This window comes from Panthera onca, chromosome A1, assembly GCF_046562875.1.
Source record: "Panthera onca isolate mPanOnc1 chromosome A1, mPanOnc1 haplotype 2, whole genome shotgun sequence".
In the NCBI taxonomy this organism is placed as follows: domain Eukaryota; kingdom Metazoa; phylum Chordata; class Mammalia; order Carnivora; family Felidae; genus Panthera; species Panthera onca.
Genome location: NC_138339.1, coordinates 27,815,700 through 28,088,154, shown reverse-complemented (window position 1 = coordinate 28,088,154; position 272,455 = coordinate 27,815,700). Strand labels below are relative to the sequence as shown.

Below are 272,455 nucleotides of genomic sequence, written 5' to 3'. Positions count from 1 at the left end.
TTGGTGAAGGCTGAATCTACTGCCTGTAATATCGTATGATATCGTATGGTATGTTTTGAACAAATAGTGAAAAAATGACACATTCTTCTCCTCAATGAGTACTAGATCATGATAACTAAGCCACATATTTTCCCAGAACTAATATCTTTGAGCAAGAAAAAACTATTATTCAAAAAAAAAAAGAAAGCCTTTTATTACAGGCAAAGGGTGTGAAGAGTAGAAATACAGACACTTACTCTTTTTTTTTTTAATATGAAATTTATTGTCAAATTGGTTTCCATACAACACCCAGTGCTCATCCCAACAGGTGCCCTCCTCAATGCGCATCACCCACCCTCCCCTCCACTCCCCCTCCACCAACCCTCAGTTTATTCTCAGCTGTTAAAAGTCTCTTAGGGCTTGGCTCCTTCCCTCTCTAACTTCTTTTTCCCCTCCCTTCCCCCATGGTCTTCTGTTCAGTTTCTCAGGATCCACATAAGAGTGAAACATATGGTATCTGTCTTACGAAATGTGGCCTTTTGTAGCAACATGGATAGAACTGGAGAGTGTTATGCTAAGTGAAATAAGTCATACAGACACTTATTCTTGAGACATAGCCTCTAACATTAAACTTATAAAAATAATAGTTCTACAGTGAAATGAATTTCAATCTCAGCATCCAACTGCTTCATATTTTTATTAGTAGTCAATGAGTCTTAGGTAGAGGTGTTTGAAACATGATAACTTTACAAAATATAAAGTATTTGTAACCATAATTTATTTCAAGACGACTGCGACTTAATTATTAATGTTTGCAATGTCATTTATCAAGGAGTAGGAAGAAAAACACATAGATGCATCCGGTTGCAAGAAATCATAGCAAGCAACCCTCTCTCTGTTTTAAGTGAAACCACAGTCCTTGCTTTTAAACACACAAAATTAAACATTTAGAAGTAAGAATGGTGAAAGGAAATGGGGCATACACACAGGGGTGTTTCTTTTATGTTCGAGTTATTAGTTTTTATAATTAAGTAATTTGGGTGGCAGAAGGGTTTTTCTTTCAGTTGCCCAGCATTGAGTGTTGCTTCCTACTCGATTAGTAGAAAAGGAATCCTGTTTTGCTCAAAGAGCATGCAGTCTTGCAATTTAATAAGCGTGGGAGCAGGGCATCTTAACCTCAGATCTGTGGACTCCCAGAAGGTCAATGGGACAGCAGGAGGGTGATGATGTCTCCTGAAGCTGGATGCAAAACATGGTGCGGATGAGGGTATGTTAAGTTTTTCTCTGCCTCCTGGAATGTGGGCATCCTCTCTGCCTGTCTCACTCTGACCTGGCCCTGAAGGCTCACCTCCCATCCTACCTCCTCCTAGAAGTCTTCTTCCAGCCACCACACCTCCCATCTGTCCTGCTCCTGGGAAGCTCTGCTACCCTTGGGTTTTTCTCATCTATATCATTCATCTTTCCTTTGACACCCTTTGATCTGATTTCCCAGTATATTGGGAGGTTCTGGAGGGCAGGTGCCATTTGTGCCTTCTTGCTGTTGTATTTCCAATATAATGCACTGTAATGGGAGGACTTGTGTGAGTATTTGCCTATGTGATTGCTATTGAGAATGTCTCAGTCTTAGAGGATCTCCCCCAGCACTGTCCACGTGATCTGAAAAACCTCCCCAAGTATCTCCCCTATTCATCTTGTTCCCACCTTCAGGCCAATAACCTCAGTAGATTATACTGGTGCTTCATGTTTCATTCCACATTTCACATTTCCATAATCCCATTTCCATTATACATTTATCTCTTCGGTATGGAAGGAGAGTTGAGATCTGGACCTGGGCAACAATATTTCTAAATACTGTAAGATTGTCTGATAAAATTTGTCTGAGGTTGTAGGTAGTATTTGTTTAGTGTCATTGAATAATAAAGAAATCTCCTGAATATGCTTGAATCTACCCCCCAAAAAACAGGTATTCACTAGAGAAACGTGCCTCCCTCTCCTTCAGTTACACCAAGATAAAAGTATTGAAGATACATAACATGAATGTAGAGGCCTTGCTTTAGATATGTATAAGCCACTCAGCATGTGTGTGCATAAGTGTATTTGCATACTTAATGTGTTTTTATACCATTTGTAAGCTATTTGTTCTCCACCTCTGTTGTAGTACCTATCAGAATCTGCTTTATCTTAAAACTGTTTACATACTTGTTTGTCCTCCCTAAATTGGACATTCCGGGGCACCTGGGTGGCTCAGTTGGTTAAGCGTCCAACTTTGGCTCAGGTCACGATCTCATTGTTCATGGATTCAAGCCCCACATCGGGCTCTGTGCTGACAGCTCAGATCCTGAAGCCTACTTTGTGGATTGTATGTCTCCCTCTCCCTCTGCCCCTCCCCCACTCTCTCTCTCTCTCTTAAAAATAAACATTAAATTTTTTTAAATAAAAAATAAAAATAAATAAACAAATTGGACATTCCAAGGTATGGAAGCCAGAACTCTTTTTTTACTTGGAGATATCCACCGGGTCGAGCATACACAGTACTTTGCATATGGAAGGTTCACAATAAATTCTGGCTTAATTTGAAAGAGGACATTCATAGTAATATTACATATTAGGAGATATTCATTCAAGCGCTACAGGCTTTGGCAAAAAAGCCATATCGAGTTCATGCTTACTTAAACTGCTCTTTCCAGGCAGATAATGAGTGTCAGGGAGGTTGCAATTGCCTATCAGCAGAAATGGTGTTTCTTCCCACTTGGAAAACATGGCCAGTGTCACCAACATGGACAGTTGTAAAGCAGAAAAGACTTGGTGTCCCAGTGGGCTGTAATTTACTTTCCTCAATTAATGTGCAAGCAGGTTCTTCCCAAACGATTCCTTAAAAGACCGTGTGTCTCTAAACTGTCATGGACAGAGTTTTGTTTTAGATTAAAGGCCAAAAACGATGCTTTCTGGCTCCATTCTACCCTTTGGCCAGTTTTAGTGCAGTTAGGTAGCACATCTCCTGCTCCACAGGAGCAGGTGCTGGTGACATCTGAGTCAGTTAAAGCCTTGGGTCAGGTTGAGTACTTTCATTTTCTGTCAAGCATCTCAGAAACCAACATCCCAATGCAAATGGGACCAGAAAGCACCTATAAGAAGCATAGATTTCTGATTGAAGTGCCTTCAGGAGGGGTCTGAGAACCCCCTTCCTTCACCCACAACCCCATGACACCTTTCCTCTTAAATCAAAGTCAATATACTGAACTCTTAAAAAAACTTTTCTAATTATGTGAAATTTTCCTCCCAATGAAGAATGGGCTTCTTTGAAGTTTATCTAACCACAAAAACCTTTTCATATAGATGATCTCTGGGACATAGACCAGGCAGAAGGACTTGGGAACTGAATATATACTATTGTCTTTTCCTTATTTTAGGATACATGTGTCCTAAAGCACTTTATAAAACACAAGTCCAGCCACTTTCAAACTGAGGACACTATCCACCTACTGCAGAATGAGTAGGCTTTTCTATCCCTACTTCACTTATAAGGTTTACCCAATAAGTTGCCCATTTCCCATCCTGTCTCATCCAGGTAGTTGGCTGCTCAGGAAATCTCCAAGAGTATTTACTGGTTAAATATCCAAGATCAGTGTTCCCTTTCTAGGCTCCAACACATAAGCTAAATCCACTCAAGGTATTTTTCTTCATCTCGCACAGATCTATGTGGGACACTCTATAATTTTGAAGTGCCTGGCAAATTACTGTCCATTTAACATCCAGCTACATTCTATTTAACTCCAGTTTACTGTAGAGCGCAAGACAGTAACACATCTGATTAGAGTAACTACTCAGAGGAATTAAGTTATGGGTGTCTCTTAACATACGCTTAGCCTGAAGAAAAGCAAAAGCAGCTATCCAGATGTCTCAGGAACTACCAGGAGATAAAACTTCCCCTTAGATAATGATAATGTGGGCCTTCATTCTGGAGGGCTCTTCTGCCAGAAAACCTATCACGCTTTGTGACTACGGGTGCACTTCACTCTCAGGCCCCAACTCCACATCACAAGTTGTAAAGGTTGTTAATACATGGGGAGGCTCCCAGAAAGAATGGTGGGTCTACTTGGTGAATCTATAGCGAATTCATAGTTCGCTCTTGACCTCGTAAAAATGCAAATGAATAGGTAGTGACTTTGCGATGGAAATTAGGCAAAATGTAAGTTTATATTCCTTTCTCCAAAATTCCTTCTACCAAAATATATTATTTGGTATAAATTCGGAAGTTTTCCTTCAGCCTCATCTCTACCAGGTCAATGATGCTCATATTTCAGTCAGGATCACCTGCTTTGTTTGCAAACACCCAGGTTCCTAGGCTCCTTTTTAGAAGTTCTCAGTTGGTAGCACTGAGGTAGGCCTCAGAACAAGCAGGTGTGGCTCCCCCATCCCAAGTTGATTCTGCTGCAGGTGAGCCTTCTCTTTAAAGACACACACTCTCAGGGCACCTGGGTGGCTCAGTGGGTTAAGTGTCCGACTTCGGTTCAGGTCATGATCTCCTGGTTCGTGGGTTCAAGCCCCGGATCATGCTCTGTGCTGACAGCCCAGAGCTTGGACCCTGCTTCAGATTCTATGTCTCCCTTTCCCTCTGTCCCTCCCCCCCCCTTTCTCTCTCAAAAATAAACATTAAAAAAATTGAAAATAAATAAAGGCATGCATTCTCAGCTCTAAGCCAATGGTTCCCAAATTTTAGCAGGCATCAGAATCTGAACAAGGAGAATTTATGAAGACACAGATTTCTGAGCCCCATCCTCAGAGTTTCTGATTCAGTAGGTCTTGGTGGGGCCCGAGAATTTGCATTTCTCAGTCCTCAGGTGATGCTGATGCTGTTGGTCAGGGATCACACTTTGTAAACCACAGCTCTAGGCTAAATTAACATGTCTGTTCAATCCAACACAAAAAAATTCTATATTCCCAAAGCCTTCAGGGTCCCCTCAAACCAGTCCCCTACACACCTTTCCATTTTCATGGGAATGCCCACTCTTGAGGTACCTTATCACCTAGCCAACCCAGGCTCTTTGATGTTCCCTAAGGGTTCAGACGTGTTTGGGCTAATGCCTCTGCTTGTAACATGGAAATCGTATGTGGTTTGCAAGGCTCAGAACAGATGGTCTTTTTGAGAAGACTTCCCCTACCTCCTCTAGTCAAAAGAATTACTCCCTCCTCAGCATCCAGAGTACCCAGTATTTAGCACGGTTTTTACCTAGTTGTTTATATCTGTCTTCTCCACCGAATTTTTAGCTTTCAAGAGTGGGTTTCAGACAATTTAGTATTCTCCCTGAAGTCTGGCAGAAAGCATGCTAGCAGAATTAAAACTGAATTGACCTACGGCCTTTAATAAGTGTGATGCACAGATCTCTGAGGGTACCTGAGACCCATTCAGAGCTGGGACTAAAAGGTCAAAACTATTTTCATAATAATAGCAGCACATATTGCTTTTTTGCTGTTTTGATATTTGCAGTGATGCATGCCATAATGGATAAAAGTGCTGACACTTTAGTATAAATCAACACAGGGCCCACGCTATGTTAGCAGTCACTGTGTTCTTCAGAGATACGCATTCACACGGAAAAATCAAAACAGCCAGTTTGACTTAAAAACATCCTAAGGAAGCAGAAAACTCTATTAATTTTATGAAATAGCAAGCCTTGATTACAAATCTCTTCTACTGTGTTATGGAATGGGAAGTTCACATAAACACTTTTCTTCACACCCAAGTGTAATGGTGGGAGAGGAGAAGCACTTTTATGATTGTTTGACCAGCAAGCTAAACCAGCTGCGTTTGGTGTTCTCAAATAAACACCAGCTTTATTTGAAAGAAGGAATGACAAACTATGGCTATTCAGACTTAGGCATTTGACAGACACTATCTCAGAAATGATCAAAGTAAACCTGTCACGTCAAAAAAAAAAAAAAAAAAAAAAAAAAAGACAACCAACCAACAGCATTTGTTGCCAATGGCACAATTTGAGCTTTCTGGGAAAAATTAGAAAATTCATCACTATGAGCTTGACAGCTCCCTAATACTTGAAGACTTATGGTATTAACAAATGTGATTTTTTGATATTGTATGATGAAATGTGTCACCAATTGGAAGATGCTGATAACCCAGTGAACCAATAGTTTTGGTGTGACCAATGTGTGACATTACAGGGTCATGCACTCAAAGAAGACTCAGTCAAGGTGTAATGTATAACAACGCATTTTAGGGACACCTGGGTGACTCAGTCAGCTAAGCGTCTGACTCTTGACTTTAGCTTAGGCCATGATCCCAAGGCTGTGGGATCAAGCCCCACATCTGGCTCTGTGATGACAGTGTGGGGCCTGTTTGGGATTCTCTCTCTCTTTCTCTCTGCCCCTCCCCTGCTCGCTCATGCACTCTCTCTCTCAAAAGAAACATTTAAAACAACAACAATGCATTTAATAGAAAAGACTCCCAAGAGGTTACTGATATGGTTTTAGATAGATTCCACATTACAAAAACACTTTGAAGGAACCTCTATTTGAGTTTCAGTGTAGTATCAAAGAACTACATCTATAATTATCTGAATAGACAATTTAAAATATAACAAATACTAAAACATCGTTTTCAACTATGTATTTGTATGAAGCTAGCTTTTCTCCACGTACTTCAAAGTAACATATCAAAACAGATTGAATGCAGAGGCAGATATAAACCCCAGCTGTTTCCTTTTAATCCAGATTCAAAAGAAACTTAAAAAATGAAAAACAATGTCACTCTTCACACAATCGTTTTGTCTGAGGAATGTAACTTTTTTAATAAAAAAAAAAACCAGTAGATATATCAGCATGGGATATATCTTAATTTTAGAGGAATTAATACGTGACATTTTTATATATATTTAATTTCTAATAAGGTAAATATCTTCAGATGGAAATCCAAGCTTTTGGGGGTTCTCAGTGATTGTAAGAGAATTCAAATTTCCTGACACTGACACATCTAAAAGATGCCTCTTCAACCTCTCCGCACACCAAACTGTAAAAGACATAGGCTTGCCTTCTCAAACATATCTGATCGGGTGGCCTGCAACAAAATCCTGAAAGCCATGGGGTACCTTTTGCCTTTGTTGTTTCTGGGGGCCTTTGAAGAAGAGGTGGCCGGGGCGCCTGGGTGGCTCAGTCGGGTAAGCGTCTGACTCTTGGTCTCAGCTCAGGTCATGATCTCACGGTTTGTAAGAGGGAGCTCCACCTTGGGCTCCTAGCTGACAGTGCAGAGCCTGCTCGGGATTCTCTTTCTCTCTCCCTCGCTCTCTGTCCCTCCCCCTCTTGTCCACTCGCTCTTTCTCAACATAAATAAATAAACTTAAAAATAAACTAAAGAGGAGCGGGCAACCTCAGCTTTTCTCGGAGTCTCTCATCCACAGAGATGAGACTTTTCTCATCCACAGAAAACATCCTGTGCCTGTTTTCTGCTGAAACTGCAGTATTTAAGTCATTACTTTTCCATTTCTAAACAAGCTGGCATCGTATGTCTTGGTCTCACTGAGGAAGGAAAGGTGATATTTTCTACTACAGAATGTCAAGCTCCAATGCTGCACTCCAGTTACGTAAAATGTGATCGTCCAAGGGGGGATATTGGCGAAAGTGTACACCAGACCTCTCTGTACTATTTTTTTTTTTTTTGCGTCTTCTTGTGAATTTGTTAAAATAAAATGTTATTTTTTTTTAAATGTCAGGGTGCCTGGGTGGCTCAGTCGGTTAGGCATCCAACTGCAGCTCAGGTCATGATCTCGTGGTTGGTGACACAGAGCCCGGGATCAGGCTCTCTGTTGTCAGTGCAGAGCCCCCTTTGGATCCTCTGTCCCCCTCCCTTTTTGCAGCCCCCCCCCCCACTTGCTCTCTCTCTCTCTCAAAAATAAATAAATATTAAAAAATAAATAAAATGTTTTTAAATAAACTTTTTAAAAATGTCAATCTCCAGCTAGCTTAGCTTGTGAGAGAGAGTTTTCTGCAGACCCTAACATTGCCATGTAGAAAGGGAGATCCTTCCTCGGCAAAGGTGCACATGAAACCCTTGTCCCAAGGTCAGAGATATATTTAGGACACAGATGCAGTATTTTTCAAGCCATTATGGGGAATGGATGGGATTTCCTAAAAAGTCTCTAAAAATATTTCCCTGGACCTGGTCTTAACTTACGTACTTAGCACTGGCTCCTGTACCAAGAAGTGAGAATAAGAGAAAGGGAGAGAAAGGGACAATGCAGAAGATGATAGGAAAGAAGAAAGGGAGGGAAGGAAGAAAGACAAGAAGGAGGGAGGGAGGGGAAAAGAAAGGAGAGGAGGGAGGAACGGAGCAAGGCATTAACTGAACATGGCCACCAGGTTTTAGGCACTGTTCTTCATATGATTTCTCAGAAAAGGGGACATTAGGGCATAAAAGTGTTGAGTTAGTTTCCCACTACCAAATAGCCAGTAAGGGATGGTTCCAGGCTAACTCTGTCCACAGCACATGTTCTTTCCAAAAGCTGTCTTGCCTCTCTTCCAAATGCTTGCCAGCTTTTAATAGTGACAGAATGAGGGATGCCTGGGCGGCTCAGTCGGTTGAGCGTCCAACTTCAGCTTAGGTCATGATCTCACAGTTCGTGGGTTCGAGCCCCGCATCAGGCTCTGTGCTGACCGCTTACTCAGAGATTCTGTCTCCCTTTCTCTCTGCCCCTCCCCCGCTCACGCTTTGTCTCACTCTGTTTCTCAAAAATAAATAAATTTTTTAAAAAAAATTTTAAAAAATAGTGACAGAATGAAACAAAACAACTTCCACAAACTAATGCAAATCCTCAAATACTTTCACCCTGTGGGACACAGATTTATGTACATCACCTAAAGAAGGTCCAGATCCTTTAGAAATATATAACAGAGAGAGGATGGCCTAGCTACTATTAAGTAAACCTGTACTAGGTTTATCATAAAATCACCAATGATCAGTAGTTTTATTAAGCGTTGGTAACATCTATTGAAAGCAAGGTAATGCATGGAATTTTTCATTCCAGGGAAGACTTTACACTGATACTTTGATAGCAAGCATTTTAAAGGGCTTTTTGGGTGACAAGGAAGGAACGTGGAGTTTTAGAAACATGTCTCTCAGATAGTTGTAATTATCCCCACTTACTGGCTAAGGAAATGACAGTCCAGAGAGATAAGTGATTTGCTCAGGCACATAGCTTGTAAGTGGCCAAGCTTGGTGGCAAATCAAGATACTTTAACTCCCAAGCCCACACAATTAATCTCTACATATTAGCCAGCGTTATAATTAACCATATAATGTTGGCATTATCTTAAATCTGGACCATTAGATATAATAATTAGAGACTACATAATTATATCTTAACAAGAGGTCGGTATACTACTATAATTAATATCATTATTCTAAATCAAAAATAAATTATTTTTAAGTCATTTGTAACTGAGACATATCCAAAATCACACAAAACACTCCCACCTACTGTAAGATTGAAGTAGAATGTATTCTCTAATAAAAACAACAATAACCAGCCACCAGTATGCACTTGGTATCTTTCTAAATTTTCATGTCACTATTATACCCATTTTGCACCCATTGTTTAGATGTGACTGAGGCACAGAGAGGCTATGGAATTTGTATAAGATCCTAAAATGGGTATATGAAGCTATGTTTCCAACCAGCGCCTGTGCTCTTAAACAATGAGATCTGTTAGTGCAAGCAAAACATACACATATGCAAGCATGCACACAGACATACACATACATATTTAAGTTAAAAATACAGGAAGACACAAGACTACTGGTATGGACTCATCAAAAATGTCAATGGCGTGGGAGGCAGGATGATTGCTCTAGAAGAAAGATTAAAGATAAATGACAATCAAATGCAAAACAGGATCTGTAAAGGGATCCTGGTCTGGAGAAAACACAAGATACACAGGACATTTGGAGACAATTTTGGAAACTTGGGTATGGACTGTATATTAGATAATATTATTGTGTTAGTATTACATTTCTTGAATGTCTTTTATAGTTTTGTGGTTATATAAGAGAATGTCTGTGTTCTTCAATACTGCCTGCTAAAACATTTGGGGATGCAGTCTTGTGCTACCTGCAACTTTCTATCAAATAGTTCTGAAAAGGGGTGCCTGGGTGGCTCAAATGGTTAAGTGTCAGACTTCGGCTCAGGTCATGATCTCACAGTCTGTGAGTTCGAGCCCCGCATCGGACTCTGTGCTGACAGCTCAGAGCCTGGAGCCTGCTTCAGATGCTGTGTCTTTCTCTCTCCATTTCTCCCCCACTCACATTCTGTCTCTCTCTCAAAAATAAATAAAGCTTTAAAAAAATTAAAAAAAAATAGTTCTGAAAAGAGAAAAATATATATATATACACACACACAGTGTGAGAGATAAGGCAGAGTGAAATTAGACAACATAGATATGGATACAGAGAGAGGGAGAGAAATGTATTTATGTTGACAGACACACATACACACAGAACGAATGATAAAGAAAATGTGGCAAATGTCAAATAATTGTATGTAAAGATTTCTTCCTCCCCAAAATCTAGGAAGTATAACCCTTTTAGCTATTCACTCAAACTTTCCCTGGACTCCATTTTTCTCATATGCCAACTTGAATATAAATTTTATCTATTTATTTATTTAAATTCAAATTAGTTAACATATTGTGTAGTATTGGTGTCAGGAGTAGAATTTAGTGATTCATCATTTACTCAAATATATATTCTTGCAAATATAAATTCTTGCAAAATAACTCTCCCTTGAAATCCTAAACAGATTAATTCCATTCTCGAGGTTCTAAGCTCCCTCCATCCTGAACAGTTCATTTTCTCCTGGCTTATCTCTCTTAAAAAAACTGCATTTTTTTCATGTCTCATTCTGGATGAGTTCACTCATTTTACTCACTAAGGTGCTATTAACCAAGGCAAGTGGTAAGAATGGATTATGGGTTCCTGGAATTGACTGCAGGGAGTAGTCTGCAGGACTTTAGGGATTTCCAAGATTCTCCCAGAAATGGAAACATTTAATAAAAGATCCATGTTTTTCACTATCGTTCTATCTGCGTGCTAGTCTCTCATTTTCTGTTGGCTTTTTACCAACAGGAATAAAGTTGGTTTCTGACAGGCAGGGATACTCACCACTATACTAATGAGGAAGACACTCAAGTTGGGTTCTGATTTTGATATCTTGAGGCTTAGTTTTGGAAACTGTCTTCTGCCTCAAAGCATTTTTCTAAAATCTCTAATTTGAAGCTTTTGTGGAAAGGAAGGGTATTCACAGATATCATCTTGGGTAACTTTGCAGAATCTTACATGTGGATCCTGAAGAAAATTGATGCAAATTATACCTACAGGTGATGAAAAGAGAAAGTATGTCCCTTATGAGACCTAATAGTGAGTTTTCAAAATACAGTCACCTTGTTTCTCGAACCAGTCAGCAAAAAGGGGAAAACACACATATCCTATTACTTCTAAATTTTATTTTTGCCCTTTGCTAATGGCCATGGTGAATTTTACATCTTACCTTTGGTCAGTTGGTCTCTTACTTTCTCAAGTCATTTGATATTAGTTTCTTTGAGGTGTTATAAAATGAATGAGACAGAGGCCTGGAGGCAACACCGAGGACAAGCTTGCAGCAAGTGAACTTGCTTTTCAAAATGTGGGGAGTGCTGAAAACGGGTACTCACGGGGTCGCAATCACAAATCCACACAGCAGTCAGAAGGCGACATGAACAACTTGAAATGAGTCTGTATATAAAAACTCCCCTTCCCTTTAACCATTAGAATCTTTCCATCGGTTCCCCTAGAAACGCGGGGCTCTCTCAATTTAACTTTTATTTTCTCACTTTGAATAGCAACCTGGACAAAGAAAAAATATTTGTTTAGTCTCAGAAGAACAATGAAAGTGAAATAATAAATAACAGCTGGCATGTGCCTGGCTTCAGGGTCAGGGAGATAACAAGGAGCAGAGGAGGGAGCGTACACCATGTAAGAGGGAAGCCACTGCTCAGAGTAAGGGGGCTGTCAACAGGTGGGAATGAGAGCCCTGTGGAGACATTGTTTTGTTTTGTTTTTTTTGTTTTTGTTTTTGTTTTTGTTTTTGTTTTTTCAAGAAAAGCTGCACAGATACATTTTAGGGTAAAATCTCCCAACTTTTTTTTTTTTAACGTTTATTTATTTTTGAGACAGAGAGAGACAGAGCATGAACAGGGGAGGGTCACAGAGAGAGGGAGACACAGAATCTGAAACAGGCTCCAGGCTCTGAGCTGTCGGCACAGAGCCCGACGCGGGGCTCGAACCCACGGACCATGAGATCATGACCTGAGCCGAAGTCGGACGCTTAACTGACCGAGCCACCCAGGCGCCCCCCAACTTTTAAATTCCATATGATGCAGTAATCCCCCTTACTGGGTATTCACCCAAAGGAAACAAAAACTCTAAAGATATATGCACTCCTATGTTTATTGCAGCATTATTTACAGTAGCCAAGCTACGGAAGCAGCCCAAGTGTCCATCAATAAATGAATGGCTAAAGAAGATGTGGCACATATATTCAATGGAATATTATTCATCCACAAAAAAAAAGAATGAAATCTTGCCATTTGTGACAACATGGATGGACCTAGAAGGGGTTATGCTAAACAAAATAAGTCAGACAGAGAAAAGACAAAAACTATATGATTTCACTTATACGTGGAATCCTCAAAAACAAAACCAACAAGCAGACTCTTAAATACAGAGAACAAAGTGGTGGTTGCCAGAAGCAGGAGAGGAATGCAGAGGTATAAACTTCCAGTTACAAAATAAGTCAGTCATGGAGATGAAAAGTTCAATGCAGAGGATATAGGCAATAATATTGTAATAACACTGTATGATAACCAGTGGTGATGACACTTAGTAACGTATACAATTATTGAGTTATTACGTTGTACATGGGAAATTATATGATATATATTATAATATATAACATTATATATAATATATATAACATATATAACAATATAATAAAACATTGTGCATTAATTACACTTCATTTGAAAATCAAAATAATAAAAAAATTTTTATTTATTTAAAAAAAATTTTTTTTTATTTATTTTTGAGACAGAGAGAGACAGAGCGTGAACGGGGGAGGGTCAGAGAGAGGAAGACACAGAATCTGAAACAGGCTCCAGGCTCTGAGCAGTCAGCACAGAGCCCGACGTGGGGCTCAAACTCACGGACCGCAAGATCATGACCTGAGCTGAAGTTGGCCGTTTAACCGACTGAGCCACCCAGGCGCCCCTAAAAAATTTTTTTAAAGCTCTCAATATTTGAAAAAAAAGTACATGAACTGCATTCAATTTCATTGCTAATGTTGCCATTTATAGCATCTGCTTCATACATAAATGAAGTGACATTCTATCAGACATCAAAAACTGCACCATGTGATTTGTTCAGATTGCAATAGCAGCATTAGAGATTTAACATAACCAAAAGTATAATTTCCTGGAAGATTTGTGTAGTTGATGAAAATGGCAGTAGCCCCCTTTTTAAAAGGGCGTTTGGGGGCGCTTGGGTGGCCTAGTTGGTTAAGCATCCGACTTCGGCTCATGTCATGATCTCACAGTTCATTGGTTCGAGCCCCATGTCGGGCTCCAGGCTGACAGCTCAGGGCCTGGAGCCTGCTTCGGATTCTATGTCTCCCTCTCTCTCTGCCCTTCCTCCACTCATGTTCTGTCTCTCTCTCTCTCTCTCTTTCAAAAATAAATAAACATTTTAAAAATATTTTTTTAAGTAAACATTCTAAAAATATGTTTTTCAAAAGGTATTTATAGGAAGAGTAAACATCAGGACAATTTTGAGAACAATCTCATTTCCAGGAAGAGTGTAAAATCCCATGACATTCAAGATCCTGTGGCCTTTTTAATTCAGGAAGACAATAAAACAACTGACTCAAGTAAAGGAATAATTCCCACTTGGCCTGAGATCATTGACCAACTTCCTGTTTAGAGCTGGATGATAAAGGGCAGGAGCACGACTGCAGAAAACAAATCACTTTCTCCCAAGTACAGTTGGGGATGGGTGCCATGAATCTCCACGGACAATGGTAAGGTCTGCCTCCTCCTTTAAACACTGAGCGATGGTGTTTGCCTTTCAGCCGAGTAGAGCGTGCTGTTTGCCATGGCAGTCACCTCCTGCCCACACAAAAAGCCCTGGCACACAGGATTTTTGCGAATTGCCTGTCCTGCCCTACAATTATTAGACAACGGGAGACGAGGGGAAGAGGGCAAGGAGAAGGAACCTGTTACCTGCCCAGCTCCTCTCTTTCTCTCATTGTAAATCCTGAGTTAGAAAGCAGCCTCTGCTCTCCCTGTTTCCCCCGTGCGGAGCAATAGTTGGCTCATGAGTCCAGCCAACAAAGGAGCCCCCCAGATATGGGAGAAGGGCCGGAAGGGCTGGGGGAAGCCACCGGCCATGGTTCTCTGGCAGAAGCTGGTGCCACCAGCACCCACACTGCCCGGTGTCCCATCTGTGGTTCAGCCCCTCTCAGCCTTCCTGGAGGCTTTTCCCACTCCAAGAGAGAGCAGCCTGTTTGATGTTCCATATGCTGGACAGAGAGAGAGAGAGTACATTCCCTTTGGAATTAGACAGAGAGAGAACAACAGATCAAATGATAATTTCCTACATTTTGCATCTTCCCCCACTTTCTAGCTAACAGCCAGGGAGCTGACAATTTGTTCCTGTGAGTGACAAGATTTCAGTGCCTCTTCCCATCTTTGCTCGCAACAACTTACCCCACCCCAACGACGTGCCTCCAGACAGGGGGAAGCTAACTGCTTGGAGGGCTGGCTGTAATAAAAACAAGCAGGGGCTGGGAGCTCATGCATGTTGCAGAGGGGATCTGTGTTCCCAGCCTGCAAAAGGCCAGTTGCAAAGGTGCCAGATAACAAATAGGCCAGCGGTTCAGTAGAACAAAAATACTTTGTTCCTTCTTTCCTCTCCTCCTCGCCTTCCAGCCTTCCCCTGCCTTCCCTTCTCCTCTCCTCCCGTTCCCTTCTGTTTTTTCTCTCTCTCTCCCTCTCCCCCTCTTTCTTTCTCTCTCTTTCTTCTCTCTCTCTCCTCTCCCTACTCATGAACATTGAAATTAGTGTGTTTAAGAGATTTGGAAAAAAAACAGCATTTCAGGGGTCACCTGGGTGGCTCAATTGGTTAAGCATGTCAGGTCATGATCTTCCAGTTCATGGGTTTGACTCCCACATTGGGCTTTCCGCTGCCAAAGGATCCTCTGTCTCCCCCTCTCTGCCCTTCCCCCATTTTGTCTCTCTCAAAAATAAACAAACATTTTTTTAAAAAATGAAAAAAAGAAATCAGTTTTTTGGGAGTGTATTTCCACTTCCCAAAGGGCTCATCTTGACCCCTCGGGTCCCAGAAAACTAGTGGTGTTTTGTTTTGTTTTGTTTTGTTTTGTTGACAGGCCCTACCCATAGCCACACCCTACCTTAAGATGCAATTGAATGGAGGTCCACTGTGCCTGTGGTTGCAGCCGGGAATGTATTTCACAAAATTCCCAGTAGCTCTTTGTGACTTGAGATTAAAGACCAGCAGCAGCCAGTCGAGCACAGCTACGTTCTGTCATTACCAGCAGCCCTTACTTTGGTCTAGCAAAGAACTTGACGTTATGAGGGAGCTCTGCAAACACCTTCTAGAGGACAATCATTGGAATCACTGTTCTCTTAGAAGCACAGTTCTGAAGGTCTGAAGCCAGGAAAATGTCCTACACTTGTGTCTTTCCACATGAGAAGTATAGAAGAGCAAAAATGACAAGCAAGAAGAGGGGCAGGCTCACAGAAAGTTCTTGCTTCCAAGCTGGAATAAGAAAGGAATGAAATGATAATAAAGATAATGCTTTAGAAAATCTCTTTGAGCAGGACTCCCTCGTGTCAGCATGTCTTTATGACTGTGTTGAAGGTAGCTAGTAGGCCAGGCAAGCTGCGGCTGCTTCATGCCGAGACGCGGACGGTAATGCAAGCCCATCCTGATAAACTGGGAGCAGGTGATCTGGCGTATAGGTGCTATTACTGAGGCCATTTGGCCGCCTGACCTGTCTCTCGGTCACCCACAGAATTCCGGATCCTTACAGTTTACAACTTGGCTTTTCAGATGTTTACAAAGCATCAGGTTTTTGTTGGCTCAGAGGGAGACCTGGCTGGAGGCTTCTGTTCCATGAACTAAATGCCAATGTCTAATAGTTGCTAGACTCACAGAGGTGCTATGATGTCATGGACCTGCTTGGGCTGGGACCAGTTTTGTGACCTTGGAGATGCCCTCACTTCTCTGGCCCTAGATCCTTTAGTTTCTAAAATTAGGGGAGAAAATGTTTTTTTCTTGTTATAACAGCTTTCTTGAGATATAACTCACACACCATAAAATTTACCCTTTTAAAAAGCATACAGTTCAGAGCTTTTTAGTATAATCACAGAGCTGTGCAATCATCACCACTATCTAATTTTAGAACATTTTCTTCAACCCAAAAAGAAACTATGCCACTTTAGCAATCAATCACATTTCTCCCTCCTCCTGGTCCCTGGTGACCCCTAATTTACTTTCTGCATCTATGGATTTGTCTATTCTGGACATTTCATATAAATAGAATCATACGTCCTTTTTTGTTTGGCCCCTTTCACTTAGTATGTTTTCAAAGTTCATCCATGTTACAGCAGGTATGAATACTTCATTCCTTTTTATGGTCAAGTAATATTCCACTGTATGGTGTATCACATTCTGTTTATCCATTCATCTGTGGGTGGACATTTGGATTATTATAAATGGCTATTATAAATGGTGCCTCTATAAACATTCATGTAAAAGTTTTTGTGTGGACATATGTTTTAATTTCCCTTGGGTATATACTCTGGAGTGGAATTGCTGGGTCATACGGCAACTCTACATTTAGCATTTTTAGAAACTGCCAGTATATTTTTGGCTGCACCATTTACATTACCACTGGCAGTGTTGAAGTTTCCAATTTCCTTACATCCTCATCAACACCTGTTATTGTCTAATTTTTTATTTTAGCCTTCCTAGTGGGTTTGAAGTGTTTTCTTTTTGAAGTATCATTACGTACAATATCCCATTAGTTTTAGGTGTACATCATAGTGATTTGATATTTTTCTATATTATGAAATGATCGTCATGATCAGTGTAGTTACCGTCGGTAACCATGCAAAATTATTACAATATCGCCGACTATATTCCCTATACAGTACATTACATCCCCACGACTTATTTATTTCATAACTGGGAGTTTGTACTTCCTAATTGCCTTCCCTATTTTGCCCTGTCCCCTCATCCACTCTCCTGTCTGATAACCAACAGTTTCTTTCCTAGATCTATGAGTCTGTTTCTATTTTGTTGTTTTTTAGATTCCACATATAAGTGAAATCATATGGTATTTGTCTTTCTCTGACTTATTTCACTTAGCATAATACCTTCTAGGTCCATCCATGTTGTCACAAATGGAAATATTTCATTCTTTTTTAAGGCTCAGTAATATTCCACGATATATATATAGCACTTCTTCTTTATCGAATCATCTAGCAGTGATCACTTGGGATGCTTCCATATCTTGGATATTGTAAATAATGCTGCAATAAACATAGAAGTGCATATATTTCTTTGAATTTGTAATTTTGTTTTCTTTGGCTAAATATCCAGAAGTGGAATTGATGGATGGAATGATAGTTCCATTGTTAATTTTTTGAGGAAACTCCATACTATTTTTCGTAGTAGCTGCAAGGGTTTATATTCCTTCCAACAGTGTATGAGAGGTTCCTTTTCTTCACATCCTTTCCAACATTTAATTTTTTTTTGTCTTTTTGATAATAGCCAATCTGACAGGTAGGAGGAAGTATCTCATTGTGGTTTTGATTTATTTCCCTGATGATCAGTAATATTGAGCATCTTTTCACTTGCCTGTGGCTATCTGTATGTCTTCCTTGCGAAAATATCTATTCGAGCTCTCTGCCCATTTTATAATCAGGTTGTTTGTTTCTCATATATTAAGTTGTGGAAGTTCTTTATATATTTTGGATCTTAACCTCTTATTGGATATATGATTTACAAACATCTTCTCCTGTTCTAGGTTGCCTTTTCATTTTGTTGGTTGTTTTCTTCACTGTGCAAAAGCTTTTTAGTTTGATGTAAGTTCATTTGTTTGTTTCAGCTTTTGTTATCCTTAACTGAGGAGACTGGGCCAAAAATGTGTGTGTGTGTGTGTGTGTGTGTGTGTGTGTGTGTGTGTGTGTGTATATATATATATATATATATATATATATATATATATATACATATATACACATATATCAGAGATAACTACCTATTTCATCTTGTAGAAATTTTATGGCTCAGGTCTTACATTCAAATATTTAATCCATTTTGAATTTATTTTTGTATATAGAGTAAGCAAGTGGTCTAGTTTCATTCTTTTGCATATAGCTGTCCAGTTTGCCCAACACCATTTGTTGAAGAGGCTGTCTTTTCCCCATTATATATTCTTGCCATCTGTGTCATAGATTAACTGACTATATATGAGTGGGTTTATTTCTAGAATCTCTATTCTATTCCATCGATCTATATCTGTTTTCATACCAGTACCATACTGTTTTGATTACTATAGCTTTGCAGTATGGTTTAAAATCAGGGAGCATGAAACCTCCAGCTTTGTTCTTCTTTCTCAAGATTGCTTTGGCTATTTGGAGTCTTTTGTGGTTTCATACAAATTTTGGGACTCCTTGTTCTAGTTCTGTGAAAAAAACCTTTGGTATTTTGATGGGATTGCACTGAATCTGTAGATGGCTTTGAGTAATATGGACATTTTAACAATATTCGTTCTTCCAATATATTAGCATGGCATATCTTTTCATTTATTTCCACTTATTTCCATTTGTTAATGGAAGAATTTGTCTTCAATTTCTTTAATCAATGTCACAGCTTTCAAAGTACAGGCCTTTCACCTCCTTGGTTAAATTTATTACTATTTTATTCTTTTTTTTTCCTTCCAAGTTTTTATTTAAATTCTAGTTAGCTAACATACAGTATAATATTAGTTTCAGTATAGGATCTAGTGGTTCATCACTCACATACAACACCCAGTGCTCATCACAAGTGCCCTCCTTAATAGCCATCACCCATTTAACCCATCCCACACCCACCTTCCCTCCAGGAAACCTCAATTCATTCTCTACAGTTAAGAGTCTGTTTTGCAGTTTGCCTCTCTCTATTTTTCCCCTGTGTTCATTTGTTTTGTTTCTTGAATTCCACACATATAGTATATTCCATATTATATATGGATATATATCCATGGAGATAGATATATATATCTATATATAGAAAGAGATAGATATAGATAGATATAGATATATAGATACAGATATAGATACAGATATAGATATCACATCTTCTTTATCCATTCTTTAGTCAGTAGACACTTGGGCTGTTTCCATAATTTGGCTATTGTAGATAACGTTGCTATAAACATCAGGGCATGTGCCCCTTTGAATCAGCACTTTTGTATTATTTGAGTAAATATCTATCTAGTAGGGCAATTTCTGGGTCGTGGGGTAGTTCTATTTTTAACTTTCTGAGGAACTTCCATTCTGTTTTCCAGAGTGGCTGCACAAGTTTGCATTCCCACCAAGAGTGTAAGAGGGTTTCCTTTTCTCTGCATCTTCACCAACATCGGTTGTTTCTTGTGTTATTACTTCTAGCCAGTCTGACAAATATGAGGTGATATCTTATTGTAGTTTTTATTTGTATCTCCCTGATGATGAGTGATGTTGAGCATCTTTTCATGTGTCTGTTAGCCATCTGTATTTGTTCTTCGGAAAAATGTCTATTCATGTCTTCTGCCCATTTTTCAACTTGATACAATTATTTTCTTCATTTCTCTTTCTGATAGCTCATTATTAGTGTGTAGCAACACAACCAATTTCTGTACGTTAAGTTTGTATCCTGTGACTTCACTGAGTTTCTGTATCAGCTCTAGCTGTTTTTTGGTGGAGTCTTCAGGGTTTTCTACAGAGTATCATGCCATCTGCAAACAGTGAAAGTTATACTTCTGCCTTTCCAACTTTGATACCTTTTATTTCTTGCCTAAATCTTGTGACCAAAATGCCCAAACAATGTTGAATAAAAGTGGCAACAGTGGGCACCCTTGTCTTGCTCCTGATCTTAGAGGAAAAGCTTTCAGCTTTTCACCATTGAGGATGATATTAGCTGTGAGTTTGTCTATGTGGCCTTTATTTTGAGGTACATTCTTTTTTTTTAAGTTTATTTATTTATTTATTTATTTATTTATTTTATTTGTCTGGGGGCGGGGGGACGAGTGGGGAGGGGAAGAGAGACTGGGACAGAGAGAATCCCAAGCAGCCTCCACACTGTCAGCTCAAAGCCCTATGTGGGGCTCAAACTCACCAACCACAAGATCATGACCTGAGCCGAAATCAAGAGTCAGACGTTTAACTGGCTGAGCCACCCAGGCGTCCCTACATCCTTCTATACCCACTTTGTTGAGAGTTTTTTATCATAAATGGATGATAAATTTTGTCCAATGCTTTTTCTGCATCTATTAGGATAATCATGTGATTTTTATTCTTTATTTTGTTGATGTGGTATGTCATGTTGATTAAGTTACAGATGTTGAATCACTCTTGAATTGCTGCAATAAATCCCACGTGCTTGTAGTGTGTGATCCTTTTAACGTATTGTTGAAATACTAATATTTTGTTGAGGATTTTTGCATCTATATTCATTATGGATAGTGGCCTGTAATTTTCTTTTTTGTTGTTGTGTCTTTGTCTGGTTTTGATATCAGGATAAAACTAGTCTCATGAAATGAGTTTAGAAGTGCTCCTTCCTCTTCAATATTTTGAAATAATTCGAGAAGCACAGGTACTAACCACTTTAAATGTTTGGTGAATTCATCTATAATATTGTCTGGTCCTGGACTTTTGGTTTTCGAGAAGTTTTTAAATTGATATTTCGATTTCATTGCTTGTAATCAGTGTTTTCAGATTTCCTGTTTCTTTGTAATTCAGTCTTGGAAAGTTGTGTGTCTCTAGGAATTTATCCATTTCTTCTAGGCTATGCGATTTGTTCATAGTAATTGATATAGTATATAGTATATAGTATATATATAGTATATAAATAGTATATAATTGTTCATAGTAATCTCTTGTGATTTTTTTTTTTCTGAAGTATCTGTTGTAACTTCTCTTTCATTTTTTATTTTATTTATTTGGGACCTTTTGCTTTCTTTTCTTGATAAGGCTGGCTAAAGGTTCATCATTTTCTTTTTATCTTTTCAAAGGACTGTTTTTAGTTGCATTGATTTTTTAAAATTTTTTAGCCTCTATTTCATTTATTTCTGCTATGATCTTTATTATTTTCTTCCTTCTACTAACTTTGGGTCTTGTTTCTTTGTTTTTGTTTTTGTTTAATTCTTTTAGGTGTAAAGTTATATTATTTGAGATTTTTCATGTTTCTTGACGTGGGTCTATATTACTATGACCTTTGCTCTTAAAAGTGTTTTTGCTGTATCCCGTAGGTTTTGGAAAATTGTGTTTCCATTTTCATTTGTTTCAAGGTATTTTTTGTTTTGTTCTTTGATTTCTTCATTGACCCATTGTTTGTTCAGAAGCATGTTGTTTAGGCTCCACATGTTTGGGTTTTTTCTAGTTTTCATCTTGTAATGGATTTCTAGTTTCATACCACTGTGGCCAGAGAAAATGCTTGGTATGATTTCAGTCCTCGTGTGTTTATTGAGACTTGTTCTGTGGTCTAATGTGTGATCTGTCCTGGAGAATATTTCATGTGCACATGAAAAGAACATGTGTTTTGCAGTTTTTGGATGAAGTCTTCTGCATACATTAAGTTCATATAGTTTAATGCATCATTTAAAGCCAATGTTTCCTTATTAATTTTCCATCTGAATAATCTATCCATTGATGTAAGTATAGTATTTAAGTTCCCCAATATTATTGTATTACAGCCAATTTCTCCCTTTATGTCTGTTAATATCTGCTTTATATATTTCAGTACTCTTAGTTTGGGAGTATAAATATGTACAAATGCTATATTTCCTAATTTGAATGTATAAATTTACATGAATGTTATATCCTCCTCTTGGATTGACTCCTTTATCATTATGTAATATATCTTCTTTGTCTTGTTACAGTCTTTGTTTTAAAGTCTGATATTATTTAATATGAATATTGCTACTTCTGGTTAATTTTTGTTTCCATTTGTATGGGATATTCTTTTCGCCCTTCACTTTCAGTCTATGTGTGTCCCTAGATCTGAAGTGAGTCTGTTATAGGCAGCATAGAGAAGGGCCTGAGTTTTTTTAATCCATTCAGCCATCCTATGCCTTTTGATTGCAGCATTTAGTTCATTTAGATTTAAAAGAATTATCTATAGGTATACATTTATTGTCATTGTGTTCATCGTTTTTTGGTTGTTTTTGTGGTTCTTTGTTCCTTCCTTCTTCTCTCAGTTCCTTCCCTTGTGGTTTGATGGTTTTCTTTAGTGTTATGTATAAGTTCCTTTGTCTTTATTTTTTGTGTCTTCATTATAGATTTTTGGTTTGTGGTTATTATGAGGTTCATATATATTGACCTATACGTATGGAAGTCTATTTTAAGCTGACAGTCATTTAAATTCAAATGCATTCTAAAAGTAGGAAGCCCCTCATTAATTTGCATGTGATCCTTGTGCAAGAGTCATGCTAATCTTCTCTGTATCATTCCAATGCCAAAGTGAGAAATTGATCAGTGATTGTCAAAATGACAACCCAGAGTGAAAAGTACATTTTATTATAGGACCCAATATAAATTTAATTTATATATTTAAATTTAATAATTATAATATGTACATTAAATAACTGAAGTGCAACATTTTATGAAACAGTATTTACCCTTACTACCTGCAATATACTTCTTCTTTTCTCTGTCTTTATTGCTGGTGGTGACTCATTAAATTAATTTCATGACATGCTAAGCGGGTTACAACCCATAGCTTAAAATCTCTGATCTAGATCATTAATTCATTCAACAAATATTTATGCAACACCAACATGTGCCAGGTTGCCAGGTATTGTTCTAAGTTCAGCAGAGAATTAAATAGACAAAAATTCTTGCCCTTATAGAGCTCACGACCTAGGAGTGGAATTGTATATATATGTAATATGTGACATGTATGATATATCTCCATAAACTATAAGGTATGCCAGATGGGGTAGCAGATGTTATTGATGCCCCACCCAGAACCTGGAATATCGTATCATATCATATCATTATTTTGGTGTGCTTGTTCTTATTCCAGGAGCCAAGATCTGCATGTTTCGCTTTGAGACTTTTTCCAAAGTCACAGAAGGCTTATTTGTGTACCTTGGGTAGAAGCAGAAATTAACACCCCATTCCCAAGAAGCCTACAGCCAATGACTAATGGAAGTCAGCATAAAAGTACCCCGGCTTCTTCTCCACTTGAGTGGGGTAACTGGAGCATATCCCAAGAAACCACTTCTACTTGAATTCTTGGCACAAAGTCTACTTCAGGGGTAACTCAAACTGTGAAAGAAGATGATGCGTGCTATTATAAGAAATAAATAAGAAAAGAGGTTAGGGGGTGATAGAGGGTAATTTTAAATGGGGTAATCTGGGAAGGCCTCACTGATAAGAAATAAGTGATATTTGAAGAAAAGCCTAAAGGCGGTAAGGGAGAAAGATATGTGGATATGGAAAAGAGAGAATGTTTCAGACAAGGGGGACAGCAAGTGTAAAGGCCCTAAAGCAAGAGTAAGTAGACCAGTGCAATAAGCTAAATGTCTGTATCACCCCAAATACATATGTCGAAGCCTTAACTTCCAATGTGATGGTATCTGGAGGTGGGCCTTTGGGAGGTAAGTAGGTTAAAATGAGGTCATCAGAGTGTATTCAATGATGAGATTAGTGCCCTTATAATGAGATGAAGGGAGCCAGCACTCTTTCTGCCATGTAGGGATACAGCAAGAAGGCAGCCATCTATGAACAAGGAGGAGAGCTCTCACCAGAACCCGACCATGTTGATGCCCTGTCTCAGGCGTCCAGAACCAGGAGAAATAAATCGCTGTTTAAGCCACCCAGTCTATGACATTCTTTTACAGCTGCCCTAACTGACTAAGACAACCAGAGGAATGACAGCAGGCAAAGACAGGAGATTCATGGGAGAGGTCACAGACAGAAGAGGCACCTCTAAGAAGACACTTTTAACTTCACCATTTTGTTTTTCGACCATATATTACCAATTGAGGGTTATAACATCAGGAAACCTGATTCAAAAGTATACCATGTTATTTAAAGTCAGGAAAATGTGGTAATAGCAGGAAAAGAAGCTGAAAGAGGTGTCAGAGGTTGTGTGTGAACATTTTAAAACTTCTACCAACACTCATGTATGGTTTGTTTTTTTTTTTAGTAGGCTTTCTAAAAAGAAAAACTAAAGTAAGCTTTTTATATTGACTTGCATGGCTTCCTATTATTAATTACATCTTATTGCCAGGCTTCAGGGGTGCCCTGGGAGCTTTCACATTTTCTAATCCTTTTAATTGGCGGCTTATGAGCGATGCAATTGTCCTTTGGCATTAATGTTCTCATCTAAAAAAATGGGCCTATCAGCCTTGACTGCCACTGACACCATCATACCTGTTTGGTAAACACTCATCCATTCTCTTAAGAAGGAGGAAGGGTCAAAAGAACAGTGAGAGAATAAAGGAGGTTGAGAAATAATTTTTGGGTTGTTATGGGAAGAAAGAACTACTTTTTTATGCTCACATTTTAGAGAAGGGAATTCCTTCTATGCTAATCCAAACAGAGGACTCATCTTTGCTTAAACTCTTTCGGCGATGGACTCCTCACTGCTTTGCAAAATGATCATTCCAATTCTCAGGCCCCATTGATTATATTAAAAGTTCTCCATTACTTTGAATTAAATTCCAAAGAACTTTCTAAGCAACTCAGAAGAAGTATCTCTTTCATGTGACAATCCTTTATATGACTGAATAAAACCAACCCACTTGCCTCGTTTTTCCTCCACCAAGCATCATCAGATCTATAGGACATTCCACATATGGTTACAAGCACTTGAACACAACTTAGATGATTGATTTGTCAACAATTATGCTAATCATAAATGTTACTGCACACCTAATGCTCCTCTAAGTGTTTTTACTTCAATTACCTTCTTTAATACTCAAGCAGTCCTATGAGGTAGGTACAATTACTATTCCTATTTTGTAGATGGGGACAATATGAAACAAAGAAGTTAAATAATTTGCCTAATTACACATAATCAATGAGAAGTGGACCCAGACACTCAAACTTGCTAGTTTGCCTCCAGAGCTTATATTATTCACTATCATTCTGTTCTACCACCTGTCAAAAGTTCAGAAATAACAGAAGTAAAACCAATGAACCACTGTTAATTGTGCACATACCAAAAAGAAAATTTGCAAACCAGGAACACTCAAACCAAAACATGGGAGGAGGCTCAAGGGTATATTGTTATAAAGCAGCTTATATCATGAGAAAGCAGTGATTTTATTATTCGCAGTGATTGGTTATAATACTAGAATTTTCTTAAAGAATGAGGAATTGATCAATGGTTATCTCATATCAACCTTGAGAAACAGTTTAAATTTACTTATGATTTTTAGAGACACAAGCAAAGAGTGACCCAGGTCAAATAAAAGCTAAATTCAGTTTTGTTTGTATGTCTTAACTGGTTTTGTCTGCTCAAGGAATTTTCAAGGCAAGTATCTATTTGTTTTTTATTTTAACATACCTATCCACTAACAAACCCAGGGTTAGTGAGGAAGAGTCCAGACTAAGACTCAGGCCTTCTGGTTCCCAGTCCAATGCTCTTTTCACCATGTCACATTACCCTGAATGTGGATAGAACGCCCTGGGGAGAAAGTAGGGGGGGTTGAGGGAAGGAGAACTGGATATAGAATTCCCAAACCCCAATCCCCAGAAGAACTGGGGAAATCCTTTGAGTTTTCACTTCTCTTACCAAAAATAACCTTCCCTATTTCTAAATTTAGTCAGAAAAATGCACATTGGCAAAGACAAAAAGGTAGTCTTGCTCTAGAAAAGACTTCTAAGATTCTCCCTAATTCCCACACCTTGGGCCTCAGTGAAGATGAAGATCAGGGAAGTTTCAATTCAAACCAGGAAGGAAACAGTGGCCTCCAGCCACAGATCCTTGTCACCTGAGGCTGTTGAGATGGTGAAAATTCACTGCTGAAAGCTTCCTTTGTGTTTTATTTTCCTTCTTCCGCAAAGAGCTGAGAGGTGGAGTAAGGAGAAAGGGGTGGGCTCAGCTTATAAAGCTGACTCTGAAAGATTTCATCAAGAAAGTGAACGCTTAGGAAGGACACGTGAAGCAAAATCTCAGAGAAAGAAACCAAGGAAGAACACAGAAATAACAATTATCAATAGTATTATCCTATGGCAGCAGCAGGACTATCTATTAGCATGAAAGTCAGCTCATGTCACGCTACTCAAGGCCTCAGTGGTTTCCCTCTTCCCTCCCAAGAGGAAACTTAACTTCAGAAAGGCACTGCATAGTCCTCGTTCAGAACTCTGCTCAAATTGTGTTTTCGAAGGGGCTCATCTTGACTCTCTGACTAAATTCAAACTCTCCCTATCTCACTTCTCTGTTTTACCTCTTAATATATACCACTACTTAACATGTGGTTTATTTGTTTGTTTTTAGTCTCTTCTCCCCCAAGCTCCAGACTATAATGCCAGGGAAAACATCTCAGACTAAGTCTGATTTTTTTCCTGCTATAATCCAGCATATAAAACTGAAACTGGTAATGGTTGATGGATGGATGAATTAATGAATGAATGAAAAAATGAATGAACATGGGCACCCGGGTGGCTCAGTCAGTTAAGCCTCTGACTTCAGCTCAGGTCATGATCTCAGAGTTGGTGAGTTTGAGCTCCCCCACATCGGGTTCTCTGCTATCAGCACAGATCCCGCCTCAGATTCTCAGTCTCCCTCTCTCTGCCCCTCCTCTGCTTGCTGGCACTCTTCTCTCTCTCTCTCTGTCAAAAATAAATAACATTAAAAAAAATGAATGAATGAAACTAGGAGTAAAAAAAGAAAGCACATAGGTAAAGATAGTAACAAAAAGATGAATAATCTCAACAGTAAGGAGACCTGAAAATGAGGTTTGTCACCCAAAGATGGACAGGAAGATGGGGCAAGATGAGAGGAACTGATAAATCCTCAGTGGCTAAAAAAAGTAAGAATGTTCATCTTATCTGCAAACCCAACCGAAGGCCTATATTTTAAGAGCTCTTTCTCTCTAGTCTCACATACACAAAAATGATTCTGATAGCTTTTATTTAGGGAGCCAGACATATGATCTGTATTAGTTCCAGTCTTCCCAATGACCCTGAGCAATGAATTATTATCCCTACTTCACAGATGAGGAAAGTAAAGGCAAAAGTCGAAGCAATTTATTCACAATAGCCAAAAGTTGAACACCACCTAAATGGCCATCAACGAATGAATGGATAAATAAAATGTATGTATATCTTTAACATAGAGTATTATTTAGCCACAAAAAAGGAAGGAGCTATTAATACACACTATGACATGGATAAACCTAAAAAAAAAAAAAAAAAAAAAAGAATGTGCTATGTGAAAGAAGCCAGACACAAAAAGTTACATACTGTATAATTCCATTAATATGAAATAACCAGAATAAGTACATCCATAGAAACAGAAAGCAGATTGGTTGTCAAGGACTGGGAGGAGAAGGACAAGGAATGACTGCTCAGTGGGGGTATATGGGCTCTTCTTTGGGGGTGATAAAAAGGTTTTGGAATCACCTAGATACAGGTGATGGTTGTACAGCACACAACATTGTGAATAAAATAAATGCCACTGTATTGTACACTAAGATAGTTAATTTTATGTTCACCTCAATAATTAAACTAAATTAAATTAATTAAATTAAATCAAAGGGTTACCAATTTGCACAGTGTTAAAGTGAGTTCCTCAAGTTTAAATGAAAGGGCACAAAACAACAATAAGAAAGCATATGAAAGTATAAAACTCACTGGTAAAAGTAAAGATAAGGTAAATACACAATCCTGTAATACTGTAACGGTGGCATGTAAATCATTTTTTATTTTAATATAAAAGTATAGAGGTAGTATCATGAATAACTATAATTATATACCTACAGATATTTGATCATGAAACGCAATATAAAAAGATGTAAGTTGTCACATTGATAGCATATGGGGGAGAGGTCAAAGTGTAGAATTTTTATATACTATAGAAATAATGTTGTTATTAGCTCAAAATTAACTCGTAAGTATAAAATGTCTTATATAAGCTTCATGGTTACCAAAAAAGAAAATACCCATAAAAAATAAACAAAGAAAAACAAATTAAAGCATATTACTAAAAAAAAAATCAACACGATACAAAAGGAAGAAAGTGAGAGGAAATGAGGAACAAAAGAACTACAAGACAGACAAAAAACAATTAGCATAATGTCAATAGTAAATCCTTTCATATCAAGAATTCCTTCAACATAAATGGATTAAACTCCCCAGTCAAAAGAATGGCTGAATTAATTTTTAAAAAGAACCTACTATATGCTATCTATAATAGACTCGTTTTAGATTTAAGGGCAAATAGGCTAAAAGTGAAGAGGTGAAGATATTCCACACAAATGGTAAAAACAAAACAAAACAAAACAAAATCCACAGACATGGCCATACTTACATCAGACAAAACAAACTTTAAGTAAAAAACTGTCACTAAACACAGAGAAGGACATTATGTAATGGCAAAAGGATCAATTCATCAAGAAGATATAACAAAATTATATATGCACTTGACAACAGAGCACCTAAGTATATAAAGCAAACATTGACAGATCTGAAGGGAGAAATAGACATTAACATAATAATAATAAAAGACATCAATAACTCACTTTCAGTAATGGATAGGATATCCAGGCAGAAGAGCAATAAGGGAACAGAGGATTAGACAACACTACAGACCAAATATACCAAACAGAAATACACAGAACATTCCACTCAACAGCAGTAAAATACACATTGTCTTCAAGCACACGTGGAACATTTCCCAAGAAAGAGCCCATGTTAGGTCACAAAACTAGTTTTAGTTTCAATGTTAAGAATATTGAAATGGCATCAAGTATCTTTTCCAAAACACAACAGAAGGAAACTAGAAATCAATAACAGAAGGAAAACTAGAAAATTCACAAATGAAAGTGGAAATTAAATAACACACTCTTGAACAACCATTGGGCCAAAGAAGACATCAAAACAAAAACCAGAAAATTACTTGAGACAATTGAAAATGAAAGTGCAGCATACAAAAACTATGGGACGCAGCAGAATAAGAACTAACAGCAAAGTTTATAGCGATCGTCGCCTACATTACAAACAAAAAAAGACTGAAAAACAAAACCCAACCTTAAACCCCAAGGAACTAGAAAAAGAAGAAAAAACAAAGCCCAAAGTTAGCAGGAGTAAATAATAGAAATTAGAGAAGAAATCAATGAAATAGAGAACAGAAGAAAAACAAATAGACAAAATCAACAAAATTCAGTTGCTCTTAAAAAAAATAACAAAACAGATGAAACTTTAGCTAGACTAAGAAAAAAAAAGAGAGAGGAGAGTCAAATAAATAATATCATAAATGAAAAAGGAAATATTATACCTGACACCAGAGAAGTAAAAAGGATCATAAGAAACTACACAAGAAAACCCTGTGTGCTATTGGTAGGAAGGTAAAATAGTGTAGTTGCTATGGAAAATAGTATGGAGATTCCTCAAAAAATTGAAAATAAGACTAACATATGATCCAGCAATCCCACTTTGGGTATATGTCCCCAAAATTGGTATCAGGATTTTTTTTTCATGTTTATTCATTTATTTTTGAGATAGAGAAAGTGAGAACACAAATGGAGGTGGGGGGCAGAGAAAGAGGGAGACGCAGAATCCAAAGCAGGCTCCAGGCTCCCGAGCTGTCAGCACAGAGCCCAACTCGGGGCACGAATCCACGAACTATGAGATCATGACCTGAGCTGAAGTTGGCCACTTAACCGACTGAGCCACCCAGGAGGCCCGTTATCAGGATCTTAAAAGAGATATTTGAACTCTCATGTTCACTGCAGCATTAGTCACAGTAGCCAAGATATGGAAACAACCTAAGTATCCAAGGATGGATAAATGGACAAAGAAAACATAGTATGTACATACAGTGGGATGTTATTCAGCCTGTAAAAATGAAAATCCTGTTATATGAGAGAACATGGCTGAACCTGGAGGCTGTGATGCTAAGTGACATAAACCAGTCACTTATAATAGGTATCTAAAATAGTCAAACTCAGACGCCTGGGTCAGTCATTGAGCATCTGACTCTTGATTTCAGCTCAGGTCACGATCCCAGGGTTGTGGGATCAAGCCCTGTGTCAGGCTCCGTGCTTAAGTGTGGAATCCGCTTGTGATTCTCTCTCTCTCTCTCTCTCTCTCTCTCTCTCTCTCTGCCCCTCTCCCCTGCTCAAATGCATTCTCTCTCTCTCACTCTCTCTCTCTAATTAATTAATTAAAAATAAATAGTCAAATTCATAGAAGCAGATAGTAAAATGGTAGTTTCCAGGGGCTGGATGGAGGAGATAATGGGAACTCATTCTTCAACGGGTATAAAGTTTCAGTTATGCAACAGGAATAAGTTCTAGGAGATCTGCTGTACAACTTTGGGTCTAGAGCTAACAATATTGTATAGTACACTTAAAATTTTGTTAGGAGGGTAGATGTCATGTTAAGTGTTCTTACTACAGTTAATTAAAATAAAATAAAATAAAATAAAATAAAAAACAAATATTTGCCATATATCAGAAACTTAATTGGGAACTTACCTAACAGTGTGTTCCCCCCATCCCTCCCCCAAAACACATACAAGATAGAAAAGAAAAAAGCACATAGGTCAAAGTCATTTTACCTCTGTATACAAATTGGGCATTTCAGGAGGAATACTTGTTTTACTCTCACTTGGGCTTTATCAAGTCGAACACTGAAGCAGCAGATCTTGTCAAAATACAAAGACAGACTTGGAAGGTAATAAGCTCTAACAAGCTCCCAGGTAATGCCAATGCAGCTGGTCTAAGGACCACACTTTGAGTAGCTAGACGCACATACACTGGCCTAAAGAAACCCACGTGGCTAGTGCAGACTGACGACCACTGTATTTTATTCAGCGTGCTCAGTTTCCCTCTTCGAGTTTAGGACACATGGATCCTTATCAGTCAACAGGCCAGCTCTCTTCCTACTGCATGTCCACATGGAGAAAAATATTCCCATTTCCCATGTTCATACAGGCTCACTGTACTTAACCTAACAGTTTATTCACTAATGAGGGTTTCCTTGGAAGGAAGGAAACATTGTCTAATAATAGTAATGCTTTATATTTACACATGGTTTATAATTTACCAAGTGCACTCACACGTTAGGTCATTTCAGCCTCACAATGTTCCTTGGAGATAGAACAGAAGAGTGTATTATAAACCCATTTGATAGAGGCTAGCAGAGCGCCTTCAGAGTTGGAGCCATCAGGGAAAGCTTTTAGAAGAAGCTGATTTTGAATATGAAGATCAGGAATGTCTAAAATTTGGAGTAGGTGAACACTGGGAGAAATAAAATTCCAAGAAGGAAAGATGGGATTCAAACACTATAAATATTTATTGAGCTACTACTCCAAAACCAGTAAGATCAGCAGGAGCAAAGATATTTTAATTTTATTCTGTGGGAAGTAGGCACCATTAAGAACTTTAATTCAGGGAGTGATATAATCAGATTCATCATGGAAGCATTTGAATTTCACACAAGCAAGGCTGGTGAGAGTGAGACCATCCAGCCCAGCGGGGGGCTACTGAAGGGGGAGAAGTAAAAAATGATGAAGGCATGAATTGAAGCATTAACAGTGAAACGGGATAAAGAAGATGTTTGTGGGACGCCTGGGTGGCTCAGTGGGTTAAGCATCCAACTTCGGTTCAGGTCATGATCTCACAGTTCATGAGGCTGAGCCCTGCATTGGGCTCAGCACCTGAAGCTTGCTTTGGATTTTGTGTCTCCCTCTCTCTCTGCTCCTCCCCCACTCCTGCTCTCTCTCTCTCTCTCTCTCTCTCTCTCAAAAATGAATAAACATTTAAAAAAATTAAAAAAAATATTTGTGCCTGATTGGATGTAGAATGTGAGACAAAGGGAACATTAACAGTTGAAGTCATCAGAAAAGATAAGGGTTTATATCTCAAGGACCATAAAAATGTACATGACCTTTGACTTAATTATGTCTCACTTAGGCTAAGAAATAAGAAAATAAATCCCTCAAAGGCAAATTTTTTTCCACAAATATGTTCATTATAGTATTATTTATAATAGTAAAAATTTGGCGGTGCCTGGGTGGCTCAGTTAGTTAAGTGTTCGACTTCAGTTCTGGTCGTGATCATGAATTTCAGCCCCTTCACTGGGCTCTTCACTGTCGCTGCTTGGGATTCTCTCTCTCTCTCTCTCTCTCTCTCTCTCTCTGTCTCTCTCTCTCTGTCCCTCCCCTCCCAAAACGAATAAATAAACTTAAAAAGAACTGGGGAACAACTTAAATGTTCATAATATGGTATGATTAAGTAATTATTATTATTGTGCAATAAAAGTAAAATTACATTATAAGATTAAAGAAAAAATTGAGGAAATTTAAAAGACCTAAATAGAGACATAGTTTCTGGGTGGAAGAACTAATGTTTCAAGGATATAAACCTTTTTCAAATTAATAAATAAGTGAATTATAATGCCCAGGAAATTTTTTTTAATTTGAACAAATTGATTCTAAAATTTTATGAAAAAAATATATGACATTTATCAAGAAAATTTTAAGACTTCGATAAAGTATTTGCATTAATTGGCATTACAATATGCTATTTTTACAATACAATTATCAAAATTGTGCATTATTGGCTTGCAAATAGGCATGTCAAACAAAACAGAATAGTGCCCAGAATAAATATGAATACATATGTAAATGTAATGTGTGATATTTATACTAGAAATCAGTGAAGAAATCATGGATTTTTCAATAAAGGGGAACGGGATAATTCACTATGCATTCAGAAGAAAATTAATCTAACATTTATAAATAAAAATATGTAATTATAGTTAAATTATATATAATTTGCATATTATATTTAATATATTGATATATTAATATATTAATATCTTACCTAATTATATTATAATGTAAGTATATTATAATTGAATATTAATTATATATTACATTTAGCAAATAGCAATATTTATATTTATACTATTTACAAATATAAGATATAATAAATTTAATATCTATAATATCTAAAAACAATTCCCAAGATAAAGATCTATTTTTTTTAAACTAACAGTATGAGAAGCAAAAAAGCAAAACCGAAAACCTAGGGCCTTAATAGAATATAACTGACAGATTTGACTAGTTGAAACTCTAACCTTACATGCAGTGAAATTGTCCATAAACAAAACTAAGGGAAACAGGACAGGCACAGAGAAATGTTTACAGTATATTTCACAAGGTGTTAACATGTATAATAGTAACAGAGACCTCAAAGATTAATTTTTAAAAATACAAACATACCAGAAGAAACATAGGCATATGATTGAACAGCCACAGCATGAAGAGAAATAATTCAAATAATAATGAACACATGGACTCAACCTCCCAAGAAGTCAAGAGACTGTGAACAAGAACAATAAGACACCATGTTTGCTTACCAGACTGGCAAAAATTAGATTGACAAAAGTTCAATGGTGGCAAGAATGTGAGAAAACATCCTTGGTAGGAGTGTATGTTAGTGGGGGCGTGTATTGTTAAATACTTGGGGAATAATTACCTACCCTATGACTCAGTAATCTCACTTCTAGGACTTTTTTTCCATAACATTTGTGGAGAGCAACTTGGCAGTGATCTATCAAAAGTGTAGTTCCCATTCCCTTTGACCCAACAATGCCACTTCTAAATATTTATCCTAAGGTACATGCAAAGATAATCATGGCAGGAATTCTGACGATGAAATGTTGAATTCACCAAAGGTCTAACAATGGAAGAATAGTAGAATAAATTACAGTCCAGACAGCCATTAAAAAAATAAATGAGTTACCTTGGGGCACCTGGGTGGCTCAGTCGGTTGAGCGTCTGACTCTTGATTTTGGCTCAACTCATGGTCCCAATGTCAGGGGATTGAGCTCTGTGTTAGGCTTTGCACTGAGTGTGGAGACTGCTTGGGATTCTCTCTCTTCTTCTGCCCCCTCCCCTGCTCATGTTCTCTCTCTCTCTAAAATAAAAAAATAATATAAAAAAAAAAGAATGAGTTAAATCTGTAGCTAGTAACCTAAAATAAATAATTGCACTGAGCTTAAAGACAAGTCACAGGAACTATTATATTTTTAGTTTTAAAAATATTTGCATGTGCATATAGAGACATGAATATATACATGTAGGAAAAGGATAGATATGCCCTAGTCTGTTAATGGTGGTCACCTCCAAAGATGAGATCAGATGAAAGAGGTCCTAGGAGGGTGTGTGATTTGGGAAGGTTGTATTTGACTTTACAAATACATAGAGTTTTTAAAAAATTGTGTTTATTTTTGAAAGAGAGAGAGAGAAAGTATGAGCAGGGGAGGGGCAGACAGAGAGGGAGACACAGAATCTGAAGCAGGCTCCAGGCTCCGAGCTGTCAGCACAGAGCTTGACACGGGGCTTGAACTCCCAAATCCCGAGATCATGACCTGAGCCGAAGGTGGACGCTCAACCGACTGAGCCACCCAGCACCCTGATACGGATTTTTTTTAACAGTGCTATGATGTGAGTGATTTTTTTACTCTTCTGGTATTTTTAGCATTTTTCTTTTTCTTTCCTCTTCTTTCTTCTTCTTCTTCTTCCTCTTCTTCTTCTTCCTCCCCCTCCTCCCCCTCCTCCTCTTCTTCTTCCTTTTTTTTTTCCTTTTGAGAATGGAATATAGCCCTGGAAGAAGAAAGATGAAGAACCAAAGGCAAAACCGTTCCCATCCAGGAAGGAGGAGAAAGAAGAGAGGCATGGCAAAAAGCAACACAATGAAGTCAGGGACAAAAAGAGTCTGGGGGGAGGGCACGGGGCGAGAACCAAGGAACGACAGCTTCTAGTGGAGAAAGGAGGGATGCAGAAGGGTGAAGGCAGGCCAGGGACCAGCAGATCAGGAGAAGCGTGGTGGGAGCCTGGATGCAAACGGGGATTAGGCAGCCGTTTTTTACCCTGCCTGTGCATCTCTGGAAAAACAGAGAAATCAGGACCTAAACCTCTTGAAGTAGAAGCTCCTCAAGTGACACCAGACACAGTAGCTTTGAAACACTCATACGATTGTGGTGTGCAGCCAAGGTTGGGAACCACGACTGAAGGCATAGAAAGCATGAGTCAGGGAAGCTGAGAAGTGTAGTTCGTTCTTTCATAATGTCGGACAGATGCAGAAAGGAGTGACTTATAAATAAAAGTTATTAGAACTTGGTAAAGTACCAAAAGGGTTGCCAGTGTCAAGGGAGACCTGAGGATATTATGGGCTAGGATGAAGAAGCCTATGGAGCAGAAAAGATTAAATATTTGAGGAAGGTAGAAAAAAGGGGAAACGGAAAAATAAAAGAGTTTAATGATTCTAGACTTTCTTATTTGTCAGGCATTTTACATATGCTATCACCATTATTCCTTTTACTGGTGATTAATAACCACTATTATTATTATTTTTGAGGCATATATTACTGCATCCTATTTACGGGGAGGCAACCAAAGCTTAGGAAAGCCAAATCAATAGTAAGGACTCAAACCCACGCCAAAGGTATTCAGCAAAGGAGCAAGGTCTTGGAGGCAGTGGGCAGGGATGGGCTCCAGGACTCAGCTGGAAGAGTGGCTTGAAGAAAAGGAGGAATACATCCACTGAGACAGAGATGAGACAGAGACGAGCTAGAAGGGAGCAGGCCAAAAGGGACCAGAGCACGTTAGTGTGGAGAGGAGGACGCAATGGTGGTAAAACAATTGTGGTGCAGAAAGTAAAGAGATTGTGGCTCGCAGCCAACTTCCTTCATCATCTGAGTAAAGTAAATTCACTGACGGTGAATGCCAGTGGTTAGGGACATTGTGTGTTGCACAACCGAGCAGAAAGCCAGTCTTGCCCTTCTCTCCCAGTGGGCTGTGCATTAGTCACTCAACAAGCAATCTGTCACCTGCTGGAAGCCGTGAGCATGGGTGAGCTGAGCTGCCTGTCCCTGACTGGAAACCACAAGGAGGAAAAGCAAGGTCCCTTACCTTCTGAGAACTTACAGTCTGGAGTTACCCAGAGCGCTATTCTTTCACCAGCTATTAAAATGGTCTGACTAGAACAGCTCTAAGAAAACTAAGTGATCCTTTGCCTTGCAAAAGTTCTATAGAAATATTTTGTCATTGAAGATCCTATGTCACCCAGTGGTTTTAGAAATAAATAGGAGTTGCCTACTTTTATGGCCACCATGAGCGAACGTAAATGTACCTGGACGATCACAGAAAGCATGTGAAGGCTGTGCCTGAAAGGTGCATCTCCCCGTAGACTCCCACCAAAGACCAGATGGAGTCTGTGGCCATGTTATTGGAACGGGAAGCACCAGGTGATTGTACCTATGCAGGTGCATCTGGACTTCCAGTCCAAAAGAATCACCAAAGCATCCTGGGGTCTTCAACATCTTCCTGAGACCTGGCAAGTGGCTGCTGAAGAATATCATTTGCCAGTTATTCCAGAGTGGCAGGAAAAGTGGCACCGAAGGGGGAAAGCCCAGTGTTCCAATTAACTTTTATTTTTGAAACTCAATAGCCTTTGTTTAAAATATCTCTCTGGTACCCCTCTGGGTTATGAAACAATCAGCTGCAGGATTAATCAATGGCACCAAACAGACATTAGCAACTCACTAATTGAGAGATAACTATTTGATTCAGGCAGGTACTATTTATTTTGGCACTTTTTTGCAAGAGAAAAGGTGGCCTTCCTGCATGGTTTTGTTATTAGCAAATAAAAAGACCCTGTTAGAAAAAAATAAATCCTACATTTGTGGAAAACAACAAAAGAGTGGCCCTACCACCTTTTCTGCGGAAAATAAACACAGCACCCTGGAAGTTTCGGCTTCGGGGTATCAAAAAAGAAAGCAAAACCTGCCTTAGGTCACTGTTTATTTGCTTTTGTCCCTTTCACTCTGACCCCTCCTTCTTCTCACGGAAGGGGAGATTCAACTCCCTGGAGACCCTCCCCTCGAATATCGTCAACCTGCTGTTCCTCAGAAATAAAGAAATTTGACACGGAGACACTCCACATCTTGGCTGCCAGGAGAAATACCATCTTCGAGGTCATTCCATGTATTGAGACATTTGTTATTGTTTTGTCAGTGTATTTTCTGGTGCAGTCCCGCGGAAGATGTGGGGCCCATATCACGCAAGACTAATGTGGGATCATCGGTTATTTCTTCTCCGCGTCTTTGCTGTCTTCCGGGGCCCCAACCCACCTCCCTCACCTTGTAAAACTGGCAGGCTCCGGACATTTTGCATGCTGAAGAAAATCACTGTTTTGCCTCCAGCAAGGAACAAGAATGTTGCAACACTGACTCCTCCTCTCATGAAGAAAGAGTGAACAAGTGCACCGAGTTGAGCTTCTCACAGAGCCACCGGGCTGGGGACGGAGGCGCCCAGGTTGGGGTCCTGAGACTCCAGTCTTCTGGACTTCCCCCAACCCCCGCTCCCGCCTCCGCCCCCTTCCCGTCTTACTCCCTCCTCACCCTCTGTCTGGATTCTACCGGCTGTTCGTGAAACAGCTTTGCACCCATTGGATCTCCACGTCCTTTTGCAGGAAGTGCTCACGGACTGTTACGGCAGACTTTGCTCCCAGGCAAAAGTGAGTAGACTGCGGCAGACGCGGGGGCTGCGGGTTCGAGGCCGGCGAGTTGGAAGGGTAGCGCGCGCGCGGCGCTCGGACTGCGGGTTCGAGACCCGCGTGCTGCACGGACTGCTGCCCGGAAAGCGCCAGAACCCAGCCGGAGGCGGCAGAGTTGCCGCCCAGCAGCGGCCGCAGGTGCGAAAGCCGGGGCTCTGAGCGCAGTCAGCATTGCTGGCCCCCTCGGAGAAGAACTAAAAGTGCCCCCTCACCTTACAACTGCACACATTCGGCTTCTTTGTAAGGCATCTTCGGATGCGCCCTGGAGAGTGAGTTTCGGCGTGACTCCGGGATTCTCACAATGTAAATTATTTACATCAAACTGAAAAGAAAAAATAGCGGGAAGGGGCTCGGGCAGGAGAGGTGATGCCCGCGGGCTGGCGGGGCCCCGGGGCGGCGGAGCAGCCTCCCGGGCAGTGGGCGGGGAAAGTTCGGCGCGGCGCGCGCCGGCCAGAGAGGCGGGGCTCGCCGGCGAAGGCTGTGGGCGCCGAGGCAGGTGGGAGGCCTTCCAGCCGGGGAGGCGGCCGCGGGCCGGGCCCGCGGGCAGGCGCGTTCAGGTAACTGGGGATCCGGGCGCGGTGCTGGGGAGCCGGCCAGCGGGGCGGGAGTGCCGGCTCTTGGAGCAGGAAAACATCCTCGTAGTGACCTCTACCTGCATCCTGGGGAAGCCGCCCACGGTGCCCTAATGACTAGCCATTTAGGGTTTTATATGATTGGGCTTGAAAACGTTGCAAATAGCATTCTTAATCTGGAGCGATTCGTTTGTTTTCATTCATCAAGTTCACTGGCAAAGATTGCCCCCAGTGTCATGCTCCGTGGTCAGTGGAGTGCGCCTCTGGCTGTGCAAACTTGGGCAAGGCACTAGTCCTCTCTGGGCCTCTGTTTTCTTTGCAACATTTAGGGAAATTAATCATTCCATATACATATCCCATTAAACGTTATATGTGTGTATACATGACATATTTTATATATAATCATATAGAATATGCTAATATTCTATATATATCATATAGAATATATATTCTATATGATATATATAGAATATATATTCTATATATATTCAATATATATATTCTATATGATATATATAGAATATATATTCTATATATATTCAATATATATATTCTATATGATATATATAGAATATTAGCATATTCTATATGATAATATTCTATATGATATATATATTATATATTTTAATATATCATAACATATACAATTATATATCCTATAATATTTTATATATATAAATGGGGTAAATGTATTGAATAGTGTAAGGAAGAAGCAGATGAAATTTTTAATTTTAGTGATTCTTAAAAATTGGGAATCATGGGTCCTTTGGAGAATTATCTATGAGTTCTCCCCCAAGGGAAAAAATGTTCTTATGTACTGTACATAAAGTTTTGCAAGCAATCCCTCAAGGTTTGTAACTCTCCTTGAAGATCCTGCCTGAACCCCAAGCAAACATTCCTTTCCTTCCTTTTGAGCACATTTTGTATCAAGACCACCCAGCTAAACCCTTGCTGGCAGCTGGGCTGGCTATGGAAGTAACAGCCTTCCTCTGGAGTCCGGAGTCAGCCTTGCTGCTGAAGGAGAAAGCGCTTCTGTCATAAGTAAGCTCCTGGGACACTGTTTCCCAAAGGCTTCACCAACCTCTGCTTCCTGGGGAGCCCTCCTCACAAACTCTTTTAATGACTTTCCTAAGGTGATGGTCCTCAGCCCTAGAGATTTCAGTCCTACAAACAGCACTTGAGAGCCACCTGTAAAAGGTCACCGTCTGTCTCAAAGATAGCTCTTCAGGTCACCTAGCTGGATGCCAGAAAGTGGAGCCAAAGCTTTGTTTTGAAGGAAACAAAGTGCTGTTTTCTCTCCAGTGCGTGGTAGGAGTAGTGACAGTGTTCTTTTGGACCTGTGGACCTTCTTTTAAAGTACTGGGGACTCCTGTCTCGTGGGACCTGGGTCTTCCATTGGCAGTGCCAGCAAGGTACAGCAGAGGACACGTGGAGCTTTGGAACCCCACAGACTGGGCTTCAAATCTGGGCTCCCACACTCCGACAAGTTACTGAACTACGCTAAGCCTCACTTTTCCTGTTTGTGAAATGGGGAGCAATACTGCCTTTCTTGCACGGTTGTTAGGAAAATGGAAACTGAAAAATGGAAATGCCTGGTTCATAGTAATAAGCTGCTGTTAGGAATATTAATGTGAGGTTATAAGTAAGTGTTAAATAGTTCCATGCTTTTTTAGAACAGCTTACTTTCTCTCCTACAGGGCTTATGTCAGCAAAAGAATGAGTAAAGTCACTTCTGGTCTGATTATTCTCAGGGATGAGTGGTGAGTCTAGAATACAGAGTTGGCTTTCCTGCTTCATCTCCGTCAAGCAGAGCACTCTGTGTTGCCCGCAAATAACATGTGTCCAGACTGGCATGGATCCTCGACCCTTCCTCTCAATTCTCTTTTGGCCCATAATCTTGAACGTGAAATGTCTAGCTCTCTGCTCTTAGTGACAAACACCTCAGCGTGGAGACTCGAGCGGCTTCATGGTTGCATCCATCTCCAGATACGCGAGAAACTGTCTCTGTAAAGAGAAATGTCTCCACTGTCATCGTTCACAGTGTGGCTCAGATAGCCAGCTCAACTTATTCTCTCTGGTGTCTCTCCGTATCTCTCTTTTCCTCTGTCTCTTAGTTACAGTTACCCCTCAGTTATAAGAAGCTGGATGACGTAGAAATGTGGGAAAGAAATGCCAGAATTTTAAAGGGCAGTTGGATCCCTTCCAAGTAGCCCTTCCAAAGATCCATCAGTATATTGTGGCAAGGCAGTCTTGCATGCAAAGGTGACAGTATTGATATCTACTGTCCCTTGAGCCATTAAGATGAACGAAGCGCTTTTCTACATCACCTCAGTTAATTCTCACAGCAACATTGCAAGGTATGCGTTATCATCTAAATCTTTACAAATACATCAAGGTTTATAAAAATTTACATTACTTGCCCAATCTGCAGAGCTGGTAAAAGGCAGAGCTGGGATCCAAGCCTGGGATCCCTGGACTTGGATCCCAGTTCTGCCTGACTTTGGCACTCACTCTCCCTGGCACCAGAAAGTTGCATCATGCCAACTGGGTCCCAACCCAGTTCTTTAGAACATTTAGGGCAGGAATAACCAAATCTTCTAGGTGATTGAAGTGGTGTGAACATATACTTTGCATGAGATACATATTAACAGGCAGCAACAATGAAATCGCCTGTGAAGAATAATTTTCCCAGCCCTTTCCAGATCCAGCTGTGACACTCCAGTTAGGCAATACTAAACCTCAGCAGGCAAGGCTGGCTCTGGGCCACCAACTTCCTGAGCGACTCTTTTAGCTTAAAAAGAGCCCTGGAATCTCCATTCTCTGCTACTTTAAAAAGGAACCTGGTCACCCTTTACGGTAACCTCCCTGTATTAAGCATTTATTCATTGAACAAATAACTTGCTGAGCTCTGAAAAAGACAGACAAGGTCCTGGCACTTGTGGAGCTTCTGTGCTAGAGACAGTGACAGATAAGAGGCAGGTGAGCAAATACATAAATAAGATGATTTCAGATATTAAGAAATGCTATGAAGAAGGTAAGGAGAGGCGGGGGCTAACAGGGCTTGGAGGCAACTTGAAATAGGGCAGCCAAGGAGATTTCCACAAAAAAGTCATTCTTGAACTTGTATAATAAGAGGGAGCCAGTCTGATGAAGGTCTGGGGAAAGGACTGCCTTAGCAGAAGAACCTCCAGGGAAAGATCTGGAAGTGGAATAAATGAAGCAGTAGAGGGGTGCCTGGGTGGTTGGGTCGATTAAGTGTCCGACTCTTGGTTTTGGCTCAAGTCATTATCTCTCGGTTTGTGGCAGCCCCGTGTTTAGCTCCGTGCTGACAGTGCAGAGCCTGCTTGAGTGTCTCTCTCTGTCCCTCCCTTGCTCGTGCTCTCTCTCTCTCTCTCTCTCTCAAAATAAATAAACATTAAAAAAATTAAGCAGTAGAGCCTCAAATATGAGATGTCCCCTTGGAAATCAATATGGATTTTATATAGGGGAAATTACTGATTGCTTATTATATTCTTCTAGGCTGTGCTGTGGACTTAATGCGTATATTATTTAACCTTCCCAACAGTCTGTCAAGTTAGTTATTGTTGTCTTGCTTTGATAGTGGAAGAAACCAAGATCCATAGAAGGCAGGCAGCTGGCGCAAAGTTACAAAGGTGATATTTTAAATCCCATGGTCTGTTTTGCTAGCACAGCGTGTAGCTTTTGAGATCATCTCTTCCAGAAGATAGCAAGGAGCTAACAGAAGGAAAGTATCAAAAGTATATTGGGCGGCTAAACGAAGATAGTGATTTCTGTCTGATGCCCTAAATTCCAGTTGGTGTGTCTAAAGTTGCACACCAGTGCAATTGTGTAATAACAGCAGCACTAGCCACATGTGACGATGAGGTACTGAAAATGTGATTAGTCCAAACTGAGATGGCAGTCTGCTTGCCTGAGATGTAAAATACACCCTAGATTTCTTTAAGTTTATTTTTATTTCTTGAGAGAGAGAGAGAGAGAGAGAGAGAGAGAGAGAGAGAGAAAGTGAGCAGGGGAGGGGCAGAGAGAGAGGGAGACAGAAGCCCAAGCAGGCTCCGTGCTATCAGTGCAGAGCCTGATGCAGGGCTTGAATTCACAAACCATGAGATCATGACCTGAACTGAAATCGAGAGTCAGGGTTTAACTGACTGAGCCATCTGAGAGCCCCTACACCCTAGATTTCAAAGACCTAATACAAAAAAAAAAAACCTTATTGATTTTTATATTGATTATGTGTTAGAATGGTAAGATTTTGGATGCATTGGTTTAGATGAACTATATTACTAAAATTAATTTCATCTGTTTCCTTTCAATTTTTTTTATATTTTCATTTAATAGTACTGTTATAGACTAATAAGTTGACAAATACACGATAGGAAACTTTTCTCCCTTCTTCCTAACGTAATTTTTTCTCTAGTCTTGACCCAGACTTCTTCTGTCTTTCCCATCAGGTAAATCTCAAGAAGCTTTCAAATATCCTATGACCAAAGGGTCGTTTTGAATATAGCTTTAGATTTACCTTAAAATCACTTCCAAAGACAATGTCTTTGTCATTCTGGAACCTGGTAAAATCAGATTAGGAGACAGCCAGCCTTCATGTTTGTGTGCAAAGTCCATCAAATAAGTCATGTCACTGGGGTAATGAGTATCTCTCCCTCTCTGTCCTTTTGCTTTAAAACAGCCTGAACAATACATAGTCCCAGTTTCCAGAAGGACTTCCCCCAAAATATCACAGGCCATTTTGGTTTCTTTTGTCCATTAGCTAAAATGACCCTTGAATATCATGTCAGCAAAGTAGAGATATGATTTGTTCCTGCCATTCCATGTATTCCAGAGGGAAAGCAGTCAGATTGTGAAGTTGTTAGAGGAAGCCTCTGGCCTGGGATGTCAGAGGCCTGGATCCTATTTTTGTCTACTGGTTTGTGCGTTGCCCTCACCCTGATTCCCCCAGCAATCCTGTAGGAAGTCCAGAGTTCATGAGATAATGTCACATAAAGTGCTCACAAAGAAACAAATGGACCATGGTTATCACTGAGGACCTGAGGACTGTAGACATTCATCTGTGGGGAAGAATTTGCTTTCCGTAGATTGAGCAAAGCACTATATGGAATGTTCTTTCAGGTATACGGTTAACATCTGTTCATTTTCACTTAAAACCTAAATCTGAGGGGGAAATGACAGAAGCTGAGCATACTCGGATTTTAGTGTATCTACATCAACAGCGACACATATTTTTCAGCATCTTCTAAGCCAAGAAGCCTGTATCAGAGTCCATAGGGAAAATAACAGAACAAAACAGGTCTTTGCTCTGGAGGAACATGTTAACTTGTTGAGAATATGGGCATAAACAGGAGACACCAGGATCAATGTCAGATAACATTCTCCAAGTGTTATAGGAATGAAACAGAGTTTGGAGATTCCAGAGGGCAGTGTGCCCGAGAAAGACGAGGTAAGAGATGGGCATTGAAGGACATAAAACTAGGCTAAAGACAGATGGAATGGGGACTGGATATCAGTATAACTTTTTTTTTTAACTCCTCAGAATATTGTGGTTTAAAAAGCTTATTTATTTTGAGAGAGAGAAAAAGTGTGTGTGAGCAGGGAAAGGGCAGAGAGAGAGAGAGAGAGAGAGAGAGAGAGAGAGAAGGCCCAAGCAGGCTCCACACTATGAGCACAGAGCCAGACTTGGGGCTCAAACTCATAAGCTGTGAGATCATGACCTGAGCGGAAATCAAGAGTCAGATGCTTAACCCACTGAGCGACTCCGGTGCCCCTCCCCAGAATATTCTAAAGTGAATATTCTGACGTAGAGTTGAAAACCACTGAGCAAAAGACACAAGGTTTTTATATCATGATCATGGGAAATAAAATTTAAAGGGTAATATTTTAAAGGAGATTAAATGGACAATCAGCATGTGTGGTCTTTCCGGAAATTTTATATACGCGTATATCTATCTCTGTGTGGTCTTTGGGATTCACAGATAATTGGTGTTCACAGTGATCCTCCCCACTTGGGGGTGGCTAAAAGCTGTCACCAGCTGCCCATTCCCTTACTCTGTGTGTTTTTGCAGTGCCCCATAGTTAATCCTGGCTAAGCGTCGGGCAGCTGGTATCCACAGTTTATTGTACCCACCAGACTTTGCATAAACGTTGCAAAGGGCTTTAGTATCATGCCCATTAGTGCCCCATAGTAGTTATTTTACAGTAACCGGTAATCGTCCCTCACCTCTCCAACTTTACAGATTGGGAAATAGAATTTAATTCCTTGCCTTGGGCCTTGAGGCTAACTGGCAACAGTGGTGAAATTAGAATTCTCAGCCACTGAATTCCCCGGATCTGCTTCGGCTCCCAGAGTGAGTCTGTGCAGTCTCCAGCTGGTGTTAGAATACTCTGTCCTGGCAATGTTATTTCTTCAATGAATGAATCAGTGTTACAGATCAGTAGGTGAAAGATGACAAGTCGGCCCGAGCTGCAGTGCTGTGACGAGCGGCAGCAGGCATAGGCGGCCACAGCAGTCGCTCCAGGTCGGCCACCACCGACTTGGAGTTTCTATTCCCCTGCAGCTGTTGCCATGCGTGTTACAGCTCCTCCGTTCCCACCTCTGGGAAGGGAAGACTCCTTAAGCCCCAGGGCTCTTGGGCTATTCCAACTCCTCTCCTCTGAAACTCCTGTTTTCTGAAAGGACATTGATTTTTATTTTGTTACACACCTGAAAAAAAGAGAAGAAAACACAGCAATTTTTACAGCTCCGTTTTTAAAGAAGTCTTTGTATGTTTTGGGAACTTTGGGTTTACTGCCAGTAGTGAGGCCGCGAGGTCTTTATGAAAGGTAATGGGGAGAAGCTGGAGCCTTGACATTAGAGCCTCTTCAGAACAAGAAGATGGGTTAGTTTTGCCCCATCCCCAAATGATTGTTTTCTTTTTCTCTGTCTCCAAATCCATTACTGACTGGAAAACAATTTCCAATGTCTTCAGGTACAGCAAAAATCAAGCCTCTGAAACAGGAGTCCTCACCACCGATTGCTCATGGTAGTCATCTTGGGAGCTTTAAAAAATACAGATGCCCAGGCCCCACCCACAGAACCGTTGAATCAAGGCTCTGGGGATGGAACTGGGCATCCGTATTTATTTACAGTTGTCCAGGTGATTATAATGTGCATCAGTAAGAGCAGATCTTACTGCTCAGCTAAGATCCAAATCTTAATTACTTATTTATATTTCTTTTTTTTGTCTTGTTTTAGGTCACATGACCCCAGAGAACCATCCAAACCATATTTGTGTTGTCATTCTACTCTTTGGGAAACATGGCTTCTAGAATAATATATAATAATAACAATAGTAATAACAATAGTAATAACAATAGTAATAACCGGGGCACCTGGGCGGCTCAGTCGGTTAAGTGACCGACTTCAGCTCAGATCATGATCTCATGGTTCGTGGGCTTGAGCCCCGCGTCAGGGCTCTGTGCTGACAGCTCAGGGCCTGGCTCCCGCTTCAAATTCTGTGTCTCCCTCTTTCTCTCTGCCTCTCCCCCACTCATGCTCTGTCTCTCTCTCTGTCTCTCAAAAATAAATAATCATTAAAAAAATGAGAAAAAAAAAAGTATTCTACTTATCTAACTCCAAACTCAGAATGGCCCTGCATAGCCTCATGACTAAGATTTCTGTAAGTGCAATTTGGAAATAAGATTGCCAAAAGCTTGATAATTATGAGATTGGAAGATAAAGGTTAAGGTTTTCTGCTGCCCATGTATTAAATTTCCCAATTGCTATGTTGATCTTTAGCAACACTTGCTTTCCTCTCTTAGCCATTTTAAAGCCAATTAACCCCATTCCTGTTCACACCCTTATTAAAAATATAATTACAGCAGTATTCTCCATGGACTGTCATTGCATACATAGACTTTACCACGTGAATTGGCCAAGAACTAACTAGGTTGTGTAAAACGCTCTCAGCCCCGAGAGATCATTTGGGATGCAGAGGCTACCAGCCCCAGAGTAGGCTAGGTGAGTCATAAATTTTAGTTTGCAAAGAGACAATTACAAGTCACCCAAATGTAGAAGAAAAAACACAGGGTACACAAAATGGTTGTAGAATCAATCTTAGAATATTTTCTCCAGGGTCGAGTTAAGTCTGTGGCTCCAGCCATTCCCGGAAGGTTATATTAATGCCAAAAAGCAACCAGTGTTTTGTACTAGATTTGGAGGGCAGGGGAGAAAGGAAATGATGCATCATTGTACTTATCTGGAGTGTTAAGGTTGCAGCATCAGAGGAGAAGAAATTGTGAAGGAGGTTGCAGAGAGAAGGGTCGGCAAAGACCCACTGGTAGCCAAGCATCATGGACACTGGTAATTTTTTATTCGCTCAACTTTTATGGAGGGCCAGCTGTAGCCCAAGGCTGTTATATGACCTGGAGAGAGAGCGATGAAGTTCCTGTCCTCATGGAATTTACAGTCCAGTGAGAGGAAACAGATATCCACATGAAGACACCGGTAAATAAAATCCAGTAAGTTGGTTGGTGCTTTGGGGACAAATAAAGTGAGGAGGGAGTAGAGTCTGATGAAGCTGCTTTAAATAGGATTATGGGAGTTGTTCTCTCTGAAGTGTTGGCATTGGAGCTAATACATCAGTGTTAAAGCAACACAAAGATCGGGAGGAAAGAAGGCCAGGTAGAGGGAACAGCAAGAGTAGCAGCCCTGAGGTTGGGAAAGATTTGACACTTTCGGGAAACAGAAAGGAGACCAGTATGGCTGGATCACAGTGACAAAGAGATAGAGCATCGGGCAGGAAAACAGCCCCGAGGGCCGGAGGTCATGGGATGGAGTTAGGATTTTGGTGCTTTAAGGAAACCATTGGGAGGTTTTAAGCAGGGGAGTAATGTGTTCTACATGGCACTTTAGAGATCTCTCAGGCTTCTGTGTGGAGAATGGAGTGTAGACTGGAAGCAGAGGGAGGACATGGCAGGTACAGGAGGAGGTGACAATGGATCAGCCAAGATGGGAGCAGTAGAAGGAGGATTGGGTTCAGGAGCAAGTTTGGAGGTAGGGCCAGATGGCGGACCTCGTATTGTCTGACATCATTTTTCCTGCCCTCTCCTGACTCAGGCCACTGGTTTTGAACCGAAATGGAATAATATCTAATGCTATTTGGAAACGTTAGGGATTTTGACCTCAGCTTATTTAAGCAGAAAAAAATCAAATTCCTGTCCAAGGAGAAACTTGTTTGTTGCTTTTTACCACATAACCATAAAAATTTCATCTTATCTCATAAGAGTGTTTTGATGGATTCTGTTGTTGTTGATTACTGTGCTTTCCATAAGGGCTGTAAATATCACATTCACATTGCTAAAGTTTATCTTTTTCTGAGTGTTTTGACACTCTGGCTGCATTTACCGAATCCTTCCTGCCATCAGGCATTTATACAGGGCTTTTTGCAGTTGGTCAGTTTCTCCATGTAAATGCTGACATCATAATAGCAAGCATTTAGCAAGCACTTACTACGTCCAAGGCATTGTTTCAAGAATTTCACATTTATCCCTCCCAGCCATCCTTTGATTAAGTGCCCTTATGATTATCATTTTATAAATGAAGAAACTGAGGCAGAAATAAAGAGGTTAAGTCATGTGTCCAAAAAAGTTGCAAAGCCAGGGTCTGCACTGAGGCTGGCTGCAGAGCACCAGGTTCTCAGTCACTAAGCTGTGCCGCTTTCCTCCTGTCTCCTTTTCTCTAATTCCTGTATAACTGAAGCTGCTACCTTCAGAGTCAGACTTGTTTCTCCTGCATAAACCCCACAGTACCACTAAGAGGCGCTTCAACAGGGCAGGGCTCTCATGAACAGTACTGGAGAGGAAATGCCATAATTCAGAGGCTGGATGATTCAGTCCCTCTCCAGAAGGACCTCCGTCTAAACCACCTGCCATCTGACAAGGTGGGAGGGGAACCACGCACCCTCCCGGAGAGCTGGCTGAAAAGAGTTGGCAACACCAGAGGACTCTATGAAATGCCCCCTCTTCTCCTCACCTCCTCTCCTGCCCACTGCTCAGAGTTCCTGTGTTGTGCCCACCTGTCTGTCTCTTCTCAAAAGACAGAAGAAATCAAAGTTTCTCAATATGCTGTGCGACAAATTCTGGTTCCTCTCCAGGGTCATCTGAAGCTGGTCTTTAGAAACTAATGACAACAAAAGGATCATTAATTCATTTGTTACCACATTTTTGCTTTAGAGATGCTGTAGATTCTCTCCAGAGTTTCATTATTATATGTGAAATAATCCTGGGGAACATAGTAGTCCATACTGTTTTCTCTACCTTCCACTGCATATCTGCTTCCAGAAAATTCTCTCAAGTTAGTTTTCCAATAATTAGGGTGTGTGTAACACACCTTCTTCCTTTCCTAATGATAGTATCAGCAATGAATTTAACAGAATTGAGGTTTATACAAAGAAATGCATTAAAATTTCTTTAATTCCATTAAATTCTTTAGCGATGATTGTGGAGGCAATAACTGTGATAACGTATCTTCTTTGCTATAAGTTTTAACTTACTAAATATTTCAGTTAAATAGTTAAATAGAATTGCCATAGGGTAATTTTCTATAGAAATTGACATGCATTCATTGGAAGTATTGAATTTATCTAACCAAATCATCAATCTGTTCGTTTAACTCTTTGGTTTTCAATAAAACTATTATTTTCAAGTGTTATACAGTATATGTTCAGATATTTCTTACGGTTGTATTAACTTCCAAATTCAAAACTATAAAGGAAAAAGAGAACTATAGTTATAGTTGCGTTAGACTCTTGTCCTATTTAAGTTAGGAAGTTTGCAGTGGAACATCAGTTAATTAAAGAAAGTTTGAAAAACATTTGAAGTCTTTGAATATCCTCCAAATAGCTCAGGACCCTAGAAATAGCTTAACTTGAAAAAACTCGTCTTTGAACCAATAAGGTAATTTCCTCCTTTTTTGGACAGTTTTGATGAAACACTCAGCAAAAAGTGACAGTGAATATTTACCAGATGTGGATGTCTCCTGAAACCAAGTCATTCAAATATCAGAGCAGTGTGATGGCAGCTGTTCGATCATCAGGGTGACTCTGCCACGTTAGTCAGGGTTTGACTAGAAGAGTTTTATGTTTCTTTTAGCAAAGTTTTCTGATTTTACTTTTCAAAGGACATCACTGAAACCATAACACTGTTCAGATCTGTGACTTTTAAAATTGTATTTGTTTCTGTGCGCAGTTTAAAATTCAAGGTACAAAAGACTGTTCGTTGAAAACTACTTCTCCTCTCTCCTATCTCACAGCCACCCATTGCCCTCATTGGCAATCGCTCTTTCTAGATAATTGTCAAAAATGGGCCAGGCCTGCATGAGAATGCACTATGAATATGAATGTGGGCTAGGCGTCCTTTCTTTTAGTTATTTCATAGCTGTGATGCTGTGACTCTGTGAAGCTAGAGCCCACATTCGGTTGCTGACTTCCCAGTCCTACTAGCACTGATTCTGTATGGGTACTGGAGCTTCCTGTCTAAACTCAAGTATATTATTCAGTGTGGCTAGTGGAGAATGAACAGCAGTATTTTGGAAGAAGGGTTCGGGTGACAAGTATGGAGGAGGAAATGCAATTACATGAGAGGCCCATGTATGGGTATTGGTAGGCATGCATTTTCAATGGCAATTTCATAAATCATCCAGATGGAGCCGTTAAGTGTCAGGGTGAGAGTCACCCCTCTGTGCCTTATTTTCACATCTCTACAGTCAGAACACCAAAACATACATTCAGCAGCTGCTGGGAGAATAAGACAAAATAAGTGTATGTATAACACTTGGGGCCAAGGAAGTACTCCGTTCATGGGAGTCGTTAGGAAAGAATTCATGACTTAGTGGGGAGACCGACAAGTGTACAGTCAGTGAGGCAAAATTCCACGGACATGGACTCGGTGTTGAGTCTGAGCTTAGCATGACTTAATGAGCCTGTAAGGCCCTCAGGAACCCTTATATGTGCCATTGGGTCCAGCCATTTCCCTTCCTTCTTGCACTTCACCAGCAGACCAATATGCTGCTTCTAGCAAATTCTAAAAGAATTTGTCTTCTCCGAATACAAAAGCAGTATATTCCTTCTTTCTACTGGATCTGCTTCAAAGTTGTGCCACGAGGAAGGATCCATGGAAAGTTTGCTGAACTTCACTTGAGCCTCAGTCTCCTTATTTCCAAAAATGGAGATGATAATGCCTACATTCCAGGACTATTTCGAGGGTGGAGTACAATAATGGATGCAAAACACCTCATCTATGCTTGGCCCTCAAAATGAGCTTGTGCCCTTCTCCCATGACCGCATATATTCGGATGGGTAGAGCGTATGTCACACAGGGAAGAAAGGCTCGGGAATTGTAATAATTTGTTGATTTGGTGCCTTGTACCCCCAGCCACAAACGGTGTACTTTCAGGGCCATTCTCCTAGCCAGATGCCTAACTGGAGAACATGAGCCTTCGGAACCCAAATCTGATAAGTACGCGGGAAGACTCCTCAAGAGAGGCGAAGCTAAGAGATAAGCTAAATATACCTTCTCCAGTTGTCCTACATTTGATGCCAGCAGGCAAATCAGAGCCCGTTGGGCGACGTGCAATTCTGAGAAGCGAGGAAAGTGAAGAAGCACTTGTTCTTCCTCTGGGAAAGCCAAGGCAAGTGGAAAAGCTCCGAAATCTATTGTCCTGTTGCAAGCACAACGAGGAAAGCTGGAGATGCGCTGCCAAAATCACGTGGCTGGTGAAAACACGGCTTCCTGCTCGTGGTAGAGAGCCTGGCTGACGACTCTCAGACTGGACAAAGGCCTCAATGGCCAGGGGCCACTCTGCAGGAACTGGGCCCCAGGCACCTCGGATTGAAAACCAACCTAACAAAGCATGTCTGTTTCCACTTGTGAGAGATGAAATGATACGGGTTTTGTGGAAAGTCAGATGCTTACAAAAGCAAAATGCCTGCCTTCCTCCGGCCAGCCACATGGAACAGCCACATGGAAGGGGCCTCAGACTCACTGGCTGTGTGCCACTGGCTCTGGGGACTGCTCTAGAAGGAACAATGAGGTTTAGAGGCTTGTTGTTATTCACTGTCTAATTCTTACTCTTTCCATTGATTTCAAATTCCTTCAACGTAATTGTAACTTGTGGTATAAAAAGGAAACTTCCACTTGTGAACAAAGTCTCTAGTAAGAGTCCAATAACAAAAATCTACAGAAGACCAAAATAGTCTTTTGTAGTTACCAGCAGTGACCAGGGCTCCACATAGCCTGTGTTGTGTTGTTAAGGTAAGAATCGATCATGTCCGGGGAATACTGTGAAATGTAACGCATGATCAAAGTGTAGTAGCTTAAAAGGTGGTGGATTTCTTGTAAAATTGAAATCACATGTGGCAGCTTAGGGAGATCTTCAACTGGAACATAAGCGGTGCTTATGGATTCTCACCAAAGTTCTCAGGAAATGGAGTAAGAACTTGGCAAATACATGTCAGATGTAAAACCACTTCCCACAGTGGTATTTCATGGAGAAATGGGTGGCTCAGTCAGTTAAGTGTCTGACTCTTGATTTTGGCTCAGGTCATGATCCCAGGGTCATGGGATTGACCCCCACAATGAATGTGGAGCATGCTTAAGAGTCTCTCTCTCTCTCTCTCTCTGTCTCTCTCTCTGTCTCTTTCTCTTTCTCTTCACTTTCTCTTTCTCTTTCTTTCTCTTTCCCTTTCTTTCTCTGTCCCTCTCCCCCTCTTCTTCCACTCTAAAATAAAAATGAAAGTAAATAAATAAATAAACCAAAGTGGATATTGACTGGGACCTTTTCACTGATACTCTTTTGGGAGCAATGAATTTCAAACAGGACATGATTATCATACAACGTGATAGGTAGCTCTGATTATCCAAGCAGCTAGGGCATTGTTCAGTGGCAAAGCATTAAGCTTCTCCGGGAATCTCTTCTGTGTAGGTAGACGGCTGCTATGGAGACTGCCTTTTTGTGGGTGAATTTGCCCAGCAGATGGCAAACATTCAGTGGGAGAGGAAGGATGGTACCCGTTATTGCTGACGATGGTTGAAAATGAAATTACTTTAATGAATGTCGTACTTGGACTTGGTGACTCAGTCAGAGCCCTGTACACGAAGAGCTCAATCCTGATGTCTCAAAGTTGAGATCTTGATCATAAACTGCCTTTTTCCCCTCGGTTTTGACAGAAAATTTAAATTCTCTAAGGGATGTTTTAAAATGTTTTGAATGTATGAATGTTTTAAATGTTTTAAAAATATGAAAGGATCTTAATAGTGCCAACCCCAAGAGCGATTCCCAGCCTTCTAGCTGATACCAATTTGTCATGTGTGAACTACATTCAACTACAAATTCCACCTTTAATTAACAATGGTCTTTATATTCTGGGCGATACTGTCACAAGAGGGATCGAGGCAGTTGCCCACAAGTGAAAATTTGTCCCAGAATATATGTTTTGTTATGCAAAGTGGGAACAAAAATACCCAACGATGCACAGTTTTTCTAAGTTGTTCTCTTATATAACCACTTAGGCAGCATAACTGTTGTGATTACCAAAGTCGTGTCATAATACATGTATACAAATTGATTTCATATCAGCGAACTTCACTGGGGAAAAAAAAGAAATCACTATTTCTGAAGACTATGACTTTGGTTTTTTTGTGGAAATATTCACTGCTAATATATTTGGTGTACAGGAAAGTGCAGTATTTTGATCTGAAAATCTGAAGCTGTGGTCTCAGTTGCAGCTGACCTTGTGACATCATTTCATATTTCTGAGTTTCATTTCCCAACAATTCCATGATTCTTTATAGATGGGGAGCTCAAAAATGGAAAGCATCAACAGCTAAATGCAGTCAGAAGCCTATTTTCTCCTCATCTTCCTAACGTTCAGGGAGCATCCTTAACTTGACTAACAAACCTCCAAAGGTACGATGGTCAAATGATGGGTAAATACACATTTTTTTAAGCCTTTTCACATGATTATCAGGAATTGCTGCCCTAGCCAAAATCCTGCACCGGCCAAGGAGTGTTCATGTAGAAGAACTTATTTTATCCTGCTTCATGTGGACCTCAAATATGAATAATGTTCGCATGTTCCTAATATATCTTAGACTGGAATCAGCAAACTTCTTTTGTCAAGAGCCAGATAGTAAAATATTTTAGGACTTGTGAGCCACACAGCCATTGTCACAGTTACTCAACTCTGCCCTTGTCAGACAAAAACAGACCCATGGCGAATGCATAAATGAAGGAGTGCGGCTGTGTTCCAACAAAACTTCAATATCAAAAATAGCCAACGGGTCAGATTTGGCCCCTGGCCTATATTTTGCTGACCTCTGTTTTGGACCTTCTTAATACTGTAGTGTCCATCTGTTGTCATAACACAGATTCAATTTATACTAAATTCTGTTCAACTTATTAATATTTTAGTTAATGTCATATAATACATTATGAATCCGTTCTCATACCATCCATGAATTTATCTGAATTTTTGTTTGATCTACTAAAATTTATACTATATTACATCATGAATCTGTTGTCATATCCTATGAGAATTTTAAAAATCTTTGTTTATCCCATCAATATTTGGAGTCCATAACAAACACACCTTGAGGTAACAAGTATCTTAAGTTATCAAGTGGATGATGTAGTAAATCCTCTCCCCCTTCCTTAACTCTTTCTGATGCAAAGAGATTTTACATAATTACAGTATTGGGAATAAGTTTATTTATCCTATTCCTATCTTTCTTGGTATTAACCATATCCTGTCACAGCTTTTATCTTTGCAGACAGAATAGCTCTAATCTTCACGATTTGTGCTTAAATAACCCCGTCTCCCCCATCTCCTAGATCATTATATGCCTCCATCACTGAGTCTCTGTGGGCTCTCTGGGTCCTTGAAGTATAGGGACTAGACAGGGACAGAGTGTTCCAGGCTGGTCACATCATCTCTTCCTAATGCTGCCCCGTTGTACCTTTTGACTGCAGCAAGCAATAAACAAAGTAAAAATGTGAAAGTGGGGAAGAAATTGAGAAAGGATTTTTGGAAGAGCAAAATGGACCACATGAAAAGGAAACATTGACTCTTGCGAAACGTTCTGAACTGGCAACTAATGCGTTGTGTAATTTCTTTAAATCTTAGTTGTAACCACAATTAAGCTTTCTGGAGTGTTGAAAAATGAGAACAAAACTAATATCCTGGTTTGCCTAAGAATGATCCTGTAGTAGAGTGAAGAGCTCTGGTAAGAGTTTGTCTGTGATGGATACCAACCATGCAGAATTTACACAAGCCACACTTCTGTGAGATGAGAAAATTTGGGACATTAATTTAGCACACGGGGCTAAATAGCTGTGAAGTGAGCTCTGCTGCCCAGACAAGACCACACTCCTAATCTGGGAAAATCTACCTTTGCGTTGAATTATCTCCTCTGCCTTCCTGAGCCAGTGGGAAATGTTAACCTGAATTTAGTGAGATCAGTTATAGAGGGACTGTGTTGGCATTAAAAGTCCTGTGCAAAAGGACTTTATATACATTTTCAAAACCTTTTTAAAACGTAATGTTATATGATGATCAATTATATGTATTCAAATTACAATTTATCACAGGGTGCCTTGGTGGCTTAGTCGTTTAAGCATTCTACGCTTGATCTCGTCTTGGGTCATGATCTCCTGGTTCTGTTTGTGGGATTGAGTCCCGCGTTGGGCTCTACACTGACAGCTTGGAGCCTGCTTGCTATTCTCTCTCTCCCTCTTTCTCTGCCCCTCTCCTGCTTACGCTCATGCTCTCTCTCTCTCTATCCCACTCTCTCTCAAAACAAATAAATAAAACTTTTAAAAAATGTATCATAGTCATCATTAGAAGTAATCCTGCAAAATTTATGAAACTAACATATCAAACCACTTAGACACTATGCTAAGTGCCCGGGAAATAATAGTGAGCAGAATAGTCTCTTCCCATGTAGAGCTCATAGTATAATGAGGAAATAGATGTCAATCGAATTCATGTATGTTTGTAAGTATGGTAAGGACAACAGAGGAGAGGCATGTTATTTACTAAGGAAGTAACCCTGAGAAAGTGATGGTTGACCTTAGACCAAAATGGGAAGGAAGAGTTAATTCAGCAAAAGGAACAGCACGTCAAAAGGCACCGAGGCAGGAGAGAGCGTGCCAGATGTGTGGGAATAGAAAAAAACTCAGAGTAACAAAATATAAGAAAAAGCTGGAGAATGAGAGAGAGAGGCCAGGCCACACAGGATCTTAAGGAGCAATAGGAAGCCTTTAAGGTGTTTGAAGAAGAGGGATAGCACGATCCTGCTGGTATTTTTAAAAAGGAAATAAACCAACTAGGGAAAAAATAGTTTAAGATTAATTTTTAATCTTTTTAAAAAATTAAAACCATCTAGAAAGAAAATTACTCAGGCTACTGTATGGAGAATATCGTGGAAAACAAGAGCCAATGCCTATGCATTGCTTAGAGGTTAAGACACTTGGCAAGAAAGATGAATAGCAACAGTAACTTGCCTCATATGATTTTTAAATTCTAGCCTGGAAGGTGGCCCAAGCCTTTGTACCATCAAACAGTTAAGATGGTCCTTCAGGAAATGTTTGGAAATGAATGTTTTACCACACAGTTTGACATCCATGAGTTTTAGTACTTTGGGATCTCAGGCACGTACTTCAGAGGATGAAAAAAGAGATTTAATTAGCTTCTGTTTACGAACTCACCAGCCATGACTTTCCTTACTGTCCATGTGGTATTTCCGTCTCTAGGAATTACTTCCAGCAATAAGCCAACTAGTTGGTGTATCCTCCAAATCTGGTCAATTCTGAACTTTGGGTCTTAAGTACCTTATTGGTCTTTGATGATTTTTTTTATTTGCCTACCTCTTGACTTATTTTGCCCCAGAAGAAGAAACTTTTCCTTTTTTTTTTAAGTTTATCTATTTTTGAGAGAGAGAGAGAGAGAGAAAGAGCATGATCAGGGGAGAGGCACAGAGAGACAGAAGAGAGAGAGAGCATGTGCATTTGTGCAAGCAGGAGAGGGGCAGAGAGAGGGAGAGAGAGAATCCCAAGCAGGTCCCACGCCCAGCACAGAGCCCAACTCAGGGCTTGATCTAGTGAGAACGTTGAGATCATGACCTGAGCTGAAATCAAGAGCTGGATGCTTAACCAACTGAACCACCAAGGCGCTCCCCCAGGAGAAGAACCCTCTTAGATGAATCAGGTCTAAGAAAGTTTAATTTTCTTTGATACTTTAAGGAGGTGGAGGAAAGTAATTTTGCATAGGAATATAAATGTTTGTGGAATGCCTGGGTGGCTCAGTCAGTTAAGCCTCCAACTCTTGGTTTCAGCTCAGGTCATAATCTCACAGCTTCATGGGTTCAAACCCCACACCAAGCTCTGCTCTGGCTGTGGAGAGCCTGCTTGGGATTCTCTCTCTCCCTCTCTCTCTGCCCCTTTCCCACTGGTGTTTATGATCTCTCTCTCTCTCACTCTCTCTCTTTGTCTCTCTCTCCCTCTCTCAAAAATAAATAAATAAAAACTTTTTAAAAAGAATATAAATGTTTGCTGTTCAGCATATTATGGAATAGGTCCCTCAAGTTGGTGAAGGGTTAGAAAAATGAATTTTTATATAGGCTCAAAATTTTAATTACTTTTTTCTGGCATTGTGGAATGGAATAAAGAAAATGAATATCACCATAATTCCACCACCTAGAAAAAGATTACTGTTTACATATAATCATTTTTCCTCTCATTTTTTAAAAAACATTAGCAATATATATACATTTCCAAAACCTTTTTAAAATGTAATGTTACATGATAATCAATTATATGTATGTCAATGATTTCTGAAAACATGTTTTTTAAGCCATCATAGCATTCCATCATAGCAATGTACTGATTTTGCCAATTTGATAAGTCTAAAAGAATGTTATTTTCATTTCTTTCGTTACCAGGAATAATTTTTTTTCATACATTTACCATTCTTCATATTTCTTCTTGTATGGATTCCCTTTTATAGCCATTATCAAAATTTCTATTTGTCTCCCAATATTCTCTTAATTTTTAAAAAATGAACTCTTTCTATTTTAAGGATATTGAATCTATTTTCTATAATAATATAAATATTTTACCCAATTTGGTCTTTGTCTTCTAATTCTATGTACAGTATTTTTGGTAAGCATAGATTTTTATGGCTTGAAGGCTATCAGTTTTTTTCTATGTGATTACTTATTAGCTGTTCATTCAACAAATACTTGTTGAGGGTCATGTATTAGGCACTAAGCTACATGATGGGAGTAAACCAGAAAACAAGACAGAGATGGCTTTGTCTTTTCAGAGCTTATAGTCTAGTGAGGAAGTAAGACAAAAACCAGGCCAGTTTAATATAACACGGTATAAGCTCTGTGAGAGGAAGTGTAGGGTAGCATGAGTCCCATAATCTGGACGTCAGGTTAAGAGAAGGCTTCTGGAAAGTAGCAACTTTCTAGCTGAGAATGAAGAGACAGGGCGATGTGAATTGGGGCAGAGGAAAGCAGTATGTGCAAAGGTTCATGTTCAGTGACCTAAATGCTAAATATCCCATGCATATAACATGGAGTGTATGTGCCAACGGGGAGGAGGGGAGTGATGGACAAGATATGAGCAGGAGCCCACTTGGGAGGCTGCTGTTTGCAGTAGTTCAGGAGAGAGATGATGGGCAAGGAAGGTGCTGACCATATTCACTGGATAAACAATGGTTCGGTTATGTATTAAGTTCTTATGCGTATCCTACTGGCCACTGCAGAATAAGCTATTTAGTTTTATTGTCATATAAATGACAGTTCTTGGACCAACACCACGCTGGTTTTGAGTTTTATGAAACATGTAAACTGGTAGGGCATATAACTTCTCATCACTTTTCAGTTTCAAATTTAATGTCAGTGTGTCCTGGGTAAACTCTAAAATGATTTTGGAAAGTTAGAAAAGCATATGTGTGTGTGTGTATAAATACACATGTATGTATGTATGTATGTATGTATGTATGTATGTATGTATATGCATGTGTACACACACATACACACACAATCTTCCATTGGTAACTGGAGAATGCATTAAACGTATAGGTCAGTTATGAAAGAACTGTCAATCTTTTTAATATTGACTCAGCCCATCAAGAAGCATTGAACATCTCCCCACATACTTGAATTTTCTTTTATATTTCTTGTTAAAGTGTTATAGTTTTACTCATGTAGGTCCTATACATTTCATGTTAGGGTTATTCTTATGTGTCTTATACTTTTAGGCTCTCATTATTAATGGGTCTTTTTTTTCCATATTTTCTCTCTGATATTGCTCTCTGATAGGAAAAATACTAATGTACATGTGATTTCTTTCTATCTATTTGACTCGTAATTAATTATAAGAATTTTTAGTTGATTATAAGAGTTTGTAATCATGGTGTCTATAAATGGTAATTTTCCTCCTTTCAATAGCTGCATCCAATTTTTATTTGATGTCTTATAACATTGATTATAACTTCTATTAAATAGTAATAGATAGTGAACATCCTGTCTTAGTATCAATTTTAACAAGAATGCTTTTTATTTAACATTTTTTAAAATACATTCAATGAGAAATAATAAAATAAGCATGGGAAATGCTACAAATGAAATCTTCTCTCCCAGGGATTCATAACTTATATTCATATGTTAAGAGTCTGGGATCAGCAATAAAGAAACTAGTTCAACTGAGTTGAACAAATATTTCTAAAATGTATGTGACCACAGAAATCTTTTTCTCTCATTTGGAAAGTTACACCAATTATAACAGTTAATATTAGATTAATTTGATCTTTTATTTTTCTATTTTTGGGGGCACCTTATCTCTTTTTTTTAATCTACCTTTTGCCACATGGACGATGGTTTGGTTTTGCTTTTATTTTTTCCAGTAAATTAGAAGGTACTCATCCTCTTTTTATTTCTACAAGCTATTGCACTTAACGTTTTCCAAAACACTTTACCTGTATTTTATACTTAACCAGAGTCATGGACATGACCGTCTACTTTTATAATCAAGTTCATAATGAAATGGTATGCTTGAATGGCCATATCAAAGATGAGACGTTTAATCCATTTTACTTCCTTTCAACCATTTTCTCAATATTTGTAAGAATAAATTAACATTTTTTATTCAGGTTACTGTCAATCACATATTTTATATTACTTCTCTTTTGTGAATTATTTTATCTATTCAGCCATGTAATCATATTTACAATACATTTTTGCGTAGTTATATGGTTATCTGGTTTCTGTGTACATAGTTTTTGGCCTTTATACCATAATTTTCTTATTTTTGATTCATTTTAATTATCTCTCAGGCAGCTCAAAAGTCATTGTAAGTAGAACAAGGAGATAATTTTTTTTGAATCCTTTTATTTACTTAAACAAATTTCTGTCTGCTTTCAACATAAATAGTCACTTTTCTGTGTATAAAATTCTTGCCTAACCATCTTTCTTGCTTTTTGCCTTTAGTCATGTGGTGGGAAAATCTGAGATGATCCCTATTTTTATCTCTAAGTTAGTAATCTGTTTTTCTTCCTGGAAGTGTATAGGTTTTACTTTGCAATTCAAATACTTTGTCATAATGTATCTAGGTGTAAGCTCTTTTTCTGATTTTCATAGGCTTGCTGAATCATGTCAGTTACCAGAGTCAGATCTTCCATTTGCACTAGGAGTTTTTCCTTTTCTTAAAGCTTCTTTTATGATTTCGAATATTTTTTTCCTTTATTCTCTTTTTTTAAATACGTATTTTCAAAATTTGGATGCTTTATTATAGAGAGATAATTTACATCGAATGAAATACAAAGACCTCAAGCATACCCTAAGTTAGATCAGTTTGCCAAACTCATATATCTGAGTAACTCACATCCGTATCAAGATATTGAACATTCCCATCACAGAATTTCCTCATGCCACTTCCCAAGTAATCCCAATACCAGATGCAACCACTGATCTGATTTCTATCACCTTAGATTGGTTTCGCTTGTTCTGAGTATCATATTATACATATTATATATTATATAACATATGCAATATTATGTATAATACTTCTTTTACGTATTTTTTGAGATTTATCCATGTTGTTGCTGGTGTCAGTAATTCATTTCACTTATTGCTGAATAGTATTCTATTCTATGAATACCTTATGATTTGTTTATTGATCTTCCTATTTGTGGATACCTGGGCTATTTCCAGTTTGGTGTTATTATGAATAAAGCTGCTAGTAACATTCTTGTTAGGTTTGTTGTGGACATATTTTTTCTTTTTTTCTTTTCTTTTCTGTTTTCTTTTTTTTTTTTTTTTTTTTTTTTTGATAATTCTGTAGGGGTAGAGTTTTGAGGTCAAAGACTGGGAATATATTTAACTGTTAAGAAACTGACAACTGTTTTCCAAAGTGGTTATGCCATTTTACATCCCTGCCAGCAGTTTATGAGTTTCAGTTGCTCTATATCCCTGGTGACATTTAGTGTTGTCACTCTTTCATTTTAGCCCTGCTGTTGGGTGTGTGGTGCTGTCTCACTGTGATCATTGGTCTCTCTTTCAAGAGTATAAATTAGCCCTAATTTGATTCTGTGCCCCACTTGATGTATCTACTATCTTGTATCTCATTTATTCCTTTAAAGGAGTACAATGTAGGGCTTCTATATTTTAGGGAGTGTCTGATTCTGTGTCCTAACATGTCAGTTTTGCCTCTTCCTGCCTTCAGTGGACTTATTAATACTATTGTTAATACTACCCAGTTTTTGGTTTCCCTGTAATCCTCCTCATCTTACCCAGCCTTTTATCTCATAACAGCTACCTGTCTGCTTTCACAGGGACTTTTTTTCTACATCAATTGAGAATGAGAAATAGTTTTCTAAAATTGTTTCTGAGATGATGCTTCAGTTTCCTTGCTATGTACTTTATCCACTGTCTGTGCTATTTATTTTTCATGCTTACTCATCCAGGAATGAAAGCCGATCCACTTAGACCCAATATTTGTGAACACATAGAATGTGCAGTGTGTTCTGGGACCTGCTCAGTCTGTACCAGGCTATAAGTTTTCTGGTTCACAGCTGGAGGGCAGAATGACATGTCCTAGTTCAATATCAGCTTCTAACAGGAATGCCGCTAATGTAGTTTTGTGTATAGAGATAAGATCTCTTCTCCCACCGCCTATTCTCCTACTCTCAAAACAGGAAACACAAAAAAGACATCTTTGAGATCTCTTTCTTCCAGGACTCTTCCTTCCTCCCCCCTGTAGTCTTTATTTGTTGGATACGTGTTCTAAGATATCCAGTGCCTGGTCTTGTAAAATCCAAATTCGCTGTTTTCTGAAGGTTGAAACTTTTGTGTGGATATAGAAAGGATGCCCTGCTGTGTTGAAGATGGCTTTAGTAGGAGGGTAGCAGAACAGTTTTCAGGAAAAGAGTGAACTATCTTCCTATCTTCTTTGAAGCCAACAGTTTGGTTTTGTTTTCAGCAGCAAATCATATGTTTGTTGGCAGTTGTGATTCACTTTTCACTGCCATGGGTCATGTTAGTCCCGACATTTCCTCCAGGTTTCTGACTATGGACTGACTGCAGGTCTTGGTTTTTTTTATATAGTCTAGATTTTTCCTTCTCCCTTTCCCTCCTCCACCCCATGTCTTTATAAGGAGTCAAAAATAGGTACTTCTTTCCAGAAACGTAATAAATGTCTTAAGTCCTTTTCAGTTGTAAGATGTTATCATTCTATACACTTCCTCCATGAATCTTGGCTAAATTCTTCACTTATTCAAGTTCAAGTTTGTATGAACGACTACCATGTTTCTCTATTTTACATACATAGATAAATTCAAAACATGATGAACTCTTTATTAGTCTTTAGTATTTTGAAGTGGTATCTCACCAAGAAAACCCTTTTACAGGTGACCAAATGTCCTAGGGGAGAAGAGTGGCAGAAATCTAATTCATCATATTTTTTTACTTCCTTAAAATGGTGATTAAGTGTATGCCTTGAAAGATACGTCATTATCATCTCTGAGTGGTATCTGAATTCAAGTCAACTAACTTTTACTGAGATCTTGTGGTGTATCAGGAACCATACTAGAAAGTAGATATATAGAGTTAGATAAGACGTGATCTGTCGCATTGGGGAATTCAAGGTCTTCCTGCTACCTCTACCATTGTCACGTGCAGGACTAGTAAGTCCAGTCTTTGGGATTTTTGATGTCACTCATATTGTTTAAAAATCTTTTGACTTACAAAGCAGGAAAGAACATCCAATGGAAAAAAGACAGTCTCTTTAACAAATGGTGCTGGGAGAACTGGACAGCAACATGCAGAAGGTTGAAACTAGACCACTTTCTCACACCATTCACAAAAATAAACTCAAAATGGATAAAGGACCTGAATGTGAGACAGGAAACCATCAAAACCTTAGAGGAGAAAGCAGGAAAAGACCTCTCTGACCTCAGCCGTAGCAATCTCTTACTCGGCACATCCCCAAAGGCAAGGGAATTAAAAGCAAAAGTGAATTACTGGGACGTTATGAAGATAAAAAGCTTCTGCACAGCAAAGGAAACAACCAACAAAACTAAAAGGCAACCAACGGAATGGGAAAAGATATTTGCAAATGACACATCGGACAAAGGGCTAGTATCCAAAATCTATAAAGAGCTCATCAAACTCCACACCCGAAAAACAAATAACCCAGTGAAGAAATGGGCAGAAAACATGAATAGACACTTCTCTAAAGAAGACATCCGGATGGCCAACAGGCACATGAAAAGATGTTCAACGTCGCTCCTTATCAGGGAAATACAAATCAAAACCACACTCAGATACCACCTCACACCAGTCAGAGTGGCCAAAATGAAGAAATCAGGAGACTATAGATGCTGGAGAGGATGTGGAGAAACAGGAACCCTCTTGCACTGTTGGTGGGAATGCAAATTGGTGCAGCCGCTCTGGAAAGCAGTGTGGAGGTTCCTCAGAAAATTAAAAATAGACCTACCCTATGACCCAGCAATAGCACTGCTAGGAATTTATCCAAGGGATACAGGAGTACTGATGCATAGGGGCACTTGTACCCCAATGTTTATAGCGGCACTCTCAACAATAGCCAAATTATGGAAAGTGCCTAAATGTCCATCAACTGATGAATGGATAAAGAAATTGTGGTTTATATACACAATGGAATACTACGTGGCAATGAGAAAAAATGAAATATGGCCTTTTGTAGCAACATGGATGGAACTGGAGAGTGTGTTGCTAAGTGAAATAAGCCATACAGAGAAAGACAGATACCATATGGTTTCACTCTTATGTGGATCCTGAGAAACGTAACAGAAACCCATGGGGGAGGGGAAGAAAAAAAAAAAAAAAGAGGTTAGAGTGGGAGAGAGCCAAAGCATAAGAGAATGTTAAAAACTGAGAACAAACTGAGGGTTGATGGGGGGTGGGAGGGAGGACAGGGTGGGTGATGGGTATTGAGGAGGGCACCTTTTGGGATGAGCACTGGGTGTTGTATGGAAACCAATTTGACAGTAAATTTCATATATTAAAAAATAAAAATAAATAAATAAATAAAAATTTAAAAAAATTAAAAAAAAATCTTTTGACTCTCATACAAATATATATTTTTTTCTCTTAGGAGTATATTCTTTCTATCAGGAAAGCTTTGACCCTGGAATAATACCGCATTATTCCCTGGGAGTAATAAGACTGGTGAGGTGAGAGTCTTTGAAGAATAACACCAAATAGCACAGAAACTAAGACTGAGGTTTCAGCAGAGCTCGCAGGGCGTCTTGTAGGTACCCTTTGCTGTGTACAATGAAAATCCCAAACTCTGCTCCTTCGGGAAATAAGCCTGTCCTAGCCATAACATTCAAAACATAGCTGAACATTCATTCTATCATCATATGTAAGTGTGTATTATATACTCTAAGCCCAGTATACTTTTCCATGCAGAGGTAAAACAACAAAGTTAAATTACAATCTTCTTCTGAAAGAAAACTTTCACACAATTGGCCTTTGAAGTATATTCTCTAAAGTACCATGAAAACATTGTCCCATAAAACAGTGTTTCTAAGAAACACATATCCCTGCCTTTGATTTTTCTTGTCACCACCAATAAAAATAAGAGCCATGTTGTCTTCTTCATGACCCTCAAAAAAAAAAAATCTTGACATTCTCAATCTTGACTTGCAACACCAACGATACCAAACAAAGATAAAGGTTGGAAGGGAAAAATACCAACTACCTGCCCAAAATATTTACTATAGCAATTCTGAGCTTTTGGTTTTTTTTTTTGTTGTTGTTGTTGTTTTTCTTTAACTGAGCTTTTGATAAAGACTCAAACTTCCCATGTATGTCCACTAGATGAAAAAAAGGAGTTTTGTTATTAAGAAACCATATTCAAGAAAGAAGTTGGTCCCACTAACACTTTACTTACGCCATGTGAATTATTGGTCTCTTTTACACAGATGTTTATCAAGTTCTTAGCAAAGCTGTGTTAGACTAGTGCAGAGCCCCATCAAATCTGTACTAACAGTCACTGGAACATCATTTAGTAGATTTCTGCTCTCTTTTATGCCATGAGTGGTGGACACTACTTGAGACCACAAATGGGCAGAACGGTGTTACATCCAAAGTTTTGGCGTGACAGGATGCTGTCTTCCTCCTTGTGATGATTCAAGACACAACATAATGATTCTGGTTATGGTAGGAGCTCAAGAAATCTTGGCTCATCATTTCTTTTCCTCCGGTGGGTCTTGCTGGTTACTCAGCAGAATGTCCTGCTGAGCAAGGCATCTTTTGTGGCCACTGTCACCTCTGGCATAACCACATAATTGATATCTAAAAGATATCTTTAACCATATTTTGCCAGGAATCCAACTTCTATAGCATGAGAGTCCATTCAGTTTTCTACTACCTATATAAAAGGACAGCTCAATCTTTCTGAAAGGACTGTTCTCAAACAAGGGAGCATTTAAGACAACATGTCAACAAGATGGCCTGGTAATTGATGCCCCTTTCACATCTAGATAAAATGTGTGGTTGGCTCAGATCCTCTTTTCTTCCCAGTGCCCTTTGGGAGCAGGATCTACTAAGGGCACAGTTGACAATGAGAAGCCATCAGTGATTTATAATATGTTCAAGAACAAGACCAGGAATGGGGCCATTATGTATGGGGCCCCTATTTGATTGTCAGAGGATAGATGCTCCATTACCAAAGGAATCTCCACTGACATTTTCAGAGACACATAAAATAATTGGCACTTGAATGTTTTTTTCAGTCTTTCACAAGAGTACGGGAATGATCTAAAGCTATATTGTATTCATGTCATGTCTTTTTTTTAACTTTATGTACTTATTTTGAGAGAGAGAAAGAAAGCACAAGTTGAGGGAGAGGGAGAGAGAGAATCCCAAACAGGCTATCAGCGCAGAGCCCGACCCGGGGCTCAATCTCACAAATGTGACATCATGACCTGAGCCGTCATTAAGAGTCAGACACTTAACTGACTGAACCACCCAGGCGCCCCTCATGTCATCTCTTTTGTTAGTATATCTTATATTATTAGTTTACTTTCAAACAGATGGCCTCACATATTTTTCTAAAGTAGAAAGAAGTCATGTTATGATCATTCTTAAGAGAATTGCCTAAAATACATTCGTTTAATCTCTCAACCATTTTCAAACTGCTGTTGCCTGCCCAGCATGCATTTAATACACTATGTGAGGCACCAGTATGAAAAGGTGATCATTTTCTATCCTCAAGAAACACACAGTCTAGTGGAGGAGAGAACTGTAGTATAGTCATGGCAGGACCGGGGACAGTTACTGAACAAGCAGAAAGAGAGTAAGGAGGAGATTCTATAGAGGAAACAGCATACACAAGCTTACAGCAAGTCACATGTCCCTGACATTTGGGACAGTTGCAGGTCACCAGATGGGCAGAGCACACAGGAAGAAGTAGGAAGAGACAGCAAGTGTGGCTGAGAAAAGTAGGTTGGGTCAGACTGTAATGTGCTAAGTGCTAAGTGTAATATGGTGCTAAGTGCTTTCATCTGTGATTCAGGGGAGTCACAGTTAGTAGAAGACTTGAAGTCAAGTCTCTTGATTCATAGTCATGGTTTTCTCTGCTAGATTACACTCGCCCCTCCAAACTCAAATGAACACCATGCTGGATTTGACCAGAGATCATTCAATGGAAATATGTAAACTGCCTCTTAAAAGTAATCAGTAAATTCTCTTATTATTATCTCCAGCTTATAGATGAGGAAACTGAAGCATAAAGAGTTAAGTAACTTGTCCAAGGTCATACAACTAGTTAGGTGATTGCAGGCAATCTGGCTTCACAGTCTTTAGTCTTAACTACAACACGTACCTCTTTTGATCTGCAGATCTTTATGGATTTGTGTGTTCTACTGATGTTAGCATCAGTAAGTAGTTACTTAGCATCAGTAAGTTAGCATCTGGAAGTAAGGGCTCCCTTCCAGAATAGAATTGATATCTGGCCAAGTTTGAGACTGAAAGGATGAATGTCTGTAACACAGGTTGGGATCAGGGAATGAAAGATACCCCCTAGTCATGTCTCCAAATATCTTTTTTTTTACCCTTTCCTGACTATTTGAAGAAACCAGGCATCTGGGACTGGGCAGCCTCATCCTGTGAAAGGACAGAGAAGTACTAAAAGGATCTTAAAAGGATATTAACAGATTTGTTGTGACCTCTGAAATACTACAAACACTGCAATTGTGTTTACTGCCCAAGACTTTGAAAGTTAAGGCCTGAAAATCTGAGAGAGAGATTTTGTGCCTGATTAGTATTGGTTGTTTGGTTTTGTTTAAATATTCATGGAGATACTGGCAAAGAAATTGGAATGTAAGCAGGAAAGACAGGCCCTATAAGTGTTTCTCTTTATGCAATGATATTAATAACATCCAAACAGGCCTTAGGGCTGTCTTCTTAGAGCTGTACTTACCAAAGGAGCAAGCTATCATTTTCCTTGGAAGCCTGAATGTTAAATATACTTTTACAACATGATTCAAATATTGTGGTTTTAAAAGTCATCTATTGTGTTTTGAATATCTATAGCTCTTCAATACCTTATTAGGAATTGGTCTAACAATGTAAAGAAAAGCTTTTAATTAACTGGTGTAGGACTTTCTCAACTTACAGTGGGGTCATGTCCTGGTAATCCCACATAAGTTGAAAATATTATAAGTTGAAAATGCATTTAATACACGTGACCTACCAAATACTGTAGCTGAGGCTAGTCTACCTTGAACATGCTCGGAACACTTACATCAGCCTCTAGTTGGGCCACATCATCTAACACGAAGCCTATTTTATAATAAAGTGTTGACTCTCTCATGTAATGTACTGAACACTGTACTGAAAGAGAAAAACAGCATGATCGTATGGGGACAGACTGGTTGTGAGCATGCTGGTTGTTTACCCTCGTGATGGTGTGGCTGACTGGGAGCTGCAACTCCTCGCCACTGCCCAGCATTACTAGAAGGGCTCCTACCACATATCACTAGCCTGGGAATGGATCAAAATTCAAAAGTCAAAGTAAGGTTTCTACTAAATGCATATGGCTTTTGTACCACCTTAAAGTCAGAAAATCGTAAGTCAACGCATCATTAAGTTGGAGACCATCTGCAACAACTATGAGAAGTAGTGATCTCCATTTCCCCAGAAGTGTTTGAGCAGAGATTGAATACCTATTGGAGGGTGATGCTAAGAAAGAATAAGAGTATGATGTCTGAGGCTGGAATAGAATGGTCTCTGAAGGTTCCTTCAGCTCTAACATTTTATGAAATAATTTTCAAGCATTGGCCTGCACAAATACCTTAGCATTCCATTTTGTCATACTCACCTGTTCCAATTGGAAAAGGATATTCAGTCCACTTTTTGAAAGTAGCTGAATCTTCATGTTCATTTTATATCTCTGAAATTTTAGTATATGTTGAGCATAGAGATAGACATTATGTATCTATATACTATATTATAGATATAGATATATACATATAGATATATAGATTTACATATCTTTGTGTGTATGTATATGGAGAATACGTTTAATGGCATTTCATTAATCTTCTGACCGTGTTTACAAGGTAGAACAGGTGTGGTATCTCTATGATTATATTATAGGTGAAAAAACTGGGGCCCAGGATTTTCCCACATCCTCCTGCCTCTGATGCTTATTTGGAAATAGCCCTTTGAATAGAGTCCTTTATTTTATGTGTGGATATTTTGTTCAGTTTTAATTACAATGAAAGCTCCTTAAGGAGAGGGACCGTAAGAAATTTAGGTAACTTTCTATGGATTTTTTCTTTTGTTTTGTTACCCTAGAATGCATTGTTCTTGATCTAAGATTTCTCCTCCTTACACATGGCTAATATTTAAGAAGCACATGTTAAATTGAGTTGTCATACTAACTCTTTCCCAATCTCAGGTCAGAGCATAAGGAGACTGTGCACAACTTGTATCTGATGAGGTATCTACAAGTAAAAGCATCCTGACAACAGGGCAAATTTCAGATAACATGATGCTCCTAGTATCAAACAAGATAAATGTGCAAGGGTGATTAAACAGGACTTCCCTCCATAAGTCAGCTCCTGCCTGAGTCAAATGATACATTTCTCAGAAGCATTTGCAAAACTGGATCCAGCTCTTGATGCCTTAGGGATCTGTATAAAGCCAAGATAACCACCAGATGAAAAGAATTGGTTTGTTTTCCTGTTGTGATGTTGAGAGGCAGTGATAATGGTTTGGCTAGACCCTACTGGAAAGTACAAAAAAAAAAAAGATTCAAAGTCCTCTACTTGGAAATGTATAAGAAATCTCACTCAAGGATCAACTGCATATTTTTACAAGGTCATGGTTTTGCAAGAGACTGGTCCATGTTTTCCCAACTCAATGATTTCACTAAGAACTACGTGTCTTCTTAGAACTGCTAACATTTCTGAGGCATCTTGGTAGACACTAAGTCAAGTGAGCCCACTCCCCAGGGCCAGTCTGTGTTCGAAGCAAACACAGGCCTTATCTCTTGCCATAAAGAGTCATTTGCAATACTCATCAGTCATTCTCCAGCTTTTAACTTAGGTAAGCACAGATCAGCGTCAGCTGTTTTTCCCTTTCTCTATTGAAATGCCCTCAAAACCCTACCTATGCCAACTCTGTGAAAATTCCACCTTTGTTTTTCTTGTCCAGCTTTATTATCACTTCCTTCCCTTCATCTTATCCCCTTGCTCCAAAGCAGTGCTTGGTTGGTGTATGTCACTATCATTATGGATTCTTAAGATGGGACCAGGAGAGTGAGCAATTGACCTTACATGTCTGTTTGATGCAGCTGCCCTGTGTCATAGAAATGGATCTCAGTTTTTAACCACTGTCATGAGATAGAAGGTTCTTCAGCAGCATACTTCATTGTCAAAATGTGGGAGAAGATGTAGAGAAGGTTTCCAGTAGATGGATTTCTGCTCACTCACTCCTACATATCGCATTGCCTTTTGCAGAGTACTTCCAGGGATTTGGTTTTCATTCCATTCTCATAGAAATTCCAGGAAGTATAGATTATCAGTCTCATTTTTCAGAGATGAAGAGAGCAAGGCAAAATGGTGAAGTGGCATGCCCATGGCCATGTGGCTGAGAAGCAGCCAGGCCAGGTCTTGGACATAGGTCTTCTGACACGTGTCATGTCCAGGGCTCCTTTTTTCTTCTCCATGACTGCCTTCCTACTTTCATGGAAAGAATCAAAGCCCGGATGGATAAATAACAACAATAGTAAAGTGAATGATTGGCTTTTTTGCATTTGCTGTGTGCTAGATAACGTACTCATAATTTTAGGTACATTATTGCATCTAGCCTTCATAGGGTAGATGAAGGCTATCATTATTATCCCCACTTAAAGAAGGAACTGGGCTTCAGATAGCATAAGCGACTTGTTCAAAGTTGCCCTGGTTGATAGAGACAGAATCCATGCCCAGTTATTGAACCATGGAATTTGCTAGTTCCATAAAGCTAAAATTTTAGGGGGAAAAAAGCACGACCTTGTGAACAGAATCCTGAGCAAGAAGGATAGAAGATCTGAGTCTGAGTTCTAGCTCTGACTCTGTTCATCTGTTGATTCTTCAGATTGTTTGCTTCTTATTATAAAATGGGACTGGTACTATTTGGCCTGATATCTCGCAGAGGAGGTCCAGTCAGGCCAGATATGCCTAGGGTCTCTCTAAGCTGGAGAGCACCATTTCCAGGCAAGGTATCATTCTTAGTGTTAGAATGAGGTCAGTAGCCCTGGTAACCTGACAGCTCATAGCACTGCCAGAAAGTCTGGGCTCTTCTCTTAGTCCCCTATTCCCTCCACAGCTGTCAGATCATCTTGGTTAAGAAGAGTTTCATTCTTAGAGAATGTGTCTGTGAGAGTATCTCCATTTATATTTATAAAAACTTATTGAGTGAAATTAAGCTGCCCTCTATCAAGGGTATGTTTTTGAGCACTCTCCCCCTGGCTTTGGGGCAAAACAATTGTCAGTCAACAAACTAGATACCGTCACTGCCCTGAAGGTGTTTGTATTCTGAGAATGACTAACAACCTTCTGTCACTCTACAAAACTGAGAGTAAGGCTTTCAGAGGGAAGGTTCTGGGGCAACTTGTGACCAAAGCCAAGACAGAATTGAATTGCTCTTGTGTCCAAGCTCATTGACCATCATGAGAGCAGCCATTTACCAATTGCCTTCTATGAGACGGGTGCATTAAGTATATTATTTCTCCCGATGGCCCCGTGAAGTACTTCTGTCCCCATTTTGTAGAGGAACAAAGTGAGGCTCAGGGAGAAATATTCCCAGAGCTAGAAAGGTTTATACTGGTCTTCCTGGAGCGCCATCCATCCCCTTTTGCCTAAACAACTAGCCAGTTTCAAAGTGCCACCCATCCTCCAGGCCAGCCACTCCTTCCTGCCAGTCATCAACACTACTCAGGGCTTAGAGGACCATGCTGGCAGGAAAGGAACCTTGCATTTTCTAAAACACACACCCCCACATTGGGTTGGGTCTGGGCTATGACCACTGACTTCCCCTCCCCCACCATCATCCCTACTTTTTTAGAGGGGAATTTATCAAAGCCTTTATTTTTCTTGTATTCATTCAGTCCTGGCTCTCTATTTAGTTGTGATGATAGATATAATATTTTTAGAAATTTTGATGCCTTGAAATACAAAATTAGAATTTATGGGGATTGAGGAAACTACAAAATGTAGTGGGAATTGAAATATACAAAATACTGACTTTCAGTGTCATTTACAGGTCTATGATCACCTTATTTCGGAATATCAAAACAATAACAATTACATTGCCCATGTAATAAGCAGATTTTATTTAAAGAATTATAAAGGACAAAATGTAAAGGGGGGGATAATATATTTGAACAACTTAGTTTTTTTTTTTCAATTTTCAAGCTTTGAATGAAAGTTTTTTTAGAAAGCGTTAAAAATTCTCCTATATTTCAGTCTCTCTAAGGTAAACTTATAGCTATAAATGATGCCTCAAAAACCCTTCTATAATTATGTGAATCACAGGAAATTGGTGGACAGTTTTACTCCTAGTCCTGTAGTACCAAAGAATAGATCACAGAGAATAGATCTTCCTTTCAGAAAATCACATTTTCATCCAGATACGTTATCTGCCTCACAGTCATAACTACTTTCACATCTGCGAGATCTTAAACTGAAAATGTCCACAAATCACACAGCCTGGCAGGGTAGGGGCAATCGGGAATAAGGGGCTCCACACTGAATTCTGTCTCTTGGTTGATCTTGCGTTTCTTCTATAGCATTTCTTTACATTTAAGAAAAGCCCAATTGTCTTATGAACTGTATGAGCCTCTGTAATCTTTTGGTGAGGTTGGGGGACTTACAGCCACATTTCTATGCATTTTCCCTTGTTTTCAGGCTTTGAGGAAAAGAAACCCTGTTCAGACACTGGAGCTTCCTACCAAGGGACTCCGCTTTCTCTGTGGCCAGCTCTAGAGAACCAGAAATCCAGCCTGTCAGGGACAACCAACATCACAGGAAGAAGACACATAATCAGCTCCTTTGAGCCTTGTTGTTATTGTGGTGGTGGTTGTTATTTAGGATAAAATTCAAGGGGGACAGATCAGCTGGCTGCAAGGAAAGTTTTGTGTTTCTTGGCTTAAGCAGATCATTGGGCTAACAGGTCACCTGTAGAGAGAGTCTGCAGTTCATTGGGGACACCACTGTCAGAGCTGTGGTAAACACAGTCTAAGTGACTGATTTTTTAAAAATTTTTAAAATATTTATATTTGAGAGAGAGAGAACGCAGGGGAGGGGCAGAGAGAGAGGGAGACAACAGAATCCGAAGCAGGCTCCAGGCTCTGAGCTGTCAGCACAGAGACTGATGCGGAGCTCAAACTCATGAGCCATGAGATCATGACCTGAACGGTGGGATATTTAACCGACTGTGCCACCCAGGCCCCCCCAAATGACTGATTTCATAACCTAAGCCAGGTAGGTGTTACATGCTTTTTGGTGGCAGAGAAGGAGTGAAGAAAGAACAAAGACCAAATGGTGGAATTTAGTAATTAAAAACAAAGCAGGAAACAAACCAACAAAATTTCTTTCAGCAGCCAACATATTTTCCTGTTTAGGGAACTGTCGTTTCCTACTTTAACCACAAATAACAAGTAATAAAATAAATTAAGAATAGATGGCCAGTCGTCTCAATAGGGGCAGGGAAGTTAGACCCAGGAGTTCATGAGCTTGTCTTTGGGGAAAGGAGCAAGGCAAAGAGAAGATGGAAATGCCACTGTCCATTCTCTGAAATCGAGAGACTTCTGTAAGCTTCCAGCAGAAACACACCTTTTGTCTGATGCCGAGGAGACCCACAAGAGCTTACCAACTTTGCAGCTTCACTGGGGACTCCATAGAGTCAGGGCATGATATAATAGTGTTCTGTTTGTGTACTCTGACAGGTGTAAGACAACTTTACTAAGTTCATACTCTGCTAGGGCTGGGGACCAGCACAATGTGAGCAGGAAAAGAGAATCCTTCTGCGGGACAAAGTTTTCTCTACCCTCTGGCTCTCAGAAGGGCCCTGAGATGTCTACAGCAGGCGTATCAAATCTGTCAGCACAATTGACAAATTCCTGAAGTGCATCTGTCTGTGCTCCGTCCTTGAGAGAGCCGAAGGACGTTGCAAGAGGGATTGAAGGGCTGGCTAGAGAAACAGTCCCATGTGCATCTACAGTATGACACCCAGGAATGCACCACCCATGTGAGCGCAGGTACGAGCGGCTGGTTTGCCCTCTTGCCAGAACGGGCATTGCTCCTTTGGCTGCCCGGCCCGTCCTCATGCTGTTGTATGCCCAGGGAGCATCCCCAGGGGCCGGTGCAGATCCAAGTTGGCAAATTCAAGTGGTAAGGGACCCCTGAACCTTACCAAGTTAATCAAGGATGTGTGTTCAGAGCAGCACTTACTGGTGACAGAGGCTTCCTGAAAGGGGTGAGTCTCGGCCTAGCCGGAGAGTGCCGTCTCAGGTACAGTGCCAAGTTAGTGCACTGGTTTACCTCCAGTCTGCACCCACATTTACTCCTTCTAGCTCCTTCTCTCCAGCCTGAAGACTGAATGTGTATGATGAGAGGATTGGCAGTCCTGGTCACAAGGGACAGAAGCTGAGCTGAGGGGTGGTGGCACAGGTGCACACTCAGGAAGAGCTTAATCATTCATTCAACTGGGCTCTAACCGCATCTTCAGTCCCAGATTTGAGCCAGGAGGGAGCCTACCCACAGCGAAGCCCAGCAGTTGGGGAAGCAGCCAGAGGAAGAAGAATTCACCTTCTGGCTGAGTAGTGTTCAAAGACAGAAAAGAAAAAAGCAAAAAATGATTATAGCTTTAAGCACTTGCACTGTACCTGTGAGTCCCTCCAGGTCCTAGAGCAGAGCACGCAGGGAGAGCTGTCCTCTCCCTCTTCCTTTCTCGTGTGTGACTTTCTTCTTTAAATTTATTCATTTTTTTAATCTTTTTTTTAATATGAAATTTATTGTCAAATTGGTTTCCATACAACAGCCAGTGCTCATCCCAGCAGGTGCCCTCCTCAATAAATGTATTCATTTTTGAGAGAGAGACAGACAGACAGAGCATGAGTGGTGGAAGGGCAGAGAGCAAAGGAGACATAGAATCCAAAGCAGGTTCCAGGCTCTGAGCTGTCAGCACAGAGCCCGACGTGGGGCTTGAATTCACAAACCATGAGATCATGACCTGAGCCAAAGTCAGACACTCAACCAACTGAGCCACCCAGGTGCCCCATGTGTGACTTTGTATTTCTCCTCATGACTGAAGTTCTTGGCAAATTGATTTACCTTGGATAAGAAAAGTTGGGGTCAGAAGAAGGTGGCTCCCAAGGACCTACATGTCCTTGCTCCTGAGACCCATTCCCGGGAGGAGTCTAGATTGGCCTCCACTTAGTCTGCTTGCAAACAACTGAAGTATCCCACCAGTGGATTTGGGCTGCTACCCAGGCTCCCAGGCGGGAGGTCCATATCCCCCTCCTGTGCAGCAGTCCTCACGCAGTAGCCCCCGGGGAGTGAGGAAGTTTATTTCAACAGGAACAATTCTCTTGATGACACAAGTCCTGTGAGCTGAGGTTTGTTCTGCTTTTGCTCATGGGGGTCCCAATTTACCCCCTGCTCTTTATCCACTTTCCTTCTAACCCCCTAGCGGATAGTATTGCCATCTCCACAGATAGTATTGCTGTCTCCACAGATAGTATGGCTCTTTCCCGTGCGAGACTCAGAATGTGATTTTGTAAGATGCTCCAACTAGGGCAGTCATTGCCAATCTCCTCAAAGGAGCAATAGGACTTCTCTTCTCCTGACTGCCATTGCAATGGCTTCCTTTGGTGGCCAGAGCCATGGACAGTCAGAGCACATTAAGCATCTCTACTCTGATAAGCAAAACCTTGTTGACTTCTTTCCTGTTTTGCCCTCAAGGATGCAGGGAATTGTTAAGTGCATCCCACAACCCTGCCATGTCTCCTTCAGAAAACTTGGAGGCATCCTCCCAAAGGTGTGATGGTTTACTATGCCCTGGGTATCTTGTCATGCTAGGGTAGGAGGTAGATGAGAAAGCTATGCCTTTCATATGGCCACCCTCACACCCAGCTTTCCTGTGTATCATAATCCTTAATGCCACCAGAAGAGGGGTTAGGATGTTCCAGAAGAAAATGGTTGGCACAGTCAGGTTAAAAGAGATTATTCTGAAGCTCTGGCTCAAATTTTATACAGCCATTTATTCACCTAGTGTTTACTGGGCACCTACTATGTGCTAGGGTTCTAGAGCTACAAGGTGGATGACAGATGCTACTACCACAAAGCCAGGGGAGTTGAGTCGGGCAGACCCTCATGGCCAGTGACGATTCTGTGATCAAGGCAGATATCCTTTGGTCCCAAGGAGGCTTTGCTGTGGGGAACTGCCCCCTTGCACACTTCTCCTGGTGGGAAGAAGAGATAAGGGGTGAGGAACAAGGGTGCAAGGAGGTGCTTCTCCTGAGGGGATTCAGGTGCTTGAGAATTCCTTCAAGAGTTTCAGTTAGCCTTAAGCAACCCAAAATGTGCTTGCCTTTCTATAAGCCCCTGTTCCCTGTGTGTGTCCAGTTTCTGAGTGGGCAGACAGCATGTGAATGAGAACTTTAAGAAGGTAGGACTATTCTTTCACTCTTTTTGCCTTTGTCTATTTAATTTCCTCTCTTCACTTTCTTTCCTTTTATCCTGCCACACACTGGTCACCTTTCAAAAAGCTTAGTGGCCCCTCCCCGCCTACAGGATTGAGTTCGGACCTCTCAGCTTGCCCTTCCATGGCATGCAGGCTCAGTATGGGACTGTTGAATATGGCATCAGACTGAACCATTCTCATGGTCTTTTTCAGTATCTGTATTTCACAGGGGTTGATGGGCTGCTTCTTCTGGGAACCTGAGGGTTAGTATTTTTCCTTGAAAATCAATTTTACTTACTACATAGAGCCTGTTAAAGACAAAGGTCCTCTCTCCAACCCCGTACCCCCAGCCAAATCCAATAGACCTATGTGAGCAAGCCTTGCCCTGACCCCAAGCTCTGACCCTTGGAACAAGCTGAAACAAAGTGCACCCTCACGTTATTCAGCAACAGGTTGTCTTGCCTGCCCTATCCCTATAGCTGAACAGTGATTACAATCCTCTGTACTTTAGTATGTAGATAAATGATTAACAGTGAGTTGTACCTTTTCCCGGGTTGTAAAAGGATAACTGGTTAGAGTCCCAATGTTCTCCTTGTCAGCATAGGAAATGTAGGAGAGGATATCATCTCAGGCTACTCGCCTCTAAGACTCATAGCTAACATGTGGCAGGTTCCAGCTGGGAATCTGAGTACGGTGACAGATGGCAAGAACCTCACAGGTGAGCCTTGGTGACTTTCACCTTTCTTAGTTTCGATCCTTTTCTTCCATCTTTCCCTTCTGGGATTGGGGATGGGCAGGGGACAGGGAGTATGACTAGGATATCAATGGTTGTACAAAGTTCTCTGTTTTGATAAGAAATGGACAAGGACACTGTGTGTTGACATAAAGACCAACATAAAGGCCCACTGCAGACCCTAAGTATTCCAGGGGAAAGTGTGGGTCTGGCATGGGCGCAAAGATAAAAAGGCCAGCGTGATAATATACTGTCAAGATCATATGACAGACAAGTCAGTCTTAGGGGAGTGGGAAGGGGCAAACTGGTGGGGTGGGGGGGGCAGGCGGGGTAAGGAGTAAAAGACACTGGAGTCAAGGATGCATTGTCTTGATGTGGCGTTGGAAACATCTCCAAATCCAGCGGGAAGGTAGAGAGAGAGAGACACCAGCCAGTGAACTGTATGGAGCCTCTGGAGCTCGTCCGTGCCAGGGGCGAGTCTGGGTGATTTGGGGCCAAGGTGGTTTGTTTGTTTGTTTGTTTAGCAGGCATCATTCTTTAGAGCAGCCGTTAGTTTACAGAAAAATTACAAAGAAAGTACAGACCGTTCCAGTGTCTCCCAGTCTCCCCTACGTACAAATTCCTCCATCGTGAACATCTTGCATTAGTGTGGTACATTTTACAATGATGAGCCAATATGAATACATTAGTGTTAACTAAAGTCTGTGGTTTACATCAAGGTTGACGCTTTGTGTTGTACAGTCTATGTATTCCCCATTACAGGCTTGTATGGTATAGTCTCACTGCCCTAAAGGCCCATTTCCCCCAATCCTCCTTTCTCCCAAACCCTTAGCAACCCCTCATCTTTTTACTCTCTATATTTTGCCTTTTCCACAATGTGCTATAACAGGAATCATATAGCATGTAGTCTTTTCGGATCAGCTTCTTTCACTTAGCAATAAGTATTTAAGTTGCCTCCATGTCTTTTCATGGCTTAATAGGTGATTTCTTTTTAGCACTGGGTAATATCCCATCCTATGGGTGTGCCACAGCTTGCTTATCCATTTGAGCAGACTTTTCAATGAGTTACAAGGCAGAAACAAAGGAAAGAGCAAATGAGAAAGTAGAAAGAGCCATGAGAAGCAGAAGGCCTGGGGCAATGGAATAACTTGAGTGCAGAGGCCTGAACTGGCCTAAGGCAAGGTTCTCGGGACCCGTGCTCAGTGGGAGAGGCCAGCTCCTCAATGACCCCCTTCCCTGCTCTAACAGGGAAACCATAAGGGCTGGAATCAGGCCAGCTTTGTTCTGAGAGCCCGACACATTGCAGGCATCCAATAAATAGTTGTTGAGCCATCTAAACTTCCAGAATCTTTTCTAAAGAGCAAGCTTGCCCGATCACCAGAAGATCTGAAGCTTCTGAAGCTGGCCAGTCATCTCAGGCGGGTCTCAGCTGCCCACTTGGCTGAGCCCCTCTTGTGCCCCAGGGTAGGGCAGAGCTTGCCTGGGTTATATGGAGCTTCCCTTACTTAATTCACCTGCTGCATTGGGAATGGATCTCTCTTGCCCCATCTTCATCTGCCTTGTGAGATGTTCTGTGGATATAGCCAGAGCCAGCTGTAGGGAGGCAGGGAAACCCAAGGGAGATTCGGGCCATGCTAACATACCAGGTCAAAAGGCATTCTCGCCACAGGATCAGAATTACGTTTTTCAATCCAAACACATGGCAGCAAAATTAGCCAAAACAGCTTCTGTAGAACAAGCAGGGTGATTTGGATGCTAAGAAACAGCTTTGAGGGGAAGATGCACCATGCCTTCGGCTCGGAAAAGATGCTCACATGCAGGAGGAAAGCCATAACATTTGCAGTCCGTAGGTGGGGGTGGTTGGAGTCCAGCCAGGGGAGTGCAGCTGGGTGCAAGGGGTATCCCTCCCAGGGATCGGGTAAAGCAGGTCAAAATTTGCAGGACAAATAGAAATCTGCCAGTTATAGATTACTACCTCAGTGGTGCTCCCTGAGCAAAAGAGCATGTCACTGAAGACCTGGTATGTTGGTGCAACATCATTGCTTAAAATCTGGTCCTGTCCTGGGGAATGATACTGGTGTTCCTTGCTACCCTCATTACTTTCCCTCAGTGTAATGAAAACGAGTCCAGAAAGACTAGGAGGGTATTTAGCTTGGGATCTGTTCCTATCCTACCCATTGTGTGTGCTTGTGTGACTTATATAATCAGCACGAGGATGGAGAGCTCTTGAGAATTTCTTATCTAAGAGAAAGAATGTAGCGGCTACTTGGCCCAAAGACTGTTCTGAACCATGGGGCTCATCCTGAGACACAGGATGACTTCTTGTCCCCACTGTTACATAACTAGGGGAGTCAGGGTTACTGTAGATAGTTAATTAGACAGAGGGCAGAGGTGGAGTGAGGAATAGCTGCCTTCCCAGTGTGAAGCACCAAAATGACCATCCCTGAAGAAAGGGGACCTGTCTATGGGGTGGGTGGCCCAGTGTCGATTCTGTATGTTCCCAGAGGGGGCAGCAAAGTGGCCCAAACATCTCCATATAACCGGAAACACAAGCAGAGGGGAGTCAAGCTCACAGCATAGTGTCAGCTTTGGGATCAGCTGGCCTCTCCTAATGCATTCGCATCTGGCCACTTCTGCTGCACCTGGCCAGTGTCTGGGGCGTTGCTTGCACATATGGACCCCCACAAAGCCACCGCTAAGTTTTCTGTATCCAAAAATTCCTTTGAGGAAGATCATGTCTGTGCCTCACCACAATCTGTTTTCTTGGGGCAGCAGCTATTTAGGTGCTTTCCAGCACAGAATTTTCATCTTAATTTCTTGCTCATTTGCTTTTGTCTTCCTTTGGAAGATCGGCTCGTGGACATGCAGGGCAGAGTGCACCATTTGGTAATAGTGGTGAAAAGACGGTGCTAGCCTCGGTTACTCCGCCCTGGGAATATGCAGCACGTTCCACACAGTCCTCCTCCTCCCGCCTCCCACTCACGCTTTTCCTCCCTCACTTTCCAGAATACTCTTTAGACTTAGCTCCTTCTATCTTGGTCTGTGTCGTTCCTTCCCACCCATTCTGTTTGCTAGCCACAGACATTGGAACACATTGAAAAATCCACCCGATAATGAACGTAAAACAGCATGGGGCCCAGGGCCCCCAGGAAATTGGGATGTGGTGGGGAGAGGAAGGCACAGAGCTGCGAAGGGCATGCCAGGGCAGGTGCTGGCTCTTTCACAAGGAGCCCTGAATTTCTGGGGCCATTAAAGGCCAAACATTTATGACAGAGCCCATGCCCTTACTGCTTATACACAATTATAGGTCACTCACTTACTCATGTATTCTCAGCAAATGTTGATTGAGCATCAGTTATATGACAGGGTAGGCCTTGAACACAAAGATAAATGAAATATAGCCCTTGTCCCCAAGAAGCTTGTGGGAGACACAGACGCCTGGACCAACAATGATGACAACAAGTGTGAGGAAGTCTGTGGTCCTAAAAGACACCCAGGCAGCGGGTCTGCATGAGGAAGCCGGGAGCCCATCTGGGCTGATCTGGGAAGAAGTCATAAGGACTGGACATCTGAACTGAGTCTTGAAGGTAAGGTTGAGAGGAGGAGGGCACTAGATAGCATGTTCCTGGAGGTGCCAGTGCAAGGGCAAAGGCACCGAGAAAACAGGAGGTAGTTGGGTGTAAAGTAGCTGGAGCGGCCCGAGTGCACAGCCTGGGGAGAGTGAAACCGGAGAAGGCAGAGCCGGCTCAGGATGGAGAACTGGGGACCGGAGAGGTGTACAATCAGATTTACACGTACAGAAGGAAACCCTGGCCAAACAATGTGGAGGATAGCTTAGAGGGAGCAAGACAGGAAACACAGAGAACACACTGGAGGCCAATACAACAAAATCGGCTGGAAATCATATCCTCGGAAGCCTTTCTCCACACCTGCCCACCTCAGGTTTCCTGCGGGGGGAAGGCGAGCGGAAGAAAAAGGCCTTGCAGGAAATTCATTGGTTCATCCTGTTGTTTCTGTGCTGCCGGTGATGATAATGGCTGTGTTCTACAGTCACCATCATGGAAGATCACCATCACATAAACATTTCCTTCTAGCCTCCAGAACTGTGAGATAATATGGCCTGTCGTTCAAGGCGTTCGGCTCTTGGTACTTTGTTACGGCAGCCCCAGCACACCGAGACATGCGGGAAGTCCAGTGCTCCTATATTACCTGTGGAGACGGAGGCACAGAGAGAGCCCTGCCTCCTTTGAGTGAGGAAGAGACACACCCATGAAATCTCCAAGATCTCCCCGGGGCAAGTCCGGGTTACGTTCTAGTCTGAATGTTGGGCAGCCCAGCCAGCATTACAGTGTCACATTACAGGAGAGCCATGAAGCAAATGTACTCATTACGCCAGCACCGCCAGGTAGAAATATGAGGCACCTGTGTGCTGGGGACAATGTTCTCCTGCTCCCAGTATTCTTTTTTTTTGTTTGTTTAAATAATTTATTGTCAAGATGGCTAACATACAATGTATACAGTGTAGTCTTGGCTTCAGGGGTAGATTCCCATGACTTATCACTTACTTTCTATACCCAGTGCTCATCCCAACAAGTGCCTTCCTCAGTGCCCATCTCCCATTTTCCCTGCCCCACCACACCCCCACCCCCATAAACCCTCAGTTTGTTTTCTGTATTTAACAGTCTCTTAGTTTGTCTCCCTCTCTGTTTGTAACTTATTTTTCATTCCTTTCCCCCATGATCTTCCATTAAGTGTCTCAAATTCCACATTTGAGTGAAAATTATGATATCTGTCTTTTTCTGACTGACTTATTTCACTTAACATAGTACCCTCCAGTTGTCTGGTTTGGGAAGCAAGGTAATGCTGGCTTCATAGAATGAGTCTGGAAGCTTTCCTTCTGCTTCTATTTTTTGGAACAGCTTGAGAAGCATAGGCATTAACTCTGCTTTAAATGTCTAGTAGAATTCCTCTGGGAAGCCATCTGGCCTAGGACTCTTACTTGTTGGGAGATTTTTGATAACCAATTCAATTTCTTCACTGGTTATGGGTCAGTCTAAATTTTCTATTTCTTCCCAATTGAGTTTTGGTAGTGTGTGGCTGTCTAGGAATTTGTCCATTTCTTCCAGATTATCCAGTTTTGTGGCACATAAGTTTTCATAGTATTCTTTAATAATTATTTATATTTCTGTGGTGTTGGTTGTGATCTGTCCTCTTTCATTCATGATTTTATTTATTTGAGTCCTCTGTCTTCTTTTTGAGAAGTTTGGCTAGGTGTTTCTCAATTTTTATTTTTTCAAAAAACAAGCTCTTAGATTCATTGATATGTTCTATTGTTTGTTTTGTTGTTTTTTTTTTTTTTTTGGATTCTTTATGGTTTATTTCTGCTTTAATCTTTATTATTCCTCTTCTTCTGTTTTGGGCTTTGGGCTTTCTTTGCTGTTCTGCTTCTAGTTCCTTTAGGTGTGCTGTTAGATTTGGTATTTGGGATTTTTCTTGTTTCTTCAGATAGCCCTAGATTGCAATGTATTTTCCTCTTAGGACTGCCTTTGCAATCTAGGGCTATCTGAAGAAACAAGAAAAATATGTCATGTTTTCATTTTCATTTGCTTCCTTATGTTTTTTAATTTCTTCTTTAATTGCCTGGTTGACCCATTAATTCTTTAGTAGGAGGCTGTTTAACCTCCATGCATTTGGAGGCTTTGCAAACTTTTTCTTGCGGTTGATCTCAAGTTTCATGGCATTGTGATCTGAAAATATGCATAGCGTGATCTCAATTCTTGTATATTTATTGAGCACTATTTTGTGACCCAGTATGTGATCTATCTTGGAGAATGTTCCATGTGCACTCAAGAAGAATGTGTATTTGGTTGCTTTTGGATGAAAAGTTCTGAATATATCTGTCAAGTCTATCTGGTCCAGTGTATCATTCAAGGCCATTGTTTCTTTATTCATTTCTGCCGAGATGATCTGTCCATTGCTATAAGTGGAGTATTAAAGTCCCCTGCAATTACTGTACTCTTATCAATAAGATTGCTTATGTTTGTGATTAATTAATTTGTATATTTGGGTGTTATCAAGTTGGGGGCATAAACATTTACAATTGTTATTAGCTCATCTTGATGGATAGACCCCATAATTATGATATAATGCCCTTCTTCATCTCTTGTTACAACCTTTAGTTTAAAATCTAGTTTGTCTGATATCAGTATGGCTACTCTGGCTTTATTTTGACTTCCAGTAACATGATAGATTATTCTCCATCCCCTCACTTTCAATCTGAAGGTGTTCTCAGGTCTAAAATGGGTCTCTTGTAAGGCAGCATATAGATGTATCTTGTTTTTGTTTTTGTTTTTTTATCCATTCTGATACCCTATGTCTTTTGATTGAAGCATTTAGTCCATTTACATTCAGAGTTATTATTGAAAGATATGGATTTAGTGTCATTGTGTTATCTGTAGGTTACATGCTTGTGGTGATGTCTCTGGTACTTTGCAGTCTTTGCTGCTTTCCACTCACAGAATCTCCCCTTAGGATCAACTGCAGGCCTGGTTTAGTGGTCATGAACTCCTTCAGTTTTTGTTTGTCTGGGAAAGCCTTTATCTCTCCTATTCTGAATGCCAGCCTTGCTGGATAAAGGATTCTTGACTGCCTACGTTTCCTATTCAGCACGTTGAATATTTCCTACCATTCCCTTCTGACGTGCTAAGTTTCAGTGGACAGGTCTGGTGCTACCCTTATGTGTCTACCCTTGTAGGTTAAGGCCCGTTTGTCCCTAGCTCTTTTCAGAATTATCTCTTTATCTTTGTTTTTGCCAGTTTCACTATGATATGTCGTGATGTTGACCTGTTTGGTTGATTATGAAGGGAGTTCTCTCTGCCTCTTGGACTTGGATGTCTGCTTCCTTACCCAGTTTAGGGAAATTCTCAGCTATAATTTGTTCGAATAAACCTTCTGCCCTTCTTTCTCACTTCTTCTTCTGGAACTCCTATGATACGGATATTATTTCATTTCATTGAATCACTTAGGTCTCTAATTCTCCCCTCTTTCCTAGCCCTCTTTTTGTCAGCTTCCTCATTTTCCATAATTTTATCTTCTATTTCACATATTCTCCCCTCTGCTTCTTCCATTCTTGTTGTCACTGCATCTAGTTTATTTTGCATCTCATTTACGCATTTCATAATTCATTGTGACTATTTCTTAGATCCTTGGTTTCTGCAGCAATAGATTCTCTGCTGTCTTCTATGCTTTTTTCAAGTCTAGCTATCAGTCTTATGACTATTATTCTAAATTAATGTTCAGATATATTGTTTATATCTGTTTTGAGCAATTCTCTGGCTGTCATTTCTTCCTGAAATTTCTCTTGAGAATTCTTCTGTTTCGTCATTTTGGCTAGTTTTCTGTCTTTTACGTGTCTTAATATCTTATTATGTGTCTTGCATCTGCAAATACTACTATATTAAAAAGGGGGTCATACCCTGTCCAAGGCCTGGCTCTTTAGGAGGCCTTTTTAGAGTGTGTTGTGTGCTCTCTGTTGTTGTGTTTCTGGTTGTTTTATCTCCCTCCTCGTAGTGGTGGTTTGGGCCTTCCACCAGGTGTGCTTTGATTTGTTCATTGAGGTAAATGGGAAAAATGAAAAGGTGGGTGGTGGAAGAAGCCTTATCCCATACAAAGAAAGAAATGACAGGAGAGGGGAAAAAGGACCAGGCAGAGTATCAAAGAAACTATAAGGCATAATCCAGAGAGAGAGAGAGGAAAATAAAGAAGAAGGAGATAACAGAAGAGGTGTAAAAAGAATAGAGCAAAAATGCCTGACTAAACAAACAACCAGAACAGAGAAATAAAGAAAGAAGATATATATATTATATATTACAGATATAATACATATAATATAATATATATAATGTATATATATAATAAGAATTGACCAAAAATCAGATGAGAAAATGCAAAACGGCAGTACAGGACAGTTGTGTGTTGGTGCCTGGACCTGGTGGCTGTCCTGGTCTGGAGGAGAGGCCATCTGGTTCGGTCAGTGTCAGTCCTGCTCTAGTAGACAAACGGTTACCAGGCCCGGGAGGGATGATGTTTGGTGTGAGTCCCACCTCCACTGGGGCGCCACTGTCCTGTTTCCTGAAACCCTACCATGTTGGTGATGGGGAGAAAAGGGCGACACCCCAATCTCTCCTCCCTTGACCAGGTGTCTCAAACCATGCTGTTCAGGCAGCCCTCACAGAGCAGCAGGGTTGGCAGGCCCGTCCTGCTCCATGGTCTCCCGCACCTCCTAGGTGCTCGGCTGGGATTCAAAACCTGATGTCTTAAAGGATCCCACTGCCTGGGGACCGGTTCTGGGGCAGTGCCACTCCACCCAACTGACAAATGCCCTCTGGCTGGTGCTTGCAGAGTCTTTTGTCCTTGGAGGGGTAATAAACCCTCTTCCCACAGTACTTGAGGGAGGGGACTGCTCTTTCCCCATGCGCCCTGAGGTTGCTACCGAGCCCGGGGCTGACTGCCCTTCCCTCAGGTGCGCACACACCATGGTGGCTCCAGTCCAGAGAAAGTCGCCCACCCCTGAATACTCTGATATTCATTCCTAAGGCTATTTGCAAAGTACAAACTGGCTCTCTCCATTTTTCTTGTTCCCCAGCCCATGCTCCAGAGAGGTTTTTCTCTTGTGCAAATACAATCCCACACTTCTACAGCCTCTCCCTCTCTTCCTTTTGTCTCCCCACCTAAGGGGTTCCCACCCACCTCTGAGCCTATGCCACTTGTTTTATTTCTCCTGGTTTGCAAACACGTACCTCTTCCTGCCAAGCTGTCTCCATATACCTGTAGAGATGTTTCTATCACTCTGTAGCCTGGATTCCTGGAATTCTAAGTGTTCTGACCTCAATACTGCTGAGTTTGAGGGATGAGGGAAATTTTGGTTCCCCTACTTCTCTGCCATCTTAACTCCTCCCTCTCTGCTCCCAGTATTCTGAACAGAAACAGATGCAGCCAAATGTAATCCCGACTTTCCTCCTCCCCATATCCCTCCAGCCTTCACCACAAGGAATCAATAGGCTACTCTTTTTTTTTTAATGTTTATTTATTTTTGAGAGAGAGAGAGAGAGACAGAGCATGACCAGGGGAGGGGTAGAGAGAGAGGAAGACACAGAATCTGAAGTAGGCTCCAACTCTGAGCTGTCAGCAGAGAGCCTGATGTGGGGATCCAACCTACCAACGGTGAGTTCATGACCTGAGCCGAAGTCAGAAGTTCAACCAACTGAGCCACCTAGGTGCCCCACAACAGGCTACTCTTAGAATGACAAACACCTGGTCAGAGTGGAGACAACCACTCTGGTTCCTTGATAAACCTCTACCTCTCATTCCCAGCAGTGTGTACATATAAATTACACCAGTGTCACTGCTCTGGCCAGGAGTCCCGGAGTTAATCAATAACAACCAAATTCATAGTGATCCGGGACTAGGTCTTGTTGCAAGGCTTGTACGTTTTCTAGGAGCACGTTTCCATGAGGACTTTGCCCCCATTGGATTCATCATCAGGGCACAAGACAGAGAGACAGACAAATATCAGGCCTGTAGTTTCAGCTAGAAGAGACCCCAGCCTGAAACCTCAGGGAAGTCACTTGGAAGATTTTCCTAGGAAAGTGGACTTCCCTATTCGACATCTCAACCAAATGGGTGTTTAGAGAGAATAAAAGTCACATTATCTTAGAAGGAACTGGGGTAGTCTGGCCTGACTTGGGGATTATTTAGAAAGAACATCATTCCTTGTACAAAATATCTCTAAATGATGGTAAACTGTCAAGAGAATTTAATTTATTGCCTACATACACCCCCCCATGAAATTAACACATTTTGGAAGTTAGGTTGGAAGAGAGATGGGAATTCATTTTGTCCCTTCTCAGTGTATGAATCAGGCTTCTGAAATTACAGGACAGTCCATGTCTAGAGAGCAAGACTAATACCTCCGAGGTCAGTTTGCTTCCTGCCCAAGGAAATCTGGAAGCCTAGGATGCTTCAGAATGCCCTAGAATAGATGTTTCTCTAATGTCCTTCAGTTACCTAATTTTTCTTATGCAAAATAAAGCTTTCCTTTATTGCTGTAATACAGAGGTGGACGTAGGTCTAAATCATGCCAAAATACCATCCTTCTAAACTAATAGTGACCTCACAGTTGCTGAGCATTTATGATAGGTGTGGCACTAAGGTAAACTGAAGAGTAAGTCAGATGACTTACCTCATAGGTGCCTCCTGGATACTTGTGTTATTTGGAAGAGGGAATAAATACAGAGTGCTTAGAACTCCACTACTCCATTCTACTCTGCACCCTCAGTGTGTCCCTGGTTTGGCCAGTGTGTCCCTGGTTTGGCCAAGTCAGATGACTTACCTCATAGGTGCCTCCTGGATACTTGTGTTATTTGGAAGAGGGAATAAATACAGAGTGCTTAGAACTCCACTACTCCATTCTCCTCTGCACCCTCAGTGTGTCCCTTGGTTTGGCCAAGGAGGCAAGGTGCAGGCAGGGTTGACGTTATAGACACAATAGGTGGCCACATGTGGTGCACTGGTCCCCATGCCCACGTCTGATTCATTCTAGTCCACCAGATTCTCATTTTCTTTCATCTTTAAAGTTTAAGGATGCCTCAGTTAAAGACAAATACTCTTCTGAGGCATACCATTTTTATCAGCCAGCCACTATCAGGAATTCTTTTACATCTTCCCGGGAACCTGAAAGAGCAAGGTCTTCCAGGTAAAGGCACAAGAAAAAGGCCAATCTTCTGGTGAGAGAGAATTTGGACCATAAGTAGGGGTGGTCATTCGACATCTTGTCTAATCCACTCCAACGTGACTTTTCCTGTAAGAATAAATTCAGGTCTTTTTGGGGTGCCTTCTTGCAGGTAGAAAAAATATTTGGAAAACTCTTATGCTCTGAATGAGTGAGTTGGCAAAAGAAGATGGTGGAGTGCTTCAAATACCATGCCTATTTTGTTTTTCCCAGAAATGTATCCATCTATATTCCTAAGGTTTTGACATTCCACTCAGTTCTGGGCTCTTTGTCTAAAAGGAAATGATCACATGACCACATGTGTGTCTACAGCTGACCACGGATGAACCAATGCAGGACGAGGATTTCATTCAAACTCTGTGGACTCTCTTCATGTGTGAAGCAAAGGGAAAAACACATGGACCCCAAGGGACCCCATTTTCTGGGTCTTAGAGACCTTTGGCATTGATTACATTAAATGAATCAAATGTAATGGGATCCTTGGGAGAGAGTCAGGACCTGGAGTTAATCCACATTTTCTGTCTGTGGAAGGCATGCCATTGGCCTGCCAGCTTTATTGGAAAACCCAAGGATTAAAGCCAGGATGCATCAGGAATCCTGTATTCAGTTCTGTGATGTACCTTTGACAAAGGGCATTGGCACCTTACAATGTGTCCAGTGGATGGCGACAAGGAAACAGATTGATGAGAACAGAGAACGTGAGAGTTGCGATGTTGTTTCCCAGAGGAATATGGTGACTGTCTACTCTTTCAAGGACTGTCATATAGAAGAGGGAGGAGTATTCTTCTTCACTCCAAATAATAAAAGTGGGACCAGGGGAAGGCGAATTTATTCAATGGCTGGTTTTTCTAGCAATTAGAGTTGTCTAGAGTGAAGAAGCATTGTGCGGGTTGATGCTCTGCGTGGCATTTGATGTGTTCGTTCAGTGGCGGGGAGGAGTGGGGAGAGGAGGCAGGGAGGGGACACCAGTCAGGGAGGTTGAAGAGGGAATGCCTTCCCTTGGGTGGGACATTGGACTAGGTGTTGCTAACTGTAAAAATGATTTTTATAAGCGGGTCAACAATAAAGGTGAGTTTATGGTCTCTGTGTTCTACAAATTTAATTTCCCACAATAGCTATTTCATGCACAGAAAATCTGAGAAATATGGAAGCTAAGAAGGTTGCCAGGTATTTTTAAAATGCTTTCTGATAGGCCACTGAGCTGCAAAAGGCAGTGCACAGTGTGGGTAAGAGCATGTGCTATGAAGGCCAAGCCCACAGAGATTCAGATCCTGCCTCTGCCTTCATTAAGCTCCATGATCTTGACTGGGTTACCAAACTTATTTATGCCTTCACTTTTGTGGCCATGAGGTGGAAATAACACCTGACTCCTACTGTTGATATGAGTCAGTTACTGCACCTAAAACTTTAGAGCTCTACTTGGCACATAGTAAACGCTCAGTAAATGTTAATGATGATAATTACAGAAAGAGAAATCATCATTATTTCTTAAGTCCATAAGGGAATTTAAACAGCATAGCATTGCTTGCAACAAAAAGCATACATGTTCATGAGTGATTAATTCTGTGAGTGGAGTGAACGACAGCTAGTCCCATGAAGCAATGGAAACATAGAACCTAGTGATTTTTGGGTAGTGAAGCCCAAAGAGAATGGAAGTGTAGCTGAGTCCCTGGAATTTCCCTGACTGTTTCATAAGACTGTGTTCTGGCTTCTTGGTTTCCCAAGAGAAATAAAAATCAAAGCTTCATCCAGATTACACTTCTGCCCCAGTGTTGACAATGTGGTAACTTCTGGTTGCCAACTTAATTATCTCTCCCCTAAATATTTTTATCACAAAAGCACCTGTAGGACCAGGGGAAAGAGGAGAAAAATACACAAGAAGGCTTAGTTTCTCATCTTGATAATTGGCTGAGGGGGCTTACTAATTTGCACTGAGAGGGCTTTTTGGGGGTCTGGGAACCATTCATTCCAGTTTTGGTCCTTTGAATTTCCCAAGCTTTAATCACTTCACTAAGCTGGCAACTAATGAAAAGAAGAGAGAAAGATCTTTGAATGTTCCTCTCAGGACATATTATGCAGCTCTTGAGATTCTGCCTTCTTATTTGTCCAAATGAAATAGATCACTGGGAAAACAGCAAAAGTCTCTTGCTGTTGAGAAAAATGTTTTCCGGTCCTGGGAGTTACACTACTTTGGTCCTATGTGAAATAAGGCAGTTGTGTCCTAACACTAAATGATCAATTGCATGTGATGGATTGAGCTTATTTTTCATGCTCCCAATAAATACAGCAAAACCACAGATAACTCTGGGTGGTCTCTCCAGAAACTGTATGGTGCTAAGAACAGGAATTTAAATTGGTTCTGTTCTCCTTGGGATGTTTATAAAGCCAGTGTTATTAAAAAAGAAATCCTAAGAACTATTCTGCTTCATTAGTGTGCTTTGGGGCATGATTCAGTGGTTGGGTAATATGTGCTAATCATCCATTTATCATACCCGTCTCCTAGGACTCTTCCAACTGCTACATTCATGCCTCCCTCAAAATTTTGAGTGGGTATGACGTAGTAGCTAGAATCAAGTGTGAAATAGAAGTTATTTCTCCTGATTGCCTTGTTCTTTATTATTTCTTCCTCGTTCTTGTATTTTTTATGACACTAGCCATCAAATCTATCTGTGTGGTGATCTATCCATTACATAGAACATTACATAACTTAATTTGCAGAAGGAGAAATATTTCTGGCAACAGTATCACTTAACTTGAAGAGGCACTGTTTGGCCAGCTAATTATGAGACTTAGACTCAGGCAAAGTCAGTGCCCCAGTTTCTCTAGGTTAACATTTTTTTTAATCTTAAAAATAAACATCTTATTCTGGAATAATTTTAAATTTGCACAAAAACTGTAAAGATAGCACAAAGGATTCCCATATTTGCCCTTTATCCTGTTTCCCCTCAGATTATCATCTTACACAACCATGATACCTCTGTCAAAACTGAGTAATTAACATTTATATAATACTGTTGAATACTACTAAACTGTATAGACTTTAATCACATTTTACCAGTTTTTCCATTTGTCCTTTTTTTCTGACCCAGGATCTAATTTAAGGTACCGCATTGCATTTTTAGTTTTATTATTTCATTTATGTTTTTTTTGTGGTAGGCTCCTTTCCCTAAGGAATAAAAAATAAAAACAAAACAAAACTCAAGGCAAACTGGCTGTACATGTAAGTGACATCCCTCATGACCTTGTAACATGAGACCACTTAATCAGACTGCATCATTGTGTGTTACCATATTTGGGAGACAAAGAAGTAAAAAAATGTAAAGAAAACTATACCACTTGGCTTTCAGAGCTCAGTTCTTCGGGTACAAACTCAACTGAGCCATGCCAACACAAATAAAATTGCGTCTTTAAAAAAAGCGCCTCAATGTCACAACTCTCTATGCAGAAATCCTCGACATTTTCTTTTCAAATTTTTATTTAAATTCCAGTTAATTAACATACAGTGCAATATTGGTTTCAAGAGTAGAATTCAGTGATTCATCCCTTATATACAATACCCAGTGCTCATCACAAGGACCCTCCTTAATACCCATCACTCATCTATCCCATCCCCCACCCACCTCCTTCCATCAATCCACAGTTTGTTCTCTGTATTTAAGAGTCTCTTATGGTTTGCCTCCCTCTCTGTTTTTATTTTATTTTATTTTTCCTTCCCTTCCCCTATGTTCATCTGTTTTGTTTCTTAAATTCCACATATGAGTGAAATCATATGATATTTGTCTTTCTCTGCCTCACTTATCTTGCTTAGGATAATACACACTGGCTCCATCCATATCATTGTAAACGGCAAGATCTCGTTCTTTTTGATGGCTGAGTAATAGTCCATTGTATATATACATCACCTCTTCCTTACCCATTCATCAGTCAATGGACATTTGGGCTCTTTCCATAATTTGGCTGTTGTTGATAATGCTGCTGTAAACATCAGAGAGCATGTACCCCTTCGAATCAGTATTGTTGTATCCTTTGAGTAAATACCTAGGAGTGCAATTGCTGGGTTATAGGATAGTTCTATTCTTAAATTTCTGAGGAACCTCCATACTGTGTTTCTAGGTTAACAATTACAAACTGTTCTTCATTTGGTCTACATCTACAAATGTAGATGGTGGTTAAACTCAGCAAAATTTTCTTCACAAAACTTTCATTTGTCTGAAAGGTTTTTTTTTTTTTTTTTTTTTTTTTAATTTTTTTTTTTCAACGTTTTTTATTTATTTTTGGGACAGAGAGAGACAAGCATGAACGGGGGAGGGGCAGAGAGAGAGGGAGACACAGAATCGGAAACAGGCTCCAGGCTCCGAGCCATCAGCCCAGAGCCTGACGCGGGGCTCGAACTGGCGGACCGCGAGATCGTGACCTGGCTGAAGTCGGGCGCTTAACCCACTGCGCCACCCAGGCGCCCCTGTCTGAAAGGTTTTAAACACCGATCTGTAAAGAATGCCCACAAAACCCCTTGGTATGAGAACATGAAATGCATGTTAGGTTCTCCTAGGTAGAAAATACGTCTTCAAAAAATTCAGTGGATGATGGTAGAACATGGGTCAGGTGTAGTGTGACATGTTCCAAGTCCACTCACAGCCACTTGCAATAACTTGTCAAATCTACTTAACAATGGTACAAGGCCTTAAAAGTGCTGTTGGATTCCATGGAACATCTCCAGAAAGAAGAAGATGGAGAAACATTTAAATATGTGTGGACAAAGGAAGAGAGCAATGCAGACAAACTTCTACCTTCTATTTGCATGCACAGAACCTGAATCGTCCCTGGTCTCCTTCCCTCCTGAGAACCTTTCTGTTTAAGAAGGATCTATTAGATACATTCCCCTTAATCATAAAAAAGGAATTCACTGGGATGGAAAATTTTAGCCTCCACTTTATTCCTTACTTCACAAAAAATTGCACTTAGTCTGTAAATGAGTTCTGATGTTAGAGAATTGGATGCTGCAAATTGGTATTATTAAACTTATTAAGAGAGAGGAAGGACTCTTTTGGAAGAATAGCACAGTCTGAGGGAGATCTCTTACTTAATAGACATCTGCCCAGAGATGTTTCTGAACTTAACAGTTACGTTAAATACTTCAAAATTAATATAAGTGCACAGCCCTCCCCTCCCATAATCTTACTGAAATTAAGGATGCCAAATCATTCTTCTCTCATTATTACTTCACAGCAGGAAGGTATGGCTCCTCCTGCTATTAGATTAACTAGATTCTAATGCCTGACTAATTAATGTACAGCAATGCCAGGATTAGTAAACATGACTTTGATTGACTTTAGCCCCTAATAAGACCACCTTTGGTTAAATAAGTAGAATGGTCAGTGGAATTCCCATGTAAATATTGTTGGCTGGTGGTGGACATTCAACTACATGTCCTGGTAAAATTATCGAGATACATTTTCATTCCCATGAACCCTCCAGAATTGGGCCTTTTAGGATTTAACTGAATGTGTTGCTCATTACTTTTGTTGAAGGACATACTAACCAATCATATATTTTTAAATTCTTACTCTGTGCTATTGTTATCACAAACACTTCCAGTCTTGAATTGAGGAGGTAGGAGGTACTTGTCTTCAGAAAGAAATTAAATAACTGTTTAGAACCATAGGAAACCAATGTCAAAATGATAAGCGTAGAGAAATGTGTGAAATTACTGTGTGACCCATCCAGGTTAATGTAGGCACTCCTTAAGTACTCACAATGGTAGATAGTTACTGATCTGCTCACTTGTGTATTATTGTCCCACTGTGCTGGGCTGGAAGCTTCCTGAGGGCAGGGCCCATGCCTCAGCTATTATACCACCTGTCTTACTCACCTAGCCTATAATCGGAAATCAGTAAGAGATTTTAGCAGGAGGAAGGTACATGGAGAAAGTAAATATGGAAGGATGGGCAAAACTCTAACAGATATGGACATTTAAAGGTTGAATGAACAGATGAGCCAAGACAGGAAGCAAGGATTAGCATGGCAAATATGTCCTGTAACTCAGCAAACATTTACAGATCCCTCTCCATCTGCTGCATATTGTGTGAGCAGTATAGGTACAAAGGTGAAGAAATATCATTCCCGTAGTCAGAGAAAAGATTTCAGGACCAGCCTGGATGATATGAGGGGAGAGAGGGCTGCCAGGGATTAGGGGTGGTCAGGATTGGTGAGCTGTGAAGAATTTGGTGTGAAAAGCTGTGGGACCTTTGTCTTGAAGATAGTGAAAAACAGCAAAAAAATTAAATTAGGGAAAGTTAAAAAATCAATGGAAAGTTCCCAGAAGTTACCGTGATATCCTTGTTAGGAGAAGGTTTATTACTGATGGAAGCTTTAGTTGCACACACTGAGAGCTACAATCTCAAAACATTGAGAAAAATGAGATATATATTCACACAGGCAAAAATTTCCTAGGCTGGGTAATATTTGCACTTCTACTATCTGATTTTTATTTTTTATCAGTATATTAACATTAATAACAATGTTTTGTCATATTTTTTCATAAATGTAACTTGTTTCGTTAAATATTGCATTCCTGAAAAGCTTTGGTGCATTGTTAAAATGTGGTTTTAATATATTCATAGAGAAAAATCTCTTCTAGCAAGCTACACTTTCATTTTATAATATAATTCAAAGGGATAATGGGACTTAGTCATACTAAGTTCATAGAGAAACTTTACTAGAGTTTATCTGTTCCGTGACACTTAGGTAGAGTCACAGTGTCATAACTAACATCAGTGACTAACCTGCCTCTTCACCATGATGTTTCCTATGGAACACGCAGTGAACATTTTGCATTTTGTATATGCAGCCCGATTTTAACAATGTGCGTTCTGGTTGCAGGCTAGTTCCGTCATAAGCTATGTAACTATCTTCAGACTCCATAAATAATGCAAACTACAGCCAGTGGCACAGATGTCAACTCTTAATAAGGAATGTTTATGACACGCATATTCAGTTTCTAAGGACAAGTGGGAAGAAAAAGAAGACCTGAAAGTAGAAATCCTCCTTAATATCATCTTTCCTGAAGACCTAGTTTGTAACTAAGTGACAAAAATCTGTATTTTAAAAGGTTAAACTTGGAACAATATAAAAACAAATAACCCAATTAAAAATAGGCAAAGGATTTGAATAGGCATATCTCCAAAAAAGATATCCAAATGGCCAATAAGCACAGGAAAAGATGCTCACCATCATTGTTCACTAGAGGGAGACAAATGAAAACCACAATGGAATGCCATTTCACACACTGGAATGGCTATAATTAAAATGACAGACAATAGCAAGTGTTGGTGAGGACGTGAAGAGAAGAAATTAACAGTTCACACTCTGCAGATGGACATATAAAATGGTGCAGCCACTTCAGAAAACGTCTTGTTAGTTCCTCAAGAAGTTCAGCATAGAGTTACCATATGATCCAGCAATTCCAATACCAAGTATATATCCCCCCAAATTGAAAACAGATACTCAAATACTTCTACATGAATGTTCACAGCAGCACTATTACACTATTTAAAAGTAGAAAACAACCCAAGTGTCCATCAATAGGTAAATGGGTAACCAAAATTTGATAATCAGTACAATGGAATATTATTCAGCCATAGAAAGGAGTATTATTCAGCCATGGTGATTGATGTATGCTATGACATAGATAAACCTCAGAAGCATTATTCAAAGTGAAAGGATCCAATCACAAAGACCATGTATCCGATGATTCCATTTATATAAAATGTCTAGAATAGATAAATCCACAAAGACAAAAAGTAGATTGGTTGTGGCCAGTGGCTGGGGAAGGAGAATAGGAAGTGACTGTTAACATTACAGGGTTTCTTCTGGTGGTGATAAAAATGTTTTAAAATTAATTGTGATGATAGATGTTCACCCTTAAGGACATACCAAAAACCCACTGAATTGTACACTTTAAAAGGGTGAATTTTATGGCATGTGAATTATTTTGCAATTTAAAAACAATAAGAACGGTAAAAAAGGGATTAAATTTGTAATTATTGACAGACTTTTTGAAGCCAATTTGTATGTAGTGATATTAGTCCTTGGTTTGGGGGAAAGCAACGAAAAAAAGTCGTAATTGGAAGAAGGTATAAGCAAAGAGATGGATGAGTCAAGAAAATTGGGAGAGAATTGGATGATAACAAGAGGCAGTCCACAGAGAGATGAAATTGTGGTTTCGGAGAACAATCAGGCAGATGTACATGGGGCCATGGTGTATATGTGTATGTATTTGTAATATATACATGTACATGTGTATAATATTATATAGCATACAATATGTATTGTATATTTTATTTTATTATATAAATTTATAATATATATTTTATTATATATTATGTAATTATAATTATTCACCTGGAAAAAATTCTCAAAGAATATATCACCAAATGTTAACAACAATTGTCTCTAGTTCAAGGTGATTTAAATCCTTTTCTTACTTTTGCTTCACAGTCTTCTCTTACTTTGTGTGCAATTATTATATAATAATTGAAGAAGAAGAAGAAAATGGGGGGGGGGGGTGCCTGGCTAGCTCAGTTGGTAGAGTATGCAATTTTTGATTTCAGGGTTGTATGTTCAAACCCCATGTTGGGTACAGAGATTATTTAAAAATAAAATCTTTAAAAGAAAAGAAGAAAGTGGATGTGGAAGGATGTTGCTTGAGAAAGTGTACTCTCTGATCAGACAAAGAAAATCAGAACAGTTTTTAAGGACCTACTGCAAAATAATGTCCTAGTCAAGGAGAGTTGTCTTCACATTAGGAGAAAATCACATAAAGTGGTGTCACTTGCAAAAAGATTGTCTCCCAGCACAGCCTCTGAAATGCTAATGCTTAGAAAACTTATTATCTATCATCTATCTGTCTATCTATCTACCTACCTACCTACCTACCTACCTATCATCTATCTTTAAATGGGACATCTACAAGGCAGTTGACACTTAAACATAATGAAAATTCCTTTGCTAAGTCACAAAATAACTTTAAAATCACCATTAAGACTATACCACATGCCAGACCCTGCACCTGAGCTGAGCATATGCCATTGACTAAGTCAGACACATTCTTGCCGCTGAGCTTGCTGCTCGTCAGGCAGGAGCCAGGAAGAAGCTAGTCCAGGTAGGACAAGTCCACAGGCTTTGTGATGCTCAGGGTGGGGCTCTTACCCGTAATTTCCAGTCTGAAGCTGGAGGGTAGAGACAAGAGTTCCATCCTGTAAGAGTTTCCAAAGGAAAAGCCCAAGGTGGCAAATTCCCAAACAGGTCATGGAAACAAGGGTCTGGTCAGATAGTAGGAGCCAAGATATGGAGCCCAAACAGAGTGGCTTGGATTTGGGGCAGAAGAAATGGGGTTCCCTGGAAAGCTAGGTGGAAGAAGGAAAGGGATGGTAGATGGGACAAAATGGCAAAGTCTCTGCATTTGTGACTGGCATCAGGCTAGACAATGTTCACAGCAGCATTGTTTGCAAGAAAAAAACATGAGAAACAGTTATTCATCAACAGGAAAGAATGCATTAATTGTGGGGTTTGCAAATAATCACATTTTCTTTTTTAAAGTTTTTTTTAACGTTTATTTATTATTTTTGAGACAGAGAGAGACAGAGCATGAACAGGGGAGGGGCAGAGAGAGAGGGAGACACAGAATCTGAAACAGGCTCCATCCAGGCTCTGAGCTATCAGCACAGAGCCCGACGCGGGGCTCGAACTCACGGACTGTGAGATCATGACCTGAGCCGAAGTCGGACGCTTAACCGACCGAGTCACCCAGGCGCCCCACAAATAATCACAGTTTCTGCATAGAAAATTAATGAGCCAGATTGGGATGTGCCAACATAGAAAATGAAGAGCAGCAAAAAAAAAAAACAAAAACAAACAACAACAACAAAAAAAAACTACCCTTAAAAGGAGTGCATGTTAACAATTGCTTCTTTCCTTCACAGTTTGTTTGCTGAAGCATCAGTTGGAGTATCTTTCAATTAAATGTGACACGTCTTTTTGAAGGGGTGAGAGGCAGAAAAGTTTCAGTTGCCAAAAATAAAAGAGAAATTGGGAAGAATTTAACTTCTGAACTAGAAGGTCACTCTTGCCAGAGGCCTTTGAGGAGGGCAACATTCTGCATTTTGTTTCCTAATGTTTTTCCTTAAATAAAGGGCCATGGACTTCACGCCAATCTTGTCGCTTGATCTTCTAAATGATTCTGCCAAATCCCTTAGAAATGAGCTGTGTAGGGTCCAGCAGACGTGCTTTGGCTGCTCTTTCACCAGAAGGATGCTCCCTAGGGAACATGATTAGGGCTGAGGAAGAGGAAAAAGTGGGTGATGAATGAATCCTTGTCCAGAATAATAACTCGATTTTCTCTGTCTACCACCACACCACCACAATGAAGGTGTTCTAGATTGTAAGAGGTTCTCATAAAAATGAACCCACTTCTGAAAGGTATTGAATTTTATCAGCCAACATCTGCACAGATGTCCCTGGAGAACAAGATCTTGATAAACTACACTACAGATGGGAAAAGAAGGGCAGGAGAAGATTAGAGTAAGGGCAAAAGGGGTGAAAAGCGTGGGGTATAAGGGTATAAGGGTGGGTAGAAGACATGCTTCACCTACCAGACATGTTTTTTTCAAGCCTCATTGACCATCTTAAGAACAATCACAACAACAAACAAAACCCACAGAAACAAAAAAAATATATATATTTTTAAGGAAAAATAAATCCTCAACTCCACAGCATAAGTATCAGAAACTTTCATCTTATCTACAAGTTTAAGGCAAAAATGAATTTATTACATTTTTCACTGAGGCAGAACTCCTTTCTTCTAATGTAACAACACTTTCCTTGGAACAAATAAAATCTCGTGCTGCTCCAGGAACTGGCAGGAGATTGGAGTTGCCTCAGCAAGTGCAGGGTCCCCACAGGATACAGGGCAATTTGAAAAGGGCTTGATGATGAAACTCCTCACAAAGGTGTGAGTAGAGAGTATTCAAGATGGAAGTCCGTATCAGGGCTGGCCATTGCAGGACCACCCACACCTGCAGGGGTGAGGGGCGGGAACAGTTCTACCTCCACTCCAGAGGGGGAGTTGTATTGAAAGGTCCACCTTGAGGGGAAGCAGTGACCTCCAGTCACCTTCAAGCAGCCTGAGGTGACCTCACAGCAAGTCAGCAGGGGGATAAATGCCCCAACTGCACCCCTTGTCTCTCTCTATCTCCTGTGGGCCTAATTCAGCCTGGAAATCTGAAGGTAAGTGAACTATGGGTGCAGTCTAGACAGTGCAGGGAAGGAAGCAGCAGGGACACTCAGTGCCTGAAATTTGATTTGTGGCCTAATACATGGCCTATTTTAGTGAATATTCCATGGGCACTTGAAAAGAACATGCATTCTACAGTTGTTGGCTATAGTGTTCTATAAATGTGAATTGAGTTTTTAATCATGCTACATAAACTATCTCTCTCTATATATGTCCTTACTAATTTTTATTTGCATGTTCAATTTGATATGAGGATGTCATGTTAACAACTCCTATGTTTATGTATTTGTCTATTTTTCCTTTTATTTCTGGAAATGTCTGCCTTATGTATTTTGGGGTTATATAATTACATGGGTATAGATTTTTATTTTCCTGCTGAACCTGGATCCTTTTATCATTATGCAGTGTCACTCTTTTTATCTAATAATACTTCTTGCATTAAATTCTACTTTATCTGATATTCGGTATACCTACATTAACTTTCTTTTGATTAATGTTTTGATGGTGCATTTTTTTCATACTTTTATGTTCAACCTTTCTGTGCCCTTATTATCTTATAATTGAAGCATTTAATCCATTTACATTTAATGCTATTACTGAAGTATTTGAATTTAAATCTGATATTTTAATATTTGTTTCCGGGGGCACCTGGGTGGTTCAGTCGGTTGAGCATCTGACTCTTGATTTTGGCTCAGGTCATGATCCCATAGTCATGGGATTGAACTCCATGTTGGGCTCCACACTGAGCATGGAGCCTGCTTAAGATTCTCTCCCTCTCTCTCCCTCTGCCCCTCTTCCCTGCTCTCACTCTCTCTCTCTAAAATAAAAAAATTAAAATACATAAAAAAATTTGTTTTCCTTTTGCTCATCTATTCTTTGGTCTTTTTAAATCCCTTCTTGCTTCTTTTAATATATTGATCAATGATGATTTTTTAAATTATTTCATCTGTTTTTTTTTTATTACCTTGTTTAGTAGGCCTCTGTTAAAATTGTTTTAATGGCTACCCAAGGGTTATAGCATGCATCTTGCATGTGTCATGTAATTAAGTGAATTACAGTCTACTTTGTTAATATTTTAATCCCTTCCTAGATAATGCAAGTAGCTTACAATAACTTAATATCATTTACAACTCCTTCAGCCTTTTCCATTACGGTTATGCATTTTGATTCTACATATATTGATAAAGCCATAAGATATTATTGTTGTTGTGTTAAGTATTCAATATTTATTTGGATTTACCCAATATTTGCTTTTTCTGGTGATCTTTGTTCCTTCTTACATTACCATGCCTCCATCTGTGATCATGTTCTTACTGCCTGTAAAACTTCTATTAGTATTTTTTTTTTAGTTCAGAGCTCCTGGCTGTGTATTTTCTCAGTTTTAGTTTGGATTCACTTCTCTGTGGTCTCCTCATTCCTAAGTTAATGCCTCTCAAGACTCAGTCACCTTGTCAGCTCCTAGCCTAGTGAGACTGCCTCACATCACAGCATTTTATGCTAGTCCACATCCATTCCCTGCTTCAAAAATTGGCAAATGCCTCAAGTATAAAAGAGCAGAGACCAATGTGAGAATTGACTCAGTGCACTTCCCTTGTCTCTGAGCCTTGGATTCCTCTGGGTGACTCCAGTGCCTTTAAAGAGTTGGTGACACATATATTTAAAAAATACATATATTTAATATGTATTATATCTTTAATATATATTTGTGTTATGTTTATTTATATATATTGATATATGTATATACACAAGTATATAGATATATGCGTACATATATCTGTACTATATAGATATATATGTATAATATATTTTAATATATGTTATATATACAGTTAATATATTTATATAGTATTGTAATTTATATAATTAATATATTATATTAATTGTAATTACATATGATTACATATTATATAGTATTATAATTTTATAATTATACTATACAATATGTATTAACTAATTATAATAATATATACTAATTATATAGTATATAGTATATAATAATAAATATAAAAATGAATATATATATTTATTTATACTATATAAATATATAGTTGTTGTTAGCAGTATATTAGTGTGAATAGTGTGAAACAAGCTACTACATCTTGGTTAGAGGTAAGGTGGAACTTCTCACTCTAAGAATAAGGAAAAGGATTTTGTAACATTGAACTTACCATCCCAAAGACATTCTCAAATGTCAGGCTATATGGATTCCCAAGACTCTTTGGCACACACGCAAGACACAAAACCACTATTTCTTGTCATATGCTTAAAGGTGTATGATGGGAGCCCAGCTTAGCCACAAACCGCCAGATGATACTGAGATATCAATGATTACTACTCAGAAACAACATAGCCAAACCAACATAATCCACCAGGGCAAACAAACACAATCAGTTGAAGAGATTGCTACTTTTACTGCAGGGACTGTAAGAGTTCTATGATACAGCCATTACATTTGTGGCTTACAACTTGTGCTCATTGAAGGCCTCTTTTGAGAATCTTTAAGAATAAGTTGGCAAACCATAAGAGACTCTTAAATACAGAGAACAAACTCAGAGTTGAAGGGGGCAGGGGCGGGGAATGGGTGATGGGTATTGAGGAGGGCACTTGTTGGGATGAGCACCAGGTGTTGTATGTAAGCGATGAATCACAGGAATCTACTCCTAAAACCAAGAGCACACTGTATACACTGTATGTTAGCTAACTTGACAATAAACTATACATATATATATGGATATATATATATGGGTAAGCCTACATACATGGCTTATATATGGATAAGCCTATATATATATATATATATATATATATATATATATATATAGATAGATAGATAAGCCTAGATACATGGCTTATATATGGATAAGCCTATATATATATATATATATATATATATATATATATATGTATGTATAAGCCTAGTCCCATTTTTTATACCTATAAAGTATCAGAGCTTTGTCTCATATTTCTCTTCAAGATTAAGAGGAGGACACTGAAAGCTAATGCTCTAAACATCCGCAGTAACATCCCCAAAACTTGGCTAAATCAACACAAAGACTCACCCATCAAGCTGATTAAGTCACTTGGTTAACTCTGTGGTTCACTCTGTGGACTACTCTGAGCATGGGAGAGGAAGGAGGTTGAGAGTAATCAAGATTATAGTTGAGAAAGCAAGATATTTCCCAGTTATTATCATGAATTATTTTCCCCAAGAATGTCTTTTATGGACGTTATTATTACAAAATTCAGTTGTCACCTTTTCAGTCCATGCTATCCAAAAAAAAGTTGGTTATAGCTGGAAATTTATCCCAATATGGAAAAGATTCGAGGAAACAACAGCGTATGCCAAACTATCTAGAATAACCCACCATGGAACAATACCATGAAGCCATGGACAAAAATTCATATTCATTGTAAGGGATTATTCTAAGACAAATAAAAAAGGTATGATTGTGGAGGATTCCATCTTAAAGTGTCCCAAAACATATCTCCTTCCATCTCAACAATCAAAGCTCTGGATCGTTATTTGCAACACATGAATGCTGAACAGTATTATTTCCCACCATAGCCCTATATGTATTGAAGTTGTATATCAGAAACTTGTGGATGGAAAACATTACTTTCAAGCAAATGACCACGTTGAAAAGGTTGTCCTGATGGAGATTATCCAAGGGAGACTGACTATTAACACATTCTAGGTTTCTCTCTCTTGGAGTATGATTCCATTCCATGTTCACCAGGAGAATTTGGTTCTGCTAAAATACTCATGATACTGCATTGTCTTAATTTGTCTTAGGCATTTCCTACCATACCTTCATACAGATTAATCAGAGAGTCAATAGTACACAAATGCATGGGATGCAGATGTGCATTGCTGGTGTTTTTACTAACTCTTTGAGTTCTTGTTAGTTTTTTGTTCCTATAGTAAAATGTTGCAATGATTTGGGCAGGGGGCAAGGTGGTTGTTGGAGGAAGAGAGGAACACATGGAAGAAGTCATTCCAGAGTAGTTTCTTGCCCCACTAAAAGACTGTGACTAAAATCTCTTTGAGTCTGTAAGTCCTCACACTGAGTAGAACTGCTTAAGTAAGAACTAAGTCAGGAAATGTGGGGTTTGTGAACGTTTTATAGGTCATCCATTAACTGACATTTCAAACATAAATGTACAAAGTGGGGTCCTTATTTCTCTTTCCCTAATAAGTGAACCATCCTCAACCGAGACTCAATACAGAGATTTATAAATTATCCTTGATTACACTTTGTCACTCCCTATATCCGTTCCAATTAGCTAGTCTTACTATCTTTACCTCAAATATCTATCTCAAATCTCATCTCTCTTCTCCAGTTCTACTGCTACCATGCTGATCATAAGATCATCATCTTTGAGCTGGGCTTAGTCCTCTAGTAGCCTCCTCCAGAAGCCAGATTCCACTGTTTCCATCATTCTTCCCCCCCCCCACCCCACCCCCCGCCTCTCTCTCCACTTTATTTTATACACAGTTGCCAAAGTGATCCAGAAAAAAAGCTATATCATGAATTAAAATTTTTGTAGCTTCTTCATGTACTTTGAATAGAATCCAAATCTCTAGACCCTGATGCATTCAGCCCCTATGTGTTCTGCAGTCTTCTAGAAGACTCCTTTTGCCCTACACGCTAGCCATGCTAACCTCAAGCAACTCAAGTTCTCTTGCAGTTCAGGGCTTTTTGCACCTGCTGTCCTCTGGTTAGAATGCCTTTTCTCTGGCTCTCAAGCAGTTGACTCTTCTCCATTCCTTATGTACCAGCTTACCCAGTTTATAATTATCCTTCCCTGACCACCCATTGATAAATTGCCCTTGGCTTCATTGGTTGTCACACCCCATTTACTTTCTCCTTGAAACTTACCATTGTCTGTAATTGTTGTGTTTATCAGCAGTTTTTATTTTTTAATAAAACAAGTGTCTATACTTGTTTCTTGTCTTGGCTTGAAATACATCTAGCTTCGTCTCAAACCTCAGCTTCTATAAGTAGAGGTCCTGGCCAGATATTTGCAGCATATGAATTGCCAGAGCCTCCTGGCAAGTGGTAATGCAGTGTGCTGACATTTATTTGAGCAGTGACCAAGTCTGTCTGTTCATCACTATGTCCCTCATACAATGTTTCTACATAGTAAGCAATCAGTAAATATTTGATGCAGGTATTAATGAATGAATGAACTTCTCATTAATGCTGGAGCCAAAGAAACTTGAAGTTTAAAAAGTTAAGAAATTTTGGCACTTGAAGAGCATTAGGAGATCAACGTAAATCTCCTTTGATATTGCTATGGAATCTGTGATTCCATTTACATGTATGATTTCAGGAATACGTGGGCTTCATGTAGTCAAATACATGCCCAGGTGACATGTCAGACTCTTTGCCTTACACGTTTGACTCTGAGAGTACCAACCTTGAACAGAACTTAAAGACAGCCCTCACTCCTTCAGAGCATGTTCATGTTCATGTGGCCTCAATATCAGTTTACTTGGTCATTATCTTATATCCTAGCTCCTCCTCAGGAAGTGGTGTTCATCTGGATACATCAAGTCCCAGTGTTCAGGCAAGACAAATCCCACATCAATCTGGCAGGCTTGTCAGAAAGCTTAGGTCTTTGCTGCCTGAGGGGTACAAATAAGAACAGGGAACCCCCAGTTGTAGAGGGAAGGCTGATGTAAAGAGACTCACTGGTAGAAAATATAGGCATGTTCACTTCAGGTGTCCATTGGAATATATCAATGTACTCTCTTCCCACTGACAGATGGCAATGACTCCAAAAATAGAGCTGGGTGGGGGGATGGGCAAAATAAATGGGATTAAGAGTACACTTATCTTGGTTAGCACTGAGAAGTGGGTATAATTGCTGAATCATTACATTGTACACCTGAAACTAATACAACGTTATGTTAATTATACTTGAATTAAAAAAAACACAGTGTAAAAAAGTTAATCGTGTCAGTTACAAGCTGTCAAAATGGAGATGGGGTAGAGGAAACTGCCAGGTACTTGCAGATATTGAGCATATGGAGAGGCAGAATCTGAATCCGGTCCTACAACCAGTGTTCTCCTTGGACACGTCGCCCCCCTGGTTGGCCTCCCTTTCTTCGGCTGAGATATGAAGCCACTGGACCAGCTCATCTCTTTCAGCTTTCTCAGATGTGACTCTTTGACTTGAGAAGTCTTGTATTCTAAAACTGCAATCCAAGCAAAAATATCCTCACAGGGTTCTGTGTGTCATTATATACTTACTGTTCTCATAGAGTTTCATAAAATAAGAACCCAGTGAAATTCATTTTTATGCTACTTTTGTATTCCTGCTTATTTTGAATAGAAAAATCCTTGTGTACACTTCCTCAAAACATGGAAGAAAAATATAAAAAATGCACCCTGGAGGCCAACAAGCTTTTTTGGTTAAAAACAAGGTTGGGTCCAATGAATATGGGCTGCTTGCGCTTTGTGGTTTGTTTTGAAAGCTAATCTTGAACTTAAACTCTTATGTAGTCTGTCAGAAAGCTAAAGGAGATTGAAGTCTACAAAATACTGATGCTAAGATAGATACTTCCTGCCGTACAAGTTGTAACCAGGACTTCTGTCACCACAAATGCTAATAAGCCTTTTGTTGCTGGGAAGGAGGAAATGTCGGCAGGTCTTGACTCAGCCATAAAAAAGAATAAAGTCTTGCTGTTTACAGTGGCATGGATGGAGCTAGAGACAATTATGCTAAGTGAAATAAGTCAGTCAGAGAAAGACAAATACCATATGATTTCACTCATGTGTGGAATTTAAGAAACAAAACAAACAAGCATAGAGATAAAGACAGAGAGGCAAACCAAGAGACAGACTCTTAACTACAGAGAACAAATTGAGGGTTACCAGAGGGGAGGTGGGTGGGGGATGGGTTAAATAGGTGATGGGGATTAAGGAGTGCACTTGTGATGAGCATCAGGTGTTGTATGGAGGTGTTAAATCACTAAGTTGTGCACCTGAAACTAATATTACACTGTATGTTAGCCACCTGGAATTTAAATAAAAAATTTAAAAATAAATAAATAAAACTTACTAAAGTGAAATAAATATCAACTTATATTAAATATTAATATTAAAGTTAAATAAATAAACATATTAAATAAGTTTAATAAACTTATTAAAGACCCAAAAAAAGGTCTTAAGACAAATGTTAGAATTAAATGCCCAGAATTTGTCTTTATGCATGAGACTCACTGGTTAAGTGACAGCCATTTATTGTGACCATGTATAACGATCCACAGAAGAATATAATTAGGTGATAAATCCACAGCAGCTCAAGGTTTTGTTTTTTAAGTTTTTAAATAAAGTATAGTTGACACATCAGTTTATACATTTAACTAAGTATAGTTGTTACATTAGTTTCAGGTGTATAACATAGTGATTGGACAAGTCTATACCTTATGCTGTGCTCACCGTAAGTGTAGCTACCGTCTGTCACCATACAATGATATTACAATGCCATTGACTATACTCCCTATGCTGTGCCTTTCATCCTTGTGAAGTAACTGAGAGCCTATATACCTCCCTCTGCCCTTCACCCATTTTGCTTCCCCACCCCTCTCCCATCTGGCAACCATCAGTTTGTATTCTGTATTTATGGGTATATTTCTCCTTTTTTTGTTTGTTTGTTTGTTTGTTAATTTGTTGTTTTCTTTAGATTCCACATAAAAGTGAAATCATATTGTATTTTTCTTCCCCTGTGTGAATTATTTCACTGAGCATCATACCTTCTAGGTCCATCACCAGAGCTCAAGGTTTTTAAAGCCTTGAAAAACTGGCTTTAAAAAGTGTCACCTGGAAACCTTCAAGCTTCCCTTTCTCACAAGACTTTTAGAGTAGGACTAGGGTCACCAGTGTTTCAAGGCTCTCAAGGAAAAGACTATTTTGCTTGCAAAACTATCCTCTGTGAAGTCTGATTTTCCAACATGGATCTGCACTGCCAACTGTCCTGGCTGTGGCAGGTGTTCATCAGCTAAATCAAGAGGACAGTGGAGGCATTTATGCAGATAATCCCAAGTCAGCGCTCACCCCCTCCCTCAGAAAATGGAAAGAAGCTTTCCTGATGAAACAAGGAGTCTTTCCATTTAAAAAGAATTAATGGATCTTCTATGACTTATGCCACAAACAGATATTCCCAGAACAAAGCATTTGGTGAGCTGGACACCATTCAGCTAGTTCCTTCAGTTTTCTACTGCACTTTGCTTCTGTAATTATGGCCACAGTTTTGAAAATAAAGTGGTGTTGATAGAGTTGAGACTTCAGGGATCAGAATGCCTCTGAAGAATAGTACCATATTCGTTTGTAGAATGATGATCCCACAGAGGTCACTTCCCTATCAGTAATCTGTGGTCATGCTGAAGGGACATCCAGACCATCTAGATTATCCCTTTGCAACCAGCATCAAGCCTCTGTGGGACCAAATAATTTCAGAGCTGTATTATACTAGGAGACAAGAGCAGGATAGCAAGGCCCTACAAGAGTTAAATCACTTTCTAGGGTTACACAGGGAGCTAGACATGAAGCCAGGATGAGAATTGGTGGCTCTCTCATTGCATCATTATGTTCTCTGATGGCTTGCAAGGGAGAATATAACCCAAGCCTTGGAAGGTAGGTGGAGGTAAGCAAATTATTTTTGTAAGGGGCTGGATAGTAAATGATTTTGACTTCACAGGCCATATGATCTTTGTGGCAACTATCCAACTCCGTTATTGTAGCCAAGTATATAATGAAATTTGTGTGGCTTTGTGTTAATAAAGCTTTATTAATGAACACTGAAATATGAATTTCACATTTATCAAATGTCACAAAATACTGTTTCATCTTGGATTTTTTTCAATTATTTAAAAATGTGAAAAACATTGTCAGCTCATGGTGGATTGGTTTTGGCCTGGGGCAGGCATGTGCCTACTCCTATTGTAGAGTGACATATCTCAGCCCATGAGAGAACTGATTCTTTGTCTTGGGTCATACCCATCCCCTATGGCTCCATTCCATACCTCGGAGCTTCAGATCTCACCCATTTGTCCTCTGCAGAGGTGCTGTCACATTAGACTGTGAAGTTAGATCACTTACATTTCATCTCTGAATGCCTTATTTAATAAAAGTCATCCTAGGTTACAGGACTTACTCAGAAAAAGACGTAGAGGAAGAATTCCTTCTGACAAACACAGACTTGACCACAAATGCCAGTTATATTGTCAGTGAGTGTTGGTGGTTTGGATCACACTTAATAACATCAGACAAAAGGGATTGTGAATGTTGCCTGTTAACATGGCTTTAGTGGAAAATACAGAAAATGCCCAAAACTCCTTGCTGACATTGCTGACTGCATGTTTACATTGAAAGGAAATATTTGGGTTTGTATGTAAATAACTGCCTCTAGAAATCTACCATATTCCCTGGGTTGGTTGGAATTCTACTGTCCCATTCTTTAGACATGCCTGGTTTGTTTGCTCGCTTAACATAACAGCCAAATGTTTTCTTAAAATCCAAGGGCTTTCTCTGCTGCTGACACTGTTTGCTGGTATCAGAAGGATGGACAGCCCTCTAGGAACACTAGTTTTTTTCTGGATTGAGAACAAGCAGATGCAGGTCTGTGGTTTTTCGGACTTGGATGAGGGCCATAGGTCTAAATTAAGGGAATAATGCCTTTTGCTCAGTTTCCTTTCTTGACTGGAGTGTCCTTACAGGAAAAGAGTGAGTCATGAAGGTTTTCTGGAAGCCAAGAGAAGGCTAAGACATGTCACATCAGTTAGTTGCCACAGTGGTGACTTTTGGCTGGAGCCACCACAAATGAAGGGCTCCAGGTGGGTCACTAGAGCTATAATCCAGTCCCCTGCCTTGAGATGTAAGGACCTGAGAGCCACTAACTCTTACTGTTCTTGCACTTTTGTCACACATGACACTACCTCATGAGAATTACAGATACTGGTACAATGTTGCCTGTTGGGATATTTATGGTCATCAAGACTTTTTGGTTGCAAGGAATGGAACCCAACTCAAACTGACTGTACAAATATAAACACATAAAAAAATAAGTACCATTCACTCAAAAGTCTGAAAAAAACTATGGGTTGATCTTTAGTCATAATTGCTTCCAGTATTTAAGGAGCAAATATCATCTCTCCTTTCCTTTTTTTTATCTTTATCTCTGCGTTCATCTGTGTTGCCTTCATCTTCTGACAGACTTTCTCCATGTGGATGGAAAGCTGGACGCTGGCATTTCCGGACTCATAGGGTCCTTACAACTCACAGTCTCAAAAGGAAAGAGCCTCTCTCCCAGCATCTATTTCTGTCTCTGTGAAAAAACCTCGCTTATCCTTGCTCACCCTTGGACTTAACAACGAGTATCAATGAATACTCTGGCTAGTGTAGGCCACACGTTCTCCTGTCTGGTCTTACCAGAATTATGTGGAGTGAAGAGGAGGAAGTTTTGATGAAAGAATGTGGGACAAACACAAAATGAAAAGCAATGCACTACACTAGTAAATTATTTGTTTGCATTTAGTAAAAATATGGTTTTCATAAGGAGTAAGCAAATCAGAAGCCACCTGGTGAATCTTTGTTCTTTCTCCATTCCCTGGCCTTCTTTGTTCTTTCACTGAGCTATGGGCTGAAGTAATACAAGTGAAAAACACCCGATCTCGCTGTCAGTACTATCATGGTCTAGTTCAGGAGAGCAGCACATAAACGGCAACATGCAAGTTATTGCAGTAGGCTGTGATATTTGCTCAAGGTGCTGCTAATCCACTCACCGTGGGCCAAAGACGACAAGTATAAAAGAGTTCATCTTCCTCTGCTATTGTGAGGATTTAGATAGTGCACAGGCTCAGATGCCAATGCTATTATTACTGCCTTACAGAAGCCTGCCTTAATTCTGATGAAAGGATCATCATTTTCAGCACAACCCTCTGAATTCCCAGAGTGGAAAGCTAGCAAATATATGGCTTGCAGAGGGAGCCTCATACCATGGCCAGGACATAGCAAAAAAGTAATACGTTTTTAATTAATGTTTAAGGGAAAATTAATCAGTAGATTCCTCAGCTGGGAAGGAGACATTAGAATACACACAAAAAAGTATTTTTCGAGGCATCTGGTGTCCGACTTCAGTTCAGGTCATGATCTGGCGGTTCATGAGTTGAAGCCCTGCATCGGGCCCTGTGCTGACAGCTCAGAGCCTGGAGCCTGATTCGGATTCTGTGTCTCCCCCTCTCTCTCTACCACACCCCTCCCCCCCCCCCCCACTCGCACTCTGTCTCTCTCAAAAATAAATAAAATTTAAAAAATTTCTTTAAGTATTTTTCAAGGTTCCCTTTAAAAACTGCCAAAACTTACCAAAAGCGATATTCAGATAGGAAGACAGATGACTTTTCAAGAAGAGATATTGTGATCTCTAGGGAAAAAGAGAATATAATCCTCGGGATTTCACTCCTTTGGTTCTTTCTTCACCTTCTTCAGGCTTTCCCATGGCTTTCAAAGATGAGGCTATGTGTGCTCAAAATAGAAGCCTGAGGGTTTTGGAATCCCAGACTCCCAGGAGTAAAATAAGATGTTTGGATGAATGGGGGCCCACAATCCTGTCCAATGTAGATATGCTGTGATCCTGTGCCCAATTTTCTGATCTATTTTCTGAGCTTACATTGGATGTGGCGTAAGCAACCCACTAAGAACCACCAAGCTCTGCTCTGTTAAGGCTTGAAGAGAAGTCCTCTCCCTGATGAGACAGCTCATCAACCAGGAAATGGTTAGTCAGACCAGCTATGATAGCATCTGCACCTCAGCCCCCCTGAAGTGTCCACGAAGTTCTCCCCAAATCCATGCCATGCATAGGAAGTCAAGAAGATACTGTATTGATAAAAATTTGCACTGCCAGTGAGAGTTCAGGCCCCACACTTGGGGAAGAAGTGCATATTTCAGATCCAAGATACTGCCCTCAGCCCAGCTACATGAAGTTCTATTTACAAAAGGGTAAAGGAATTGATGTTCTCAATACTGAGGAAAGCTGAGTCCAATCTACCTTAGATATCATTTCTTTTACACCAAAAACTCAATAGATCATTGTCCCTGGATAACTGTTGTATTTTTTTCCAAGTTAAGGTTGTCTGTAAACACAGTGAATGTGGTAACTACATTTTATTTTAGGTTTTCATTCCAGTAAGAGTACATATCAGGCTTTCAATACATATTTGTAAAATGATGGATGGATGGATGGATGGATGGATGGATGGATGCTACGTATGGAACTCACACAGGGAGGCAAAGTTTTAACAGGTGGTGCAGAAGATTTGTAGTGCTATATAGTTTAACAAGCAAATCTTGCATGGAAGAACTTGAGAGATTTGAAATAATAGGTCTCCTTTGAATCTAGAGAAGACTTATCATTTCCAAAGTCTAGCCCAATGGGCTGTGACTCAAAAGAAAAGCTTTAAAGGACCATTTTCAGGAGAAGAACATACTGTATTGATGTATCCAGGGACAGGACCCTCAGGCAGAACATTTCTCAGACTATTACATAGAACACGATATTGGCTTTTAATTAGGAGCTAGATCAGAGATGTAATGAGACCTCCCAGGAGAAAGAGGATAATCACAATACTTGAGGAAGCTATGGTGCTTGAGGAAGCACATGGCACTCCCAAGAATGAAGCATTAATAGCATTAACTCAATGAAGACAGTTATGAATAAACCAAAGATTGGGCAACAGCTGCAAAATCCTGGTTTTCACCCAATTTTCTACTTCTGCTCCAAAGAGCAGGGTATTTTATGGACCAGTGATAATTGCCCTGAATCACTGTGGGTAAGTAACCCAACTTGGACACACCTGATTAGTAGAAAATATTTATTCTCCTTCCAAATACTTTCAGTCCAAGCACCGTGTTTATATGAATTTCTCTAACTGGTCGACACCATCTCTACCTTTCCAAGCTAAACAAATTGAGTAAATAAATTCCAATTGCTAAAAGAGAAATTTTACCATACTTTAAGTTTTCTAGTCAACTCAGTGCTCTCTTGAGTTTAAAAAAATCAGCCAACCAGGCAGATGCAATAGAAAGCCTTGCATCCTAAATCTTCTGGATCTAATGCTTGGAACTTTGACTATCCAAAGACAGTATGGTAAAGACAACAAGAACTTCGAAGTTGGAGAGATCTGTGGGCACATTCTCTATCTCCTACTTGGAAGTAGTATGACCTCCATGAAGTTATTTCAACCTTCTGAGACTACACTGTAAAATGGAAAGAATAGTAGGATTTTTTTATAGCAGGCCCATAGGGTTAGTTAGATTTAAATGGCATAACACATGTAAAATGGTAGGTGCTCATTAGAGGATAGCCATCCAGCACTCATCCATTCAGCAAATGTTTATTGAGTATCTACCATGTGCTAAGGGCTGTTCTTAGTGCTAGGAAAATAGCAATGAACAACACTGTCAATAGAACTTACATTCTCTATGTAGGAGATAAACTAAACAAATATATGTCAGATGGTGATAAGTATTAGAAGATAAATAAAAAGAAAGGAGGGGTATTATGGAATGTCCATGGGAAAAGAAGCAATTGCAAATAGAGCAGTCATGGAAGGGTAGGCACACCTTTAGTATTTGCAGGGCTTGGGGGAAAAACACAGGTGAAGGACTGCCTGTGATATGTCTAATATTTGATCAATAATGAAATCAATTATAGATTGTCATTCCACCTTGACCACATACCTTCATTGCATCTTGCTCAAGATCTTGGTCAAATTTGGAGTGTTAAAACCCTCAGAGCTCTGCACTAGAATCTGAAGTATCCTGCCTCTAGCCAGTGTCCCTCCCCATTCCCACCTGTTCTCTTCTCACCTCAGCAAGATCCTCTACCATGAGGGCTCTCAAACACATGTGTGTGGATGCTCCAGCCCACAAGTCCAAGTTACACACACACACACACACACACACACACACACACACACACCATTAATAGCTGCTTCTTCTTCTCAGCTCTCCTCTCAGGCCTTGGAACATGCCTACCAGCAGCATGGTCTTGGAAGTGTGGTTGGGCTACTGGGTCAGGGAACTCTGGGTACTCAGAACGTTATGTAGGAGTGGGGAGAGGGAGGGAGCTCTCCATGGGCACCTCACTTTAGCCCTGCATATTCCTTGCCCCTCTGGGAAGGGATGAATGAGAGCAGTGCCCTCTAAAGTGGGAGATCCGGAACAGTTGCCCTTCCTGCCTGGGGTAAAGGAAAGAGCTGGTGAAGAATCCACTGTCATGGTAATTTTGAGCAATGACCCAAAGGCATTGAGAGAGTAATCCGTGGAGGATATTTGAGGAAAGAGTATCGTGGACAGTAGAAGTGGCAAGTGCAAAGCCCTGAAGTAGGAACATGTGTGGTATGTTCCAGGAGCATTGAGGAGACCAGAGAGGCTGGAGTGGCTCAAGTGAAGGGATCGGTGATTTCAGAGAGATGTCTAGAGGTCAGATCCTGAAGAGTCTTGTAGGTTCTTATGATGACTTGGACTCTGATTTAAGCAAGATGGGAAGCCATTGGCAATTTGAATAGGAAGTGGTAGGATCTAAGTTATGCTTTAAAAGAATCATACTGGCTAGTGCTGGAAACGACTGCAAGGGGCAAGGAGAGAGGCAGGGAGACCAGCCAGCCGGCTAATGGAAGTATCCAGGCAAATGGCGATAGGTTAAACCAAAGTGATGGCCATGGGGGAAGTGAGAGGTTTCAGTTTTAAATCTCATTTAAGGGTAAAGTTAACTGGATTTGCCAGTGGGTTGCATGTGGAGTAGAAAGGGAAAAGAGTCAAGGATGATTCCAAGGCTTTTGAGTTTGAGCAACTGGAGATGAAGCCAAAAGTTTTATTTGCTTTGCTTTTTCATAACATAGGAGTGAACATAATTATAAACTATATTACTGGTGGCAGCCAATAAAAAGCCTCTGGATGATTTGAAGTACAACAAAAACCAAATGTAGTAATAAGAAGAGAGCTAAGCGTGTATTGTCCTACCTATATAAGCAATGTGTAAATCTGCACAAGTGTATTTTTTTTGTACACTAGTATTCACAGGTGGACAGAACTGTTTTCCAAATCACAAATCTCTTTGAACTTCATTCTGTGCCTTTAATTAAAAAGGCAGTACCTAAAATTACTGTGGTAGAGAGGCATGAACGCTTGGTCCTGCCATCAGTCCTGGGTGTGGCCCTTCCCAGCTTTGGAATCTCTAGCAAGACCTTTAATTCTTTGAAGATTCAGTTCCCACATCTTAAAAATGTGGATGACATTTGGGGCGCCTGGGTGGCTCAGTTGATTAAGTGTCTGATTTTTAATTTCGGCTCAGATGATGATCTCACTGTTCGTGAGTTCGAGCGCCATAATGGGCTCTGTGCTGATGGTGCAGAGCCTGCTTGGGATTCTCTGTCTTCCTCTCTCTCTGCCCCACCCCTGCTCATTCTCTCTCACTCTTCTCACTCTCTCTCTCAAAATAAATAAATAGACATTTTTTTTAAATGTGGGTGACAGTTGCCAATTTCGTCAATTCTGAAACAGCATCCAGATCCCAGGTGTCATTAAATACTAATGGCATCCATTTAAGCCAAAGTTTAAACAAATATTTGGTCTTCCCCTTTTATAGTTTATACTCTTGTTTATTGTTCTTCCAGCAAGGAATATGAATAGTTAATAATGGGGGCTTTTTTAGCTGTGATTTATATGATCAAAGAAGTAAAGCCAGTTAGCTCAATTGGTCATATTCTGAAATCAGTGAGGTACTCTTTTTGTGTGTGTTCACAAATTAGCTTCCCTCTGTTTCTTGGCCACACACTTCACCTGGGCTTCACAAATGAGTAGAATTAATTACAATGTGAATCAGACAAAAGAGTGTAAATCCATCACTCCTGTTGAGAAAACAGCTCAAAAAACAAGCATCCCTGCTGGTAGCACTATTTTCTTCATATTTGAAAGATGCAACCTTGAATCACCTGTGATGATGACAAAGAATGAATAAATACATATGTGAATAAGTAGAATATAGGAAGGACAGCATGAGATTAACTAACTATAAAGTTTAAAATGTCTCAGGAAGGGGGTTCTGGGTGGCTTAGTCTATTAAGCATCTGACTCTTGATTTCAGTTCAGGTCATGATCTCATGATCATGAGATCGAGCCCCATGTCGGGCTCCACAGTGAGCATAGAGCCTGCTTAAGATTCTCTCTCTCTCTCTCTCTCTCTCTCTCTCTCTCTCTCTCTCTCTCTCCTTTTCTCCCTCTCCCTCTCCCTCTCCCTTGGCCACTCCCCTGCTCGCATGTGTGCATGTATGTGCTCTCTCTCAAAAAAGTAATAATAATAAATAAAAAATAAAAAAGTAAAATGTCTCAGGAAGTATTTAGGGAGTAAATTGGTTGAGATAATATTTTCATAGCCTCCAAGAGTTTCTACACCTTAAATTGTTTGAGCTTCCAGGTTTAGCCCTCAGAATCTTTGCTTCCTCAAATGCAAACCAAGAAGTTGGACACTTACTTCAAAGAGGTCTTCCAGCTTAAGAAATCTGTAATTCTATGAATCTTCTTCCTGGAAACTGTTCCTTCCACTTGGCACAGTAAATATATTCACGTATATTTTATTTAATCCTAAACTTCAGAATCCAATTTGGTGAACTGTCATTACTTGAAGGTGTCAGCAAATCCTCTGGCATCTGAGAAAATTATTATGAAAACCAGTTAAGGGACTTGTCAACCCCATGTGATTGATTTTGAAATCTGTCAGCAGGGCTGTCTCTGGAGGCAAGGAACCTCATCCACAGGCTTTGCTGTGGGTAAATCAAGCTGGGATGACACCTGGGATTTGGATACTGCTTCAGACTTAACCAAATGGGTGGTCATCATCTGCAGGTCCAGGGGACTACACAAGGACAAGGCAGCTGGCTTCCTGGAACCTTGCAGAAATAATGGTGTGTGTGTGTGTGTGTGTGTGTGTGTGTGTGTGTGTGTAATGGGGTAGAAGGATGGGGGGCAGCTGGCAGTGACATGAGGGAACAATGGGAAGGGGAAAGACAATCACAAAAACAGCACCCCACCCTGAGCAAATGAAAGAATTTCTTAGAATGCAACGCTGGCCATGCCTGTGAATAATTGGCTTGCAAATCACTTCCTTCATTTGTTTGTTATATAAAAATGATCATTTCAGTGCTGATGATGAAAGCCCAGAAGGAAATTATGGCTTACTGGTTAGTTTTGCATATGGCTTTGGTGTAGAATAAAGCTTCACATAGGGGTTCTAAATCTCTGGCCCACAGACCTGAACAAGCAGATTTGAGACTGGTTGTTATGTAACTTTTGAGAGAGGAATTCTCTGATGAGTTGGCCTCAGGAGCAAAATGAAGGGCAAAACTAGGGGACAATCCAAAGCCTTTGCCTAAGTCTAAATCACAGTTCTCTCGGCAAATTACCAAGAGGCCAAGAACTCCAAACACTAACGCATATGGCTTTTGTTGGAGAGATTGCCAGCATTTATCTTTCTTATTAAAATATGATAATGACAACCACCCTTTATTAAGTGCTCATAAAATAGCAGGCATTTTATACACATGACTACCCATCCTCAAAATAATCCTTCATAATGGCTATTATTCTCCCCATTTTAAAGATAAAGAAGAGGAGATATAGAACAGTTATTAGCTAGTGGCACCTGGGTGGCTCGGTTGGTTGAGCATCCAACTTTGGCTCAGGTCGTGATCTTGTGGTTCATGGGTTCAATCCCAGCATTGGGCTCTGTGCTGACAGCTCAGAGTCTGGAGCCTGCTCCGGATTCTGTCTGTCTGTCTCTCTCTCTCTCTCACTCTCTCTCTCAAAATAAATAAACATTAAAGAAAAAATTTTTTAGAGAAAAGTCATTAGCTCAAAGCCAAACAGCCAGTTAACAGAGGTGCTGTAATTTAATTCTGGGCCTTGCCAGTAGCAAGTTCTATGCCCTTTTCAATACCCTAGCTTGCCTCTGTCCAACTGTCTCATACTTGGCAAATGTCCCCATCACTCTAGTGTGTGGGTCCTTATACATGTCTGTCCATTCTGTCTGTCTCAGTGTTATGAGTGAGATATGAATGACAGGACATCATTATATGCTTCATTGTCTTCAGTGTATAGCTGCTTCCTTGTTCTGGATCGGTTTTCTCCTTTGTTGGAATATTTATTTTGCCTTCTCTGCAAACTAAAAATATAAATTTTATGTTTTTTCTGGGATACATCTCTCTCAACACATTATGAATAGTGAAAATTGGCTTAAAATGTTTAATTGAGAAGCTGTGAAATAGACCTTACTCAGACAATACTTGCATTAGTGTGGATTCATGGTGTCTGTCCCTGGAGCTGGAGAACCTTCAGATTAAGCTAATCAGTACTATTGTTGTGTGCAGTATTGACAATTTTATTCCATGCTTTTCCATTCTTGGCATCTGTGCTTGTAAATATAATGTGATGTGAACTCCTAAGTTGTTCTAGTGGTTTTGTTAAAATTTTCTGTGCTAATAATTTGAAGGGGAGGAGCAACATTCACTGAGAAGTGTCCCAACCTACATGGCAATATCAGAAGTTTGCATCTAACATAGTGTAATGGCTCGGGGCGCTTGGGTGGCTCAGTTGGTTAAGCGTCCGACTTCAGCTCAGATCATGATCTCACAGTTCGTGATTTCATGCCAACAGCTCAGAGCCTGGAGCCTGCTTTGGATTCTGTGTCTCCCTCTCTCTCTGCCCCTCCCATGTTCATATTCTGTCTCTCTCTCTCTCTCTTAGAAATAAATAAACATTAAAAAAATTAACATACTAATAGCTTAGGTGCTAACTAGTTCTGAAGTATCAGTCATTCCAAAATTTGAGTTTCCCAGTTTTCTCCATAGCATTTTATCATGTGTATTTTCCAATATACCATTTGTTTTCTTGAGGTACAGAAAGATACAGTTATTTGCAGAATAAATATCGCCTGGATGAAACAATAAAAATTACTGTGCACCAGTAAATTAAGTTTAGTAAGCCTTGCATAAATGAATGAGGTGCCAGGAATGTGGTTTATAGTTAAGGAGAATGGATCACACAGATTAAGGCTGTATAACTTCCTCATTATGGTGGTATCATACAGGGCCCTACTACCAAAAACTGAAAATGTTATCTTTTATTTTGTCACTTATGTTTCTTGGCTTTCAAAAAAAAACACCTTTGTATTAAAATGGGCTAAATTATGGTGTGGCAACAAACAAATTCCATCAGTATGTTGCAGTTACCAATTGCTCTATGACAAACTGTCCTAACTTAGTGCTATAAAATAACAATATATTACTGTGCTCGCAAATTCTATGGGTCAGGAAATCTGACACGACATAGTGGTGATGTCTTGTCTTTGCTGCATAATAGGTGGGGTGTTAGTTGCGGAGCACTCAAATGGCTGGGGGGCCGAAATCATCTGGAAGTTTCTTCGCTCACATGTTTGGTGCCTGGCTAGGATAACTCAGACTAGCTGGGACTCTTCACAAGAGCACCTATGCGTGAACTCTCTGTGGGGCTTGGGCTCTGTGATGGCTGGATTCTAAGAAGGAGCATGCAGACAGCAAGTGTTCCAAGAGAGTTAGTACTGCAGGAGCAACTTTCTGGCCTTTTGGGGGCCAGTCTCAGTAGTCATGAAGTATCACTTCCCTCACTCAGATGAAAGAAGAGGAGAAGTAGAGTCTAGTTTCTGATGGGAGAAGGGCAAATTCACACTGAAGATGAGCATGTTGGATGGGTGATGCTGTGAGCCCTCTTGATCATCTTTGGAATCTGCCATCTGCCATGCGTTGGCTTACAACAACCAGGACCTATGTCTTGTTCAAAGTCTGCTGTGGCTCCAGGCAGTTCTCCAGAGTGGATTGTTGGCTTAGCAATCCTGGCTGCTGCTTCCATCCCACAGCTCCTCCATATCACTCATGATTCCACAACCATTGCCGCAGGGGAAGAGCGGCATGGACGATCACACACCAGTTTGCAGATACACCACCTGGAAGAGACATCTTAAGTCACTTCTACTCACATTTCATGGCTCACGTAACCATGCCTGCATTCAATGGAGGAAGCACACGTGGCCTTCTTGTGTGCCCACAAAGAAAATAGAGCTAGAAATGCTGGCAAATGGCAATGGTGTATCACAGCTTTAGAGATACTGCCTGAATGGTGAAATCCTGTAATTCTCATCAGTGCTGGTTTCTGTACTTTATCAAATTAGCTCATTCATTCCTTTATCCATCTAACAAATATGTATGCAATGCCTACTACGTGTGACACATCAGTAGTTAGTTCCTGGAAAGAATTCAGCTGCTTTCAAAAAGCATATAATTTTACTCCAGAAAACCAATTGAAATTTCAGTTGCTTTGTCATTGACTCCTTTGGCAGGGGGTCTCTCTCAGATCCTACACTTTCCTGTCCACTCCAAGGAATATGAAATAAGAATGTTTTCTCTCCTTGCCTCCCAGGATATTGATTCTATTATTTTCATACACTATTGTAGTCAAAACCCTTTTTATTTCAGTATTCATCATCTATCTTCCCTTTTGCAGGCCTTAATGTCACAGCAAACCATTGGGGATGCAGCTCTAATTCTAGAAAACGCAGATGTGGCTATTTAATTAGACACTGCCATGGCAATAAACTGTGTGATAAATTAAATGGCTTTAATCCAGTTTAGAGTAATCATGCATTCATTAGTCTGACAGCCTGATTCCATTTGTTGTTGTTTTAAAACAAAATTAGGATAGCAAGGCTACAAACTGTGGATAAGTCTGGACAGAAGTCTCCTATTTTTAAAAAAACAGAGCTTATAACTACATTTCAACAATGAAAGGAACGAAAACCAGCAGGAGCTCTGTTTGGGCCAGTTCGTGTTTCAGTCTTCAATTAGAAAATTGTGTTTCTAATGGGAAACCATAGGACAATCCTCACTCCCTGGTGAGAAAGAATGAAGAGGAAGAAATGAGCTCTGTGATAGACTGAAGTAATGATACTGTGTTTTTGTCTGGGTAGCTGTCTTCCTAAGTGACTTTGGGTGTGTAGAAAATCACTCTTAGGGGCGCCTGGGTGGCGCAGTCAGTTAAGCGTCCGACTTCAGCTCAGGTCACGATCTCGCGGTCCGTGAGTTCGAGCCCCGCGTCGGGCTCTGGGCTGATGGCTCAGAGCCTGGAGCCTGCTTCCGATTCTGTGTCTCCTTCTCTCTCTGCCCCTACCCCTTCATGCTCTGTCTCTCTCTGTCTCAAAAATAAACGTTAAAAAAAAAAATTTTTTTTTAAAAAAAAGAAAATCACTCTTAGCCTTGGTTTATCCATGCACCAAATCATACTATGGAATCTCCCACTGGAATATTCTAAATTATTAAGAACTTAGCACAAGTTCTTATTTAAAAGCAAATTATAGGAAATATAAACAATGGAAATCATTGGAGGTACACACTAAAGATAACTTCAAGATGAGTTTAAATAAATATATAGATGGTAAAATTAAAATTCAGGACTGTTAAAGCTCTTCTTGACTTTCAAAGTGTACCTCTTAAAAACTGAGAATAAACGGAGGATTGATGAAGGGTGGGAGGGAGGGGAAAGTGGGTGATGGGCATGGAGGAAGGCACCTGTTGGGATGCGGACTGGGTGTTGTGTGGAAACCAATTTGACAATAAATTTCATATTTAAAAAAAAAGAAAGAAAAATGGTGGAAATGGAAAAACATTACATTAAAAAAACAAAACAAAGGGTACCTATAGTGACAAGAACCTTGTGAGAAATTGTATAAGAAACTTAGTGGTCTACTGAGTTTATCCCAGTATCCTATGTGTATGCAGGCCAAAACTGGATATTTATAGGATTATTGTCATAGCTTTTCATTTGCTACAGCTAGTTATATGGCTTCCTTAGGACTTCTAAACTAGGTCAACCAGTCAGCCCTCAGGTCTCGCATACCATATTTTGCTGAGCCAAAAGGAACAAAGGGAGATATTATCAAAAACCACAAGCAAAACTGTCAATAGATACTCTGATGATAACTTTAAATTTTAATGAAACTTCAAGTCTTTTAAGGTCACTAAGATGTAAACTAAGCTGGACAATGATTATACTAAAAGGGAAGTGACTAAGCAGCACAACATTTTAAATTCCAAGAATTTTCGTTACATCATGGTAGGTAAATATCACCAACTTCACTTATTTGGTGCTTTGGAGTCTAAAACACTGTTTGGAGACTAAAGGGCCCCGAAATTGTACTTTTCAAGTTCACCTTCTGTCATTCTAAAACTTTTGAAGTCTTACCAGTCCTTAAAAACTAAAGAAACTCTGTATGTATGCTAACTTTTTAAGGTTATGTCCTGAATCTTTAAAATTCTACATGTGTATGTACTTTTTAAATCCCCAAACATACATGCTACCTATAATTTATTTCTTTTCCATGCTTAAGTACAAATAATGGTATTTTTAAATTTGAAACTAGGAATTAATTCCATTATTTGGCATATTAAGTTCCTTTAAAATGTTAAAGAATTTTCTTTTTAAAAATCAAGGTTTGAACTAAAAATCAAGGCTTCTAAAATCTCTCCCTTCTACGAGAGAAGGAAAGGAACTAGTATTTGGGGGGCATGTATTATTCCCCACAGCAACCCCATCAGGTAAATGTTACTATTCTTCTCTTACACATGAAAAACCCAACTTCCTAAAAATTAAAGTTTGTCCAAACTGACATGAGCGATCAGCAGTGAAGGTGAACTTCCACTCCAAGTCTGTCCAGCATCCAAGCCCATGCACTGTCTCCCGTCCTCACCCCTTCTCAGTTCACATGATATTTGGCAGTAGACAATCACTATCTACCCCACTTAACATTAAGCATTTCTTTTTTTCTTTTTTCGTCAAGAGGCTAGAGCCAAGCCCTCTACTCCCTTTACTGACATCATAAAGTTTCACTAATTCCTAACAAACATACAAACATACCAACAACAAAAACCCACGCCCTGGAAATTCAGCCCAAATTGAATGGCTAGAATATTATTAGTTTGTATAGGATAGTTGATCCACATCCAAACATTGATAACACAAAGTGAAGTTGAAATTAAAGCGATTTTCTAAATAATTAAGGTCAAAATAACTGCTATTAAGGAAAAAGACAATTTCACATATTTAAGACAGTGAGTTATAAAATTTTCCAACTAAAGTGGTGCTATATACTTAGAGAATTTAGTCAAAACACCTTTCCAAGTTTATTCCTTTAAAAATGAGTGGAAAAACAAAATCTATGATTGATTCTCTGTTGTTTATTGATCTGTGTTGTAAACATAAAATATATTTGACGTATTTTTCTCATAAAGTTTTATTTTTTAGTATCATGGTTTTTTTTGTTTTTTTTTTAATTTTTATTTTAATTCCAGTTAGTTAACATACCGTGTTATGTTAGTTTCAAGTGTGTTATTCAACACTTTCATACATCACCCTGCGCTCACCACAAGTTCACTCCTTAATCCCCAGGACCTGTTTCACCCATCTCCCCATCCACCTCCCCTCTGGTAACTATATGTTTGTTCTCAATAGTTAAGAATCTGTTTCTTGGTTTGTCTTTCTCTCTCTTTTTTTTCCCTTTGCTTGTTTGTTTTGTTTCTTAAATTCCACATATGAGTGAAATCATGTGGTATTTATCTTTCTCTGATTGACTTGTTTCACTTAGGATAATACTGTCTAGTTCCATCCATATCGTTGCAAATGGCAATATTTCATTTTTTATGGGACACTTGGGCTGTTTCCATGGTTTGGCTACTGTAAATTATGCTTCTATAAACATTGGGGTGCATGTATCCTTTTGAATTAGTATCTTTGTATTCTTCGGATAAATACCTAGTAGTGCCATTGTAGATTGTAAGGTAGTTCTATTTTTAACTTTATGAGGAACCCTCATACTATTTTCCCAAGTGGCTGCATCAGTTTGCATTCCCACCAACAGTACAGGAGGGTTCTTCTCACTCCACATCCTTGTCAATACCTGTTGTGTCTTATATTATTGATTTTAGCCATTCAGACAGTACGAGTTGATACCTCATTGTAGTTTTGATTTGTACTGTCCTGATGATGAGTTATGTTGAGCATCTTTTCATGTATCTGTTGGCCATCTGTATGTCTTCTTTGGAAAAATGTCTATTCATGTCTTCTGCCCAGTGTTAATTATATTATTCATTTTTGGTGTTAAGGGTTTTTTTTTTAATGTTTATTTATTTTTGAGACAGAGCATGAGCAGGGGAGGGACAGAGAGAGGGAGACAGAGAATTTGAAACAGGCTCTGCACTGTCAGCGCAAAGCCTGACATGGGGCTTGAACCCACGACCTGTGAGATCATGACATGAGCCAAAGTCAGACATTCAACCAACTGAGCCACCCAGGCGCCCCTGGTGTTGAGTTTTATAAGTTCTTTATATATTTTGGATACTAACTATTTGTCAGATATATCATTTGCAAATATCTTCTCCCAATCCATAGGTTACCTTTTAGCTTTGTTGTTTGTTTCCTTTGCTGTGTGGAAGTTTTTCGTTTTGAGGAAGTCCCAATAGTTTATTTTTGCTTTTGCTTCCATTGCCTCAGGAGACATATCTAGAAAGAAGTTGCTGCGGCCAATGTCAAAGAGGTTACTGCCTATGTTCTCCTCTAAGATTTTTATGGTTTCAGGTCTCACATTTAGGTCTTTAATCCATTTTGAATTTATTTTTTGTTTGGTATAAGAAGGTGGTCCAGTTTCATTCTTTTGCATATTGCTGTCCAGTTTTCCCAATACCATTTGTTGAAGAGATTGTCTTTTTCCCATTGGATAGCCTTTACTGCTTTGTCAAAGAATAATTGACCATATAGTTGTGGGTTCATTTCTGGGTTTTCTATTCTGTTCTATTGATCTATATGTCTATTTTCATGTTGGTATCATACTGTTTTGACCACTATAACTTTATAATATAACTTGAAGTCCAGAATTGTGATGCCTCAAGCTTTGCTTTTCTTTTTCAAAATGACTTTGGCTACCTAGGGTCTTTCGTGGTTCCATACAAATTTTAGGATTGTTTGTTCTAGGTCTGTGAAAAATGCTGTTGGCATTTTGATAGGGATTTCATTAAAGGTTTAGATTGTTTGGGGTAGTGTAGACATTTTAACAAAATTTGTTCTCCCAATCCATGAGCATGGAATATATTTCCATTCCTTGGAATCATCTTCAGTTTCTTTCATCAGCTTTTTACAGTGTCAAGAGTACAGGTCTTCCACCTCTTTGGTTAGGTTTATTCCTAGGTATCTTACTGTTTGTGGTGCAATTGTAAATGGGATTGATTCCTTAATTTCTCTTTCTGATGCTTCATTATTGGTTTATAGAAATGCAACAGATTTCTGTACATTAATTTTGTATCCTGCGACTTTACTGAATTCATGTATCAGTTCTAGTAGTTTTTTTGTGTGGAGTCTTTTGGGTTTTCTATATATAGTATTGTGCCATCTGCAAACAGTGAAAGTTTTACTTCTTCCTTGCCTATTTGGATACCTTTTGTTTCTTTTTGTTGTCTGACTGTTGTGGCCAGGACTCCCAGTGCTATGTTAAATAACAGTGGTGAGAGTAGACATCTCTGTCTTGTTCCTGACCGTAAAGGAAAGCTCTCAGTTTTCCCCCCATTAACAATGATATTAGCTGTGGGTTTTTCATATATGTCCTTTATTATGTTGAGATATGTTCCCTCTAAACGTACTTTGTTGAGGGTTTTCATCATGAATGGATTTTGTATTTTGTCAAATGCTTTTCCTGCATTTTTGAAATAATCATATGGTTCTTATCCTTTCTTCTATATTAATGTGGTATATTGCATTGACTGATTTGAGAATATTGAACCACTCTTGCAACCCATGTATAAATCCCAGTTTATTGTGGTGAATATTCTCTTAATGTATTGTTGAACTAGGTTTGCCAGGATTTTGTTGAGAATTTTTGCATCCATATTCATCAGGGATATTGGTGTGTAGTTCTCTTTTTTAGTGGAGTCTTTATCTGATTTTGGTATCAGGGTAATGCTGGCCTGATAGAATGAATTTGAAAGTTTTCCTTCCTTTTCTATTTTTTGGAATACACTGAGAAGAATAGGTATCAACCCTTCTTTAAATGTTTAGTAGAACATGCCTCTGAAGTCATTTAGCTGTGGACTTCTGTTTTGATTACTGATTCCATTTCTTTTCTGACTATCAGTCTGTTCAAGTTTTCTATTTCTTCTTGTTTCAGTTTTGATTTCCTGGTTAACTCATTCATTGTTTAGTAGCATGTTGTTTAACTTCCATGTATTTGTGTTCTTTCCAAATTTCTTCTTGTGGTTGACTTCTAGTTTCACAGCACTGCTGTCAGAAAACGCCCAAGGTGTAATTTCAGTCTTTTTGTATTTGTTGAGACCTGTTTTGTGACCTAACATGTGATCTATTCTGGAGAATGTTCTGTGTGCACTTGAAAAGAATATGTCTTCTGCTGTTTAAGGATGGAATGTTCTGCATATATATGTTAAGTCCATCTGGTCTAGTTTGTCATTCAAAGCCGTTGTTTCCTTGTTTATTTTCTATTTAGATGATCTCTCCATTGATGTAAGTGGGATGTTAAAGTCCCCTACTACTTTTGTGTTATTATCAATTAGTTCCTTTATGTTGGTTATTAATTGTTTTATATATTTGGGTGCTCTCATGTTGAGTGCATAAATATTTACCATTATTATATCTTCTTGTTGGATTGTCCCCTTTATGATTATATAGTGCCATTCTTTGTCTCTTTTTATGGTCTTTGTTTTAAAGTCTATTAGTATAGTTGACACACAATGTAACGTTACTTTCAGGTATACAACATAGTGATTCAATATCTCTATACGTTATGCTGTGTTCACCACAAGCGTAGCCACCATCTATTCCCATACATTACTATTCCAATATCATTGACTATATTCCTTATGTGCTTTTGATTCCCATGTCTGTTTTTTTTTTCTTTTGGGGAGTTACAATATGTTTCTCCATCTTTTTTTAGGGAAGTCAGTAGTGCTTTGAATGACTTCTGTGCTCTGATTCTTCTAAATTCTTGTTTAAGTTTGCCTCTCTGATTTGAAATTTATCCTTTATTACTGGCCCTGATTTTTACAAAAGCATTTTCCCCCAGCTAACCCTGAATAATCCTACAATCACAGCTTTTAGCTATCATGAGTCCCATTACCATTCAGCCTCAGTTAATCACTGTCTCCCAAGACATAGATTCTGATTGTTGGCATCTACTTTGAGTGAAAAATGGTTGAAATGTTTTCTCCATTTCATTTCAACACAAGAAAGAACTCTGCTTTTTAAAATTGTGCTTTAATAATTCCTGAAATCAGAAAGATAACAGACCTCCATGAACCTGAGAAAGCATTTCATGCTTCCAGAAATGAGGAAAGAAGTGAAGCAATGGTGTTACTTAGGCACAGTTGGAGGAAGTGCCACTAGAGCAAGGAGTAAATCTCAGAGAAAGTGAGTGATGCAGGAACTGGCAGCAGAAAAGTGGGTCTCCTGGGAGCAGGAACATTTGTAAGCCTTTCCCAGTTATGGCTGTGCTTTCTAGCTAGGTTAATATAAGGAATTGTGAAACAAAACTATATGATGAATCAGTGATGTATAGTGAAACAAACAGGACTGACTTTTAATAGCTTGACAGATGGGGTACTGTTGGAAGGAGGGACTGGCCTCACTATCTTACTCTTCTCTCCAACATCATTCTCACTTTGAGTCCCCAGAAGTCTAGAGATAGGAGTAGTAGTGTGTGTGTGTGTGTGTGTGTGTGTGTGTGTGTGTGTGGTGGTGGTGGTGGTGGTGATTGGAGGTTCTTTCCTATTCCCAGGCCATTAGATAGCTCCACTTCCCTCTTCTTTTTTTCTTCTTCAACTCCTTTCCAAAAGAGTAAAAGAAGCCTTGCCTTAGACAGGTTTAGAGAGACTAAATAAGTCCATGACCTAGATGTGCAAACAAAGCTGACTTGATTACCTGGTTAATTAAACAGTTGCTATGTCAGAAGCACCACTCTCAGAGAAGCTCTGGGGTTGCCTTTCATCACTTTAAGCTTATATATTCTGAGGTCTCCATCCTTCCCAGCAAAGAGGAGAATCAAATGTCCACATTCCTAAACCACTAACAGCATGTGCAGTGCCCCACCCTGAACATGTGTGCCTGCCTTCATATTCTCAGGATGAGTTGCAATGATGGCACAGACATGGGGAAGACATTGAGGTGTTCCCCACCCTTGAATCAGGAAATAAGCTTGCCAACCATATACTGAATAAAGTGGTGCTTAAGAAAGTCCTCTATTAAAGTGTTTCTTCTTGGGAATGTAAGGGCCTTTATGGGAGAACTTAATCTTTGATGTAGTAAAACAATGTACAGATAGAAAGAAATAACAAAGATTAGAGTATAAATAAATGAAATAGAAAATATAAAAACAATATAAAAAATTTAATGAAACTAAGAATTGGTTTTTGCAAAAGATAAACAAACTTGACAAACCCATACATAGACTAATTAAGAAATAAAGAAAGACTCAAATAAATAAAATAAGGAGACATTACAAGTGATACCATAGAAATACAAAGGATCATAAGAGACTACTATGAACAATTATACACCAAACTACTGGATAATCTAGAAGAAATTGATAAATTCCTAAAACAATACAATCTACCAAGACTGTATTATGAAGAAATATAAAGACTAAATATACATATAACTAGCATGGACATTGAGTCAGTAATCAAAAACTACCAAATAAAGTCCCAGACCAGATGGCTTCATTGGTGAATTCTACCAAACATTTAAAGAATTAATTCTAATTCTCACATTCCTTTAAAACATTAAAGAGAAGAGAACACTTGCACACTCATGTTATAAGGCCAGCATTACCATGATACCAAAGCCACCTAAAGACACTACAAGAAAAAAACACTTCAGGTCAACATCCCTGATGAGTGCAGATGTAAAAATCTTCAACAAAATACTAGCAAACTGGGGCACCTGGGTGGCTCAGTCGGTTAAGTGTCTGACTTCGGCTCAGGTGATGATCTCGTGGTTTGTGAGTTTGAGTCCCATGTCAGCTCTGCACTGTCACCTCGGAGCCTGGAGCTTGCTTCAGATTCCATGTCTCCTTCTCTGTCTGCCCCTTCCCTGCTTGTGTTCTCTCTCTCTTAAAAATAAATAAATAAATAAACATTAAAAAAAATACTAGCAAACTAAATCCAATAACACATTAAAAGGGTCATACACCATGATGAAGTGGGATTTATCACTGGAATGCAAAGATGGCTCAATATATGCAAATCAGCTAATGTGATGTATCACATTAACAGAATAAAGGATAAAAATCACATGATTATCTCAATACATGCAGAAAAAGCATTTGACAAAATTCAACATCCTCTCATATTAAAAACTCTGAACAAACTAAGAAGGAAATACCTCAACATAATAAAAGCTATATATGAAAAACCCATAGCTAACATCATATTCTATAGTAAAGAAAAAAAAAGCTTTAATACCCGGAAAAAGGCAAGGATGCCTACTCTCACCACTTCTATCCAACATAGTACTAGAAGTCCTAGACAAAACAGTTAGGCAAGGAGAAGTAGTAAAAGGCATCCAAATTGGAAAGAAAAAAGTAAAAATGTCCCTGTTTGTGAATGACATGATCTTACATATAGGAAACCCTAAAGACTCAAAAAAAAAAAAAATACTGTTAGAACTAACAAATGAATTCAGTACAATTGCAAGGTACAAAATAAACATACAAAAATCAGTTGCATTTCTATATAGAAACAGCAAACTATCTGAAAAGGGAGTTAGGAAAATAATGTCATTTACAACAGCACCAAAAAGAATAAAATACTTAGGGATAAACTTAACCAAGGAGGTGAAAGACTTGTATACTGAAAACTACAAAACATGGATGAAAGAAATCAAAGAACTCACAAAAAAATGGAAAGACATCCCATTTTCATGGAAGAGAAGATTTAATATTGTTAAATTTTCATACTGCCAAAGGCAATCTACAAATTCAATGCAATCCCTGTTAAAATTCCAATAGCATTTTTCAGAGAAATAGAAAAAAAGTTCTAAATTCCTATGGAACCACAAAAGACCATGAATAGTGAAATCAATATTGATAAAGAATTCTGAACAAAACTGAAGGCCTTACACTTCCTGATTTCAAAATATATTACAAAGCTTACAGTAATCAAAGCTGGTATGATGCTGGCATAAAGAAACATATTGGCCATATAACTGAATAGAGAAACCAGAAATAAATCCAAGTATATAGAGTCAACCAATCTTCAAAAAGGGTTCTAAGAATATACAATGGGAAAAAGAGTTCCTTCAACAAATGGCCCTGGGACAACTGGATATCCACATATGAAAGAATGAAATTGGACCCATATCTTACAACAAAAACAAAATTCAACTCAAAATGGTTTACGCTTAAATGTAAGACCTGAAACTATAAAACTAGAAGAACACAAATGAAAAGCTTCATGACATGGGTCTTGTCAGTGATTCCACGGATGTGACACCAAAAGCACGGGTAACAAAATCAAAATAAACAAGTGATACTACATCAAATTAAACACTTCTGCACAGCAAAAGAGACAATAAGCATAATGAAAGAGCAAAAGAGCAACTTATGGAATGGGAGAAAATATTTGTAAACCATATACAGTAAAACTTTGGATTGCAAGTAACTTGTTCTGCAAGTGTTCTGCAAGATGAGCAAGCATTTCTAATACATTTATTTATTCATTTTTATTTAAATCCAAGTTAGTTAACATATGGTGTAATAATGATTTCAGGAATAGAATTTAGTGATTCATCACTTATAACACCCAGTGTTCATCCCAACAAGTGTCCTCCTTAATGCCCCTTGCCCATTTAGCCCATTCCTCCACCCAAAACCCCTCCAGCAACCCTTAGTTTGTTCTCTATATTTAAGAGTATCTTATGGTTTGTCTCCTTCTGTTTTTATCTTATTTTCCCTTCCCCTATGTTCATCTATTTTGTTTCTTAACTTCCACATGAGTGAAGTCATATGAAATTTGTCTTTGACTGACTTATTTCACTTAGCATAGTACACTGTTGTTCCATCCACATTGTAGCAAATGGCAAGATTTCATTCTTTTTGATCACTGAGTAATATTCCATTATATATATGTACCACATCTTCTTTATCCATTCATTAGTCAATGGACATTTGGGCTCTTTCTATAATTTATCTATTGTTGATGGTGCTGCTATAAACATTAGGATGTATGTGCCCCTTTGAATCAGCTTTTTTTGTATCCTTTAGATAAATACCTACTAGTGCAATTACCAAGTTATAGGGTAGCTCTATTTTTAATTTTTTGAGGAAACTCCATACTGTTTTCCAGAGTGGTTGCACCAGTTTGCATTCCCACAAGCAGTGCAAAAGTGTTCCTTTTTCTCTGCATCCTCGCCAACATCTGTCATTTCTTGAGTTGTTAATGTTATCCATTCTAACAGGCATGAGGTGGTCTCTCATTATGTTTTGATTTGTATTTCCCTGATGATGAGAGATATTGAGCATCTTTTCATGTGTCTGTTAGCCATCTGGATGTCTTCTTTGAAAAACTTTCTATTCGTGTCTTTTGCCTACTTCTTCACTGGATTACTTGTTTTTTGGGTGTTGAGTTTGGTAAGTTCTTTATAGATTTTGGATATTAATCCTGTATCGGACATGTCATTTGCAAATGTCTTCTCCCATTCCTTCAGTCGCCTTTTAGTTTTGTTGATTGTTTCTTTCGCAGTGCAGAAGCTTTTTATCTTGATGAGGTCCCAATAGTTTATTTTTGCTTTTGTTTCTCTTGCCTCCAGAGACATGTCTAGTAAGAAGTTGCTGCGGTTGAGGTCAAGGACATTGTTTGCCTATTTTCTCCTCTAGGATTTTGATGGCTTCCTGTCTTATGTTTATGCCATTCATCCATTTGGAGTATAATTTTGTGTATGGTGTAAGCGAGTGGTCCAGTTTCATTCTTCTGCATGTTACTTTCCAGTCTTTCCAACACCATTTGCTGAGGAGACTTGTCTTTTTTCCATTGGATATTCTTTCCTGCTTTGTGGAAGATAGTTGGCCATACATTGTGGGACTCACAGTGGTTTTACATAGTATTAAGCTTTTGTTTATTTCATTCAGTCAGCAAACATTTGTTGCGAACCTGCCAGGAGGCAAGTACTCAGCAATATTTTGGAGAGGGGTTAAGTAAGACCCCTGTCTTCAAGATGCTAATAATAGGCAAGGCAAACACATTTTCTCTGAGTTGAAATAGTGCAAAAATAATGGTGTGTACAAAGTAGAACAGACACATAAAGGAAATGATAGAAATGCTCAGAGCTCAAAAAGCCTTCTAATACAGGGTGTACACAGAAAGACTCTTACAGGGTGCATTTGACAAAAATGGGAAACCTCCAGAGATTCACCTACCCAAAAGTTCTAAGAACTTTGTCAAGTGGAGACTTGTTCCCTTAACCAGTAAGGAAGGCAGTAATTTACTGTGCTGTTGACATAATTTAGGTGTTGTCCACTCTTCCTGCCATGATTCCATCAAATGGAAGAGCAGATGCTAAAGAACAACATTTCTCTTCTTTTCTTTACTTTGTTTTTTTCTTTCAAAAATCACTCACAGGGCAACTGAATGCTCAAGCAATAGGTGTTAGAAAAAAAGAAGTAGTATCTCTGTGCCGTCAGAAAGAGTCTGTGCTTTGTTAACAGCATAACGTTTATGAAATCAATTTCCAGTACCTGCTGGATCAGGCTGATGTGTGAACTAGCTTTCCACGGCCCATCTTAATCATTCCTGGGTGATTTGCCAGGGCGGATATTTTATCATGAATACAAAGAGGATGAGAACTATTCTCCTAATATATTCATTACTTGCCACACCATGCTAGTAAATAATATGCATATGATAATTTGAGAGACACAGTGTTCCCATTGCTCTTTTTTTTTATTCTTGGAACTCTGTCTTTCATAAATGCTACAAAAATCAAAGGCAAAATTACCTCAAAATTTGATTTTACATTCCTCCTACTCATCCTTGCTGGTTCTCACACAACACACATAGTACATTTTTCATGTGGCCAGTGGTTTTAGACAGAACAGCCGCTTCAATTCATACTCTTACTGTAGAATGTTCTGGAATAGCTCCATGAAGACTCATTCATTTGTTGGCTTACAAATATATAGTAAGCACCTACTCTGTGCCTGGTATTATGCTAAATCTATTCTATGTTTACTAGAGCGGTGAGCAAGATGGAAACATCTGATTCATGGGCAGTTGTTTTTTGGGGTTTTTTTCAAACTCTTCCAAAATCTGTGGCATCATATAAAGACAAAAGAGAACATGATATGAATTTTTTTAAAGCTTATTGAGAGAGACAAAGACAGCGTGATTCAGGGAGGGGCAGAGAGAGAGGGAGTGAGAGACAATCTCAAGCAGCTCTGTGCTGCGAGCACAGAGCCCGATGTGGAGTTCAAACTCACAAAACCATGAGATCATGACTTGAGTGGAAACCAAGAGTCAGATGCTTAACTGACTGAGCCTCCTAGGTGCCCTGAAATGGATATTTTAAATAGATATGGATTAATAATGAATGAGAGAACCCCAAAGCTCTTCAGAACACATTTCAGTGGACAGCCATGAGTAAATTGATAAGCTGGGAAAAGAGCATGATTGAGCCCATGGATTTGGGGAATAAAACCCCACTTATAGACTTGATTTTTTGAAAAGAGATGCATAGGTCAGTTTTCTTAGAAATAAGTGAAAATATAAGTGTGTTTTACTGAGAGTAGAGTTTAATTCATGTGTATTTAAACCATCAGTATGTTTTAGTCTTTGTGAACTTTGCTCAACCTCAGTCTTTTCATCTTCCTTAGGATATTGAACAAAATTATTTTTGTGGTACCTTACACCTCTAAAATTCTACCTTTTTAAATCCTGTCTTTTTCATAATGCTTTCCTAATCTCCATGGCTCCATGTGGAATTTCCCAATTTTGAACCTTAATATGGTAATCTGTTAGAATTGTATTACACTGTGTGCCATTGCAAACCTGACTGACAGGAGCTGAAGCAAATTAGGAGGTTTTTTTGTTTTGTTTCGTTTCACTTTGCTTTTTTTCTCAGACATTAGAGTCCAGAGGTAGGTATTTCATGGTTGATGAAGTAGCCAAACAGTGGCATCAGAACCCAGGTACCTTTAATCTTTCTTTGTAAGCATTCATGATCCAAAGTTGGCTGTTCAATACCCAGCTTCAAGTCTGAGCTCAGACAAGAAGGGATATCAAGAAGAGCAAAACTCAAGGGCTGGGTGAATCATCTTCCTTTCAAAGAGTTTGTCTAGAAGTTCTTAGTGGCATTTGCTTAAATCTCTTTGGTCAAAATGTATCACATGGACATCCCTAGGTGTAGGGGAAGCTGGGGAATGCTCTTGTCTTTGGTCAGGTACACTGATGCGCTAAAACAAAACAAGGGTTGTACTGGTAGGAAAGGAAGGGGAAAGGGATATTGGATAGGCAGCTTGAATCAGTTGCTGAAGGTTATTCAGATATAATATTCAAAATATTGTTAAACAGGTCTGGTATAACCACTGACCAGTCAGAACAGATTCTGGCCAGCATGCCATAGCAGTACATGATAGCTGAATAGCAACCCTCCTATTTTTCTTCTTGGAGTTACAGTCATTGCACAGTTCGCTTCCCCTCCTTCCCCATGTAATAAAGCCTAAGTCCATCCCTAACAGGACTATACTTTGCATATATTTTTTATATTCCCCAGGAAAGCAACATTTACCTAGGTAAGCATTCACTTTTGTTGAAAGGAGCTGAATTATTCATATTATAATCCAAAAATGAGACGACCAGGCAAAGAAATGTTCAAGTTATTACCATTACATTTCCCCAGGAATGGATGACCCCCAAGAATGGTGACTACATAATCCTAAATGCCAATTTAGTACAATTGACCATAAACTGGCAGATTGATATGGGCTTTAAAGGTTATTCAAATCTCTTACGACTATTCAAAAGTATTATTATAGACTTAAAAAAGAAAAAAAGAAAAAGCAGTTCTGCCCAAAGTGAAAAGCTACAGGCATAATAGAGGTTTAGAAGACCTTTCTCCTCATTCATTAGGTTGAATAGAATTAAAAAGGAGTCACCTCCACCGTGTTAAAGATCAAAGAGAGTCAGTCTTTTATGAGTTACAACTGGTTCTTTCAGCCTCTAATAAACCTAATAGTGTATTATTTCTATTTTGCTCAAATCTTGAGTAACCATAATGCTCAGAGTTGGGGATGGAGAATTTTACTTCATTTCATTTTCTTATAAACTTGACATTAACTCAAAAATGCATGTCTCAATTCGTATTCTTTAAAAAAAGTTCTATTTGTAATGTTCATGGTTTTATTTTCACCAATTACATTTTTTCAAGGGCTTTTATTTTCTCTACTCATTTTCATTTTATTTTTTGAGTATTAATATCATCCATTTTTATTTTTAAATCAGTTTAAATTTGCTTTGTTAATTAGAGATAATACCGTTTTTCAAAATTAAATTACCATAGGGGCGCCTGGGTGGCTCAGTCGGTTGAGCCGCCGACTTCGGCTCAGGTCATGATCTCGCGGTCCGTGAGTTTGAGCCCCGCGTTGGGCTCTGTGCTGACAGCTCAGAGCCTGGAGCCTGTTTCGGATTCTGTGTCTCCCTCTCTCTGACCCTCCCCCATTCATGCTCTGTCTCTCTCTGTCTCAAAAATAAATAAACGTTAAAAAAAATTAAAAAAAAAATTAAATTACCATAAAGAGACATTAGAGTGAAAAAACCATATGAAATTGCACATTTATTATATTTAGACAACAACATTCTACTATGTCTCATATTTTTATTTTTTATTTAAAAATTTCTTAATGTTTATTTATTTTTTTTAATATAATTTATTGTCAGATTGGCTAAAGTGGGTAAAGTGTGCTCTTGGTTTTTGGGGTAGATTCCCGTGGTTCATCACTTACATACAACACCCAGTGCTCATCCCAACAAGTGCCCTCCTCAATGCCCATCACCCATTTTCTCCCTTCCCCCACCTCACCCATCAACCCTCAGTTTGTTCTCTGTATTTAAGGGTGTCTTATGGTTTGCCTCCCTCCCTCTCTGTTTGTAACTATTTTTTCCCCTTCCCTTCCCCCATGGTCTTCTCTACTCATTTTTAAAAGATGTTTCAGTTTCTACTACTTTTTCACTAGTTCTAATTCTCCAGTTTGTTTTCCATTCTATGTATTTCTTGAAATGCAATACAAGTATATCCAAAACTATTTGGAAAATTAATAGGCTATCAAGAAAAAAATATATGTGTAATATCTGATTCCCTAATTGGCTTTGGCAAGACCTATCTTTGAGTTATCATCTCCATTAAAACTTCTCTCAAGTGCAGATTATTCTATGGCATAACAAAGGTTAGAATGTAATGGGGGCTTTTTTTCATTACTTTAACCTGTTGCTTTGGCTCCTTTTAACATTTGAGGTATGTACCTCCACCTGGCCCTCAAGGGAAATGTCTATTTTTTAGGTTCCTGGCTAGTTAAATTTATTAATAAAGTATGATGGGGTACCTTCTTTATACTATATATATTCAATTCTATGAACTTTTAAATACATTTTATTACCTTTGAAACTGGGGTACACCTTTAAATATTTGGCATATCATTAATTAATTAGCAGATGTTTTTCTCAGCAGCAAATAAAATAATGGTAGCAAAAAAACCCAATTGATAGCTTCTCAAATATGTCTAAATAAAGTAATCTTTAACAGTATCAGTGTACTTTTAAGAATTTCTGAATGATCTAGGAACTTGTTCTGAACCTTACAATTGTTTCTGACTGGGTACCATGTTGTATCTGCTAACCCAAAATGAGGACTTTAAGTCTTTGAAAATAGGATATACGTATATAGCTACTCTTCCTTTTGATTCCCTACACAAATGTTTCTCTCATTGATAATTTTTGAGTTTCATTGACTTATGCCTAATGAAACCAAACTATACATCAATTTTAAAGTATGTCCTATTTTCCATTAATTCCCAGTTCTCCTTCCATTTCCCACCCCCACCAAAAGCAAACAAGTTACTAAATTAGCAATTAAAAGTAAACAAGTTACTAAATAAATAAGCTGTCCATCTATTCAATGAGAATGTTGTGGTTACCATGATACTTAATTTTTTTTTAATTGTGCTAAAATGCACAAAGCATAACTTTACTATCTTAACCATTTTGAAGTGCACACAGTTCAGTAACGCATTCACAATGATGTGCAACCAATCTCCAGAACTCTTTTCATCTTGCAAAACTGGAAATACTATAGTATCTTCTAAATTTTTAGCTTTTAGCTACAAAACCCTTATGATTTTTGTCAGAACAGTTTCAAATAAGTCCTGAACCTCCAGCCAGAGGTTTGGACCTAACCCAGCCCAAATTAGACCACTAAATTTCAACATTTTTTTTTCAAATTGTACTCTCTTTAAATGTGTGTCCGTGTGTGTGTGTGTGTGTGTGTGTGTGTAAATGGCTATTTTCATTCATAAGATGGGATTAAACATTTTAATATTTTAAATGTTATTTAAAATATTTAATAACATTTAAATATTTATTAAATATTTATTTAAATATTCATTTAAATATTAATTTAAATATAATTTATAATAATTTTTATATATAATAATTTATAATAAATTAAATATATATATTTAATAAATAAATATATTTATTTAATAAATTTAATAAATAAATAAATAAATAAATAAATAAATTTAATAAATTTAATAAATAAATAAATATATATATAAATATATAAATAAATATATAAATAAATATAATAATTTATAATAAATTAAATATTTAAATTAAATATTAAATATTTAAATGTTATTTAAATTTTAAATATTTTAAATATTAAATTTTAATATTTCAAAATAAAAAAATTAAATAAATAAATAAATAAATAAATAATAAAAAATATTTCCAAATGTTTCCTACTGGTTGGCTCCACTAAAAAGGAATATATCCTTCCAATAAAAGAGCTGATACAATTCAGCTATTGAATTCCATGTTTCTTTTCTTGTCTTCCCTTGTTATTTAAGGAGTGTACATTTCGTTGAAGTCAGAGAATAGCTTCTCATTATGTGTACACATATGTATCGATGAATCAGATAACTGTATCCGTGAAGGAGATTGGTTTAAAATACACGAACCACTGGAAAGACAGAAGTGTGTAAAACAATGGCTTTCTTGCTGGACTTTTAAAAGTCCTAGACCTCTGTCCTAGTGCCTCCAAATGGTCCTTAAGGTGCAAAGAGGAGGCCAAGTGGATGGGACTGGTCACATGCTCTTTGTTATCTTCTGCCTTTACTCCCTTTCTTTCTCACCAGAAGCCAGTCCACCCAAAAACTTTGACAGAAGGCTTGCGGGACAAGATAGCCAAAAATGCTGAGTGTGCTGAGGAAATCGAGGGACCCAGACAGGAAGCAGCTCTGAGATTTGATTTCCCCTCTGTGCTTCTCATCCTGTCCCTCTCTCCTTCCTTTTGCTTTTCCTTAGCTGATTTCACAAGGCTAGAATTCGTTTGTTTTTCTGACCAAATAGCAAAGAAGTATTTGTTTCCAGATTCTTAATTTTGAAAGCAACAGAATAAAACTCTTAAGGAAAAATAGCACAAAACCCTACACCACATTAAATTATAGTTTTCTTTATGTAGCCTTAAATAGATTGTTCTTCTTTGGATCAGTAGATTCAAAGGGAAAAAAAAAAATGTTCCTTGACCCAAGGTTACGTACATGGTTTGGGTGACTGGGATGCATCATCTCAACCTCAAGAAATACCTTAGAACAATGGTCCTTAAACTTTGCTCCACATTAGAATTCTAATGTTCCGGTGCTAGCCCCATTAAATCAGAATGCTTGGTGTCAGGGGAGCCAGGAATCCGCATGTTTTAAGGTTTCCTGGTGATTCCAATATTAGACAGATTTTAGGAACCACTGCCTTAGAGATTGTATTAATAAAGTCCTGATACTGGCTTGCTGCTGTCTTGCCACTTCACTTTTCATCAAGAAGTGGAATGTGACAGAAAGCACATTTTTTTTTCAGTAAATCAAATTAAGCCCCAGTTAACTGACATTGTGCTATAATTTATTGCCAGGGGGCAATCAGAAGGGTGCCTGCTTTAGGGAAAACAGTAGTCAGACTAGTATTTTGGTATCCTGTAGTCAAAATAATGTATTTATCCATGGATTTTTGGTTGTTGTTAGCTGAATCTTCAAACTTTGTAATTTGGTGTTTTAATTTACCCAGACGCAACTTTGGACCCTGGCAGTCTTCTAACTTATTCACCACCTTGTTCTCCACAGTCTGTAGAGAGCAATAAACTCTCCATGGCACCGGATCTTTGTGTGATAATCCAAGGAGAAAGTACCCATCAGGACCCCTCAAGCAACACCTAATCATCTCAGTGAACATTTCAAGAGCCCATCAAATCCCAGCTCTGTCTCAGCTTCCTGGTTTCGTTTCCATTTTCATATGTATAGAGTTTTGTTTTTTCCATAAACTTCATTTAAAAGACTATAGGGCCTGGTTCTGAGCACATTCTATTTTGATGGTGAATTCTCCTAATTATTTGGCAAAAGTGAGAGCATGAGCTTATTGGAACAAGACCTTTTTGTCCTGTCGAACTTGTGCTTTGGTAGTCCAGAGATCCTCATTTGCTGGTGCACAGCCTTTAAGGAGAGAAAACAAACGCTGTGAGCAAGGGATCTGACTTAGGGCTGCTCAGACCCACAGGAAGAGCCTCACACACAACTTAATGATAGTCCCCAAAAGCGTGACAGAGTAGTAGAAAGAAAATTCAGTCTAGCTGGTCTCTATTGCCACAGAAGAAACAAGATTAAAATGCAGTTAATTGGGAGTTTAGTGAGCAGGGACAATAACCAGAATTAAATAATAGATTTGCTTACTAAGAAAGCCTGTGGCATCTCCATTCCTAAAGAGACAGTCTGCTATAGCATGGGGATCAGAGGATTGGGTCACAATCCTACCTTGGCCTCTAACTTGCCATATAACTATTCATGTTACATGACTTTTCAGGGCTTCAGTCTTCCCATCTGTCAAGTAAAAAGTTGAGCTGAGTGATCACCAGAGTCCTTTGTTACATACTAACAGTCTATGGTATGTGAAAACAGGACATGCAGCCTTCTGTCTTGACTGGGTATTAATAGCAGTTGCTTATCTGAGTTTCTTTCCAACTGAAGAATTTACAGACTAATTCATTAATTTCTGTCCTGTTTTGAATTGCAAAAATACAACCAGATCCAGATGAGATGATACCAAATAATAATTATTAATTACATTAGATCTGAAAATAATACTATAGTTATGTAAGAATAGAGTCACAATTACTAGATGTATAGACTGAAATAGGTAGGGATAAAGTAGCTTGATGTCAGGGATTTGCTTTTTTAAGAAATAATAAAATAAAACAATGTATCCAGTAATATATTCAGATCTCACAACATAACTTTTGGGTTGGCAGCCTTTCTGTATATGGAGCCTATATTGTAGAAAAAGAGTCAGGATCCTGGAGTATGCAGTTGTTGATGGTCTTGAGTGTTCTGGATATAGAACCAAGGGACTAAAAGCTTTAGAGACTACACAAAGCTTTTCTAAAAATCTGGGATGTGGAGGTTGAGTTAATTTACCTTTTTCTTCCTCTGTGTTATATGGATAGGTTGATAAACGAAGAAAGCAATTTCCCCTGAAGGAAATGGAAGCCCTTAGAGGTTTTAGTGACTTTGCTGGGAACACATACTAATGTGTGTGGCAACATCAAAGCCAGAAGGAAGATTGAAGGGTGAGGTTCTAGGACTACCTCTCTCCTGTACCTCCTTCTACTCCTGCTGGGGAAGTACCAATAGTATACATATGCTTTTGGCCCCCATTTGCCTGTGTGGTTTTTGCATCTGTCCAATATCCAAGTCTCCTTAATCATTCTTAAACCTCCTTCCAGTGGTTAGATCTCTCCTTTCATAGAAATTAACAAGATTTCATAGCAGTGAACTCAGAACGCCATCACTGGCTCCTTTTAGGACAGTAGCAACTTTCCCACCGGAAGACCAGATGCCATACTAGAATAGGACTGTGCTATGCCCATATTAGGCTGATCACATCCCACACTTTCTAACTATTTTCACTAATTAAAAATACTAGCAAGTTTTAAGTTGGTTCATAAAAGTATGAATTTATCACAGAAAAGATGTTTATATAAACACACCAGCCCACTCAGGCACAAACCATCTGTGTTAGTTTCTTAGAGTTTCCATAACGAAGTGCCAAAGCTGGATAACTTAAAACAACATTTATTTTCCTACAGTTCTAGAGGCTAGAAGTCTGTAATCAAGGTTTCCACAGGGGCACATTCCCTCTCAGACTCTGGTAGAATTTTTCCTTGCCTCTTGCTAGCTTCTGGTGGTGGCCACAATCCGTGGCATTCGTTGGCTTGAAGGCTACATCACTCCGGTCTCTGCCTCTGTTGTTACATGTGTACATTATGTCTCTTCCCTACTTCTTAGAAAAATAGCAGTCATAGTTGGTTAAGGGCCCATTATTACCAGTATGGCCTCATCTTTACTAATATATCTCCAATGACCCTATTTCCAAATGAGGTCACATTCCTAAGTACTGGGAGACTTAACCATCTCTTTTAGGGGGATGCAATTCAACTCACACAATCATCCAAACAAATAATATTGTGAGAAGGTTTCCATCTGTGCCCTCTGTTGTGGCTAGGCTCCTGACTTTACACAGTTTTAGAGCTAAAATCCTACTTCTGTCTGGAAAGTGATTTTTGACAAGAAGGATTGAGAGAATAGCCCAAGCTCCATGGCCAGTGCCAGCTCCTTCAGAAACACACGTTCCATCCTGTGTGACATGTTCCATGGAACCCAGGTGAACTCAGGTGCTGCTAATGCAGTGATGGCATGGTAAACTCAAGCTTGCAATTGGAAGGATCCATGGCTCACCCCCTCCAGCTTGTCCTGCTGCATTGGCCCTCACCCCTCTCAGTTCCTCCCCTTCTCCTGGCTCATTCATTCTGCTTTGCTGAAACCACAGCTGCTTTGAATCTGGCCATTTTGGTTCTTTGCACATGAGCTGTAAACCAAATAAGCCAAAGGAAACAAATACAACCATCATTAACAAGCAAGTTATCCAATTATTGGGGTTCTGTTTTTGAGATGGGGTGGGGGGGGCAGTCGAGGCCTTGTATATCACAAGGCAAATGCTAATCTGCCTGCAGAGTCAGCTTGCCAAAGGGTAATCATCAAACAGGTAGGGCTTCTTTGAGTTGCACAGGCTTGTCATTGAGGATGTTCATTCAGATCAACGAATAAACCCTACCAGGCACCTTTAGTAAATCTAGCAAGCTTTGCCTTTGCCCTCTGGATTCTGAGGCAAACATCCAAACTTTGTCTGGTTGCAGATGCCCAGAGTAAGTCACTGGAGTCACTGGGCTTCTTTAGATTCTGCGCAGATTTCCTGGTGTCACAGGAAATCTCTCTCTCTCTCTCTCTCTCTCTCTCTCTCTCTCTGTGTGTGTGTGTGTGTGTGTGTGTGTGTCTGTCTGTCTGTCTTTCTTTCTTGGTGATGATCAGGTCTCTGGGAGATGAGGGAACAGGGAAAGTATATTTGCAGAATCCAATCACTGTACCCACTCTCATCCCACTGCTTGGCACATTACCTGCCTTCTGTGCAAGTGAAAAGGAGGTAAACTACTCTGCCACTGGCAGAGGATGGAAAGTAAAGGAAGAGGAAGGAACAAAAAGAAAGAGGAAACAGGTGTCAGAGTGGGAAGAAAACATTAACCTTGCATAAAGTGATCAAGACTTATATGATAATAGTGATCTCTCAATGAAGGAGTGGATATAGCCAAGGTACTGGAATCTTTAGATATATCAGGGCTTCCTGAAAACCAGTTAACTCCAACTTATCTTAAAACCTGTTAAGCCCCAACTCCACATTCGCCATGGTTGATACCTTGACTTTTGTATAAATCCTCCCTGACCTTGTTGGACCAGAGACACAGAATGCAGAGTTGGGGCTCTGTCAGAGTGGCACAGCTCCATGGTGGCTCATCTCCATGCAGCTCAGTTAGGCATGCAGAAAAGCTGAGTGGAAAACAAGACTCCCAATATCTAAAAACTGGATTGGAATTTCTATCCAAGGGACACAATTTTCCCATTGACCTAGTTGCCTGTACAGCATGTGGAGCAAATCCAGGACACTCAAGATGAAAACATTTTTCCCTCAGTGCCTGAATGCCAACCATAATTTTTGAGTTCTCTCAACTGGAATCCCCGTTCTGGTCTAACTCCTGCTGTGGTGCCCGCTCTTGAAATTAAAGCTGCCTGTATTTCCACTACCATCGTCCAGAAAGGAGAGGGTATGCCACCATCTTTTCTTTTCTCCATCTGTTTTTATCTATAGTACTTTGTATTCATTAACAATGGCTCTGGTTCCCTTTGCAATCTGGAGCTTCAGAGGCTTTGCTTTGGGTCAGCTCTGATTTGGAAGACTGAGCCTTTGTCAGTGAGGTTTTGGAAGAAAGAGAACAGAGGATAGGGGCCAGAGATGGAGGCAGATTCGAAGGTTTGGCCTAAAAGTTCTACTTAATAGATGGAGGACCAATTATCTCTGGAACTCTGATTTCCCAACAAATACTTGACAGACAGGTTACAGGTGAGGACAAGATTAATTATTAAGGCATTGTGGAGGTAGAGAGGGGTAGAGGGGAAGTAAATACTTTCATGTTCATCACTGTTTATCCAAAATGAGTATTGCTAATCATGAAGGCTGCTGAACATAAAAGAATATCTATTATCATTTTTGTAAGTAAGTAGGGGAAATAACACACTGACATTTCTTTTGAACTGCTTTATTGTGATATAATTTATATACCATAAAGTACACCTGTTTAAAGTATACACCTCAGTGGTTTCTAGAATATTTACAGAGTTCTGCAACCATTTTCAAATTTTACTTTGAAAACATTTCGTCACCTCAAAAAGGAACTTAGTACACATTAGCAGCAAATTCCCATTCCCCTTTCTCCCCTGCCCCCAGCCCCAAGCAACCATGAATCTACTTTGTGTCTCTGTAGACTTGTCTTTTCTGGACAATTGGTATAAATGGAATCATACTATATGAGGTCTTTTGTGACTGGCTTCTTTCCCCTCGGATAATGTTTTTGAGCTTTGTCCATGTTGCAGCATATATCATTACTTCATTCCCTTTGTATTGCCAAATAATATTCCATGATTAGGACATACTACATTTTATGTACCCGTTCATCAATTGATGGACAACATAACTATGTATTTTATTTCAAAGAGCAAAGTGCCATGATCTCTGTGATCTAAGTTGAACACCTTTTTAGCTGCAGGTATGAGTTCATAAAATAGTTCCTGAACTTAAGGTCTTGGATTTAAGAGAATTTAGTATTCATAGCAAAAGTGATTTGTATTTAAGTTTGTGGACAGTGGATGTTTGCAGGACAACCTAATGATAATAGTAAAATAAGATCATGGTATTTCTAGTTGTGTTTTTCAGTATATTAATAGAGTGGATATATATTTTAAAGCATTCACCCCTCCCTTCTAATAAAATAACTTTGGAAGGTATGAAATCTTGCTAATTATGTGAACACAGAATACAGCACCTGCCATATGTGTTCAGCCAACAATCTCACAGCTGAATGTGAGGTCGATCTCCAGAGCAGCCTGCCAGGGGTCTGTTGGATGCCCTCACCTGCCTGTTGTGTCCTTCTCTCTCTTTCCCTGCTACTGGCTTAGGTATGAATGAGGAGGCATGGAAAAGAGAAGGGGTAAGGAGCAAAGAGGGTTCCTCAGGTCTTAGGTGTTGCCCTGGGATCCATATTCAGGTAGTTCTTACCCAAGGTGGCGAAACCCTTGCTGTCCACTCTTCTTACATGTGGAGTAGTGGCCAGACTGTGGGCTCTGGAATTCTGGCATGGCCATTTCCTATCTTTTGGATGCTGGGCAAGTACTTAACCTGTCTTGTTCCCATCAGCAAAGTGAAGATAATAGTAGTTCTTAATTTCTTATTTCGTCCAGTTGCTTTGAGGATTTCCCTAATTCCTGGCACATAACAAATGCACAATCAATGTTAACCATTAATATCATTAGCATGTATTAATTACTTGCTATTTTCTAGATACTGTGCATTGAATCTCCACAATAATCTAAAGAGGTAGCTAACAGTATTCCCATTTAACAGATGAAGAAATTCAGATTCAAGGAACTTATGTCTTCCTGAACGTGACATGGCTAGAAGGTGGCATAAGTCATGTTTATATCTCTTTAAGTCTGGTTCAAAATTTTGTGCATATCTTTGGACAATACCACCTGTATGCAATGTATCATGCTAGCCAATATTCTGTATGCTAGGACATAACCATAATAGTGCACACAAATTTGTTTTAATAAAAATGAATGATTGATACAATAGGGCTACTTTGGAAAATGTCACCAAAACCCATGAGGAAAAAAAAAAAACCAGAAGAGCCTGAGATGAAGCTGTTGGAACAAATATAGGGCCTAAGGAACCTCAAAGTAAAGCAAATCATCCAACTAGATGCCATGTTCTCCTCAGTCTGGGGAGCCAGGCCCCCTGGTTTATGGGACTAAAAGAAACTGCACATGACACCCTCAAGCTGAAGATTTCCATCAGCTAGGGAATTAGTCCCTTGTGCCCATGTTGACATTTCAGTTCTCAAATTAATGTTTTCAGATGTTCTCATTACCATCACCACTCACCGCCCCTCCCCCCAAACAACACTGTAAAATTAGTCTTGGGAGCAAAAGAGTAAACACAAGCACAGCTTATGATTCTGCCAAGTTCAACTACCCCTAAAAAAAGCAACATCTGACAGTCAAACAAACAACCAGATTGAAAAACAGAGGTGTCAGCATTGACACATGCTAATTATTTGCTACTCCACAACGGTTATTAGCTACACTGCCTCAAGATTGAAGGAGAAAACAGTTCAAGGGCCAGAGACAAATATCATTTTGATGGTCCCCAACTGGCTGAAGTCACAGGAAAGCTAATACAGATTTTCTCCTAACATTCCTCTCTAAACAATCTCCCTGATTACACAGTATAAAGTAGAAACAATTTTAGCTACTAATCCTAAATAATCCTAAACCTTGGATACTAAAATCAGGAAATATTTATTCTCTTGTATTTCCAGGTAAAAAGGTGTTCTCAATTCATATTACCAAAATCATAACAATCTGCTATTTTAATTTAAAAAGCATTTTCTTTCCCCATGGCTTCAAATGCATAAAGAACCTTTTCATAAGCCCCCTCATGGGGATTTAGAGATCAGGAGAGAGGTAACATTTTTTTAAATGTTCTTAATATTGCAATCAATTGGGGATTATTGTTTTAAACCAATTCCTTGAGAATTCTGGATAAAGTCTTTTCATCAGGTGTAAGTTGTTTTTTATTGTCATTTTAATTAGGAGTATAACCCTGGCTTGTAGATGCTATAAGCTTCTTTAGGAAGATGGATTTGTACTGTGGTCTCTGAACTACAATAAACAGAAAGCCATTTCATTCAGGTCCGCTATTAGTGGCTGCCTCATCCCTGCATCCAACCTTTGGTTGCCCCAGTCACAATGACCGTTGGCCAATTTGTGCAGAGTCACATTTATGCCCTGGCCGTTCACTGGACTGGAACAATTACTCTACTTTTCAGTGATCCCAATTTGGTATTGTCATGCTTGTAAAATCCAACTGTAAACTCTACCTTTCCCTGGTAGTCAATCAAGAAGACCTGGACTTTGGTTCTTTTTAAATTATCAGTAATACACTTTATTTACTTTATACTCACTCTCAAAAGGATTTGAAGTAATGTGCTTTAGATATGGCTTTGCTAAACTGTGACCTTGAGCAGGTTGTAACACTCATAAAACTTCTAACCATTCACAGTGTTTCCCTATTGTGAAGCACTTCTACATCCTTTCTCTTGTTAAAGTTATTACCCTCAGAGAATGCCAGTTGACCTATATGCTTCTGGTAAAGCTAGCAGGTGGAAAACACTTTAGAAAACAAGGGCAGTGGACAAATGCAAGGGTCCCCCTGTTAATCTACTGATGAGTAGGACTAGAGTTTCAGTATGTGGGTCCAACTTTGGCTTCAACTCTGGCCTCCGGAGAAGTTCCCATCCTGGATATTTGGCAAGAATGAGAGGTCAGAAATGCCAAGACCAGGAGGTCAGCGTGGATATTCTGCCAAGGATCCATACAAGGAACTTCTTGGAAAGAAATGAATTTGAGGAATTTGGCCTGAATATCAGTAGCTACAAAAGGGCCTTGAGTTTTCCTAGCAGATGATTTCAGGAGTATCTAAATTCTGGATTTAGGGATTATAGACTATAGCTTAAATTGCAAGCCTAGAGCCTAAGAATCATAGCATTTCAGAGTTGAAATAAGCCCTCTTAACTGTTCTTTCTGTCCTGATCCTCGTCAGTAACCCCTCTAGGGTTTCATGTAGTCTCTGCTTAAAGAGTTTGTCTCCTACCAGATATCTCACTTCATGCTTGGGACACAATAATCATTAAACAATTATTTTTCCTTTCAAGCCCAGGCCTTCTTCCTTCTAACATGACTCATTTATTATTCTCCCAATAATGGGCAAGTGGGCTTTTACTGAACTCAAATCTGTTTCCATGTAATTTCCTCCAACTAGAAGATTTCTCTCCTTGTGCCTTTGGATATATTTTCTCAGTGATCATAGCAACCCTAAATGATTTCTGAAACAACACACAAAGCCCCTGAGAATTGACACATCTTCCTTTTTACTTCCAACTTCTCCTTGTCTTCTGCATCTCTTTCTTTTCCTCTGATCCCCTTATAATTCTTCTGGAAATGAAGCATGAACTCATAGAGAGAAGGCAAAGGGTTCCAGGGGAAAGACAAGAGAAACTTGGTTGAAGCCCTGACAAATTTCCACCTCTAAAGCTTTAAAGTAAATATTACTATTTACTGGATGAAGATGGGGGTATAATGATAGGATATACGTGGATATTCATTATAGATTGCAACATACTATAAAAGCTACCAAATACTTTAATGTTAAATTCTAAAAGACCTCAACCATCATGTAGTCCTGGCTTCTTGTTTTACACTAGAACATTAAACAGAGGAGAAAAGTGACATGTCCAAGGACCACAGCACTAGTTAGAGGCAGAGCTAGCAATGAAAGCCAGATTTTCCAACTCACAATTCTTTGCTTCTTCTATGGCCTCTCTGTTGAACAATGAAATCCATAAGAATCATCCACACAGAGACCCTAAATAGTACCCCCACACGTTAGGTGCTCAGTGACTAATGGCTGAAGAAACATATGAGTAAATGGTTAAAGGAATGACAGTACTTATTCACGATGATGACATTTTATAGTTTCCCTCCAAATGTCACTTCTATTTTCAATCATTTTTAAATTAGGTCTCTGTTAAGGAGCTTTGTGCTCAACACGGACCTGTGAAGATTAAATGGGACCACGCATGCAAGTCCTGAAAAGCAGCGTCTGGCAATCAGTAAATGCTCACTAATTATTTGTGTTCTCTGTTTCTAACCATTTTTCTAAAAAGACTATGCTGATGCCATCGACACTCACTAATCTGAAAATCACCTTTCAATCTATGAACCAAAGGAATTCTGCAACTGCCAGAGTACTACTTTGTATTACTACTCCCTGTTGATTCCTACCTTGTACCTTTAACTAGGCCATCCACACGTGCCCCTGGCTGTTGCCATCCAAAAAGACACACTTTCTTTCTCTGAACTTGTGTGTACTTAGCCCATGACCTTTGGGCTCTGTCCCCCATTCCCAGTCAGGACTTGCCTGTTGGACCTGACAAGATATTTGGCTTTACCTTAGTTGACCCTTAGCGTTCTTACTCCCTCTCCTTCAATCTCCATCTCCATCATGGTTTTGGAATTTCCCCTGGTTCCCTGTACTCCAGGCATTCTGGCAGCTCTGTTCCCCCTAAACAAGGCCCTTTCCCTTGACCCAAATTAGTGTGTCTGCCTCTGCCTTATATACAGGTCAGACACTCTCTCTATTGAAGCATTGGTTATAAATACTGATTTTTAATACTTGGGGCTGGCAGGTGGATATAAGCTCTTCATATTTCTGTGTTTCAGAAAAGAGAAACAGAGGTATCTTTAGTCCTTATTTTTTTCCATGTTTGTGTATAAATTCTAGTCAGTTAACATACAGTGTAATATTAGTTTCAGGTGCAGAATTGAATGATTCATACATACAACTTATATACAACACCCAGCGCTCATCACAAGTACCCTCCTTAATACCCATCACCTATTTAGCAAATCCCCCCATCCACCTCCCCTCCAGCAACCCTCAGTTTGTTCTCTATAGTTAATAGTCTGTTTCTTGGTCTTCCTCTCTTTTTTCTCCCCCTTTGTGGTTTGTTTTGTTGCTTAAGTGCTTTTGTTTTTTTTAAATCATATGATATGTGTCTTTCTCTGACTGACTTCTTTCACTTAGCATAACACTCTCTAGCTCCAACCACATTGTTGCACAAGTCAAGATTTCATTCTTTTTATGGCTGACTAATATTCCATTGTAATCTTCTTTAGCCAATCATCCGTTGATGGACATTTGGGCTCCTTCCATGATTTGGCCAATGTTGATAATGCTGCTATAAACTTTGGGTACATGTATCCCTTCAAATTGGTATTTTTGTATTCTTTGAGAAAATCCCTAGTAGGGCAATCGCTGGATTATAGGGTAGTTCTATTTTTAACTTTTTGAGGAACCTCCATACTGTTTTCCACAGTGGCTGCACCCGTTTGCATTCCCACCAACAGTGCAAGAGGGTTCCCCTTTGTCTGCATCCTCGCCAACCTCTGTTGTTTCTTCTGTTGTTGATTTTAGCCATTCTGACGGTGTGAGTTGATATCTCATTGTAGTTTTGTATTTCCCTGATGATGCATGGTATTGAGCACCTTTTCATGTGTGTGTTGTCCATCTGTATGTCTTCTTTAGGAAAATGTCTATTGCCCATTTTTTAACTGGATTATTTTTCTTCTTTACTTTTGGGTTAACTGAACGAGCTCTTTCCATTCCTTTCCATATGTTGCCTCTGGTCTCCCATTTTAATAGTGCTCAGATTTGACTTGCCCTTGAAGAATGATTCTTGTGTGCTTTATTGGGTTATTTTCCCTTTGAAGGCTTCATACACCTATCACACACATGTATACACACTGCCATACATGATCTGTATCAGTTGCCAGAATTCTTTAAAATTTTTTTAATGTTTATTTCTTTTTGAGAGAGACAGAATGCGAGTGGGTTAGGGGCAGAGAGAAAGGGAGACACAGTTTCCAAAGCAGGCTCCAGGCTCCGAGCTGTCAGCATAGAGCCCCCAACGCGGGACTCAAACTCAGGAGCTGTGAGATCATGACCTGAGCCAAAGTTGGACACTCAACCGACTGAGCCACCCAGGCGCCCCTCAGTTGCCAGAATTCTTGAAGCTTCCTTCTTAATCTGAGTGTATCTGACAATTCATCAAGACTAAAGTCTAAACTTGGGGTAATGGCAGTAAACAAGAAAGAGGTTTGGTAAATTCACCAATTGGCATTATCCTTGAAGTTCTGGTGCGGATGAGACTTATTTATTATCTTTTTAACTTCTGTGCCTTCTGATACATTACCACTTAATATCTTCTTATTTAATAGTCTGTCTACTCCTGCTAAATCCCAGCCAGAATGTCAGTTGCTTCAGAGCATGGACTTGATCTGTTTATATTCACAGCTCTATCTTCAGAACCCAAAACACTGTGCTTGACAAATAGCAGGCAACCAATCAATGTTTGTTGAATAATAAATGGATGAATGAATGAGTGAATGAATGAAAAGCAGAGTGAAGTTTTGGTTAGATCACAGCCTTGGGCATCAAAGAAATTCCTGTTCAAGTTTGGTGATGCCACTTTCCAGCTATGAGGCTTCTCTGAATTTCAATTTCTTCATCAATAAAAGGGGGATGGTAATGTTACCTACCTCATAGGTTTTGGGGAAGAATTAAATAAGAGAATGCCTATTACTTTTTTAATTTATTTATTTAAATTCAAGTTAGTTAACATACTGTGTAGTATTGGTTTCAGGAATAGAACCCAGAATTTAGTGATTCATCACTTCCATATAACACCCAGTGCTCATCCCAACAAGTGTCCTCATCAATGCCCATCACACTAGTTTAGCCCAGCCCCTACCCACCTCGCCTCCAGCAACCCTCAGTTTGTTCTCTGTACTTAAGAATCTATTATGGTTTGCCTGCCTCTCTGTTTGTATCTTATTTTTCCTTCCCTTCCCCTATGTTCATCTGTTGTTGTTGGGTTTTTTTAAATTTATTTATTTATTTTGAGAGAGAGAGAGATAGTATGAGTGGGGGAGGGGCAGAGAGAGGGAGAGAAAGAGAATCCCAAGCAGGCTCCACCCTGCCAGGGCAGAGCCACAAGATCATGACCTGAGCAGAAACCAAGAGTCAGACACTTAACCGACCAAGCCCAGGCGCCCCCTTCTGTTGTGTATCTTAAATTACACATATGAGGAAAATACGGTATTTATCTTTCTCTGACTTATTTCACTTAGCATAATACACTCTAGTTCCATCCACATTGTTGCAAATGGCAAGATTTCATTTTTTTGATTGATGAATAATATTTCATTGTGTATATATATATACACAGTATATATATATATATACATATATATATCTCACATCTTCTTTACCCGTTCATCAGTCAGTGGACATTTGGGCTATTTTCATAATTTAGCTATTTTTTATAATGCTGCTATAAACATTAGGGTGCATGTGTCCCTTCAAATCAGCATATTTATATCCTTTGTAGTGCAATTCTACATACATACTTGCAATTCTGCAAGTCATAAGGTAGAAGATATTTGTAAATGACCTATTGGATAAAAGGTCAGTATCCAAAATCTGTAAAGAACTTGTCAAAAACTCAACATCCCCCCAAAAAATAATCCGGTGAAGCAATGGGCAGAAGATATGAATAGACACTTTTCCAAAGAAGACATCCAGATAGTTAACAGACAGATGAAAAGATGCTCAACATCACTCATTATCAGAGCAATACAAATCAAAACCGCAATGAGATACCACCTCACACTTGTCAGAATGGCTAAAATGAACAACTCAGGAAACAATAGATGTTGGCAAGAATGCAGAGAAAGGAGAACACTTTTGCACTGTCGATGGGAATGTAAACTGGTGCAGCCACTCTGGAGAACAGTACGCGGTTTACTCAAAAATTAAAAAGAGAGAGAGAGAGAGGGAGAATGCTTATTAAAATTCTTAGCACAGGGGCACCTGGGTGGCTCAGTCAGTTAAGTGTCTGACTTCGGCTCAGGTCATGATCTCACAGCTTGGGGGTTCGAGCCTTGCATTAGGCTCTGTGCTGACAGCTCGGAGCCTGGAGCCTGCTTCGGATTCTGTATCTCCCTCTCTCTCTCTGCCCCTCCTCCACTCTCTCTCTCTCTCTCAAAAAATAAACATTTAAAAAAAGTTTTAAAATTCTTAGCACAGTAGCTGCCATATTTTCAGAACTAGATAAATGTTGACTGTTACATCTATTCTTTTCAGTGAAAATCCTCAAATGTTGAAGCTTATTAGAGATAATTGAACTAATTTAATGACTAGTAGTTATGGCTGTACAGAAGACAAATTAGTTTCATTAATGTGTCAGCAAGATTTTACTTATAGAGCCACATTGACAAAACATGTATCAGTCACACCTACCATGTTTAAAACATTGTACTAGGATTTCAGGAGTGGGCAAGACGCAAGGATGGATATGACATATTCTCTTTCCTCTAGGAACATAAAATCTAGAGGACCCCCTATGTGTGCTGTACTATGCTACGTAAATAAAAATATGAGAGACTGTTGCCTCCCACATCATCTGATTGACTTTTTGTGCTTTGCAGAAAATTATTCTCTAACACTTAACCTTTTGTTTAAAACCTTACAATGAGCAACCCACTGCCTCATGAAACATATCACTCTACTTGGAAATGGTAGTCACCATTGGAAAGATTTTCCTTGAAATTTACCACAAATCTGCCTTTCTCTGGGGCACCTGGGTGGCTCAGTCGGTTAAGCATTCTGACTTTGGCTCAGGTAATAATCTCGCCGTTGTGATTTTTGAGTCCCACGTCGCGCTCTGTGCTGACCTCTTGGAGCCTGGAGCCTGCTTCAGATTCTGTATCTACCTCTCATGCTGCCCCACCCCCCCCCCTTGCATTCTGTCTCTCTCAAAAATAAATAAACATTTTTAAAATTTTTTAAATCTTAAAAAAAAACCTGCCTTTCTGGAATTTCTATACATTGATCCAACTTCTGCCTTCTGGACACACCCAGAAAATTTTTTTTTTCCTTTATACATCAGAGGTTAGCTAAGTAAGGCCTACAGGCAAATCCAGCTACTCATTTGTTTTTGTAAATAAAGTTTGTTGGAACACAGCCAAGCCTATTGGTTTATCTGTTGTCTGTGGCTGCTTTTGCACAATTACAGACTAGTTGCAATAGACAACTTATGGCCTCTTTGATCTCTGCTGTATATGGCAGACCTTGAAACAATAATATGTCTTCACATAAAGTGGGAAGCCTAGAACTGTGCCTAGATCTCTGGGTGGGAGCTAATGAAGGCAGAATGAAGGCTCAGTATCACCTCCCTTGTCCTGGACACTGTACTTCTAATTATGTGGCCAGAGATTAGGTTGGCTTTTGACTGACACAGAATACTAGAGTGTATAAAGGACTCCATTTCTGAGATTATTTTCCCCAGGAGCTTCTGTTAAGTTATGCATCCCTACCTTGCAGTGGTGTAGCATAGTGTTAGAAACTATGCACAAAACTTTCCATCTTTCCAGCCTGTCCAGAGAAATCAGAAAAAAATTTAGCATATATTAAAAGGCTGTATTGGTCAGGGTCAGACAAGAAGATGTTCTACTCAAGCTAGGATTTTTTAAGAAAATATAATAAAGAGACTATTGACATACCTGTGGGCAGGGTTGAGAGAACTAACAAGGGAATTTGTCACCACCCTTTCTCCATAAAGGTGAATGGGGAGGGAGGGATTTTTTGGGGACTCGTAAAAGCTGGAGCCATGGAAGAAGGGCTGCCCAACTGGAGCTGCGGTGGTAGAGACACAACCACTGCCAGAACTAAGCTACGAGGAAGGCGGGAAAGGAGGGAAATATTTCCCTGATGTGCTCTTCCCCCACCCTCTGCTACCATGGATGGAGCCCAACCTGAAGCTAAAGGGCAAGAGAGCCACCCCCATAGGGTGTGCCCCCATAGGGCACAGAGCAAGACCAAGTATATGCAGAAGTTGGGGCAGAGAATGACAAAAGCTAAATGATGTGCCAGGTACTTAATAAATGCTGAATGAGTAAACAGATGAATGAATGAAGTGAGCCCAAGGTCTGTTGTCCAATTAATGTTTGTTGAACTGCAAAATGAGTGGGAAGACAGTGATCTCCTTTATGGCCTCTTGCCTCAGAACTATCACTGGTACTGCTTGGCATTCCATATTTTCTACCCCCAATGGAACATTTGTCCTGTGCTCCACTCCCTCTGCACCTTCCCTAGCCTCAGCTGACCACTTAGGGCTTCCTGCAAGAGTGTAAAACGAGTCTGGATCCTTCTGAACAGACCTAGGACATTATCAAAAAGAGGGCAGTAAGTCCTGAAATTATTCTCAGAATTTTAAATGCATTCTAGAATGTTCAGAGTTTTATAAATGAAAACCAGGGGTGCCTGACTGGCTCAGTTGGTACAGCATGAAACTCTTGATATCAAGGTTGTAAGTTCAAACCCCACATTTGTTATAAAGATTACTTAAAAATAAAATCTTTAAAAAAAAGGAAAAGAAAAATTCAGCATCACTGTACTACATGGAGAGAAATTGGTGGCTTTCGAGAAAGCTGCCCCAGACATTTGTGTTACAGACTCTGGATTCACCAGACACCTCATTATCAAGTGCCTTGGGGCTGGCTGTTTGATGTTCAAGTGGCCTTCGTCACATCATAGCCTTCTATTCAAAGATGTCTGGGCTCTCCATTCATTTTGCTAGTATCAGTAATGTTGAGATAGTGGGGTGTGTGTGAGAGAGATCCTCAGTGGCCCGCTTGTCACGTCCTCCTGCATCAGCTGAATCAGCATGGAGAAATATTCAGCACTTAATTCCTCGAAGGATATTCCTAAGGGTTCTGAATTTTAAAGACATAAAAATTATTTGAAGGCATTATTTGGTCTACTACTCTAGCTAGATTGTTTTATCAAGAAACGTGCAAGACAGGATCGGGCACTAAATTAGGAATTGCTGTCCATACGCCAAAGCAAATTTTAAAAAGTTAACTGCAGACACGTATGGGCCAATTTTGTATTCAAGTCCTGAAATTGTTTTTGTTCTCACAGTGGTACAACTATCAGTTGTCACCTTGTGCCCCACAGCCTGAGGCCAGTCAGTTTCTAGAGTTTAAAATGTCCTATATAAAACCCAGGGCCAGATATATTGGAAGGAGCAAGGTGGGAACCATGATCCATGATGGACATAGTCTAAGTGGGACAAGCCCATACCTAGAGCCCAATGATCAACTTTGTCCTCACCAAAAGTTAGTCACACTTTGAAAAGCATTCTTCTGCCAGTGTTCCTGTGTTCCATGAGATAGAATCAAACCTGAGCTTCATGTTGGAGTGACCAAATGCCCAAAGTCAGCCATGGCTGTGATGGGACTTGTGAATAAATTTTACTCAAGGTCTCTAGGACCAAATTTCATAAGACCTATCCCAATTAGGATGACTGTCAAAGTTTGAGTAAGACCTAAAGATTAGATAGTGGTGCTGTATCAATGTTAATTTTCTGATTTTAATCATTACACTGTTAAGGTAAGAGAATACCCTTATTCTTGGGAAAACACACTGACATATTTAGGGGTTAAGCGGCACCATGACTGAGGTGCCTGGCTGGCTCACTTGGTCAAGCATCTGACTCTTGATTTCATTCAGCTCAGGTGATGATCTCACAGTTCGCGAATTTGAGCCCCACGTTGGGCTCTGCACTGATGGTGCAGAGCCTGCTTGGGATTCTCTCTCTCTGTCTCTGCCCTGCTCTCTTTCTTTCTCTCTCAAAAGAAACAAATAACTTTTAAAAACTTTTTAAAAAGGGGCCTCATGACTGCAACTTATCCTCAAGTGATTCAGAAAAAGTAATAATTTGTATATGTGGAGACGAAAGAATAAGTTAAATGTGGTAAAATATTTAACTGTTAGGGTATCTGAGTGAAAGGTTTATGGGCTTTTACTTTTTTATGATTTTTGCAACTTTTCTGTACGTTTCAAATTACTTCATAATAAAGTTGCCAAAAAACTAATTGCAAAAAACTAGGGCTGTCGTCTGCCTGTCACTGAAGTGCAGTGATGGTGGTCAAGCTGGGGCTATAGATTGAGTCAGAAATGGTGTCTCCTCTTCTGTCATCCTTAAACTAAGATGAGTCATTTTCTCTTTCAGCTAAAGAACTCTTCTATTCATGGAGGTGAAAACTAAGGAAGGTTTCCACATGAACCCTGAAGGTAAGGGAAACTTGATCACGTGTCCTTCTGTGACATCACCCATCGGTCCTGCTGTCCATTTCAACCAGGGCAGGGACTCATGTATCTTGGCTCACAGAGTAAATAATTCCAAAACAGTCATCATCTACATGGTCTCATGCTGCTGTTCTCAAAGACCCTTTAATCTTCTGAGCCTGTCCTGCTCAGAGAAACCTTCTCTTTTTCTAAAGGAATATACCAAAACTCTCATATCTTTTATGAGAGATTTTTATTTTCTTCTTCTGTTTTCTGTACTTGAGAGATTTTCAACAATAACTGTGTTACTTTGAAAATCAGGAAAAGAAATATTATTCTTGTTTTCCCAAGCAGCTCTACATAAATTCTTGCCATAGCTTTCTGTGCCCCTCTTAGCCCCCTAATACTGTCACTGCTGCATGTCTCCTCCCTCCCACCTCAATGACAGACTTCATGGAAAGACTCATATGTGCCAGGCCCTGGATCTTCTCCATCTACCATTAGCAAGGGAAATCATTTCATGGCCCAATGGCCCCCTGAGTCCCAGGCACAATCTGCCGGTTTGGATCTCACAAGCTACTGGTTGCCTCTCCCCACCTACAATATCCTATTGCCATTTTGGCATCGGAATTGGGTAGAAGTATTTAACTCACATTTTCCGTCTTCATCCCAATTCAAATACCATGCCCTTATTCCATCTCCTTAGGATACCAGGCCCAGCTGACAAATCCATCACATGAAGTATTAAGACTCCATTTTACATATGGAAAAACCAAGCCATATGGCTTGCCTCTGTATCTACTACAGTAAAATGGGATCTAGACCCACTGAGACCAACGTGACTGTGTAACCCTGAGAATGCACTCTTGTCTTTCAGAGGAAGTTAAAGACTCTTGAAGATGTGAAACTGACTGGGCCATTGGTAGAAGAAACTTGTGGCCAAAATTGTCCTAGGATTTCCTGAGACCACCTCAGGATATTTACTAGTTTTCCAACATTGAAAAAGTGATAGCTCTTTGAAGGTCATATGGCACTTCACTGTCAAAAACCAAGCCTGAGCTTTCCATTTGGGCCAGAAGTTCTCAACCTGAGCACTGTTGAAATTCTGGGCCAGATAATTCTTTGTCATGGAGGCTGTTCTGCTCATCCCTGAGATCTCAGCAGCATCCCTAACCTCTAGATGCCACTAGGACACCACCCCCACCCTGCTTGTAACAATCAACAATGTCCCCAGATATTCCCTAAGGTTCCAGGGAGGACAAAATGTGCCCCCTAGTGATGATAATAAAATAACACTTCTAGACATTACCAAATGTCCCCTGGGTAGGGGCAGGGTGAAGCACAATCTGCCCCATGGAGAACCACCACTGTAAGTTACCTCAGCCCAGCAAGAACTTCTGCTTTTCATACAAATGGACTGAAATTCATAGTATCTGGAATAAAATTAGCAAAGACTTGCAGAAGGACCGCCATGAGTTGTCAGAATGAATGCTGTGGCACAACAGGACCCTATGCCATAATGTACCCTGCCCGGGAGTATGTGATGACATTGCAGCTGGTGAATCAACCTAGCCAGACAACCAGCCTCTATGTGTTTCTACTTTCTGGGTTTCTGCCCCTTGATGCCAAATGCCTCATAGGATTTGTTTGAGTGAAACACAAGCGAAGGAGAACAGGGTAGCGCTGAATAATGTGAGTAGTCCTTCCATTCATGAGGGCAAAGAGATCCAGAAAAAGCACTGTGTAGTCTTAACTGTGTTGCAAAGCACCAGGGGGATTTGGCTGCTATTTTTTATTTTATAGACCACATTATTGCACTAAAGATTTAGTGATCTCCAGTGATTTCATAAAGTTTGATATTTTTCAACAAGTAGAAACCCATTCTTGGCAGTGGTTTGATGGGAAATCCCTTTTTCCATTCCTCAAAGAGTGTAGAGCAAGTGAGGCTCTGGCCGCAGATTTACCCATGGTACCACGTGGTGAACCAAGGCCCCAAGAATAAATCCCGAAGTACAAGTATTGGAATACAGTCTTCCTGCTCATCTCCAAGCATGCCTCTTTTTCCCCTGGCTGTTCTCCATCCCCCACACCCACCTCTCTTTATCCTCCATCATTTATCCCACTGAGTGTTTGGTTTGAAAGGCTACCTCTGCTACCCATGAGTATCTGTGAAAACACAGGCAAGAATCTAAGAACAGTTGCACGGTTGTCCAAGAAAAGCAGAAATACGGCTCAGTTTCAGGGTGAGAAGAACATCCAGAAAGCAATGTTCTTAAAGGAATCCAGGGAGAAAAATCTCTCTAAAAGAGAGATTGCAGTTCCTGGCCAGGATTCCACCAAAAGTGCCACAGTCCATTTTGTGACCTTTAATCTGGTTTTTGGTCTCTTTAACTTAATTATTAACCCTTCAGTCTTGTCCCAATGTGATCACTCCCTAACAAGCTCTCCCTAGCAACCTCCTCCCAAGGGTGGAACAGAACGTCACTCTGACTGGCATGCCAGGTTCTTTTGCAAGAGCTTGGCATCCTCTGGGCTCTCCCCGTTCCATCTCTCCCACATCCAGCCTTTTCCCAAGCTCCCATCTGCACAACTCTGACCTGACTGCAGTGATGGAGGTATTGAACTCCAGCCCCACCCTGTCCAGTACACTAGCCATTAGCCACATGCAGCAATTTACATGTAAATTCTTTGAAAATAACTTTTAAAACTCAGTTCCTCAGTCACACTGGCTACATTTCAAATGCTCAATAGCCACATACTCCTCTAGCCTGAGGCTGTTACTGGCAATGGGGAGTTCTGGAAAGGAGGTTCTGGAGAAGAAGCCTAAAATTACCAGTTGTGTAGGGAGGGATAGAAAAGAGTACAAGGAACAAAATTCCAAAGGGGAAATGAAGGGGGACCAAAGAAAAACTGGATATCCTTTGCCAAGGGCCCAAACCTAGCCAAACATACATCTACTCCATCACAAAGCTCTCTATGTTGACACTTGCAAATAAAGGAGCCACTGGGGTCAGCTTTGGGTCCTGCTTCCTTCATTGTATGGCCACTGGATTCTGTGGGCTCCTTTTGAAGCAAGAGACAAAAGCAAAGGGGAAAATGTAACCAGCAGTGTCTGCCATGCCCAGTTATACCCAGAGCTGTGGATAGGAAGGAGGGGCTTTCTACCCTTCATCCCTGAAGCAACCTCCCCAGAGAAGCCCCCTGTTTCCTCCACCAGGTCACATCTTCCCACTGTTGGCTTGCATGGCACCTGCAGAACTCCCTTAATACTTGTGTCAAGTACATGTAAGTGTTTTACTAGCTTCTCTCCACTACCAGACTAAGTACTAAGGGGGTTGTTTGAGCAAAACACCATGTTCTCAGGGCCCTGCCCATGCCTGTTGCACCATAGATGCTCAGTGAATATTTGTTGAAAGATGGATTGATGAGTGGATGGGTGGATGGATAAATGGATGAGTGAGTGAGAACACTACACTAGGTACACCCTGCCTTTTTCTGAAAATGCATTCAAAAGGACTGAATCAAGGGGCGCCTGGGTGGCTCAGTCGGTTGGACGTCCGACTTCAGCTCAGGTCACGATCTTGCGGTCCATGAGTTCGAGCCCCGCATCGGGCTCTTAGCTGATGGCTCGGAGCCTGGAGCCTGCTTCCGATTCTGTGTCTCCCTCTCTCTCTGCCCCTCCCCCATTCATGCTCTGTCTCCCTCTGTCTCAAAAATAAATAAACGTAAAAAAAAAAAAAATTTAAAAAAACAAAAGGGCTGAATCTTGATTTTCCTTCTTCCTCCCCATTCTCACTTAATTGGGTCCGTCCTGCGAGAATTTATTGTTCCACCCCCAATCCCAGCCTAATTCAAGGACCTTGGCCATTACATCTTTGATTGGACAAGTGAGTTTTTGTTAAGAAAGGGCTTCTTCTGAGGGAAGCTGAGTAAAGGGGAAAGAAGAAAAAAGAGTGAATATAAGCCGCTAAGAGAGACAAGTAATTATCTTGCTGCATCAGTAGGTCACATGTTTTGAATGAAGAAGCAGGTTTGAAAGAACATTGTACATGACTGAGAAGGGTTGATTTAATCCAGTAGAGATGGGATGTGCTTGTATAAGAGATGGACCAAAGTGAGGGGAGATAAGGGGACTTGGGGACTGGTAGTGGTTTCAAGAGGTGGCAGAGATACTCTGACACTCTGGCAACAGGCAAGGAGGTGGGGCTTTAACCCTTGCACCCATCTGCTGCCCCACCTCCCCACCACCCTTTGAACTTCCAGATCCTCCTACTTTACATACCAAGGATGACCAGAGGCTGAGGGGCCAAGGTAAAACAAGTGCCCAGCTTTGAGAGAACCCTACTGAACTTCTTAAACCACCTGAATAAGATGACCCCACCCTTCTCTGAGGCTCTGAAAGAGTTTTCCCATGAAATTGCCTTTCAACAACTTGTCAAAAGCTTAATGGTAAATAAAATATCCCTGGGTATTTTAAATAACCCTCAGGTGGACACAGTAATGGAATTCAGAGAAGTGGCGAGAATTCTTAAAAACAAAGAAACAGTCTGTGGGACATCAAGAACTATTGTGGGGTGCCTGGATGGCTCAGTCAGTTGAGCATCTGACTCTTGATATTGGCTCAGGTCATGGTCCCAGGATCATGAGATAGAGCCCCTCATGGGGCTCTGTGCTGAGCATGGAGCCTGCTTGAGATTCTCTCTCTCTCTCTCTCTCTCTCTCTCTCTCTCTCTCTCTCTCCCCCTGTCCCACTCACACATGCACCAGTACAGGGTCTCTCTCTCTCTCTGTCTCTCTCTCTCTGTCTCTCTCTCTCTCTCTCAAAAATAATAAACATTTTCAAAAAGTTAAAAAAAAAAAGAACTATTGCAATCACTCTTTACTGTTTGGTGGGAGACGGGGCTCATGCTCAACCACACACACTAACACAGGGAGATTGGCTATCAGCAGCTGCTGAAACTTTTGCCACAACACAAATAAGCCATTTCTGTACTCCCCAAGTGGGGACCTTTTCCATGTATTTACACCATGAAAGGACAGGTTTTTATTAGGAGATTGCTTTTGTGGTATTAAAATTTTTTATTGAGACTTTTCCCCCCTCAATTATAAAAGTAATAATTTTTTTGTTGTTTGTTTTTAATTTTATTTTTTATTTTTTAAAATTTACATCCAAATTAGTTAGCATATAGTGAAACAATGATTTCAGGAGTAGATTCCTTAATGCCCCTTACCCATTTAGCCCATCTCCCCTCCCACAACCCCTCTAGTAACCCTCAGTTTGTTCTCCATATTTATGAGTCTCTTCTGTTTTGTCCCCCTCCCTGTTTTTTATATTATTTTTGTTTCCCTTCCCTTATGTTCATCTGTTTTGTCTCTTAAAGTCCTCATATGAGTGAAGTCATATGATTTTTGTCTTTCTGGGACCAATTTCACTTAGCATAATACCCTCCGGTTCCATCCATGTAGTTGCAAATGGCAGTATTTCATTCTTTTTTGATTTCCAAGTAATACTCCATTGTGTGTGTGTATATATATATATATATATATATATACCACATTTTCTTTATCCATTCATCCATAGATGGACATTTGGGCTCTTTCCATACTTTGGCTATTGTTGGTAGTGCTGCTATAAAGATGGAGGTGCATGTGTCCCTTCAAAACAACATACCTGTTTCCCTTGGATAAATACCTAGTAGTGCAATTGCTGGGTTGCAGGGTAGTTCTATTTTTAATTTTTTGAGGAACCTCCAGACTTTTCCAGAGTGGCTGCACCAGTTTGCATTCCCACCAGCAGACATTCACAGAGCTTCAAAGAAAAGGCTGGATTATAATGGGGTCTTTTAGGCAGTCAAGGACATTCAGAAATGCATTCCAGAAATCCAGGTGTTTATCAGCCCCTCTGCTTAGGCAAACCCATGGAAAACATCCCAAGCCATTTATATTTTGACTTGTAAATAAATTGGCAGTTAACATAACTTTGAGTGTCAGCAAAGCAGCAAACTTCCCTTTCAAATCATGTTGTTCTTGTGGTAATATTAAAATTAATTTCTGTCTCTAATGGTGAGTTGAGAAGCATGGGAATGCAACAATAGGATGTCTGCCAGGCCAAGGATGACAATCATTGTGGATAATCTTCCAAGAAGAGTGTTACAAAGAAAATGAGAAATTGACTAACCTTTTGAATATTGACTCCTTAATCTTTTTTCCCTTTGGTGGTCTCAGAGAGGGTTGTCTGGAAGACATAACATCAATTATATGTTGTGCCGTGAGGTGATATTACTATTGTAAAGCGGTGAGTCAGCAATGACTTACCAGGTTCTGCCAGGCCAAGGTCATGGTGGCCAGGTATGCAGATATTTGCACAGGCCCACTCTACCTCTGTGAGCAAATACATTGGTACAGGAAGCCTAGCAACCAATTGAGAGCTAGACCTACTGTTTGTTATGCTAATGGTATGGTGAACTTATTAAGAAATATATGGAGAGATCCTTTTATAATTGACAATGGCACTTACTTCTTAAGATGTTAAGCATATTTTAGCAGATTTTTCTAAGTGCAGCTGTCTTACTTTGGGATACAGAAACGCATCAGTATTCAAAGCTCACTTATAAAGCAACCACATCTTTGTTAGCTTTGTTACCCATCCATCTTTGAGTTCAAATTAATACACATGAACAGCTTCATTGGAAGAATCAGTAGGGTCTCATATCTCTCAGTAATGGGAAGGGCTTGTTGATTAATGGGAAGAACATGTTGCAGAGCTCAAGGTCAAGTGCTTTTTCAGTGGCTCTGTGAATTAAATAATGTATTATATGTGGCCTTATAAACTATTCGGTCAGTCATCCAACAAGTGCTGTTGAACACCTGTGAACATACACATGTGACAGTGTGAGGGAGCTAAAAATGTAGAGGAAGCAAGACAGGTTACTCTGAGACTTTGATGATGGTATTCACAATGGATCAGCCGTAGGCCAGATGTCAGAGATTTCCCACTTATTTGTAGGCCTGCTGCTTGGTTAAATATAGTAGGTGCCATCTCAGTCACTACAATGCCCAGCCTCTTTGTATCTTGGAAGCTTAATAACCAAGGGTTTACTTGTCACCCAAGTCACAGTTCATTGGGCATCAGCAGGGGATGCAGGATCCTTCCATCTATTGGCTATGCTTGGCTCTTAGGACCTTTAAGTCCTTAATTTCATCTTCCTCTGGCCAGTAATGGGTGAGAGAAAGAGAGAGAATGAATGAGCAAGTGAGAATGTGTGGAAAGTTTTAAATACCAGGACCAGATTAGAAGTACATCACTTCTGCTCACTTTCAGACGCCACAACTCAGTCACCTGATCCCACCTAATTACAAGGGCTTCAATGAGGTGATCTTTAACTATGTGCCCAGAAAGAAAAGGAGAATCAAATTTCTCATGGACAGCAGAAGTTTTTATCATTCCTGGGAATGGTCTTCCAGGATTCTGAGATGGCAGGGAAAAGTAAATAAAGAGGAAAAATGCTTTCACACATTCTTGAGAATTTCTTCTTAGGCATGTTAACTTTCTCAGGTATGCACACAGCCTACTGTCAATGCTTTAAAGATTCTCCCATCAGGCACTTGACCAATGCACTTCATCTTTTCAAGCCTCAGTTGCCCCATATAGAAAAGTGAGAGGTTGGGTCAGAATCTTTTCAAGCCCTTTTTCCTTTCATATCCAAAATTCTAGAACTTCTGCTATCCATTTTCTCCTGAGACAAATAAGCAGGGAGGCAGGAAGCCAATGCCACTAGGGCAATAATTTATTTTTTATTTTAACTTTAATTTCTGTTCTTACTTCCCAAGCCCAGGTTTCTATAAATTAAAATGTATATAATAGGGGCACCTGGGTGGCTCAGTAGTTAAGCATCTGACTTTGGCTCAGGTCATGACCTCACTGTTCATGAGTTTGAGCCCTGCTTCGGGCGAGCTTGAGCCCCAGTCTGACCTCTGCGCTGGCAGTGCAGAGCCTGCATGGGATTCTATCCCTCTCTCTCTGCCCCTCACTCACTTGCAACCACTCTCAAAAAAAAAAATTTTATATATATATATATATATATATATATATATATATATATATATAATAGACAAGGTTGTTACCAATATAATAGTGATTTTTTATGGCAAAATAAAGTTTTGTGTGTGGGTGAATAGCACATTCACACACACGTATATAACACACACAAAGGTTCCTCTGTGAAAAAATAATCTTGTTTGAACAGTCTTGCAAAACATATTCTCCTCCTACTCTCCTGCCCTGTGTTAGTCAGTTTTGTAGTGATAACATACAGTACTATTTCAGTGGCTTACAACAACATTTGCTTTTTGCTCACTTTATGTAAAAACAGAGGATCCGCTGTGGGCTGGCAGTGGCTGTGCTAGGATGGGATGGACTCTGCTAGGCTTATCTAGGTTCCACCTGTCTTCTCATTCTAGAACCCAGACTAAGGGAGTAGCCACTATCTGGGACATCCTGAGGGCAAGTGGAGAAGAAGAACAAGAAGGCCTAAGCCAAATCATGCAATTGTTTAAGACTTCTGTTCACACAGCAAAAACAATTACAACCATTCACGTTCCATTGACCAAAGCTTTCCACATGGCATTGAAATGGGATGTGTGTTCCTCCCACAGGATATAGGATTATGTTCAATGACAATGGATGGCAATATGCAATCCTGTGACTGTGAGAGAGAAAATATTTGAGGATTATAATCCAGTCTGCTTATACTCCCACTACCTCCATTGAAGTTCTAAATGCAACACTTTTTATGGAGACGAAACCACTGTACCTCCCTCCTTCTGTGGTGGAAAGTTCTTGGGTTAGAGACAGTTAGGAGGGAGAAGCCATCAGTCCCAGGGAAATAGAGGGATTAGCTAGTCCTCATTATAGGCTGGCACTGTTTTAAGCTCATTGCCAAAAGTGACTCATCTGATCTTCATAACAGCTTTATGAAGTCGGTCCTAATATTATTCCCATTTTACAGAAGAGGAAACTAAGGCACAAAGAAGTTAAGTAAGTTGCCTGTGAACACACATCTCGTCAGTGGCAGAAACAGGATTCCAACCCAGATGTTCTGGCTCCAAAATCCCTGAAGGGAAGAGAAATGGATGGTTCCTACGCCATGGGTGAGCTGTTTGCTATTAAGCTATGCTTTTAGGGGAGACATAATAATAATGTCTGAAAGGGGCAGACATTATTTCAGTAAGACATTGCAAGTATGTTTTTCAAAACATACCAAAAAACTGGACATTCTCGGATCATTGGGATATAGGCCACTGTCCTAAGCATCATCCTGCATAATCTCTTCTCTCATGGAGTATACACGTTAGTGGAGGGAGACACACTATTGACAAATAGCTAAGGAAAAAATATCATAGGTCATATGATGTTAAGTGCCATGGAAAACAATTAAGTGGGACCAGGGAATGAAGAATACAGAGCAGTGCTGGAGATGGATTGCAATTTAAAGATTGTGGTCAGTGCAAGCCTTGCTAATGTGACATTTGAACAATGGTACAAAAGAAGTAAGGGAGATCAGTGTTTGATGAATGAATAAATGAATGCTCAAGCAGATCTAGCTATCCCCATGAGCCTTAAAAAAAAAAAAAAGGATTATTTATTACTTTACATACATACCCACCCAAGCTATCCTTTCCCCTGGTGTAACTCAAGCTCCTCTTCTCTCTCAACTGGCTGTGGCAACACCCATTCCACCAAAGGATTTCCTACAGGACAGAAGGGGATATTGGGAATATGCAGAGGTCATTGTTCACATTGTTCTGGGGCGGTGGGGGGGGGTGGGGAGGGTGGGATGAGAGGAGAGGGGTTGATTTAGGTTGTTGTTAGTACATCTAATATTGCATCTCAGAGAAGGCTGAGCATATTTTGCTCAACGAGGTAGTGAGCCAGATACAAAAACAGACGGAGCTAATAGAATTACTGATCAATGAGCAAATGAGAGAGTGCGAAGACTTTGGTGGTGTGCAGAGATTAACCTGACTAATATCAAGACTGCAAAAGGAGAAGAGTATTTGCTTTCCTGCTCTCCCTCTCTCTAGGAATGAGAGGGGTCCGATCAGGAGGAGCCAGGACGTACAAAGCAACCATCCCCCCAAGAACTTTTAAGAAGTTCCAGGGGCACCTGGTGGCTCAGAGGTTAAGTGTCCCACTCTTGGTTTCATGACTTGGGATCATGACTCAGGTCATGATCTCCCAGTTGGTAGGTTCGAGCCCTGCATCGGGCTCTGCCCTGACAGAGTGAAGCTTGCTTGGGATTTTCTCTTTCCCTTTCTCTCTCTGCCACTCCCTTGCTCATGCTCTCTCTCTCAAAATAAATAAACTTAAAAATTAAAAACAAGTTCCTTATGTGGTCCTAATGGAAATCCTGGATTGAAAACCACTGATTTCTGTGTAGCAGCTATATAAAACACAATCCACAATTTATGGTGTTTTTTTTAAAACGTTATTAGTTGATAGATGATCTCAAAAGAAACTGATTACCGTGACAATCAGGCCAACGTTTTCCACCATCTGTCCAAAGCGTGCCCTTGTTGGGGAGGATTGCAACTCACCCACATGTTATTCTTGCCTTCAAGCCAAGCAGGTTGCGCAAACACAAGCCTCCTTCCAGTCAGAGATGCTGCTGGGATGCTGTAGCCAGTGAGTGGAAGTGGTGTAAGCGATGCCTCCAGCCATGGGGATGCATTCAGCGCTCTGCTTTTTTTTTTTTTTTTTTTTTTTTTTAATGTTCACTTATTTTTGAGAAAAAGAGAGTGCGTGTGGGAGAGGCAGAGAGAGAGAAGGAGACAGAGGATCTGAGTCATGCTCCTCGCACTGACAGCAGAGATCCCAATGCGGGGCTCAAACTCACAAACCCTGAGATCATGACCTGAAATTGGCTGAAATCGGACGCTCAGCTAACTGAGCCACCCAGGTGTCCCCAGCGCTCTGCTTTATTAAAGGGACTCCAGTGCAAAGGCACATGCAGGACAGGTGGCAGTTTACAGGCGGCAGGAGCCAGAAGAGCTTTCTATCGAAGCTCCTGTATGCTATACCAACCCAGGGTCCGCTCCAGCTTAGACAAACGCAGCCTCTGCGGATCATCTGCTTCTCACAGCATGGCACACGCCTCCTGCTGGATGCGTCTTCACAGAGCACAGTCTTCACCAACTTCTCCCCAGGTGGCACCTCTGGGAGTCCTGGGAGAGGAGGGAGGGAGGGCATTTTATATCAGTCTCTGTATTGTTTCTAATAGCTTTCACACAGCCATGATGTTCTGACTAAACTGCTGGGCTCTCATGGGATGGTCGTTTTATGTAAAACTAGTTCCCTTGTGGCAAGTTCCAGAAGTTTCCCACCAAAGGATGTCTCACAATAGGGAATAAGATGGAAAACTGAGAAGCGATAAAATGTGGACTGGATAATTGCAGTGATAAAAAATAATAATAATGGATGGTCACGTGAGCAAGGGCCCTGCTATGGAAGTTCACAGGCAAATGTGTAAATATGTCGTCTGGGCTCTGGACAGATAAACATGTGGGCACACATTTGCATGCGGGCACACGTTTGCATGCCTTCATTTCCCACACTCAGACCGGGGTTCCCGAGCACTACTTCTCCAGCTTTGTGGGTCTGCCTCAAAGAGCCGCTGCCACGTTCTCCTTAAAGCTTCTTCCCTCCTCTCTCAAAGACAGAAGACTAAGCTGGCTCCACATCTGGTGTTTGATAACACTAACATAGGACCCGTTCTCTTGTATGCAAAGTGTCATCCCATATCTTGGATTCACTTATTCATTCTACAGGCAGTCACTGACCGTTGACTTTGGGCAAAGTTTACATAATGGTCTTAATCTTGAGCCTTAATCTCCACCTCCTGATGCTCTCCCCACCCTACACAAAGTATGTCTTCTGGTTTCCAAACTAAATGTTGGCATTCTGTATTGGAAAGATGAGCGGGACTCCTGGAAATCAAAGCGTACCTATGGGGTTCTCTCCCTGTTATTTTAGCCTCAGGCCATGTAACCCAGGTGGAACAGCAGGTAAAGAGATCTGGCAAGCAGAGAACCCCAACCAGGCAGACCCCAAAGGAGGCACCTAATACATTTCCTAACGCTAAAAACAATGGATCAATGCATGTAAAATTTGTTCCCAAGAAGTAAATCTTTTTACATTTTTAGGACAAGAGAGACATTTGAAATTTGATTTGCATTCAAGTCAGGAGATGTGGCAGGCAGTGTCCTAACCATTTATGGTGGGAGACTCAAAATGAGGGGGGGAAGGCAAGAGGATCTGAGGTGCTCAAAGCTTCCTGACCATCTGAGACTTGTTTTTTTTTTTAATTTCCTGTATTCTTGTTCAAAGTTTCTTCTTAGAGTTAATAAATTCAAAAGTGTTGAGACTTGAAATTGATTCGTATCTGTACAACATTCTTAACTGTGTAAATACTCTTTACGGGGTATCTAGTAAGCTCAGAAAAATACAGCAAATGGATGATAGTTTTTGTTCTAATTTTTTCTTAGTGTAAAATGTAAATATATAAGAATGTAAAATGTAAATATTCAGAATAACTTACTTGAAACACATTTTACCCAACAAAACTCATCAGGTAATTTGTTCTTATTTACTACTCTTTTCATTGTTCCATCCAATTTATATGCTGCAAAATTGTGGGCTTTTTCTATTTCATCCCTTTTTGGTAAATAAGGTAAATATATCCATTTAAAATCAGGAGCTTCATCAAATTTTATTTTCTAATTTCTTATGTCTTTTATTCAATGTGCTTAAACCAACCAACCAAAAAAAAAAAAAAAAACCGGTTCACCCATTTTTCCCACCCCCACCCCTCCACCTCTGGCAACCACCAATCTGTTCTCTACATCTAGGAGCTTAATTTTATAGATATAGATAGATGATAGATATATTTTTTTTAGATTCCATATATAAGAGAGATCACACGGTATTTGCCCTGCCATGTGAGTTTTGATCAGTCTTAACAAAATCCACAGTTTGCCAAAGCCTGGAACAACTCAAATATCCATCAAGTGGAGAATGAATAAATAAGTTTATTTATGGTCTTTCATTCAATATGACATTAGGGAAGATAAATAAGATGCAGTGAAAATGAATTTTGTAAAATGACAAAAATTGTAAAATTTTGTAAATTTTGTAAAAGGGTAAGTCATTCAGCATTGTAGAATTAAAGAAATTAAAGAAGCCAGACATACAAGCTCAGAAAAGGCATGTTGTGTGATTCCAATTCTATAAAGTCCAAAAGTCAACTGTGGTGTTAGAAGTCAGAGGAATGGTTTCTGTTGAGTGGGTAGAGATTGGGAGGAGACGCTAGGAGGCCTTTTGGGGTGCTATTAGTGGTCTATTTGTTAACCTGGTTATAATATGGGCATATTCACTTTGCAATAATTCATTGAAGAGAATACTTATGATTTGGGCAAATCTTATGTGTGACAGTCTTTAAAGAAATCCAAATCTTGAATTGGGCCCTACTTGTATCCATCAAGAATTGAGCTTGCCATAGCTACGTAGGTCCTCAGAACAACTGCCTAGCATGATGATCCATTTCTAGAGTCAGGAGAAGTGAGTCAAAATTCTGAATAGAACACTGGGGCAATAGTGGCAGATGAGGCAGGCCAGGTTGGGTACTGCACTCAGGGGATCACCAGGTTTTGGGGAGCAAGTCCCACAGAGCAGTAGAGCTGAAATCCCCTGCATTCAAGGTTGGTTCAGGGGCTAAGTAGGGCAGAATATGCAGATGGTGAGTACACAGTAGGTCTACCAGTGGATAGAGAATGGGGAGTGGTGCATTGGGAACTGAGAGCTGTTATTTTTAACTCTCAGGGGCCACATGGCCTCCCCTCCTATGGTTCACCCTTTCCACTCTGGATAGCGGGATCAGCCCACACCGTGGGACTGTGGCCCTGATTTTCCATCCAGGGAGAGTAGGTCTTGTTTCTTAGAAAGGCAAGCTGTGAGGCCTAAATTTCCAGACTTTTTTTTTCCAACTGTTGGCGTGTGTAGAAGAGACTTGGCTTAATGGAAGAGGGTGATGAAGGGAAGCTTTCAGAAAACATGGCCTGGACAGCATCAGCATTGATGCAGAAAAAAAACGAGGAAGAAGGGAGATTTTGTGGAGATCATACCACCATGGGACATAGCATTGTGGGAAAGTATATTTGAATAAGATAATCGGAGGTGGGAGAGCATGAAGATGGGGTGGGGCGTGGTCTTTGAGGATTCAGAAGCAAGGCAGCTGGTCACGTGTGGCTGACTTCCCACAAACCTGCTCTTCATTTCCAAATCTTGAACTTTTATTTTTATTTTTATTTTTTGAGGTTTTTTTTAAATATAATTTATTGACAAGTTGGCTAACATACAGTGTATACAGTGTGCTCTTGGTTTTAGGGATAGATTCTCATGATTCATTGCTTACATACAACACCCAGTGCTCATCCCAACAAGTGCCCTCCTCAATGCCCATCACCCATTTTTCCCTTTCCCCGGCCCCACTCCATCAACCCTCAGTTTGTTCTCTGTATTTCAGAGTCTCTTATGGTTTGTCTCCCTCTGTTTGAAACTATTTTTCCCCTTCCCTTCCCCCATGATCTTCTGTTAAGTTTCTCAAGTTCCACATATGAATGAAAACATATGATATCTGTCTTTCTCTGACTGATTTATTTATGGCAGGATTTATTCTTTCTCATTGCCAAGTAGTATTCCATTGTATATCTAAACCACATATTCTTTATCCACTCATCAATTGATGGACATTTGGGCTCTTTCCATAATTTGGCTATTGTTGATAGCACTGCTATAAACATTGGGGGTACATGTGCCCCTATGAATCAGCACTCCTGTATCCTTTGGATAAATTTAGTAGTGCTGTTGCTGGGTCATAGGGTAATTCTATTTTTAGTTTTTTGAGGAACCTCCACACTGTTTTTCAGAGCAACTGCACCACTTTGCATTCCCACCAACAGTGCAAGAGGGTTCCCATTTCTCCACATCTTCACCAACATCTGTTTCCTGAGTTCTTAATTTTAGCCACTCTGACTGGTGTGAGGTGGTATCTCAATGTGATTTTGATTTATATTTCCCTGATGATGAGTGATGGTGAGCATGTTTTCATGTGTCTGTTGGCCATCTGGATGTCTTCTTTGGAAAAGTGTCTATTCATATCTTCTGCCCATTTCTTCACTGAATTATTTGTTTTTCAGGTGTTGAGTTTGGTAAGTTCTTTTCAGATTTTGGTTACTAACCCTTTATCCGATATGTCATTTGCAAATATCTTCTCCCGTTCCATAGGTTGCCTTTTAGTTTTGTTGATTGTTCTCTTTGCTGTGCAGGAACTTTTTACCTTGATGAGATCCCAATAGTTCATTTTTGCTTCTATTTCCCTTGCCTTTGGAGACTTGTCAAGCAAGAAATTGCTGCAGCCGAAGTCAAAGAGGTTGCGTTCTACTCCAGGGTTTTGATGGTTTCCTGTCTCACATTTAGGTCTTTCATCCATTTTGTTTATTTTTGTGTATGGTGTAAGAAAGTTGTCCAGTTTCATTCTTCTGCATGTTGCTGTCCAATCTCCCAGCACCATTTGCTAAAGAGACGGTCTTTTTTCCGTTGGATATTCTCTCCTACTTTGTTAAAAATCAGTTGGCCATACATCTGTGGGTCCAATTCTGGGTTTTCTTTTCTGTTCCATTGATCTATGTGTCTGTTTTTATGCTAATACCATACTGTCTTGATGATTACAGCTTTGTAGTAGAGGCTAAAATCCAGGATTGTGATGCCTCCCACTTGGTTTTCTTTTTCAACATTACTTTGGTTATTTGGGGTCTTTTAGGTTCCATACAAATTTTAGGATTGTTTGTTCTAGCTTTGAGAAGAATGCCAGTGTAATCTGGAGGGGAATGAATTGAATGTATAGACTACTTTGGGTAGTATTGACATTTTAACAATATTTGTTCTTCCAATCCATGAGCGTGGGATGTTTTTCCATTTCTTTGTGTCTTCCTCAATTTCTTTCATAAGTTTATTCTAAAGTTTTCATCATACAGATCTTTTACATCTTTGGTTAGGTTTATTCCCAGGTATTTTATGGCTTTTGTTGCAACTGAAAATGGGATGAATTTCTTGATTTCTCTTTCTGTTGTTTCATTATTGATGTATAGAAATGCTACTGGTTTCTGTATATTGATTTTGTATCCTGTGACTTTGCTGAATTCATGTATCAGTTCTAGCAGCTTTTCAGTGGAATCTTTCGGGTTTTCCATGTAGAGTAGCATGTCATCTGCAAAAAGTGAAGTTTGACTTCTTCTTTGCCAATTTGGATGCTTTTTTATTTAATTTTGTTGTCTGATTGCTGATACCAGGACTTCCAACACTATGTTAAACAACAGTGGTGAAAGTGGACAACCCTGTCGTGTTCCTGAGGAAAGCTCTCATTTTTTCCCCCATTGAGGATGATACTAGCCATGGCCTTTTCATATATGGCTTTTATGATGTTAAGGTATGTTCCTTCTATCCCTACTTTCTTGAAGGTTTTTGTTAAGAAAGGATGCTGTGTTTTGTCAAATGCTTTTTCTGCATCTATTGACAGGATCACATCGTTGTTATCCTTTCTTCTATTAATGTGATGTATCACATTGATTGATTTGCGAATATCAAACCAGCTATCCAGACCAGGAATGAATCCCACTTGATCATGGTGAATAATTCTTTTAATATGCTGTTGAATTTGATCTGCTAGTATCTTGTTGAGAATTTTTGCATCCATATTCATCACGGACACTGGCCTGTAATTCTCCTTTGTAGTGGGATCTCTGTCTTGTTTGGGAATCAAGGTAGTGCTGGTTTCGTAGTATGGGTCTGGAAACTTTTCCTTCCATATCTATTTGGAACAGCCTGAGAAGGATAGATATTAACTCTGCTTTAAATGCCTTGTAGAATTCCCCTGGGAAGCCATCTGCCAGGACTTTTATTTGTTGGGAGATTTTTGATAACCAATTCAATTTCTTCACTGGTTATGGGTCTTTCCAAATTTTCTATTTCTTCCCAATTGATTTTGGTAGTGTGTGGGTGTCTAAGAATTTGTCCATTTCTTCCAGATTATCCAGTCTGTTAGCATATAATTTTTCATAGTATTCTCCAATAATTGTTTGTATTTCTGTGGTGTTGGTTATGATCTGTTCTCTTTCATCTGTGATTTTACCTATTTGGGTTCTCTCTCTTTTTGAGAAGTCTGGCTAGGGGTTTATCAATTTTGTTTATTTTTTCAAGAAACCAGCTCTTAGATTCATTGATCTGTTCTATTGTTTTTTTGGAGTCTCTATTGTTTATTTATGCTCTAATCTTTATTATTTCTCTTCTTCTACTGGCCTTGGGGTTTCTTTGCTGTTCTTCTGGTTCCTTTAGTTGTGCTGTTAGGTTTTATATTTGGGATTTTTCTTGTTTCTTGAGATAGGCCTGGATTGCAATGTATTTTCCTCTTAGGACTGCCTTTGCTGCATCCCAAAAGGTTTGGACCATCATGTTTTCATTTTCATTTGCTTCCATATATTTTTTTAATTTCTTCATTAATTTCCTGGTTGACCCACTTATTCTTTAGTAGGATGCTTTTTAACCTCCATGCATTTGGAAGTTTTCCAAATTTTTTCTTCTGGTTGATTTCAAATTTTGTAGCATTGTGATGTGAAAATATGCATGGTCTGATCTCAATTCTTTTATATTTATTGAGAGATGTTTTGTGACCCAGTATATGATATACCTTGGAGAATGTTCCATGTGCACTCAAGAAGAATGTGTATTCTGCTGCTTTTGGATGAAAAGCTTTTGTTCTGAATATCTGTCAAGTCCATCTGGTCCAGTGTATCATTCAAGGCCATTATTTCTTTATTGATTTTCTCCCTAGATTATCTGTCCATTGTTGTAAGTGGAGTATTAAAGTCCCCTGCAATTACCATACTCTTATCAATAAGATTGCTTATGTTTGATTAATATATTTGGGTATTTAATGTGGGGGGGGGCATAAATATTTACAATTGTTAGCTCTTCTTGATTATCAGACCCCATAAATATAATATAATGCCCTTCTTCATCTCTTGCTACAGTCTTTACTTTAAAATCTAGTTTGTCTGATATAAGCATGGCTACTCCAGCTTTTTTTTGACTTCCAGGAGCATGATAGATGGTTCTCCATCCCTTCACTTTCAATCTGAAGGTGTCCTCAGGTCTAAAATGGGTCTCTTGTACACAGCATATAGATAGGTCTCATTTTTTTATCCATTCTGATACCCTATATCTTTTGATTGGAGCATTTAGTTTATTTAACATTCAGAGTTATTATTCAAAGATAGGGATTTAGTGTCACTGTGTTATTTCATGCTTGTGGTGATGTCTCTGGTCCTTTGTAGTCTTTGCAGTGTTCCACTCACAGACTCCCCCTTAGTATCTTTTGCAGAGCTGGTTTAGTGGTCATGAACTCCTTCAGTTTTTGTTCATCTGGGAAATCCTTTATCTTTCCTATTCTGAATGACAGCCTTGCTGGATAAAGGATCTTGGCTCCCTGTTTTTTCTATTCATCACATTGAATATTTCCTGCCACTCCCTTCTGGCCTGCCAAGTTTCAATGGACAGGTCTACTAGTACTCTTACCTGTCTACCTTTGTAGGTTAAGGCCCGTTTGTCCCTAACTGCTTTCAGAATTCCCTCTTTCTCTTTGTATTTTGCCAGTTTCACTATGCTATGCTGTGGAGACCTAATCTTGTTAAATCTGAAGGGAGTTCTCTGTGCCTCCTGGATTTGGATGTCTGCTTCCTTCTCCAGGTTAGGGAAGTTCTCAGCTATCATTTGTTCAAGTAAACCTTCTGCCCCTTTTTCTCTCTTCTTATTCTTCTGGAACTCCTATGATACAGATATTATTACATTTCATTGAAACACTTAGTTCTCTAATTCTCCCCTCATGGTCTAGTATTTTCTTATCTCTCTTTTTCTCGGCTTCATCATTTTCCATAATTTTAAACTTCTATTTTACTTATTCTCCCCTCTGCTTCCTCCATGCTTGCTGTCACCACATCTAGTTAATTTTGCACCTCATTTACAGCATTTTTAATTCATTATGATTATTTCTTAGTTCCTTGATCTCTTCTGTCTTCTATACTTTTTTCAAGCCCAGCTATTAATCTTATGACTATTGTTCTAAATTCTTGCTCAGATATATTGTTTATATCTGTTTTGAGCAATTCTCTAGCTGTCATTTCTTCCTGGAATTTCTTTTGAGGAGGTGTATTTTGATTTGTTCATTGAAGTAACCCTGGAAAAAACATTTTTAAGGTGGGGGGGATGGAAGAAGCCTTATCCCATACAAAGAGAGTAATGACAGGGATGAGAAAAAAGAAAAGAAAAAAAATTAACCAAGCAGAAAATCAGAGAAACTATATGGCTTAATCCACAGAGCGAGAGAGAAAAATAAAGAAGAAGTAAATACAGAAGAGGTGTAAAAAGAATAGATTAAAAATGTCTCCTTAAACAAACCAACAACCAGAATAAACAGACTAGAGAAGGGAAGAAATAAGAGGAAGAAAAGGAAGAAATAAATATATATTTTGATGGATTTATATATATAATTGACCAAGAATCAAATCAGAAAATGCAAATCCACTGAACCGATATCTGATGGTTTCTTGGAATCGGTGGCAGTGCTGGTCTGGAGAAGGGGCCATCTGGTTCAGTCAGTGTCAGTCTTGCTCCAGTAGATAAGCAGTTACCAGGCACAGAGGGGCATGGTTTGGTGTAGGTGGGTCCTGCCTCCACTGTGGGCCCATTGTCCATTCCCTGAAGCCCCACCTTGTTGGTGATAGGGAGAAAATTGGCAACACCCCTGTCTCTCCTCCCCAGACTGGGTGTCCCAAACCACTCTGTTCAGACCATCCTCACAGTGCCCCAGTTTGTTCTGCTCCACAGTCTCCCAAGCCTCCCAAGCTCTCAGGTGGGATTCAAACCCCAGTGTCTTAAAGGATCCCCCTCTGTGTGTCCTGCTCCTGGGGTTGTGCCACTCTGCCCAGCCAGCTGACAAAGGACCTCTGGTTCCTCACAGTGCCACGTGGACACGAGCGGCACAGTTCGTTCCATGTCTAGAAGGATCCTGCTCCGCATGCCCTGGTTCCATCCTAGACAGCCAGATGACAAAGAGCCTCTGGCTGGCAGGTGCCTGGAGGGTCTTTTGTCCTTGGAGCAGCTATTTGCTTTATTCCCACAGCACAGAGAGGATTGCTGTCTCTAACTGCACCTCAGACTGGCTACAGAGCCCAAGGCCGGCTCCCCTCCTCCCCAGGTGCGCGAATAGGCAGCTGGCTCCAGTCCAGAGAAAGCCCCAGTTAGAAATTGGTTCTTTGCCTGTTTTTTTCTGTTTCCCAGCCCATGGTTTTTTCCTCTTGTCCAAATACAATCCTATATTTCCACAGCCTCTCTTTCCCCTCCTTTTGTCTCTCCACAGAAGGGGATCCCTTCCCTCCGTTCTTATGCCACCCTTTTTATCTCCACCAGTTTGAAATCATGTACCTCTGGCCCGCCACGTTGTCCCTGTGGGCCCCTGGAGATGTTTCTGTCACTCTGTAGCCCGGATTCCTGGAATTCCAAGTCTTCTGGCCTCAATACTGCTGTGTTTGAGGGACAAGGGAACTTCAGGTCCCAATATTTCTCTGCCATGTTGACTCCTCTTTCCAAGTCTTGCATTTTTAAACCACAGTCACACCCAGGGAGCTAGTGAAGAGTGAAGCCAGTATAATTGTCTTTGAACTGATGTATGAGGCTGATGTTTTCCTGTTTGGAATGCATCCATGTATTTGGAGCAATTTGCCCCTATAACCGTCTCTAAAAGCATCTCTAAAAGAGGGTTGTGGACCCTCTTTGGGTGTTCCAGCCCCAGTTGGGATCCATGAGGAGGTCCTTGATCAAGATCTCGCTTGCAGTGGGGGCTGGGAATGGGTGCATGGGAGGGTGGCTTAGAGAAACAAAAAAACAAATTTATCCCTAGACTAGCATTTACCAGACATAAAAGTATGTGTAGTTCTGGAAAAAACACAGTATGTGAGCAGGGTTAACATTAGGCATGGCTCCCTTAGGTTAGCAGCTGTGATTTCCTTGCCATGTGAAGGTGTACTTTCCCCACTGTGTTTGCCCTGCTGGGAATAAGGTGCAGGATGAGTTGAGAAATTACTGATGAAGCACAGTGACAACACCGCTAAGAGTCTGTCTAATTCCCCGGCATGGGGATTTCAGGGCAGCAGAAAGTGAGTGGTGGCTACTAACCAGATTCCAAGACAGCTGAGGAAATCCCAAAGGAAATGAGTTTGTTTGTTTGTTTGTTTGTTTGCTTTTCGGTTCGTAAAATATTTCCTGAAAGCATTTTTATAGGAAAACTTTATTTAAGAGAGTTTCTTTGAGCCTGGACCAGCACATGGAAGTACGAGCATTGGCAATGTCTGCTCCTACCCGCCCCCACCTTGCCCTCCCCATCCAGTCATTTCTTTTGCAAATCACTTGGAGCCTTGACTTGGCAGAGCTGTCCAGACAGCATCTGACCTTGCCTAAAAATTGTGATTTATAGCATGTTGATCTCAAGCATTTTAATGCAATGCCCCAAAGAGCAGAGAAGTCTCAATAAAAGGATATTCTAGAACTTCTTCAGTCAGTGGGCCAAATCCCATCCCCAAGCCAGGATGAGATAGATCATAAGATCTCCAAGACAAAAGAACTCTTCCAGGGCTATATGGACCTATTGAAGCTGGATTTGTGAGAGCAAAGTATTATGAGAGCACAAGTAGGCCCCGCAGCCTGACTGTCCTGGCTCCATGCCTGCTCGGGGCCTGGCGTGCTGCTCACTCGGGTCCCTTGCTCTTGTCCCCACTCTCCCTGCCATAGAAGGAGGAATTATTGCACTGTCCATCACAGACTGTCTGCAAATAAAGCTGATTCTCAGAGGCGCTCAGATTTACTACATTTCACTCTCCCAATGGCATGTGACTGAGGGGTAACCATGTGTTACCCCTCTCTGTACTTCAGTGTCCTCACTTGTTAAAAGGGGAGGTAATAGTCTGTGCCACTCATGGGGCTGCTGTGAAGGCTAGATGAGGTGCAAATGATTACGACACTTAGCACAGTGACTGTGCTCCAGACATGGTAGGCATGATTATTCCCATCATGAGCCTCTAACCACTTGATTTAAATTAAATGGCCTGAGGAGGCACCTGGCTGCTTCAGTCAGTTGAGTGTCCCATTCTTGATTTCGGCTCAGGTCACGATCTCACGGTTCATGGGATCGAGCGCCACATGGGGCTCTGCACTGACAGCCTAGAGCCTGCTTGGGATTCTCTACCCCTCTGTGCCTCCCCCACTGTCTCTCTTACATGCTCACATGTGCATGCTCTGTCTCTCTCTCTCTCTCTCTCTCTCTGTCTCTCTGAAAATAAACATGTTTTTTTTTTAAGTTAATTAATTAAATGATCTGAGAGCTTAGATGGGGCAGGTGGTTTAGAATGTGCAACCTGGGAAGGAGGAGGCATTAAGAAGGAATCCTGGAAGAGTAACTAGAAGGTCCCCAAAGAATGACATGCTGGCTGCCTCACAGGAGGCCATTACTAAACCAAGAGCCCCAAAATAAGAGGGTTACTTGATGGTGCCTAGGTACCCCAAATCTCTGCTGTCACTAGGATTTCTACTTCCCAGTATGCCTCGTAGGGAGTGGTATCAGGTGGAGAAAGCCTTCTAGAAGTTGTCCCTTAGATGGTATCCAGCTGGTAGGTGGGGAACCCCCCACTCTGGCCAGGAGGAATGGGGGAAGGCTGGTCTTTTCAGGGTTCATCAAACAACACTCAGCCATTTCAAATGTCTCAAGACAGGCAGCCTTGCCTCTGGACGGTCTTCCCTTGATTACAAAATCATAAAATTTAAAAGAAAATATATGCCATGTGTTTCCAAGAATTTACACTTAGTTCATCAAATCCTTTGTTTTCTGAGAGTGTTTTGGAGTCCAACAAGACTATTGAGGCTTTTTCACATGTCTTTAAAAATGCTTTTTTTTTAGAGAAGGACATTAGAAGGCTTTGAAATTTGTTCCAAGAGTAAAAATAATAATATTAATAATAAATTGCTCAAAACTCTCAACCCCTGCAGGTTCAAAATTTACTTAACATTCCAAAACCAATAGACTTGAATTATTATGGGGGTTGTCATTTCTTGAAAGAGGAAAAAGAAAGAGGCTCACTGGAGTTCACTGGGCGGTTCTCAGTTGTGCCCATGGCCCAGCCGACTTCTTACTTAGCTTACACCTTCAGAGGAAGCCCCCCCCTAACTTGGCATCAATGAGGGCAGGTTAAAGTCATACTGAGGGTACTTGGCTTTTCAGCCTGGCTTATTTTTGACTGGTGGATCAAAGCCCTCCAAGAATGGCTCTCTTGTGGGGCACACGATCTGTGTCACATAACATTGGTGGTGTATTGTTAGGTGAGCAAAGAGTGGAAACAGAACAGTTTTTCTTTGAGGTGTGTGTAAATGAGCGGCTGCCAAGCAGCTGCCCTTGAACGCTGTCTTCTGGTGACCTCTGGTGGTAGAATTTGTCCTAGCATGTGTGCATGTATGCTTCTGAGCCAAGCCATCCAACCATGTTACAATTTTCCTACATTCCTTTCCTGCTGTTTTGTCATTCATGTTAGGCAAGGAGCAAGAATCAGTTGCAAACACCCAGAATAAAGTGGTGCATGTGCCTGACCAGACTGTTATTTCACAAAAAGTTGCCTGGTGCCTTTTCTTTCAGTGAAAGCCTGATACATTTCCTGTAGAAAGAGAAAAGAAGCTAAAATGAAGGAAAGTGTGGCATCCACAATTTTCGTTTCGCTACTTTTTCTCAACACCAGACTCCTGAATGGTAAGTAAGAGACTGTCCTGCTCTCTTTAATTCCATGGGGTGTTTCTTGAGAGGGTGGAGAGTCCATATAGTCCTCTTGTACTGCAGTTACAAGAAAGGAAAGTGTCAAAGTGATTTGCTGCTATTAATTTGCAGTATTTTTTTGGCACTAAAATTAATGCAGAAATTAATGCAAAGGAAGCAATGCGGTGAATGCAAAGGCATGTCCCTATGTTGTGCCTTCTGTCCTCACTCTGGGAATGCAGTGAAGCCGCTGTATGAACAAGACCAGAGTCTCAGTCCAGCCTTCCAGCTACTACTAGCTATATATGGAACCTTGAGCCAATCACTCAATCTCTCTGGGGTTCCGCTTTTTCAAAGTGAGGATAATGATGTTCCCTCCACCTCAGATGAAATAATATATATGTGGAAAATCTTTGAAAAAGTGTAAAGAGATAACAGGGATTGCTATTACATGGTCGGAAACATATAGCCAACTCTGTTGTCTGTGCCCATGGGAGAAATGAAGTTCACAGAGCCAGCATGCTGGTAGGTACATTTCGGTGCCGCCACCTCTGTGTATCTTTGGGTGTGGATACTTTTGTATATACTTCTGTGTATTAACTTCTCTATGTGTATCTGATTGCAAATGCTTCTCTGTGTATACCAATGTAAGTATACGTCTGTGTGTGTACCTCCATGAATGTGTATATTTCAATGTGTGTACCTGCCTGTGCTCTCTGAGTATGCATATGCATGTATGTCTTTGGGGGCGGGGGGGGTGTGCATGTGTGTGTTTGTGAGGTGGGCTCTATGTGGGTATTTGTGTGTACCTGTGTGTATGGTGCCTATGTGGTTGTCCCTCTGTGTGCACTTTATAAGGATAGTGAGACAGTCCATTAATTTTCACTGTGTCCGCTAAAGTGAATGAAAGGAACATTTGACTAATCATAATTTCACAGCTGTGCTCTCCTCTCTTGAGTTTCCTAGAAGTACTATGAATAACCAGTGAAATGTAGAAGAGATAAGCTTCCAGAGAGAAAAGGACAATAGAGATCAGTATAATCCATGGGGAAACTTGAAGTGCTCAAATAATCATCAGTTGCCTTAATTGTCTTCTGAATATACTCATTATTGAGCCATAAGTTTGGGGGGGGGGGGGAGAGTTGGTTAATAAACCTTTCTGTCCCACACACTCCTTCCCACCCACAACAAAACACAGCAAACAAATTGTTTCAACCTGTGAGATTGTCTTGAAGAAATTTTCCCTGGAGGAGGAATGATGTTACAAATATCAGCAGACCTAAACCCAGGCGGGCTGGCATGGATTCCAAGGTTTTCTGTAGTTCTTTGACAGTTTTCAGGGGGACTGGGAGCCAGAGGTAGCTTGGCTCCCGCTGACATGATTAGCCCAGTGTCCTCTGCCCATCCTATGCACCTCATCATATCATTCCATGAAATTCTTTCTGGCTAGTTTTGCCTGGTACCCCTTCTTCCATGCCTGTCCTCCTCCGACTTGCCCTTTCTGATCTGGTGCTCAGCAAGAAATTCTGGCCCAGGAGCCAGCAGGAGGGGGGTGGGGGTGGTGGGGAGGGGACAAGTGTGAGAGAAAACAGACAGAACCCTCCCTCCCACCGAGTTGCTGAGACTGACACCTTTTGAAAGCTCTCCTCTCTGCTGCTGACTTTCTCCACTAAGCTCTAGCTCAGGCATCCAGCTTGGGGAAAAAGGAGGATCAGCTGGGGTTCTGTGGATGGGCACGGTGGCACTCCTAGCCCAGCAGCACAGGGCAAACTCCCAGGGCCACTCTTTCCCCTCTTTGGACCTGACAGATAAGGAAGAAGAGAGGGGGCAAGCTCACCAAGAGCTTTGGGGATTAAGCAAGTAAAAAACCCCATTCTCTTGACATTATATTTTCCACATCACCTCATTCAGACCTTCTAGCTTCCAACTGGGATTAGACACAGCTCTTGTATAATAATGGTAGCTGGTAACCAGGAGGGCAGCTCTCCACTCCCTCACCTCTTACCATGCCTCCCACCCCCAAAAGAGTCATAAAACTACAAGGAAGCCCTTTGCCACTCACCACAAAAAGACCCAAGGGGAAGGGGGAAAATATAAGACAAAAGGGACTAAAAAACAAGATTCAGAAATGGGGGTGGAAGAATGAGGAGACAGAGGGTGAGACTGGGTCAGAGGTCCAAGCCAAATGGAATCAAAGGAAAATGAAGGCCACAGACTGAGTCAATGGTGTGGGAATGGCAGAAAGATGGAGATTTGTGAGCAGATGAAGTGCCAGAGAGCCCTGTTTCAGCAGAGTGTCCCCAGGATGCTGGTGCCTGGGGGAGAATTCTTTCCACAGTCACCCTTATACTGTGAGATGGTGTCAGTTTCATAGACTCTGGGATTGAGGAAGGGCCACGTCCTCTTCAGTCCATGTGTACCCTTATAGTCAGTCACCAATCCCAGTTAGTTTCTTACCTCACAGGACGTACAAGCACAGGCATACACACACACACACACACACACACACACACACACACACACAGCTCTTTCTCTCAGTCCTGCCAACATCCGGGCAGCCCACAGAGGAATGTTACCGGATGCTGACACTGTGGCATTTCTGAGCAACCCACCCCTAGGCCTCCTCACCCCAAGACCTCATCACTGGGCTGGTCCCACGAATCTGCTTCTGTCACCAGCAGGATGGTCGAATGGTTGAATGCACCCTCATCTTTACCTCAGATGCTTCTGGCTTTTTCTAGGACAATCACCTCCTGGAAAACCTGAGATCCTTAAATGTCGTTCTCCTGAAAAGGAGACATTCACCTGCTGGTGGAAGCCTGGGGAAGATGGAGGTCTCCCTACCAATTACACACTGACTTACCACAAGGAAGGGTAAGTTTTCTTCTGTGCTATCAACCCACGTGACCGCTCTCAATCTCCCAGCCCAAAGAACACTGGTTCTGAGTTAGAATTGCCACACTTCCCTGGATTGACACTAGTAAGGCTCCTACCACTGGGGCAAAGAACTTACTGTTCATGTCCACATTCTCGTGTTAATGTCCTTCAGGAGCTCCCTAGATGCGCATAAGCTCTTTTGCCACCCCAGAAATATAATACGGCATTGTTTCCACTGCCTGTCTGAAGCTTAGGTTGTAGCCCAAAGTCACATATGAATCGTTCCTGAGTGCTCATTAATTTTAGATGCTTATCTGTAAACCTTGTGCCATGTGTAATTTGTCTTTTAGTAATTGTTACTTTTGCGATATAAGTGGATTATCATGTAATCCTTAACAACCATGGTAACGTTAGGTTTTCTAACTTGTTTTGTGACCAAGTAAAGAGCCCTCAAAGCAAAGGAAGGTAAGGACTTTTCTTTAGCGTTTGCTGATCCAGGATCCAGGATCGTCCCAGGGGTGTATTTGGAGCTAAGGTTTCAGTGAGGGCTGAACAAGGTCATCTCCAGGGGAAGATTTTGTTTTACTCATAATGAAACCTTTCTGGAAATCCCAGGAGGGCTGTAGTCCTGTGGTTGCAACAGCTGGCCCACCTCCCAAGGACTGCACTTTGTTGGACACAAAGCTGTCATCCCTTCTGGGACCCAAAGGAGGATGCATGTAAATAGATTTCAGGAACTCACACGGGTGACTGGAATCAAATACACCTTCACACCTTGTGGCGGGTCTTGCAGTGAGGCTGTGAAGTCTAAATGTGAGCAGCCCAGTGAGCCACCTGGTCCTGAACTCTCTCTTTTCTGAGTCCCTTGCCTCTGTTGTTGACTTAGTGCAGTCTGAAATACACCGACATCAATTTTTATCCTCTTTCATCTTTTGTTAATGAAATGTGACTCAACACCTATGTGCAAGAAATGCCGCGTGTGCACAACCCGCAGGGTGTGTGTAAGGGGGAGAGTCCCATTTCCTGAGATGGCCCAGTGGCCATTCTCTGAGTAGGGTGGCACCTTGGCCATTGAAAGTGCAAGTGTTTATTGGCAAGGGGCACAAATCACACAGCCCACAAAAACCTGCCGAAGGGAAGTGACGGTGAGAAGCAGGGTCGCTGGGGACCTGATGTAACTCTTCTATCACCATCCCCAGCACCCTCTTTCCTGTCTCACTCCCAGCTGACATGGGCAGGACACAGATGTTGGGGGAGCCATTCCTTAGCTCTGGTATTTGCATTGGAACATCTGATCCTCAAAAGCCAGTGTTAATGATCTATTCAGAAAAAGACTAAAAAATAAAAATAAATAAATAAATAGGAAAAGAAAAAGACTAAACTCTTTTTACTACTTTCTTATTCACTGCTAATATATCACTCATTGCAGAGAGACACTCACACATGAATGTCCAGACTACATAACCAGTGGCCCCAATTCCTGTTACTTCAACAAGAAGCACACCTCCATCTGGACAATGTACATCATCACAATAAATGCCACAAACCAGATGGGAAGCACTTCCTCGGATCCACGTTATGTGGACGTGACTTACATAGGTAAGGGGAAGGGCGACAGGTAAGGAATTTGTTACTCCGTTATGGATTTGCCAGTAGTCAAACTCAGTTTGAGTCTTCTTGGCTTTTGCACGCGTCCCACAAAAGAAAGATGAGAAAATTTACAATACCCTGCTCAACTGAGTTTTTCAAACCAACTTTAATTGAGTCATTCATAGCAGTAGGACTGGCCCTCGGGATCCTTGTGTTTCTGTGCTTTCCCTTGACCCTTCTTCCCATCCTCTTGCATCCAGAAGGAATGTTCTATTTATGCTTCCCTGCAGCCCTCCTCCTGCAACCAATGTCCCCTTCTCTCTTATTTTGTCCCTCCCAAGGGAAGACAGAGCTACCCCACAGAATAGCACCTCTCAGGAGGTATTCATCTGCTTCTGTATCCAAGGAATTACTCCAACTGACTTGCCCCAGATTCAATTTTCAGTATACATGTGCTCAGCAACTGGAGCCATTATTTCAAAAATAAATAATTTGGGGAGTGAATACTTGAAGAGCAGTCTGAAGGCCAAGATCACAAGCACAAAGTTTGGAGAAGTCATTAGCAAAGCGAAACAAAGCCAACCTGAGAGCTGCTTCTTGCTTTGCATGATCAGCAGTGAGCTACGGGACAACTAGGCATAACTGTAGTGGCCTGGATGGTTTAGCAAGGGTGACAAAAGGAATCTTAGGACAAGAGGTGGCTTGGCCAGGCCTGAGTTCAGCCCTCATCTTGGGTAATAGTCTAGGGAATAGCTAATTAGGCTCATGGTTACCCAAGTCTTCCTGATTTACCTACCACCACTCAATAAGGAAAATCAGATTAGGATTCTCAAGTGTTCACTTGCATATATATCATCCCATTGGTATTGTATCAGTGGCTTATCCTGAAAAACTAAAAAAGCTTCCAACACCAACCAGTGCACACTTGAATATTTTCTTCCTGCAGCAAATCATTGGAATGAGCATGGGCTGGGAACTGAATTCGATCTTAGTTTAAGAAACTCAGAAAGGCAACCCCACTGGCAAGTAGGAATAAATTAAATTCTAGTCATATAAATTACTTGAGATACGAAGCCTTTAAGATGCTAAGTGCCAACTAATTCCTTTGTCGTGGGCTTTTTCTTACATTTTTAACATTTGAGGGCAAAACAGCAAAAACAAAAGAAGTTCTGAAATGAGCAGTTGCTATAATGAGAGCATTCACAAAAAAATGGAATCACTAAAGAGTAGGACCTTTAAAAAGTGAAATCAATGAGGGCATCGATTTCACATGGGCTCTGGAAAACAAATTCTCTGGTGAAAAAAGTGTTGGGCCGTATTTTCCAAAACAATGGAAGGAGGGTTTATGGAACTCTCCTCCTATGGGGAGGGTCAAACCCTCCTATGACCCTGCAGCATCCAGTGCTGGTAACAGGCCATAGAAGTTCATTTAAAAATCAGTGTGCACTACAGTACATTTTCTATCGGCTGGAGTCTCATCCAGTGATAACCTGCAGTACAGAATGACAATATTGGCAGATAATGTCTCAGAAATAGATTGTGTTGTTGCTGATCTCGTTACTGCCATTGAATAATATTTAGCGATGTTGAAGACACTTGAAAGGAGTGATTCCCAACTGGCGGCTGTTTTGCCCCCCGCAGGATAGTTAGCAATTACAGGAAACATCTCCACATAGTGCAACCTGGAGAGGAGGGTTGAGGGAATTACTGATGTTTAATGGGCAGAGGCCAGAAACGCTGCGAAGGCTCAGCATCCTACACACACACCCCACTGCCAACAAAGAAGGATCTGGTCCAAAATACATAATGCTGAGGTTGAGCAACTTTGCTTTAAAGGATTCGTCGTAAACATTTTGTTGGCATTTTTGCACAAATAGTTTTTGATCAGAGGCGTTTCTCAGTATTATGTTTAGCTTAAAACCTTTGTAGATGATGTTTGTTTAGTAAGTACATATCATCCTTTCAGGAAGTACAATCACCCTTAGTAACAAATAAGCATTAGGATTGGTGGCAAATTTTCCAGAGTTCACTTTTTTAGGTAACTGTAGATTATAATCCCAAAACACTATAGTTAACACACACATCCCAAACCTGGCATGGAGAATTATTTGAGAAGGTAATAAATGAATAGAGAAAATATTACTGACCAGCAGGACTGAGATTAGGGGAAGACAAGTTGGTATCCAAGACACCTCACTCTTAAGGAGGGATTCACAGACCTGTACTTAAAGGAACCTCAGAGTAAGTGCCTCCTTAATTTTTTGAGACAGAGTACAAAACTCACCTTTGTACTCATTTTAAAATGTTCAATCCAATGGTATTAGTTTATTCACAGTGTTCTGCAATGACCATCACTATCTAGTTCCAGAATATTTTCACCACTCCAGATGGAAACTTCATACCCATTAACCAGTTACTCTGGATTTCCCACTCTACCCCAACTCCAGAGCAATCACTAATCTGCTTTCTCTCTCTATAGATTTGCCTATTCTGGAAATTTCAAACATATGGAATCAGATAGTATATGGCCTTTTGTGTCTGGCTTCTTTCACTTAGTCTAATGTTTTCAAGATTCATCTATTGTCTAGCATATGTCAGTACTTCCTCCCCTCTTATGGCGGAAGAGTCTTCCATTATGTGGATATTAACCCATCATCAACTGATGGATGTTTGAGTTGTTTCCACCTATTGGATGCTATGAGTAGTGTGCTATGAACACTCAGGCAGGAATTTTTGTTTGAGCACCTGCTTTCTTTTTTTTTATATATGAAATTTATTGTCAAGTTGGTTTGCATACAACACCCAGTGCTCATCCCAACAGGTGCCCTCCTCAATGCCCATCACCCACCCTCCCCTCCCTCCCAACCCCCATTAACCCTCAGTTTATTCTCAGTTTTTAAGAGTCTCTTATGGTTTGCCTCCCTCCCTCTCTTTTTTTTTCCCTTCCCCTCCCCCATGGTCTTCTGTTAAGTTTCTCAGGATCCACATAAGAGTGAAAACATATGGTATCTGTCTTTCTCTGTATGGCTTATTTCACTTAGCATCACACTCTCCAGTTCCATCCCCGTTGCTACAAAGGGCCATATTTCATTCTTTCTCATTGCCATGTAGTATTCCATTGTATATATAAACCACAATTTCTTTATCCATTCATCAATTGATGGACATTTAGGCTCTTTCCATAATTTGGCTATTGTTGAAAGTGCTGCTATAAACAATGGGGTACAAGTGCCCCTATGCATCAGCACTCCTGTATCTGTTGGGTAAATTCCTAGCAGTGCTATTGCTGGGTCACAGGGTAGATCTATTTTTAATTTTTTGAGGAACCTCCACACTTTTTTCCAGAGCGGCTGCACCAGTTTGCATTCCCACCAACAGTGCAAGAGGGTTCCCATTTCTCCGCATCCTCACCAGCATCTATAGTCTCCTGATTTGTTCATTTTAGCCCTTCTGACTGGCATGAGGTGATACCTCAGTGTGGTTTTGATTTGTATTTCCCTGATGAGGAGCGACGTTAAGCAACTTTTCATGTGCCTGTTGGCCATCTGGATGTCTTCTTTAGAGAAGTGTCTATTCATGTCTTCTGCCCATTTCTTCACTGGATTATTTGTTTTTTGGGTGTGGAGTTTGGTGAGTTCTTTATAGATTTAACTAGCCCTTTGTCCGATACATCATTTGCAAATATCTTTTCCCATTCCATTGGTTGCCTTTTAGTCTTGTTGATTGTTTCCTTTGCAGTGAGCACCTGCTTTCATATCTTTTGAGTATATACCTAGGAGTGAAATTGATGACACGGTAATACTATATTTAAGTTTCTAAGTAACTTCCAGACTTTTTTGTACATTGGCTATACCATTTTACATTCCCATCAGCAATGTATGAAGGTTCCAACTTCTCTAATGTTCTTCCCAACACTTGTTATTTTTCAGTTTTTGAATTTTAGCCATTCTAGCAGGTATGAACTGCTCTCTCATTGTGGTTTTGACTTGCATTTCCCAATGACTTTTGAGCTTCATTCCTGTGCTTGTTTGTCATTTGTGCCTCCTTAAATTTTACATCTTTCTTGCTTCAACCTAACCTCAGTTCTTCTTACCAGCACCTGATACCAAATGCAAAGTGTCTCATAACCATGGTGGAGTGAAATAGTAGAGAAAGCTGCCTTTAAGTCATATAGTTCTGTGTTCAAATGCTACTTTTACTAAATATGTAGTTTCTTTCATATCTACAGTTGAACCAGACCCTCCTGTGAACCTGACTTTGGAATTAAAACAGCCAGAAGACAAAAAACCGTATCTGTGGATGAAATGGTTCCCACCCACCCTGGTTGATGTAAGATCTGGTTGGCTCACACTCCAGTACGAAATTCAATTAAAACCTGAGAAAGCCACTGAGTGGGAGGTGAGTCAACTAGAAGCTTTTGGAAGGAACCAGGTCCTTGGCAAAGTTCAAGCCCTCACAGCTGAGAATAGATGATTCTTCATTATTGGGCAACCATGTTGCCCTCTTGATGCTGATGTGACCTAGTCAGATGTGGAAGTGCCTTCTCCCCTCCACTGGGATTGATGGGAACTCATCTTCATAGCTCTCTAGGGCTAGTTCCTTGCACTGAACATCCTCTTCCACCAGATTTCCAACCCACTTCCCTCAGGATATCTTAGATTAAGACACTCATGCATGTACCTACATGGCACTAAGTAGGAGGAAAACAATCTCAGTGTAACCACTTCATGGTCAATGGTATTTTTATTCACTTTCAAATACTTCAATGTAAAGAAATCATACTGTAAATTACAGGCATTTTAATAGTTCACTCTAAAATATTTTTGTATATGTCTCTTTCAAAAAGGGAACATTTGATTTCACTCATATGTGGATTTAAAGAACAAAACAAATGAACAAAGAAAAAAGAGACAAACACAACAACAGACTCTAAACTACAGAGAACAAACTGGTAGCTGCCAGAGGAGAGGTGGGTGGGACATGGGTAAAATAGAGGGAGTTAAGAGTACACTTATTGTGATGAGCACTGACTAATGTATAGAATGATTGAATCATTATATTGTACACCTGAAACTAATATAATGCTGTATGTTAATTATGCTTAAACTTAAAAAAAAAAAGATACTCCAAACCCACTAGCAATGATAAAATTTTTAACGGGAGCATTTCCAAACATAGCCAAAATAATAGGATCACACATAGAAAATTAATTAAAATTCCTTAATATCATTTAACAGCCAGTCCATATTTTAATTCCCCCCAATTGCTTCAAAATATGTCTGTAGAAGCTAGTTTGTCCAAACCACAATCCACTCCAAGAACACACATTGTTATATCCTGGTTGTTATATCCCTTTGGTCTCAACATGCTCAGGAGACTGGGCCCCTTGTCCCATAGAATGTCCCGCCTTCTGTATTTGTCTGATGAGTTCTCTGTGAGGTCATTTAGCTACTTTCTCTGCCCCTGTATTTCCTGTACCCAGACCATTAAATCTAAAAATCTGATTATTCAGGTAGAACAATTTTCAGCAAGAGAACTTCAGAGGTGATATTTTTTGCTTCATATTGCATCATACAAGGAGATGGAAATCATCTGGCCAACCCACTGTACCTGATGCTAAAACTGACTCTGGGATTAGAGAGATGACAACCTGATCCCTTGATTGTAAATTTATGTTTCATTTGTACACTATTGTTTCAACATACTGAAGGTCCCGTTCTCTTTCATCTAGTAGTTTTACACCAATTGGTAAGCCTTGAATCAATGAAGTCATTAGGGTTTACAAAATAACAATTTTCCAGTTTTACTAAATGGTTGTCTTCCATAAAGTAGAATTTAGAAGGGAGTAGAGGATAGGAGGCCGAATATTTGCCTTTCTGACAGAGAGCTCCAAATGGAGAGACAGAAAACCCATTACTTTTTGTGTGAGCAAAGCAAGGAGGAAAAGATGGGCTAAGAGGGTGGAATGGTGAGAACAGGGATTTCTCTACAAAATCTAGTTCGTTGGTCTCAGTTCTCCAACAGTCAGTTATCTAGGAGGAAAGTCTATGAAGAAGCATCACACAAGTCAGAGTGACTTCCTTGTTTTCCTTGTTTCTCTATAGACTCATTTTGCTGGGCAGCAGACTCAGTTTAAGATTCTCAGCTTATATCCAGGACAGAAATACCTTGTCCAGGTTCGCTGCAAGCCAGACCATGGATTCTGGAGTGAGTGGAGCCCAGAGAGCTCCATTCAGATACCTAATGGTGAGTGTCTTGGCTCCCTTTTGCATACACTCCAAAATATTTTTTAATGATTGATTGATTGATTGATTGATTTTTGAGAGAGAGAGCACATGTGCACACAGAAAGAGGAAGGGCAGAGATAGAGGGAGAGAGAGAATCTCAAGTAGCTCTGCACTGTCAGCATAGAACCCCACGTGGACCTCAAACTCACGAGCTGCAAGATCATGACCTGAGCTGAAATCGAGAGTTGGACGCTTAACCAGCTGAGCCACTCAGGTGCCCCTACTCCAAAATATTTTTAAAACAGAAAGAATTTAGTAAATTTGCATGTAATAACAGCTAACAGAGAAACTATGTTAAGCCTTAGCCAGAAAAATAAGTAGAGGTGTGTTTATCATCTCTCCATCCAATACAAAGACATTTGAAAGTGTAGCACTGCTCTCTGGGTCACTGTCAGTGAAGACCAGTTTCTAGAATAAGCCTGCAAACATAGGCTTGGCATGTCTCAGAGGGCTTGATGCTCAGTCATTCTGCCCTCCCCATCTACCCTATCCCTATAATTTGGTCAAGGTCATCGTCTAGTTGTCCCCAGATTTGTAAAGTGGTATGCCATCTCAAAGGCATGAACCAATTTTCAGTCTGTGATGTCAGTTACATCTTGGTCTCTATGCAGAGGTACAGTATGTAAAAGGCACTCGATTCCAAGTGCCATTAACCATGGGGCTTCTGCTCCACAACAGAATGATTCATCTTGCATTTCTAAAGTGTGTTATGGTTTATGAACCATAAACCATACCAGGGTTGGAAGGTTTGGGCCCTTCCAACCCTCTCAGGTATTCAGAGAGAATACGATTACCATCAGGAATTAAAAGTGAGGAAACTGAAGCTCAGTGAGGTTAGAGTCTTACTCAGAGCCACGTGACAAAGCCTACCTCTACTGACAACTTGCCTGGCCAAAGTATCAGGGCTTGCATTGGCTTGGCATACTGGAAAGAACACTGAACTGTGGGTCATCAGATTCACACATGCATCTCATTCAGTCCTCTCTCTTATTAAATAAATAAAAGCACCGGGTTTGGAAGCAGGAGGTCTGAGTTGCAGTCACGACTACAGTTTTATAGTTTACATGCTCATGGGGAAATCACTCTTCCAGCCTCCGTGTCCTCATCTTTACATACAAGATAATGTACGTAAAAAGCTTAACACCGTGGATGGCTTTAGTAAGAACTTAATAAGTGACGGACTTTATTATTATTACTGCAACAGATCATGTGACCTTAAATTTCCTCTTTAAGGATCAAATAAAACAATATGTAAAGGGATTTTGAAGTTTATAGAGTACTGTGAAATATACACACTATTAAAATTTAATAATAAAAATTAAACCTGTCATCGATGCTACTCTATTTGGATTGCTGTTCAAATCAAAAGAGGTGTAGGTAAGGGGAAGGGGACTCTTTTGTTCAAAACTTGTGCTTATTAGTTTTGTTTGTTTGTTTTTAATGATGCTTTGATGTGATCAAAGCTTTCTGACTGTTTGCTTTTTAGATGTCACCATGAAAGATACCATTGTGTGGATCTTTGTGGCTGTTCTTTCTGCTGTCATCTGTCTGATTATGGTCGTGGCAGTGGCTTTGAAAGGCCATAGGTACTTTACTGTCTATCATCCTTCCTCCCCATCATGGTTGTCAGGGATTGTGGCAAAAAATACTGTATAAAAATAGTAGAAACCTACAGATAATTCAAACACTTCATTTAAGCCATTAGCTGCAATGTGTTCACCCACAAAAAAATCTTTTATCAGTGATAGCAAAAGTAGCAGAACGGTCTCCTTTGAAGCTGGTGCTCTTTCCATCAGACTGAGGCTCCCAGTTATAAAATAGTAAAAATCTTCTAAGAGCAACTAAAATCAAGAGAAGCAAGAAATTCAAGTAATCCGCTAATTTCAGAATCAGCGTCCTCTATTAGCCAGAGCTAATTGTGATGCAAGCCCTTAAAATGATTGCCTTCACCATTGGTTGTTAGTCTCGGGGAGCCCCAGAAGTCTAACTCCTATCTACCATAGTCTGTAGCAGCTATTTGGAGAGGATACTAATCTTTCAAAAATCACAAAGTGAGAAGGTGAGTCATCTATTCTTTTTCACAAATTATTTTATAGCATGGTGACCTGCATCCTTCCACCAGTTCCTGGGCCAAAAATAAAAGGATTTGATACTCATCTGCTGGAGGTAAGTGGCAAAAGTGGGGAATGTAGTATGACCCTCTGCTTTGCAATGATTACCTTTACACATGCACACACAATTTCCATCCGTTCAGCCTGGCCAGCTCAGTCCCTGCCCAGCGGGTCCCTGCTCTTCAGCAAGTGTGTTTACAGAAAGCTGGGTGGAGGCATGAGAGTACTTACCTTTGGGAGAGAAAGCCAAGAAAACATGAAAATACATAATAATGCTTGCTAGGTCTACCAGGTGCATATGCTCATAAGCACAGAAATAAACATTTTGCACAATCAATTAAGAAAAAGGGTAAATGTCTTACTTAATACAAAACAGGGACCCACCACCACCTCCCTTGTCATACGTGGGCTAAAGCTTTCACTCGAATGTTCTTCACATGATTGCAATATCCTGCTGTAATTGTTGTTCACTTTGAGAGCGTTCAGTCGAAACTGGATCAGTACAGTGGGCTCGTGTTTGCCAGGCCCTGCCTAGACTGATTCAAGGTGGAATTAAATTCAAGTGTTTTGAATAAAAAGAGGGGTTACATCATTTTAAACTTCTGTCCAGATTGAAATATATAGTTTCAGTTGGACTCAATCTTAACACTGTTGTGTCTAAAAGCAATGATCTGCATTACATCACTTGACCCAGCCACTGTGAGACCAGCAATGCAAGAATGTGATAAGTGAGTCCCAGAGAATTTGGCTTGACTACACTCAGTTTGATTGCAAATATCGGAGAAGGGATTAGAGCCCCAGAATTTGGGCTCCTGGCCCAGTGCTCTTATCCCACTATCTAGTCTCTAGTACTGACCTTCACAGAACCAGCATGCACTTCTCAACTAAGTAAATTAACTGCTGTCTAACTTGAAATTTGACCTTATAGCCACAGAAATGGAATAATAAAATAACTACTGTTTGGGTTACAAAAAAAATTTGTTTTCGCATTCTTAATCACAGTACCCTGATCTTCAAAAGAACTCCCAGATAGGTACTATTACTTCCATTTTACAGATGGAGAAAGTGAGGACCATAGAGCAGCTCATCCAAAGTCAATACCCTTTAATAAGGGATAGAGTCAAGACTTGGGCACCAGTACCTGATCTAAGTCAAGGGATCAGGAAGAAGAGTGGGAAAGAAAAGGAAGCCAGAAGAAGAGGAAGGGGAGAAGGAGGAGAACAAAAAGGAGGAGAGGGGAGGAGACTGGAACAGCAAGGAGGGATGAGAATCTGCTTACTACTGCCAAACTCCAGAAGGTGGTGGACTTGGTTAGGAGGCCAGCAACCAGATCTCAGGGCCAGTGGATCCCAGAGCACTGAAGCCATGCGTGAGCACTGTGGATTTCATGTTTCACAAACCTCTTATTTGTTAGGCATGTGTTCATTATTTGTGCATATACTACCTGCCAGTTGAACTCATAATCATTATGGCTTAGGGAGAAACTAAGTTAAAATCATGAATTGACTGAAAGAAAACTATGAGGTGAGTAGTAGCCCAGGAGGTGGTTATAAATAGCCTGGTACACAAACATCTAACATTTGGGAAATTCTGCTAGGCCATTAGCACATCCCACTTGCCCATAGTCATGACCACTGGCTTGGCTGTGATGTCGACGTGGAATGTCAGGAAGCTAACGGCCATCTCTCCTTGTGTCTGTGTTTGAATAGAAGGGCAAGTCTGAAGAACTGCTGAGTGCCCTGGGGTGCCAAGACTTCCCTCCCACTTCTGACTGTGAGGACTTACTGGTGGAGTTTTTAGAAGTGGATGACAGTGAGGACCAGCAGCTGATGCCAGCCCTTTCAAAAGAACACCCGGGTCAAGATAGGAAGCCCACACCCCTGGACCCAGACAGTGACTCTGGCCGGGGCAGTTGCGACAGCCCTTCCCTTTTGTCTAAAAAGTGTGAGGAAGCCCGGGCAAATCCCTCCACATTTAACACTCCTGAGGGCATTGAGAAGCCAGAGAATCCCCAGACAAATGCTACCCGCACCTGGGACCCCCAGAGCACAAGCTTGGAAGGCAAAATCCCTTCTTTCCCTGCCAATGGATCCAAATCTTCAACATGGCCTTTACCACAGCCCCCCAGCCATCCCAGCCCCAGATCTTCTTACCACAACATTGCTGATGTGTGCAAGCTGGCCATGGGCCCAGCAGGTGCATCAGCCACTTTGTTGGACAAAACAGACACTCATGCTTTAAGATCTTCAAAAAATGTTGAGACTGGAGGGGAGAAAGTGGCAGTTGAGCAGAGGGCAGTGGAAAGCTTCCATTCCAAGACTGACCAAGGCACAGCATGGCTGTTGACCCTGGAGAAAACCTCTTTTATCTCTGTGAAACCCTTGGATTATGTGGAGATTCACAAAGTTAACAAAGATGGAGCACTATCATTGCTCCCAAAACAGAAAGAGAACGGCAACCAGACAGACAAGCCCAGCACTCCTGAAACCAGTAAGGAGTATGCCAAGGTGTCCAGGGTGATGGATAACAACATCCTGGTGTTAGTGCAGGATCCGCAAGCTCAAAACCTGGCTTCATTTGAAGAACCAGCCAAGGGGGCTCCACAGCCCCTTCAACCGAATCAAGCTAAAGAAGACCTGGCCTCCTTCACGTCGGCACCAAGCAACTGTGGACTCCAGCAGGGTGGGTTGGATTACCTGGATCCCACATGTGTTATGCACTCCTTTCAGTGATAGCTTGATTAATGGAACGATTGGTTAAAATGTGACTTTTTTTCAGGTAACACTACAGAGTACAGGAAATGCACTCTCCTAGAGAATGCTCGAGAACGTGGTTAGATTGACACTATACAGCCCACAGTTCATTCGTTTTCATGCTCCATTTTCAACCAGCTGCCTCTTTCTCCAACAGCTGATTCCAGAACAAATCGCTTTGCTTCCTGTGATTTGTACATTTACTTTTTGCTATTAGTTATAAAATTATGTGTTCAATGAAATAAAAGCGCATCGTTTAGTATTCTCGAGGGACAGTACCGACAGGTATATCCTCTGGAAGACTTTCACGGTTTGGTGTGTGACAAAAGGAAATGAGAGAGTCACGGTTGTTTACCACAGGAAGATGACAGGTGTGAGAGACAAATGCCATGAAAACCACTGTTGAAAACCAACGAACCTTTGCTTGACCTTTGACCTTTACTTGACCTTTGCACTCCTCTCTCATTTTATTAGGATGAACCGAACACATTTAAAGAAAGAATGCATTCCAGAACACCTGACAAATTGTTTACATCAGTTCCTATCACCTTAGTGATACATTGCCAATATGCAAGCCAAAATGATGCCTCCAATTTTTTCTTAAAATGGTTTGAATTTATTAAGCATGGGTTTTCCCCCCTAAATTGTATTTTATCCTAAAGCCTCTAGAGAATATAGTTTTGGAAAATGGAATTTTCTTACATTACAGGTAAGTGAGTTTCGTGTGGTAAATTCTTCTAAAATGTTTTCCTGTTTCATTTCAGCACACGAGATAATTTATTAAACCCCCTAGTCTTCTGTTAGGTAAAAAAAAAAAAAAATCCGGAAGACTAACCTTAATTTAAAAGATAATCACAGCAGGATGCTAATGGAAATACTGCCTTACTGTACATATGAATTCTACTTTAATAGAAACCCATAAGTTTCACAATGTATTTTTGAAGACTATTTTTCTATCACTTAGGTAAAATAAAAGACTATTTTCTATCTTCCCAGTACAGCTGTTTACGTATTTAATGGGTACAGTATTTTCTGCTATGAGGTTATAATGAGTATTTGCAGTACATAGTAGTATATGCAGTCCCTGTTTGTGGAGGAAAATGCCATCCCAACCCAAAGTCCATTGAAGATTACGAAGTGAATGATTATACTCAGTTTCCAGCATAGTATGGTATAGTTTATCTGATTCGTTTTTTATCTCCATGACACTTGAAACAGTCGCCAGCCTAGAGTTTTAGGGCTTTCCACAGACCATAAATTACTTCTGTGATTTAGGGCTTGTCTGGGCTTTCTGCTCTTCTCTGGGTGAATATTCATAAAACCACCATGAAAAGGTGAGTGGTGACCTCTCACGTACTGTTTTAGAGAGAGGGTTTGGTTTCGTTTGGTTTGCTTCTGAGAAATCTTGGGCAGCAAAGAAAATTTAAGCAAAGCCAGAAGTTAGTATCTCTCTGAAGTAGATCCATTTGCGAAGTCTTGGCAGAGGAATAAAGGTCAAGGTGTGGTAGTAAGAATCTCCAAGTCTGCTCCAGGGGCAGCCTTCCCAAGAGCAGTCCAAAGCCTGGCTCTCCATTTTGAAGAGAGCATTCATGACTCATCAAAAAGCCTCCCTCTGTTTTTCATTTCACCTGCTGGCGGACCCATTCTCTGTTCACTCACTAGCTGGGTATAGTCAATTTGAGCTCACCTCTATGAGTTCAGTATTCCACCCCAGCAACCCCATGCTCGCTGGAAGTGGACTCCGAGGTGGCCGGATATTCGAAAGTGAACATGTCACTAGCTTCCAGAATCGCAAAAGTAAATAGATCGGAGTTCCTCTTCTCCCAGTATAGAATAACAAGAAGAGCGAAGGTATCCTGTGGGAAAGTTGCCCGTGTGCATTCAGTCCTCTAGGTCCTTGCTACTCAAAGTATGCTTGGAGGACCAGCTAAATCAGCATCTCACCTGGGCGCTGCTCGGAAATGCAGAATCTCGGCTCCTCTGCCCCAGACCTCCAGAATCAGAATCTGCCCTTTACTAAGATCTCAGATGATTCACGTGCACAATGAAGTTTGAGAAGCACTGCCCTAGGTCACCATTTCCACTAAAGGTTATATTAGTGCATAGAAACAATCCTCTCTTGGAAATACAGGTCAAGTCTAAATTGCACTGAATGACACTGTTCATAAGGAGAAGGCATACTTTTTGAAAAATCCATTTGGGGGTTAAATTTACATAATGATAGAGAACGACTTGCAAAGTACACACAACTCTAAAGAGGGCATGGGAATAGGGGCACCTGGGTGGCTCTGTCAGTTAAGCGTCCAACTTCAGCTCAGATCATGATCTCACCATTCATGAGTCCGAGCCCTGCATCAGGCTCTGTGCTGACAGCTCAGAGCCTGGAGCCTGCTTCGGATTCTGTGTCTCCCTCTCTCTCTGCCCCTCCCCCTCTCGTGGGTGCTCTCTCCTCTCTCTCTCTCTCAAAAATAAACATTTTTTACAAAGTGTTAAAAAAAAAAAAAAAGAGGGCCAGGGAATATATTGCACCTGGGAAGCACTCTGCCAAAGACACTGCCCTTCAAACCTAGTCCAGACCAAACTTTTCACAAAATAGTCCATCCTGCTCTAAATTGTGTATCATGACTCCGATAGTTTGAAAATTCAAAACTGATCTGTTTTGACAAACGATTCGGTGTGTGTGAAGAAAAAATGTTACGGTTAAAGTCTCCACTTGAATTAAATCCCTAAAATACCCCAATTAGCCACTCATTAAGTAGAGCCAAGGTTACAGTTCTCTGGTCAATTAACACTCTATTTAACTAAGTTCCTTTTTTTTTTTTTTTTTTCATCTTGTGGCATATTTTCTATCAAGGAGACAGCCAGTGCAATGGAAGGATGCAGAATGGGGGGGTCAAGACACCTAGGTTCAAGAACCTAATTAGGTTGCCTTAGACGGAACAATTCCCTATTCTGGGCCTCAGTTTCCTCTGAAGGACATGTTGGGCAATCAGTCTCTAATATCCTTTTAAACTCTGGCTTTTGATTCCATGACTCACTGAATATTTTCCAGCAAAGATAATTTAACCAACGCCTTGATCTTAAGTAAGCCACCAAACAATCACCCTTCATCATAGAAATATAAGTACTCTTCAGTGATGTGCTTTTTTCATTTCCACTTTTAAATCATCAGTTGCAGGCAGACTTAACATATTGCACACACGTTATAAATTATGTAGGTACAGAATCATAGTCTAAGATAATGTGCAAATATATGTGAGAGAAGAAGCATGAGATTTTTTTAAAGACATATTGAATGAGGCTCTAATTTAAAAAAAAAAATCTTTTACAGAATCAAACTATGCTTATTTTTTGCTGAGTCCAGCAGCCCCAAATCTCTTTTCTTATATCTGACTGCTGATTTTTTTTTTTCTTTCTGATGAACTATAAACCACTACTGCGAGGTTGGTTTAAAGAGCCATACGCTCTGAATTATAAAAAGTCGTATTTTTATAAGCAAACACCTAAATATTCAAGTTACAAAGCACATGGAGACAGGTTAGTCAATGCGTGTTTTTTGGAAACTTATAACCCAAACTCCAAAATGTGCTCTCGTCAGTTTTAATGAACGGGTTTAAAGCATCTCAATGTGAGCACAGTTATTATCAGGGACAGCTGCGTCCCTGTCCATTCTCCTAAGGGCCTAAGACCAATCCTGGTAGGTGGGTATGTACTAAAAACTTGCTTTCACTGGTTTGGTCCAAAGTGGGTCAATCCCTTACCACCTGTATGAGGTGAAAGGGTTTGACCCTTGTCCCGTAGGACCCAACTGAATTGGAGAATCCTGTGAGTTAACTCCAGGATGCAATTTGGCTGTGGGGAAATCTGGCTCTTTCTTGAGGTTCACCACTGTGGTCACTTGCAGAAAGTCCTGCCTTTATTCATTTCCCTATCTCCTTAGTGTAGACAAGAAAGAAACAGATTTGTACATATTTTACAAAGTGCCTTTCTTTACTTTTATTTTTAAAAAATTTGTTTTCTTTTTGCAAGAAAAGTGTATTGATTGGAAAGTAAATTTTACTTGTTTTCTGTAAACTGGAGAAACCAGAAAGGGAATGACAGAATGCTCTAAGGTCCAACCAGTAACTGGTGGATTTAATTTATTGCTTAACTGAATTGCCACAGAGCTGATGTGAATAGTGCAACTTACTTTGTCTGATAAGAAAGTGACTCTGGCTAGGATGGGGGGATATGACTGCCACCCTGTGATTTAATACTCTTCAATTTAAAAACATATTGAGGGCGTTTGGATGGCTCAGTCAGTTAAGCATCTGACTCTTGATTTTGGCTCAGGTTATGATCTCACAGTTTGTGGGTTCGAGCCCCACATGGGGCCCTGTGCTGACAGTGGGGAGGCTCCTTGGGATTCTCTCTCGCTCTGTCTCTGCCCCTCCCTTGCTTGCACGTGCATTCTCTCTCTCCCTATCTCTCAAATAAATATTTTGAAAATAATAAAATACTAATAATAAGAAGAAAATTAAAACATGTTGATATGCTTTTGAACGGCTTTGAATTGCATGCCTGGGCCTGAAAAGGACAATGCATGCAGTGGAACCTTGCACACATGCAAGAAAATGTAAATGACTCTGGATTACCATCCCCGGTGTTGTTAACGTGCATTTGTCATTGATGAAAGCCTCATGTGTCCTTCAGTGAACGAATTCCTTGTTCTGCCTTTTTGGCTTAAGCACAATAGTATTGTTGCTGGAGTAGTGTGGGCGGAGCACCCAATTTCCAGGTCTAGGCCACCTTGCTACCACTAAACAGGCTATGTGACCTTTTGCAAGTCCTTTAAACTCTAGCCATCAATTTCCTGTTAAATAATCAAATAGAAATTCTCTCCCTAGGCTTGTGTATTTCAGTTGGTGATTTTTGGTCTGAGACCATCATGGTATCTATTCCAATGAAAGGAGAAAAATAGAAAATAGGACATTTCCAGAGGTTTAGGCATCTCAGGATTCCACAAAATGCCAGCCATAGCCTGCTAAACGCAAATTTTACTGGACAAAGTAAATCTGTAATCTTTTCGGTGTTCTGAGTTTATAGCTAAGAGATATCCATAATTCACAACACCGTATGCCCGCCACTGTCTTGTCCACCTCCATTCCTCTGATTTATGCTCTGATCTCAAGAAGCACTGAGACATGTAAAGTGGACGGACATATCCTGTTTATGCAGCTGTGATCAGTGAATGAAGAGACCCTTAGATCATTGTATTCTATTCATTAACTTTTTACCTGGTCCTGATTAAATGAAAAAACGACAGTGCACCCTAAAAACCTTTAGGTAGTGAAGTAGTAATATGAAAAATAACCTTTACGAGTTCTGTTAAATTATGCCTCACCTGGATAAACTTCAAAATACAGTCTGAGTTTAAAAAAAAATACAGTCTGAGTTTTTCCTTGCAAATTTCACATCCTGGAGAAAATAAACCCTGTAATTATGTTATCTGAAATCAAAACTCTCTATGGCAAAGATACCTCTGAAAAATAATTTGTTTTCTAACATTTCTGATAAGATGATTTTGAACTTTTAAAAGTAACTACCCCCCCTTCTTGTCCTACTGTCCTTCCTTCAAAGCTGCTTATTGTTTAGAAATAAAAGATATCACATCTAATGCTTTGACTGTTTTTCAGTGGCATATTTGATATACTTGTCATGTGACATTCCTGAATTTAAAATAACTGTTATATTATTTTATATTATATTGCTTTATGTGGTTCAAAACTGTATGATGCATTGAAATATATACTCCTTATATTGTGAAACTCATCATGTAATACAGATGAAAATAATTATATAATGACTTATAATCTATCCTTATGTATTTCAATATGATGGTGTCTGTAAAACAAAACTGAAAAAAATGTAATCATATATTTCTGTTGAGACTGTGAATGTACTAATTTTTTTCTTAAGCTTTGTCTGGAATTAGTATCATATGCCATTGTACAGCTGATCTGGGGTGTTAAGTGTTTAGAGTACAATTCAAACCCTTTAAAAGTCAACCCTCAGCTTTGCTTCATGTGACTTCTGATAACTTCTTGAGTGTTATTTGTATCATGAGGCTTGCTTTTGTGTTTGATTATTCATTTTAAACAACTTAAAAAGTTTCATGTGGAAACCACAGCAATCTAGAGCCAGCGTGTTGTGTGATCTGTGTCTTATGTAAAGCCATATTGAAGCAAAGACTATATAATAGTAAAAGGTTCCATATTTTTAAGGCTATCACTACCTCCACTTTTTCTCTTTCCCTAGAAAATACCAAGCAAAACTCTTCAACATGAGGTGGGAAATTCAAAGTGATTGTTACAATAGTTGCTGGGGGGTTGTTTGGGCTTGATTTTTTTATAGGAAAATATACCTTCTAATTCACCACTTTGTAGTTTTATGCTAGGTTTTCTCAATCACCATTTTTACATTTTATAAAAACTGGCTGGCAAATGAAGACTGAAAAGAATATTTAGTAAGTCCCCAGATGAAAAACCAACAAAACCATAGAGTGCAGATTTTTTCCTAACAATGAGTCACCTCAAGATGGTTACCCTAAGCCATGGTAATGATATTTTTCACAATTTTATTTTCCTAATGCCCCTAGAAATAAATGTTGTCCTTATTTGATTTTAGCCATCAAATATATTATGGTATGGGAAAAGTCAGCCATATATCAGAAATAGTCTTCTTTTTATTTAAAAACATTTCTTGATGTACTTATTGTAATGACTACTTTTTTGTCTTTTTAGCCTTAAAGAATTATAGAGGACTATAGGCTGACTGGTCTTGCGTTTTTAATTCTGTAAATCTTTGGTTATTGCACATTGTACTTCCTGTTTTCATGGATTTATTCATTTGCCTCCTTTTATTTTGAGGGAATAACATGGACAGTTAAATCCTTGTTAGTAGTGTGGGAGATTATGCTGCTATTGTCATAATATTTTCATTTTTTCTGCACGCCAAAAATAATGCTTGCCAAACAAAATCTTAGACATCCCAGCATAATATGGTCATTATATTTATATTCCTGTTATTGACAATACCTAGTTCAGTGCCTGGGTCAATAAATGTTTATTTCCCTTGCCTACCCTTCCTTTATTTTTATTTGACATGGAAATAAGCAGAATAATATGTGTGTGTCTGAAGCAAATTGCTTGAAGCATTTTTGCTGCTAAGGGATCTATAATCTGGAAATTGTTGGTATAAATTGGACCAAAACAATTTTCCTCCTTTATCCTTATCCTTCCATATGATTGCAAAACATAATTTCCTTCCTTCACCCCATCACTTTCACATGAGAACCTGATAAAAATAGAGTGACACAGAATGAGGAACGTGGGGATCAAACCAGAGAAGCTCATTTAAATATTGTGAAATAAAGGAGAGACCGAACCATTTTTTTTAAGAATGGGATCCTTTTGAATGGTATGATTCGTCCACATTACTAACACCATTTTGGACAAAATCCATTGGATTAAATGTAAAATGATGACCTTTTTATTTTTCACGGTTCTATATCTAAAAATCTTCACCTACTGTTCATGCTTGTGTTAAGAATAATGAAATAGTATGGGGGTTGGCTTTACAGATCCTTCTCTGCTTCCTAGTTCTTTCACACAATGTCTCACAGGAGCAATGAGGAATTTTTTACATGAGTATCATGCTCTAAAATGACTCCCATCAAAGAACCACTGACTATCCCATGTTTATGTTGGTGCCATCTGCCTTTAGTTCTTGGGCACACTTTTACTTCTAAACTAAAAAAAATGTGGAGTGTCACTTACCAGACACAACATTCATATCATTAATAATGAGCTGGAGAAGAAATACGGAGCCAATTTCCCAAGATTACTGTTATGTGTTTCCTGAAAGAAAACAAATTATATATGGTCAATTCTTGCCAGAATCACATTTGAAACCTTAACCTCACCAAACTTCCTACAACTTACTAACCAAGTTTTATACATTCTAAATCTTCCCTATTTTTTACAGACTGAAAGTTACAGCTTCCATCTAGTAGCAATCTTGAAATGTTTGGGGTTGGGGGTAGGGATGACTGGGCAAGAATATAGGAAATGGGGTTATTGAAAAGGCCCCAAAAGGGACCTCACTGGCCAGGGAAAGCATTTACCTCTGAGAGTCCCTCCAAACCACACAGGTGAGACTGAACCCATTCTTGGTATTGGAAAAGTACATTCTACTTTGGAGGTCTTGACACCCATATTGGAATTCTTTTATCTACAACCTCTCCTACCCACCGTGCCACATCCCCTGACTTCTGCTGGCCACACGAGTATTAACCATTTTCCTCTTATTATGACCAGGTTCACATAAAACTTAGGCTGACAAATGGACTTGAAGCACAAATATTATTGCGAATGTGACAATTTTTTTTTAGAAAAGGCTAGAAGATATCAGTCAAATAAAACACCATGTGGATGTTGGTTGGTGAACACTCGTTTAAGAAAAGGGAGCTTGATGGGGCGCCTGGGTGGCTCAGTCAGTTGAGCGTCTGACTTGGACTTCGGCTCAGGTCATGATCTCGTGGTTTGTGAGTTCGAGCCCCACGTCAGGCCCTGGGTTGACAGCTCAGAGCCTGGAGCCTGCTTCGGATTCTGTGTCTCCCTCACTCTCTGCCCCTCCCCTGCTCATGCTCTGTCTCTCTCTGTCTCAAAAATAAATAAAAACATTTAAAATAAAAAAAAAGAAAAAAAAGAAAAGGGAGCTTGGGAATTTTTATTACTATGTTGATAAATGTGTTTGAAAGAATTTGTAAATGTCACAGGGACTTTTTAAGGTGACACGCACTCACTCCATAAATTATTAAACATTACAAGATGAGGTTAGATGACACTTGCTAGTAGCTTTACTTTATTTGATCAGTTTTGAGATTGTCAATGAGCTTTGGAAACTTTTGATGTATTTTTCTATCTTCAGAGCAATTCCTTTGGCAGTGGGAACCATGCTTAGTTTAAACGGAATCAATAAATTACTTCTTGAACAATGGTTTTGGAGGGTCTTTTTATATACATGTGAAACATGTTTTTTTATAAAAATACAACTTTGAGAAGGTTTTTCTTTGCTTCAACAAACTTTATTAGGACAGGTTTTTTAAGAGAAGAAGGAAATGGCATGCAAGGCCCTTCTAGAGATAAAATACATACAGATGCTGAAATATTTGTCTGAGAACACTGTTCAAAGGCATTTTTTCAGGCATGCCCTTTATGCTGGTCTTTCAACACCTTCTCTGTTTTGTTTTTGTTTTGTTTTGTTGTCACTAAATCTAAATCAAAACGGACATCTTGCTCCCAACTCAGCTAACTACTACTCCTTCCCTCTACACTGCCCTCAAGTTCCCCTAGTTGTCATCCATTTGCCAGCTGGGAGCCTAAAAAACGCAAATAGGCTTGGAAGCTCGCAGAAGTTCCTTGGGCCTTCTAGGAACAACCAAGAAATACCCAAAAACAGAGTTCCCAAATCTGATATATGATCAGCTTTCCCAAATGAAGCATGAACCACAAATCTCAGTGCCAAATATCCATATTTTCTTTTGTTTGATTCTTGCTACTTCGAGTTATCCTATGTCTTCACTTAAAACTTCAGTTGCAATTTAATCTTCCGTTTTTCATCTCGCATTTGTTGCATAAAACATTTCACACATGCTTAAGAATTCCAGAGGGTGGAAAGTCTTTGTTATCAAAAAGAGTCTTTGATTTACCAACACCCAAATTTCATAAATACTAACATTTTACCATATCTGTTCCATACCTTAAAAAAAAAGAGGTAAAACATCACAGATGCAGTAGTTCATATCTTAATAATCAAATTCTCTCCCTCTTTCCAGTGGCAACTACATTCCTACAGATGTCTATCCTATCTGGCATGTTAAAAATGCATTTTCCTTGAATATATGCACCCACAGAAATATATATATAATTATTGTGGGTGCCTATGAATTATTTTACATAGGTAACAACATATGCCATATGCATGTTGATTTTTTTCTTTCAGCATTGGGTTTTTGAAATCCAAATAGCTCCAGTTTATTGGATATATACACAGGGTTTTTTTGTTAATCCCTCTATTAATCAACTTTTCATTTCCACTATTATAAATGGCCATGTAAGAAAGCATAAGAGACTCTTGAAAACTGAGAACAAACTGAGGGTTGATGGAGGTGGGAGGGAGGGGAGGGTGGGTGATGGGTATTGAGGAGGGCACCTTTTGGGATGACCACTGGGTGTTGTATGGAAACCAATTTGACAATAAACTTCATATATTGAAAAAAATAATTAAAAATAATAAATAAATAAATAAATAAATAGCCATGTAAGAACATTTTATGCAGGCTTCATTTTTTTAAGTATTTGCCATATTTTCTCTAGGATATACATCTAGGAGTGTCAGTGTTGGGTCACATGGAACACACACCTTAACGTTTTCTCACACTTGACAAATTGTTCTCCAAAGCAGCTGTGCCAATAAATATCCCATCAGCAGTGCAGGAGATTCCATTTTTTCCTTAATCATTACCTGAGGTTGTCAGACATTTTAATTTTTGACAACTTGATGGGCAATAAAGGATACATTGTTGCTGTTTTAACTTTCACTGTCCTAATGAATTCCCTCAGTATCTGAATAACTCATCCTCTACCTGCTTATCTTTTATGCCATCTTTTGTCATCTGCTCAGTTTCTCCATTTGTCTGTCTCCATATGTCTGCATCTGGACCTCTACTCTGCGTCGGTGGTCGGTTGATCTATCCCTGCCTTGATGTTCCCTGTTTTATTACTCTAGTTTATGCAATCCTGTTATCAGGGAAATTAATTCCCACACTTCTCTCTCTTCTTCAGAACTATTCTGGCTATGCTCTCGGCCATTTATTCATTATGTGAATTTTGAGATAAGCCTATCAACTTTTTTTAAAAATTGTGCTGGAAATTAGATTTTGTTCATTGAATTTATGTGTGAATTCTGGGAGAAATTACATATAATATAATAATATATTATTTAATATATTATAAATATATAATAATATTATATTTATTTATAAATTTTTATAAATATTTATAAATATATAAATATATAAATATATTTTATATATAAAATATAAATATTTATAAATATTTATTTATATTATTTAATATATTATAATTTAATTATAATTTATAATATTGTGTCCTAATGATGAACATGGTTTATAAATTTTTATAAACATTTATAAATATATAAATATAAAATATATTTTATATATAAAATATAAATATTTATAAATATTTATTTATATTATTTAATATATTATAATTTAATTATAATTTATAATATTGTGTCCTAATGATGAACATGGTTTATCATTTCATTTACTTTGGTCTTTAGTAACACTTTATCCTATCCTTCATAAATGTCTGCATGTGTTTTAGTTGATCCATTCCTAGATACCATATAACTTTTGTTGCTATTGTAAATGGTATCTTTTTAAAAATTATTGTATTCTGAGAAGTTGTTGTTTATATATAGAAACCACAGATTTTTAAATATTGATTCTGTATCCTGAAACCTCATTGAACTCTAATCTATTAGTTCTGGTAATTTGTACTTTTTCTTGGATTTTCCATTTTTATTTATGTCATCGGAATGTCAAAACTTTGTTTCTTCTTTCCGTCTTTATACCTCTCATATGTTTTTCTTGGTCTGTTTCTTGGAGTTGGATTTCCAGTACAATATTGATTGTAGTGGATATTCTTTCTTATTCCTGACTTTAAAGAGAATTTTACTAAAAGTTTGCCGTTAAGTATAGGGCTCCCTGTGTATTTTTGCAGACACCCTTAGATATATTAAGGAAATTCCTTTCTATTCCTAATTTGCTAATAATTCCATATCTTGAATGGGTGTTAACACATCTACATCTACTGATACCAATTTTTTTCTATATCTGCTGATACAAAAATGTGGCTTTCCTCCTTTACTCAGTTAATATACAAATTATTGCAGAGAATTAATTTGGAGAAAATTCTTACTCTCACATTCTTGGAGTGAATTCTACTTCATCATGGTATATTTTTACAAAGCGTGCTTCATTCATTTCATCTCTTTTGCTGCTTGAGATATAATTTTCTGAGGTGATTTATAAGTAAGTCAAAATCTTCTAGGGTTATAGAAATTCCTCTTTCTCCCTAGATGTCCATCCACTGATGAAAGGATAAAGACACACACACACACACACACACACACACACATACACACACAAAATTGAGTTTTACTCAGACATCAAAGAGAATGAAATCTTGCCATTTGCAGCCACCTGGATGGAACTAGAGTATGTTATGCTAAGTGAAATAAGTTAGAGAAAGACGAATACCATATTATCTCACTCACATGTGGAATTTAAGAAGCAAAACAGATGAACATAGGGGAAGGAAAGGAAAAATAAAATAAGATAAAAACAGAGAGGAAGATAAACCATAAGAGACTCTTAACTATGGAGAACAAACCGAGGGTTTCTGGAGGAGGGGAGGGGCATGGAGGATGGGCTAAATAGGTGATGGGCATTAAGGAGGGCACTTGTTATGAGCACTGAGTTCTGTATGTAAGTGATGAATCACTAAATTCTGCTCCTGAAACCAATACTACACTATATGTTAACTAACTTGAATTTAAATAAAATTTTAGAAGAAAATCTTTGTAATTTTATCAGTTTTTGTTTTGAGGGTATATTATTAGGTGTATGTAGACTTAAATATTCAATCTTCCTGGGGCGCCTGGGTGGCTCAGTCGGTTGGGCATCTGACTTCGGCTCAGGTCATGATCTCGCGTTCCGTGAGTTCGAGCCCCGTGTCGGGCTCTGCGCTGACAGCTCAGAGCCTGGAGCTTGTTTCAGATTCTGTGTCTCCCGCTCTCTCTGACCCTCCCCCGTTCATGCTGTCTCCCCCTGTCTCAAAAATAAAATAAACGTTAAAAAAATTTTTTTTTTAAATATTCAATCTTCCTAATCAATTGTCTCTTTCATTGTTAAGAATGATACCCCTTATCCTGAATGATTCTTTGTCTCCTTTTTTGATATTAATATTGTTCCACTAGCTTTCTTTCCACTGGTTAATTCTCTGGTGGGTTTCTTTCAATTTTCTTACTTTCATTTGACCTATGTCACTATGTTTTAAGGGCATCTCTATGAACAGCACATAGGTAGATTTTGTTTTCCCATGTTATTTGAGAACTTTTTCCTTTAGGGGATAAGTCAGTTCCTTTCGCTCTTCCAATGCACCCTTCCTTCGTTTTTATTTTGCAATGTGAATAAGTTTGCAATTTGTAATTTAATCAGCCAATTTGTAATAATAATTATAAGAACGGGATGTAAATAAAAGGTCTTAGTTAGATAATGCACTGTATCTGAGGGCTTAAGTTTAAGTAGGGGTGGCTCTTCTCCCAGTCAGGAACGACCACTGTCACAGCGAACCAAATTCTAGTGAGCCTCATCCAGCTGCAGCTGGAAAAGACTCTTGGTCTAGTTGTAACTTTCAAGGGAATGAACAATCTGAGAAGTCCAGTTGCTAAGTGGCCTATGCAAAAAAATGAGAAAATAAAAACTGTGTTCCATACATTTTACCAAAAAGAGATTAATTTGGATGCTCAAGAGCCTCCTTTTAAATACGAATCTTCCTCAATCATCTGTCAATCACTTGACCATACCCATTACTGAGCAACGCTTGATGAGCATTGTGCCTGACACTATATCAGGATACAGGAAGCGTTGTAAGTGTTCTCTCTGCCCTCTTGGGCGTTAGTCTAGACGGCAGGCTGGGGTAATCACAGTGTGTCCAGCACTCCAGACTGACTTCTAAAAAATATTAAGCCTCAGGGGGCGTGGGTGGCTGAGCCGGTTAGGTGACCCACTCTTGATTTCAGCTCAGGTCATGATCTCGCAGTTCCTGAGTTTGAGCTCTGTGTTGGGCTCTGTGCTGACAGTGCGGAGCCTCCTTGGGATTCTGTCTTCCACTCTCTCTGCCTCTCTCTCTCTCTCTCTCTGTCTCTCTCAAAATAAATAAATAAGCATTAAATAAAAATTAAATAGGGGAGCCTGGGTGGTTCAATTGGCTGAGTATCTGACTTCAGCTCAGGTCATGATCTCACGGTTTGTGAGTTCAAGCCCCCCGTTGGGCTCTGTACTACAGCTCAGAGCCTGGGGCCTGCTTTGAATTCTGTGTCTCCTTCTCTCTCACTCTGCCCCTCCCTTGCTTGTACTCTGGCTCTCTCTGTCTCTCAAAAATAAATAAATTTCACATTTTTTTAATTAAAAAAATAAATGATTGAATTTAAAAAAATATGAAGTTTAATAATTCCAAATGAACTTGGTCCAAAGAGTTCTTCCTCCTGAATAAGTTAAAGACTTGGACTCTGCACCATTTTTCAAGAAAATCAGTGCTGCATGAAACTCTAAGGGTCACAGTATGTGAGCACATCTCCACACAGCTATTCTCCTCGAACACAACCATCTCTTTCCCTCATTCTGAGCATTCTGAACATGCTGTCACCATGAAATGAGACACCTGAAATATGAGATTTCAAGTAAATTGGATTTATCTGAAATCCTTCCAGAATTTTCCCTCCTCTTCAACTCCATGGCTCAAAGATCACTTTGCAAGAGTTGTTATTTATCCTCAGTCATTCTCAGGGACCCTGCTGTGTCACTGGATCAAAGAGCAAAGTTCACTCACAGTTAACTGATAAATTGTTAGTGAACCTGTGCACAAAAAAACAATCCCCTACAATTATTAACTGGACAACCGAATTTGTCAAGTTAATAATTTTCCCCCTTACTTTCCCATGATTTCCCAATTATTTCCATAATTATGAATTATCTTTTTTCAAGAGAGATTCTAATATTTCCCTAGCTGGTAATACATATTCTTAAGCTTCAAGGTAATTCATTATCTGAGAAATAGTGATGACAAAACCCTCTTAACTGACGTCTGGCTCCTCCTATTGACCAGTCATGTAAACTGGGGTCGTTCCTCATCTTTCTGGTCTCATTTATCATGGAGAAAATTATACCAATTTGCGTGAAGGGAAGAGAAGAAACAGACTCAGGGCACAGGTCTCTTAAAGTCCCTGATAAGTCAGAGGCAACATCTGTTGAATACTAATTTTGCCTGTGAACCTCAGGTAAGATCTTAAATTGCTATTTCAAGGGACTCCCGGACAGACGGTGAAGATCTGAGGGAGTCTAAACTTCTCCCTCTCCCTAGCTTTCAGATTCGGTGACATCACTGTAAGTCTAAAGTGATCCAAAGACCCAACATCTTGGAAAACATTCTTGTGCAATGTTAGTTGATGACATCTAACTGGAGTGCATTTAAAATGGACGTACATTATTTTTTTTTCTTTTTTTAATTTTGTTTAAATCCAGGTTAGTTAACATGTAGTGTAATAATGGTTTCAGGAGTAGAATTTAGTGTTTTGTCACTTACACATAACACCCAGTGCTCATCCCCACAAGTGCCCTCCTTGTGCGCATCACCCATGTAGCCCAACCCCCCACCCACCTTCCCTCCAGCAACCCTCAGTCTCTTCTCTGTATTTAAGAATAGCTTGTGCTTTGCCTCCCTCTCTGTTTTTATCTTATTTTTCCTTCCCTTCCTTTCCTTCCCTTCCTCTATGTTCATCTGTTCTGTTTCTTAAATTCCACATGAGTGAAATCCTATGGTATTTATCCTTCTCTGACTGACTTATTTTGCTTAGCATAATGTACATACATTCTGGCCTAGAAACCTCTCTTCAAGGATTCATCCCAAGGGAAAAAAACAAAACAGTTAGTTTAGAGCACAAGATTCTACACCCCAGGATGATGCAGAAAACACAACTGTCTGTCAATAGGGACTCACTAAGCAAAGTATACAGAGACTTCCAGTTTCCACTTCAACATGTAAAGAGCTTGGAAGTGTCACCACCACCCTGACAATAGGAAGCTGGACAAACTGAAAGCCAATGGCTTTTCTGGAACCCATTGGGGAAGGGAAGTTGCCGAGTGACCTGTCACTGTGAAATCTAGGGATACAGGCAAACCCTGAAAGTCACAGCCTAGACCTTCTTTACCTGGAGCAGCAGCCACTGGAGCCATTACTGGTAGAAAAACCGTATGCAGTAACTTTAACAAATTGCTGGGGGCTGAGGGAGGACCAGCATGAGAGTGAGAAACTCGCTGGTTGCCAGAGTCAGAGGACGACCCCAAAGTGCTATGAGCCGTACCTACAGTAGGAATATCGCCAGGCTGTCCTAGTGAAGGTCCCTTCATCGCGCTGGCTGGGGAAGCAGAAGAGTAACCATTGTGAAATATGTCCAGAGACTTCACTTTCCCAAAGATCTAGTCTCTGGGGGAAACGGCTTGGACAGAGCCTTGCATCAGCTGCGAGAAGGGCATCTCTCCAACTCCAGCCGTCTTTCTGCTTCCTACCTCACCTAAGGGAGGAAAAAAAGAACACAGCCAAGGTTTCAGCTGCCTCGAGAGAGTGTTGTTGAGAGCATCTGGGTGGGACACCTGAGACATGGAGATTCTAAGAAAGAATCCAGTGAATCTAGTTAAGGCCCCTATGTAAACTTCCAAGACTCCAGCGGGTAGAGGTAGAGACCTACTGGTCTCGTGGCTGCCACGCAGAACAAGCCTCTTAAGTGACCCCCCTCGCATCAAACATGCCACCTAAAAATCTGGAGCAGCCTGCCTCTTCCATCAGTCTGTCAGTGCCCTCCGCATACAGGGGCTAGTTTGTGAACCAACACCTTTTCCCCACCAAGCTCCACCTGCCCTCGTTGCTGTCCCCACTTGTCACTGCCACGCCCAGGCACGAGGGCTCCTGGGCCACAGCGGTGGAAAACCTGGGAGAGAGATACTTATAGCAGCCCGGATAGGTCTTAAAAAAATAGCTGTGAGTGAAAAAGAAAGCATACATTTAGATAAACTAAAACTGCCTCTGCTGCAAACATTATGGACATTTCCCAAGAGTACAAAGCAACAGAAAGACATATATTAACCCCATGAAATAGTTGCCCATGGAGATTCAGGGTGGGGTCAGCAGGAGTGCCAAGTGGGAATTTTAGAAATTGAAATATAATAAAATTAAAACACCCTAACTCCTCAGCTCTCCCCTTCTTGCCCTATTAAGATGCACAGTTGTCCAGGGCCTTCCTCGCTATTGGGTTCCCTTCTCCTTCCCTGAAGAGTACCAACTCCTTTCACTTTTGTCCTCCTTCTCTTCCAGGAGAACCCCAATACCAACACCCATTTCTTTACCCACTCCATGCACATCCTCTTTCTCTCTCTCTCTTATTCACACCCCTCATTTCTCAACCTCTATCCCCTTCAACGATACCTTGAGCCTTCCCCACAGCCACCACCACCCTCACAGAGAGACGCGCGTCCTGATGAGAACCTGCTGGAACACAAAACTAACAAAACTAGTCCAGAAGACCTATACTTTGTCTGCCCTCCTTCTTTCTCCTTTCTGTCTCCCACTTCGTTTTCTTTTCTCTGCCCTAAGGCACCGGTGCCTGCCCTGGAAGCTCTGGGGCTGGGCCCAAGTGAAGGCAGCAACCGCTCCAGAACCCCCCTCGAGCTCCTCCCCTTCCGTCCTAAACTCAAAGTCCATCCGGCCAGTGAGCAGTTCGAGCCCTTCCCCCGACCTGCTTCCACAGGCACTGGCTCCCTGGCTGGGAGGGAGGACTCCTGCCGGGAGACACTTGCTGTGAGCTTTGCACCTGCAGACCTCCTCTCCCAGGATCCCCAAGATGTGCCCTTCCTTGAGCCGTGAGTGGAAACCAGGGGCACGGGGGTGAGCTGAGGGTTGGCGAGAGGGGCTGGGCTGGGCTCAGAGTCTGTGGCCTGGGATTCTGGGATTAGGCCTGCATGGGGGCTTGGATTCAGGCCATCTGACAGAGCGATCCTTCCCCGAGCAGCCCCATGCCCCCTGTCCATGCCCAGTATTTTTCAGGGCCTGCTCTTGCCCTGAAATGAAACCCATGGATAATAAAACCCAACTATGCACAATTTCAGAATGAAAACAATGCGGTATTTTAGCTGTAATATAAAGAAGAAATGAAAGCAATTCAAAATTAAGCATTAACTGCAATAAGCAGATACTCAAGGATGATGACTTTAAAAGACATAAAGCCTCCTCATGAATGTCCACCATGCCCCAGGAGGTAGTATCATTGCCTCAAGCACCCACCTACAGTGCAGAGCCTGCGGGGAATTCTCTCTCTCCCTCTCTTTCTCTCTCCCTTGCCTGCACATGCTCTCTCTCTCTCTCTCTCTCTCTCTCAAAATAAATAAACTTAAAAAATAAATACATAAAGGTTACCTAATACACTATGCAGGAATAAGGCATAGTTAGTACTTTAATAAATCACCTTAATGTTCTATGAACTATGTCCATTGTGTATTTTCAAATATTCCTTCCTTCCTCTTCCCTCCCTCCCTTCCTCCCTTCCTCCCTTCCTTCCTTGCTTCCAACATGATTTTATGTATTCCATTTGGAGCTCTCACTCCACCGTCACATTCCATTCAGTTAGGTGAACCAATGACTGAATCGACCTGCCTTGACTGTTTAAAATCTAGGCTCTTCTTTATGCAGTCCTTCTTCCCAACTCTGTCCCCACTGCCAGCCTACTATCAGAGTTGCTATAGGTTTGGAGTCAAGAGAGCTTCCAGCCTTCTCAATGGGCTGCTCCAATTGTGCAGGCAGGAAAATATGGGACTGAAGGAGTGAAGGGAATTTGAATTCGTAGAAACACTCGGTCTATTTTGTTGCCGTTTCAGAAGAGTAATTAATGTAGATAGACACAATGAAAAGCTTTTCAAAAGGTGAAATTCTCAGAAAACTCAAGGTGTTATTTTTTTCTCATTTCTTTTCTGGCTAGCCGAAAGCCATTTGTTTTTAAAGTAAGAGCAAATTAATGACATTAGTGATTATTTAAGGCAGAAAAGTGAATGGGATCTCTTTGAAATAAAACATATTCAGAGCTTTTCCTTTCCAGCTTCATTTAAAACACAATTGTTCATTGTGTTTCTCAGGACTGTGACTTCACAGCCACACAAAATACCAACATTTCATCTACGGATTCAGACCTTTATGCTGAGTAAGAGACATCATTTTCTCAGCTCTCTCCACATGTAATATTATCTTGACACTGACCTTAAGTCTTCAAAATTAGCTGTATTCTTTTCCACAAGGTTTCTAGACGTCTCTTCCCACTGTGATATTCTTTAACTCTATTGTCCCATCCCACTGCTATACACAGGTCAAGATCTGTGCTGGAAAGGAAGGGTGAAAGTGGCCAATGAATGAGAAGAGAAGTAGGCTGGGAGCCAGAAATTTGAAGTTTCATTCTTGTTCTGCAGCTAGCTAGCTTGGCAAACTTAAGCAAATTAATTTACCACTTGGGTCTGCCTTCCTCGTCTAGAACATAAGCATTTTGACGACAAAAACCTGAGGCCCCTTCCAGCCCCAAATATTAAGTGATTCCTCTGACTGACCTCATCTTTGCTTTGCCACGGTCTGGTCTTGGGTCCTCATGGTCTTTGTGTTGTGTTCGGGAGGAAGGTCTTTGTGTTGTGTTTTGTCTTGCACATCGCTATGCACGCGTTTGTTATTATGGGACACTGCCTAGCGCCTGACTCTCCTGATTCTCTACAAGACTAGTCAACAGCCATTCGTTCACTGTTTACGGAGAGCCAACCTGGCATCAGGAACTGAAATTGGCACCAGGATTCAGGCACCAAGCAGCTCAAAGCTTAGAAAGCACCTCTATTGACACGGACGATATATTCAATCCATGCACCACAGTGGCAGCAGTCTGACCAACTGAAGAGAGAGATTAGTCCACCTGGCAGGGTGTGGGGGGAGATTGTGAGGGACCGCAGTGGGAAAAATGATGGCTTCTTCCAATATCCCCCATGATTTTTTTTTTACTATAGTTGAAAGAAATTCTCCTTTTTTCCTCCAGAAAATGTGTCATTGAGATACCTTAGTTTTTAGGTCCTAACTAAAGGTTGATTTAAAGTATTTTTTAATTTATTTTATTTATTTATTTTTTAACATTTTAATTTATTTTTGAGATAGGGAGAGACAGAGCATGAACAGGGGAGGGTCAGAGAGAGGGAGACACAGAATCTGAAACAGGCTCCAGGCTCTGAGCTGTCAGCACAGAGCCCGACGCAGGGCTCGAACTCACGGACTGCAAGATCATGACCTGAGCTGAAGTTGGCCGCTTAACCGACTGAGCCACCCAGGCGCCCCTGAAGTATTTTTTTAAACTAAGAAATAAACAAAATTGCCTAAACGTCTTGATTCAGATTACTTAGTATAGGTGATTTTTACAAGCAGGCTAGTTTGCTGTTCAACTGTGGGCCCTAAGTTCACTTTACCCTTAATAGGTGCTTTCTGGACGTCTGTGACCAAGCTTGGTCTCCACACAAAACCCAGAATGCCTCCATGTGACTTCACACCTGAAAAATACCAGGTAAGAGTCAGAATTTTAGGGAAACCCAAGAGGGTGGTTCTTCTTGAAAGGGCAAAATTGTTTCCTCAAGAAAAACCCGCCAAGGTCCTGCCTGCCGCTTAGCCAGGGCATCCTAGATATTCTACCTACAAGTCACTAGGAGCATCTGAACCCTCTGACTCTGCTCCGTGCTGCTGCATGAATGGGTGTGTGTGTGAGAGACACAGAGCAGAGACTGAGCGACCTAGAGTACGAGAAAGAGGCGATCCATCTGTATCACAAGGATACAGATGTAGACACACACACACAAATACATATATCACATTTGTGGTGCCACAGATTTGCTTTTTAAAATGTCCTAGGGGCACATGTGGGGCTCAGTCGGTTAAATGCTTGACTCGTGATCTCAGCTCAGGTCACGACCTCACAGTTTGTGAGTTCGAGCCCCGCATGATGCTCTCTGCTGCCAGTGTGGAGCCAGCTCCAGATTCTCTGTCCACAAACCCCTCTCTGCCCCTCCTCACTCGCTCTCTCTCTCGCTCTATCTGTCTCTTTCTCTCTCTCTCTCACACACACACACACACACAGACACACAAATAAATAAAAACATTTAAAAACATTTTAAAATATAATTTATTGTCAAATTGGTTTCCATACAACACCCAGTGCTCATCCCAACAGATGCCCTCCTCAATGCCCATCACCCACTTTCCCCTCTCCCTCACCCCCCTATCTACCCTTAGTTTGTTCTCAGTCCTTAATAGTTTCTTATGGTTTGCCTCCCTCCCTCCCTGTAAAAACATTTTTAAAAATCAAAATAAAATATTGCTCTGGGAGCATCTGGGTGGCTCAGTCATTTAAGCCTACAACTCTTGATTTCGGCTCAGGTCATGATCTCATGGTTTCATGTGTTGGATCTCCACATCAGGCTCTGCACCAACAGAGCACATCTCTCATCCTCCCCCACTCACTCTCTCTGTCTCTCTCTCAAAATAAATAAATAAACTGTAAAAATAAATAAATAAAATGTTCTGATTTTGATTACCTCATATGGCACTACGCGATCTGACCTTCACGAGTCCTTCCCTCCAAACTAGGAAGTTATAATTTTGCTCTCAGACTAAGAAATATCAGGCGCTCTCATGCTCTCTCTCCCTCTGTCTATCCCCCCTCCCTTCCTTCCTCCCTTCCTTTCCATACCCTTTATTCTACATGACACTCATAGATTAGAAATTGTAGATTCAGCAGTCGGGACGGGCCCACAAAGAAGAGCAGTATAGGAGAAAATTTTGATAATTAAAGACATGCACACCACCAGCGCCTCATTTGTTTATTCTCAAAAAAAACTGCAGGGAAAAAAAGAAAGAGAGAAAAGACATTACTGCAGACATTTACTTCCAAAGTCTTTTTATTTTATTCTACAGCTAAAAGGAATTCAAAGACAAGACTTTCCATTTAGAGGTAAAATATTTCAGCCTCCTTCTTCCATGTATGATCTAGAAAGGGATCGAAGGGACACATTAATAATGTCCTGTACTTGAGAGAAAGGACCTGGGGCAAAAAGGGGACATGGGGCAAATACAGCCACTTGTGGGCACATCACAGCAGCCTAATGCTCGGTCAGTAGAGAGGCAGGCACACGGCATGTGACCTGCTGTTGATCTTGTAAGAGATGTGGAGCTCTTAAGGAAAAGGGAGATCTTAAAACACTGAAATCTTGCCTTTTCACAGTCCCTCGCCTATGACCGCGTCCTGGAGGTCCACAGGCTGCATCTTCCTCCTGTCCCGACTGCATATTTTCCGAAGCCTTTGCTGCTCCACCAGGGTCACATGGAATGGCTATTTGACCATGAGGGAAACAGATACCTGGATTGCTTTTCTGGGATTGTCACCGTCAGTGTTGGTCACTGCCACCCGTGAGTGTCCTCAAATTCCAGTCTTTTTACTCCAGAAGAATATATGAAGTACAAGCTAATGCTCATGTTCATGATCCAGAACTCTGGTTAAAAATTCTCTCTCCTTAGGCATATCCCAGTTTCTGGCTGACACGCTCCCTGCTATTTCCTGGGTAACAAAAAAATCTTCGCACTGCACTTTCTGTTTTCTTGACAAGGCAAGGGTTATTCATTCCCAGGCAGCATGGCGTGTACCACGTGATGGGAGCATTGCTGTGTATGTGTGTGTTTGCCCTCGCTAGAAATAGATTCCCAAAGAAAGGCAACACACTGAGGAATAGGCAGAAAGAAGGGAAGGGAGGCAGTTCTCAGAGAGCTGTGGGGCAGGTGTGTGGGGTGTGGGGTGATGAAACGAGAAATCACTTCTAGCCTAAGTCTCTCCATCACCCCGACTGATAGATGAGGCAAGAAAGGATGGTAAGAGAAAGATGGAATCAGAGCTGGAAATTTACATTAGAAACATATGGATGCATCAATCCTAAGATTCTATGGATCTTTGGTCATCAGTGCACCCACACAAATGTTCTCGGCAGGGTCTTCCGTGGTCCTCTTGGTTTTGATGCCATTATCTCATTTTAATGCCTATTTTTCTCTTGTCTTTCATAATCTGACCAACAAAACTCACGTGAAGCGGGACCAAAATAAAGCAGCAAGCCAAAATAAATTGAATAAGTTTGGGTCCTTCTGTCAAAAGTAGGAGCAAAGGGTCTTCTGGAGCCGCTGTCGGGTGGTAGGAGTGAGTTGTAATCCCAGAGTCTGGCCTCACCAATTCCTCCCACAGCCTTCCTATTGCTGTCTCCGGGAGTCACTGGTCCCATGTGAGGTTCTAAGGAGCATGTAAAATAAAATTCTGGTGCAGTCTAAAACATACACTAAACACACATGAAGGAAGGAAAAGATAAACAAAGTAGTGAAACGTTTTACACGTTCTCATGAATAATGTTGGGCATCGTCCCCGTTAGTCCACCACTCACTGCTTTCATGACCTCTGTGCTTCTCCTGATCTCCCTCGGACCCTGAAGCTTGCCCTCTGACCCCCTGACTCAAGGGGCCCCAGCCTCTTCCCTTCGCCCTCTGCTCTTCTCTCTATACCCTCTTCGTGCATTAATACTCTGCCCATAGTCTCAGCTCCACCCCTTTTCTCCATCCTGATCATTTTGTGACATTTTCAGCAGCCTCTCCCAACTCTCTCTTTCATCTTGCTCCCTCGCCAAGCTACTATAATAACTCTAATAAGCCCAGAGTGGGCATTAAGGCACCCCACATTTCCTGCAGCCTCCAGAACACCCCCCCACACACACACCCCATGATATTCCACCATCAGCTAAAATCCAACATTAGCGCCAAATCCATCAAACCCTCTACTATAATATTTCTGTTTCCATATTCATGTATTCAAAGTGCACAAGTGAGCCTCCTACCATGTGAAGGAGCTGGGCGGTCACTGGCTGCATGTCTCAACTAATCCATGAGTTTCCCCAGTGTTACAGACAAGAATGGTGAAGTCATCTTTGACTCTTCCCTGCCCAGAGGCAACCTGATACTGAGATCTAGCTTTCCCTCCACTGAAATGCCTCTCCTACTGGCCCCTACTGGTTCCCACCAAGCCCAGTCTCTAGAACCTCTCTTTCTGGCACACCTGGAAGGCTACCTTGTCCTCATGACTGGATTCACCATTACCAGTCTTACCCTTTTCAATCTACCCTCATGGGGCTCACATATTTACTTTGCAAAAAAATGCTTTCATCAATTATCTGTTAACTGTAAGAGTTCATTGATTGTCTGCAATTTTCTAAAATGAGTCATAAAACCCAGACCACAGGAGAAGTTAGTTGGTAAAGTGCCCCATGAAAAAATAAGTTTTAAAAGCCCTGTAAACTCCATCTCCCTCCTGGGGAGAAATAGTATGTATTTGTCTAATAAAAGCACTGGCAAGTCCTGCAGTAAAGAAATCTGTTTGAACTGGTACTTCTCAAAATCACTTAATCATTATTTATTTAACCACTTCACTGATTCTTTTTTGAGAGAAAATTATTAGTAACAAACAGAACTGGTGTGTACCTTTAGCCATTGATGCCCTTTGGATCAAGTTTAAACATCCTGGCTTATGTTTTCAAGGCATTCCTAGTCAGGTCCTACCTCTCTATGTACCCTAAGTTCTTACTATCCCTCAACGCCAACCTTCTGATCCTTCACAGGATATGGTTTCATAGTTACAAAGCGTTCATCCAAAGTGACCACTATTAGGAAGCAGATATTGGTATCTCCTCTGAAGGAAGAAGGCCTGCTCTTGTATACATGTGTTTGATGTATCTGTAACTCTTTAGAAGAATAAAATGAAAAGACACCTGGGCTTAGATGTAGTCCTCTTTAGTTTGGAAACTGTTCAAAGGGTATTTAATAAGAAATCCTAATCAGAAGAGAATCTATGTCCCAAACTCCCTCCTAAAATAGGACTTTCTTTTCTAAAATCTGTAAGGGATAATCATTTGGTCTCCTTTTGAACACTTCCCTTGGTGAAGACCCCATTACCTTTCAAGGCACCCATCCCATTGCCAGACAGCTCTACTGGTCATAGTTCTTCCTCACATGTGGATGAAACCAGCCTCCTGAAACTATTTGAGAACTAGCCATAGATTCAGGGTCAATGGCTGGTGTGTGTGTGTGTGTGTGTGTGTGTGTGTGTGTGTTTTGGAGGAACGTGCCCACTGGCTGCATGGGGAACTCAGCTCTTGTGTTTATCCAGGAAGGTGAACGCAGTGGCACAAAAGCAGCTTGGACGCCTGTGGCACACAAGCGCCCTCTTTTTCCACTCTCCAACCCATGAGTTCGCAGAGAAGCTTTTGGCACTTCTTCCAGAGCCTCTAAAGGTATGATCCCAGCTTAAAGGAACAGGGGTCTCATGACCCCAGGAGAGCTTCCCGAGGAAGCAGGAATATGAACAGGGAATTTGGTCCACGAATCGAACATCTGAAATAGCGAGCTAATAGCCATTTCTGAGAGCAATCGAGGAGAAAGCGGGAACTATGAATTGCTGGTGAAGCCAGCCAGTGTTCAGTCATCACCTCCAAGCCTCTGCCTCTTCTCGAAGTTCTCCTCACTGCCACATCTCTGCAAAATCACTTAGCAGAAACCCCAGCCCTCCTTTATGGACACTGTCCTCTATGTTCCTCAAGAGGTTTTCATCTCTTTGCTCCAGGGCTCCTCTACGAATTCATTTGTATGTCTCCTGTTATAGAGTGGAGCCAATTTTTTTATGTTTATTTATTGATTTTTGAGAGAGACGAAGAGAGCACTAGGAAGGGAGGGACAGAGAGAGAGGGAGAGAGAGAATCCCTAGCAGGCTCTGGGCTATCAGCGCAGAGCCCAACGTGGGGCTAGATCTCACGAACCACGAGATCGTGACCTGAGCCGAAATCAAGAGTAAGACACTTAACCAACTGAGCCACGCAGGCGCCCCCAAAGTGGAGCCATTTTTTGATAAAATTAATATCCTGTTCAGTTCATTTGCTCTAAGATGCACTTAGACATTTTTTTGCTAAACGAGATGTTTTTCTGCATCAGAAATGACTGGTTTTTAACTGAATTGAGATGTTAAAATGTCGCCAAGATTTGCACTTCAGGATTCAATAAGTTAGTATATATATATAAGAATATATATAGTACCTGTAGATATATATAATATAGATGTATAACATGTAAATATAGTACTATATATAATATACGTATAGTGCCCAGTACCTGGTATTGGTTTTTCTTACTATAGCTTCTCTATCTACTTCACCCTCTGCAAGAGATGAAGAAAGCTGGGCTAGAGGCAACCTAAGTCCAGCCCAGTCATGCTCACAGAGGCGCAGAAGCAGGGACATCAGCAAGGACACAAGCTCATGCTCCCCAGGCCCCGAGCCCAGAGGACCCAGTTCCCTTCAGTTCTCCCCTTTCTCTTAGCCAAGAGGAGCTTCGTGTTTTGTGTGTTCGCTTGTTCTCTCAACATTCACACACACCAAACAGACAAGCAGAGACATCCTCTGGGGCTACAGGACCAGGGAGCCTGCCTTGTCCAAGCCTTCAGAACCCTGTCGGGTGGTTGTGGTTCAGGAGCTAAGCAACCTGGTCCTCAGATCCACTCACCCACTAACCACTACATACCCTTCAGCGGGTCTCCCCATCTTGGCATTTTGTAGAGCATTGAATAAAGCCAGTGAAAGTCGAGAAGTTTCACAACTGGGACAATCCTTAGCCAGTTTTGTATCTCTAGCACTTAGCAGCTGCTCACTGAAAAGCTGTAGAATTAATATAGTACTTGAGTGATAGAGCTGCTTTTCTGAAAGGAACCCTCCTTCCTAATTAGAGGCTGGGACACAGTCTTAGCAATTTTGCATTAATTGGGGAAGAAGGACATAAATTAATGTATGAGGCCTTGTGTCTTCTGTTTCCCTCCAGGTCATTTTCTTTGTGAACAGTGGCTCCGAAGCCAATGACCTAGCCATGCTGATGGCCAGAGCACACACAAATCGCACAGACCTTATTTCTTTCAGGTAATCACACCTTGGAATATTCAACTTTGATAACATTGACTTACCCCAATACTAAATGTGCGTCTTTAAAATGTAGCATGGGGAAGGCGGAGGGGCGCTTTCCCGGGAGTGACATTCTGATTTTAGAGCAGTATCAGTGAAATGAATTTTATGACTGGATAACCCCATCTAAACTGGCCTCATTCAAGGTAGGGGTCCCTGACTGGGGTCCCTGACAAGGGTAAACAGCTTGGAGTACTACTTATGTCATAGATCATCTGATAAAATTAAATAGATGGTCATTTGACAGTTTTTGGACTCTGAAGGTGTGGTATTGACCACGATATATGCCAAGTGGTGAATAACTGGTCTATATGCGTAGATGCTCACGGCTCTACCATATGACAGTGGACACATTTTCATCTCTGCTTATGATCAGGAGCCCTCTACTTACTTCCTAGTGCCAGTGGCACCAAATTTTCACCTCTTCTCCTCCCTAAGTTCAGAGGATACATATTGAACCTGTATATTTCTACTTCTCTGGGTGACTTTTGAAAATTGACAACGTAACAGGTTAATTATAAACCCTTGGTAGCTATATTAGCATTAAAAACAATAGAAAACTTAGCATTTTGTTTGCAGTTTCTTCCTTTGGGTAATTTTATATAACACCTTTTTTAATGTTTATTTATTTTTGAGACAGAGAGAGAGCATGAGATGGGGAGCCGCAGAGAGGGAGACAGAGGATCTGAAGTGGGCTTTGTACTGACAGCGGACAACTGATGTGGGGCTCAAACTCACGAACCATAAGATCACGTACTGAGCCAAAGTCTGATGCTTAACTACCTGAGCCACCCAGGTGCCCCTGTATAGCACTTTCAAGCATTATCTTTTAATAAGGTTTATGTCAGAGGGTGACTTATAGTAAAAGTACATGGAATGAAGAGATAGTCCCATTCTTTTACCTGTCTGGCCATAGATTCTGTCTCATTTCCAAAGAAGATCTGATGACCACAGCACATCCAATACTGCACATTCCATATAATATGCCCCACAGTAACTATAGGCATAAGGAAACATTTACTGTCAAAGAAATATGGCAATAAAAAATGTGACTGATGTTTTACCCAAATAAACTTCCCAGAATATACATGTCCAGATAAGTATTGATCTATTCAAAGTGGACATGTGTTGCTAGGGTTCAACACACAGTTGTGTCTCCTCTTTCAAGATAGATGACCATCCTTTTGAATAGCCTTAATAATCCTAAATCCTCATTTAAGGGTGATTTTGATTTGAGAATTATCAAAACCCTTTTGAAGCCAAGATGGGTGATCAGAATGATTTATACTAACTGTGGTAGTTTCAGGTTCAAAAAGAAACAAAACCTGTGTTGTTGTTTTTTTATACACCAGATAAAGTGGCTCATGAGGCATTTGCACGACAGCGACATCACAGAACAAATATTTGGTTTCTCAAGGTGACTGCTTAAAAGAATAATACTCATTGAATATAATTCCGGACGTGTTGCTAAAAGATGAGTCTCTTTGCTTAAGAGTGACTAAGTAGGGCAGGTGCCAAGGTCAGAGTTCTTGCCCAGATACTCTCCAGATCTTCCTTTCACAATTTCATGTCTATGACACCATCAGAAAAGACAAATAAGTAAATTCTCCTGGCATAGGCTCAGAGGTTTCTTAGAAATCATTGGAGTTACACATTAATGGTGTTCTATGTTGTCTCCATAGGCTTCACGGATCTTCTCTTTTGTCCTACACAATAGTCCACAGGCCAGCAATCAAAGAAAACTGAACCTGACCCCATCTTCTCACTGTTTCTTCTCTGCAGAGGTGCCTACCATGGGTGCAGTCCATACACACTTGGCTTGACAAACGTAGGGCCCTTCAGGATGGAGCTCCCCAGTGGGCTGGGCTGCCAATCAGTGAGTTTTGAGATTTTGGTCTGGTTTCTCTAAAGTCTGCTCTGCACGTGGTATGACTGATCAGATTTTCCCAGTATCAGGATCAGAAACGCATATGAAGAATATCATTCATCAGGGGCCAAATTTTACTTACTTGAACCAAAGCCCCCTTGGAGGAAACCTTTAGTAGAAAGGCCTTCAGACTCTGAGCAATTAATTACAGGGATTTTTACAACTCGCTTTGCTTGAAAATAAAATCAGGTAAACCGCAAATAAATGCATTGAGATTAGTTCTCAGAGCCTCGAATGCATAAGATTTCTACAGACCCATCCTTGTACTCACCTTTTGTTCTCACTTGCTGTACCCACCTGAACATCAAATCAGATACCTAATTATTCCTATTCTTTCAGATGCCCTTACCCATATAACTTTTGAGCAAGTTGTTTCCAGGCTGGCACTGAAGTCAGTTTCCTTTGTAAAGTGCCCACATAACTGGTTTCTAAGAAAAAATTATCTTTTCAAACCAAAGTATTAGGTTTTTGTCCTAAGTGGGAGAGGAGTATGGGAGGAATCTCAATATCAAATTAAGAAGCCCTCCTATCCTGACTGGTATCATATGTGTCTTGTCCTCACAGTTTTGCCAAATGCCTTCTTTTGTCATTTGCAGACAATGTGCCCAGATGTTTTCCGGGGCCCCTGGGGAGGAAGCCACTGTCGAGATTCTCCAGTGCAAACAATTAGAAAATGCAGCTGTGCACCAGGTTCAACTGGGCAGGGAGGGGGATGCGGGGTGGCCGGGAGGGTGGGTAACGAAACCAAGAAAGGCCGAACCGTTACTCAGTGAACGGATTTGACCCAATGGAAAAGGGAAGAGCCAAAGGAAACAAAACTGGAAAGCAAGGCCTCGTAGCGTCAACATGCATCATGCCTACTACCGCTGTGCTCTCTGGCTGTGAGGGGAGCATCTCTGGTCATCAGAGCCAAGCTAAACAAACTCCCACTTGATACTTCATTAAAGGAGTTCCGTCAGCTCTGTTAGCAATAGCTCTGCTATCAGCTTGAAAAGAGAACAAGGTTGGTGGGATTGTTTACCAATTCCCAAAGGAGGAGGGGGAGAGGGAAAAGAATACTTTCAGCCGTTTCAAAACTCCTGTCAGGAAGTTCCCCCAAGGGACTCAGAATGCCAGCCAAAATGAGGGCATCTGTCAAAACTTAAGGCCATTGCCAAAGTCTGTAGACATCTCTGGCAAATGTTTTAAAGGCATTCTCAAAAGGAGAGTTCCCATTTACCAACCGCATTTATATTTGCATTCTCTACCTATTCTTACCAGAGGGGAGGGATGGAAGCAGCAATTCTCTGCTAATCAGCAGTCTCCCCTGTGCTTGTCGGCACAGTTCAGGACCTCGGAATAGCTGCTTCTAAGTAGTGCTGAAAGAAAGAGCTCAATGCTTCTGCCCAAGACGCTTAATGGAACAGTTTTGAGTCACTCGGGTTGAAAAAATGCAAATGGAAGTCTTAGAAATCAGCTTTGAAAGGAAGAAAGAAGATTCACAGTCACCTTAAAATTCAGATAGGATAATGGCAAAATGGAGACAGGGGGATAAAAGAATGAGCATTGAAATAGGATGCCATGGTCACAGAACTTAAAACTCTAAGGAAATTTAAAGCTATATTAAAAAAAAACCCTCCCCTCTCCACTTTAAAAAATCGGGAAACCAAGGTCCACACCTGAGAGGCAGCAGAGCTAGGACTTGACCCCAAGCCTTCTGACTCCAAACCACTGCTCCCTACCTATGGCCACCCCTGTCACACTGTCTTGCCAGCAGGATGAACCCAGGCTTAAAAATAATTCCTGTTCTGGCCAGGATCGAGGGGACCCACGAAGTCAGGAGACCTGGATTCCACTCCCAGCCCCAGCTGGTTCAGCTGCAAGCAAAGGCTCCATCTGTCACCTCAGCTTTCTCATTTGTAAGATACAGATGGCAGCAGCTGCCCCCAACCCCTCACTACAAGGCTTCATGAGATCAAGAGAGGAGAGTTTTGGGTACAGAAAGGCAGATAATAGCAATACCGAGGGTACCTGTAGAGCCGGACCCACATATCCTACCTGGATGGCATCGAGAACTAAACTCGGTTTCATGCACCTCATCGACCTCAATCTGACCACAACGCGGGCAGCAGAGAGCCTAGCAAGCAGAAGCACTCAAGAGCTGGCCATCTCCTTCCGTCCCTATTCTGTGTCCCTGCCTTTCTCCATCCTCTCTGCCTCCTCCCTCTTCGAGGCTTTCTCTGCTTAGGCCAATTTGAAAATACTAGAACCCCATGGTCATCTCTCCAGTGGCCTCCGGAGGCTTAATGATAGTGACAGACATACCCTTCTGCTCCTCTGAACTGTTGTCTTTGGCATATCTGAAGTCAGCTGTTTTCTTAACTCACATCCTCAAGAGACACAACTGATATATGTATTCAAACAGAATTGCAGTACAAAAAGAGACTTCACACTCCTCCAGCACTTTGGGGAACTGCGCAGTGTTTGGTCTTTGTTGCAAAAAGGTGTAGTCACATGTTTGCAAATGCAACCCAGCTCGTAAAGTACTTTGAGTGTAGAAGATTCCGGTTCTCCGTTCCTCTTAGGGTGCGTTCACTGGGCACTTACGGGTACCAATCTTGGTGGAAGTCCTTTCAGTTCAGGATTAGGTCATCATTGCCCACATGGGCATAAGCAGGAGTCCAGGTTGTGAAGCTGATGTAGATGTTTCTGTGGTAGATTACATCACCTTCCTCTATCCTTTTGCCGGGATTTTGTCTTGCCAAGTGTTCATTCCGGGCCCTGAATTTAGGACGGAAGCTGTGATGACATCCACCTCCCAAAGCCCACTGCCCCACAATGCCCCAGACCTCGTCCTCGTCATGTCATTGTTCTTCACCTTTTGCAAGATGAGCTTCCTTTTCCTGCAACATTGTTCTTCCTTGGCTCTTCACTCTATTTAACTGTTTCTATACCACCAGCTAAAATAAAAACTCTCCATCTCCACTCAGTTGTTCGAATGGTATACGGGGAACATCCACTCGTTACACCCTCATTGTCATGGTGATGCCACCGCACCATGTCTCTCTCCAGAGGCAGCCTGACCTGGAGTTACATCAATGAGCTCAGGAAGTAAATGTGAAATGAAGTAAACAGCTGATTACAGGAGGTGACCCCTCTCATCACTGAACTCGTGGGCAAGCGGGGGACAAATCATGAAAGGTCTATCACAGGTTCACGCAAAGCCTGCTCTCAGTTTGGTTTTGGCCAGATGTCAGCCATCGGGGTTGACTTTGCTTCACACTCCCCCCTCTCTCCTTACAGATGGGCGTGCTAAATTTCCCAAATTATTTCTTTTCATATGTGATCCATCCTTTAGAGTCATCCCAGGCTCTCTGCCTTAATAAAAACTAAAAAATGGACTCTCTACAAGCGTGGGTTTACTTGTCTAGTATATCCTCTCCTCAAGCAACATAAGCGATGCTAAAAATATGCTTTCTGGATTTGGTGTCCTTTTCCTTCCTTCTTTCTTCACACTTCCAGCCCCTAATTCCAACTAACCTAGCCACGCGAGTTTTCCCAAACATCACATGTACCTTAAAACATGTTTGGGGCCAGGTAGTGTTTTTTCCAGTTTTAAATGAAAAGCTGAAGTATAAAATATATTTATGCTTCAGTTTTGATGACGATGACGGATATTTTCTGTCCCTAATCTCTCCACTTCAGGAGACAGGTCTGTGTCCATGCGTCTAAGCAAGCACTAGGATGGTATGTGGTGACTCACCTCTCAAATTGCTCTCATGGTTACTGGGCCCAGGGCGTCCGTCACATCCACATCTCCCTCTGTGCTTCTCCTGCTGTTCAAGGATACGAGTTTAAGTTCAGAAACTGTGTGGTGCTGTTTAGAATCAAATTAGAGGTGTGGGTAAAAATTCTGAAGTTTCAGTCACGTATGGATGCCGTAGATCTGGGACCCTTAGTATTCCAGAGAAGGCTTCCTCTCCTTTGCTACCATGGATGGAATTTATCCGGCTCCAGTGCATTCCTCTTTAGACTGGATTCTAATTCTTCTGTAACCATATTTATTATCTCGAAAGATTGAGACGCTTTGTAGCTTTAAAATTGTACATCAGATTAAGTGGCAATAAAAGGTAAATAGAGTTATTATCACATAGATTAAATCCACTCCCCAATTACATCTGAATTAAATCTACCCCTTTGAGAAGATGGCATCCTTAGGTGAAACAGCTGTGTATATCAGACTCAGTGACACTTTGGGGCATTTTTCCCCCAGATGGACATGACTGAAGTGGTTCATTTATGCCTTACAGCTATCCTCGTCTCTCTGCTCAAACCAAAGTACAGGTTGTTCTGAAAGAAAGTTCACCCTTCAGAAATTTATACCCTCATATCCTGTTTACTGTATTGTAAAGATTCTAGTCAATTTACTCATCGGATATTCTTTTTTTCTGTGCTCTTCCCATTCTTCTGAATGTCATTCTTACGTCTTCAAATGCTATGTTTTGCTTGTTTGTTTGTTTGTGGTTTTTATTGTTCTTCGCAGACTGCTGCCAAGCAAGAGACCAGTATATTGAACAGTTCAAAGATACTCTGAACACTTCTGTGGCCAAATCAATTGCTGGATTTTTTGCAGAGCCAATTCAAGTGGGTATATTGACCTTAGACGTTAATTGGGCTTAAATTATCAGAGAATTTTAATTCATACATTCATACATTCTAGAGAATTCCAAAATATTTAGGTGACCATTGCCGTGTCTCTCTCCAAATTCAATTCATTCTCTCAGTCCCCTTGAAAGAGAAGGGCCCTGATTTTCTTTTTTTTTTTTTTTTAATTTTTTTTTTTAACATTTATTTATTTTTGAGACAGAGAGAGACAGAGCATGAACGGGGGAGGGGCAGAGAGAGAGGAGACACAGAATCGGAAGCAGGCTCCAGGCTCTGAGCCATCGGCCCAGAGCCCGACGTGGGGCTCGAACTCACGGACCGTGAGATCGTGACCTGAGCTGAAGTCAGACGCTTAACCGACTGAGCCACCCAGGTGCCCCGAAGGGCCCAGATTTTCAACTGACCTTCAAAAACTGTCTCCTGCATTGCTCGGCTGAAAAGATAGATGAAACTATTGAATTCCTAAAATTCTAAACAAAAGGAAACCCCACCAATGTTTAGTTGCTTTAATACCCACACTGCCCTGGGGTGATTTTCTTCAGTGTTACCAAATCCCCTTAATCTACTTTGTTTCTAATCTCAGAAGAGAATAAACATTTGCATCCTTTTCCCAAAAGGCTTGGCATAAGAGTAATGGCCCCTCTCTTCACACATTGTTGGAACAGTTCTAAAAACCATTTTAAAAATTGCTAGTATTACTAATGCTAATGATGATAATGATCTTTCTTTCTTTCTTTCTTTCTTTCTTTCTTTCAACTCTTTTCAAAGGGCTATGCTGTTGTTATAGGACTCCTTGGTTTGGTCTTTTGCAGGGGGTGAATGGAGTTGTTCAGTACCCAAAGGGGTTTCTAAAGGAAGCCTTCAAGTTGGTGCGAGAGCGGGAAGGCGTGTGCATCGCGGATGAGGTGAGTGGCTGTGGAATAAGTGTGGTATAGGGCAGCCAGGACAGGAAAGGCATAGGGAGAAAACTTTTTAAACCTTCCTCTGCAACCCAAGATAATGAAGCTTTTGCTAATTGACTGGTTGGTTAGTAGATTAACAAGTATAGAACTTTAACAAGCACAGAACTCAAATATCCAAAATGAAGTCTATCAAATAAGTAGCTAACAGGCACAGCTGATGCTGTCATCACAGGTGACATGCTATCAGTCAACACACTTTTTAAATTCCCATTACGGATTGCATCAGGGACAGTTCAAAACCCACATAGAGAACTTCACCTCATAACCAAGTTTTCAACTTCGATTTGCCAAAATAGTATAAACCAGCCTAACAGCATTCATCTTAATAACGAAACTTGTGCAGCACTGGGGATCCAAAATCCAAAAACCTAGTAAACAGTTTCTGGTAACTAAAAGCTCAGACCCAGATTAAGTGCTGTGTCCATGTTTGTACAAAGATGGTGAAGATGATGGCCGGCAATGATGATACTTAAGAAGAAGCGGAGGAAAGGGAAGAGACCAGAGTCAGAAAAGCCAGCATTACTTGAAACGTTTCAAATGATTTTGGATCTGTTTCTATCAGGTGCAGACGGGATTTGGAAGGCTGGGCTCTCACTTCTGGGGCTTCCAAACCCACGACATCCTGCCGGATATTGTCACCATGGCTAAAGGGATTGGAAATGGCTTTCCCATGGCAGCAGTTGTGACAACTCCAGGTAGAGCCTATGGGCAGGCTGCATTTGCTTCTGGGTTTCCTGTAACAGTGACGGCAGAAAACACGTGGTTGGGAATTTCTGTGGGTTGAAGACAGCGATGGGAACTACACGTGCATTTCCCTAGCAATGATCATGAGAAACAGCCTGTCAGACTGTGGAAGAGATGGAAGAATGCCATCCCTTTGTGATCTTGCTGTAGGGAAGATGAATTCTCCTACCCCCACAATGAAGCGCAAGGTTCTTGCGCACTGACAAGGTATCAGCAACCGTACCACAAAAACAAATCCCACACAAGAGATCCTTTTTAACCAACCTGGAGCTAACTGAAATTTCCAGAGGAGTCTTATTCTGAAGGAGACTCTTACTTGGCCTAACTACGCCAATATGTTATAAACTCAAGGTCCAGAGTGACAGGTTTCTGTTTACGTCTAATCAACAAAACAGACAAATGCAGTACAATCTCACTTAGCCAGAATATTCTATAAAGTGAATACAAGAATGAGCCATATTTTCAATGTTGGTGAGGTTTTACAGAAAATGGTTTTTATGAATTGTTTATTGTTAAAAATCTTTAAATTTTTCCGTTTTTCCACCAGTAGTATCCGCTTCAGCGATACTAAAGGATAATTAAGTACCCTGTGATATCTCGCTGTTTTATTGAATGAATAAAGGTATGATACTGAGTCCAAGTTGGTATGCTCGCTGCCTGACAAACCAATCATTTGAGTGGCCAGATGTTGGGGTCAGAAAAGCCAACAAACTGAGAGGATGGTGGCTTATCATCCTAAAGAAACTTCTCCCCTCGGGTCAATGTTTAAACTTCTTGTTTGTTAGCAAAAGGGGGAAGACAAAGGTGACTGATGTCTATAGACATCTGAAGAGGTCTTATAACTCTTTGTCTTTGGTCATTTGATCTTTGCCTACAGGAATCTGGTCATGCCATTCCTGTAAATCTTGAACATAGCATAGTCATTTCTGTCTGCACTTCCTTATCTCCTCAAGTGATGTAGGTTTCCAGTGAAAAAACAAAAAAGGAGTCTTTGCAAATCTCAGCTATAAGCAAAATTCCTTCTATGATTAACATGCCTACTGGCAGAGTGAAGCAGAAATTTCTAAGATACAGGTTACAGCAGCAAGGGGAATAGAAACAACATGGAGTCAGACATGCTAAGTTTCTCCCTGTTCTAGGTACTAAAATGTGGATGTAGAAAGGGAAATGTAATGAACCAAATATATGCTCACCCTGAAACAATCCAGGAATTATGTTACTAAAACCTCGATGCGAGGTTTTTTAAAGATTGAAACCAAGAGTATAATACAGAAAAGAGGGTTACCAAGTGAAGGTCCCATGTAAATTCCCATAAATCAAGTGTTAAAGTACTTTTGAATTCACACAACACATTAAAGATTTTGTTATCACACTTCTAATTCAGTAAATAAGCAATTTTTCCTTATCCACAGAGTAAGTGGATTGGTCAACTGGGGCTACCATAACAAAACACCACACGCTGAGGGAATTAAACAGCAGATATTTATTTTCTCATAGTTATGGAAGTTCAAGTCCAAGATCAAGGTGCCAGCAAAGTTGGCTTCTGGTGAAATCTCTCTTGCAGATGGCCAACTTCTTGCTGTGTACTTGCAAGTCCTTTTCCTCAGAGAGAGAGAGAACATGAGAGAGAGAGAGCGCTCTGGTGTCTCTTTTTCTTCTTATAAAGACACCAGTATTATGAGGGCCCCACCCTTATGATTTCATTTAACCTTGATTACTTCCCTAAAGGCCCTATCTCCAAATACATTCACAATGGGAGTAGGGCTTTCACATAGGAAGAGGAGTCGGGGGTGGGGGGGTGGGGGGGTGGGGGGGTGGTGGAGCAAGGACACACACATAATTCCATTCATAACATCCACTATCTGGTGAATGAAGAATGAATTGGATTCGATGCCATGAAACATATTATTAATATGACATGATAGTAAATATAATTCAAGTGATGTGGTGGGAGATTATAGATAGGAATGTGTCACTCTTTGTCCACTTTTCATTCTCCCCCTCTAGAGATAGCCAAGTCTCTGGCTAAATGCATGTATCATTTCAACACCTTTGGAGGGAGCCCCATGGCCTGTGCCATTGGATCAGCCGTGCTTGAGGTATGTTCCAGCAGCCACGTCATTCCTCTCATTTCACAAAATGACTACTTCAGCACCAGAGACACATTATCCAAACTCTATGACATCCCATTATTAACGTGAAGAGTTCATTACCACTCCACAAATTTAGATTTCCAGTTTTTATTCTGCCCCTTCACCCCTTTTTTAAGATCTATTTGGGATGCTTGAAGTATTAGATACAAAATAATACATAATACATCTCACAAGCCTAGGAAATATAAGAAAAGCTAGCTGGCTGGTAACACTGACATTTCCTTTTTATATTTCTGGTATTCGATGGATAGTTACCAACTGCCATCTTTGACTTCAGGTTAATTTTGGTCCTTTTCTTTATATATTCTTCCTTCCTTTTTTTGTACAGTTATCAGCTGAAAGACTAACAAGAAACTGAGTTTTATGGGACAAACTACATAATTTAGCTGTTGTTCAGCCCTACTCCATTGATTTTCCCTGGTATCTTATCTGTTAAGTGCCCTTGCTGATATGCACAACAGCACTTGTTTAAGAAAGTGTCAGGTATTACTGAAAGAATGTCCAAGAAATGGGTAACAATGGTTGTTTGTGGGTAGAGAAATTTGGTGGCTGGGGGACAGGGGTCAATGAGAATTATTCTACTGATTTTTTAAAATTTTTTTAATGTTTATTTTTCAGAGAGAGACAGAGAGACAAGTGTGAGTAGGGAAGGGGCAGTGAGACAGAGAGGGAGACACAGAATCTAAAACAGGCTCCAGGCTCTGAGCAGTCAGCACAGAGCCGGACACGGGGCTCGAACTCACGGACCGTGAGATCATGACCTGAGCTGAAGTCGGCCGCTTAACAGACTGAGCCACCCAGGCGCCCCTCTACTGATTTTTGAACTAGGCACATGATTCACCTATTCAAAAAATTTTTAAGTATTTTTATTTTGTTTAAGTATTTTTAAATAAAAATAAGTAAGTAAAAGCTTCCCTTGCTAATTAAAAAGTATCTTCAAATACGATAAAATCACAAAATGAAAAAGTGCAGTCAGGAATGTGTCATTGACTTTGTTTTGTAGACATTGCCAACTTTTTTTTTTTAATTTTTTTTTTTAACGTTTATTTATTTTTGAGACAGAGAGAGACAGAGCATGAACGGGGGAGGGGCAGAGAGAGAGGGAGACACAGAATCGGAAACAGGCTCCAGGCTCTGAGCCATCTGCCCAGAGCCCGACATGGGGCTCGAGCTCACGGACCGCAAGATCGTGACCTGAGCCGAAGTCAGACGCCCAACCGACTGAGCCACCCAGGCGCCCCATATTGCCAACTTTTTAAAACTGTTGTGTCACCTTGACCAGGTAGAGAGGGTATAGGTGAACAAATAGGTTAAAAACATCGAGAGTCATGGATTCATGCAATTATTATCAGCTAAATCTAGATGTAGTATATTGTGGGTAGTCAAGAATCACGGTCTCTGCCATGAGTGGAAGTAGGTGAAAATATTTTTATATCTTCAGGGCCCTCACAGAGCTCCCCTCAGCTCATGAGGCCTAGGCCCTGTGGCAGGACAATTGGGTAATGACAGCCTGTGTCTGACTGAGGGCTGACGAAGCAAAGGTCAGTAAACTCCCAGTGGGGCAAGAACCTGTGACATATCTTTCCTCAGAGAGTTTGTCTTCGTAATCACTGTATCCCAGTTCTCAGCGCAGCCTGGCAATAATGAGCCTCAGGATTATGGAATCTGTGTTATACACTGCACTGAGAAATGTCTTTATCTTTCCTAAATTTATAAAATTAAAAAAAAATTGTTTAATTGAGAGAGAGAGTACAAGAAGAACTCAAAGTGACAGGGAGAGAAAGAGCGAGAGACAGAGACAGAGACAGAGAGAGGGAATCTTAAGCAGGCTCCACACTCAGTGCAAAGCCCGATGTGGGACTTGATCCCATGACCCCAGAACTTTGACCTGAGCCGAAATCAAGAGTCAGACCCTCAAGACTGAGCCACCCAGGCACCCCTATTCTTTCCTAAGTTTTTAACCACCCCTGAAGATGAGAGGGGTTTGGGGAAAGTATTCCCCATACCAAAACTCTTTTGCACCTTACAGCAAATCGTTTTGTAGTACATGGCATGGTCACACTAGACTTTGGGTTCCATTTGTCTGGTCAAGTTTCCATAAAGAAAGTCATGCACATCTGTTCAGTGTTTCTCAGTCAATTTAAAACTTTTTTTTTTTTTTTTTAATGCAAGGCCACTTGGGACTTTTCTCTAAACAGGTGATTAAAGAAGAAAATCTACAGGAAAACAGTCAAGAAGTTGGCACCTACATGCTACAGAAGCTTGCTGAGCTGCGGGATGAATTTGAGATTGTCGGAGATGTCCGAGGCAAAGGCCTCATGATAGGAATAGAAATGGTGAAGGATAAGGTAGGTTTTGATCTGCTGTGCTCTCTGTGACTTCTTGGGGACAGCAAGAGTTAAAGTCGAAAGCATGGTCTCTACAAGGTCACTTCATTCATTCTCAGGGAGAGAACACACAAGGCCAGGGACGCTCAGCAAAGCCCATCAGAGATAAGTAGGGAGTACAAAATGCTAGCACGTCATCAAGAGTTCTAGGGGAGTGAGCGAGGGCATTTGGAACAGGGAGCTGATATTTTTCCTGCCAGAGTAGGCAGAGAGCATTGGTGATGACTGAATATTTAGAATTAGACATATGGGGAAGAGAGGAAGCTATCTGGGGAGGGGCAGGTGACCCGGAGAGTTCATGGAAGTAAAGGAGAAGGCCAGGAGTGGGTTGTGGTGATGGTTTGGGGTGAGGATGTTAAGGATCTATAAGGTTTTGTGTTTGTCTGTTTGTGAATATTTTTCAATCTCCCAAGTAACCAGGCAGGGTGTGACTTTCCGATGACATTCCCCACTGTGACCTCAAACTCAATATAGCAACAACTGTACTTAGCATTTTCCCCCAAACCAGTTATTCCTCCAAGTTCACTGTTTCTGTTTCTTACCCTCCACTCTTCTCCCAGTTCCCCAGCCTCCATGCCAGAAAATAGCCTGGGACTCCTTCTCTCCCTTGTTTCTAGTGCCAAGTCCTGTTGATCCTTTCTTGACCATGTTTCTCAAATACTTCCCTGTGTCTCCGTTGCTTCCCCTACAACCCAAGTCCCTCCCCTCCATACACAAAGTCTAGACTCACTGAGGCAAGCAACAGGGAGAGAATCTTAGCACCAAGCTGAAGAGTCAGACTAACCCCTTTTCTAGCCTTCTCCTAAGTGGCTTCTTGCTATTTGGTCTTAACACAGCATCCTAGTTTAGGATGGTTGATGCTCAATTATTTTAGGGCTTACACCAGACCATGGATATAAGACTCTTCCATTAATGCCACACAGTGGGGCCAATACAAGGCTGGAATGTTTAAACAAGATTTTAAAGCTAAGGGAAGACAACAGCAAAATGAGAGTAAAATGAGACTCGGCCCTCTGGCTCCCAGGTCACAGCATCCTTATCTTCACCTTGTGTCCCAGTCAAGGTCTGTGTTAAGGCTCAGGGGAATCCATCCCAGGCCCCAACCCAGGACTCCCCTCAAAGCTATCTATGCTCCAAAGTCCAGACTCCACAGAGGAAAACCCAACAAGAGGGGAAGAGTTCTTCTCTTTCCCACTGTTCCAAATCTAGCTTCTGTGTGCTCAGAGACTCATGAACAAAAAAGTTCATCAGGACTTCACTTGTCATTGTAAAACATAGGAATCCTCCTAAATGGCCATTGATACAGTCCAAGCTAAATTATGGTACATCCATCCCACAATAGTGATATATGTGTGACATGGAAAAATGTGCAAACTCTATTATGAAAAGAATAAAATAGGCTATACGATACTATCTATTGAATGAGTTATTTTTCTCTTCCTCTGCCACTTGGTAGTTTTAAGCATGGACTCTGAAGGCAGACCACCCAGATTTACATCCCAGCTAGTCCATTCCTTAGTTCCGTTCAACGCCCGCTCAATGCCATTCACTTCCCTACATCCAATGTCACCCAAACTGTTCTCCAAGCGTGGACTGCAAGACTCTCCTCTCTATATCTACCTATGGAAATCTTAGCCTTATTCAAGATCCAGTTCTTCATCACACCTCCTCCCTAAAGCTTGCCTTTGATTCTCCCCTAGACAGGGGCTCCAGGCCTCAGAGAATCCCTGTAGCATCCACTGCCTAAAAATCTCATTTGAAAAGATCTTTCAAACCATGTATTTGTTGATTTGGTTTTCATGTAGAGATAACTTCTTTTCCTAAGTTATACACTTTTGAGTCCAGGAATCACGAAGATGATAAGTATTTTCAAAGTGTTTATTGAGTGAGTTCTGGTCCTGCAACACTTCAGACCGTATTCATGTAATTAAGTAGCTCAGAACTTGCCTTAACGCTGTCCACTGTCCACCAAAACTAAAACCCCCATTTCCTGTTGGTGAGGACATAAATTAGTAGAGCCCTTTAGACAGAAATTTGTGTCAATCAGCATTTTATACACACACACACACACACACACACACACACACACACACACACAAGTTAGTCAACATACAATGTAGTCTTAGCTTCAGGAAATTTCCATGATTCATCACTTACATACATCACCCAGTACTCATCCCAAGAAGTGCCTTCCTCAATGCCCATCACCCATTTTCTCCAACCCTCCAACCTCCTCCCCCACCACATCAACCCTCAGTTTGTTCTCTGTATTTAAGAGTCTTCTATGGTTTGCCTCCCTCCCTGTTTGTTACTTACTTTTCCTTCTCTTCCCTTATAGTCTTCTGTTAAGACTTTCTCAAATTCCACATATGAGTGAATCATATGATATCTTTCTCTGAATGACTTATTTCACTTAGTATAATACCCTCCAGTTCCACCCATGTTGTTGCAAATGACAAGATTTCACTCTTTTTCACTGCCAGTAGTGTTCCATTTATACATTTACCACCTCTTCTTTATCCACTCATCAGTTGATGGATATTTGGGCTCTTTTCATAATTTGGCTATTGTTGATAGCGCTTCTATAAACACTGGGGTACATGTGCCTCTACAAATCAGCACTCCTTTATCCTTTGGATAAATTCCTAGTAGTACTATTGCTGGGTCGTAGGGTAGTTCTATTTTTAATATTTTGAGGAACCTCCGCACTGTTTTCCAGAGTGGCTGCCCAGTTTGAATTGCTACTAACAATGCAAGAGGGTTCTCCTTTCTCTACATCCTTGCCAACATCTTTTGTTTCCTTAGTTGTTAATTTTAGCCACTCTGACTGGTGTGAGGTGGTATCTCAATGTGGTTTTGATTTGTATTTCCCTCATGATGAGCAGTGTTGAGCATATTTTCATGTGTCTGTTAGCTATCTGGGTATGTTCTTTGGAAAAATGTCTGTTCATGTCTTCTGCCCATTTCTTCACTGGATTATTTGTTTTTCGGGTGTTGAGTTTGGTAAGCTCTTTATTGATTTTTGATACCCAACGTGTCATTTGCAAATATCTTCTCCCACTCCGTTGGTTGCCTTTCAGTTTTGTTTGCTTTGCTGTGCAGAAGCTTTTTATCCTGATGAGGTCCCAATAGTTCATTTTTGCTTTTATTTCCCATGCCTGTAGAGACATGTCAAGTAAGTTGCTGCGACTGAAGTCAAAGAGATTGCTCCCTGTTTTCTCCTGTAGGATTTTGATGGTTTCCTGTCTCACATTTAGGTCTTTCATCCATTTTGAATTTATTTTTGTCTATGGTGTAAGCAAGTGATCCAGTTTTATTTTTCTGTATGTCGCTGTCCAGTTCTCCCAGCACCATTGCTGAAGAGACTATCTTTCTTCCACTGGATACTCTTTCCTGCTTTGTCAGAGTTTAGTTGGCCATATATTTATGGTCCATTTCTGGATTCTCTATTCTATTCCATTGGTCTATGTGTCTCTTTTTGTGCCAATAATTTACTGTCTTGATGATTACAGCTTTGTAATACAGGCTAAAGTCCGGGATTGTGATGTCTCCAGCTTTGGGGTTTTTTTTTTTTCAACATTACTTTGGTTTAGGGTCTTTTCTGTTTCCATATAAATTTTAGGATTGTTCGTTCTAGCTCTGTGAGGAATGCTGATGCTATTTTGATTGGGATTGCATTGAATTTGTAGATTTCTTTGGGTAGTATCGACATTTTAACAATATTTGATCTTCCAATCCATGAGCATGAAATATTTTTCCATTTCTTTGTGTCTTCTTCAATTTCTTTCATAAGCTTTTTATGGTTTTCAGCAGATTTTTCACCTCTTTGGTTAGGTATATTCCTAGGTAGGTATCTTGTGGTTTTTGGTACAATTGTAAATGGGATCAATTCCTTCATACCACTTTCTGTTGTTTCGTTATTGGTATATAGAAATGCAACCAATTTCTGTAAATTGATTTTATATCCTGCAGCTTTGCTGAATTCATGTATCACTAGCAGTTTTTTGGTGGAGGTTTTCAGGTTTTCCATGTAAAGTATCATGCCATCTGTAAAGAAAATTAACTTCTTTGCAATTTGGATGCCTTTTATTTCATTTTGTTATATGATTGGTGAGGCTAGAACTTCCAGCTCTATGTTAAACAACAGTGGTAAGAGTGGACATCCCTGTTGTGTTCCTAACCTCAGGGGGATAGCTCTCAGTTTTTCCACATTGAGGATGATATTAGCTGTGCGCTTTTGATATATGGCTTTTGTGATGTTAATGTATGTTCCTTCTATCCCAACTTTCTTGAGGGCTTTTATTAAGAAAGGATGCTGTATTTTCCCAAACGCTTTTTCTGCATCTATTTACAAGATCATATCATTTTTATGTTTTCTTCTATTAATGTGATGTATCACATTGATTGATTTGCAAATATTGAGCCGGCCCTGGAGCCCAGGAATGGATCCCACTTGATCATGGTGAATAATTCTTTTAATATACTGTTGAATTTGATTTTCCAGTACCTTGTTGAGAATTTTTGTGTCCATGTTCATCAGGGATATTAGCCTGTACTTCTCCTTTTTTAGTGGGGTCTTTGTCTGGTTTGGGAATCAAGGTAATGCTGGCTTCATAGAATGAGTCTGGAAGTTTTCCTTCCATTTCTTTTTTTTTTTTGCAACAACTTGAGGGAAATAGGTATTAACTCTGCTTTAAATGGCTCATAGAATTCCCCTGGGAAGCCATCTGGCCCAGTACTCCTATTTGTTGGGAGATTTTTGATAACCAATTCAATTTATTCATGGATTACGGGTCTGTTCAAATTTTCTATTTCTTCCCTGTTTAAAGTTTTGGTAGTGTGTGGGTGTCTAGGAGTTTGTCCATTTCTTCCAGATAGTCCAGTTTGTTGGCATATAGTTTTTCATAGTATTCTCTAATAATTGTTTGTATTTCTGTGGTGTTGGTTGTGATCTCTACTCTTTCATTCGTGATTTTATCTACTTGGGTCCTCTTTCTTTCTTTTCTTGTTGTGACCTCTGGCTAGGGGTTTATAAATTTTGTTTATTCTTCCAAAAAATCAGCTCTTAGATTCATTGATCTCTTCTGTCTTTTCAGATTCTATATAGCTTATTTCTGCTCTAATCTTTGTTATTTCTCTTCTTCTTCTGCCCTTTGGACTTTCTTTGCTGCTGGCTTTCTAGCTCCTTTAGGTGTGAGGTTAAGTTCTGTATTTTATACTTTTCTTTCTTCTTAAGATAGCCCTGGATTGCAATGTATTTTCCTCTTAAGACTGCCTTTGCTGCATCCCAAAAGATTTGGATGGTCATGTTTTCATTTTCATTGGCTTCCACATATTTTTAAATTTCTTCTTTAATTTCCTGGTTGATCCACTCATTCTTTGTAGGATTTTATTTAAGTTCCATGTATTTGGGGGCTTTCCACATTTTTTCTTGTGGTTGACTTCAAGTTTCATAGAGTTGTGATATGAATACATGCATGGTATGATCTCAATCCTTTTTTGTTGAGACCTAGTACGTGATCTATTTTGGAGGATGTTCCATGTGCACTCGAGAAGAATGTATATTCTGATCCTTTTGTATGAGAAGTTCTGAATATATGTGTTAAAACCATTTGGTCCAATGTGTCATTCAGAGCTATTGTTTCCTTATTGATTTTCTGCCTATATGATTTGTCCATTGTTGTAAGTGAAGTATTAAAGTCACCTACAATCATGGTATTATATCTAATTATGTATTTATGTTTGTGATTGTTTTATATATTTGGATACTTCCACATTGGGGGCATAAATATTTATAATTGTTAGCTCTTCTTGATGGATAGACCCCTTAATTATGATATCATGCCCTTCTTCATCTCTTGTTACAGTATTTATTTTAAAATCTAATTTGTCTGATATAAGTATGGCTACTGTAGCTTTCTTTTGACATCCAGTAGCATGATAGATGGTCTCCATCTGCTCACTTTCAATCTGCAGATGTCCTCATGTCTAAAATTAGTCTCTTGTAAGCAGCCTACGGATGGATCTTCTTTCTTTATCCATTCTGATACCCTATGCCTTTTGATTGGGGCGTTTAGTCCATTTAAATTCAGAGTGATTACTGAAAGATATAGATTTAGTGTCATTGTGTTATCTGTAGATTTTGTGTTTGTGGTGGTGTCTCTGGTCCTTTGTGGTCTTTGATGCTTTCCACTCACAGAATCCCCCTTAGGATCTCCTGCAGGGCTGGCTTAGTTCTTGTTTGTCTGGGATAGTCTTTATCTCTCCTTCCATTCTGAATGACAGCCTTGCTGGATAAAGGATTCTTGGCTGCATGTTTTTCCTATTCAGCACATTGAACATTTCCTACCACTCTTTTCTGGCCTGTCAAGTTCAGTGGACAGGTATGCTACTACCCTTATGTGACTACCCTTGTAGGTTAAGAAACTATGACCCTTGTAAGTTAAGGCCTGTTTGTCCCTAACTGCTTTCAAAATTCTCTCTTATCTTTGAATTTTGCCAGTTTCACGATAATATGTCATGAAGTTGACCTGTTTTGTTGATTTTGAAAGGAGTTCTCTGTTCCTTTTCAACTTGAATGTCTCTTTCCTTTCCAAATTAGGGGAGAGCTCATCTATAATTTGTTCAAATAAACCTTCTGCCCCTTTCTCTCTTTCTTCTTCTTCTGGAACTCCTGTGATAGGGATATTATTTTTTCATTGAATCATTAGGTCTCTAATTCTCTCCTCAGGGTCCAGTAATTCATTTTCCCTCTGTTTTTCAGCTTCATCATTTTACATAATTTTATCTTCTATTTCACCTATTCTCTCCTCTGCTTCTTCCATCCTTGCTGTCACTGCGTCTACTTTATTTTTCAACTTGTTTACAACATTTCTTAATCCATCATGACTATTTTATTAGGTCTTTGATCTATGCAGCAATAGATTCTCTGCCATCTTCTATGCTTTATTCAAGCCCAGCTACTAGTCCTATGACTGTTATTCTGAATTCTTGTTCAGATATATCGTTTATATCTGTTTTGAGCAATTCTCTGGCTGTCATTTCTTCCTGGAATTTCTTTTGAAGAGAATTCTTCCATTTCAAGATTTTGGCTAGGTTTCTGTATTTTATGTAAGTTTTAATAGCTTGTTATACATCCTGCATCTGTGAGTACTACTATATTAAAAAAGGGTCATATATTGTCCAAGGTCTGGCACTTTAGGAAGTGTTTTTGGAGTGTGTTGCATGCACTCTCTTGTTGTGACTTTGGCTGCTCTATCCCACTGCTTGTGATGGTGGATTGTTTGCATCTTCCATCAGGTGTTCTTTGCTTTGTTCGTTGAAGTAACCCTAGAAAAAAGGTAAGGGGAGGGGGGACCTTATCCCATCACAAAGAGAAAAATGAAAGGGAAAAAAAGACCAGGCAGAGAATCAAAGAAACTATAAAGCTTGACCAAGAGAGAGAGAGAGAGAGAGAGGAAAATAAAGAAGGAGACACAGAAAAGGTGTAATAATAATAGAGTAAAAATGCCTGATTAAACAAAAAACCAGAACAGAGAGAGAAAGAAAGAAAGAAAGAAAGAAGATAGGTAGATATTAAGAATTGGCCAAAAAATCAAATCAGAAAGTATGAGCCTGATTCCAATGGGAGGAAAGAAAAAAAAGAGGAGGGTAGAAAGAAAAAGAAGGGAAAAAAGAAGAGAAGGAAAGAAAAGAAAAGAGAAAAAAAACAGACTAACATGCAAAACCACAGGACAATTGTCTGTTGGTGCCTGGAACCAGTGGCTGTGCGGGTCTGGAGGAGAGGCCATCTGGTTTGGTCAGCACCAGTCCTGCTCTAGTAGATAAGTGGTTACCAGGCACGGAGGGGTGGGGTTTCATGTAAGCAGGTCCCACCTCCACTGAGGGCCACTGTCCTGTTCCCTGAAGCCCCCCGTGTTGGTGACGGGGAGAAAGACGGCAACACCCCAGTCTCTTCTCCCCGGACCAGGTGTCTCAAGCCACGTCGTTCAGGCAGCCCTCACAGAATCGTGCAGGCAGGTGCTGTAGATTGTGTAGCAAGGCCAGCCCCCACAATCTACAGCACCTGCCAGGCACTCGGCTGGTATTGAAAACCCAATGTTTTAAAGGATCCTGCTCCACAAGGACCTGTTTCTGGGGTAGTGCCACTCTGCCCATCTGACAAATGGTCTCCAGTCCCACAGTACTCAAGGGAAGGGACTGCTCTCTCCCTGGGCACTCTGAGTTTGCTATTCCCCTCCCCGCCACAGGCCCCCACACATGGTGGTGGCTCTGGTCCAGAGAAAGTCAGGCACCCCTGAAAACTCTGATCTTCAGCTCCTATGGTCATTTGCAAAGTAGAGCAATACAGAGAAGGCTCCCTCTGTATTTCTTGTTCCCTGGTCCATGGTGTGGAGAGGTTTTTCTCTCGTCTTAACAAAACCACAGAACCACAATCCACAGCTTCTCTTTCTCTCCCTTTTGTCACTCCACAGAAGGGGTCACCTCCCCTCCATTCCTACCCCACCTGTTTTATCTCTTCAATCCACATACGTGCACCTCTGCCCCACCAGGCTGTCTCCGTCCACCTGGGGAGATGTTTCTGTCACTCCACAGACTGTATTCCTGGGTATTCCAAGTGTTCTGACCTCAACACAGCTGTGTCTGAGGGAAGCAGGAAGCCCAGGTCCCCCTACGTCTCTGCCATCTTAACTCCTGCCCCTAAAAATCTATCAAGATTTTAAATGTATGCCTTTTGAGCTGGCAATTCCTCACCTAGAAATATGTCCTGAACAAATATTCACGGAAGTGTGTGAAGATATAGATGAGCAGGGTTGTTTGCAGGACTGTTTACAATCATAAAAAAAATGGAAATGACATAACTGTCCAATGTTAGACGATGAAACAAATTACTCTACCAAAGAACTGAAATACTAGGTAACCTTTAAGCTGAGGTCCAAATAAGATGACATGGAAAGATGTCCATGATATATTGTAAATTGTAAAAAGCAAATTGAAAGACATTATAAAGTATGACTTCTTTTTTTTTTTTAATATGCATAGGGATGTATTTGTGCAGAGAGAAAAAGAGTCTGGTTCACATGAAATTATCAACAGGAGGTGAACCTAGGAGGACGATTGGGGGAGTGGAACCTCCATTTTTCCTTTATGTACTTCCATTCTGGTATAAGGCTTTATTCTCCATAACCATGGATTACTTTTATAATTACTTAAATGCTGATTAACAACAACAGCAACAAAGATAAACATGAAGCTACATTCCACACCCAACGAGAGGTCCGTTACTAACATTCCCACTTGGTTATCAAGCAGCTGGGACATAGGCTTGAACACGGCGCCTGGGCAGGCTGTCCTGGGCTTTGCCGCAGAGTTTCCAGCCCTGCTTTTCTCTGCAGCATGCGTACAAGATGTTCAGTCATAGCAGCTGAGGCCAGGGGATGAGAAAATGGGCAAGGGAGCAGGGAGGGGGCTGGCCCAGTCCAGAGGCTAAATGTCACCTATCCAGATCCTCACTAGCCACCAAGGCCCCAGCTTCCCCGCAGCTTCCCTGCAGGAAACCTTTCCAGAGGGTGCTGAGCGCCCTCTGACCTCTCATTATTCCCACACCACGTCTGCCCACTTTATGGCTCTCACAGTTTACCTCCATTATTTTGTCATATTTTAGTCTTCCCTGTCTACTAGATGAGAACATCAGCGACAGGCAGGAGTGTGTGATGACATTTCAGGATCAATGAGAAGATCCTGGCCTTGTCCCTGATCCCAGGTCCTCATTACTAGCACTCTGCAAGTTTAAATATGATTTTCCTTATCTTCAAGCTTTGAGTCAGGCAAAAATGTGAGCATCTCCAGGAGGTGTGGCCTTACTCTATGCTGGGACACTGAGACTTAAGCAAGAATGAAGGTTTGGGGGACAGTGCGGGGAGGGGATGTGTACCAAATTTAGAGGTAGGGTAGGTAGGAAGCCCCGAGGAGCACAAAGCTGGGACCCCTGGAGGGAGCTCTCCTCTGCCTCACAAGGATGGCAGGAGCTGGTCCACGAGCCAGGATCAAGCCTCATGCATCTGAAACCAGAGAACCAGACCCCTGCTGATGTCTCACCACAGCCGTGCCGCAGAAGAGAGACCCGCGGCGGTGGCCGTGCTCAGCACCCAAGACAGGATTGCAGCAGTAATTCCCAGGGTGGGCACCTGCTGGGCATTTTACAAGCCCAGATGCCTAGGCCTGCCCCAAGTCTCCTCATCCCATAGGCTGAGCCTGAGCCCCGAATGTCTGCGGTTTGAAAAGACCTCCAGGTCAGGCAGATACACAGACTTGAAACGACTAAGTCAACAGGAGGCATTTGTAATCAGGCTCAGAAGACAGACACATAGAAAGGGCACCGGCCCCCAGCCCAGTGCCACCAAAGCAGTACTGGCCTGTCTGGACCCCCAGGGAGAGACCAACTTCAGATACCTGGTAACCTGAAAGAGCTTCTTGCCCCCCACCCCCACCCCGAAGTGCTTACTTTTCCTAACCCTGGAGGATTAAGTGTTGGGGGAGAAAGAGCAAATTCCACAAGCCAGGGAGATGAGACAGTCTTCCCACCCCAGCCGCCCAGGCCAAGCTGTGGCCCAGGGAAGGCCTGGATTGTTCCTGCCCCGGTATAACTTTGGAGCCATCTCCCGGACTTTGAAATGAGCCCTTTACATGAGCAAAACAAAGTGAAGAGTTGAGAATAAAGCCCCCTCCAAATCTGGAAAGAACCAAGCTCCCGGGATAACTGTTAGCAGAGCTAAGAGTCACTGGCCATCTGCATTCGCCTTCAGTTTTATTTTTGAGAATTTGGGATGAATTGGAGTAAAAACTAATATTTATTGCTTGAGTTGCTTTTTTCTCTCTCTCTCTGATAGATGATGTCTTTAACAATTCAAATCCAAATAGGAGATATTTTTGTTTGCAGATGGGTCGCCAACCACTTCCCCAGGAAGAAGTAAATCAAATCCATGAGGACTGCAAACACATGGGGCTTATAATTGGCAGAGGTGGCATTTTTGCCCAGGTAAGAGTAAGACCGGTCTTTACCTACCCCTTTAGTTAGGCGTCTCCCTGATGTCCCAGTGCTGGTCACTTTGCTTCACCACCCGGCCCCACTTCCTCTGGGCACAAAGCTCAGGTATTTTCAAGAGAAAAGTGCAGGGAGGCCTTCAGACCACTAGAGGGCGCTGTGTCCAAGAGGTTTCATTATGGCAGCTCTCCGAGGAGGGTCTTAGAAGGCACAAAAAGATGCACCCGCAAAGCAGAGGATTTCCAGTATAGGTCACAGTACAGTCATCACAATCATGCAATAACTAGTTTGTCTCCTGTATGAATTGGTTCTAATCCTGTAAAAGCAATGCTAGTCCTTCTTAACCCAGCCTTGGGCTCTGACTTTGAGGACCCTAAACCTGCTGGGACATAGTGGCCACTGTGCCCAGGAGCAACCTGAACGTGCTGGCCCAGGTGACCCTGCTAGACAGGTGGGGAACCACACTGGTTGGGTCCCTAATGAGAACCCAGAACCTGCCACTCGCAGTGCCCTTCACCCTGAAGCTGGAGATGCAGAGACCAGCTCTCCCTGCTTGCTTCCTGGAAAGGCCAAGTACAGCCCCAGTCAGGTGTGGGCCCTGGTGTGACCCTGCCCTGTGGGCATGCCCTGCTGCTGTCACTGGAGCCCTCTCCCAAATCTCTTATACCAGCGGGGCCCTCCCCCTGACGTGGTTCCAGGGCAGAAATTTAAGATTTAGGGTAGCTCTTGCTCCTCCCTTAATTTTTTTTTGTCCTTTGTCTTCTTTCTTTCCCATTTTCAACGTCAATCATTCTTCCCAGTTTCCCTGCTCCATTTCTACTTCTCTCTTTAGTTCAGTGAACACTCTTGCCTCCTACTTCTCCGAGAAAATGGAAGCTCTTAAAGAAGGTCTCTGTAAACTCATCTGTCCCCACCTCCATTTTTTAAATTTTTTATTTATTTTTGAGAGAGAGAGAGAGAGTGCGTGTGTGTGTGTGTGTGTGTGTGTGTGAGAGAGAGAGAGAGAGAGCAGGGGAGGGGCAGAGAGAGAGTGAGACACAGAATCCAAAGCAGGCTCCAGGCTCTGAGCTGTCTGAGTGGGACTCGAACCCATGAACCATTAGATCATGACCTGAGCACAAGTCGGAAGCTCAACCGACTGAGCCACCCAGGCGCCCCAGCCCACATTCATTGTTTACTTCCTTTCTGGAAGATTCGGGGAATGAGGAGTCTCTCCTGTTCAGATTTAGATCTTCTACCTGTGCTCTTGACCCTTGACACTCTCTACCTTTGTTCAAGGGGACATCACTGTGTTCTTTTGTGTCTATAAGTTTTCCTTAACTTCCCCTGAAGCCTGTTAAGAAATAGCCCCCCAAAAAAGTCCATCAAGCAAAACCAGAATGAGCACTTTTGCTGGGAGAGTCTTGATACTTTTTTTTCCTTGACCTGGTCACAAATATTTTTCTGTACAGATCAGAGCAATTTAATGATGAGAAATCCTAAGACCTGTAACTTATCAACATGAAACAACTGTTTACCTACTTAGTTATTTCTTAGTTATATGGAAAACAATTAAGTGCTAGACAGCAGTTGCTACGCTGGATACGAAAGTTATAATGATAAATAAAATCCAGTCACTGGAGCTGGCAGGAGAGAAAGACATAGAAAGAGCAAATTACAGTACAATGTAGTAAACTCATGGACAGCTATAGAAAGGGGTATTACAGGAGGAAAGAGAAGGGACTCCCAGCCCAGACTTTCTAGCTAAGCTGAGCCTGTGTTACACAATGAGATAAACACTCAAAGCATGTATAGAAACGTTACAGAGGGCAAAGAGCTGCGGGGGCACTAGTGTGATTGAAGCAGAAGGGAGGCAGTGAATGGTAATAACACAAAACCTAAATGCTTGTCACTCTTGAAAACACTTTGCATTGACACAGCGAATGCTCTCAACCAGCCTATGAAAGAAATACTATTATTCTAATGTGACCGATGAAGCAAAAGGAGCACAGAGAGGTCAGGTAAATTACCCCAGTCACACAGCCAGTGTGTGGCAGAACCAGGATCCAGACTCAGGCGGTCTGATTTCTGAATCTTTGCTCTGAAGAGAAGAACCCAAGGGGGCAAGCTTGGGGGCCTTGAGTGTGGGGCGGGGGGGGGGGGGGGGGGGGGGGGGGGGGGGGTGGCTGATGGTGCTGCTTGAGCTCACCCGTAGTGGAGCTGTGGTTTTAAGGTGGCAAGAATGAGTGCAGCTTTGAACATGCTGCCTTAAGACAGGAGGGCCTTCCTGGAGAGACCTTTTACTCTGCCTGCCTCAAGTATTTGTTAGTGGGCTGCAGGTTATAAGGAAATTTAATTTTATCTGCCATTTTCTTCTGCCTTTGTTTCCCATATCACATGACCCTCCCCTCCATAGCGAGGTGGGGGATGAAAGCTAGAAGGAAATGGTAGATAAAATCAAATTTCCTTATGACCTGCAGCCCCCTGACAAATATTTGAGGCAAATACAGAGTATTCTCCAGGAACTCCTTAACGTCTTAATGCTAATGATTTGCTAGAAGGAAAAACAACCTTAGCTTGACAATAGCAAGGCCCCTGGCATCTTCAGAGTCCTCTTTAGCATATGAAAGTCTTCTTGGAAACCTCCTTTTTTTGCCTTTACCTCCCCCAACTCCATAGTATGTAACCAGTCACTCCTTACAAGCCGAGCACAGCTCTTTCTGCCCACGGTCCTGTCCCCGTGCTTTAATAAAATCACCTTTTTTGCACCGAAGACATCGCAAGGATTGTTTCTTGGCTGTCAGCTCCAGACCCCCACCAACACTTCAAAACCCCATCAGCTCTGGCTGGAGTGCTGTCAGAAGGTTGACAGAGGCAGAGGCCAGACTGCAGTGGGTTGGGATGGAGGGCAGAGTGAAAAATAGTGCCTAATAAGCATTAACCAGTCTTTTTAGTAAGTTTGGATGAAAAGAGACAATAGCATTCGTATGGTAGCTAGAAGTGGGGGTGGGGGGGTCGACAGATTTGTATCTGGTGTGGTTTGAATTTGTGTTAGCAGAGCTTTACGTCTGCTTGTTTATAGGCTGAGGAGGATTGAGAAATTGGAGATTTAAGAGAACGGGATGCTTGAGACATCGTTGATGCGGGAGCATAAGGCAAGCTAAAGGAAAAGCACAAGCTAGCACACACCCCACCCCCACCCCTCAACCCCACCCGGCATGTGGGGTACGTGTAATATTCCTCAGGAGCTCCTGGCTGCCAGAGAACAAAGGAAAGGACAGAAAACAAATGGTTAAAATGATAGGATTTCCATCAGTACTACTATCTTAGTACAATTACAAAAAAGGGGGGCAATCTTATCAATACCCTAAAGTCCAGGACCCCCCCCCCCCACTGTCTTAATGCTTTGCAGGAGGAAAAACAACCTTAACTTGACAATGGCTAGGCTTCCAGAAATCTATGAGCCTTTAGCATATGGAAAATCCCTTTAAGAAACTTCCTCTTGACTTTACCTCCCCCAACTTCACAGTATGTAACTGGTCATTCTTCACTCTTCACCTTTTTGCACCAAAGATGTCTTCAAGAATTCTTTCTTGGCCGTCAGCTCCAAACCCCACCATCACCCAAAACCCCATCATCTTCAATGCAAGACGGGTGGTTTTATTAAAGCACAGGGAAAGGACCCATGGGCAGAAAGAGCTGCACTGGGGTTGTATAAGATTTTCTATCCTGTGGAGAGGAGGGTGATGTTAGGGCTCCAGGGAATTGAGTGTATAGGCTTCTAGAGTTTGCTTTTTTTCTTGTAAATCATTAAGACAGTTGCAGACTGAGGGAGACTCACGTGCTGCCAGACTGTGATATCTATCAGTTAACCACTTGGTTTTCCTTTTCTTTTGTTCTTGCCCAGTCAGGAGTGCCTGAGGAAAGTCACACATTGTGCTTTGCCCTCAGCTTGACTTTTGCTCCCTCAGCATTTCCCCCTGAACAATTCTGACCCTTAAATCTTTACGGTTGTTGAAGGCGGAAGGTCTTATCTTCTGTAACTTCTTCCTGCTGAGTGGGAGCATAGAGACATTTCTATCTACAGGTCAACATTGGTCAGTCAGAGAATGTATAGGAAAGTTATGAAGGACAGAGGCAGCTGAATCCAACATGGGCAACATACATGAACCTCCTTGAGTAGAAAGGATCATCTGTTGGCTTGAAGATATTGTAGCGATGGAGTCTTGGCACCAGGAAGGGAAACATGGGAAAAAATAGCAAAACATAATTAAATAACAAAAAGCACAAATAAGAGTCCTTTGGTAGTGGACAAAAATCCTCTTCCAGTCCAGGAGTATAACCAATCATGAAAGGCAAGAGAGGGATCATTTAAAATGCTAATTTGAGTATTCATGTCAGTTAGAAACCCAGAAATATTTTTGTGACAATCTGGAATGTATACAGAGCTTTCTGTAGCTATGAGAGCACGAGCTCCCCCTTGTGCAGCAGTTAGAACATCTAATGCCATTCTGTTTCGTAGAACTGTTTTATGCATTTGGGTTATTTCAGTGTGTAATAATGTAATGCTATTTTGAGAGTCACTTAAGGCTTTAATTGTATAACAGTTCATGTTAGCCATCATATAGTCTCTGTTTTGTTTAGTAAGCAATCAGGTAATTAATAAGAGGTGCATTTTATAGAAACAAAAGAAAAATATAGGTTAATGGTTGGAGCAAATTACAAGCCCAGTGTCAAAGTCCCGAGCGCTGCCAGTGAGATGTTTAGATGTAGGCTTGAAGCGTCCTCACATGGAGCCTGATGTAAGGCTGGAACCCATGAACTGTGGGATTGTGACCTGAGCCAAATCCAAGGGTCACACACTTAACCCACTGAGCCACCCAGGCACCCCATGAATTGTTCTTTTAGTTGTATGGCCCTGGGGGGGTACATAATACGACCCAGTAGGGGCCTTCCCATTTCAGATTTAAGTCTCCTGCTGTATTAGATTTCCACTCTTTTAAATAAACCATGTCCCCTGGGTTTATATGGGGTCAGTTGCTCGTTACTGTCAGATCAGGTTTAGGGAGGATATGGTTTGCATATTCATTTAGAGCTTTATTCATTAACCTGGCTTCAAGCGACTAATTTAATAAAGCACTATGGTCTTTATCTACTTATAGGTCTATAGTGAAAAAAGGCCTTTCATATACAACTGTTGGGGGAATCCATCCCATTTTCCAGTTGTTCAAACAATCCTATGCCCATGGGGTCTTGTTATTATCCTCAGAGAGTGACAAGCAAGAAAATTGTCTGTCTGTGAGCTATTGTGGCAGTTTCTTTGAAATTTACCTCAAGTTGTCCAGCATCAATTCTTAGGGCTTTTAGGAAAAAGATAGTTTTAGTGTTTAATGACTTTAAGTCAAGAGAATAGAAGATTAGAAATCTTAGTTGGAGAGCCATAGCCAAATACGTGAGGAAACCAGAAGAATTCAGGATCTAGTCTAGTTTACAATAAATAGTGTTAAAATTTAATATCTACGGAGATGTGTTATTGAAACATAATTTTTCTCTATAATTACCCTCATTTTCATAGATAGCAAAATTAAGACTAATTTGTTTGTAAAATGATATACACAAGCTCAGCAAGTACAGTGATGGATCATAAAGATCTTTTAAAATTTGCTTTGCTGGAACTTTTCGTAAGGAATCTCGACTGAACTTTTAGTAGCCCCTCTAGGCAGAAGCCAAGCCAAATACAGGCCATCAGACAGGACTGCAGTACCTGCAGATGTGGGCAAATTCCTCTTCTCGAGGTCCCCAAATATCCTGAGGTTCCTGCACCTGCCAGGAAGTGACCTTCTTTACTCACCTGGTGAGGCTGCTGTAAACAAAGTATCAGGCCAACATTTCAAGGGGATTTATGGCTCCTTGTTTCATGAAGTCAACCTTGGTTCCTTAAAGCTGTCTGGTCATAGCTGAGTCTATGCATGTCTCTCAAACATGACATTCCAGTCAAAGTCTGGATAAAATGACCAACGTATCCAGTGGTGTCCTGTTACAAGGAGAACAGATGCTTATTGAACTTAATGCAAATAACTGTGATTTTGCCACGGAAGAAAGAATACTCACTGAGACTTTTTGAATTTCAGAGCGTTCAGGTAGAAAGAAAAGTTAAATGCTTCAATTTGTTTACAAAGGAATACTTGATCACATTTCTGTATTTCATGGATATCTTAAGAGAAAGTTTCCTTAATCTGGAAGAGCAAACGTTAGAGAACCAGCAATGTTTAAAACCAGAGTCACAAAAACCTATCAATCACCATCTTCTTCAGTTCATTTAGTTCCATGTTACTAATTCTTAGTCAGTTTGAATGCAGCTTTTCATTAGTTCTGGAAATTCTTACCCATTTTAGTTTTATGATCTTAAAGATATCAATATCACACCAAATACGTAAATCAGCAAATTAACACAACAAATAAAGTAAGCCTAATTGGGCAAAAAGACTTCCTTTACAATTTAAATCTTGGGGAAGTTTGTTTAAAAAGCTCAGAAAGAAAAATAAATAAATAAATAAAAAATAAAATGAAAAGCTCAGAAAGAGGTTTTTTGGGTTTTTGTTGTTGTTGTTTCAGTTCAGAGCCCACTTTAGATCCTCTGTCCCTTTCTCTCTGCCCTTTCCCTGCCTGCACTCTCTCAAAAAAAAAAAATGAAAACATTAAAAAGAAAAAAAAAAAAAGAATTTCTATCCTGTGGAGGGGAGGGTGATGTTAAGGCTCCAGGAAATTGAGTCTATAGGCTTCTGGAGATTGTCATTTTTCTTTTAAATCATTAAGATGGTTGCAGACTGACGAGACTATCATCAGTTAACTGATCTCTATCAGTTAACCATGTTTTCCCTTTCCTTTATTCTTGGGCAGCCAGGAGTGCGTGAGAAATGACACATATATCACACCTGGGGAGAAAGGGTTACAGGGTGTTAGTTTGTGCCTTTCCCTCAGCTTGCCTTTTGCTCCTTCATCAGGAGTATCCAGGGCCAAGGGCACAGGCAGAAATTTTGGAGTTAAATAGTAAAGACACCTAGTTCTGTTCACCTTCAGGCGGGGATGGAAGAATGGATGTGGGAGCAAACAAGTTTATAGAAAGATCTTTCCTGACAGCTTCTGAGAAGCATGAGGCAAGGTTGTCTATGAAACAGAGTGAGAGGCGTAGGAGTTGGAGAAAATTGAGAAGGATGATAAAGGTTTAGAATGGGGAAGGAAGCTGACAGAAGACCAGAGAAATTTCTGAACCAGCAGAAGTTGGAGACTGAAAATCTAATGGTGTCAGTCTCCCCAGCAGTAAGGTTTTCTCCAACACTTCCCGCCTGCCATGTTGGAGCCGTGTGGTTCAATCACAGCTTTGACCAAGGTTGGAACCTGTGTGTGTGGGTGCAGCAGCAGAAGGTGGGGTGCACACGAAATGAGGGGGCAAGTGAGAAAGTAGTTCCAACAATCAACGACACTGGCTGGGCAGGAAAAGGGAAGACACTGAGTGGGGCAAAGACCTGAAGCTATGGAGGATTGAGGAGACTGAAGTTTTCATGAAAAGGGTAGATGTCATGGGAGTCAGAAATTGGGTTATCCCTGGCAAAGAGGAAGCTCGCAGCACTGGCCTTGGGTGGGAACCGATGCAGAGATGAAGTTTCTGGGAGTTGTGGCCATCAAGAAACTGAGATGCTAGTTTGTAGGGCTGTATCCGGGACATGGAGGTCACCCTCAGTGCCTGCAGAAATGGAGTGTAGATCAGTGCCTAAGACCTCAGTGAAAGAGGTAGAAAAACCAGGAGGTGAGCAGATGACAAAAAACGGAAGAGGGGCAGAGCCAGATGGTACCAGAATTTTTATGAGACTAAAAGATGAATGGCTTGGGTATGGCATTGGGAAGGAAGGAGACCAACCCAGGAGGGAAACGCAAGAAATGTCATAAAAATAAGGTTTTAGATTCTTAGCTTAGTGCATTTTCTCAGAGTTATATTTGATTCTAGGATGATCTGCTGCTCTATTTTCCTTTGTCTCCCCAGACCTTCCGCATCGCGCCCTCGATGTGCATCACTAAACCAGATGTTCATTTTGCAGTGGAAGTATTTCGGTCTGCCTTAATCCAACACATGGAGAGAAGAGCTCAACAAAATTCTTAAAGATAAAAAACCATAAGCTTCAAGAACTTCCCACTTATGTTCAAGGGTTAATTTGAGGAATTCAATTATATAATTGGTATATGTTGTCCAAGACATGGTTGACTGACTACCAACCACATTTGTTACCAAAGCCCCTATTATCTAGAGACATCTGTCCTTCAGGAAGAGATCTCTATCCCTAGCTCAGAGAATGAATCTTAATTAGTTTAGGTTAGTAATGGTAATTTAATTTCATTTTGCCAGCAGTTGGTTTATGCATGACATCTGACATATTTGGGGACAATAAATCCTGAAGAAAAGTATTTTGATGGACATGACTTCAGGCAAAGTTTTCTTTATCCTTCATTCTTCATCATCAGAAGACACGTCTTCTTGAACTGGGCATCTTATGTCATGATGGAACTGCTCAAATCATGTCAGCCATTTTCAGGCCATGAAGACAAAACTTCTTTGCTAGGGTTGGAAGGTAGAAACAAGCCGAGTCTAGGGGCGCCAACATTGGCTCAGGTCATGATCTCCCAGTCCATGGGTTCAAGCCCCACATCGGGCTCTGTGCTGACAGCTCAGAGCCTGGAGCCTGCTTCAAATTCTGTATTGCCCTCTCTCTGCCCCTCCCTTGCTCATGCTCTCTCTCTCTCTCTCTCTCTCTCTTTCAAAAAAATAAACATTAAAAAAATTTTTTTAAGAGAAAGAAGCTGAGCTTTTAGTAATGTCAATGAGCCACTGACTTAGCCAAACCTAGATTCTTACCTTGGACCTTCTTGCTATATGAGATAATAAATTCTTTGTATTACACATTTTTGATTTAAGCTTTCTATTATTGTAGCCATAAGCATCCCAAGAAATGATGCAGAAGATATCCTAGGAAGATAGCCATCCCCTTCGTTTTTAACTCCATTAAAATATTTATCAGAGCCTTCTTCTCAATTTCCACTTCCATCCCCTCACCCTGAACTAAACCCTTGTTACTCCTATTGCAATAGTCTCCAAGACCAGAATTTCCCAAACTTTAGTCATTAGAAAATGCACATTCATCATGTTTTTCCTCCATATGTGTAAAACACCTGACTTAGAACTGATAGTAACCTTTCTATAATAAGAACAAATGAGAAATCAGTACTACTTGTCATAACTGGAAAATAATCCTACAAATAGAATGAACACAAAGCAATGTAATTCAGTTTTAGCAAAATGCAATTGCTTGCAGATGTTCTCAGTCTGAGGCTTGTTCTCTCTTTGTTCAAAAGGGAGATTCAAGAGTATTTGAGGGCTGTCAAAAACTGCTGGCAAACTGATATCCTTTCCTTAACACAAACAGGAGAGGATCTGCAGAACTGAAAGGAAATAACTTTCTCAGCATGCATAGATGTTTATCTGAGCTGTGTCCAGTTGGATGCCATGTTCTAGTAACCTAACCCCTGAGGTATCTGTTCTGCTAACGCATCCTATACCTCGCTGCCAAATTTTTCTCCCTTGGTTATTGATTTAAACATGGCATCCCCTTGCACAGAAACTTCCAGTTGCTCCCCATTGTTTCCTGGATAAGATCAAAACCTCTTTAACAAGGAGTTCAATTCCTTCCTGTATCCAATTTCCAAACAGAGCAAACGTTTTAGAAATGCTCTGTTTTGAAAAGTGGAAAGGTCATTGAATTGAGAGCCAAATGATCTGAATTCTAAACTCAGTTCTTCCACCACTTATTTATTCTAGATGACCTTGGGTGAGCCTTCTAGCCACTTTTTGAACCTCATTTTGTTCCCAGGCGTATCAATACTTGCCCTTCCTACCTCCTGAGTTGTGTTGTGGATCAAGTAAGCTAATGAATTAAAAGCACTTTATAAACCCATGAACTATGCAAATAGAAATTCTTCCCTTCAAGCTACATTTCTCTTCTTCCTTTTACTACAATATCTCCCAAGAGCAGTTTTTGTGCTTCTGTTATGCTTCCTTGCCTCCTGGCCATGTCTCAACAACTAGGATCTCACTCCTGCCTCTCATTCCTTGGAAACTGCCTCTCAAAAGGCCATCAGTGACTTCCTTATGACCAAAATGTAACGTTTCCTTTCAATGTTCTTCCTAAACAACTGCTCTTTTATTTATTTATTTTTGTAAGTAGGCTCCACACCCAATGTGGGGCTTGAACTCACAACACTGAGATCAAAAGTCATATGTTCTAGTGACCGAGCCAGCCAAGCACCCCACAACTGCTCCTTTTTGAATAGGATTTTCCTTGGTTTCTGCAGTGTGGTCCTTCTGTCTCTGATGGCTCCTTCTCAGTCTCTTTCCTGGCAACTCCTCAACTTCAAGGTTCTATCCCGGGCCATCTCTTCTTCCATGCTATGCTCTCTTCCTCCGAGTACCTCATCTGCTTCAGGAATTTCACCTGTCCTGACTATGCTGATGACTTCCAAATATTCATCCTCAGTGTCAACCTTTTTTCTGAGCCCCAGCCCAAAGATTCTAGCTGTCTGGATCTTCATTCGGATGTCACAAGGACCCTTAAAATATATCAGACATAAAATACGTTGAATATCTCTCCTCCACTGAAACCCTGGATTAATTGTACCATTTTGTCTAGGGCTCACAATTCAGGGCATTATTTTCCACCAAGTAATTTTTTTTTCCCTTCATATGACTGAGTTTAATGAATACATTCTCCAACAGCTTTTTCAATATGTCCACTTCAACCAAAACTACCTTAATTTGGGCCATCATCGTTATCTCCTCTAAACTAAACTACCTCCTAACTGGTATTCTGGACTCCTTCCCAATCCATTCTCTATACTGACACCAGAGTTACTTACTTAAAGGATAAATATGTTCACATCTTTCACCTCTTGAAGACTTTGAGGGTTCCTTATTGTCCATGGAACAAAGTCCAAACTCCAACTATTATGACATTAAAAGGCCTTCATAATTTGTCCCCCAACCACCTTTATGCACTTTACTTCTGTTCTTTCCATGCTATGCACATCAGTTCTTTGCTCCTATAGTTCACTCTACCTGGTAGGTTCTTCCTTTCTTCATTGTCAATGGAAATTATGGGGTCAAAGAGTTTAGACAAAGAAGCCAAGACTTACTTCTTTGTTCCTCTTCAAAGCCTTCTCATTTTCAATATTCCTTTCCTTTAAAATAAAGTAAAAGGGAAAAATACTGAAAATAAATTTATAATAACCATTTGGGAATTTAGCAAAACATGAAGAGGAAACAATAAAACACAAATCCAAAACAAAGCAAACAAGAAAACAAAATGTTTCATGCTCAAGCCCAGGTCCCTGCCAATGCCAAAACATCCTCTCCTGGAAGGAATGGGCTAGAGAGATTTCGTCGTTCAGATAAATTCATAGAACACATTCCTTGTGGCTTCCTGAGTCCTATAGGACCTTGTGTACACTGTTACTTTCTCACCTCCAGGGATCACTATAGAGTAAAAGCCGGCTGTGGAATTCTGCCAGGGAGCAGGGTTCTGGGTCTCGCTTCCTAATATTGAGAGTTTCATGGCTCTATCTGAATGCTTATTGATCAGGAGAAACTGCTCCTCTTTTTTTTTTTAAGTTTATTTTTTTATTGAGAGAGAGAGAGAGCACATGCAAGTGAGGGAGGGGCAGAGAAAGAGTGAGAGAGAGAAAATCCCAAGCAGGCTCCAAACTGTCAGCGCACAGCCTAATTTGGAGCTCAAACTCAGGAACCATGAGATCATAACCTGAGCTGAAGTCAGGCTGTTAACCAACTGAGCCACCAGGGCATCCTAGGTCCTCTTTCTTGAGGAGCAGGTGGGTATTTAAGATGTATAAGCCATCAAAGGAATGGAGCCAAAAGGGCAAAAATTATGCCCTTACAGCACGTATGGTCATTCATCCCTTTCACTAGTTCATAAACATGATGGATTTCTACTTCTTTCCATTTGGAGCCGTGGGCAGGAGTTTAGCACCACCATTTTCCTCCCTTCCATTTTCTGCTCTACCCACAGGAGGTGGGAGGCAAGCCAGCTTATATAAGGCAAGGAACCCACATTCTTGCCAAGCTCTTTTTTACTTCTTTACTTGTTAAAATGGTCTAAAGTGAAGATAATGAACACTCAGCTCAAGTAAACTTTTTTCCACACAAGGAACATATTGACAGTTAATCATGTGATCAGAATATAAAAGTAAAAGGCTGGCAGCTGTTTAAAAATTCTTGAAATGCCAATCCACTCAGAAGAGAGTAATTAAAATTAAAAAAAAGACCACGTTACATCAAGCTTTGGTTATGCCACTAATAATAATTATAAAGTGATATAAAACAACACTTATAAAGAGACAATACAGTCACAAACTATGCTTTTGGTTTCCTTATAAAACTCCATTTTTTTACATCAGTGTAGTTTTTAACTTCCAAGTAATTCAAGCTCACCTCAGAAGGTGTCTCTAAACCACAGGAGGACTGAATTCTTCTTCTACCTTTTCAATCCCACTTTCTTGTAGAGAACAACAAAAGCATAACAGAGAACATCACAACATTTGCTACTTTGTCATCAGAATGTCAATGCCAGAACATCTTAGTCATCATTAGAAGCAGGTTGAAGGCTACTGAGCCCTGCATCCATCCTTGCTCTGGGTTACTTAAAGCAGAAGGCTCACTTCCAACACGGCACAAGCAGTAAAAATGGGCCATAGCTTTGTCCCTTTAAAAATGGGCACAGTACAATCCAACTCCACAAAATACCTCAACAAAAGCGAAAGGTCCACCGAATTTCGTAAGAGTGAAAACACAGAAACAAAGTCTTCATTATACCAATTCAGACGTAGGGAGCATTTGGTAGAATTGGAAGTGTCCGCATTACATGACGAAGAGCAGCCATACAAAGAGATGTCAAGAAAACCATCTAATTAAGAACTGGTTTGGGAGGGTCATTGTGGACAGCAACTAGTGAAAACAGAAACTTTTAATTAGTCGGAACAACATGATGCAATGGAGTGAGTCTGCGTACTCTCCGCTTGATTTGTTTCCAGCAAATTCACCTCTCTAAGCAGAAGCTTCCTGTCTCCAAAGAGAATAATATAATGTCGTGGAACCCTTAAGAGGAATAAATAAGAAAATACACCAGCATCTGCTCAACTAATATTAACTCTTTCCTTGGCATCTCTTTCCTTTTGACACTGAACTTCCTTAGCTGGTGCTTGGGCTAATGTCTATTCTTGTGTATACAACTCATGTCCCTTACTGGACTCTAAACTACTGGCAGACTGACCTTGTCTTCTCCATCCTCGTATATCTAACAGCTCACCTTACGGAAAGGCAAAAACCAACTCCCCTTGGTGATGTGTGCATTTTACCCATAGATGTTACAATGTCACCAACAGTTTAAGGCAGCAAGGAGCGCATCTGAAATAAACGATGAGTCATGTGATACGGGGTTTTGTGTGTGTGTGTGTGTGTGTGTGTGTGTATTAAGAAACCTATACATTTAGGTTTATCTTCTTAAACATGTGGAATATATAATTGGAAACATATATAACATAGAGAAATACGTATTTGGAAATATATTATGTCAGTGTAGAATTTCAAGTAATAAAGTACCTGCGAGTATTTTAGAAAGAAAGTCGCCCTGGGGTGCCTGAGTGGCTCAGCGGTTAAGCATCCGACTTCGGCTCAGGTCATGCTCTCGCTGTCCGTGAGTTCGAGCCCTGCGTCGGGCTCTGTGCTGACTGCTCAGAGCCTGGAGCCTGTTTCAGATTCTGTGTCTCCCTCTCTCTCTGACCCTCCCCCGTTCATGCTCTGTCTCTCTCTGTCTCAAAAACAAATAAACGTTAAAAAAAATTAATAAAAAATAAAAAAAGAAAGAAAGAAAGTCGCCCTTTGATGATTGGGAGAAGACCATAGTTTGCACAGGAGGAATCAAGATGGTTCCCGGATACCTTCCCTTCTTTGTTTAAGGGGTGTCCCAATTCCTAGCCTTCTCAGGTCCCCAACTCACACCACGGAGTTCACACTAGTCTCCCCACTCTCAGGGCTTGTGCTCACCCTCCTGTCCTCCACCCGCAGTGCTGCCCTCCTCCTGAGCCCCGAGGCCTCACTACCTACCACCTACTCATCCATCACAGAGACCACATGCACGTTGATGGTGGGTTGTTATTTCACAGAAACCTTTACCCTGTCCCCCCCACACCTCAAGCATCCATGTCCTCTAGGATTTTGCTGCATGAATTGTTTATTCTCTGCTGGATTTTCCCCTTCTACATTCTTCTCCTTCTTTCCCCTCAACCTTTAAGTGTGCTTCTCTTTCCTATTAAAAAAAAAACAACCTTTCTGCAAACACTCTTCCTAAAATTATGCTGCCGGGGTGCTGCTCCGTCCCTTCCTCACCTCCCACCTCCACTTCCTCAGTGCCCTGCAGGCTGGCTCCCAGATACCTGTTCTTATAAAAGTTGCCGGTAACCCCTGTGATGATTATTCTTATGTGGGAACTTGACTGGCCATGAAATTTCCAGATATCTTATAAACCCTTATTTCTGGGTGTCTGTCAGAGTGATTTCAAAGAGGTTAGCCTTTAGACTGGTGGACTGAGGAAAGCAGATGGACCTCCCAAGCCTGGGTGGGCATCATGCCATTTGCTGAGGGTCAGAATAGAACAAAAAGGTCGAGGAAGATTGGATGTGCCCTGTCTCTGTCTGACCACTAGAGCTGAGACATTGATCTCCTCCTGCCCAGCATTCTTGCTTCTCAGGCCCTCAGACCCAGACTGGAAAGTGCAGCTTTGGCTCCTCTCCTGGGTTCTTGGGCCTTCGAAATACAGCTGGCTTCTCTGGGTCTCTGGCCTGCACATGACAGACTGTGGGACTTCCCAGCCTCCCTGATCATGTGATCCAATAACTTATAATGAGTCTCTTTCTAGATTTAGCTATATATCTATCTGTGTAGATATATGTATACATATAGAAAATCTGTCTACATAGATACATTTATATCAGCATATATAAATATATACATATATCTATATAGATGGATATATGGTTAACTAGCTAGATCCTATTGGTTCTGTTTCTCTGGAAAACCCTAATACAACCCCTTACCTGCTAAATTCCACAGAATGTCTTCAGCCCTCACCTTACTTGGAAGCTCTGTGGCAGCTGAGACTGTTGGTCACATTCTTCTTCTAAAAATTCTCTTCTTCCAATTTTTTTTTTTAATGGCTCCACACTCTCCCATCCTCTTACTACCTCTTGAGTCTTTAGTATTCCCATGCACTGGTTTTTGTCTAGTTTGCTTCCAAATGCTGCTATATCCCAGGGATTTTTACCTTAAACTCTTATTCCCCCCCCACCCCCCCACCCCCCCCCACCCCCACCCCCCCCCCACCCCCCCGTATACTTTGAGTGATTTCATCCAAGATCCATGATCCATGATGTCAGGCTTCTTACTATCTAGATGCCAAGACTCCCAAACATGCCTCTAGGGAAGCCTTCCCCTGGCTTGCAGCCTCTTGCTGTCAGGGGCTCCGTGCACTTTTCTCCCTGGGTGGGTTCCTCCTACATTCTCTTCCTCCTCCCTGGCGTGTGGGCTCTCCGGGCCCCAGGGGGTGTAAGTTGATCCAGCTGGCTTCTCAAGTGCTTGGTGCCTGTAATTCCCAGCCTACCCCAGCCAGTCCTAACCAAACTTTTGATTCTGGCTTGCCTCCTTGCCATCCCTTTGTGCTGCCCCTTGCACCTGCTGGCTACATCTTCTTCACTTCCTCCAACTGCCCTGTCTCTGGCTGTCACGGCTGGTTGGGAGTTTCATCACTAGCCCTTGGTACACTTTGGGCCTTCTTTGTCTTGCTGTCTGTTCCCTTCCTTGTCATCTTGCCCAGCCTGCCAGCCATTCTCGTCCTCCCCCATGCAAGAGTTAAACCATTGGTTGTTCCTGTTATCTAACTCTTTCTCTGCTCTAGCTAAAAGTCCCAGTTTGCAGGCATCATTGATTGCCACTTGAAGCAAATTTTTAAAAAGCAAAAGGTAGGAGGAGAGCATGGAAATTATGCCAGAAATAAAATATTTTTAGGGTTTTTTTTTTCTTCCTGTGATGGTGCTAGGGGTACATCAGTATAGTAAGTGAACTTTAGCAGAGGTGTCATTAAAAACCACCATTCCAGCTAGTTCCATTCGGCACCGCTACCCACCAGGACCTGGCACAGGGGCTTGATCCATGCTCTCTGGGTGGTTCTGAGTCAGTTTCCCCAACCTGGGCCTCAGGGCCCTCTTTATTCTTGGGAACATCTCTGGAGTCAACCCCTACACCCTGGGAGCTGCCTCCAGTAACCCCCCTTCTTCCTTCTTTGTAGCAATGTTCTACCCTCCACCTTCTTTTGAGCAGGGAGCTTTTTCCCTTCCCAGGAGCACTGCCTTCCTTTACCTGTACACCTCTTTTTGTATTTCTTTAAGCAGCATCTTTACACCCAGAATCAAGTCCTCCCTTACTCTTCTAACCCTTCCAGAGGGATTGCAGGGAGAGCTGGTAGGTTGGGGTACAAGGAAGCAAGACGTATTTTCTTTCAATCCTTTTTTAAAAATGTTTATTTATTTATTTTTGAGACAGAGAGAGAGAGAGAGAGAGCACAAGCATGCCCAAGCAGGGGAAGGGCAGAAAGAGGAAGAGACAGAATCCCAAGAAGGCTCCACAGACCTGTCAGCAGGGAGCTGGCCTGGCATGGAGGTCCATGTTACGATCTCCCAAACCCTGAGATCATGACCCGAGCCAAAACCAAGAGTCAGATGCTTAACTGGCTGAGCCACCCAGGAGCACCTCATTCAATCCTTTTAGTGCAACAAGGGAACCACAGAAACAGTTTAGTTTCTGTATTAAAGTTTTGAAGACTCAGATTTTGCCACTCTTGAAAATATCTTTCAGAAATGTATGCTCTCTAGGTGCACGATTTTAAAGGAATATATTTGAAGAAGAACAAAGTTGAAGAATTCACATTTCTTGTTTTCTGCACAACTTATTACTAGCATGAAGACACATTTTTGGACCAATAGAATAGAATAGAGAGCCCAGAGAGAAACCTTCACATATATGGTCAATTAATTCTTGACAAGGGTGCCAGGACCATTCAATGGAGAAAGGATAATTTTTTCAACAAATGGTGTTGGAGAAACTGGATACCCACATGCAAAAGAATAAAGCTGGATCCTTTCTGTACAACATATACAAAAATCAACCCAAAATGGATTAAAGACTTAAACATTGAGCTAAAACACTAAAGATCTTAGAAGAAAACACAGATAAAAGCCTTTATGACATTGTATTTGGCAACAATTTCTTAGTTGTGGTAACAAAAGAAAAAATAAATTGGGTTTATTCTAAATGCAAAGCTTTTGTGCATCAACAGCACTATCAAGAGAGTGAAAAGATAGACCACAGAATGGGATAATATGTTTGCATATAAGATATCTGATAAGGACTAGGTATCAAGAGTATATAAATAACTTCTACAACTCAACAACAACAAAACAAACCAATTCAAAAATGGGCAAAAGGGTGTGCCTGGGCGGCTCAGTCGGTTGAGCGTCCGACTTCAGCTCAGGTCATGATCTCGCGGTTCGTGAATTTGAGCCCCACGTCGGGCTTGCTGATATCAGCCTGGAGCCCACTTCGGATAATCTGTCCCCTCTCCTTACGCCCCTCCCCGACTTGTGCTCTCTCAAAAAAAATAAACATTAAAGAAAGTTTTTTTAATGGGAAAAAGACTTACCTAGACATTTCTCTAAAGATTATATATAAGTGGCCAATAAGCACATGAAAAAAAAAAAAAAAGCTCAAGATCACTAGTCATTAGGGAAATGCAAATCAAAACCACAATGAGATACCACTTATACCTGTAGGGATGGCTATTATTTAAAACACACACACACGCACGCACAAAGAAAAAATAGAAAGTATTGGGAAGGATATGTAAAAATCGGGAACCTTGTACATTACTGGTGGGAATGTTTTCCATTATGCAACCAGTGTGGTAGCTCCCCAAAAAGTGAAACACAGAATTACCATAGGATCCAGCAATTCCACTTCTGAGTATATATCCAAGTGAATTGAAAGAATTGTGGAACCATGTTTATAGCAGCATAATTCGTAATAGCCAGAAGGTGGAAACAACCCAAGTGTTTTTTGGATGAATGGATACACAAAACGTGGCATATGCATACAGTGGAATAGTGTTCAGTCTTAAAAAGGAAGGAGATCCTGTCACCTGCCACCACCTGGAGGAAGCGTGAAAACATTATGCTGAGTGAAATCAGCCAGTCACAAATGGACAAATATTGCATGGTTCCGCATATGTGAGGAACCTAGACCAGGCACATTCACAGAGCTAGCAAGTGTAAAAGAGGTTACCAAGGGTTGGGGGAGGAAGGAATGGGAAATGACTGGTTGGCAGGTACAGAGTTTCCATGTGGGATGATGAAAACGGATACATGGAGAGCAGGGGTGGTTGCACAACACTGTGAAGGTGCTTAACGCCACCGACCTGTGCACTTGGAGGTGATTAAAATGGTAAATGCTATGAGTTTAAACATTTTTGAAAAGAATATGCTTGTGCATAGGGGACATTTCTTCCAGCAGGCACAGAGTCAAGGATTAATACAGAGATTTGTATTACATAAAGGAAGGCAATGACACAGGGATTCGGCTGCTTTAAAGCGAACAGGACTCACTTCTCCATATCTGGGTGAGAGATAAACATTCACTGAAGCACAGGAAATCCATGTCTTCTCTTCATGTATGGGTTTCTCAGTACCACACATTTGGTCTCCAATGCCTCTTGGAGCAAGGAAAGGTACCAAGACACATATAAGTAAATGGAAATACCAGCAGTGATGCCGGATCACTGTCCACGGAGCGCCATTGCCAAAGTAGGGGACAGTCTTTTCCCTGAAGCAAGTTCTCTCATCTGTAAAATGAGCAGGTTGAACTAGATAGATAAACTTGAAGATCTCTATCAGCTCTAGCATTTTGCGGCTCCCTGAAACTTTTAAGAAGCAGCAGATACATTGAGAGGGCTTTGGTATAGCTTTTCCTGGAAACAGAGATGAAGGGAGTGTTTTTGAAGTGTCTGAGCTCTCTGACTTCGGGGCATTGTTGCAGACTTGGTCAGCCCCAATGTCTAAGGTCTTCTGGAGAACAGGCAGGTTTCTAAGTGGCTGTAAGGATGATGATGTGGGCGTTGGAAAGTGAGTCTCACAGACCTGGGAACATGGAAGACTTTCTTTCCTCGAAGGTATCAGTAAACGCCTTAGACTTCCCTTAGCCACTTGAAGACCAGACCTAGGCTTGCCTCAGAGCAATCCTCAATAAATCCATACTGATTATGGTTTCTCCGCATTCTACCAGCCAGTCTGCTCTTAGATTACGTCGTTTTCCATCCCGTGATGAAGTTCTGATGGCACATAAGGAAAGTGTCAGGTGCAAATGATAAATGGTTAGGAGATGGGGAGATTTTGCTTAACAAGGTTGCCAGGCATTAGAAAAATAACAGTGAAGTTTTAGATGTTAAGGCTTCCACAGGAGAAATAAACCAACTCCTAAAATTCCAAAATAGACTATTTAAAAATCTATAATGCTATTATCAGACCCTCCCCCACACATACACCCCGAAAGGGTGATAACGGGGAGAGGGTATTACTTCATTCGTTCATGAGTTGATGCTGTTGTAATACTGACAATGACTAAGAATTACATTTAAGGTTAATTAAATTTTAAAGAAAATAAGACCTGAGTCTGAGAAGCTGAAGTATCCACTTGGAAATGGATGAGGGGATCAAAAGAGGCAACACCCCCTCACTAAGTATTTCTGCTGCCTTGGGTTGTGCAGTATAGACTGACTTCAGGAGCAGGCTCCTTGGCAGTGGTGAATGGAGTGTACCCTTCCAAAAGTTCCCTTGTTTGGCTTTGGGGGAAGAATGTAAGTATCAAATGGTAGAGGAGCTCAAAGGAAGAAAAACTTACTCTGACTGAGGAGATAGTAGGAAACCTTCATGGAAGAGGAGTCACTTAACATTGCTCTGAAGCAATGTGAGGGGAACCAGGGGCTCCTGCTCTGGGCCCTCAGCCGCAGAGGGGTCCCGGTCTGGCCTTCCTTTGGCCATGTTCCTCCCTGGAGATCAAGGGATCCACAAGGCTCTGAAGTTCTAGGCTATAATCCACATACCCAGTTCCCCAGAACCCCGACATCCCCTGCACAAATAGCTCCAAGCTCATGTGCGGGGTCTACATGGGTCTTCTCCTAGGGCAACTGGTTGCAGGAGTTTAGATGGAACATGGACATTAGCGCTGGGATATCTGCACGAAGCAGGACGGAGCTAAGGGTGGGGAGAGATGGGGATGAGAGGTTGGGGGTCAGGTCTCCCAGGCCACCAATCTCTGGTAGGGAATGCGGGAATGAGGAACCTGAGAACTCAAAATTTGACCCCAAGGAGCACGTGGGGGGCTCAGTTGGTTGAGCGTTCAACTTTGGCTCTGTTCATGACCTGGCCGTTCATGAGTTAGAGCCCCACATCAGGCTCACTGTCGTCTGCCCAGAGCCTCCTTCAAATCCTCTGTTCCCCTCTCTCTGCCCCTCCCCTGCTTGCACTCTCTCAAAAATAAACAAACATTAAAAAAAATTTTGAACCCGACCTTTTAGGTCACTATAAAGTTATAACAGGGTAGGAGGATAAACCATATTTAACTTAATAGTTTGTTAGCTTGATTTATAACTTTGAGACCTATGGCGTGTGGGGCCCCATTTGTTCTCCTCTCTCAGGTGCCATAAATTCTAGGGTGTGCCTAATTATAAGTGCAAAAGGCACCCTTGGACTTCTGAGCCTTAGGGGGAACCCACTATATAGCATTCTTTTTTCCAACTGGGTTCTAAACCAATTGAGAGAAAATGGACCAAAGCCAATGAGCATCAAAATATCAGGTTTGTTATCCATCAGTTGAAGGTGCATGGCAACAATGGCTCCTCATTGACGAACTCCAGAGTGAGTTAGAGACCATCTATCACAGCGGCACTGCAAGGCCACCCCTGCTGTGTGAGCAGAGGCTTCACCCATTTGCTCCCCTCACCGTGGGACTGGAAGACCGGACCACTCACACTGCACAGGTACACTGGCCAACCCAGAGAAGAAGAGCAGAGGGCCAAGGTGCCAATGCCCGGGTCCTCTGCCAAACCCTCCAATCAAAGAACCACACATTCTCCTCCAGGGTGAGGACAGGGGCAGAGAGAGGCTGGACAGTTTCACTCAGCAGGACTGGGAGATTAGTGAATCCCCTACACTTGCCCTAGTATAATGCTGCTTTGAATCTGTCTCCTACAAAGAACAGGAGGGTCTGAAAAAAATATTAGGAAGCTGGTAAATTTCAAATTTCTTAAAAAAAAAAAAATTGGATGCTTCCCTAATCCCAAAGCTGCATGTGATTTCACATTAGAAGGGCCATGTCAATACTGACAGAGGAAAGGCATTCGATCCCGAGCCTGATGGAGGACACTAGGCTAGCACAATGCTCCTGGCTTGGATATTCAGGTTTTAATGGATCAACTTCTCATCACGTGCATATAGGGCAAGTGAGGGTCTGTGCTCTGCTGATGGAGAACAGAGCAGTCTCCTTAGATGGTTTTGTGTTGTGTGAACTCAGCCAAGCTCAGCTCTACTGAGAAAGAGTACATACAGGAATCATCCCATCAGTACAGCCTTGAGTGAAACCACACGAGGACTCAGCATGTGCTACATCCAGAAAACGCTCTGCTGATGCCCATCCGTCTTCCACAGACTGTAACACAGTGAGTGGCCAGGGCACTGTTACCATGTTCCGCTTTCTCTATGTGTGCTCTGCATTTGCTTGGAATCCAGTTCGGGAAGTATTTCTGAAGCAGGTCCTGTGGTTCCAGCGCTATGTCAGGTACAACGGAAGACAGAAAAGGAGGACAGAGCCCCTACCTGCCCTCAAGGAGTCTACAGTCTAGTTGAAGCCCAAGACTCAGCAGCCCAGGGCAATCGGGCTTGGGCTGAGTGCCTGGGGCTTCCTGCCTTGCAGACATTATCAATGGGCTCAGTCTCTGCAACGGCGCCTTGAGTCAGGTGCCTGTGGTAGGCAGGTAACGCGCCTGCTGCCCCAAAGATATCTGTATCCTCATCCCCGAGCCCCGTGAATATGTTTCCTCATACGAGAAAAGGGAGTTTGCAGAGGTGATCGAGGATCTTGAGATGGGAAATCATCCCGGGTGATCCAGGCAGGTCCATCATTACAAGGGTCCTTGTAAGTGGAAGAAGATCAGAGTCGGGGGGTGACAGCTTGCTGCTGCTGCCTCTGAAAATGGTAAGGGCTGCGAGCCAAGAACGCGGGCGGCCTCTAGAAGCCGGAAAACGCACACTTCTTTGGGGCCTCGTGAAGGAACCAGCCCTGCCGATCGATGCCTTGACCCCAACCGATGAGACCCCCTGCAGACTTCTGGCTTCCAGAACTGTAAGAGAAGAAATTTGGGTTGTTTGCAGTCACCAAGTCTGTGGTCATTCATTACAGCAGAAGAGGAAAGTAATAAAATACCATTACCCTCGTTTTACAGGAGGAGAAGCTAGAGCACAGTGAGCTTAGGTACTTGACTCAAGGTCACACAGCTGGTGAGAGGCAGTGCTGGGATTCAAGTCCACGTTCCCTGAAGCACACGGGCCTCCACGCAGTAGAGAGCAGTGCAGTGAATTACAGAGTGGCACGAGGGCAGCAAGGGTCAAAGTAAAACAGACATTCCTTGGCTTTTGCACATGCCTGTTCTCGCTGAGGATCCCAGGGAGTTGGTGGATATTTCCAAAGCAAAAGGGCTTCCGAGTCTCCAGTAGGAGGAGAGGGCCCGGTTTTCTATGTTTCTGGGATGCTCAGCCCTCGCGCAGGGCCACTAAGGACGCGGAGCTGGAGTCCCAGGGCTGGAGGTCACCATAACTGCCCCTTGCAGTGGCCCCAGGACGAGAGAACTCAGGTCACACTTCTGCTTCCTCATAAAATGGCAAAGAAATCGAGATCCATGGGGCGCCTGGGTGGCACAGTCGGTTAAGCGTCCGACTTCAGCCAGGTCACGATCTCGCGGTCCGTGAATTCGAGCCCCGCGTCAGGCTCTGGGCTGATGGCTCGGAGCCTGAAGCCTGTTTCCGATTCTGTGTCTCCCTCTCTCTCTGCCCCTCCCCCGTTCATGCTCTGTCTCTCTCTGTCCCAAAAATAAATAAAAAAACAAAAAAAACAAACAAAAAAAAAGAAATCGAGATCCAGAGAAGAATGCGTGCTTTGAGGGAGATCTGGGGAAACATTGATTGGTGAGTAAATCCATGCTCCTTAGGGCACCGCAAGGGGAAGGGAACCAGAATGGAAACCAGGATTTAATAAGCATCTCTGCCAAGCACTCTGCTAGGCCATTTGTATATGAGATTTCATGAGGTTCTTTTAGTTTATTTCTTTATTTTGGGAGAGAGTGTGTAAGAGTGGGAGGAGGGACAGAGAGAGGGAGAGAGAGAATCCCAAGCAGGCTCCGTGCTGCTAGCACAGAGACGATTGCAGGGCTCGAACTCAAGAACCAGGAGGTCATGACCTGAACGGAAATGAAGAGTTGGAGGCTTTACCTACTAAGCCACCCAGGCACCCTGAGATTTCATGGTTTTAACCACTAAGCCATGACGTAACATTAGTCACTTCTATTTTACTCTAAAGGAAACAGGCTTAAAGCTCTGAACTAATGTTCCATGGTTAACAAACCTCATAAATGAAATTCTAGAGCTGAGATTTGAACCCACGTGGATCTAACACCTCCACCCTCAACCCTGATCGTAAGTGGAGGGAAGAGCTATCCCTACCTCTTGGTTTTGAGGTATCTCAAAAGGCTCCTCACATACCTGCTTTCTCAAATGGCCACCATGTCTGAGGATTTACTCACTGTTCTCCAGGAAATGAGGAGGGCAGGATCCCTGGGCAACAGGATGAGGAGGGACCCAGGAGGGAGATTCCAGGATTTGGGGGCGGACACCGGATCCTGCCTGAGGGTGTTGAACACTGGAACCAAGGGGGCCCGAGTTAACGGTACCTGCAGAGGATGGAGAGGAGAGCCCCATGGACATGTCTCCCCAGCCGCACAAGCTTCTGTCGGGGTGACCAGATTGCAGAACACACTCATCTCAGCCAGTAAGTAGCTGCGGCTGGGCGTCCCCACCTTGCATGAGGGGATTTCTCCTCAAAACTCCTTGTAGTGGTTTGCAATCCTCATCCGTGCTACCTTTTCAACACACAGTTCGTGTCTGGGGAGAAAGCAGATGCACGCAGTACCGAGCTTTTTTTCAGCTGTTGAGTGAGCGAGGACTTTGAGATCACCTGGCCCCTCCCCGGAGGACCCAGGGGGCATCTCCGGCTCCTTTGGCAGCAAAGCTTCCTGAGAAGTGAGACGGCTCCACTTTGCACAGACTGATGAAAGCAAAACCACCAGGACCTCAAAAGACGTTTTCAACATTGGCTGCCGTGGGCTTGCTTTTTGTTCAGGGAAGGTAACCAAGAAAGACCAGGAAGAAACAGGTCAAAGCGGGACACGATCAAAATATCTCATCATCCGCAAACCATTAAGAGACTCTTAAATACTGAGAACAAACTGAGGGTTGATGGGGGGTGGCGGGGAGGGGGAAAGTGGGTGAGGGGCATTGAGGAGGGCTCCTGTTGGGATGAGCACTGGGTGTTGTATGCAAACCAATTTGACAATAAATTATATTTAATATTAAAAAAAATAAACCCCCCAAATATCTCATCATCCATGTTGGTATCCTGGAATTACATTGAAGCCTAAATATTTGGTGTTGGATGTGAACATGGTGGGAGGCTGTTGTGAGGTTCCAATGCTGCCCTGTCACAATTTGCTGGTCACACCGTGTCACTCACTCACCCTGTTCCCAAAGGCCTACTGCGGCTGTCATGGTGCATCCTGATGTCACTAGCAGAAAGCAAGGACAAGCCTATTTGATATACAGAAGAAAATGATGTCTCTCAAAACAATTTTCAACTCTTTCGGCTCAGTTTATGTTGAAGATGTATTGTGACAGTTTTAGGGTTTGACCTTGCCATATTGACGAAAGTTATTCATTCTCTCATGCACTATGAGTAGAATATAGGCAGATTCAATTTTTGGAGAAGGCAGTCGGGCAGTGCTGATCAATGCTTTAAATGGGTAATCCCTTGGGGCACCTGGGTGGCTCAGTCAGTTAAGCCTCCGACTGTGGCTCTGGTCATGATCTTGCCCTCTGTGAGTTCGAGCCCTGTTTTGGGCTCTGTGCTGACTGCTCAAAGCCTGGAGCCTGCTTCCAATCCTGTCTGCCTTGGTCTCTGCCCCTCCCTTACTCGTACTCTTTCTTTCTCTCTCAAAAATAAACATTAAAAAAAAAAATTAAAACCTAAATGATCAATTATATCAACCATATATAATCATATATCATTCAGTCTTGAAAGTGATAAGGATATATAATAGTTGACATAGAGCATGTGCACAAGCAGAAGGGAAGTTATAAAACAGTATCTAGGGGACAAGTTCAGTTGGTTTATTTTTCCTAAGTATCTCTACGTGCTTAGAAATAGTCTTGGGAGAATATATTACAATGTTGGTATGTGTGGGACCTCAGGGGACATTTGTCTTCCTTTTCGTATTCTGGACCTTCCGCAAACAGCATTTCATAATTCTGTTATTCAAACACACAAGTTTCAAACAAA

The 272,455-nt window shown here is 40.7% G+C and overlaps 2 protein-coding genes and 1 non-coding gene across 4 annotated transcripts; 2 read left to right on the top strand and 1 right to left on the bottom strand.

The window, feature by feature from the left end:
- Positions 1 to 22,715: 22,715 nt before the first annotated feature.
- LOC132682550 (U6 spliceosomal RNA) lies at positions 22,716 to 22,823 on the bottom strand. Its single transcript, XR_009611732.1, has one exon. It is a non-coding gene; the product is annotated as a U6 spliceosomal RNA (small nuclear RNA).
- A 14,951-nt stretch (positions 22,824 to 37,774) lies between these two features.
- Positions 37,775 to 202,804, top strand: PRLR (prolactin receptor). Of its 2 annotated transcripts, none has more exons than XM_060634473.3 (10): positions 37,775 to 38,044; positions 156,054 to 156,115; positions 179,953 to 180,063; positions 182,808 to 182,940; positions 184,373 to 184,542; positions 188,762 to 188,931; positions 190,638 to 190,779; positions 192,307 to 192,406; positions 192,917 to 192,986; positions 194,641 to 202,804. In XM_060634473.3, exons 3-10 carry the CDS (start codon positions 179,997 to 179,999, stop codon positions 195,661 to 195,663), a joined length of 1,875 nt encoding a protein of 624 aa, XP_060490456.2. In that variant the 5' UTR covers positions 37,775 to 38,044; positions 156,054 to 156,115; positions 179,953 to 179,996; the 3' UTR covers positions 195,664 to 202,804. The 2 variants fall into 2 exon arrangements, with proteins under 2 accessions (XP_060490456.2, XP_060490455.2); XM_060634472.2 differs by lacking the exon at positions 37,775 to 38,044 and adding an exon at positions 77,024 to 77,158.
- A 10,557-nt stretch (positions 202,805 to 213,361) lies between these two features.
- AGXT2 (alanine--glyoxylate aminotransferase 2) lies at positions 213,362 to 255,039 on the top strand. Its single transcript, XM_078444834.1, has 14 exons — positions 213,362 to 213,511; positions 216,140 to 216,225; positions 217,936 to 218,120; positions 220,906 to 221,029; positions 222,603 to 222,697; positions 224,522 to 224,615; positions 225,263 to 225,356; positions 229,189 to 229,289; positions 230,123 to 230,215; positions 230,835 to 230,967; positions 233,024 to 233,115; positions 235,368 to 235,517; positions 246,496 to 246,594; positions 254,621 to 255,039. Exons 1-14 carry the CDS (start codon positions 213,493 to 213,495, stop codon positions 254,735 to 254,737), a joined length of 1,482 nt encoding a protein of 493 aa, XP_078300960.1. The 5' UTR covers positions 213,362 to 213,492; the 3' UTR covers positions 254,738 to 255,039.
- Positions 255,040 to 272,455: the final 17,416 nt, after the last annotated feature.

Excerpts from the sequence above, each read along its gene's own strand:
- PRLR (XM_060634473.3), top strand. The coding sequence starts at position 179,997 with ATGAAGGAAAGTGTGGCATCCACAATTTTCGTTTCGCTACTTTTTCTC. Across the intron at positions 180,064-182,807 it reads CAACACCAGACTCCTGAATG|GACAATCACCTCCTGGAAAA; the intron begins GTAAGTAAGAGA and ends GGCTTTTTCTAG. Across the intron at positions 192,987-194,640 it reads TTGATACTCATCTGCTGGAG|AAGGGCAAGTCTGAAGAACT; the intron begins GTAAGTGGCAAA and ends GTGTTTGAATAG.
- AGXT2 (XM_078444834.1), top strand. Across the intron at positions 230,968-233,023 it reads AGCAGTTGTGACAACTCCAG|AGATAGCCAAGTCTCTGGCT; the intron begins GTAGAGCCTATG and ends CTCCCCCTCTAG. Across the intron at positions 235,518-246,495 it reads TAGAAATGGTGAAGGATAAG|ATGGGTCGCCAACCACTTCC; the intron begins GTAGGTTTTGAT and ends TTTTGTTTGCAG.